The 233,470-nt window shown below is 29.1% G+C and overlaps 1 protein-coding gene across 2 annotated transcripts; it reads right to left on the bottom strand.

The window, feature by feature from the left end:
- Window positions 1-3,568: 3,568 nt before the first annotated feature.
- On the bottom strand, window positions 3,569-227,898 carry LOC129958617 (paramyosin-like). Of its 2 annotated transcripts, none has more exons than XM_056071216.1 (13): window positions 227,801-227,898; window positions 202,259-202,329; window positions 176,883-176,972; window positions 141,166-141,341; window positions 137,574-137,706; window positions 129,777-129,903; window positions 120,567-120,765; window positions 113,217-113,361; window positions 16,065-16,178; window positions 12,099-12,243; window positions 9,744-9,826; window positions 7,855-7,954; window positions 3,569-3,773 (listed from the first exon to the last, which is right to left on the bottom strand). In XM_056071216.1, the coding sequence occupies exons 2-13, from the start codon at window positions 202,295-202,297 to the stop codon at window positions 3,595-3,597; spliced, it is 1,530 nt and encodes a 509-aa protein (XP_055927191.1). In that variant the 5' UTR covers window positions 202,298-202,329; window positions 227,801-227,898; the 3' UTR covers window positions 3,569-3,594. The 2 variants fall into 2 exon arrangements, with proteins under 2 accessions (XP_055927191.1, XP_055927192.1); XM_056071217.1 differs by lacking the exon at window positions 227,801-227,898 and adding an exon at window positions 209,078-209,191.
- Between the last annotated feature and the right edge of the window lie 5,572 nt (window positions 227,899-233,470).

Raw genomic sequence — 233,470 nt, 5'->3', positions numbered from 1 at the left:
TTTATGGGTGCAATTGACGCGAATGAAAGATTAAAAGAAAAAGCTTTTAATGACGATGTCGTTTACAAGTGCAATGTTTACAAGAACTCTTCAAAATTTCGTTTACTAACAACGATACATGATTGACAGCGTCGGTGGAAGCGATTTGAGTATACTTCCAAAGACGCCAGATATTTCACGCACATGTACAACAGTTACTTTTGTTCGAGCAACAAGATTCTCAGCTGGAGTCTCATAAACAAGACTTTTCAGTTGTCCTCAGAAAAAGTAATCGATGCTCGATAAATCGGGAGATAGGGGTGGCCAAGGGACTGGTCCACCATACATTTCTATTACAATAAATGATTGTTTATGATGTATCACTGATGAAAATTTCATTACATTGCCTTTATTAATGTAGAAGTTAGAAACTAAGAATATTTCTTCAATTGAATTGAGATATCCTGTATTCACGACTAAAGAAATGGATTGCGACTTGCTTTTCCTTTGTGAATATTATTCGTATCCTTTTTCTGTACCTTCCCTCCAAGTTTGTACCATGGATTTGGAATCACCCTGTATATTCATGAGATTCCATTAAGATTTTTCAATTTCGACAATGCTGAATTGCATTACATTAGTCATGAATGAAAAAATGCGATACAATATCTTATTCAATTTTTATTTAAAGACTCCGTAAATTGTCTTGACAATTATTACTTCAAAATAAGTTATAGTAATATCTTCCTTTGAATTATATCAGATCAATTTCTATAAAATACATGAGCATGACAAATTTTTAAAAAATATTCTTTCTTTTTTAAAATATTAAATATTCTGGAAGTGTTTCAGATTTGCTCATTTTATGTTTTACAGAATATTTTGGATTTAATAAGTATTAAAATTAAAAACATTAGTTTTCTGGACCATCCAAACTGATTGAAAACTTTTGTTGATTTTGTATATTTTATATTTTGTACTTCATGTTCGCAATGAATGACATATGTCGACTTTGTGGTTGAAAATGATCAGAAACTTGTATTTTATAAAACAGAGTTAATTCACATGATTTTTAAATACTTTAATTATACAAAATATAAAACTTTACTATGAATGCAATGCGTAATAAAGCAATAAACTTACTTTTACAATTTGTTTTTGATTTTAAATACGAATCTTTGTTGAAATGAACTTCCTCCTAATTGATACTTACAAATTGTAAGACAAGAAGAATGTAAACTCCTTTTTTATTATTATTTTTCTTAATCTATTATTTACTACATACTTTCAGTACAAAAAATCAAATTGTATTTACTGTTCCAATATTCGAGCTGAATTAACATAAGATTTTTAGATAACCCAAATTGATAAACTTTTTTTGAATTGATTATGAGTTAAGAAAAATTTTAATTTCATATCTACAATTATTCATTTTTTTCACATGTTATTTAAAATCGAAACCACATATTATTCAGTAGAAAAAAAAATCAAATTCTGTTCCAACTCTGTTCCAACATTTATGATTTGTAAGATAGATTTTATAATATTTGAGAGATGAGGTGCTATAGAATGTTTATAGCAAAGTTCAAACTTAAAACAGTCCTTAAATTAATATTCTTTTGGTGACATTTACAATGCGATTGTACTAAGTCACTGATTTCATGCTATAAAACCTTTACTTCTTACGATTTCGATAAATATTATAGCATAGCATTTCAATATTTATCAGATTTTCATATTATAGCATCATTTATCTTGTATTGATCAGTAAATCTTGAAAAATTATAACATGAACTTATTTAGAATGAATCTATTCATTTTCCTTGAAAAGAAAACAGTGTCTGTTATTGCAAGAATCCATACAAAAGTAGCCTTTTCAAATTTCAGGCTAAATTAACAATTAACGGTTTTATTATTAAGAAATTTATTATTAGATATTTGTCAATTAACAATTAACGGTTTGAATGTCATTAAATTGATGGTTCTTTTCCGTAGAAACTATGGAAATTTGTCGATAGAAGTGTAAGACACACACATTATTATACTGGTGTCCTTTCACACATTCCTAGAATTTTATCTTGTTGAGAGAAAAATAGATTTAGGTAATTGGATATTAAAAATTTTGGCTTATTTCCTCTTTGTTGACCTAATATGCTTTCATTTTTTTCATTGGCATTGGTCCTTTATTGACCTTATATGTTCTAATTTTAATCTTTCTACTATATTTATTTTTCAAATACTTTTTTCAATTTGTATCTTTGTACATTTCAAGATTGCTTTTACTCAAGTAAACATGTCTTCTAATAGATATACGAATGAAGATCTCACATTCTTCAGCAGTTGATATTTGACAAGAAAGATGGAAAAATTAATACTGTCTAAAAAGCAATGACGTTATCTTAAGTAACTGTTAGCTGAAAAGAATAATTTTCCTTTGTATATAAAAAGGATAAAGTATTTCTTTTATCCTAATGTAATAATAGGTCTTTCACCGATAAATTGGATAATTCTTCTATGGCTAAAACGTTTCTAAATTTTGGTATGGTATAGTATTGATGGACTTTTTGATTTTTTCTAAGTTTGTAGGTTTCAATTTATTTCTTCAAAAATATTGTCAGAGTCGTTTATTTTTTACATTTCATTTCATTGTTGCACTTCTAGCTGCTTTTATTTTTCCATTAACTAACAAGATATGAGACATATGAAAATATCTATTCCATTATCACATATTGTTTTCTAATTAATTCAACAGGAAGGGAAAAATCCGATTAGAAATTCAAAAAAAAAAATATTATAATCATCTAATAAAATCAATTAACACAGATAAGCCAAAACAGCATATTTAATAAAGTTTTTTTGTTTTAAATTTTTTAATATTATCTAGAGACAGACTAATAAAGAGAACTGTTATATATAAACTAAAAAAAGTTAATATACTTATTAATCTATGTAATATAAATAATGTATGTTTAGCAATTGTGATTTTATTTAATCAATTGTTTCAAAATAAGGCTCATATATTGGCTAATAAAAATGATTAGTATGAATAAATAAAATGAGTTACATAATGTTAAATATTTAAGTTAATAATAAATATTTAGTTAATAATAAATATTTAGTTAATAATAAATATTTAGTTAATAATAAATATTTAGTTAATAATAAATATTTATTTTTGCTTTTACCACATACTCACAAATTTTGAAGCCTTGCAAATAATATTTATGGCAAATTAAAATAATTAATATATGTTTATTAAAAATAACCTCGTTTCCTCCGGGTAAATTAAATTCACAGAAGATTGTAATAAACAACAGAAGATAGTTTTTTTTTTTTTTTACAGAAAAAAACATTTTTTAGATCAATAGAAATCTATCCTTGTTTGATATGATTTAGTTTCATTTAATAAATAAAACCAGTTTTGACAAAGCGAATGATTTGTTCACGCTGATCTTGACAAGCAAATGACTTATTCAAATTAGTTTTTATGACTTGTTCACTTTGAACTTTCATAATGTTCTAAACATTATATTGTTTCATTATTTAGTTGTAATAATAAATCTAAAAGAAGAAGGCATGGATTCTGAGAAATAAATACTTTAATAGGCAAGTTTTTTAGGCGGATTGCAGTGCTTCAATTTCTCTCTCATGGTTCTGCATTCGACTTCGTCGACTTCTTCTGGCTTGCAGCTTTTCCTGCAGCCCTTGAGTGGTTCGAGCTTTATTAATGGTTTGAGCTTTCTCGAAATCGGCCATCTCGACTGCATGCTTCTTTCGCAACTCATCAATTTTACCTGCAAGCAAAATGAATAGAATTAATGCAATGATCGAACAATAAATTCTTTCGCAACTCATCAATTTTACATACAAACAAGATGAATAGAATTATTGCTATTGCAATGATCGAACAATAAATTCTTTCGCAACTTATCAATTTTACATGCAAACAAGGCGGATAGAAGAAATAATTATTGCAATGATCGAACAATGAATACTTTCTCAACCCATCAATTTTACCTGTAAACAAGATGAATAGAATTATTGCAATGATCGAACAATAAATTGCATTAATGAAGTAAATACATATTTGAATGATACATGTCAAATATGCAGTGCCTTTCATTTTAGGAATTCATCGTGCATTTTTTATAAGCAAAAAGAAACCTTACCGTAATCATTTCAAAGCTTAACGTAAGAAAAGTTTAGTTAAGTGCTAAACGGATGAGCGATAATGTAAGCCACAAGATAGTAACCTCACGTGATACTCTGATTTTTGTAAAGTACATGAACTCTTATGAAAGTATATCTTTGAAAAAATAGTTTCATTACAATTCTTTAAAATTTTTTAGCAGAATGTCTCTAAAAACTTTAAAATATAAATTAAAAATATTTATTCATTTTCTTTATTTCTAAATGCTATATAACTTTGAAAAAGTTGAGAAAAATTCTGTATTTCTATACAAAATATTTAAAATATTTTGTATAGAATTATACGTTATGGCAATTGTATAGAATTATACGTTATAATTGCACGCAAATCATGATTATATTCATTCCTTATTTGTGCATGAAATGCTTTTAGAAAACATCAATGAGTTATATTAATAATCTGTTTCTTTTATTAGTTTTTAGAAAATTTGCATAGAAAATTTTAAGGAGATGAAACCTAATCATTTTAAGATAATTGTTTCAAATATCTGAAATAAAATCTCAATTTATAAAAAAATATTTAGAAAAAGAAACGAATGCTTGTTACTTTTTTCATAAAAGAATTAGAAAAAAGTTATGGATGTGTTGGTTAGAAGATAAACCTTGGGATAGACTTGGAGGCCCTGGCATCTCATTTGGAAGTAAGGCAAGTGATTGTCTTTCGGAAGATCTGGAAGTTCCATCATTGTATCATTTTGGTCATAATGCGATTGTCTAGAAGATGGATGAAGATGAAAATGGTTGTATCGGATGATACCTCCTAGAAGTCTCGACAAAATCAGATAGGGGAGCAGCATGGGTTGCTATTTTCTTCTCAAAGGACCTTTCTAATTCAAACAACCTGTCCAGGTTGAAGTTCTTGAATTTCTCTGACTTTGTGATGGTTTTCATAGTGTCTCTTCTGAATGACTTCATATTTCAACTCTTTTCTTCGTACAACTTCTGTCTTTAGAATTTCAGGCATTAGATTTTTCTTCGCCATAAGTTGGTTCCCTTAAGGAGTTCAACAGGACTAAATCCATTTACTCCAGATGTTTTACTCCAAACCAACATTATTAATTAGGAAAATTTATCTCCTGATTTTATGAAATGATTCTTGAAATTTTTAGTCTCTGACTTTATGAATCCATTGCTCTCAGAATATTTGGAAAATGATGCTACAATAGCAAAACTATACTTTTTAGAAAATAATAATCTATCTTCGTCTCAACAGGTGTTGAGAATTGAGATCCGCAATCACTTAGAAACATGTTTAAATAATATAGATCTCATGTGACTGATTGCAGTTTGTGCTTTTTTATTTTCAAGTAGAGTCACTTTAAAGAAACCTTAAATAATAATTGATGACTACGACATACCATTTGCCTCTTAATTTTAATAAATCTACACTTATTATCTGCCAAGGCTGTTCTGGAAATCTGTTAATCGTCGATTCTTTACGATAAATTCTGTATTTACGACATGAAACAGACGATATCATGTTTTCAATTTTAATAGAGATACTAGACCACCGCATACTCTCTTTCTCTTTGAATGGAATTTGGTAATGTCTAGATGGTTTTATTATTATTATTTGCAGAAATCAAATTGCTGTTATTTTATTTGCAGAATTCTCATGATTTGAAACAAGAGGCTGTTGTTTTTTATTATTAGAACGTGTTCAGCGATATTAATTGCTTATTCCAGGGTGGAATCCGCTTCCATTTGCGATTTTTCCGGTACTCTTTTATTGCGTACGTCGCAGATAATTCTATTGCGAATGACTTCGTAAATTTGGCGGGAAATTACAGTTCTGTACCAAATTATAAAGTGTACTTATACATTCTTTTATTGATTCTTCTTCTTGTATCCGTATGTTGAATTTATAGAGATTGTAAATTATATTTCAACCTGGATTAAAATAATTTTCGAACTCGGATTGAACTAATTCGTAAGAATCAGCTTCTGCTTGCATCAAATCAGAAGTGCTAAATATTTTGATCCTATGAAATAAAGTGCTAAATATTTCGATCCCATGAAATAAAGTGCTAAATATTCCTATCTTATTAATAATATCAAATTAAATAAAAAAGAGAGTAACAAGGCTTGTTATTGAATCCAGATTCCGTTCCAAATCCTTATATTCATTTACTCCAATCTTCATTTGGAAGTGAAAACATTTTTACGGCTGGAATTTTGTAAACGACCGTCATCATGTTGAATTTCATCGTTAAGGGAATTTTTACTCCTTTCTCCTGCTTTAAGAATCGTTTTCATGGGAAATTATTTTTGTGTGAGATTTTTCAAAGCTACAACCATGTTTTATGATCGTTTTTAGTTAAGATTAGAACAAGATACCTTGAATACAAGATACATACATTCAATAGAAAAATAAACCTTTGTGTACAATATTTACACATATTACAAATATAATTATCAGCCATAAAAAGAAGGGAAAATCTTTATTTTCCTAATTTCATAAATTTTTAAAAAATCGTTAAATCAAAAATTTTATATTAATCAGTAAGAAAACAAATAATATTGTCAGTAAAATTATTAGAAATAACCAGAACTGAAACTTTCATCATCAAATAACCATAAATAAAATAAAAAAAGAAATAAAAAAACTTAACATTGATAAATTCCAGTGCGTATCTGTGATAGTTAATTAAAATAGATCTTCTAATTCATGTTGAATTTTAATAGAAACAGTAAAAATAATAATACATACACATGATAAATTCATATATACATTATCAACTCTTTTACAATATATATATTTTTTAAGTACTGTTTAATTTTTTAAAAATCTCTTCTATTTTAATTTACCAATCACGTAAACCTTTAATTTTCCCCAGTTTCTCAAAATCAAATGACTAACTTTTACTGACAGAAAGTAAAACCTTTTTGGTTTTTAGTGTCAATCGCAACATAATGTTACTGATCTTAGCTTAAATGATAATTTCCATTCCAAACTGATAAAAAGTGTTAATGAGTCTGCAACGTTCTATTTCTATTTTTGGATACTTACCAATAGCCTGCGTCCATCTACTCGAAAAAAGTTTCATAAAGGAGATGAGTCGAAAACATCTAAAAAATTCTTTTTAAAATTCTCTAATAATTTTTCATCGTGCTAAGTAATACTTGAAAATTCGAAAAAAAAATATTTCTGTCATGGATCATGGCTATAATCTACATCGAAAGGTCTCTGTATTCTACATTCATGTGTTTTTGGAGTTTATTTTTTGAAGTAGCTTTAGCCCTTCGGCAAAGAAGTAATAACTGAATCAGCTGTAACAATTGTTATGGTCATCAGGTTTCATAAGTCCGAATGACCGAAGATGCATAACTCATAAAAATATTTCTCATCATTAGATCAATTAGTCAATTAGATCAATAAATCAATGAAACAAAATCATTTTTGATCTTTCTGATGAACTTAAATTACATTTATGCGTAAGCCAGAATCAGTAAAACGGATGTTTAATGAGTTGATTTTGTATAAGACATATCATTATTTATAGTATAGTTATTAAACAGAAATATTGTGATTCGTAATCATAGGTTGGAAATAGTTTTAGGTTTAGATCGCTTAGTTTAAAATGTCTACTAAATTTTCTCGCAAAGTCGCTCAAAAATATTAAACAGAGAGAGATTTGAGGAATATTCTGAGGTAAAACGACTCACCAAATATTTCCTCATTTGTTGGCATTGGTGCTAGATCAGACACAGGTACAGGTGTAGGCGCAGGAGGCAAAGTTGAATTGGCTGTTAAGAAATTTTGACTCTGAAAGAGTAAAAAAAAAAAAAAAAAAAAAAAAAAAATATTAGGAGGTGTTCTGGCAATTAAAAGCCCACAGCATTTTCAATAAAAAATCTGTTCATGGAAGGAAAACAATTTATCTAATCATAAAAAAACAACCGAATTTTCATATTAGTTTAATCCATCAAGTCTTTTTAATTGTTCATTCTACCAAAATTTGATTTATTTTTGTATTAATGGTATGTATGTCATTTTTCATTTGTTAGATATTTATTATCAGAGAAAAAGATATGGGTAAAATCATGCATTAATTTTTCTTCTTAGTCCAAAGTCATCAATTATGTTCCAAAATTTAGGAAAATTTAAAATTCAATAAAATTCGTGGTAAATTTTATTGTGTAACCACAGTATACAAAAAAATTCATTTCTAATGCTGAAAAGAGAATGTTTTATCATTGTTTAGATATAATATCTTTAAGCCACGTTAGGCAAAATATTTGCGTATGAATCCTCCAAAGCATTTCATTCATATAGATAGTATCGGAATCTGTCATAAATTATAATAGCGTTTTATGCACTTACGGATCTTAACACATTTATAAATGCTTCATAAACAATGCATTTCAAGAATGCATCTTTCATCTATATTGCAATCTGAACAAATGGATAGATATTTTCGAAATCTGTCACATATTATTCATATTAGCGTTTTATCACTTAAAGATCTTAATAAATTTATAGATTCATCATAAGCAATGCATTTCAAGAACGCATCTTCCATCTATATTACAGACCAATGCTCTGCAAATAATGCCATCTATATTACAGATGAATAATGCTCTGCAAAATAAATACAGGACAAATAATTATCAATGAAGTCAAATTTAATGTTTCTGAGCAAATGGATAGAGTCAAGGCACGTAAAATATTGTATATTTCTATCTAACGCAGGGAAGAAGAGGCATTTGGTAGTTTGACATTTTTGCGTGCGACATCATTCGATAGCCTAAAAGCGATCGACCACTTCTGTCATTTTGCTCAATTTACAAAGGGCACTTAATGTTGCTATGTTAATGGATGTAGCCTGTCGTTGATTGGAGAATACTGGCCTAGAAATAAAGCTCCTTATACAGAATTTGCAATCAATAAAATTTTGTCATATATTCGCTTAGAATTGTACCATTCTGTTTGAAACGTTTTGTTGCCGAATTCTTCCCAACGAGTACTTTTATTCAAGAAATAGTCTGAAAAAGTTTTAAGTTCAAGCATTAAAAGTTTTATGAAAATTGTATTACCAGTAAAAATTTGTATGTTTTTATTTTCGGTTGGAAAGACCAGACAAACAATGACATAACATATGGATGAAAACCATAAATAATTGATTAACACATGTTCAGCCTTTACTCGCTCAGTAATGAACAAGTAACACTCGCAGATGATAAAAAATTGCGTATGCTCATAAAATTTTACAGTTACTGCTGGAAAATATAATGATGCTATAGAATTGTCTACAATTGAAAAATAGGTGGAGTTAATTGCTCTGATGGTGATCCACAAGCACTCATAAAAATTTTACATAAATCTAAAATTTAAAAGTGCCATTTCAGCAAATAATAATATATTAAGCTTTATGAAAATAAAGATGACAATCCATTTTCAGTTTTCATAAATACTATTTACTTAAGGTATAAAATGGCGATAAGGCATGTATGCCATACTTTCAAACATACAATAGTTTCTTTAAAATTCTTTTCCTGTTTTTCTTGATAAATGGAATAGTAAAAGCTATAAGTAAAAAATGAATTGAACTGACCTTTCCTTCAAGCCTTTCTGCTTCAAAAAGTTTAGCAACCTGTTCATCTGCCGCCAAATCTTCTGCTTCTGTGTCCAATGACCCTAAAGTATAAGTTGATAAACAAGTACAAGTTTGGTTTAAAAAAAGATTAAACTTTTCAAAATTATAGTTTCTATTTTTATCATTGTAGTGATGAGGCCTCTTCATAAGAATTTTTACAATTGCAATTTATGAAATTTCCACTCTAAAAATTCTATTCAAATAAAACTTCTGAAAATTGCATGATGGCTAGAAGTAATTTGATTTCGTCTTCAAATTGATCCTCAACATAAAAATTATAATAAAGCAATCATTCGATAATTTTCTCTACGAAGGATTTACGAAATAAAAAAGTAATAAACATTTGGTATCAATATTTGTAATCGAAATACATTTGACTTTCTTTTGACATTGCCTGATAAGAATTGAACTCATACTTGACAAAGTTAAAAGATAATCTAATTATGTAATGTTACATATACTCATTTTTTATATATATTCTGAAATCATCATTTCAAGAATTTTCATTGGCACAGCTTGCATCGTGCAACTCTGAAGTAAAAAGGTCAGTTCTATGATGATTGATATTTTTATTTGATCAATCGTTTTGAGATGGCGTAACAAACATATTGATTTGAATTACAAATCAGAAAAACGAAGGTCACAAGCTGAATTTTTTTCTGATAAATAAAATATATATTTATAATTTATAAGGCTATAACATTATTACAAGTTTGTTTGTTCTGTTACAGAATGGTATAGAATGCTTTCCTTTTCTCTGATGTTTTTTGCGCGTGAAATAAACTTCAGTATGTTAAAAAGGAATATAAATAATTAGAATTTCTAATCTTCTATTTCATAATTTAAAGACTGAAAGATGAAGAGAATCCACAATAATTTTTCTTTGGTATAACAAATTCAGAATTAATAGCTGAAGAATATTTATAGAATCATTTAAAACTTTTGTTGTTTAATAACAGAAATGAGTCATCTGCAAATTTATGATCTTCATTTCAAATTCCAACAATAAAATGCTTTTGCATAGTTGTAAAAATGTCTTTGATTCATTTTTATAAACAAAGTACAGTTTTTAAATGTTAAATTTTACTGGAACGTTTCATTTTACATCTTCTATTTCTTCTATCACTAAAGAAAGGATATTATATATATATATATATATATATATATATATATATATATATATATATATATATATATATATATATATATATAACAAAATGTTTTCAGTTTTTTTTTCATTTACCTTTTTTTTATTTATGAAAGGACTAATATAGAAAATTTACTGGTACGTTATTATTTTTCAAAGTTAAAATAAACATGCTCATATCATACGAATTGGGTATAAATCCAGGAAAAAAATAATCATTTTCTAGAGAGATATTTATACTTAAAGACATAAAATACGTGTTACTACTTATCAATAGTAAAGTAAACAATAAAAAAAGGAACGATACGATATTTCCACATGCCATTCTCGGTCAAATTTGATTTTTCAACTTCCAAAAGTAATTATTTCTTCATTATGCCAGGAAAAAGTTTATGGAAAGAGTTCATTAAAAATAATTGTTTAGTGGTTTCAAAAAACTATGTAATTATTTATATTTCCTTGCATTTCTTGTCGGACATAGGAACACTTAGAAAGAAATAACATTTTGGAAGAAAAAAAGTTATTTTAGATTACGGCAAAGAAAATCAGGAATTGAAGAAACTTCAGAAGGTAAGAATACTGAGAATATATGGCATTGAACATATTAGAGTAAAAAACAGAGAGAAAATAGCACAAGCTTTAAATCATGAGAAATTCATAAAATATTCGTCAGATTTGAAATGATTTTTCTAATATCTAAACATGTTTATTTTAAAAATAACCAAAAGATGCAGAAACGCATTTGATCCTGCACCTTTACGCCCAATAATTATAACATAACAACATGATTACTGTTGCTACAAAAACACAATACCATGATTGAAAAACTTAATTTTGATGAATAAAGAATGTTAAAAATGAATATAAACGATGAATGTGAATGCTTAATGAATAAAGAATATACCGAGTGAAACCGGATAGTAAAATTTGTATATTTAAAAAGGAACATTTAAATACTGTTGTCGATGAATAGGTCAAATATACTGGGTTAATGAGTTATAAATTTAATAAATATTCTTTTATTTAGGTCTTGAACTGAGTTATGCGGGAAAAAATACTTCAGCTAAATCTGAAGTTGAATGATGAATGTTCAGTAATTCTAGTCAAGAAATTGTTAGAAAATATATCATACATTGCACAACAAATAAAATTTAAGTGAGACTTACTTGCATCAAAATCCACATCTTTCCCGGTTATTTCTTTAACTTTCTGTTTGATGAGATGAATTCTTTCTTGCCGTAACTCTTGAGCCTTCGCTTTGCTTTCTTCCGTTATTTCTGCCAAGTCTTTAGAAATGGTTGTGTTCAGAACCTGCGGATGAGGACAACGTTGAACAAAAAAACGTTCATCTGGAGTAGGACCATAACAACTGCACTTTGGTTCGGAGGTTTCTTTTCCCCGAAACACTGCATCCTGGAGCCTATTTTCTTCGTAATAATGAACTCCCGGATACCTTTCATTTCCTCTACTTACTTTTCGGAAAGGTACTGGGGATGTTTCTTCAGAAACATTTCCATCCCCACAAAAATTTCCCATCCCCCGAGCACTACAATAACTTCTTTCACATTTCTCATACGTAAAAAAGAAAATCTGAATCTCAAAAAGTACAAAACATCTTGGTGATTTAGTAATGGAATGTGGATTACACTTTTACTCTTTTCGCGAGATTTATGAAGTTTCCACAAGTACATATTCAAGCGTAATGTTTTCAAGTTACCATTCGTTACAACAATAAACTGTTGTAAAAAAGTATCATTTCCTATAAGCAGACTACAAACTTAAAAAATATTATTTCATTTAAATCTAATTACACGAAGAATGTTAAAATTTAATTAATAAAGCTTCATACATATATAAGCAAATAAAATTGCTATACTTAAAGTTTTAGCTTTGTGCTTCAAAAATTAAATTGTTTTTACAGACTATATAATCACATTGAAGTACTCTAAAATGTATTCGACATTTCATTTAAAGGTTAAGGTACAGCAAAAATGGTCTTTTGAAATGATTGAACAGATAATAGGAAAACAATTGCGTTTTGCAGTGCAGAATCAATCAGTCAAGTATGAGAGTGATTCGTGTTTCAGGAGTATATATATATTCAAAGCATCCTTAAATCCTTTCTTCAAACTGCAGAGATGAAATTTGTTGGCACATAAAAACTAAAAACAGTCATATGAAAAATCCAACTTAAATTTCCAGTGGCGAAGTTAGTTACAAACAATTAAATTGAAAATATTGCATAGACATCTGAAAAGGATCAACTGTTTCATCCAGACTGGAGCCACTTAGAAACTGCCGATGTCTTCATTTAGAACACAACATATACCTGTTCGCACATTCGCGAGGTGTTGAAACGTCGACGACAAGACAGCAAGCGAAACTGCTACGTCTTTGATTGGCATGGTCATCCGGATCAATAAGCAAACATGTTCTCAAGCTAGTTCTTTTCAAGGGTCACCACACATGGTCTCCGATCAAAGAGAATCGTCGCCATGACTTGAAGCCAGCATCGCTATGTTGTGTGTGGACGGCCCTGCGAAACGTTATCGACCATACACCGTGAACACAGGCCACGTGATCAAGCGAAGCAACAGCACTTAGATACCACACAAAAATCTCTTATCGATTCAAATTTTCTTCTTTACTCCTAGGAGGTACAGTAAATATTCACGGAAAGTCTTTTAGTCCAATGATTTACTGCCATCATTACTTCTCCAATCAAACAGCTGCCAACAAATTGAAGTTTGATGGAAACAACATATCAAATGATCTTCCTACTGCAGATGAGTTGCACTAAATTTCAGTACGGTAATAGAATAGAAAAGAGAAGAAAAAATCCGCCAAATTGCTTGTTTAGAGTAATTGTTAGTAATATCTCATATTACAGTGATTCATATTTACATTTATTTGAAGTATGATGTCATAAATATAAATTAATGAGTAAGAAAAGGCTCTTTCTTTTATGTATCATTTCATAAATTGTCTATGTTTTTTTCACTTTAAACTTAAAATAATTTATAATTTTAAGATTGTATTTTTCAAGCGCGGTTGAATTTTATTTTATTTAAGGACCTTACAATAAAAATTTTACCAAGCAAGATTAAAAGTTTATACTTTATAATCAATCAATAGTACTCTGATTTATTTATTTTTTTGATAAAAGATATTTTGTTTTGACTTAAATGCGTTAAATATGCATATAAAAATGAAAAAAAACATACATAGATACTTTTTTCTTACATTATTATGACTATTGCATCAATTAGCTTAATTAAAATATCTACAGGCAAAAACAAATTTCCAAATTTTAGAAACTGTTCATTTTGGAAGAAAAAAATTGACCTTTCTTTTTGATGCTGTTGAGGAAGGAAAGACGCACATGAGAAAACCTGAATCGAAAGATCATTTTCACAGATTTTTTTTGTAGGAAAAAAAAAGAGAGACATTCATGAGTAGAAGTTCACTCAAGCAGTGAAGCCAGCTGAGCATTAATGGAATTACTAATCTCTTTTCTGTTGCTTTCAAACCTTTCCACAAAGGGAAATGTATTACAAAAAGCAGAAAACAATACATTAGTAATTTCGTCAAACAAATTAGAAACATTTTAACAGTTCATGCTTGAGTAGCCAAGCAGCATATGTATGGAAAATGGAAGAAGCATCCGTGATGAACAAAAGCCTAACTTTCATTCTAAGTGACATTCAAACATAACGAATGAAATATTATTAAAAAATAAAACTGGTGATGATTTATATAATAGGAAATAACAGGAAAATGGCAGTCAAATTATTACTAACAAATATCAATAAGAAATAAGATTGAAAAATTGTTTTATATTATTTTGTAGAAAATATTTTCAGCAATAAATGAAGCCGAATACCTTTCTTTCGGCCTATATAGAGAAGTACGAATTGGTTTTAGATAAGTTGAAGAATTTAATTTTGAATTCGAAAAAAAAATGTCTATATATATATATATATATGTACACATAAAGTTTGATTAAAATTAAATTCTAGTCAATTTTATCTTTTTTACTTTTTTGTCACCTATTAATTAATTAATTAATTTTTGAGTTCAAATTTTGAATGAAAAGTATGAAAAATTTTCAAATTCCCGTCAATCCATAACGAAAAATTTCGAACTTTTATTTATTTTAATTCATCAATAATTATTTTACTTTTTCAGTAATTAATTTTAATTTATCAATAATTAATTAATTTTTATCAATAATTTATTTATTTTAATTTACCAATAATTAATTTATTTTAATTTATTGATAATTAAATTTATCAATCAATTCTTAAGAATTGTTTCGATTTGAGTTCTAAATTCTTTAAAATTTGAGATTCGTAACTTCAAAACAAGCATTATTATGAATGGCTAATGAATTTTAAAATAAGGATTCTAAAAAAAAAATTTTTTTAATCCTGCGCAGCTTTAGAACGCTTTAAGAAACATACTTCTTGATATTTAAACGTAATATTTCAGCAATGTTACAAGGTAATGAATATATTCTGTTCAATTCACATGAAATAAATTTAAGTGATCAGCTGATATTTTGCTTTCAGCTTTAACACTAAACAATCTAAATATTTAAAACAGAGAGAGAGTGGTAAGGTGATTAAGCTAAAACAAATATTCATAAACCGGGTAGTTTGATCATTTCACCGTTGCCACTAACGATTGCAAACCTCCTCATAATTGGCATTAATAATAATTAAAGGAATAACGACATTGTACTCACGATTGTACACTTAAGTACGATTACCATATTTTATGCATAAAAAAGCTAGGAAAGTGAATTTTTCGAATGATAATTTTCTTAAATTAAATTCAGATACCTTTTTCTGCATTTTTAAAATTAAATTCAGATACTCTTTTTTGAATTTTTAAAATTAAATTTTGGATAATCTTTTTTAATTTTTTATTATTAAATTTAGGCGCTCTTTTAAAATTTTTTAAACTTGTGTATGATACTTAATTGTTGATAATAAATAGAAAGCTCAAATAAATAAAACATATATGGTAATATGGTGCAGCTAAGTTAAAGCTCGAACTGCCCGAGATAATTCGGGCAGTCTCGACTTTTTAACTAAACATTATCATTAGTATTTCTCCAAGAGTCTTACCTGGTCAAACCATTGCCTAAGAGCTCCAGAACGTCGGTAAGTAGTATGGTAACAGTTGAGGGCGTGCTCGTAGCGCTCTGGTGTCTGCATGTCCGTGAAAATAAACGTTACGGCCTATAAATAGAATGACATATATAAGAGAGTGATTAAGTCTTAACCATTCCGTGCAAGGGCTCATTAGTCACTAGTAAGACGTTCGCAGATGAAGAACACCAGGAATGGGAAATCTTTGGCAAGATAAACGTCCTTGGTTAATAATAGATATGATTGATAAGAAATGAATAAAAAAGTATCTGGGTGTGGTTAGGATTTGAAAAATAAAAGGACAAAATGCGTGAAAGAATCAGAAAGATATCAGCTGGAATCCGTATATGTTATTTTATATATGGAGATAACATTTTGAATTTGCTCATCAGTTAGGAATCCAGATAGCAGAATTTAATTACATCATTTTATAAGCAATTAAATGAGCTTTATATATTCTGTGGTAGATATAAAAATGAATTTTTATATGTATATCTAATCTGGTATGGTTAATTATATGGGTGTGGTTAAAATTCGAAAAATAAAAAGATGGAATGCGTGAAAGAATCAGAACGATATCAGCTGGTATCCGTATATTTTATTTTATATATGTAGATATATTCACATTGTGAATTTGCTCATTAGTTAGGAATCCAAAGAGAATATTTAATTAAATCATTTTATGAGCAATTAAATGAACCACATATTCTGGAGGACGTATAAAATGAACTGTTTAAGCAAAAGTAATTAATACTTAATGATAACTGCTGTTTGGTTTTGGAAGCATTTAGAAAAAAAATGGCAGATTTTAGTCATTTATATTTCAATAGTGACTGTTTGAAATTTCATACTTGTGGTCTATTATAGAATTTAAATAATGACTGATTTAAGCAGTGCCCATTATGAGGGTATTAATAAGATGGTCAATTTATTTTCACATTTCAACACATTTTTAACATGATAGTCATTCATTTTTGATTAAAAGGTTTTTTTATTTCACTAACTTTGTGAATATATATTTGTTTTTATCTATCTATTATGATTTCAGTCTTTCTGATATCCATGTTTGTACATTATATTATTGAAACAGATAATCGGTTTTATAAATATTCTAATAACTAAGTGAGAATGATGACACATATAGCAACCCGATCAATTATACTTGATAAATTATTAATGTTATCCTAATACTTTATCATCCATAGAATTTGTAATTTTTTACGAACATATTTACTCTGACACTTGGAAATAAAGAAAGTTTTTAATCCACCTATTTGAGGCCTCCTCTTAGCTTAGTGGTCCTAAGGAATTGCCAAATTGGAAATCCGCCTCTGAATATAAGGCCGTTACCGATGTATCTGAAGCACGAAACTATACAAAATGAACACAACTCATCTATCAGATTAGCTCTATTATTGAGAAAATCTTACACTTTTCAAATTCAAATCTTACATACCTTTAAATATTAAATATATTCTTTTTCGTACAGGGAAATACTGCTAAAAGTTAAAAAAAAAATAAAATAAAAAGTAGGCTTATCATCTGCAAAATATATTCTTCTCTAAAAAGTATCCTTTTTCAGTTTATAAGTGAAAATGTTTTTCCAAAAATTCAAAAAATTTTGGCAAAGGAGAATTGAGAAATAATAATAATATTAAGGACTGCATGTTAATTTTATTGTTACTTAAATTAAAAGCATCGGGTGTGACCACTCCCCCCCCCCAAAAAAAAACTTTCTCTCATATCCTGTTATAAATTTGTTATGAGAGAGAACGCTTTACATGGCAATGGCGTACAATACTTACGAAATATTTTTTTCTGGAGAATTTAGCATTTTTACTGAATCTATAGTGTCCCCTTTGGCGAGTTATTTGGCGATTCATTCCAAGCATGCATTAACAGTTCCAACATTCGAATTTGTGTTTTAGACACATTTTTCTCAATCGAATGAAACAAAAATTTGACAAAAAACTGCACTTTTAAACAGAAAATCCCGTACCAAATTTGATATATTTAAGTCATTGTGTTTTTGGATACTGCCATTTGTATATTTCTGAAAGTACGGACTGACAGACAGTCAGCCTATTGCTAAATTTGTCTCAAAATTTGGCGGGTATCTACAGTAAATATGTTAAATCTGTGAACGAATTTTGTCTACTTGGCTCTCTTCGTTTTGTCATTATCGTGCTAACTTGTATGCAGACAGACGGACTTCATGTGAACAGAGTTTACTCAAAATTTAATAGAAATTTGCCAAGTTGGTATAAAGACCGTATACGAAATTTCAACCGTCTAGCTCAAAGCGTTTTTGAATTATCTTCATCACAGATATACAGATGGACATTTTCTAAAAATATGTTTTACGAACTCAAGCAATTTTCTCTTTACTACTTATACGAGAAATTAATAAATAGAATTGAAGTTATCGTTAAGGTAAAATAACAAACTGGTTAGATTCTTCGCACAAGAGACTTTTTTTAATGGAATTACGTGCATTTTTTTTAAAAAAAATTCTTACTATAGCTGTTTTGCCTCCAGTTTTCAATTAGAAATTTTATTTTTCTTTAAATACCTGCTTTCGTAATTTTTTTAAATCATTTTCTTCCTTTAATTTAAGTTGAATTCTTTTTTCGATATGAGTAAAATTTAATTATTCTGAATGAACTAAAAACGATATTTCTTTGAGACGAGAAAAACAATTTCCGTCTCAATAGATGCCCAGTGACCGCTGACGCACAATTTGTCTTATTTGTTTTGTCGTAAGAAATGAAATATCCAGACGATAGGTCATTTCCCACAAAAGGGACGGTAAAGAGACTAATGTGAATGTGTCGTGTCATCATTCTTAGATATTTTTCCATTACCGATGAAGTATTGCGTAATCCTAATAGCAATGCGAAAATATCATAATGTATTGACTTAAGCACGACTGACTGCTTTACCTACGAGGTCATTCACTTCCTAGATATTAGAAAATGTCATTTTTTGCTGTATAGGGATGCTTTATTTTTTTTGTTTGGGTCTTTCGATTGTTGCCAGCATCATCGTGACTTTTGGGAGTTTTACTTATGATAAATTGATTAAATATCTAGTCCATTGTGTTACAGACCATTGCAGATACAAGTGAAATTTACATGATTATGTGTAAATAGAATACCAAGGAGATGTTTTTGTTTATGAATATTGCTAGCAAATTATTAGCATTATTCAAAGACCGGGAAAAATTAACTCATGCATTCGGAAATATAAAACTTTTTATTTTATTATCTTAAATATCTATTTTTCTAGAAAAAACAGAGAATATTCATTAATTGCAAAATTCGTATAAAGTAAGTACTATTTTTGTGAGAATTCAAACTCATATTCATAAGAGAAGTAGACACGCGCGTGAAGAATAGGTTTATTTATTAAGTACTTCAATGTATTTTAGGAATGGGAGTTACCTCACGTAGCAGAATAAACATCGGTGTTTTGTTTTCAGAACCAAAATAACTGCTTATTTCTGTGAATAAAAATTTACTACATGATTGAGCATGTAGAATACTCACTCATAAAAGAAATAAATACAGTAAATGATAAATTTATTCAATAAATATTTTTCGATGTATTTTAGGAATGAGCGTGCATTAGCGAAATAAAATAAATTTTGATGTTTGACATTTAGATCTAACTCTGTTGGCAGTCATATGTATATCACATCTAAATCTATTGGAACTGTAGCCCTCCATTAGAATGATGTAGTTCAAAAAATGTTGGAAAAAATACTTACTTTGAAGATACTTATTTTCTCAACCTTAAGAAAACTAAAAATTATTTTAAATATTCATATTGTTTTAGATCGAAAGGAAATTATACGCTTTTTTGTTTATATAATTAATTCATTCATCTCATTTGCAAGGGTAAACAAATTAAGCAATTTTCTTTTAAAAATATTTTTTTAAATATGACAATATATAGAAAGCCGCATTCTTAATTGTATAAGAAACATTTATCAAGAAAAAAAAAACTATGATATATATATTTTTTAGAAATAACAAAAATTTCAGATTATCTTCTTTTAAATGAGAAATTAAGAAATTATTAAGAACAATGCAATTTCTTTTATATAATTAATTAATTCATATCAATTGCGAGGGTAAACAAATCAAGCAATTTTCTTTTTAAAATATTTTTTAAATATGACAATATATAGAAAACCACATTCTTAATTGTATAAGAAATATTTATCGAGAAAAAAAACTATGATATATATATTTTTTAGAAATAACAAAAATTTCAAATTATCTTCTTTTAAATGAGAAATTAAGAAATTATTAAGAACAATGCAATTTCTTTTATATAATTAATTAATTCATATCAATTGCGAGGGTAAACAAATTAAGCAATTTTCTTTTAAAAATATTTTTTTAAATATGACAATATATAGAAAGCCGCATTCTTAATTGTATAAGAAACATTTATCAAGAAAAAAAAACTATGATATATATATTTTTTAGAAATAACAAAAATTTCAGATTATCTTCTTTTAAATGAGAAATTAAGAAATTATTAAGAACAATGCAATTTCTTTTATATAATTAATTAATTCATATCAATTGCGAGGGTAAACAAATCAAGCAATTTTCTTTTTAAAATATTTTTTAAATATGACAATATATAGAAAACCACATTCTTAATTGTATAAGAAATATTTATCGAGAAAAAAAACTATGATATATATATTTTTTAGAAATAACAAAAATTTCAAATTATCTTCTTTTAAATGAGAAATTAAGAAATTATTAAGAACAATGCAATTTCTTTTATATAATTAATTAATTCATATCAATTGCGAGGGTAAACAAATTAAGCAATTTTCTTTTAAAAATATTTTTTAAATATGACAATATATAGAAAGCCGCATTCTTAATTGTATAAGAAACATTTATCAAGAAAAAAAAAACTATGATATATATATTTTTTAGAAATAACAAAAATTTCAAATTATCTTCTTTTAAATGAGAAATTAAGAAATTATTAAGAACAATGCAATTTCTCTTATATAATTAATTAATTCATATCAATTGCGAGGGTAAACAAATTAAGCAATTTTCTTTTTAAAATATTTTTTAAATATGACAATATATAGAAAACCACATTCTTAATTGTATAAGAAATATTTATCGAGAAAAAAAACTATCAGATGTATTTTTTAGAAATAACAAACATTTCAGATTTTCTTCTTTTAAATGAAACATTAAGAAATTAATTTTCAGTAATATCTGAGTAACCGCTCTATGTGATAATTTTGAATATTCATTTTTATTTCATCCAACAGTGAAAACGTAATATATTGCATTAATAAGGAAAAAATATCATATTTTTAAATTTCGTTCTAATAAATTTATTCTTCTCTCAAAAAGTTATCTGTAACCTTAACCAGCATTTTAATTCTGTAATAATACATCATATATGCTAATCTCTTGTTAATATAAGCTTTTTACTAGTGTTCTAGATTTTTGTCGTCTAGGATACTCAGACTCTCTATCACCTAAACAATCGGTGATTCAACTTGAATTAGTTTAATCGCCTGTGATGCCCAGCATCTTTCTTTTTTCTAATATTTGACAGCAAGAAAGCAATTTTTCACTGTTTATATTTCGGAGTCATATATACATCGGTATTGCTGTCACTTTCATTTAGATACATCTCCAGGAAAGATGGGATATTCACTAAGTTGATGGTTATTACTGTCATGTTTAATAACCAATATTAAGGCTTTGAACGGGATTAAAGTTTTAGCTATTTAATCTTATATAAAGAAAGATTCAAATATGCCTGTACATGAATCTAAATTCTTGTTGAAGATAACTATGAAATATTTAAAATTTGATATTTTATACCTTCATTTAAACAATTCGATATGAGAATGGATCTATTTCTTTTAATGAAAAAAAAATTATATAATTTAAAATCTATGAAAATTAGTGAGTGATTAAAAAAAAGTGGTGTACATTCTCGGTTATTAACTACGTGGAAAGCATTGAAATTTTGCTTTCTTTGAATCATGTCTCATGCTATAATAGTACAGCTCCAGATTTATTCATTAAATGGAACATTTTTAATCATGGTTTTTTTATGTTACTCGAAAGTTTTCCATTGACTCTGAATTTCATTCATTCCTGGTACACTAAAAAATAAGTGAATTTTTCTGAAAAGATAAATTCAATCAATCGAAATACAAAAAAAAAAAAAATGATATCCATTTAAATTTATAGATAATTCACAATGAAGATAACAATATCTTGAAAGCTTTGGAAATTCGCTGTATATCTTCGCAGCTAGAGAATGGTAATGGGTGAAAAATGGATTTGATTTATTTCAGTTTTTGCTTAATTCAATTAATTAATGACTGTATGCTTAAACTAAAAAACATTGAAGATACGAATTTTATAATTTATGAGTATTGCGAAACATTATTCTTTAAATTTGATAAAGCACATCATTATGATTTTTATATTTCAGAAATTTAATTCAAAGTAAGAATGATCGATGGAGTGTAAAAAAAACAAACAGTGACCTTCATTCGACATAATTAAATACAAATGTGAATTTCGTAATTCATCAAGAGATTTTTTAAAATGAACAATTTTGTATCTTGAGAGTTTGAATTTTTATTTCAAATTGTGCGCTGCCGTTTGAAAAAGGTTGAATTAATTAGAATTTTGATGTGAATTAAAAATCGTAGGGAATAATTAAAAATTATAAGGAACTGAGGAGATCCTTTTTTTAAAGTAAGGATACCATTTTTGATTTCAAGGTGCAACGATTAGTTCCAGAGTTATGAACAGAGTTCGGATATCTTTTTGAGAGATTTTATAGATTTCTTATTTAAATGTTAGTTTTATTAATTCACTTGTATCCGTCTGAATATGAATTGGTCTTTACTATAAGAAGACATTAATTCCACCTCTCTATATCTTTTCGTTCGAACGTAGTTTCTCTGTATCAGGGTACATCTATACACACTGTGCATTATCAGTTCGCTGTATAAGGATTCATCTATAGACCCTGAGCATCGTAAGTTACACTACTTGACCTTCCAGCTGCTTATCCCGCGATTTCCACGGGTTGACAATCAGTCCATTTTCAATTGCATCCCGCGTTTTTCTCAGTTTAGTGTGTTTATTTTTACGATTACAGATTTTGATTATGTCATATTATTATCGTGTAACATATAGTATCAGTTCACTTTATTTGAAAAACATTTGAACTTATTTACAAAAATTGAATCTAAACAACGATTTTAAAGAATTACGCAGTCAGAATACCTCAGAATCTCAATACGTCAGAATCTCAAAATACCAAATCAAGAAATATATAAAATATCGGAATATTACGATTTTTTCTATAATTTTGAAAATAGCCAACTTTAAGATTATTTTAATTATAATTTGTTTTAGTATGGATATAAAACCTTTATCATTTTGAAAATTTTAAAAGTTATGGCAAAAATAATAAGGTTCCAAGCTTTATTACGCAATTGGATTTTTTCACGAGAAATGATAAAGTGTTCTGCTTTTGAAAATGACAGTTTGTTATATAGCTTTTAGTTCTCGTTTTATAAACATCGTTTGTATTGCAATCATTTCTTAAATCTAGAAAAAGATCCTTTCAAACATATCGGAATCGACATGATAGATATTAACTTATATATGTCACAAAAAGGATCATTTCTTTTTTATTTATGTTTCAAATATTTGCCTTCACATTACAGGGATCCTTATGCACTTATTAGGAAAGATCAATAATTTGTCTGTCATATTTAAGATAGTAACCAAACGACAGAAATTGACTCGAAGTAAACTAATGGACAGACTAGTAGGTTCAAAAAATAGGACGTTAACCCAACAAATCAAATCAATATCTTAGAAGAGGTTCATTATAAGACAAGATAATCGAAATCGCGGATAATTCTTAGAAATTCTTCTCTGAATGTAGGAATTTTGCTTTTGTTTCTTTAACTTTTTGTTTTATGTAATTAAGAATGTGATATTCCCTGCTTTTGTTTGATTCAGGAAACATCCATCAAAAGGGAACTGTATATCTTTTTAGGAGGTCTTTAATAATTAATATTTTTGATGAGAACCCTTGTAAGATAAGATAGTTGGAATTGCGGCTAATTCTTAGAAGTTCTTTTCTGAGAATAAGTGCTTTGTTTTTTTTTTCGAGAAGTCCTTATATCATGCATTTAAGTAAGTTATTTTCCATATTTTTTTAAAACTTCGGAAATATCGATCAAAGGAGAATTGTGTAGTTCCATTTCTACGAAACTTCTGTTAGAAAAGAATCAATTAAAGCTACACGTAAACGAAACTGATCATATCATTTGACATCAAATTGCACGTTGTGCTATGGCATCACTTTCTTTTCTCTCCTGCAAAATGCTCAATAAATAGAAAAGAATGAATTGATCTGTTGAACTTGAAGTGGGAGCATGTTATACATGAGATTAATTTCACCACATTAAAATATCATTTTTAAATGTTTAAATTGCTTCTTGTTTTTAAAGTCGGAATACTATAAGTGATTTTTTTCATTCTTTTCTTTATGAATTGAAGACCGAAATTTTGTACATTTGTGTTTTCCCGATGAAAATACACTTTTTAAATATTTTCAGAAGTTATCAATGAATAAAAAATTAATAAAAATTAAAATTCTTTTCCATATTAGGGGCACCATCTGACAAAACGTCAGAGAAACAATAGATTTAAATATTACAAAGTAAAATATAATTAAAAATCTAAAAAAAAATTCTGCTATTTGGTAAACAAGATGATGTTTTATAAAATATTTTATAATTAAATTTGTTTTTCTCATAATTTGAGTGTTGTAGTTATGAACACTTTCTCCTTTCAAAGTTTTATCTACATGCTTCCTATCGAGTAATGATATATATGACAGAGATTTACGTGGATGATTTTACTGATTAGGAATTCCATCATTTATATTATTACGAGAATAAGAGTCGCCTTTAGTCACGAATGCTGACAGCAAAACCTTAATGAAGAATTAAAGAATAAAAAGAATATGCTGCAGTGCCAATGAAGAATATTTAATTTTTTTTCTGTATAGTACGGAATCATTCACATAGTTTCATCATAGTATTCATTCATAGTTCATCATAATCATTCACATAGTTTCATCATAGTATTCATTCATAGTTCATCATAATCATTCACATAGTTTCATCATAGTATTCATTCATAGTTCATCATAATCATTCACATAGTTTCATCATAGTATTCATTCATAGTTCATTATAATCATTCACATAGTTTCATCATAGTATTCATTCATAGTTCATCATAATCATTCACATAGTTTCATCATAGTATTCATTCATAGTTCATCATAATCATTCACATAGTTTCATCATAGTATTCATTCATAGTTCATATAATCATTCACATAGTATTCTCAAAAAAGCATTACAAACCAGTGGGGATGCTCTTCTTTAAACTTCCTCGTATACTCTCCAATATGTTTTATCTCCTTCGTCGGCATAAAATTGTGAACTTAGGCTAAAGCGGCGAATATCTTGCATGGCACTAGAGAACGATAGTTACGAAATATAATAACTGGCGTGAATCTGACACTTTTACTGAATCTATTTCGAGGATATGTATTTAGGACACTTTTTGCCAGGAGATTGATACTAAAATTTGACACAAAATTACAAATGTAGTCACAAGCTAGCATAGCAGATTTCATAGTACAGAGCTATAAGAGTCACGAGCCATAGCAGAAAGTACTGAGCCATAAGAATCACGAGCCATAGCAGAAAGTACAGAGCCATAAGAGTCACGAGTTTGATAGATTTGGTTCAAAATTTGATAAAAATCTGTATTTCAGATAATGAATCTGTATACCAAATTTTATCTCCCCAGCTCTTTTCGTTTTGTTGTTATCGAGTTCAATTGTACTCGAACAGTTTAACAGCCAGATATCCTGTAAAAGGATTTCGTTAAAAATTTCATATAAATATACAAATTAGATCGTAATTCCACGCAATAAATTTCAAAAGTTTTGCTCAAATAGTTTTTGAATTACTGTCTTCCCAGACAGACAGAATTTTTTGACGATTACAATACTTTTTTTATACTTCGTAAACGAAAAAGTAAAAAAAAAGTTAAAGAATTTAAGAAAGTAATGAAATTTATGAGTACTACTTTTCTTAGTTGTTAATTTTTCAAAATAATGAACAAAATTAAACTAGTTGCCCCTAATTATGATATTTCTATGAATCTTCTAAAATTTTGGCTTTCTTTGAAATTTTAATGACGATGTTTAGAGAAATTTAAAAATGGAGAGTTTTATTCCTGCTTTATTTTTTGTTTCAATAAGCTAATGTAACAATTCTGCATGAGGATACTCGGATTAGAAATTTTTTGAAAACACTTTTTTAAGATTACGAATTATGAGAGTAAAAATATTGAAAAGCAAATAAGTTCAGAGTTAAACGCAGGCATTTTAAGATAAAGAATGAATATTTTTAATCCACTCTTGTGTTTGTGTTTAATTGAGCTAATATAACAATTCTGCCTGAGGATACTGGGATTAGAAATTTTCTGATATCACTTTCTGCATTAAGTTTAAGAATTATGAGAGTAAAAATATTGTAAAGCAAATAAGTTCAGAGTTAAACGAAGGCATTTTAAAATAAAGAATGAATGTTTTTATTCCACTCTTGTGTTTAATTGAGCTAATATAACAATTCTTCCTGAGGATATTCGGAATAGAATTTTCTGATAACACTTTCTCCATTAAGATTAAGAATTATGAGAGTAAACAGTATTGAACAGCAAAGTTTAGGAAATTATTATATAACAGTAAAAATAAATGCATAACACCAATCACGCTCGACCTATTTTACACCGAAAGTGATTCATCTTCGAAAAAATAAAATCTTTATGAAAGAAAGGAAATGACATCATAATAAGTCGATTCAGTTTTCACACTTCACCTTTTAAGAGTTGTCAGAGTTTTAGTGATGGATTACCTGTTTTCATCGGCAAATATTTAAATATAAAGAAGAAGCGCTATTTATGGAACACGTAAAGGCAATTTTTTCTTACTTTCATGTATTTTCAGTTCTAATACTATGAAGTTTCCAGTTCAGTACAACTGAAAAACCGATATTCTTCTTGAATTGATGAAGGAAAAATTTTCAGTTTCTTTATTGATTTTCCCTCTTATTTCAATATACCATTTTCTCTACAAACCCATCATTAGAATTCAACTCACGTAACAATTCCATCATCTCAGCTGTTGACAATAATTATTATGTATTTCCTCCTGTAGAGTTTTTCGACATATATCTCTTAACCATTCAAATTATACGGACAATATTTACCATTATGAACACTGCTAGATTTTATCGAAATTTTTTTGGTCTTTCTTTTGCCTTTAGGTAATAATTTGGTAGGCAAAGCAAAGGCAGTTTTTTTCAAATAAGAGACATTTTAAATTTATTTAATACTTTACTGAATCAATAATTACAGATATCTTTCAAACGATTTTAAAAATTTGTTCTTCAGAAACTTTTCAACAAAATGTTATATTCAACGAAATGCAGTACATTTCTTAAGTAAACTTCCGAAGCACTCATACATATTTTAATATAGAAACTGCTAAGACAAGATAAATATAAATGAAATTCAATAAAATCCTTGTAATAGCAGTCTACTGAGATGGGTTATACTAAAATATGACTAGAAAAAAGAAGCCTACGATATTTTCAGAAACGAATAAAAATAGTTATGACTGGGTAAACCTTTCATGTATTAGAACTATTATTACTATCAGATAAGAGCTAATCTATTTGCTAATAATATTTACTAAAGCGTTCTAAACTATATTTCAAACAGTACATTCTGATTATACTATGTCGCAGTACTTTGGTACAAAAACCTAAACTTCGGTGTAAGTGAAGATGAAATCGTATAATTTACAAACTATATCAAAACCGATTTTACTTTGATAAAACTCCTTCCTGTGCCTTTTGATAAGGCTTTGTTTAAAAGGAGCAGTAGGTAGAGAAGAGGTCAGAAATGGCTTTCATTAGGCCTGGATCAATTAAAAGGCAAATATTGGAAATGGTTCATAAAATACCAAACAGATAAGGGTCTTTATTTCATCCTGTAAGTAATTCTTCCAGTTTCATCATTTGGTAGTTGCCTATGTTTTCTTGTAAAAAGAAGGAAGGCAGTAACATTTTCTTGCAGCCTTTTCGACCAAGTCTAATAAACCACTAATAATCATTTTACCGATTGTCTAAATAATTTTTATTAATTAACATTAAGAATCAAATTCATTTCCAATTAGAGTCATGAGTTTGGATAAACTTTATGCTGTAATTCAATTAGTAACACTTTCCTGTAACCTGTAATCTTCTGGATCACGATTGGTAAACTTTTAATAATTATTTTATCAATTGTAAAAATGAGTTTGATTTGTTAACATTAAGAATCAAATTCATGTCCCATTCGAGTCATGAGTTTAGATTAGCTTTTTGCTGTAAATGAATCAATAATGCTTTCTTGTAGCCTTTTCGACCTCGATTGGTAAACCACTAATAATCATCTTACCGATTATCTAAATAATCTTGATTAATTAACACTAAGAATCAAATTCATATCCTTTTCAAATCATGAGTTTCGATTAACTTTATACTATAATTCAGTTAGTAATACTTTCTTGTAGCCATCTTGATCATGATTGGTAAAGTATTAATAATCTTCTTATCAATTATCTAAAGGATTTTGATTAATTGACATTAGGAATCAAATTCATATCCTGTTCGAGTAATGAATTTATATTGACTTTATGCTGTAATTTAGTTCTTTTAGTCTTGTATAATATTTTTAAGGGGTTTTCTATCCGCTTAAATCATGTTTTTCTTTAACTAACTTAGAAAGTTTACAGTTCGTGCCTTGTTGCATTGCTTTTGAATATTCTAATTTTACTCTCTCGTGATTCCTCTATTGGTTGCTTCAAAAAATTTTCAATCTAATTTTTCCTTAAGGCAATTTTTTTAACGCAGTTTTGTTAATATTCTTTTGCTTTATCAATGCCCCTTTCATAATTTATACTTTTCCTTTGCAACTTTATGCATATCCTCAATTATATATGCGTAAACTTATTGTGAAGCTATGTGCGTAAACGTATTGTTACCATATTATTTTTACCTGTTTCTCTTGCAGAAATTCTCTTTTAAACTCAGAGACAGGAAAACTTGAAGGTAATAAATCAGGTGAGGAGTACAGAAAATGCAGTATCGTTTTTCTTCCGACATTAAAAAGAAAATTTTGGGAAATAATATGATGTTCCATAAATAGATTTCGTCACCAAATATATTTTCTACACCTTTTTACATCATAAAAGGTGTTTCTCCACAAAATTATAAAACTATATATAAATTTCATCATATCAATTAAATTTGAAACCTTTATGCTTGAATTTAAAATAGGTACCAGTACCAGCCTGTAGGTTATTCCGATATCAGTAATGAAATAAAAACTCAAGATTTCCTTAATAACTATTTTCTTCACTAAATGTATTTCGGAACACTTCTATAGTCCATAGAATGCATCTCTCCATAAAACTTTGAAGCAACATTTATCCAAATCTTACCAGTTTGAATCCTTGCCTCTAATTATACATCGGTAAGCATGGATTTAAACCATTGAATTAATGGTGCCAGCGTATGATTAATCTTAACCAATACTAAAGATTCTGTAAAAGTTTGAGATTTTATAATAATCATCAACGAGAAATAGTAAAACAATAATGTCCCTAATGCTGCCATTTTTTAAAATCAATCAGACGTAATTTTCTGTGCAGTCAATCTGTTTACATCTTTTGCTTGGTGTTATATTTCTTGATCCACGACCATTATAAAAGTGAATAGCATCCTGTTTTTAAGATCGATTTATTGCAAAGTGTTCTTCAAATGACGAAATCATTCTGTTTACATCATTTATTTGGTGTCATATGTTTTGTACTACAACTGCTGTCGAAGTGTATAGCACCCTGTTTCTAAAATTGATTTATTGCTAAATGTTCTTCGCGTGACAGTATCAAAGATTGAAATTACATATTTTCCAAAATTCAAAACTCCTTCAAAGAACAAAGTACCTGGTAGCCTTTGCATCTGCGTTTGAATGATCATTTGAGTGATTTCTTCAATAAATTTAAACTATTACTGCTTCCTTTCGATTTTTAAAGATATTTTCGTGCTATTTAACACATTTTGACTTCTAGTTTTATATTTAGATGAATGGATAGGTGACTTTTCACTGTTTTTAAATCATTTTTCGTATCATTATCTTTTGACTATTATTTCACAAGATTACATAATATATACTCTTAATGCATATGTTTTTCATTTTTTATTGGAGCAAAATAAAAACTGTTTTTTGCCATAAAATTCGAATCAACCAACTGGAGAAAAACCAATATATTTTCTTAAGAAAATGAAGCAAAAACTATCATAAAATTGACCGACTGTCTAGACTGAATTTTTTTGATACAGATCATAATGTAAAATCGAAATAATGATGAGCACGAGCTTTACTGTGATCATTCTTTGTCCTTTCTCTTACGAAATCAGCATTTCGATTTTTGCAAGTGCATACATAATCTTCTTTGTGAATCATATTGATAATCACTTTGGATGAATCTTAATAGCTTCGATTCTTTATAAAATACAGATCTGTAAATATCATTATTTTACAACAAGCTTGAGAATCGAGCTTCTCTGGCGAAAAGTTAAAATTATTGGCAGCTCATATATATTATATTTATATAATATATTATAAATATTATAAATTGAAATATTTGACCAACTCATTAACCTAAAGGACTGTCAATTTGTTCCGATCTACTCTATGAATTTTCAAGGCTACACAATGCAAAACTTTAACCGAATTTTCCTTCCTGAATTTCAGACTCGAGAGTGTTTTCTTATGTAAGTAAAATATCGGAATATAGGTAAAACATGAAAGTACTTAATAGTTTTACTAGTAATTATTATGTATTGAAATTCAATATTAACTTTGGAAACAAATGGATGCTCTCGGATTTTTATAAACATGAATTAAAATCTTAAAACAAAATAAAATTACACAAATTAAGATTCAGAGCAATACTAAAATACAATTAGAGAAGAAATATTTACTTTTTTTTTTTGCTGACAAATAATTTTTATAGAAAAATTAAGCATTTTCTGAAAATGCTGAAATCATGTTTTGTTAAAAAAAAATCGTTTTGAAACTTAATATTAGGATTTTTGCACTTATGAAAATTTATGACACACATTTTTAACATTCTACCATTACGTAATTCAATATTCAATAAGTAAGGTTTCAAATCGTGCAAAAAAAAAAAAAAAAAAAAAAAAAGTGCTACAAGGTATTTCACGAAATAAAATCGTAAACGCATACAATATTTTCTAATGTTTTCAGTGCATGAATTTTTCCTTTAACTAATATATAATCATTTCAATGACATACATTGGCATTTCACATAATTTATAAACTTTTCCTTTTCATTTTTTGATTATATGCAGGGCCGAGTTTTTAATAGGCGGAATATACAATTGCTTAGAGGCCCGCAACATTAGGGAGCCCCGAAATTTAGATATATTCTTTTGCGATATATTTTGGTTACATTAATTTTAAGCTTTCATTTAATTTACATGGTCCATGCACTCGACCTGATTCAAATTCAAATCAAGCATAGATTAAATGCTAAAGAACTATTCTAAAATCCTTAATTAAATAACTTTAAAATGTTTTATACCATATTATTTGAAAACATTAGAAAATATTTTGATTTGCATTTTAAAAAATGCTTCGCTTCTATAAATAAATAGTGTATAAATCGACTTCAAAAGATTTTTTTAACTGTTTCGTTGAATTGTTTTCATATGAAAAAAATCGAGGTCGACTTTCTCTAACGGCTTGTAATTAAATATTATGTCAGTATTTCCTACATAAAGCTGCCTATACAAATAATTAAGATATATAAAAAATATCAGGCATAGGAGATGATTGAGGTCCTCAGAAACGCATTTTCATAGGTCCCCTAGACGGCTTAATCCGGCCCTGATTATATGGCATGCATATATAGTGATCTAGAAACATATTATGTTTAAATTAAGGAGAAAATCGAAGTTAACATTTTTCTTCTTATTTTTATGTGTACATTTGCTTTGCAAACGCACTTTAGTAAAGAAAATATCTTACGTTGGTAAAGCGTCTTCAAATGTGTTGGGACAAAGATCACGTTACTCAGACCAGAAAACATGGATGGAAGTTGCCCTTTACAGATAGTCCAGGTTTATTTTAGAAAATGATTTGGGTTGTATTCTGATCTAGAGAAAACTTGGGATAAAATATAATCAGACTCACATACAGAAAGAAACAGATGTGATGAAATTACTGAGGCATGGTTTGAGCTGAATCTCTCTGACAGGCACACCTATTTTTATATGTTCCATCTAAGACCTCTGACCGGAAAGTGATATTGAAAATGAATTTCTTGAATATGAAGATCGTATGCTTTCTTTACTAATGCCTTCATGCTAAAGAAAAGGATGTTCGTTCTTGTTGTATCATCCATGTCATCTCAACTTTATCGAGCATTTTTTGAACTACACTACTGGTCAAAAGTGTTGCAAGTTTGAAAATTTTCACGTTTTTTCAAGAATTAGCCCACCAAAAAATATTATTCTTTTCATTTAAAGTGATATTTTCTAATATAAAAGTGGTGGAGCAGTTTCAACTATTGCGTCATCCATTGTAAAGCAATCGTCTTCAACGATTGCACCATCCCGGAATTTTATTATAAAATCGCTCCGACTGCGAAGGATTTCATTTCATTTGCTGCGCCATCGAAGTATATTCGCTATGCATTGCTTTTCAATTTAATTGTTCATTTCTTTTCAAAATATGTGAATTAACTCTTGGGAAGCGCCAGGTGGTTATTTTAATGCATCAAGAAAATATTTCAAATGTTAGGATTGCTCATCGGTGCGACTGCAGTGTGTCGACTGTTTCACGCCTCATAAAAAGATTCAAAACCGAAGGAACCTTAGATAAAAAGCCTAGGAGTTGTCGTCTGAGATTATCTTATAAACGTGCTGATACTACACTGACACGATTATGCCGTAAAAATAGATTTGCAAGTATTGCTACACTTGCAAGAGAATGAAATGAGCCCACTTCTGTCATTGCCAGTTCCAGAACTGTTCTCATGAGGCTCTGTGGAGCTGGTTACAAGGCACAAGTACCTAGAAAAAAAACAGTACTGACGAAAGGAATGTGGAAAAAACTATTGGCATGGGCCAAGGTGCACAAAAATTGGAGTATTTCGGAATGGAAACAAATTATATTCAACGACGAAAGTCGCTTTTCTTTAATGTTTGCCAAGCCTGGTCACGTTTGGCGTAAAGCAAAGGAGAGCGTGAGGCCATAGTTCGTGGTTCGTACATCAAAACACTCAGAAAGTGTAATGGTGTGGGTGTGCATGTCATATCAGTCAACTGGATTACTTCATTTCATACAGGGAATCGTGAATGATGACAAGTTAGTTGGTGTGCTGAACGATCAATTGCTTCGTAGTGCTCGTGACATGTTCCCAAGGCAGAAATGGATATTTCAGAAGATATAACACCATGCTATACATCGAAAAAGATAAGATAGACTTTGTAATTAATTTTAAATTTCATTTCAGTTCTGTTCTGACCTCTGTATCGAAACATTCGTTATTTATGTTTAAGGCTGCATTTGCAAAACATGGAATTAATGTTCTCGCATGGTCAGGAAACTAGCCAGATTTAAACCCTATTGAGAATTTATGGAGTATACTGGGGAAAAAAATAACTGAGAAACATCTCAGAGCAAAACGAGAACTTCAGGAAACGATAATTAAAGTTTATCACCATGAAATACCGAAAGAAGTGTTGCAAAACCTTGTGGATTCCATGCTTAACAGAGTGGCTGCTGTAATCGAAGCCAGAAGCGGCCCAATCAAATATTAAATATTTTTCAGTTTGCTTGAATTCTTTTATTATCTTTTCTGATTAAAAAAAAACAAAAACTTGAAATTCTTTCTTGACTTCATATTATTCCTGGGAACCAAAATGGATTCTGATAACCTGTATAGTTTATTTGTATTTTATTCTTTTTGAAATTAAATATTTTTTTGTTCAATAACTTAATTATATCTTGCCTTTAGACCAATTTAACATACTGACATAAAAAAATATACTTTAAAAGAAAATAAATATTACTTTTTGGAGGCTTATTCTTGAAAAAATGAGAAAATTTTTCAAACTTGCAATACTTTTTTACCAGTAGTGTACCTATGGAGGCAGTTGGCTGCTTAGATTTATCACCCTGAGCCTATTCATGAGCCTGGAGGCAGTTTTATCCAGGTATATTCTTCTCTTTAAAATTAGTTTCAGAAAATTTAATTGTAGTTTAGAAAATACGACGCTATATATGCATTTTAATAAGAGGAAAACATATCCCTAATTAAATGCCATTGATTCAATTTTTTTCAGAAAAAAAAATTTATTACCTTCTTATCAAAGAATTCGTAGAATTGTGTGGTTACTGATTTGTAATTTATTCATAAATGCATAGATTTTACTGATAAATTGGATAATAAGCAACACGTTGAAATTTAATTCATTATTTATTTATTTATTTGTTTATTACGTAACATTTTAAGAGCCTCAATAAGTCTTGAATCACTTAGCCCAATAACTAAATATTAAATTATTTTTCCCCTGTTTTTAATAAGCGTTGCGAGTTCCATTAAACGTTTCAGAAAGTAATTATCAGTAAAAATTTCAGCTATCATTTTTAATAAGCATAATCGATCACTTTCGAAAACATCAAATTTCGAATTTTATAGGCCTTTCAAAACCTGTTTAAATTTCATTAATCCAAGAAGAGCAATCCCCATGTGTATCACATTTAACCATTTTAAAATTACCAACGGATATGCAGCTTAGCTTTTTACATTAGTTAAAATAAATTTGCAACTAATTATTGATGCGTTTTAATTGATCAAATTCTGGCTTTTCTATTATTTTCAAAGGCATGGTTATCATTTTAAGTCTAACATTGACAGGTGAAAACACAATTATTCCTCTACTTGTTTAAATTTCATCTGGTTATAAAATTGAAGTTTGGGTAATTTTAGAAAATATGCACAGGACAGTCTTTCGTTATTGCCAAATGACGTGTCACTATTTATATGTCACTAGTCACGCTTAACCATTTCAAAATTACCTACAGATATGTAGTTTAACTCTTTACGATTGTTAAAATAAATTTGAAATGAATTACTGGTTTTTTTTATTGATTCACTTCTAGTTTTCTCTCATTTTGAAAGGATGGTTATCATTTAAAGTTTAACATTTATTGCTGAAAACAAAATTATTCTTCTGCTGTTTTAAATTTAATCTGTTTCATAAAATTGAACTTTGGGTAAATTTAGAAAACATGCGCAGAATGGTCTTGCTTTATTGACAAATGACGTGTCACTATTCATATGTAGGATGCACATGTGGTCTATCATCTTATTAACTCTCTTAGTTTAAGGATTGCATTGAATACTTAACGAAAATTTTAATCTTTAAATTTTCTGTAAAATAATAAATGTCCTATTCATTTAATTTATTTCAACACATTAGTAATGAATAAAAGTATGAGCGTTTATTATTATATTAAAAAACAGGTGATTTATAATGTAATAACTGTTAAATTTAACATAATTTATTTATATTTCATAATAATGCATATTTTAGTAATTTAAATTTATCGCCATGTACTAAATTATAGTACTTTGTGCATAGTTTATTATTGAAAAGGCTTAAGGCTATTTTTCTCATAAGCTGTCTTTCATCTGTCAAACTCGAACATAATATAATCTATTACTAATCTAAGTTAAATTAGTCATGAAATGCATATTTAATCAGGCTTTTAGCCGACGTGTTCCAGATCAGACGTAACCACATTAGACACTCCAGAATGTAATCATATATTACTGAGAATTTCATCAGTCATTCATCATACTCAGCTTTCAACAGCTTCAATGATTTTCTTTTGTGAAATTGAAGATGATGGCTGGACGTTCAGTTTCTTTATATGCGATAGTTTTCCGTTGCACTGATATCTGAAATGTATGTAAAAATAAGAATAGGAATAAATAGAGGAATTAAAAAGTGTGCTTCTAATGCTTCCTCCAGATTTTCAAAGTATAATTTACTCGATAGTGTAAGGGGGAAAAACATAGTTTATTTTATTTGTAATCATGAAAAAAAATCTTTATCTATACCTGTATCAAAAATATTAATATCACTATTAATTTTTAATTAATATTAATACCCGTATCAATATCGTATCATACCAATCAAAATTCAATTAATGAATAGATTTATTTTTGTTTTGTTTTCCGGATGGCGTACATATTAGTATTTTTTTAGATCATAGTTTCCTAATTTATTGAAAGAGAACAACAAAATAACAAAAAAAAAAAAAAAAAAGTGAATGAAGAAATTTTTTTAACAAAAATGCTTTTATAATGTACTAAAAAGTTTAAAAAAATTATCAAAACTTTCTTCTGTTTGAAGCCGAGATAAGCATATGTTACATAGAATTTTAATCATATATATAGCTTAAGGTGTTTCAAAATTCTTGTTGCTAACTTATGAGTTTACTGATATCTGCATTTTTTATATAGTAATGTAAGGGTACAAGTGGTACTTTGAGATACTAACATTGAGAAATAAAGCAAAATTTGTTTATTTGCTACTTAAATAACTCCAGTTTTTAACCAATCAGTACATATAATCATCCATCACTCTGTAATGCTAGGAGGAGTTTGCTCGGGAAAACCAGGAATCAGTTATTCCACCGATGTTGCCAAACTTGTGCAATGATATTAAATATTTATTATCGGTATTAATTATATTATTGTATGTAAAGAAGAAATTGTTTCTAGATAGAACAATTTATGTTTCTCCTTGTGTCTTTAAACATGCACTTAAACGCGTGACTTTCAAAAAAATTACAGTGCTCTCGACCATTCCTTGGGGTATGTCTCAAAAACTTTGAAACACCCTGCATAGTATGAATTAGTAGCAGTATTAGTTATGAACATTTAAGAGTATTTTGGTTAATGATAGGCATTATTGCTCCCATCCTTTCCTTATTGTTTTCAGCACTTTATACTTTCATTATTTCGATAAAATAATTATTTTTTCCTTTTAGAATACTTAGAAAAGGCATTTCTTACGAACTTTGTAAATTATTGATAATTATTTACTATTTTTTTTTAACTTTTGATATGTTTCATGTTTATTGTTATGATTATCATGGAATTTTTTTCATTTATTGTTTTTCGAATTCACTGTCAAAAGGAGCTGCATATATGGAATCCCTTTTAAATAAAAATAAGTCGATAAATAAATTCCGAAAACATTTAAATATTGCATTGTTATCTTCAAGATTGAATTATTGTATAAAATTTCAGAACTAGAACAAATGAAGATTTATTGAAAAACTGTTTGCAAAATTGCATTGTTATAGACATAAAATTTATAAATATGAAAGAAATTGAATAAAACTTTTTAAAAAAAATGGCAAAATGCTCGGAAAACTACAATTTTGTATACCTTTATATATGCAAATATATAAATTGAGGCCAATCAAGAATTTTAAGATATGTGACTACATTTGAGATGAATTTTTTAAAAAAGATTTCGAAATCAATTATATTTTTGAATATTTGCATAAAAAAAAATTTAAAAACATCTATGAAAACAAAATATACCAGTTAAGTGCCAAAAGTTCTTTCAAATTGGAAAAAAGGGCATTTTTTGGCTAAATAATGTATAAAGCAAAAGCCATCTATTTTAGAGGTTTATCAAATTGTGTGCTTAAAGTTTTGCAGACAGCTTAAGGAATATATTATCTAGTTCCTGAATTTAAAAAAATAAGCAGTATTTTTATTCCTTCTTTAAATATTGGCATTCGACTAATAAATAATACCAAATTTTCAATTTTTTTTCACATTTTGAAGCCTTAAAACAAGTATAAAATATTTCAAAATGAATAGGTCACTTATTCCCTAGATCAGGAATTGCAGAACATTTTCAGAAATTATTATACCAAATTTGAACAAAAAAATATGCATTAGATTTTAATTTATGAAATTTTTCGTAAGAAAAATTCATCTTATTCTATATTTGAGAAAATAGCATCTAAAGATGTAAAACAGCATTAAAACGTATGTAGATAGATGCAAATATAAAAATGAGTGCAACTTCAAAAAATAGACTTAGAAACAAAATTCTAAAAGTTTTATAAAGAAACCGTTCAAAATTAAGAATATTAATTAAAAAAATCATAGTTTCGCAAGATCTCGACTTTTCAACTTAGTCCCCTACTTTAAGACATAGTCACTATCATTTTAGACAACACGTTTTAAATGACAATGTGGTAATATCATTCAAAAAATGTTAAGATATGATACTTTAATACCACAAAATTGTTGTTTCAAGACCTGCAAATTTGAATTTTAAGTAATACAAATTGAAATGCAATTACTAGCTGAACTTGCAACATTCAAATTCTTATGACGCAACAAAATAATAATAATAATAATAGTGGAAATTAGATCTGTCTGCGAGAGATGCGACAGAATGTCTGCATAGGAGTCAAAGACCCATCAGACATGTTAACTCAGCAACTGCAGTTTCAGCGGAGTGATAGTCTGGTAGAAATGTATCTTCCGAGTTTAAATTTCTTACTGTGCAAAATAAGACGCCACATTAAGAAGTCTGAAGTCTCAAGAATGGTTATTATTATTTTCTTCTGTAACTTTTCAAACTAATTTAAGTTCTATATAATTAAAATGAAACGTTTCGAATTTCCAGACTCTATCTATTATTTGGCTTTCACGAGAAAATTTTCACTTGAAAATGAAATGATACCTTTTCCTTTATTCAAAAACTCATGAATATTTTCACTGAAATAAAATCACTATTCAGCTCATTTAGTAAAATAATTTCAGAAATATTTCTAACTAATAATAACCTAGCAATCCCATTGGAATTTCAATTACAAATTCGTCCAATAGATAAAAATATTTTTTTAAAAAAATAATGCAGTGGTAAACGGAAACTGAAAAAGGAAATCGGGCATACATTTTAATGAAAATCAATTGTCGCACATGTCAATTTCACTGTCGCATAATTTTTCAATTACAGAGATTTCACTGCCTGTCTCTGAATCTGATTTTTTATTCTGTTTCTAGAGAACAAATACAATTTTATCTTTTTGAAAGAGATAGGGCAGTGATGTACTGTCCCATGATGTCTGTTTTTCTGACACATATTGGAGTTTTAAATTCATAATATAGTTTAACCTTTAATGCTTTTTTAAAAATTTGTTTCGTGTTTTTATTATGTTTTAATTTTATTTTAATACTACTAGATTTTTGATATTTTTTTTTATTTCTTATTTTTTATTGCACTGGTAAAATGGTATATAAAACATTTTTATTATTATTTTTTTTTACTTATTGGTATCTAATATATTTCATAATTCATGCTTACAAATATTATTGAATCTAGAAATATTTTTGAATGTTTAAAGTTATATGTTTTTATATACTCATATATTTAAATATGTTTCTTAAATTCAATTTTAGATGGCGCCACTTCTGTGAAATGAATTTTTAGAACTTAGAAATTAAAATTAATCTGAAGTTTGTCTTCTAGTAATTAGATGGATTTAAGGAACGTGGATAAATTGAATTTAATACATTAAATATATAATCTCTGTGGAGTTAATAGAAGAACAATATATTTCAAAAGGAATAGGAAGTTACATTTCGGCTTTCTTATAACTCTCTTATTACTGATGATAGAAGGATAATTCAAATAATAAGGATTATCGCCTTATCATAAGGAACACATTTTGAATTTAAAGAATTCTCGAAAGCTGCAATTGCTTAGAAGTTAATTGATTAACACTTTCACTGCCACGACTCACACCCAATATTCGGGTCCTCTATCGAGTTAGATGACCCCTTCTTTGCTATCTCTTGACTGTTTTAGAGAAGGGTTCATCTAATAACATAGATGGTTTGGTACAATTACATATTATCTGTAACGTACTGGCGCGTCATGTGGCAGTCAATGTGTTAAAGAATGATTTTCATTCCTTGACTTCAATTGTTTTCAAATCCAAGCCTGTGACATCATTTGATGAAAATAATCATCGACTGCATTCTCTTAAATCCCCGTTCATCTTCCCAACTCCAATCTTTATGAAGCTAAGGAAGGAAATGGAGGGGGGGGGGTGATGTCTTCCTCCTTAAATTCCTTTTATATTTTTCTCCCCAAAGAACAAGAATCCTACCGTCGTCGCCTTCCACTTTATTATTTAGACATTTTTAAAAGTAAATTTTGGCTGACATTAAACTGTATTTTGAGTGCAATTTCATAGAAAAGGCACTGGTTTATAACATTTTCATTGCTCGCTTGAGAGGTAGACTTTCGACTAGGAAGTTGCCTACGGCTTCTAGGCTCAGGGGTACTGCAAACAAGTCCATTAATAAATGCTGCAAACCTAGTTGTCAAGTAAGTAAATTTATCAGAAATGCAAATTCTTAGAGTTAGAATTAAAGTAAGAGATGAAAAACAAGTATTAAAATCACTAATTAAGTATGTGATTCCTTTTTTAAAAATACACTGGAATACAATAATTCATTAATTGATTATATATTCTACTTGAACAGTTCATGTAGAGTGATAATTTTTAATATTAAATTTGTTTAAAGTTTTTATTTCTAGGTAAGAAAATCATTAATTCATAATTATGCTCCATTTTTTAATAAGTTATCTCTTATGAATTTTTCTATGATATACATCTTGAAAAAGAAATATTCACAAAATTAAAATATATCTTCAACGCCATGATTAAGCTAAAATGCGAAATGTGATTTGCGAAAATGTGAAACTAAATCGATCAGTTCTTAATAAAGGAGCCTCATAACAAGCACTGGATTGAACCACAAAATGCCTAAATAAATCGTAGACTCCTTTGGTCATATTTAGTTATGAAAATATGAAATAAATGCACACATTCTGTCTTTCGGCTCCCCATTGATTGAAACATTAAAACTGAGATTCAAGGCCATTTTATTGGGAAATTAAATTTCATCCATCACATTGTTAAGACTATCCCCCCACCAAAAAAAAAATGTGAATAGAAAATTAATCCTGTAAAACCTAGTGTAAAGAAGATTTTATGAACAACCTAATTTTTATCTAAAGAAAGTGAAAGTTGAAGAATTTACGAAATCCTTGAGATTTAGAAATACCAAAAACATTTTTGTTGCTAACTCCAACATGAATCAAATGTTGTGAATCTAAAACATTTTGTTTCTAACTCCGATTTAATTAAGAAATGGTTTCCATTCTGAAAGAAAATACTCGTTGCTTTCTGTGTTTAGATTAGTACCTCTACGAAAACTCCACCTTGCATTTTGTATGTGAAATAAAATATTCAATTTCTTGCTGCAGTTTTTTATGGTAATACTGAATTAAGAACCCGATGGCGTTTTTGCAGTAATTTTCTGTCTGATGACAGTAATGTTAATTATATTGGCTTTTCTTTCATAATTGTATTTGCAATTAATATAAAATTTGTCTCTAAAATTTGATTAAATCCATACGAATTTTAAGTTTAAAAAAGTTCAAGTTTTTTGGGTGAATAACTGAACTATTCAATATTATTTATTAATTTATCCATTTCTAAAAGTGTCGAATACTGATGCATGTAGTAAGGTCTTAATGTTTCATTTTACTTTTTATACACTTCTAATTAAATTTATTAAAGATAAAATTTTGTAATAGATTTTCCTTTTAATTCCTTGTATATTAAATTTTTGAAATTTCTTATACTTGTGTATTCTCGATGACAATACGTTACTTTATTATTTCAAGAAATTACTTATCACTTAATTCAATAATTTAAGTAAAATTTGGTTTCATTTCAGAGTTACCACCTTGTAGTAAATTAGTGAAATGATTGATTACAAGATTTCATAACATTAATAAATTATAAATTAAAAACCAGAAATGTGAAAATAATTAAAATAAAATAAGTTCTTGTTAGTGAATTAATAAGTGTGTTTTTTTTTAAATTTTCTATTTACTGTATATGTTAGAAAAACCGCTTGCTGTTCTTCAAAATCTGAAAAATGTACTTTACTACAAAGTTTTAACTATTATACATCTTTATGTGAAAACTGCTACTTAACAGAAGTCGTAGGCACTTAATAAAATAGATAGTAGTTATCGCAACAGGTAGTAAGTAGTACATTTAACTTCTTTCTTCAAAAAAACTGAACTGCTCCACTGACTATAAATGGATGCTTTAAGAAAAAGAGAGAGAGAAAGAAATAAAAGGAAGAAGGAAAGAAAGAGGGAGGGGGGAGTTAGTTGATAAAAATTTGTATTGAAAAACGTCATGTTTATAGTTATTTCGTTTTCATATTTATGTTATTATTCTATAAAAAAGATCTAAAATAATTTTTGCTACTCTCTTTAAAAAAAAGCAGAACAAATGAATGAATGATTTTTTTTTCCATTTAGACATAATATTTTCAATTCTAAATTTTATATTTTATTCAAATAAATTTTGTATTTTATTCAAACAAAATTGAGTTCAATTTCGTTGAACATAAATAATTCATTTGAATTGGCTCGGAAAGACTTTTATTTATTTATTTTTGTAGAGCACGAATATAATAAGAAATATCGTAGTAATATAAGTAAGAAAAAAATTATTTATTGTTTCCCTTCTTCATAAGTAAATTTTTATAAAATATGAATATTTTATATAATATATATATTTTTTCAAAGAATAATTAAAAGGCTCGTAGAAGTAAAGTCCATAATCGTAAATTCAGTAACTTATTTAAATTCATTAAATGCACGTTTTTTTATTTATTTATTTATTCAAATTTAGAACCATGTTTTTATTTTCCAGCCATCGAAACCTTGAAAATCGTGTAACTTTTTACCATATCATATCTGGCAAAAATATGTCACGATTTTTCATTAAATTTATAGAAGATATGACTTTAAATAATTTAAAATCAGTATTTTATTTCAAAAATAGCCCTCATTATTAATACCGGTTTCAGAATGTTTCGAGAAAAGGTAAGTTATCGTTGTCTGTTCCTTTTAATGTTTTCGATTCGATTCAAATTACTTTTAAAAAAATCAATGACTATGGAGGTTTTATCCCATTTGGAGCAAATGGTAATCAATAGTTTGCAGACTATGAATAAAAAGAGGTAAGAGAAAGGAGCATTACATAAAGGTAAAGTTTTAGTGGTTTGTTTGTGCCGCCATCTATTTTACATTTCTGAAAAGAATTGCTCAATAGTAAACAGCAGACTAATCATGTCATGCATAAATGAAATCTATAGCGATAAAATTAACATATGCCAGATTAGAGATAATAGAATATACAAAAAAGACAGCTATTTTAAACTGAAGATTGTAAGTAGAGTTTAGTTGTGCAATAATATACTTCTTTTTTTCCCACAAAAAATATATCAATAAATTAGTGAGATGTAGATGTTGTACGTAGACAAAATATATTAAACAAGGCGATTTTTTTAAGTGCTTAATTTAATTATGCATTAATTCTTCCTGGATTATTGTTAATTTTATTTCTATTTTTAATAAAATAATAATATTTTGATGGGTCTCAACTACATTATTTAAAAATGTTTTTTTTTCGAAGCGTATTTTTTCAATGAAATATTATAAATGAAACAAGAGAAATAGTCAAGGTTATTTGATTTGCCTTTCCAAAATTACAGTTTTCAAGGATGCTGTCGTATGATATTTTTTTCCTTTTTTTTTTTTCGCAGAATGAAATCAGAATCTTAAAAATAAAATAGGACATCTATAGCATGGAATGGTCATTTTAATCAAGCAAATAAAATGAGAAAAAAATATAGATTTTTTTCAAATCTAAAAATAAATAAGGGTAATAGTAAGGAAATAGTCGTTAAATGAATTATTCAAATCAAAATTCACTGAAAAATCAATTTGATTTAATAAATAAATTGTGAAATAATTCCTTTTATTTGTTGAACAGTTTTCTATTTCTTGCATACCATTTAAGCAATTTCCTTCACTTAAAATCTTTCAACTGAACATAATAGCTTTTTATACATCCTATGTGTAGATATATGTGGGCGCTGATGACAGTTCTCATTCCTGTATGGTGCCATGTTGGCCATCTTGCCATCTTAAAATTATCACTAATTGTAATTCCTAATCGTAAAAACGTTAAATAAAAAAGAAATGAATTCCCTCATTGCGCGATGGGCATTATTTCTTCAGGATTTTGACTACGAAATAGACCATCGAACCGGTTCAAAGATGACTCCTGTCGACGCTCTTAGCCGACGCATATGCTGCATGATCATTCAAGACTGTGTCAGTCTTCAAATTTTCAAAGCTCAACAGACAGATGAGCATATTACAGCTATAAAAGCATTACTTCAAAATGCACCTTACGAGAACTACAGAGTCAAAAACAACATTTTATATAAGAACATATACGACATCGATTTACTTGTCGTACCTGATGATATGCAGGCCAACATCATTAAATCATGCCATGAACGGGGCCATTTTGCAGTAAAACGCACGCAGGAACTGTTAAACAAAGAATTCTTTATTCCGAACTTGAAAGAGAAAATTGAACGGTAAATATGCAACTGTGTAACATGCATTCTAAATAAAAGAAAACTTGGCAAAATAGAGGGTACTTTGCATCCACTTGACAAAGACAACACACCCTTTCATACATACCATATTGACCATTTGAGTCCTCTCCCCAGCACTCCCAAGAAATATAAGCATATTCTGGCAATCATCGATTCCTTTACGAAGTTTGTGTGGCTTTACCCGACCAAGTCCACCGACACCGCTGAAGTTCTCAATAAGCTCGAATTCAAAGAATATTGTGAGCATCAGCATATCACCCATATTGCTATTACAGCTGGACTTCCTAGATCAAACGGTTAGGTATAAAGACTTAATTCTACTATCATAGCTGTAAACTTCAACTTGTGCAGAATATATGAAACCATGGACCAGCAAGATAGAACATATCACTTAAATTGTTTTTCAAAAAAAAAAAAATAACACTACTTAAAGAAAAAGACAACTGTTTTTCTTCTTTTTGTGTGTGTGTATTTGGGTGATAGAAAACTGATTTTTTTCTCTACTTATTTTGTGTTATATTTTTATATGGTCAGTACTATTATTTTTATTTTTAGTCAGTTATTCGATATTTCCAGTGCACGCTATTTTATAGCTATATACTTATGCTGACACAGATGGTATGACTATTTTGATTATTTTATCGTGTAAATATTTCAATTTTACATCTTATTATTTTTTCTGTATTTACTGTTTGTTTTATAATATGTTTACTTCAATGTACTGTATACCATAAGGTGAGGTCGCCTATGCGGTCATGATGGCCGACGTGGGAACTGCTGACAGATCTCATTCATGTATGGCGCCAAGTTGGCCATCTTGCGTCATTAATCACATCATGCTTTCCCGCCATTATTGGCAGGCCAGAGTTGAGCAGTGAGACTGTAAGACGTACATCTCACGATCATGTATCTTTTTATGTTCTATTTTAGAAATGTTTTGTCCTTTGTCCTTTAATCATAATAAATATATTTTCATATTAATGCTGGTCGTTGCCTTTCCCCACATATATATCTTCTGAAATTTTAAGGGAAAAACATTTTTCCCTTTTTATGAAATTTAAAGAAAAAATGATATTTCTCCCTTATTAATTCCCTTCACATAGCCTGTAGCAAACATTTGTTCAAATTAATTTAATATATAATGCTTGAAATTAAGTTTATCAAAACTCTAGAAAATAATCGGAAAAATACACTCATATATACAATTTATTTTGGAGCATTTTAAAATTAAGTATAGTCAACCTTTTAAGATACCATAAAACAAACGAATTAATTACAATAATATGATGAAAACTGACTGCATAATGAGAATACGTCTTAGAAAATCCCTACTATTGTGTACCGATCAAATTCATTTTGAAAAGCATTGCTCGTATATCTAAATATAATACTTTCGAGGTGGGACAAAAAACAAATTCAGAAGCCTATGCGCGGCAAGAAAAATCGATAACTGAAAGATCCGAAAGTTGGCATATTCTCAAACAAGAACTATGCCAAAATAAAAGTGCATCTGGACTTTTGGTACAATTTGTTAAAAATCTTGCTCATGTTAAAAAGTAAAAATAACAGTTTATCGCAAAATTTAAAAAAAAAAATGGATTAAAATCTATACAAATAGCTAGAAGATTCAAAAGGGTGTGAGAAAAATCAGATAGGTTAAAGAGGTATGCAGCTGTATTAATTAATGAAATGATTACTAGAAAACCACACAAATAAATCTCCTAGTGGTAGGATTTATATGAACAATTTATTTTTTAGTCTAGTAAAGTAAGTTCTCTCTTGACTTGCATTTTGCTTTAATGAACAAATACCTCTGACATTTAATGGAACTTTTAAATGGATGCAAAGTAAATTAATAAAACAATTTTTACCAAAATTAATGCGATTTAAAGTATATGGTTGAAATTTTTATTGGCTCAATCAATAAGCTATTGATTCAATCAAGATGTTTGTTTAATTTATGACCGAGAGGGCCTAAATGAAACAAAAATTTTGAGATTATCGTTTGTAATGGAGATTACGGAGTTTTATTTCTTTAAGTGATATCATTGATATTTTTTAACAGAAAAAAAATCACAGTTTGTATTTAATTTAAATTTCTCATCCGAGGATTACGAATTAATATTAGTTTTTATTCATTATGTGGCAAGAACGAGCATAGTTTACACTCTAACACGTTCAGCGACATATTAATGACCGCCCTCCGTAAGTAAGATTTCCAGTACTGGGAACTGCACAATTTAAACATCAGTACAAGCGTGTCATGCATCGAACCTTCCAAGGGTGGAAACCCTTAAAGGAAGTATCATGAATAGATAAACTACCGTAATACTTTATGAATGATCGGATCATCATGATACTAACATGGGTATTATGGTCAGGTGCAAATGGACTATTAAATGCCCATGCACCAAATCTCTCACTTAGAGGTAATCCTTTCATCGCTCATACAGCAACTTTCCCAATAACAGGTATTCCTTTCATCGGAGATGTATTTAACAGAATCACATCATCATTGCAATAACAGAGGAGAAGAGAGAGCCTACTTATTTATCTGGAGATTTCTCATGCGCGTAACATAGTCCCCACTAGGGTATTCAAAAGGAGGTACGCACAGTCATCGATGATTGGGTTGATACTCAGTTCAGAATCATTATGTCTCCAGGAGGATCGGAATCTTTCTAGATTCTCTCTTCGCAATCAAGATGCCCTTCCACAGGTGAAAGTTATGAACATAGGAAAAATTCTGCGGGTTTCTCGATAAAAAGATAAGGATGAAAGAGCGAAACATGATGAACAGTATTTGGGAGAGAAACTGGGATATCGGTTCATTAATAATGGCGCTAAAAGCAGGAAGAAAAATGGTTAAAGAGAAAACAAAATAAAAAAAAGAATTTTTGATAATAAACTATGACACCGCAACATTCGTATCATAAAAGTGCTTTACGAAGCGACCCATCTGCATTAAAGAAGAGGCATTTATGGGTGCTGTTGCACAATACTCGCCGGCGAAAGAGTGTTGCATCAGCTTGAATGCTCTTGAGAATCTGTTGATCTTAGCCGCAACGCAGAGTTCTTCGAAGGGGTCTTAAATATTTTATATTTTTGAGCAGAAGAGGGCCTCATCTGCAAGAAATTCTTTGTGCCGTCTGGATAACGTAAAGAGTTTTTGTCAGTCTTCCGTAATTGTCTATTGGAGCATACCAGCATGATCGGATTTATCCCTCTAGGAAGCCTTAGTTAATACGAATCTCGGCCCTACCTTTCCCTTCATCATCTTCCAAAACCAGATATTGTTTTTATAGGCTTTAAATTTAATCACTGTACAGGCAGTTTTAGGTACAAAATTTTGAAACATTCAATGTCTGGTCACTTTTAAGAAAATTGATTTCAGCAAATCATCAATACAAAAATTCAAAATTTAAGTTTAAAAACGATTTTACACAAAATGATTTTTATGAAATTACATAACATTTTAAACATAATCTATAAACTATTTAGTTTATAGGCAAGCAACATGTGAAGCAACGTATCTTGTTAGAATTATGAAATAACGCAATATGAAACTTGGAAAAGGTAATTGATTAAAATTGCTGTCTGAATAATGTTTTATTATTTAAACGCTGCTCGATTTGAATTGAAAATATACCGAATTCATGAGTATGATCAATTAAAATCCGTTAGAAAAAAATCCGTAGCCTCAGGAATCCCTAGGCAGTTACCTACTTTGCCAACTTTTTAATCCATTCCTGCAAACTTGGATTAAGGTTTACCACTTCTACTATGACCAGTTCGATCCCTTGAGCGAATTATTTGTATTTTGTGAAATGCATTTGAGGCTTTATAAAGGACCGTGATTCCATTCCGCTCCTGTTAACAAATAAAGACAAACTCAAAACTCAAATCATAATTTCCATGAATGAAAAGACATTAAAGATGCTCCAGAAAAAACAAGTGGAATTTCAATATCCAGTGGATGTGCGTCTTGCAGTCGCGATTTTCACACTAAATTATCTTATACTATTTTGTCAAAATTTGAGTACATATACATATACTTAAATACGCCATTAGCAAATCAAAAAGTCCTATTCGAATCTCTAGACAAGTGAAAACAAAAACTGAACAGTTTGAGTTAAAAAATAATCAAGAGATGTTTTTTTTTTAATTTAATAGTTTTTTCATACTCAATTAGGTAATTAGAATACATTTTGGTAAGGTTTATAATATTGGGGAAACCCCGGGAGGGGCACCTCGAAATGAGGATAAAATGCTTCCGGTATGGTGATTGGATCTCGCCACCCTGGTGGGTGCATAAATAGGAGGGGGATCTGGCTCCTCCCATCGATGACGGGACGTACTTCCTTCTGGAAAGGTTGTACCGTGGCCGGTGATGGCCCTTAGCATTCAACTACAGTTCCCGCCAATGTTGCTGTTGCGGTGGTCCAGTCTTTCAGTATTCTTTATCCGTGTGCCTTCGGGTGGGTCGGAGAGCCAGTTGATATGACTTATAATATTGGGGGAGGGGAGTAATTTGTTGAATACCGAAAAAACTATATTGTACAATATTAGGCACTATATCATACAGTATTGGGAACTGTATCACACAATATTGAAATCCTATATTGATCAATCAAACAAAAGTTTTCTATTTTACACTGTTTTAATATGGCAAGACAATACTGTACAAAATTGTTTCTCCAGTTTTTACAACATCATACAATATAATGTGTTACTTCGATTCTGAGATTTCTTAACTTGAACAACTTTTACGTGGTGATTTTTTTTCAAACTTTAAGATTAATTGAGTTTATAACACTTAAGAGTAATTGAGTTTATAACGCTTAAGAATAATTGAGTTTATAGTACTTTTAAATACAGAGTAATTGAGTTTGAGTACATCCTGTTTCGTTCCTTTCGTGGGTCACTGTCAATTCTCTTTCATTCCAAAAGTTCTTAGTCATCTTTTACATTTGAAGTAAATAACGCCATTCTTCCACTTTCGAATTTTTACAATAAAACAGCATTTTTTAGCAATATCGAGACGTGAAAGTTCCGATTTACTTATGAAAATAAGAAGAAAATAAAAGCAAATTTCAAAATATTTTACTGACGTATGTTTTACGAGTGATTCTATAGCATGTCTATAAATATCTACAGTGTAACAATTCTTATTTTAACTTCTTGTGAAATTAAAATAAAATGATTATAAAAAATTCCAAGAGGAGAATTTCACAAGACGCAATGAAAAAAAAAAAGAAACATCATTGTTAAAAGATTTAGTTTCGCAACCTGTCTGGAGTCTCTGAAGTTGACCAAGAATTTGTGTCATATGTACCACTCCATCTTGATCAAAAACTTGTCTGGCATTTTATTTCTCTTTTTTGAAAGAATTTATTCTGTTAATCTCAAATATTGAAAAAAGCTTCTGAGAAAATATTTTCTACTTAGTCTAAATCATAATGACTGTTTTTTGTTTTAAAGGGCAATTTGGATAATTTGACAAGGACATTCGTTAAATGTAAGTAATGTAAGTAAAATAATTATATACGTAATGAGGTTTAGTGAAATTTCTTTTTAATATGACCATACCTTTATGCCTGTTTGTAGCTACATTTACAGTTTGAACGCATTGTTTTATATTTATATGGAATAATTACACATAATTTTAGAGTAATTTGCAAAGAAAAAGCAATATTGTGAAAACTAAGTATATCATCTAACCCATTTTGTTTACAGTCTTTTATAAATCTTGAATAAATCAGTAAACACATTTTTTATAACTTATTATTTTTTTTCAAATGATGATTTATCAAGATTCATATTTAATCCTACAGTGCATGACTTTTTATTTATTTATTTTTTTTTTGCGAAAAAATGTATGCGTTTTGAATTGTTGCATATAATTCAAGAATATTAATTAAAAAAATAATTTAAAGTACTTTTTTTCGTGAAATTAAAAAAAAAATTAAAATGCGCTAAATGATTACAGTATAAATTAAACAAATCCCAGGGACATAAATCACACATATCCCTTTTTACCAATATATTTTTTTAGGAAGTAGAAAAAAAGTATTTTGATTGTATTTTTAATGATAAAACTTTTCATACAACAGTCGTCCTGATATTTTTACACGTTTAAATCTAATTCTAGTACCACTATTACCATCTATCGATCTTTTCTACAAATTTTTATAAAAAAGCATTTAAAAAAAAAGATTTACAAACAGTCATGATGGAAATAAAAACGTGAAGCCAAATGACTACACGATGCACTGTACGGTTAAAGCAAATGAAAAAAAAAACACAACTTAAATACATAAACTATATTGATGTTATAAGACATCTATGTATTTATCTTTGTATCATTTTCAAAATTTTCTGTTTGATATTTCAATTCTTCGTCCGTTTAATAATTGCATAATAAAAAAATCGCTAATGCAAATTACAGACAAAATGGTTCAAAATAATCGGAGATATGTTAGAAAAATATCTAGGAGCTATTCCAATGAATGTATACATTCCGTTAATGAAGTTTTCATTTTAGTGTCAAACTTTGAAACAACAAAGAATATATTTTTTTTTTGAAAAAAAAAGTATGTCGTTAGAAGCGGTAAAACATGAATAATAATTAAGAATTCGAAATACATACTTTTATTTGCATATTTAATAACAAAAATTAGATGAATAGCATTCTCAAGGTATATTGTTTATAGTAATAAAAAATTCTGGATAAATTCAGCTATTAATATTTTGTAAAATTGATTTATAATATTTTTGGATTTACTGAAAAATAAAAGATAGATGCTTATTTTCTGAAACAGTCCTATGTAAATGAAACAAAAATAGCGTGAAACTGCTGGTATGTGTGCTCAAGCTTCAATTATTATTAGAAAGCCCCATGCAGGGAGCTACTATTGTGTCTTGTTTTATTCATTCATATATTTTAGAAAATATAACTTCACATTTTGCACATAATATTGTTTCTGTGCTTTTTTCCGCAGGCATATCGATTAAAAAGATGTTATCAGACTACTTGCCAAATAAACAGATTTAAAAAAGGTACAAATTCTATGAATGTCAAAATATAGGGATAGTACTAATAGCTTGAAAAACTCTTAGGTATAACGATTAAAAAGATTTTATCAGCCGAGTTGCCAAATAAATAGATTTATAAAAAAATACAAATTCTACGAATTACAAAATGTTAGGATAATACTTACAACTTGTCAAAATTCTTATCTTTTCGGCGTGGTCACCTTTTTATTACAATATTTATAAACATCTTGCGACTGCTTAAACAGTACTAAGGACAAAGTGAATATCGCAGATTCATAGTAAATAAATTAAATAAATAAATAAAAAATATGCTTTTTTGCTTAGTTAACTAAAATTATAATTATAATAAATAAATCTAAAATAAATCAATAGCATGCTATTGAGTAAAAAAATGTAATGAAATGTGAAAATAAATTAGCCGGTTTATAAAAAGAGGGTTCTCTTAATCCCTGTACATAAAATGGTGTGTCTGACACGTACAAATTACTGAATTTTTGTTTTTAATCAGTAATTAAGTGAAAATATTTAGTTATTTAAAATGTAAAAATCATTTAAATATGCTTCAATATCTCAAATGCCCTTTGTATTTTTATAGGAATTAAATAAATAATAAACGCTATAAATAGGAGTGTCACTCAATTAGGAAGTTAAGTAAATTTGTAAGTCAAGGAATTAATATGCACTGCCTAGGACGGAAGATGCCAAAATATGCCCCTGGTTACAAATATCGATTTTTCCCGTCACCTTTACTTGTGTTTAAAAAAAGTTAATCTAAAGTAACGTTGAAAGTCATACTTTGTTTTTCATCCATTTTAGCGATTTTTTATTCCTGTCAGAGAATCTTTTTGTAAAACTGAGATGCCGCTAGCGAAAACGAAAATCATATTGTTTTAAAAGCTTTTGGTTGCTGCCACTTGTGTTAAGAATTACTTGTCGGAAAACTCAGAACGATGATGTTTCAGGTCTTGTTGCTTCGATAGATATCAAAAGTTGTGTTTCTATTCAAAAATCTTTAACTTATAAATTCAAAAATTAATAACATTTTTTAAATATTTTCATAAAACCTAAGAACAAGAAAACTGTAAAAAAATTATAAAACATATATTTACAATGCAAAGCCTCTTTCATGTTAATTTATTTTAATGTAAAATAATAACTAACATCTTGTATAACATTAATAGTACATCTTGAAATATATTTTTAAAAAAGGAAACTTGTTTTATATTAGGATTTTCAAATTATCAATTATCAAGTACTTCCTCAAGATTATAAAAAAATTATATGTATTCGAACTATTGAATTTAAAGGATTTGAATATATATTCGAAATTTGGTGGTGCGGTTTAGAAAAAAAATTGAGCTTCGGTAAATTTATATATGAAGACGACTCTTTGCATGAAAAAAAAAATATTTTGTACATTTTTAGAGAATCTATTCATCATTTATAGATTTATAGTGGCTTAGTTTGAATATTTTTTTGAATGGCTGTTTTAATTTGACTTTCTTCTATACGAAGTATGCAAAGAGAAAATATTATAATCGTTAAAAAATTTACTGTGAAATTTTTACCGGAGTGTACAAATTTTTTAAAATAATTATTTTCTGCTATACGAATAATGCAAAGAAGAAAATATTATAATTATACTCCCAAATTTTGACGAATTACCATATTGGTAATTGAAAAATTGTTTTCCTGAATTGGAAAACAACAATTTTTTTCAATTACGTTTTTCTGTGAAGACGATAATTCAAAAAATGATTTCCTCTATACAGATATAATTTGTTATATGAACATCAAATTCTTTAATTTCAGTCAAATTTTGAACAAATCTGTCCGGATGTCCGAATACATGTGAACACGATGCCTATAAAACGTAAAGATCATACAAATAAAATTTCGTACGCAGGTTAGGAATTTAAAATGCAAACCCGTATTAAATTTGGGAATTGACTGTCTGTCGGTCTGCACTTTAGATGGAATAATTCGAAAGCGTGACAACTTAGGTAAATAAAATTTGGCTCAAAGTTTTAGCATCTAAAGTGCCAATTCTTAACAAATTTGAATCAAATCTATGAAAGAGATGACCATCTGCCCTTCGGTACTTTCGCATGCATATAAGCGCAATAACTTATGAGTAATTGATATATGGTATGTGAGTAATTGAGATATTTTATGTGATGGTATGTGAGTAATTGAGATATTTTATGTGATGGTATGTGAATAATTGAGATATTTTATGTGATGGTATGTGAGTAATTGAGATATTTTATGTGATGGTATGTGAGTAATTGAGATATTTTATGTGATGGTATGTGAGTAATTGAGATATGGTATGTGAATTTGTGATTAAGATTGCAATTCTATGTCACATTTTGGTCGGAATTTTTTTTTTCAAAAATACATATTTTGTATTCTGGTCCTCAATGGCATGCGGTTAATACACAAATACCAGAAAATCAAATGTATATTTTGGAAAACAAATTTCGGCATAAAGCTATGGTTGTAGTCGCAAGATCACCCAACAAATTATATGCATGTCATATCGTTTACATGCACGCAAAAATACAAACGGACAGAGGGGCAACACTTTGATAGATTTAGTTCAAAATTTGATATTTTTCTACGTTTATATGGCAAAGATGTGTACCGAATTTTATTTATTTGGCTCTTTATGTATTGCAGTTATCATGTTTCCTTGTACTGGGAGAACCAGACCGACAGACTTCTGAATGGATTTCGTTCAAAATTTGTTATTAGCCTAAAGGCCAAATTTCATCCAATTAGCTTTAAGGCCTTCTTGAGGCATCGTTTTCACAGACAGAAAAACATAATTCCAAGATGTGTTTCTCGAACTCAAAAAGGTGTGAAACTCTGTAGATTAGTCAAAATCTCGAGTTCGAATTTTTTGACGATTACGATACTTTCTCTTAGAATATTTCGTGTACGAGAAGTAAAAAAAAATACCAAAAATCTGCTACTTCTATAATATCAAAAAGTAATATAATGTGGAAGGCAGATTTCTTAATTGAGTGGCTTCTCTTTATATACCTTATTATCAAAAGATGGAACAAAATCATTCTCTTAACAGAAATCATGTTAGAAATTAGAAATAGTTGCATTCACTTTAAGGGAAAAGGAATCAATTAAAATAATTAGATGCAAATAAATCAGACTCGGCTTTCATTTTTGATTCCCGTTTCATTATAAAGAGTACTCACACTAATTGTGGCCGATTAGCAAATTTCTAAATTGTTAGGAGAAGCATTTATTTCAAATTGGAAAATTGCTTTAATGGCATAAATAATTAAATTTTGTGTATTTTTAGGCAATAAATATGCTTATAAAATGCTCTGATGTATAAATTATTATTCAGTTCCTTAATCTTATTAATTACATTAAATAAACTATTCTTGACACATTACCTTTCAAAATAAAAACAATTATACTCTTCTGTGACTAGAGCTGGTTGAATTGTGTAGTTTCGAATTTAATTATGTTAGAATAAACAACGACCACTTCGAGGAAATGTTGTACATCGATTGGTGGGTTTTCCCCGAAGCACCTAATAAATGGACTGTAATCATATTAAGCACTGACATTCAAAGCTTCATAATTCAATCAATTTAAGTAACAGAAAAATATTGTTTTTATCTTCAAAATGCTAAAGTGACAAGAATAGTTTACTAAAAATATCTCATAAAATGCTATGGAATTGTGCAAAAATTTAAAATTCTCAGTTTTCTTAACAGTACACGTATTTATTTAACATAAAATATAATTCCAACTGTGAACTATCCTTAACGGTTTAGAAATGATTCGAGTGTATACCTGTATACATGTAGTTCATAAAAACAACTTGTTAAAAAGAAATGGCATTACAGTAATGGATAATTTAAAGTGATTTCTTATTGAAGACTCCAGTGAGTACTCTAAAACTCTTAATGCAAGCGAAAATTGCTTCGCGAAGCAGTTATTAGAGTAAAAGATTAATGGAGGCAAAATGTGATCTGGTAAATTTTTGATATAATTTTAAACTTTTCAAATAAGTTTTTGTAAACTTCTGAAATAATCTAGAATTGTTATCTGAAAAATAATAAGATGAAGAAAAATGTACGTGTAGAGATACTTCCATTATAAAATACAAGCATAAAATGAAAACCATCTAGTTTAGTTTATATACTGATCCTTGTAGTTTTTTAAAAATCTCATCTATCAAGCTTCATTGTAATAGAAAAAAATTCTGCCTATAATTATAATGATGCAATCTTCCGCTTGTTAGTTAAAAGTTAAGGATCAGCAAAAAAGTAATAATTACGACTCTATCTTTCTCTGCGAAAATGCTAAGAACGGTAAAAAATAGACATAATGTGAAAGCATTTCTGAATTAATCACTTCTTTGAGGCGTTCAAAAGAATATAACTCGAAATTTTGGTAGCATACGAAAGGTTCCCACCACAATATCGCCTAATGAAAGGAAAAAAGTACTGTGTTCTTTAAAAAGATTATTTTTAAAAAACTTACTTGTTCTTTTTTGATTTTAAGTCTCAATTTTAATGGTAATTTTAAGTACCTTCCATTTTTCAATTCTTTTTATTGTAAAAATTTATTTTCTAGAGGAAATAATTGGAGGTTTAATGGCTGAAATAAAAATGCATTCGTCAGCAATATTTTCTAAAAAATGGTGAAAAAATTCTCAAAAGTCATATTCTTATAAATAATTACCTTAGTGAACTGATCTTTTTGTGAATAAATTAAGCTTGAAAATATCTTGTCATAGATAAAATCTTCTAACTATTTTTTAAAGAAATTTCTAAGGGAAAGTTATTGAATAGTTATTAAAAATTGAAATTTATCCCTAATATTTTCTTATTTGAGAAACAAAACTGTATAAAAGTAGATATATTTTCAGTAGAGAATAAACTAACATGTAGATAATTAGAATGTAATGGTATGATCATTTTATAAAAATTGCTTTTCAAAAAGTATTTTCTTTAATTAGAGTCGACAGCATAAATTATAATTGCCATACTTGTTCTTTTTTTGTTGCTTATATTTTGTAATATCTTGTTATGGATTAAATCTCCTTACTATTTCCTAAAGAAGCGCCTAAGGGTAAGTTCTTTACATAGTTATTAAAATATTTAAATATATCTCTAATATTTTCGTATATGAGAAACAAAAGTTTGTAAAAGTAGATATGTTTTCAGCAGAAAATAAACTAACATGTAGATAATTATAATGTAATGGTATGATCATTTTATAAAAATTGCTTTTTAAAAAGCATTTTCTTTAATTAGAGTCGACAGCATAAATTATAATTGCCATATTTGGTTTTTTTTGTTGCTTATATTTTGTAATATCTTGTTATAGATTAAATCTACTTACTATTTCCTAAAGAAGCGCCTAAGGGTAAGTTCTTTACATAGTTATTAAAATATTTAAATATATCTCTAATATTTTCGTATATGAGAAACAAAAGTTTGTAAAAGTAGATATGTTTTCAGCAGAAAATAAACTAACATGTAGATAATTATAATGTAATGGTATGATCATTTTATAAAAATTGCTTTTTAAAAAGCATTTTATTTAATTAGAGTCGACAGCATAAATTATAATTGCCATATTTGGTTTTTTTGTTGCTTATATTTTGTAATATCTTGTTATGGATTAAATCTACTTACTATTTCCTAAAGAAGCGCCTAAGGGTAAGTTCTTTACATAGTTATTAAAATATTTAAATATATCTCTAATATTTTCGTATATGAGAAACAAAAGTTTGTAAAAGTAGATATGTTTTCAGCAGAAAATAAACTATCATGTAGATAATCAGAATGCAAAGGTATGATCATTTTTTTTTAAATTTGCTTTTAACAAATATTTTCTTTTACTAGAATCGTTAGCATAATTTAGAATTGTCACATTTGCTTTTTTTTTGCTTATATGTATCTTTCCCTCATTAATAAATCACAAAAGAAAGGCAAATGTATTTTTCAAGTCAACTTTTCAGAATACGAATCTGAAGATTAAATTCTAAAATAATTAATGTCCTTCTGTAACTGCAAAGCTAGATTATTTATGACATTTCAGGAAGAATGAAACCAAGTGAAAAACATTGAACGGCTCGATGACCTTTATCAAAATTTACAGTACTTTAAGAACACCATTGAAAAAAGAAAGTTGAACTAAACTGTTGAACTAAAAAAAAGAAAACTTTTAGTTTTTTTTTTTTTTTTTGAAATTATTTTGAAATTTTTTTTGAAATTATTATTTTTCTTCATTACCGTCTTATTTTAAAATATGTATTTTTTATTGAACTCAAAATGAATGGGATAAATTAATTCCAGGATTGTGAAAACAATGGCATTTTTTCTGTAATATTTTTAAATATCAATGAAAAAAAAATGAGAATTGATTCATTGTTAGTGATATTTCCTCGTTTAAAGGCAACGTGAAGCCATTCTGGGTACGGACCTCTTACTTTCAAATTGTGATAAGATGATGAGGACGATAATGGATCTAGCATCCCCTCTTCAAATTTCCATGAGAACGTAGCGAAAGGATGTATGAGCATTGATGATTTTGGAGCAAAACAGAATAAATTTTCACTTTCTTATAGTAAAAAATTGTATTACTTTCCTGTATAAATTATTCATTTATTGTGATGCAATCTTCGTTCTAAACTATTAGCCGATTTCAATGACAAGGTCGGATTACTAAATAAGCAACTACCTAGGGGCACCAAAATTTTAGGGGGCCTCGAGATTTCGAGAATTTTGCTGGGGTGTTTTCAAAGATGTATAATTTTGTAATTCATTTAATTATAAAGATTGTGCAATCGAAATTATTCAAATTAAAATTAAGTATCGTTTTATTTTGGAACATCATTCTAAAAACATTCCCAATTCTATACTTTTTTCAAGTTTTATATTATGTTCTTCTATAAATAAAAAAAAAATATGGCGCTTTATTATTTAAAAAATATAAAAAGTTTTGTCATTTTTTATTATTTGAATTAAAATTATTTTTAAATTTTAACTGCGCATCTTTATATGAGGTATATTGAAATAAATTTTTTAAAAGTAAGTTTTAATTAAATGTCTCTTTATTCCAATTTGTGAGAATTTGCTACTTCAAACTAATTACATAAGAAATTTGAATCGGAAGAAAAATTGGTTCTGAAAGTTTAGAAAGGGAAAGGGGAGTCCCGAGATATGAAATTGCCTAAGAACTCCTAAATGGGTTAATACGATCATGTTTAATGAAATAACATTTTAATCTTATTCTGATGCTTTTTTAATTCATTTTTAATCCATCAACAATATAAATAATATTTTTAAAAGAATTATTTGATTTGAATTCGGAATAATTTTTTTTTATGAAATGCATGAAAAGTAATGGACAATTTCTACAATATTCACAAAGCATAGAAGTTTCATCAGTGTTCCAAATTTCTATACTCATTACCAGCTGTACGCATAAGGTCCAAACTGTACCTGAATTCTTTCCTCATTTTTGCCTAATTCGAATTAATTATCCTTATAGTAATTGTGAATGAATTCACTGCCTCTGATATCCTTTCTTTCCTTTCGTTGTGGTCTGTAATTAACGAAACTAAAAAAACACGAAATTTGACGCATAAAAAAAGTCACATGAATCTGGACATTTTGGGAAGAATTTGGCTATCGTAGGGATTTTATCTGTGCTCCTGTCTGTGCTGTCAAAGAGAATCTTTAAACATTAATAATAACACTGATGACTTTATGAGTATATGATACTTTATAAGTATTTTTTTATGAATATATACTTTATGAGTATTTTTATACTTTGTAAGTACTGAGCAATTTATTTCATTGTTTTCTAGCAATCCATAAAATATTATTAAGGTTACAAATTCGGTCATTCTTTCAGAATAAAATTAACAATAACATCATTTTCAATAAAATTCTTTTATATCACAAGCCATTTGCTTAACAAATTGTCTATTGCAAGGTAAGCAACCTTAATGGGGTTATTAATAATCCTAACGAACTTTAAATTCGTTTGATTGATCAGTTTCTCATTTTACAGGAAAGGTAATTTTCGATGGAGGTTTTTATTTCCAACAGACATCAGACGATGAGCTTAACATCTGAACTAGTATTTCTTCTCCGATCACATCAGCGAGAAGACGCTTAGCTCCACATATATTTGCAGAAACCATATTTATATACACAGTAAATTTTTGTGTGATCGGTCTTCTAACCTTCCGTCTTTGAAGCTTAAGTGGACGTTGGACTTCACAATAAGCAAAAATGGACGAAAATATGAGTTTTACTTTTTTTTTTATTTCATCACCAAAATGTATATTTATATTCAGCTAAAATAGCATTATAAAATGTATTATTCAATAAAATGAATATAGAAAAGGTGTTGAGAACAAAATTACATTTTAATGATTGATTTTTCTCAAAATGATGATTTAATTGGATTTAAATATCTTTAAAATATCCCAGGTGCTTTATTTTTTGAAGAAATTAAATAGAATTGACAATATATACTTCGGTGAAATATTAAAAGAAACTGGGTATCCATTTGATATTTCGAGTTTTTTTTTAAATATTAAAAAATCAATATTAATTCAAAAAGAATAAATTTTTTGATAAAAATTCAGTGAAAATGCATAAAAATATTTCTAAAAAATTACCATTTAATTGGAATCACAAAATTATACACAGTTTTGTTCCAAATAAATTTATACGGGGTAATAAGAAAAAAAAATAATAGAAAAAAATTACAAATTATGCCGCATGGAAAATACCGAAAATTCTAATAATTGTATATCTTTTAATTTTTGGAAAATAATATATTTTGATTTTAAAGAGCCTTTTAAAAATATTTGAAGTATTTATATTCTTATGCATATGCATAAAAAATTTCATAACCCTAAGTGAATAATTCGCGAAAGTACCTAATAGAGTCTACCATCCTCTTAAAGTCTTTTAAAAGGTCACCGGGACAATCTCACGCGACTTCACAGTCATGAATATATCATCACTTGAACTTCGCAGTTTAATCTAACATTTATAGCGTTATCTTACTATAAAATCTCTTTTTTTTTCTTTAAAGTGTGCAAAGATTCAGAAATTAAATCGCTTGAGCTTAAAAGATTGAATTAAAGTGAAAGATGACAAAATTGCTTTTATTCTCCTCTAAAATATGCAAAGATTCAAAAGTTAAATCGCTTGACTTTGAAAATTGAATTAAATTGAAAAGATGCAAAAATTGATTCGTCACAGAATTGAAGAATGAATTGAATTCCTTATGAAAAAATCTCCTCTTGCTTTTAGCATTAAATAAAGATTTAGCGAATAAATATAAAACAATTTCCAAATTAATATTCTTCCCTTTATTTAATTCAGAAATGTTTCATTTCATTTCTTTCCATATTTTAGTCAGAGGGTCCGCACATTTTTTTTTTCATAGATTAAACCATGATTATTTTATGCCAAGCAAGAAATCGCGAAACATTATATTTAAGAGGCTTTGCTTAAGGCAATGAAAGTGGCAGGGATAGATTTCACATGAAATTTAATTTTCTGTTCCCATTGTAGGTCGGATGAACATAAAATTGGCTTGGATAAAAATAGAAAGATTCTAATTTCCTTCATTGCTTCTTTTATATTATTACATTCCAAATCAGTCTACCATTGGCATTTTATTCATTTTCTAGTACAAAATAAAATTCGACATTTAATAATATTCCATTTTCCGCTTAGTGGAGAAGCAATTTGCTATGGCAGTAAGTGAGTATGGACATTATTCATATTAAACATCAATGAAAGAATGTCTTTCATAGAATATCCTGTGTCAAAATCTTAGAAGGAAAAAACGAAAAGGGTTCGGGATTTTTATTCAAATATTTTCGTCTAAAATTACATTTCGAGTCTTTTGTATAATCAAATTTCAATAGAATTGAGATACGACTCCGGGATATATTAAAAATGAAAAAAAAAAAAAAAAAGAAGAAGAAGAAGAAGAAAGAATGTAAAGATGAGGGAAAAGAAATCAGACTTTTCGATGATATCATGGAATCCAATTTCGTTCTTCAAACAGGAAATCTGTTTTTCACAACAACTGTTTGATTGACAGATCCAGGTTCAAGTGTTAATAAGTGGAGCTGACTGTGTGAAATGGATTGAGTCAATAAAATTAAACTACATTTTTATCAGCCAATTTTTTTAATTCAAAATTGCTGCTGCTATTTTGTTTATGCTATGATTATTAATAGAATTGTGATTCTGTTTTGTTAATTATCTCTAAGAGATTATAATTCTTAAAACAAATTGGGAGAATATTATTTCTCATCGCTGCTTTCTATTTTATATTGATTATTTTATTTTTAGCATTTCTGAGAAAACTGGCGTTATTCGTTAGCTTAGTAGTGGTTTAATTTAAAATGGCTTCGTATTTTTAATCGTGATCCTTCGTTGACATTTTATTATAATGTTTAAAATGAGAAAAGAAACATTATTTCTTTGGACTAGTTCATGGTAGAGACTATTTTGCATCAACATTTCTGCGAAAATTTCCATTATTCGCAAGCTTAGTTGTGATTCAATTTAAATTCCTCCAGTATTTTAGATTATAAATTATCTTTGCCACTTCTTTTTATTGGAAAAGAAGTGTGACAATAAAAACTAAAATTCAAGTTATCAATTTCGGGAAATTGATTTTCGTAAGGCAGATTAGTACCTGATTTTTATAAATTAAATACTGAAATACCATAATTCAAATAAAGTATATAAATTTCAAGATAACAATTGAAAATTCCCAAAACGAATTACCAAATTCTAATTCCCAACATCAATGATGAAATAAATTCTGTTTGATATTTAAGTTTTTTCGCTTCCATTTCTTTCCAAAAATGGATTCTGCATCAGCTTGCATATGAAGTATTAGAACATATAATTATTATTTTTATTATTTATTATTCATATTAGTGATTAAAGTATTTGAAGATTTGCAATCCCTTCAAAATCAATTAGTTTGCTTTCAAGGAGTCATGTTAATATTTTCATTCAGTATTCATGTTAGTATTTTCATTTTGATTAAAGTACTTAAAGATTTGCAATCCCTTTAAAATTAATTAGTTTGCTTTTAAGGACAATGATTAAAAAATTTAAAAAAATTTCTGAATTTACAGAAACACTGATATTGAACTGTTTGGTTTCCTTCTTCCAAAACCATCAATAAAATAAAAATAAGAACTAAAAAATTCAGCTATCTTTTGAGGTCATTAAAAAAAAATTAATCTTGTACTACCATTTATTGAAATTGTATAGTTTTTGATTAGGCTGTTTTTAGTTAAATACTTCACTGTAGCCATTGAACTTGAATTCATAACATGAAGTAAAAAAGTATAACGATAATTAAAAAATTTACAAATTCTCAAAATAGTTAATACAAATAGAACGGAATAGGTTTCACTGATTTCGGGAGCATAAAAAAAAACTCTTTAAAGTTTCAAAATTACACAGTTCTGATGTACTTTTTTAAAATTTCTAATTTAATTTAATTTATTTCTCTAATCAAATTTTGAATAGAATGTAGGTTTGAAATTTTGTACACTTGTATATTTTCGTTGATAATACGTTATTTTAATATTTCCAGAAATAAATTGTAAGTTCATTCATAATTAAATTAAATTTTAACCCCTCATTAATTACGCCACCTGGTAATGAGCATGAGAACTAATGGATTTCAGGTTAAAAAGCAAAAAATTAATTAAAGTAAAGAAATCTCTTATTTAGTATACTAATAAAAATGTGTTTTTAAAAGTTTTTTTTTTTCGTTATATTTATTTGTAGTCAATTCTTTCCAAAAATGAATACTATATCAGCATCTATAAAAAATAATACTATATCAGCATCTATAAAAAATAATACTATATCAGCATCTATAAAAAATAATACTATTTCATCGAAATCATTCAATTTGCTTTCAAAATGGAACAAGGAGAAATATAAGTGATATTTGCCTTTTTTTTAATGTTACGAATAAAGAGTATGTAATTGGTGAGTTTCATTCACATTATCAAGTTCCAAAACTAAGGATAAAATGAGCTCATAAAAGCCAAAACTACATAATTTCTCTGTTTTTCGACGCTACTTCCTTCCCAAAATGAATTCTGCATCGGCATCTATAGGAAGTCATGCTATTGAGGAAATTCTTGACTTCCTTTCTGAGTCGCTTCGTCTAATGAGTTCCGTTCTCATCCTGATTGACGTCCGATTCAACATTCTTGTGAGTGAGCAGCGAACGATCCGCATACACGTGTCACCTGCTTCCATTGTTCTCAGGCTCACATTTTAGAGAATTGCTCATTGCGAATGACCTTTGCAGCCAGCATAAATCCTGCCTTTCGAAAACAATAGATTCCTTATTTTTCCTCGCATGGTCACGAGCCATTAGGATCTTGCCCTGTTCACTTAGAAAGGAAAAATTTATCTCAACTCACACATTGGCGTCACCAGACGGAGGACAGCCGAGAAGCATTCACTGGATGTACCATTTCGAGATTAGTTTTCTGAATCGAAAAGAGTGGAATATTTTTAATCACGGAACTTTCACTCCGATTTTCAGTATTTAATCATTCAACTCTTTTGTATTATACGGTTACTCCGTTCATGAAATCGCAGTGATCGGACTTCGATACTAGGATTTTCTTGATATTTTGGCACTATTTCCCTTATGAAACGATTAATCTGTTTTGCGTTATACGGGAACTGAAATGAGAAAAAACGTCGAAATAATATATAGCTTGGTTTCGTGTTATTTCAAGTTCTTCCATTTTTTATAACACGATTCCTTTCTTTAGTGTCGTATATCGATATCGGGTGGCAATATTCATTGATTCACTATTTCTAGATTAGTTTTTTTATTCGAAAATAGTTAGTTACTTTTAATAAACCTGTTTTTCAGTTTTCCATTCTTATAATTGTCTCTCTCTTAACCCTCTTGTCTTAATCCATTCATACAATTCGTTCATAAAATCGTAGTAATCGGACTTCGATATCAGGCGTCTCTTGTTATACTGGCATTATTCCACTTATAAAATGATTAATCTGCTTTACATTATTTCGGAACAGTTAAGATAAATTTTCATATAATATATACTTATGGTTTTGTATTATTTCAAGTTCTCTCATCCTTCTTATAACACGGTTTTTCTCCTTTAGTGCTGGTTATCGATATCTTATATCGATATCAGACGGACGACGGAATCCACTGGATGTATCTTTTCTTAATTAGTTTACTGAATCGAAAAGAGTGAATTATTTTTAATCACCCTGAATTTCAGTTATGAAATGCATTCAACCCTCTTCTATTTCATGGTTGACCCACTCATTTAATCCGTTCGTAAAATCGTAGTAATCGGATTTCAATATAAGGAATTTCGTATTATACTGGCATCATTCCCCTTATAAAACAATTAATATTTCTTGCGTTATATTGGAACCACTAAGAGAAACGCTAAGATAATATATAGCTGCAGTTTTGTGTTATTTCAAGTTCTCCCATTTTTTATAACACGATTCCTTCCTTTAGTGTCGTATATCGATATCGGGTGGCAATATTCATTGATTCACTATTTCTAGATTAGTTTTTTTATTCGAAAATAGTTAGTTACTTTTAATAAACCTGTTTTTCAGTTTTCCATTCTTATAATTGTCTCTCTCTTAACCCTCTTGTCTTAATCCATTCATACAATTCGTTCATAAAATCGTAGTAATCGGACTTCGATATCAGGCGTCTCTTGTTATACTGGCATTATTCCACTTATAAAATGATTAATCTGCTTTACATTATTTCGGAACAGTTAAGATAAATTTTCATATAATATATACTTATGGTTTTGTATTATTTCAAGTTCTCTCATCCTTCTTATAACACGGTTTTTCTCTTTTAGTGCTGGTTATCGATATCTTATATCGATATCAGACGGACGACGGAATCCACTGGATGTATCTTTTCTTGATTAGTTTTCTGAATCGAAAAGAGAGAATTATTTTTAATCACCCTGAATTTCAGTTATGAAATGCATTCAACCCTCTTCTATTTCATGGTTGACCCACTCATTTAATCCGTTCGTAAAATCGTAGTAATCGGATTTCAATATAAGGAATTTCGTATTATACTGGCATCATTCCCCTTATAAAACAATTAATATTTCTTGCGTTATATTGGAACCACTAAGAGAAACGCCGAGATAATATATAGCTGCAGTTTTGTGTTATTTCAAGTTCTCTCATACTTCTTATAATACGGTTAATTCCTTTAGTATTGTATATCGATATCGCATGTCGATGTCAGACGGACGACAGCATTCATTGGATGTACCATTTCTAGATTAGTTTTCTGAATCGAAAAGTGTCAATTATTTTTAATACCCCTCTTTACAGAATGAAATGCATTCAACCCTCTTGTATTACAAGATTAATGTATTCAGTTAATTCGTCCGTGAAATCATGGTAATCGGATTTCGATATAAGGATTTGCGTGTTATATTGGTATTATTCCCTTCATAAAACGTTTTATCCGTTTTGCGTTATTTTAGAACCATTAAGAGAAATTTCGAGGTAATATATAGCTGTACTTTCGTGTTGTTTCAAGTTCTCTCATTTTTCTTATAATGCGGTTCATTCCTTTTGTGTTGTATATCGATATCATAAATCGATGTCAGACGGACGGCAGCATTCACTGGATATACCATTTCTAGATTAGTTTTCTGAATCAAAAAGAGTGAATTATTTCTAATCACGGAGCTTTCACCCTATTATCAGTTTTGATACATTCTACCCTCTTGTGTTACACAGTTAGTCTGTTCGTCTAATCACAATAATCGGATTTTGATATAAGGACTTTCGTGTTATATTGGCATCATTTAAATCTCTTATAAAACGATTAAGGAAGCCGACTACGTTCGAAGCAATATTTTTGAAAAATTTGATTTTTAAAAGACTATTTATGGGTTTTAGATGTATTGTCAATTATAAACATTATATATACAAAAAAATTATTTGGAAATATAATATATTTTGAGAAATAGGAAAATTTGTAGTAAATTTTAATGAAATTTAACCTAAACGGTTAACACTCTACACAAAATTGTAATGCAGCAATCCTATTTTTCTTTGTACACAAGTTATAGAATATAATAATGAATGAAATGAACCAAAATCTCAGAAACATTTTGATATGCAAAGAAATTATGGGTAAAAATATACGTATATATACATTTTTTCCATAAATTTACAACTTAATTTTTCTAAAAACACCTATAAATGAAAAAGTACTTCACCAAAAATAAAACTTTTGATTCATTTCATATACCACAGTATTTAAAACACACGCTGAAATTTTTATGTACATACCTTTATTAGTTTTTGAGATATCATGTTAACGGTGGATAATTTTTATAAAAATTAAAGTTTGAGAAAATTGAAGTTAAAGAAATATTTTAGCTAAAAAATTGTTTAAAATTCTCCTGGATGATAGGTCAGACCTTCCTTTTCCTAGAAAATACTATTTTGGAAAGAGGAAAGCCTGAACTACAAGAAATAATAATAAAAGAAGAATTCGCCAATGTGGTTGAAAACCAGTGTTTTCAACGTAGTCGGATACCTTTTAATCTATTTTGCATTATATCGGAACAGATAAAGGAAATTTAGATATAATATATAGCTATAATTTCGTGTTATTTCAGGTTCTCTCATCTTTCTGATAACACGGATAATTCCTTTGGTGTAGTATCGATCACGCAGTTAAACTTACAAATAATACAAATCAGAATATTTCGATCTGTATCGAAATTCTTTAATTTTCCTATAACACCCTTAACTCGTGGGGGCGTTTTTATTGTGTGTGTATGTGTTGCCCTGGAGACAAGAAAAAGAAAATTTTGAAAATAATAAATCAGTGGCTTGCGTGCTTTGTTTAAAATCCAAAATAGGACTATAGGAGTTGTGTGTAGCCTGATATTTATAATACAGATCGAAATGTGCTTCGTAGGATACTGAAATAGTTTTCAATATTGTAAAATCATTTAAGATTGAGTATATTGGCTATACAGAATATTTTGATAAATTATTTTGATTTTATACACAACATAATGAATTTTATAATTATTCAACACATTAAAACCACAAGTTTATAACAATATTTATGAGTTTAAACCTTAATCCAAAAGAAGTTTTAAAAAATTAAATTTTTAAAATTATATAAACGCTAAATATAACAACACAAATTCCATTAATATCAAAAACAATAAAAATTCATTTGCATCCTCTTTATCATTAAAAACCATTATCGAATGGATTTTATGACGTTTATCATAATGTTTGTAATGTATTCTGTAAAAACAACATTATCAGAAGTATCATGTTGAAAAAGGAAGACTATATCGGGTGTTTTGAAAGATAGTTTATATACTTTAAGGGTAGGTCAGGTAAAGAGAATCATTCTTCTTCTTTTTCCTATACCAAAATTAATATAGACTGAAAAAAAATTCACAAATTAAATCAAACCATACAAATTCCAGAAACTCCTATACTCCAAACTCCAAACCTTTGGAGTACTTACACACAACTCCTATAGGACTATAGGAGTTGTGTGTAGCCTGATATTTATAATACAGATCGAAATGTGCTTCGTAGGATACTGAAATAGTTTTCAGTATTGTAAAATCATTTAAGATGGAGTATATTGGCTATACAGAATATTTTGAGAAATTATTTTGATTTTATACACAACATAATGAATTTTATAATTATCCAACACATTAAAACCACAAGTTTATAACAATATTTATGAGTTTAAACCTTAATCCAAAAAAAGTTTTAAAAAATTAAATTTTTAAAATTATATAAACGTTAAATATAACAATACAAATTCCATTAATATCAAAAACAATAAAAATTCATTTGCATCCTCTTTATCATTAAAAACCATTATCGATTGGATTTTATGACGTTTATCATAATGTTTGTAATATATTATGCACAAACAACATTATCAGAAGTATCAGGTTGAAAAAGGAAGACTATATCGGGTGTTTTGAAAGATCGTTTACAAACTTTAAGGGTAGGTCAGGTAAAGATAATCATTCTTCTTCTTTTTCCCATACCAAAATTAAAATAGACTGAAAAAAATTCACACATTAAATCAAACCATACAAATTCCAGTAATGATAAAAACATTGCAATTTAATTGCATTAGAACTCGTTATCAAAACATTGCATTAGAACTCGTTATCATTAGAAACTACCATGTGATTTTTTTTATGAGGTCTGTTGTAATGTTTGTACCGTGTTGTACAATGATCGCGTTTCCAGAATGCTATGTTGCAAGATGGGTGAATATATAAGTTACCCATAAAGATTATTTATAAAATTTAATATCTCAGGTATAAATAAGCAAGTTCCTTTTGGAATAATAGATAAAGGCGGGAATATGAAGCGAGCTATTTTTTTATGGATAAAGTAAAAGGAAAGGATATAGAAGACAAATTTGAGACACGGTTTTGACTAAATGTAACGTTACAACGGCATCACTACTCAGTTGCATGAGTAATTAAATCACTAGTCTTATGCAACATAACACATGCAATAATGAAAAGAAGAACGCGGCATTAACGACAAACCTTTTGGAGTACTTAAAGTAAGAGTTCAACGGACTTGCCGAATGAAGCGATACGAGCTTAGCCTTTTTTTATTTATGTCATTGAGCTGTTGTGCTAAGTAAATTTATTTTCCATTAAATCTGTATTGTACATTTTATCTGGTTTAACCTTTTTTTTAATATTTAATGCATTGATAATGCACCCTCTGTTACACTCTCTTTTTATATTTCTGATTCCATGTTCTAGTACTTACCAACGGAAGTGGTCCCCACGAAACTTTCTCGCGTACTGTCTAATGAAGATTTTATCAACTTTCTCCCGACATAAAATTGAGGGCCTTTGAAATGGCCTTGAAAGTTAAAATATGTTCAGATTTTTTTTTTTCCCACATGAGAGTTGTATGATTCGTAGTAAAGAAAATCGGTACCTGTGAATTGACTGTTATAAAAGAACAATCTTTGATGCGAATCTAGAATTCTTACTGAATGTGACTAGTGATGTGTAAAAGGTTTTTTTGGCGATTAATCGCTGACATGAGGTTATACATTAATACCAGAAAATCAGATATGTGTGTTGGACACCTTTTCTACGACCAATTAAAACCAAAATTTAGCCTAGAAGTAGAATTTTAGTCGCATGATTACATATCAAATTTCAGTTATTGATATTCTTTATCTTTTTAGCTATCCCGTTTGCATGCATGAGAAAGTACAGACAAGCAGACGATCAATCCTTTCACAAATTTGGTTCAAAATGTAATACGAATCTATGCATTAGATTCAAAAACTGTGAATCCAATTTTATTTATCTACGTTATTACGTTCTTGAATAATCGCTGTACGCGCATGCAGAGGTATAGATCGACAAACGGTCAATCCCTTGATGAATTTGGTTATATGAGTATACATTATAAATGCTAAATCTGGGTAGCGAATTTATTTAGCTCTTTACGTTTTGTAGTTATCGCTTCATTTGTACTCTGACAGCCAGGCGGACAGACTTTTGTCTGCGTGGATTTCATAGGAAATTCGATAGAATCTACGAATTTAGTATTAAGACCATATACTAAATTTCAGCCATCTAGCTCAAAGTATTTTTGATTTACTGTGTTCACTGACAGAAATAGTTCCAAAAATGTGTTTTTTGGACACAGGGATATTTGAAACGAGTAGATTCGTCAAAATCTCAAATTTCAATATTTTGACGATTTCATTATTTTTTTTATTTGTGTAATTCTCATACTATAAAGTAAGAAGAACTTATTTCCGTATATCTGATTACACTTAATGCTTGTAAATGATTTTTTGAAAACTTTAAATATATACGTTTGAAAATACACTAAATATTACTTCAAATAAAAGAATTTGTGAAAATGAATGTTATTACTGTCATAATTAATGTTTAATAATAATTAATTTAGACAGAAATAGAAATCACATATTTAAATATGCGTAAGAAGTTCATTAGATATTTTATATATAAAATCCTTTAGATCCTTTAATGGATAAGTAAAATGGAATCTCTAAATCAGAATTTATCATCTGACGCAAAGAAAAATAAATGGATTCATTAAACGTTAATAATTAATCAGACATGTCTGATGAACTTTCGTATAATAGAAGATAATTTAAATGCAAATTAAATTCGTAATCACGAATAAATGATCCCCACATATTTTATTAAACCACATTCATGAGTAGGTACAGGAGTCATTTACTGTCTTTTTAAACAGTAAATCATTGTATGGAAAATTGTCCAATAAAATGAGCATTAAAGTTCATAACGCGAATTTTTTATTTTTTTATTTATTTTTAGAACTGAAACCGGAGGTTGGAATGACAACGTGACGACATTATTTAAATTCCCTTTTTTTAGTTATTTTCACTCATGTACCACGTACAGTGACATTAGGAAGTTGAAATTGTTTCTGTGAATGACGTCAGCGCCGTAGAATATTAAAAAAAAAGTTTTATTTGTCAAAACTCCACGAATTATTATTCCATTTTAGGATATAACCGTTTAAAATGAACATGGAGACAGCATTTCAAAGAACAGTTAAAGGCTTTTAACAAGAAAGTAATGTCGGAAGACATAATGAATTACGTCATGCTTTTAAGTGTCGTTGTATTATGTATGCGTAAGACAAAATAATGCGCCCAAAGTTTTCAGCCTAAAATACAAGAAAGAAAGAAAAAAAATTACTTTATACTATTTCTTATCTATGTTGCACATATTATACCAGAAGAATTGCATAATATCGTTATATAATATATGCGCAAGAAAAAATAATGCGCCCAATGTTTTCTGCGTAAAATACAACAAAGAAAGAAAAAAAATTACTTTATATTTTTCTTTATGTATGATATACATATTATACAAGAATTTTTTGTATATGTTCGGGCTGATACAAATAATACCTATATCAGTAGCAGTTTACTTTCGCGAAAGTACAGATACAGGTATTATTTCGGTAGAATTTACTCATCTGTATATGGACTGGAACAGATACTGTACCTGCTCGAATACAAGTGAGTACCTCAATCAGTAATGCAGAATTTATTTTATCTACAAAGGCTGATACAAATACTGTACCAACATAATTTCTTCAGTACTTGTATAAGCCCATATACAAAAGAAGTCGTGGAATTTATTCATCATCATATACAGGGCTATAAATAATGAGCCTTTCGAATTTCTCATCAGCTTACATATTATTGTACTACTAAGACATTAAGTTTTCATTTCCTTCCTAAAAGAACTAATAATGCCTGCCTTCTAATCACTTTACAGATAAATTTGTTGTACTGTTTTATTATGACCAAGCCAACATCTGAACTAGAACAAGTTTGGATTCGTAGTGTTGCCTCTTCCCAAGGATCCAGGATGAAATTGAGAGAATGATTCGTCATCAGGAAGCAAATCAAGATCTGTTTAGATTTAAAAAATGAAATTCACAATAGTAGTAATATACATATAGATATTTATTTTATGTTAGTTTCGTGTTTGTGCATAACATTTATTTGTATTTATATTTTTTCTTGTCCTGTTCTCTTTTATTGTTATTTCTGTCCTCATTTCTGGAAACCATTTTTTGTTAATAATTTTATGATTATTATTTTTCCTGAATTTTGTAATCACAGACAAACTGTAATTCTGTTTATGTAGATTAGCTTAAGCTTTCAGTTTCTCTTTGAAAGTTTGCTTAATAAGCCAATACCATTTCCCATTTGAATTTCAACCAGCTCATTGCTCTCGGCTTATTTTTTATCCAATATTAAAATCCCCTTACCAAATTTCAATCAATAAATGTCAAACGCCGAACAATTTGGGTGATAGTCACAGCGATGGATAAAACATGAGCGTCTTTCAATGTCTCTCCCACTTTATGCTCATTACACTGTTTAAATAACCAGTAGGCTATAGTTGCAGGGGGCATGAAGCGGTATTGTGTTGTGTACTGTCTTATTGTTCACCCTGTAGCTAAAGGCTGAATTTAGTCCTAGTTCCGATAAAGAAAAGAGCTCATTCCATGGTCAGTGAAATAAATATAAAATTCAGTCTCTGCTTTAATTGAGAAAATGGAAAACGCTTTCTTGTTTCTTCAGTAGAATTCCTTAAATATATATTTTGAAGTTTTATTCTCCCATAATTTGTAAGTTATTTATATTTTTTTTATAAATAATGAATGAAATATTTCTTTTCATATTAAAATTTGAATTAATTATTAGCGGAACTGTACTCACATTAGGTGAATATCAAACTCAGAAATCAAAGACTTTCAAATCTTTTAATTATTTATAAAAATATTCTGTAGGGTATTTGTTTAAATTAAATAGTAAGTGATAGTAATAGTAATAATAGTACAATGTGATTTACTAGCCACGCGGCTTAGTCTAGTCAAATTCATGATCCCATAATAAAGGGGAAGAACGGTATCTTATGTTGACCAAAGTGACCTTGAATAACTAGGCCATAGAAGTAAATGTCATTAATTTCCAATATTACTGACCAGTGTGTCATTTTGAAGAGCTTTCTGGAATAACTTGTCTACTTTTATGCTTTGATTGCGAGGAAAATCAGAGACTCTCCAACTCCAGCTCGTCCGCAGCGACCAATTAGCTGCTGAAGTGCTGACCAGTACTTGAATAATTCTTCGATCTACCACTGCTTGAATAATTGGAGACCCCACTGCAGAATCTCATTACAGAATCGGAGGAACAGGGCATTGGACCCAATTCTACGAATCTCACGAGTCACTTATGTAATCTAGCTAATTAAGGAAGACATTAGTCTCAAACAGATGTTCAACAATACGAGTCCATCAGTTTCCGCGGAGCTTCAAAACTAAACGTCAATCTAAAATTTTAAATAATGCTGATTATGAACTCAACAAGAGAATGGAAACCATAACCTTTTTGTTTCAATCAAAGTTCCACCTAAGGATTAAGGACGCCTTAATCTAAAAAATCCCTACAGGTTTAAGATATCTTAATCCTCTCGGCTATTGTCCTGCGTTAAAATTAAGCCAATTTGTGAATGAAATTTTGTGATTGAAATACTTCTCAACTTAGACTATCCTGTCATTATTATTAAGTTATTTAAGTCATTATTATTAAGTTATTATAACATATGTTTCCACAATGTTATTGTATAGCTTTTAATAGGATAATGATAAGAAATGCAACCAAATATGATGGATTGAAATAAACGCTGATTTCAAAATGCTTTTTCGCATTTCCTGTTCTTTAACAAACATTCTTTAATAAAATTTGAGTCTCTGAATAAATGTAAAAGTATTTATAAAAATTATTATAATGTGATTCATATGATTATGTGAAGTTTAATATTAAACTTATTCCAGAATTCTACTGCTTGCAATAGGAATATACTTTAATATTTTAGATTTTAAACTTTTTGTTGTTAATGTAAAGAAATAAAATAACACTTGATTAGCATTATTTACAATCAATTCACATACTCATTTCATTCTAAAAATAACATTGTGAGAAAGAGTTATTTCTATTCCAAACCAAATATACTGTTATGGTAGAATCCCTCCAAAGGGTTTATGGTGAAAAGTCCAACAAGCTCAATGACAAATAACGATACTTTATTCGACAAGAAAGCACGAAAACGCAGGTAACAAGCACAGAAGAAACTTTCAGAAAATAGTATTGATGGAATCAACAACAAATACGCAACATATCGTTATTAAGCAATCATATCAGCACAAATCGAACTACCTGGAGATCACCACTCAAAAGAGAGAATTCACTCGACAACTCTTCTTGACTCGACTCGGACTATTGACTCATTTCGGGCTGTGTGCCTCTGCTTTTCATAGCTCACTTGAATGGTCATCGAATGTTCTAGAATAAACTTTGGAACTCGAGTCTCAATCGAGATATCACTAATGTTTTTGAATATTCGGGCCGATTCATTTTTCTTGCTAAAGAAACCAAATTTGTTGCCAAGGTCGTGGGTCATTAATATCTATTCATCTATTCAGTAGTCATTACTATATCTATAAAACTATCTTCTTTACCAGGAGATTTAATGAGTGAAAAAGAGCTGTTACAAATTCGCAAAAATATGAATTTTTCTTCATTTTATTCACATAAATATTTACAGCTACAGTTGAAGAACATGTTAGCCTTAAAAAATACGATTTCAACAAATGAGAGTCTCTTTCTACTGAACGAAAGTACGACGTACCCTAATTGTCTGCAACAATTACAAGTTGAATTGAAAGCTAATGATTTGCCTTGTTATAAATGAAAACTAAGAGACACATTTGAATTGTCACTCCTAATTTTTTCTTTTACACGACCTGTTGTTTTGGGAAAGACAATACAATTCTGCATGATATACAGACTAAAAGGGCAAATTCCGTTCCCCAAACTTCCACATCAAGTAATATTAGAATGTAATGGACCGTGATATAAAATGTGGAAGTAATCGGAGGCATAAATAAATGTATATATGCTCAACTATTTGCAGATTTTCTTAAACCTTCCCCATTAGCGATAACACACACACACACACACACACACACACACACACACACACACACACACACACACACACACACACACACACACACACACACACACACACACACACACACACCACTATTTATCCCATCCATATATACAAATGATGGCTAGAAATTTTTTCTTCTGAGTCAAAGTGAATTTTCTTTTGAAATATTTATAAAGCAATATTTTAGTGTGTATAATAACTAAAAAAAACATATATTTGTAATTTTTTTATTGATGGTTACAGCCATCATTTATATATATGGATGGTATAAATATTTGATTGGTATAACCATACTGTCCTTCAATGTATTAATTGAAAATACATAAATTGAAATTAAAAAAATTATGAGATTTAACAGTCACCAGGATATATATTAAGAAATTACGGTACAACTGTGTCTCGAATTTGCCGAGATACACGTATCTACATTTTTTTTCTCTTTCCAAATCTCTATGTTTTAGTGAAGCAATTTTACATACCCGAATTGCCATTCAAAAAAAAGTCTGCAAATCTATGGTTGGAGAAAAAATAAAAAAATATATACATAATTGTCAATAAAGAAATTAATTATTTAGGAAACTGTAATGAAGGCTTTCCAACCAAAAATGTTCTCTCGACTAATTTTCCTGACAAATATTGAGGAATGTGAAAAAAAAAGGCCACATGAGAAATTCCTTGGAAATTCCTTGACCCTAATATCTCTGCGCGCCGCTCAGTTTGAGGTCGTTAACCGCAGTTTAAGAAGCCCTGATCAATAACTGGGTGAGATGTGTTAGATTAAACTCAGGTACGTTAAGCATTTGTACATAGGTATGGACTTCTTTTAACCTAATATAACGGCCTTCGAATGTTGTGAGGTTTACGTATAGGAAATTATTTGTTAATATTAAACAAAACAAAACAAAAAAAATTTAAAAAAATTAAAATTGAAAAATTGAAGCTAAATTGAATTAAAACATTAACTTTATTAAATTCATATTTATTTTGCAATTTTTTTAAATAGTAAATATGAGTGATATGTTTTTACCATGAGATAAAATGGCTGTCGAATACAACAAAATATTAAATTTCCGTGAATTTTTAATTATAATGCGCACGGCACAGCATATTGCATTTGGCGTTCAGCTTCGTCCTTTACTGGAGAGAATTAATTATGAATTTCTGTGGGACTTTTTCTATTTTACTGAGTGAGTGTAAGATGCAATATCAATTTACAATTTTAGTAGCAAGGTCTCACGCTAAATTTTATTTAATTAGCTTGTTGTATTTTTGAGTTGTCACGTTTCCTTACAAAATAATAGATAGACAATGAATTCTTTGTTACGTTTGGATTAAATCTGTTTTGGATCTTCTATTCCAATAGTAAAACCATTATACAAATTTCATCCATTTAGCTTGATGAGTTTTAATATATCTTGTTCACATGCTCAGAGATAGGAAGATAGATAGATGCAAAAGATATCTTCTATTAGCACAAACAATAACGAGCAGAGTATGAAACATGATTCCGAAAATATTTTTTTAGGACTCAAGGTTGTGTAAACCCCGAAGATTTTGTCAAGGCCTTGAGGGGGAATTTTGACGATTACAATACTTTCTCTTTGTATACTTCGAATGTGAGAAATTAGGTAAAGAGTTAAGACCAATCTCTACATATAAAGCACGAACGTACGTGACACAGAAATCGCTCTTGATACGTATTATCAAATAGCAGCAGTCAAATACAAAAAAAAAAAAAAAAAAAAATCACATGAATTTTAAATTGTTTTATGAACGTTTTTACAGCTGCATTGGATTCAATGATTCGAACAAAGATGTAAAATATTATTAGAAATGTTCTTGAGGGGACTCGACGACGTATTACCAAAAAGAATGTCAATCAGTGGAAAGAAGATTATATATAACAGGTTTCAAACATAAGGCTTTAACTAAGCAGAAAAATTAGCTTGTCGCCAGATGGCGAATCGTTATGACTTGACTATGGATTTCGAAGTCATATATATCCTATCTTTCAAATCAATGCCGATCAATATTGTTCAATCAATATCAATCCTATCTTTCAAAACAATTACGTCACAAAAATTATCTTTTTATTGCCTTAACACTCAAAAATTACCTTTCTAATAAGGTCAATTCCATTTTATACAGTTTTTTTCCCCTTAACTGTAATAATATTTTTTAATTCAATTTGATACACTTTCAGTAATATTTTTAAATGCCATGATTGAATTCAAACTCATCCATCAAAACTTTCAATTGTGTGTTTTTGAAAATTATTAATTTCATAATGGAATTTTCTCTTCATTTTTTATTTCGTAATATGTACACTTTATTTACAATAAACTCATTAAATAGAATGCATGTATTTCAGATGTATCAAATCAGAAGATATATATATATATATATATATATTTAATGCAGCCCATATTAACCTTTCATAGCCTAAAAATACATTAATCTGGGCGAACAAACTAGTCACCAAAGGCGGTCAGTTTAAATTTTTCAGACTCTTATCAAGATAGCTATGGGCTGAAAAGTTCCAATAGAATAATTTAAATAATATTAAAATATTCGAAACATCATTAAATTAATAAAGCAAAAAAATGTTTACTTTCTTTCCTTTTGTCAGAAAAACTTTTCCTAAGAACATTTCTTCATTTTTTAAAAAAATAATTCTCATTTATTCGTAAAAAATAAAAGTTTTTTACGAATAAGATTTTGTCACAATGTACACTGCACTCTTTTGTCATGTAGAAGAAGATGCTTGACTGTTTATACAATCGAAATCCGCTTTCTTCGTCTTCCTGCACTTGAGGTGTGTTGAGATGTACATGCAACGAATTACTCAGGCTGCGCTGACAGCTGTGAAAAATGCGAAATGTTTGAATACATAAGAATGAAACATATCCCTGTTCATTCTTTTGTCATATTTTCACCCGACTTCATCATTTCGAGAAAGCGTTCGAGGCCATTGTAAAATAGTTTTGATGATGATTCAGGATGCTATTAGGATTATAAATATCATATTAGCAGGAAGAGGGAAAAGGCAGAGGTACATTTGGGCAAAATAAAGTGACAGCGCATTGTGAGGTACTGCATTTATAATATTCAAAATAATAAATTCACAAAATGTTTCCAAAATCATAAGGTTATTAAGGATAAAAATTTCTTCATTTTTTTTAAGGACACTCAAAATAGGCATATTTAAATTTCACTGATAAAGTTTTTATTAACTGTTCATACTTTTTTCACAGGTTTATCCGATTTAATAATTTTGAGAAAGCCTTTGACGCCATTATTAAATAGTTTTGATGTTGATTCAGGATGCTATTAGGATTATAAATATCATATTAGCAGGAAGAGGGAAAAGGCAGAGGTACATTCGGGCAAAATAAAATGGCAGCGCATCATGAGGTATTGCATTTATAATATTTAAAATAATAAATTTACAAAATGTTTCCAAAATCATAGATTATTAAGGACAAAAATTTTTTCTTTTGAAAAAAAACAAACACACACACTCATAATAAGCATATTTAAATTTGGTTGTGAACGTATTTTTTTTCTCAGTTCAGTCTTTTGTCACTCGTTTACCCTGCTTAATCATTTTCAGAAAGTCATTAACACCATTATTAAATAATTTGGATGATTATTCAGGATGCTATTAGGATTATAAATATTATATTAGCATTAAGAGGGAAAAGGCAGCGGTACGTTTGGGTCGAAGAAAACAACAGTGCATTGTGAGGCGCAGTATTTATAATATTTAAAATAATAAAGTTACAAAAAAAAAAATGTTTCCAAAATCAGTGGAGCAGTGAATCGAGTTCTTAGAAACTAAAATGTTTCCATTTTTTAAAGACACTTAAAATAGGCATATTTAAATCTCTTAGCGGAAATTTTTTATCCTGTGCTCTGTCTTTTGTCACACGTTTACCCAATTTAATCATTTTGAGAAAACCTTTGACGCCATTATTAAATAATTCTGATGATGATTCAGGATGTTATTAGGATTAAAAATATCGTATTAACTGGAAATGGAAGGTGACAACGGTATATTTTAACGGATGACATGAGAGCGCACTTTTATAGAACTTAAATTAATAAATTCAGAAAATGTTTCCAAAATCAGTGGAATATCAAAACAGGCATATTGAAATTTTATAGCGAAAGTTTTTTCTTTGTTCATTCTTTTGTCATACGTTCACCCAATTTAATCATTTTCAGAAAGACTTTGAGGCCATTATTAAATAATTTTGATGATGATTCAGGATATTATTAGGATTAAGAGTTGTCAGGGAAAGGAAAGACATAAAGGTATATTTTGATCCGATGATACGAGATCCTACTTTTACAGCACTTAAGTTAATCTATACTTATAATAAAGCTCAATGTGTGTGTGTGTGTGTGTGTTGGCGCTCTACAGGCCAGACCGTTTGACATACAGCTACCAAATTTGGTACATGTATACCTTGGAGGTTGGGAATGTGCACCTGGGGTTTCTTTTTTCGAATTTTTAATTAGAATTTTAATTATTAATTAAAAACTAACTTTCCCGCCAAAAAAATCTTCCATTTTCCCCACCGCCAACTTTTCCGCCAAAAAAATCTTCCATTATCCCCAGCGCCAAACGAGAAAGGCTTCAGTTTTTTTTTCTCCCAACAGTAATGAGGCTAGGGTTAAAATTTTTCGGCGGATTATTTCAATCGGTTCTGTTTATTTTCTTAATGTTTGATGCATTTAAAATTAAACATTGTTAATGAATCAATCTTTCAGATTCATTCTGAAGTACTTTTGAATTAAAATAAAACAGAATAAAGGAAATTAAAAATTTCTAATCCGCATAGCGTTACCCCAACTGGCGTAGAAAAAATCACGTATTTGCGTTACGTAACCGGCGAAGAAAATTCACGCATGCGCATTCTGTTCTGATTGTTGCCATGACAACGTTATCAATGGATGATTTAAATTATTTTTGGGTTAGTTGCATGCTTTTGTAAGTAAATTGTATTTATGTTAGTTATATATTTTTTCTATATGCTTATAGTTTTAAGTACATCGTTTTTTAAGTAGTTTTTTTAAAACCTGTTTTCAACCGTTTATTTTAAACGATTCGTTTTATTTTCTTAGTGTTTGATGCATTTACATTTAAACATTGTTAATTAATCGATCTGCTCATAATGAATCTAAGAAAATTTTGTTGACCAACTCTTGAGATATTACATAAATTTAAAAAGTGCCCATAAAGTTTAAACGCTGAGTGACTCTATTTTCAGTAATCAGATTATAAAAAAATGCTTTGTTTCAGTAAAAAATATTATTATATTAATTGAAGATAAATTCTTTCCACTTTAATTTAAAGCATAAATTCTACGGGTGCTAACAGAAAATGAGAGAGATATATATTACGTTATGACTGAAGGCCTTTATAATATTATGAATGAATTATATGATAATCAAAATTTGAAGTTTTAAAATATTTTGATGAAGAAGCTATTAAAGTAGAAATTGCATAAAATATTTAATTATTAAAATTTTAACGAACATTAAGATTGGCGAACCGGCTGGTCGCCAAAGGCGGCTAGTAAATTAATAAATTCAAAAATATTTCCAAAATTAGTGGAGGTTTTTTTTTTTTTTTTTAATGAGTCAACACACTTTTCTTTTAAATAAGAATGACCAAATTAGGAATATTTAAATTTCGTGGAAAAGATTTTTTTTTACTATTCATTTATTGTCACATATTTACCCTGCTTAATCATTTTGAGAAAGCGTTTCATGCCATTATAAAAAGCCCTTGATCATGAATCATGTTGCTGTTAGGTTTAAAAATATCATATTAGCAGAAAAACGGAAAAGGCAGCGATACATTTTGACCGAATAAAAGCTACAGCGCACTTATAATATTTAAATTAATAAAGTCTAAATATGTTTACAAAATCTGTGGAGTATGTTTTTACAAACCAAAATTTCTTTCTTTTAAATAAAATCTCTCAAGTTAGGAATACTTAGATTTTGTAGAGAAAGATAGATTTTTTTTCTCTGTTCATTCTTTAGCCACATTTTTATATGACATTTTCATTTCAAGAAATGGTTTTAAGGGCATTGCAAAATAATCTTGTGGAGGATTCAGGATACTATTAAGATTAAAATATCATATTAGCTGAAAAAGAAAAGACAATTTGATTGGATGAAACGAAGGCGCATTACGAAATAATATATTTATAGTATTTAAATTAATAAAATCGAAAGCTATTTACAAAGTTACTGGAGTATGTTTCTTATGACAAAAATTTATTTCTTTTAAATAATAACGCTCAAATTAGACTATTTAAATTCTGAAGAGAAAGTAAGAAGTTTTATAATTTGTGAAACGAGAGAAGAATAGCACACTTACAATATTCAAATTAAAAATTTCCAAAAACATTTCCAAAATTATTGGAGGATTGAAACGTGTCTTTATGAACAAAAATGTTTGACTTTTAAACTAAAAATCTAAAAAAATCATATTCAAATTACAAAGGAAAAGTAAACAGATATTTTTCAATATTAAAAATTAATAGATAATGTTAAGACAGCGTACTTCTAATACTTAAAATAAAAAATTTTTTTAAAAATCCGAAAATAATTCCAAATGAATCGTTTCTTTAAGAGCGAAACATTTTGTCCTCTAAATAAAAAAATAATAAAAAAGACAATAAAAAAGCCATAATTAAAAAAAAAATTAAATTAGAAAGATTAAAGAGAATCTGCACAGTTTGAAAAGGGATAATAAATTAATTTTTCATGCAGTTTAAAGGGAAAAAAACATTCTTTCAAGATTTAATTTTAAATAAACAGATGATTCCGGATATGAAACGAAGATTTAATAATAATTGAATAAGGTTGAGTAATTGAATAATTGAAAAAGGTTTCCAAAACCCGTAGAGTAAAGAAATAATTTTCTCTTTTAAATCAAATTCAAGTTTTGAAGTGGAAAAAATAAGCAAATATTACAGGGAAGGTAATAATTAAATTTTGAACACAATTTTGATTCAGTTTCCATAAAATTCACATTAAACATGACAATAAATTTTAAGAGGAAACACAAGGATTAAAAATACTTAAAAACGAGAAAAGATATGGAGCTCCTTATTTTCCTTACATAAGATTAAACGAAGTTTATTATGCTGTACTCAAAATTTTAATGGGATTGTTTGTTACAGAACGAAGAAATGAAATAGAAATAATCATGAAATGAAAAGGCCTGAAGCCCACGCAAACGAATACAAAAACATCATTTTGTTGCAAGCGAATGAATAATTATTTCAGCATACAAATTTAATGAAGGTTTTCATAATCTCTCCTCGATTTCTACAATAGATTATGACATTCTTCTTTTCAGTTCATTTTTTAATAATGAAAAGCATTGCTTGAATGTGTGCGGTAACAATATTTATTTTAATTTCCGAAACATGAATGAATTCGCGCAAATATTTTGAAAATTGCAATTAATCTCTCAACAATCAAATGCAGAATTCTTTTCAAATATATTTCAATGTCTTTTTAACTCATTACGGTAAAAGAATATTTAATAATGTCGCAAGTTAATTTATTTTCTAAATTCGCCTCAAAGAATAATTCATTTTTAACAAAAATCCTCTTTTATGAATAATTAGAATTAAGATTGTGAAATCAAGCATAAAATTTGAGTTTTTTAATGAAAAAAGACATCGAGTTTGTGTACAATATTTGTACAAATTTCACAAATGCTCTTGTAACTTTCTGTAGATATTATTTTCTACAATATACAATATGTATTGTATACAATGCAATAAATATTTACAGTTACAGTTGTATATTGTAGAATTATAAATACTACAACATACTTTACAGTTCTACAATATACAATATTTATTGTATATTGTATTGTACAATATACAATTAATATTGTATACAGTATACTGTATTGTATTATACAATAAATATACAATATATACAATACAAAATGCAATATTCTCAGAAAGCGCTCCAATAACATAACTTATGTTTTATTTAATAAGCGGGGGATTTTTTAATTATCATTGGAATAAAAATTACGAATAGTGTAAGTTATTTTATGACATGTTGTTCATAAAATAACTTTCCATGTCTGGAAGTATTTGAAATTAAGCTAATACACAGAATGAAACCAAATTTCATGTGCAGATTGTACAAAACCTTTGGAAATAAATAATAATAATAATGAAAAATAAGAAAAAAGTTGCTGGTACAATACCTTGTATATGATGTAAAGAACTATACATTGCAGATACAGCCCTATTGTTGATTAATTAAAAGACGAAGGTTATATGAAGGTGAGTTTCATATGGCATGTCATCATTTTTGTATGGGCATTTTTTTATCACTCAACCTAAATGAAATTTTGCATAATTCATTTTCCGTGCATTTGTTGTAATCGTTCATTTTTTTTATTCATTCCAATAGCTCCGAATTCTCTCTTATTGGTGACTTTAGATATCATTTTTCGTTGTTTTGTTTGTGAGCTATTCATTTCTCAGGATTTTTTCTCTTTGCGTTTGTGTTTGTGTGTGTGTGTGTGTGTGTTATTTATCATCTCATGCTTTTGACAATCTGCATATGAAATAAGGTCTATCCCATTCATTAATTTTACATATGGATGTATCCAAATAAGAAAAGTTATTTTATACGTAAGTTATATATTATAGTCCTATAATCTTTACGTATTTTCTTCATATAAAGCAACACCAAGACCCAGAAATGACGCACATTAATTTTAAAGCAAAACATTAATTTTAAAAGTGGACAAAAGAGCTTTTAATGAATAAATTACTAAGTAAAAAATCCTTCCCGAAATCATCGGTACTTGTAGATTTACAGCTGAACATTAATCGCCACCCAGCATGACTGCTCCTCGTCATGATTCACTTCCTGTTGCATGCTGAGTTCCTACTGAATATCATTAAACTGAATTCAGTTATTGGAATGTATGTTCAAAGATAAGTAAATTGTATTATACTTCCGTATGAATCACTTGAAAATCCCCTCATAATCACCCTCATAAAAATGAATGTATGAATCACCCTCATAAAAATTTAGAGAAATTAAGAATCAAATATAAAGAAATATTAATGCATATTTGAGTTTTTACGGCAATCTCCTATGTTCAGTTTAAGTAATATAGTTAATTAAAAACAATTTTTAAAAACATTTTAAATAGCAGAAATTTTTTTATCTTATTTTCTTTGTCTTTAAATCTATTGATTCTTTACTCATTAATACGTGCTACTTCTAAAAGAAATCGAAATTTAATTTAACTAATGATTACTTGAGAAATATTTTCATAAAATATTAAAATAGAGTATTTTTATTGAGAATATTCAAGTATGCATAATTTTAAGACTGCAGAACACTAGGAAGTGAATGGAATGACAATTATAAAATTCCATCTATGTATATATGAAACTAAATACGCTGAATGTAGATATGTTAAAACTTGGAAATGACGAGGGGATAAGGTTTCATAAAGTTAGATTAATATTCTGGGCTGAAGCTACATGAGGATTATTTTTGTGTTGGATCTCATCTGAATGGAGATCAAGTAATGAGCGTGAAATCTGAAACTTCATCCCTTTTCCCCATATCCAAATCTCCCCATTTCTGATTAAATGAACGGGAATCAGGTGAATTATTGATTGAATCGTTTTGGAACCGTGACTTCCTTACCGGATCGCTATAAAAGTACGGAAGAATATAGCAGATTCTGAAAACAGGCCGCAAACATGCTTTCATTTTAGACTACAAAAATGCCAACACGCTCAAAACTTTACCTTTTTATCAAATATTTAGAAAAAGTTATACATGAAACAAAATAAAACTTTAAGGAAAAGGAATTTTAAAAAATCTGAGTATCCTCAAACTCACTGATTAATAAGCATTTCTTCAAAGGAACATCTAACTGTGTAGTCATAAAATATAAGAAAATTAATAAACTATAAAATACTTATATTTATACAAAGAGAAACAATAATTCATTACTTACCATTCAACAATCAAGAAAGAGATTTTATTGTCTACACAGGAACAATATGGGAAAGGTGCACAAATATCTATAGGTTTGTGACTGTTCTATGGTTTAAGGATGAAGTCTTATACTGTCTTTTTTTAAGAGTGTATTTTAAGGTGCGTTTTTCCATATAGGGTTATTTGATAGATGTATTTCAGAAAAATTAGGAATCCGGTTTATGGAATGGCTGATCAGATCTCAAAATTTAGCCCTGAAAACTTGTATGATTTGTGGAAGGAAACCACAAGTCGTTTTTCTACTCGCAAGGCATGGAAGTAATGTTGTAAGAGAAATATAACTGATTACCACAGATATTCACAAATTTCTTCATACCCTATATGAACAGATATTTGGGGAGCATTATACTTGTAATAAGGTACCAAATATCTAATTAAGTCTATTTTTTCATTAACATTGAAACCATAGTTTTAAACCTCCCTGCGCTGATATGGCCACGATAACGAGTGCATTATAAATATTATGCGAGTATTTTTTGTAATAAATATATCATTTTATGTCTTAGGTACTTTGGAGGTAATATGTCCAGTAGTTTGGGAGGTAATCGTCCAAAACTGAAAATTTGTTTAAGTTTGAGCATCAATGCAAAAGGGTTAGAAATTATATTGTTGGGCATATTATATATATATATATATATATATATATATATATATATATATATATATTGTCTCTCAGTAGAAAATAAACTTATTAAAGCATATTGCTTAAGAAATTCAGACGCTTTTTCTTGCCTACTATGGAAAATGCCTAAATAGAAAATAGTCTAATAGAAATAGAAAAAAATGGCAAGCCTAAATAGAAAAAAATGGCAAGATCGCAACTTGTACACTTATTTTTTATTAAAACATTGAATTCAAAGGAAAATTGTTAATTCACAATAAGGGTGGATACGTTTATAAAGGAATACACATCTTCTTTCTTTATTATTTATACAAAATAAACACTTTAAAAAAAATTCAATTGAGAACTTATGTAAAAGCTTCTTGCAAAATTGAATAAACCATTTTATCTGCAAAATGAATTCTTTGAATTTTTTTAACTGCTGACTAAACCAAGGGAACAAAAGAAAATCAAAACCCATCAAAAATGAAGCTTACATACTTTTAGTAAAGAATTTTCGGAAATGTTCGTTAAAAGAATATATTTAAAAAAAATGACATTTTAGTGAAAAATGGGATTGCTTCACTTAAAATGAAACAAGTAACAGTCTTATGAAAGAGATTAAACTGCGCTGTTCAAACATCGAACAATAATACACGAGATCGATGATAATATGATAATAAAGATCGACACAATTTACAAATTTTTTCGAAGGACTTCAGCTAAGTTTAAATCCTTAAGAACAGGGTATCGGGTTTGTCTTATTACACATGATGATGAGTCATTTTTATTTTCATAATGGATTACTTTGTACATTGACTTTACGAGTCATAAGTCACTGGGAAAGAAAGGAAGGGAAGCTCAGTAATCGAGATGAAATGCAGTTGAGGCGATTTTTGTTAACATTTTCAACCACTTTTTTACAACTCTGCCTTGAGGTGCTATAGTGTCCTTGAAGTAATAATTTATAGATTCTTGTACAAATTCAGACAGTCAATTCAGAATGAAATTGTGAAAAAAAGTTTGCCAATGGAATTTTGGATCTTAGTGTTTTCATTAATGGCATTTGGTGAGGCATGCTGGTGGTAGAGTTTTGACTTCGAGATCGGAGGATCAGTCCAATATTTTAATACTCCTCGCATTTTATTAATAATATATCCTTTAGCCTCCTCAAGTACCTAATTTTTATAATTGTTTTATTTTTTCACTCACACTGTACATTATTATGCTCATTCATCAAATTTCATTGCACTCCAGATATTTTCCATTCTAGTTATATGTTCGTTATGTTATGTCTTCTTATATGTATTCGTAATTTGTCATTTGTATGTTTCTTTCCAATTGATTGTGGTGTAATTTCTTTCCTTCTTGCTTTGTTTTAATAAAGTTCACTTACATCTTTACCAATCCGCAAAGAGGCCACATGAGCTCTAGAAATGAAGGTGTGGTGTATTGTTCAGTGTTAAGTATTAACCAATGAAAATATGCCATTTACATTTTATGTGAAAGCGATTCGTAAATCCTCAATTCAAAGTGGGAAATTAATATTGTAGAAAAAAAATTAATCTGTATGAAATAAGAATTTACGAAACCATTATCATTTCTAAGCACTTTTGTTAACTTCACTTCCTTCACGTTTATGCCTGATTTTGAATTCACTTCTTGATGTTCCAGAGTTTTCAATTTTCTGTAAATTTATATTCTCAATTTTAACTATTTAAAAATTTTCAGAGCTGAAATATTAGTTAGTTGATTCCGGAGTCCCTAATATCGATCATAATGAATTATAAATTAAAGGCTAAAATTCGGAAAATATTTAAAGCAAAAATTCATTTTAATAAACTGATAAAAGTGGGTCTTTAAAAAACGTTTTTCTAATTTTATTTAGTTCTGTTATCTTATCCTTAAATGACTGCGACTTACCCATATATAAAATAGGATAAAATTTGCAGGTGAATCATTGGTCACTACCGAAAGTGGGCCTGGTACAATTTAAATTGCTGTTATAGATTTAACGTCTTCACTATTATATGGCGTAGAAATTTAGAGAGTAGAGAATTTGTTGAAATGTCAATCTTACCATCTGACATTGGATGAATATAATGAACTTCATCCAAAAATAATTAATGAGTTGCTACAAAATGGATTGCTAATCTAAATGCTGATTAAAGAATGAGAGTTTTTAAATTTATTTTAAATTTTCAGGTTCATTTTTGAATAAATTTATCAGTTGTTTGAAGAAGAAGTTGGTTCAATTACCCCCTTTTTTTTAATGCTTTTAAAATTGTATCTTAGCCATGCAAAGCACAAATCTCATGGGCAGCTTCTGCGGTTTTAACATCACTAATGAACTCAAAATGAAATTTACTTTTCATTTTAATTGCCAAAGAATAAACAAAAATAAACAAACCTAAAAAAATCAAAGTATACTATCTTGTAGAGCTTTAGTTTCTCTTTCAAATAATATAAGACATTTTACCAATATGTTTCAATTGATGAATAAAAATGATTATGAATTATTACTTATGGCTGGTTTATTATTATTAAGAAACCATAAATCAAATACTATTATACCTGGTTTATTCACAGTAATAAACCAGGTATAATAGTATTTGATTTATTTACTTATCTTAAATAAATTTCCATCATTTTGTAACATTTATTGATTGAATCTGCTTGAAGGGTTTAACTATTAAAAAAAGAATGATGAGAAGCCCAGAAAATAATATAAGACATTTAACCAATATGTTTTGACGGATGAATGAAAAGGATTATGAATTATTATTTATAGCTGGTTTATTATTATTAATAAACCATAAGTCAAATACTACTATACTTGATTTATTCATAGTAATAAACCAGCTATATTTGATTTCTTTACTTAAATAAATTTAGATTATTTTGTAACATTTATTGATTGAATCTGCTTGAAGGGGCTTGGCTATTAAAAAACAAAGAATGATGAGAAGCCCAGAAAAAGGTAATAAGTGAATTTCCAGGAAATCTCGAGGGCCCCCAACAGCAAATGATTATTGAGGACAAGCTCCAGACTTTCAATGATTTAGGACGTTTCGTGTGTTTATAAGAGCGCTTTTTAGGTCATTTGGATTCTCTTTCATTCATGCATGCACATTTATTCTACTTACTGTGATATTGGGCACTGCCTCTTAAGCGAAAAGGGAGATATTCCATCAAGACATTAAGTAGATACAAGGAAAAAAGCATTAGAGCCAAATGGACGTCAACGCCATAATAAACTGTTGAGTTACGCCCGGTATATAAGGGAAAGTATTTCAGAAATAAAATCTGGACACTGCACTGTAATTTGATGTACTAATTACTCACTTTGTCTTTTAAACATTCGTCGCAAATAACTTAATAAATAATTAGCAGTAATAAATTATTATTTGTTAAATTGCTTTATAATATCGCATATTTTCATTTATCATATTGCTTATAAATAGCTTAATAAATATTAAAGATGAAAATTTCTTATTACATCTTTTGGTTGAAATAGAATTTTTTTATTTTAAGAAATTTAAATTATACTAATAAAACTAATACAAAAATAATTATGTGTTTTTTACATTTTTTTCTGCGTTTCTTGTACTTGTTTTTGAATGTATGCAAAATAATTATTAAAATATTTTCAAAAAACCATAGGATTAAAAAGAAACTTTATGGATATGGTTTGGTTTAATTATGTTAACATTTCATTTGAAAGCCATTTTATGGACTGACATTCTAAATTTGAAGTTCAGTCAGATGACGAAGAAGACACTTGAAATGGCAGCCCATCTCCAAGCTTCCTCACCACAGAAATAGGAAAACATCTAGCCCATGGTATCAATTTTTAACATTCAGCAGGCCCGCATACATACTTGACATATCTTTAATGAAATCGGGATTCGACCCTGGAGTTTTCTGATCTCGAAACTGGAGAACACTGCAACAGCAGAAACTTCGTGGAAAAAGATATTTATAAACATATGTGCACTCAACGATATTATTGTGGGTTAAGGCATAGTACCCATATGGACTAATATTATGAAAGAATATTACGGTATAGGCATGTGTGCATACACATAACATTCGGCGATAAATATGATGAGCTTGATATCTTTTTATATTCATTGAATTCGACAAGGCGATTGGCACTGTTGCGAAGAATTTTAAAACCAGCAATTTCTGAAAAAAATAATTGTGTCATGTTTAAAATTTTAATGTTTCCTAATAATATCAGATAATGGAATTTCCAAAGGATGAATTAAATGACCAAATTATTACATCATAGAATAGAAGTTAATTAATTTCTTTTTAATTTTTGTTCACTTCTTTTTGTCCACCACTTCAATGATAACATATTTTATACTGTATCTTTTAGTTTACGAATTGTTTTTTGGCTTTTTTACAATTCCAAGCAAAAGATATGCCATTTTAAAGTTGGAAAACGAACAGTACGAAGTCGTTCGTTTGCTTAATGTGCCTCAGGAAACAATGTCTGATGCAATCTATCGTTTCAAAAAGATTGGCAACGATGGTAAATGTCCAGGAAGTAAACTAAAATGCATGGTGAACTCTTTCAGTAGTCGTATGGTTATCGAAAAGCGAGTTCAATGAAATTCGAAGGTTTCCACGAGAAAGATTGCTGATGAACTGAAAATAAGGGACCGATCAGTGCAACGAATAGCAAAATTAGAGCATGGACTAAAGCCTTAAAAGTTCCAAGAAGTTCAGCTTCTCACTGAAGAAAACAAACTCGTGCGGATCCAAAGACGCCGAAAACTTTTGAGGCGGGCTGCAAGTCAGCGCTGAAAGAGATTCCTTTGCACTAATGAGCTCTTTAACGTCCAAAAGCTCATAACTCCTAGAACTTCAGAATCTAGTCTGTAGAAGCTCCAAGCATTTCAGCAATTGTTGAACATCGTAAAAATCCGAAGTCAGTCACGGTCTGGGGCGGAATTTGTGCAAGCGGCAAAACATCTCTCATTTTTGTGGATGAGAGCGTTAAAATAAATAAAAAAAGTGTACCAACGGGACATTCTAGAAGCTGTTGTATTTCCGTGTGCCAAAAGGCACTTCGGCAATATAAAGTGGGAGTTTCAACAAGACTTCCCACCAGCTCAAAAGGCTAAAAAGACAGAAGAGTGGTGCAAGACGCATTTTTCTGATGTGGTTATCATCTGGAGAATAGGCACAATACTCGCCGAATCCCAATCTCATGATTGCAGTGTATGGTCCATTTTGGAGTCGAGGGCTTGCACTAAACGACATAAAAGTTTGCACTCTCTAAAGCAGTGGTTCTTAACCTTTTTAAGCCGCTACCCAAATTTGAGAAATATGTTCATGTCGCGACCCAAAAAAAAGTCAAAATTTTTTCATTGCTTTATTTTTTATCGTATTTTTGAAAAATCTTCAATCCTACGATGATGATTTTTTTTAAACTTACAAATTTTTTATTTATTTTTTTAATAATAAAGATAAACAAAAGTACTTTTCGATCCAAGGAAAATTTAATTAATAATCAATGTTTTTAATAATTTTTATTGACCAAATTAAAATATATTTATAACTTTTTGAAAATAACTGACATTTTAACTTATTCCTAAAAAAAAGAAATATCAATACATATGTTAAGTTTTTTAAATTTTAAATGCAAGTCATACAGTTTTAATGAGAACCTTGTGCTTTGAATACATTTTGAAAGATCTTCAAACCTCGGTTGAATGCTTGTCAAGGAACACCTTATATCTATTTCAGGATTTCTCCATTTAGTTCTCACCGTTATTATCATCACACGTACTTTTTTTGCTCTCGCTTTTTAATCAGCTGATATTTTTTGATCTTGTTAATCGCATTCATTTTCGATTGTTGATATTTATTCAAGTCGTCATTTCTAAAATGTCTGAAATTTGGTGTATTACTAACTTTTTTGGTTCGACTCAGAGCGACCCAAGAAATATGCTTCGCGACCCAATTTTGGGTCGCGACCCATAGGTTAAGAACCGCTGCTCTAAAGCAATGGCTTCGAAGGGAATGGGATTAATAGTAGAAGACTTCCGGCCCATTGTTGAAATTTTCAATAAGCGTTTGCGCCTCTGCATCGCTGAATAAGGCGGTCACTTTGAAACAAATTAAATTGATTTATTATTAAAAGTCTACTCTTATTACTTTTTGTTATATTTTGTTAATTTATTTATTTTTAATTAAGTTATATTAAAAATTGCTTGTCCGCGTTTTCCGCCGCACCCTGTAAAAAAGCCTCATTTAATGTTCAACCAGCGGGATTTGTCTCCTCAAAACGTCCTTGCATATTCTTTAATAAATATGTTATCCCGGTGAACGCTTTGCTTGACACTGAAGTACAATAGTTACAAAATATTAACCTTTGGCGTGAATTTAGCATTTTTGCTGAATCGGTCGTGTGATCCTTGGCGAGTAGTTTGGCGATTAATCATTGACATGCTTCAAAAGTACCCAAAATATCGAATTTTGGTTTCAGACGCGTTTTTCCCATTTGATTGAAACAAAATTTGACATAAAGCTACATATAAAGTCCCAAAATCACGTGCCATATTTGCTATATTTAAGTCACTACGTTTTTGAGATATAGCGTTTATATGTTTCTGAAAGTACAGACCTACAGACAATTAACAAGAAAGTAAAAAATGTTTCTTTTGAGAAGCGCATTGACATAAGATGAAACACTACTTGGAGGACATACCGAATTTATGTTTCAATGGCGAGGAGCAAGTCATGAAACATTAAATGAATGCAGTTACAGGAAGTCTTTATCACATTTATTATTATCAAAGAACAAATTTCATTTTATCAAAACATGTTTTCTATCTGTGTGCAAAGACGTAATGGAGTAAAAAGAAAATTTATAGTCTTTAACCATTTTATAATACGAGATGGTTTGAGATTCTTCAGTTCGAGGAATTTCGAATTCAAAAATAAACTTGTTCCATAAAAAAAAGTGCTAGAATAGTTTCACGGAAAAATATAAAAGGAATGACAAAACAAATCATTTCTACTTATCAAGATAATAAAGTTTTGTTTGTTTCGTCGCAACTAATAAATCTTTGTCATTGACGCAGGAAAAAATAAAATTACTGATCCATGTTTGAATTACTTTCGTAAAATAAAACCTGTACGCTACAGAAAGATCACTCCTGAGTAATCCGTTTTATGTGTTAGAATTTAAAGAACAAAACAAAAAGTCAAATGAATATAGTTATTTTAGGAAACTAATTCCTTAGTGATAAGTGGCTTAGATGTTATTATGAAGCTTTGTTCAATCTACAGTTGTATTATTATTTTATCTTATAAAAGGCAGTTACTACTAGGTTTTGCTTTCCTCTTAGAAAAAATTCTTACAAGCCTTCTCTCTGTTTTTTTTTTTTCAATTTTTTTGGCACTTGAGTGCATAACAAAGAAAGTTAGTTTCTTTTGTCAATATTTTATTCAAAGTCTTAGTAACCTTTTTAATCATAGTATAGAGTATAAAGAATAAAAACTCGAGTTATTTTATATAGAAGTTCTCTAATATTAACAAAATAAAGAATATTTAGAACCTGATTTCCTTTGTGACGTAACTAGTAAGTCATATCCTAGATTTCCTTTGTGACCTAACAAGTAAGTCATATCACTGACTCTCCGACTCACCTCGAAGGCACAGGGATAAAAAAACTGAATGACCGGATTCCCGCTACAGCAACACTGGCGGGAACCGTGGTTGAGTCCTAAGGGTCATCACCGGCCACGGTACAACCCTTCCCTAAGGAAATACGTCCCATCACCGATGGTAGGAGCCAGACCCCCACCTTTCCGTGTACCCTCAAGGGTGGCGAGAAGCAACAACCATGCTGGAAGCTTCTCATCTTCAATTACGAGGTATCCCCTTTCCCTTGAGGGAATTGATCTAACTGGTAAGTCCTTCGTGATCTCCAAAAGAAAGTTTTCACCATACCACGAAAGTTGGAAATTTTATATAATAAATATAATTTAAAATAAAATAGCAATTTGGAATCAAGAAAATAAAATTTAAAATTAAGGAGTCGAAAACTGACACGAAATGCATTAAGGCGAGGTGACTTTTTACGTGCTAACATTAAAGAACCTAAAATAAAAAAAAATGGCTTACCAGCACTGTAGTGAGATAACGCATGGCAGGATTGAGGTACACGAATTGGTGGATGAAAAGAATCGAAAATTAGGAAATCACTCACAAGCAGTATAGTGGGATAGTGCACGGAGGACTAAGGCATGAATTGGAGGATGAGCCTAACATTAGGAAATTGCTCACCAGGAATGTAGTGAGATAATTCATGGTAGGGCTGAGGTATATGTACCGATGGAAAAAAAAGAACCTAAAATAAGAAAATGGCTCGCCAATACTCTAGTAAAATAATGCGTGGTAAGATTGAGGCATGTGAATTGGAGGAAAAAAAGAATCGAAAGAAAGTAAATGGATCACCAGCAATGTAGAGAGATAATTTATGGTAGGACTGTGGTACATGAATTGGAGGAGAGAAAGAATCTAAAACAAGAAAAACACTTTCCGGTAGTATAGTGGAATAATGCAAGGGAGGTTTAGTTTAGTTATATTAACGTCCCGTAGTAAAGAAACACGAGGGCTATTTTGGGATGGACTTCGTAATTTTGAACCACGGTCAGATGACGAGGACGACACCTGAGCTGGCACACTCCTCTTCACGCCACACCACACCAGCGGGAGGACGTTTGGCATGACGGATTTAACGTGCAACAGACGTTACGCGACGGTTCTTTGGTGGAATTGAGTCTCGAACCTGAAACCCTACGGCTCACAAGCCGAGACCTTACCACCAGACCACCGCGGCCCCTAATGCAAGGGAGGATTGAGAAGGAAGGGTGTGATTTTATCTCGTGGCTTTGCTCTTAACGAGCATTGACCAAACACTGGCTGACCAATGTGCACTACAGCAATGAAGGGATCGCTGTGTTCAAGCCGGCTTCTGGGGGTTTGCGACATATATGAACCGGTTTCTTTGTGAAGTTTTTAAGAGTCAACCACCCTCACATTGAAATTAAATCGGATATCTACCTATACTTATGGGCTACAAAGTCACTTTGGTCAACAGAATATTCCACAATCCCCATAATCATAAGTTTCTCATTAATCAATTTGGAAAGATACATTGAATCTAGTGATATTGGAACCACCACCATAAAGCAAATTTATTTCATGGAAATTAAATTAAAAGCATTAATGAATTTTTTTACAATTTAAAATAAGACAGCTTTGTGAAAATTTGTGTATTCCTAACATTTTTCGTGCAAACATGTGATCGTGACCCACAGTTTAAAATACCTTGATCTACCAGAAAGAAAATTATAAGTCTTGTTGTCTTAATGACACACGAACGTTTAATTAGCAATTTATTATTATCTTTCATGGCAACAACGATTTGAATACCCATAAGTATACAAGATGTGAATTTACTGGCGCCTAATTAATGAGTTAAAACAGATCACATTTCACATTTGAGAAAAATGATTTCCATACTGCCTGCTGCCTAAGAAATCTAAAGAATCTAGCAAGGAGATTTTGCTGATTTTGCTCTACGTAGTCTGAAGAATAAATCAGTATTTTCGAACATTTTTAAATGTCTTGCTGTTAACTGTTGTAATAGAAAAAGACTTTCAGCCCCTTTTCGCACAAACTGAGCATCCAATTAAAGAATCTTTTATGTCTAAATTTGCTATTAAGTCAATATAGCAATTAATTTTAAGGATCAAAATCACTTGAACATTTTTAACAAAGTGATCCACGAATTTATTTTACCTTCTAATTAGGTGTTTTCTCTTCGAAGATTTATTGTTAATTCGGTCCTTATTAAAGCGTAAATGCCACGTGAGCTGCTTAAGGACTTTTATCGTTTAAAGTAAGTACTAATTGGCTTAATTAACGGATTTAAGTATCAAAAATTCTGTAATTTGATGCACGAATCAGACGTGTCATTGTACGCGAAAGGTTTAAGTATCTGAGGTGTTCTTGTTTTTATATGGATTGAAATATTAATTAAGGCTCGCAAGAGGATATTTTACGTAATTAGGAGTTTAAATAAATTGATAAGGCAGCTTGCTAAGTTCGGGAACGTCAAGAATAAAGAGGGAAGAATATTTGTACATACTTAGATATTAAACACGCTTTTAACCCTCGAATGTATATAAATATTTTTTTACAAAAAAAAAATGCGTTTTGAAGAGATGCATATAATTTAGAATAATTTTTAAAAAATTAAAAATTATTTTTTTTATGAAATTAAAAAAAAATTAGAGTGTGCCATATGGCTTACATTATGAAAATACCTCAGGGACATACTTCACATTTTAACAATTCTTCAGTAAAAATAAAAGTCCCCTTTTACCAATATACTTTTTATAATACAAGAAATATTTTGATAGTACTGTAATGGTGCAACTATTCATACAACAGCCATCTGGGTATTTTCCCAAGTTTCCAATTTAAATCTAATTTTAGCACCTCCATTGCCATAAATCGGTCTTTCCTACAAATGTTTATAAAAAAACATTTAAAAAAAGGATTTCCTAACATTCATTGCTGCCCTTTGGAAAAGTCATGTGAAGCTTATAAATGGAAATAAAAACCTTTAACCACATGGCTACACTATGCACTCTAGGGTTAAACTTGAAAAATGTTTAGTGAGAAAAGGCAGCAAAACCCATCATCCTCTAAAGAAATCAACTGTTGCTGCAAATAGATTTTGAAGTGTTTTATAACTTGAAAGGAAATTTGAAAATTTGTTTTCTCATATGATTTTGAGTAGAAGAATACAATTATAACTTTTTTTTATTTGAATAAAAGTTTTTTTTAAAAAAACCTTTTTTTTTTACAAAATCTTCTTTTATGCCAAATAATGTTGAGAAGAAAGCGTCCTTCAAAAACTTTTATGTTGTCATAGCAACACAATGGTGATGATTAATTCAGTTCAATGATATTAAAGTCCCGTTTTTAAAACAACATCAGTGCTATTTTTTCACGGATCTCGCAATTTTGAGCCGCGGTCAGATGACGAGGATAACACCAGAGAGGACACCTCCTATCATAGCCTCCACACCACACCAGCGAGAGAACATTTGGTCCCGACGGATTTAAAATGCACTAGACTCATTTACTCGACTTACCGAATTACCACTTACCGAATCGGGTCTCGAGCTTGAACAATACTATTTGTATACCATTAAATCATATTTATTTAATAGATATTCAACAAATTATTTTGTTATATATGAGATTTAATTGAAACACGATTTCAAAAAAGATTAAATATGTCAATGAGTGTCAGCTTAAGATACTAATGTCGTAGAAAAAAGAGTTTTAAATTGTGTATTTGCCTTCAGAACTCAAAGTAGAAGAACTAAAAGGCATGAAAAATCAAACAATGAAAAAATCTCCTTGTTGTGAATGACATTTGTGAAATTTGAGATTTTTTGATTTTTAGAAACTAGTCTTTATTATCTAATATCTTTTTCCTTGTCTTTAAAACTGTATTTTCCATACATAATTAATAAGCTCCTTATTTTTTCGTGGCATTTATAATTAATTTCTCAAGGAAGGAAAAACAACTAACCATGCTATATTTCTAATTATATTCTTACTTTTTAATTAGTAATTTTTGATGAAATCGTCTAATGAATTGCTAACGACGATCTAGAAGTAAATTAGTAACAGAAGAATTATTTTATAAAGAAGCAAAATTTATGTTATTCCAAAGATCTTAAAAATAATTAAATTAATTGCAAACAAACCCATTATCTTTATTCTTAATTTTGACATTGAGATATCGTCCCCATTTTCAGACATCGAAATGGAAATTTAATGAATTCCTTTTAAAAATGAATTGAATCAATATCATCTGAAAATGACAGATTTGCTCTTATTATAATACATTTTAAATACTATTAATTGCAAACAACGAAAGAAAAGGTCAGAAATATGGAAACTGATATTTTAATTACTTTTGATAGCAAAAAGATATCAAACTAAAGATAATTTTATATCAGTCATTTCCAGATGTAGAAAAATGCTTTTCAATAAATAAGAAGCAAAACCTTTTCCATTTTCTATGCTCGCATTGCACGTAATTTTCAACGAATAAAAATTGTATAAGTTTTAGTTGCATTGAATCTTTAAAAATAGACATGGGAATTCTTATCCTTTAAAATTTCGCCTGAATATTATTAACTTAGAAACTTAATTCATTGTCTTACATATATACTGGTAAAGTGTATTTACTGTTTCTTTTAATTTAGCTTTATTTCGTAGCCTACTAGATATTTCATGATTTTTATACTAAAATGTCGAATAAAAAGTATCCGTGAAAATGTGATACACGCTTTAGATTTTCTCTCTTTTTTGGAGAACTCCCAAAGAAAGTTTTCGCTTCACTTCTTTACGATACGTCTAAAAAAACTCTTTCCCCCAACAAAATTAAAAAATAAAAAAAAAACTTCGTTCGAAATTCAGTTGAAATGTCGCCGATGCACGTACGTGTATTTTTTGGTCAGATGGTGTTTCAGTTTCTTCCTTTTCTTTTGTTAGTGTTTTTGTCTTTGTACTTTGAGGGATAATAAAAAAGACCCCTTTTGTTTTCAAAGAGACTACTACTTTTCCCTCAAGACTGAGTTGCTTCGTACAGAGTTTCTTTTTAATGGTCAGATGATCCGATTTCGTGATCTTTTCGGTTACCAGTCTGTTTTGAAGTTACATTGCCTATCTTAATGCTTTAAAATCAAAGACCGGGCTTCCCCCCCCCACTTACTCTCGATTCAAGGTAATTCCACTGGGAGGTATTTTTACTATATACAGCTTTGAAAAATATCACGAAACAATAATTAACATTATACATTATTAAAATTAGATATTTAAAATTAGTTTATTTAGATGATTATTGATGTAAATACCAAAATAGATGAAGTACAATAGATCATAACTGATGGCATCTACGGACGACATGCAGGAAACACAAATTTTCTCGTGATCTTTCCGTAATGGATGGCACACAAAGCACGAATTAACTCGTAATCTATCTACAAGTAGTTTTTAGTTCTGAACAATGGGCAATTTTCGGAAATGAAGATGATACTGATATTCTATTGAGGAAATTTTCCCACCAACCAAACAAGAAAACTTCGAATATAGCTTTCACTATTTCCATTCACATAACAGATCTTTGGGAGAATCATGAAATCATAATGATTTAATGCAACATGGGTGTTTAAGATATCACAACATGCGGGTTTAATACTTCACAACATGCGTGTTTAATGCTTCACAACGTGCGTGTTTAATGCTTCACAACATGCGTGTTTAATGCTTCACAACATGCGTGTTTAATGCTTCACAACATGCGTGTTTAATACTTTACATTAGCTAATTTTGTTTATATACTGAGCATTTTGCAAAGAAAAAAAGTTTATGGCTTTAGAAAATAACACAAGAGCAGTGCAAACGCTTACAAAGAAAATAAAATTCATCGTTTCTAATTTCAAGCATTTATTTATCTAGACCCCATGATGTTACATGTTAGATAACATGAGCAGTAATGTTAATCATGTGGTTGTCTTGAATTGACTGTGATCGCAAAAAATAAAACTATTAACAGCAAAAATTTGAAGCTCCAATTGTACAAAAAATGAATCAAATTCCCTTATTCTATCATTTCGTGACAATTTTAAATAGGTTTAGCTGCATCCTAACTTAAAGAAACAAGAGAGCTATTTTTGGACAAACATCAAAAATTTGAAAGTGGTCGACAGACAAAGAATGCACCTAAGTTGGCATCCCTTCTATGAACTTCCACACAATACTAATGGGAAGACAATCATCTTCGATGCCAGATTTAACTGCTACAAGAACACAAACTACGAATCTTTCGTGTAATAGAGAATTAAACTTGAACACTTCCTGCCCAGAAGCCGATATATGACCACCAGTAAGGAGCTTTGATTGTAATCTAAGGCAAAAAATTCCTCTCGGCAAGCTGGAAGATAAAGAATCCTTTTCATTTAAATGAGGGCTTGAAAATCACTTTTTAGCCCCTAACTTCTACGATATTGCAGTTATCAAAAAACTTTAAATACAACAGTTGTTCTTCTTAATGAGGAGCTAATTTGGCTAATTTGATTTATTTTTCTATCTTCAATATTAAAGAAGTTATAGCGGTATGAGAAATTTCAACTCCCACCATTTCCACCCGCTTTGAGATAGCTCATTTACGAACTCATCCGATGTTTTACATTTCTAACAACTATATTATATATATACATACATAACTTTTGTACGGAGGGTGATTTTGGGTTCTAGAGTCCATGATCGATGATGAACTTTAGAAATCTTCCCGAAGTATTGTTATGAGAACCATTCCATAGGTAGTCTTTCTATAGAAATCTAGTTAAAAGTGTGCAGTTGCTATCACACTTTTCGTAATTTTATCATATAATAACAACACAATATTTTAACCTTTTTTTCAGTTATTAAAATTTAATTCGAAGTAACTTTTTTTAGCATATTTCTAAAATGTGCATTTCTTTTATTTAAAGATACATACTATTAATGGACTTCCTTTCGGATACATTTATGGCAAAAGAAACACTTTTAAAGTTTAGAATTGATTCGTTTTCTTCTGATTCTTCTTTGGAGGTAAAATTAAACCAGTTTTATCCGCGGGAGTCGAACAGTGACCTTTTTACTGCTTTCTCGAATCCACATGAAACTCTGTAGGATATCAATCTTTCAAAGAACCTCATCAGAGCGGAAGTTAAAACTTTTCCCCTAGTTTCGAGATCAGCAGGTGGGATGACCTTTTCAGAGCATATCTTTCCTCTTTGCCTTTTTCGTCTTTAAGTTTACAGCCAGCTTTTACGCCTTAAAAAACTCGGCGATTTTATAAAGTGCCGTTTAGTATTTGCAGTAACAGTAAATGTTTTGATAACTGTCAACGTTTCGAAATCCTAAAATTTCATTTTTTTTACTCACTGCTATAAGCGTTAAAACTGGATTTATGGCTTGAATCCGTTTGAATTATTCAGGACTTCATTTTATTGAATACCTAAAAATTAGTTTTTAAAATCTATGTTTTTTAATACAGGTTATATCATGAAATATTTAAAAATATCAATTTATTTTTCTGGGGACTTTTTAATATCGTATTTTTGAATGTGGTTTACTTATTTTAAATGTTATAAATTAGCTTTTAAATGATTTTATAGTTTGCTGCTTTAAATACATGAAATATGTTTTGCATTCAGTAATTTCTTATAAAAATAATAAAAACAATTAATGCATAAAATTTCGTACCCAGTCTTGAGAATTTAATTAATTATATGCAGAACTTGTCCCTTCAATAAGGTAACAAAGTGGCTAAGGGTCTGCAATGAGATATAATAAAGTTTATACTACCTTAGGTAATATAAGTACTGGTGGGGAAGGTATTTCAAGAAACTCTAATGCTAAATATCTTAAATATTCTAATGCTAAACCGGAAAGCGAAGGTAGATCATTTCATTAGTCAGGAAATATAAGCAATCATCTTCTACCATTTCATTCTGAAAATTAAATTCATACAAAAATTAAAAAATGCGTAAGAGAATCCAAGAGATGAGATCTCTCCAAAAAGGTGCTACAAGTTTTTTTTTTTTTTTTTTTTTTTTTTTTTAACGAAATTTGGGGGCGGGACTAAATATCACTTTATAATCCCTAATTTCTGATCTTTTAAAAGTAACGCTCTTCACTAAACACTGAGGCCATTATAATGAGGCGATAAGCCACCTGGTTTGAACTATCTTTATGCCTTCAATCATAATGAAATGACTTTGAAAATAAAAATTTAATCCTACATAACTTTCATCCCCTTTGAACTCGATAGCCAATTACGAACTCGGAAGGGATTTTCACTTACCTTACAATATATTCCAGCCCGTTCGTATCCGATCCGAATTACTAGAGTTATCTTAGTCACAAGTTTCTATGATCTATCTATACCTATATCTATACTTATACCTATAATTCTACCTATATCTATACTTATACCTATAACTCTACCTATATCTATACTTATACCTATAACTCTACCTATATCTATACTTATACCTATAACTCTACCTATATCTATACTTATACCTATAACTCTACCTATATCTATACTTATACTTATAACTTTACCTATATCTATACTTATAACTTTACCTATATCTATATGTATGAATATACATATATCTATATGTATGAATATACATTTTTGAATGGGTTGTGTTTTGGGGCTTTAAAGACCATAACCGTTGAAGATCTGAAGAAATTTTCTTAAATTCGGATCGCAAGAGGCATTGCAATAGATAGCATTCCTATAAAATCTACCGAACCGTGGTAATATGTAAATGTTTTCAAAAATAAATTTTCATAATTATGATTTAATTAGATGAATTTTTTTTCATGGAACCATTGTTTTGATGCGTCAGTCAAATTCCCTAATTTCAGCTAAACAGCCATGAACCTAATGTTAATGTAATTACTCGCATCCATAGTTATTTCGAAGAATTAAATAGATTTATTTAACGTTAAGAATATATTAGTATTCACATGTTATCAAATAACTGCACTCTTAACTATTATTATATTACACAGAATTTTAAAACTTACTCTTGCTTAGTTGAATAATTGATTATATAACTTGCTTATTTTATTTCTGTTTCAAAACAGAGAAGATTTCATATAAAGGAATTTTAATGAAACAATAAATGTTTTAAATTTAATTACATTACAATAAATGTTTTAAATTTAATTTTAATGGAAAATTTATGTTTAATGCTATTTTTTCCAATATATTTCAAACTCAGTAATATGAAATTTTATAATCTTGAAAAGTAAAGCATCAGCAACTGTAAAATAAGTTGACCTAACGAAAATTCATAGAAATATTTCGCGAAAAATTGTAAAAGGAAGAAAGTTTAAGGAAAAAATTTAAAGAATAATAATACTGAATTAGTATAAATTATATATTTTCATCCTATGTTAAGTGCCCTTAATACTGAAATTGCTCTGCAAATTCTTCCACATTTTTATTTAATTCCATCCTTACACTTCATACATCGATAACAAGAAAATAAGAAAATAACTTTGCAGATATTGAATGCTGTATGAAAGAAAATGCCAACGAAAATAATAATAAAAAATAATCGAAATTCCGAGATTTAGTTAACTTCAGGTGAGAAAAAAGATAACTGACCGATGTATCCATTTATCTTCTAGTTTTCAAAAAGTTTCAATTTATCAAAAGTTGTCCGAAAAGTAAAAGAAACATTTTTGTTTATTCTTTTACATCAAGTTTCTCTTCTGTTGTCTAAATGATAAATTGTTCCTTTTAAGCAAATTCTCCATAAAAATACATTCTTGAGGAAAGAAAAATATCGGGGCGCATCAAGAAATTCTAGGACTAGCTTCGAAAAGTACCAAGCTATAGAAATCACAGGACAATATTAGCCTTGCAACAATAATGACATGCAATAGTGAGGAATTAGATTGTCACTTTATTAAAAAAAAAAAAAAAAAAAAAAAAAAAAAAAAAAAGGATTTTACAAGTTCTTTTTGTTTCAAATTTCGTCACATTCAAAATTTATGATTCTTGGTAATAATGTACAAAAATGAAATGTTTCCAATACCTGAAATTTTCGCAAAGTAAATCACAGCTGATGGTAAACAATTTTCAAATTTGTGAGCAATTTCCTCAATTGTAATTGCGCATTCATATCCTGGAATGTCTCTTGGTTGATTACTTTTTATTTGAAGATGAGGAAATATTCTTATTAGCTCATTAGAATGATCTAACGTCTCTTGCTATTCGCCCTTAGCATGAATAAATTACAGCTTGCAGCATGAATAAATTACAGAAAAGCAGAAATCCAGCTTGAAATCAACAGACTTTGAATTGTTTGGCCTAGGGAAAATAAAATTACCAACATGGAACGTTTTATGACACATTGTAACTGCTAATTAGAACATTTTCTGACCATATTTGGGAAAACAAAATGCAGAAAGAAGGTTCAGATTGAAGACATGGATTAATTTATATCTAAGAAATGAAATCACAAATATAAATCAGAATCTACATATAAGCTCTAAAAATGCAAGAAAGAATAAAAATTAAGAAAAATTGTGGAGTAAATTACATTAAATAATTAAAAAAAGAAACTAATTAATGGATAAATATTTATGAAGCCACGAAAGTTTATCTGGTTTTATAAAGCCATATAAAAAGGAAAAACAAACTCAACATTTAATAAAGCAATGATGAAAAAGTTAGGTTGAAACGACAGCTATTAAAACTCTTAAGGTAACGGCGAACATCAATTGCCATTTTTTACATAGTATTGATTTAGATTTATGAAATTTTTTATCCAATTATATATTAGAACATAAAATGCTTCCAATAACTTCAGAAAAAGCTATTTTTAAAAATAAAAGAACGGTCTATAATTTTTAAAGAAATTTAAAATAATTCCACAAATGCAGTTTTAAATTTTTATTTTATTTTATTTTTTTCTACATTATTATATAAAAAGGCATTTGAGAAAAAAAAAATCGGGTACTATTTTGTAATTCCAATCAAAAGTTAATTTTTTTAGAAATATTTTTGTGTAAGTTTTCATCTAAATTTTATGTTCTTCTGAATTAAAATCGACTTTTAAATATCTGAAAGAATTCGAAACATAAATCGCATATCCAGTTTCTTTTTAATGTTTAAAAGTATTCTTTGTTATAAATTTTATGTAATTTCTACATAACTTACTTGTAAAACACCTGGAACATTTCAAAGACATTAAAATCCGAAAGGATCATTGCTTTTGAGAAAAGTCATTAAAAATATATTTACTTCTCTGAGGCCATTAAATATTCATTTTCTTTATCAACACATTTTATAATGATATTTTAATCCCATAAAAACATATAGTTTAGAAATGAAGCGTTGAAATTTCATATTTTGGTCATTTTGAATAATAAAATAGAAAAGGAAATTGAGAATAGTTTTACTTACTAAAAATAACAAAATTGCATATTAAAACAGGTAATATTTGTTCAGCAATCCACTGTTTAATAATTGTACCGATGCACGGGTTTAAATTACTTTCAGATCTAATATTATTAATCTAAAAATTACTTTTGAATAAAATATTAATACTCACTCAAAATTCTTTTATCTTCTGAAAAGTTTTTGAATTAAAATATCAATGGAATCACATGATTAAAAAAAAAGATAATAGCTAATTTCAACCATGTTCTTAATATTTGTAATATAAGTATTCTGACATACATTGAAGAATTACAAAAATGGTAATGAAAGTTTCGCAATATTTAAATAAGGGATTAATGTTGATTGCTTTTAGTTCGTTATCTATTATTCGTTAAAAACAAAAAATAACTGAAAAAAGCTATTTATTTTTTATTCAATTAAAAGTTTAGAAGAATTAACATTGGAATATAATTTAGTTTTATATTTATACTTCTTACATACAAAGAACACATAATGGAGAATCTCTATGGGGATTGAGCAGACAAATGAATTTTCTGCGAAAAAACACTCACTCTTTTCTCAATTTCATGCAAATTTCTCAAAATAATTTACAAAAATCTCTAAAGCAAAATAGCGAAAAAAATCTTTTTTTTTTAAATAAAATAACTTTTTTTTATAATATATAACTTCTTTAATTATAATCTTTTAAAAACACCATTTTCTTCCAAAACTAGTTAAAGTTTTCTTTGTCTGAAAAATAAGGTACACAAAGAACATTCTAAATTTCCAGTATGCGAATAAAGAAACCCTCTTTCTCTCTATATAAACGTGTTATGTCAAAAATGCGGAAACGTCAGAGCAAGTTAAAATATTAACATGTTTATTTTTGAGAAATTATCGCTTTCTTTTCAGTTACCAAACAAAAATTCTGTTTAAAATATATGTATTCAAAATGCCTTATGAAAAAAAGTAATTTTTTTGGGAGTGAAAATTTTAATTTTTTTTAAGAAACAAAGTTTCCTTTCTCTCCATTGTATACTAAGTGCCTTGTGAAACAAATTAATAATTTGCAAATGAAGATTGCCACTTGTTCATATTTCAATACTTTTCGTTACCTATTCTATCTATTCATATATTCAATAATTTCCTTAAAAATAAATGTATCTGATTGAGAGTATATAAGATATCATAATACCAACATATTGACCATAAACATTATTTTATTTTGACAATAATAACGTCTTGAGAACCTTATCATTTAATAATATATAAAATAAAGTAATAACGTTACATGAAAAAAATGAAAATAGATTTAACAAATCTATTCTCAATTTTTCATATAAAATAAATCAAAGTAATATTTTAATAATTAACCCTCAAATAAGCAAATGAATCCCAAGCAAATATTATTTAATATTCAAATTTTTAGGAAATTCTTTTAAAAATATCAGTTTTTAATTTGAATTTTAAATGTAGCAGGGCTGTAATATTTGTTCTAATATATTTAGGCCTAATATTCGGTTATCTTGAAAGTATTTTTTTTTTTTCATTATACGTAACAAAAATTGAGTCAGATTCAAGTAGATAAAATAAAGGCAATTTAAGTCCCACAAAATTGTCTTTTATTACCCATTTAGTAGATTATATAGGCTGTATAATTATTTCATAAGCGGTTTTACTTAAATCTGTTCAATCTTAAAATCACCTACAAAAATGCAAGAAATTTCAGCAGTATGGCTAGAACTTTTTATTAAAATTAACGCAGCTAAAATATTTAACTTGCTATATAGTAAATTAGTAATAATTACAAAATGAGATTTATAAAAGTAATGATGTCACATGAAGTACTATAAAACACCAAACTTTTATTAGAATAAAAAAAAGGAACACAAACGATAAAAATGATAAAATAAAATTGGATTTCAACATTTTTTTCAAAATTAAAGATAAAATCAATAATATGAAATAAAAGCAAAATTTAATATTTAAAAAGCATGCCTACTTTTATCATAGCAGAGAATTATCTTTTAGAACTAACACACAAAATATCAGCACTTCAAAAATAATAGTTTATGAAGTTAGAAAAACCTTTTGGCAAGTTTTTGTGGAAATGAGAAATCAGTTTTTTATTTGAAACCCTATAATAAAATGTTTTCGAGCGATCTTTCACATCGAAAATTTAATAATGTGTATTCTAGTAAGAATAGAGAAAAAATATTTAAAGGAAAATGATAGTACGATTCATTCCAAATGGAATTTTTCAAAAATAAATTCTAACAAGAAGCATCATCCATAAGCAAGAAACTTCATCCGTAACGTTTATTTGAAAAAAAATTAACAAAACTGCAAGTGACATTATTACAGAATTCTACTTGATTACTCTGGAACTATTCGTTGAAAATGAAATTCATTTTGGGTGGAAAAACTGACAGTACTTTTCGAGTTCTTTAGGAATAAATAAGCTGCGACACAGATTCTTTACCTACTTTTAATTAACTGGAAAGTGAAATATTTAAAGATTCACTTATTAATATAATGAAAATTAGAATAATTTGCTAAAGTCATTAAGCTCATATAGTGAATGCATCTTTAACGAACTTTTGTGATTTTAAAAACTAAAATTTCACTTTTGTTGAATGGCAAAATGTTAGATTACTATATATACATAATTTCGTATTAACATTGAAAAGATACATCTTTCTTACACTGCATTTGTAAAATCTTTATGCTGTTATATTGGATTGATTTAAAAACACTTGGGTTTTTTTTACAATGATTAATCTTGTACTATAGTAATAACTTTAAGTCAATATTTAAAAGATGTTTAAATTTGATTATTTGATTTTTTGTTTGTTGATTTGATTAAAAGGAAAACAATATTTCATATTTAAGCTAGTGATATTTTCAAACATAACCTTATTAGTATAGAACATATTGTCTCGTCTATTATTTATGTAACATTATGTGGCATAAGTAAATTTCCATTTGATTGATGCTCATGCAAAATTCATTCAATAAAATATAATTTAAGGAAATGCTTTATTAATGCGAAAACATTATGTAAAATGCTATATAAATAAAATATCAACTTTATTCAGATAACTAGAATAAAGTAGATGATAAATTCTTTTAGTAATATATAGTCTATGTGTTACCGTTAAAGCATATAATGCAGTTATTTCATAGAATACCTAGTTATTCCATGAAATAACTGATCGTGTCCGTTAAAGTATGTAATATGTTATTAATTTGACACTTTAACTAGTTATTCTCTGAAATAACTAGGTATTCTATAAATTAACTAATGAGAGACAGTTAAAGTGTAAAATAAACAATTTATCTAAAATGAAATTAAACTAATGATAAACAATTAAAATGAAAAAGAAGCAATTTATCTAATTTATGCAGCGTATAAATGGTATTTATGGAAACGTACCATAAAATCATTTGTTACAACAAGGATTACTAAAATGACACTTGGAATTACAAAGAAAAATTATTTTTAAAACAAAAACATTTTTTATTTCTAAAACAAACAAACAAAAACATAAGTGCAGTAGGGGTGGAAGGTAAATGTATTTGTCGTTCGAGATATATGATATAGATTATTTTACACTTTAACGGGCTGCAGATCGTTATTCTATGAAATAACTAGTTAAACCATGAAATAGAAGAGAGTTTTACACTTTAACGGACACGATCAGTTATTTCATGGAATAACTAGGTATTCTATAAAATAACATATTTCATACTTTAACGGTAACATATGCATCAACGTTAAATAAATTGATTATAAAACAAATTTTCATTTGAAATAAATTTTAGTTGAATTCAATCTCTTACTGTATTAATTTCACTTCTCAAAGGGTTTTAGGAATTCCTAAAGTTGCCTACGTTCGGTCAATAGATACTAATTGTAACTAAACAAACATCATCGATTTTGCATCCAAATAAATTTAGTATATTAACTTTATTTTGACCTATTGATTAATAGAATCTATATTATAATCTATACCATTTGTAAACTTAATAACGTTTGTTATTTCTTTTTCTTTGACTCCACATAAAATCAAAGTAAGAAATTTTAAAAACTAAATTTAAATTTAAAAATTAATATATATTATTTTTGTCCTTTTTGGGGCAAAAAGTATAAAAAGTATTGGCTGTTTCTTAAGATCTTTCTAAATCTATCAACGAGACAGTTTTGCACAATTTTCGATAATCATAAATTTTTTTTAAAGAAATTAGTTGTAAATGTCCTGTTAATTTTAGAAACAAATTGTTTTGTATTGAAATAAATTGAATAAACCCCATATTGAAATTTGTATAGTAGTGAATTTTAATTCTTAATTTAACCTGGCAAGTATATCAGGCTAAATTAAGAATCAATAAGCCTGTATAGAACAAAATTTAATTTTACAAAATATTTCGACTGACATACTGTTTTTATCACCGTATAATATTATTTCTCTAGCTAACCAATTTTCAAACTGAAGAAACAACGAATTATAATTTTTAAATTGTTATTCTGGAAGAAATAAAACGATAAACTAGATTTCAGATAAAATTTGAATTGGCAATTTTTTAAAATTTTGAATCTAATTAACAAACCAAAAACGTGACTAGCCAAGAACTTTTTGCATGGAGCTGAAGTGTTATATACAAGTATTTTATTAATTATCGTCAAATTTAAAAATGATTGTTAATAAGATAAATTACATCATCTTAACTTTTTTCGGCTATGAACCTAAAAGTGTTCACGCATATCCCTTTCAGGATTGTGAAATATTTATATTATATGAAAGTAATTTGACAATCCACTGGCCAAAGTGTGTTGCATTCTTGCTTCGCACTTTGGCCAGTGGATAACTCCACGGAAAATAATTATGAACTTTTATATTGTGCTCCTTGTTATTATATTATAAATGATACAATCATAATGTCGTCGGTTCCACCTTTATATCTAAAAAATTATTTGCTTCCATTTTTAAGGCTATGAATTTTTTTCATTACGCTTTTCTATCCTTTGATATTTGGTTATTTATTGACTGTATGTTTCACTTTGCTGAACTGCTGTTTCATTGGTAATGCTGAGCTGTTTTATTTCATAGCAAAAATGGTATAGTTTGTGAATTTATTGGAATTAGATGTTTTAAGGTCAAATCTGTTTGTAAGTTTTGGAGTAATAAGAAAAAGAAATTTAAATTACTGAAAATGAGTTTTGCTATCCATCCTTTTTTTTCATCGATATATTTATTAATAAAGTAATTTTTATGATGAGCTATATTTTTTAAAAATTCTTAATAGAGCTTAACTCAAAGCATATAGCGTTTTTGATGAACGTTAAGTATAATTATTTCCAACTAAATTAACTACATGAAACTTTGAGAATATTGTCACAGAGTGAAATAAAATTTGATCGCATTGAAATTTGCATAATTAATCCTTTTTACAATTCCCATTGGTTATAAAGGTTGTCCCAAAATTAACGTAAGATTTGAATTTGTCACCATTCCTGCAATAAAGTGTTGGTAGCCCTATTAAAAAAACCATTTGACAGCTGATAGTTTAGGGTAAGTAAAATTGGAGCGTTACACGATAGAACAAAGTAAGAATGCAAGATTAGAATTAAATAAAAAAAAACAGTTTTTTTTTCTTTAAATTTTTATATTTCTATTGAATTGTAACGTACACAGTATAGGGTTATGTACAGAATAACACATAGGGCAAATGGTCTTTACAGCTTTGCTGGCACATACGCACTCTTTTGTCGAAATTTTCCATGACCATTTTGAATAAATGGGGCTGAATTTCGTTGATGTAGCGTTGAATTTCCTCTTTCAATGCACGCGTGCTTGTGAGCTTGTTGGTATAGACCTTTGACTTGAAATAACCCCATTAAAAGAAATCAAATGGTGTTAAATCACACGGGTCCAATTCTGAAATCTCAACGGATCTATGGTACCAATTCTTAAATTCTCGAACTTTGGCTCCCAGACTTTTTGAAATATTGTTCAACAATGAAAACACGTTGTTCTAGCATGCAACGCTCCGTTTTTACTAACCCTAAACTGTCAGCTGTCAAACGTTTTTTAATAGGGTTGCCAACACTTTACTGCGCGAATGGTGTCAAATTCAAATCTTGAGTTAATTCTGGGACACCCTTTATTTTATTGTTTTATTATAAATATTAAATTCACTTTAATAATTTGCTCATAAATAAAGACTGATTTTCGTTTTTTTTCGTTTTATTGCCTTAATTAATTATTAGTATTCAAGTTATATTTTATTAGCATCAGTATTTTATTGCTTTAATTACTTATTAGTATTATTTTTTGTTAAGATTTAAGCATGTTTGGAGAAAAAGAGAATAAATTAGAGAATCACCTTGAGGGATATTTATTTAGAGTAACAAAGAACAAATAAAAATGAATGCAAACATTTACAGTTCGTAATGTAGGCTTAGACGTATCTTCATGCACCGGATCGAAATGACCTATTATTTGAAGATATAGTATATTTTGATAGGCACATATTCATAATCTTTAATGTGAACACTGGTTTTTTTACTTCCACTTCTCTTCCTCCCTTTATTACCCTTCTCTCAAAACCATTTATATAGAATTAAAATAATTATCTTGTACTTTAGATGAAATTATCCAAAAACTTCCCCTAAAGTGCATAAACTCAAGACGCTTGTCGTATAACAACATAACTATCGTTATTTAAAAAACTTTCATATGACAGCGTTGTTTCCTATTACACAATTCTCTTCTATTTACGACTAATTACCGCTACCAGCATAAATGTCTGTGCTTTGTTTTCTAGATGGGCTGCATCTCGTTTTCTTTATTCCTCCCAAAGCTTGCTGTTTCAGTAGAAGCGAAATCACACTTTTCGTTGTAATATCCTTTGTTTTTAATGGTAAGAAGTATAGCCCGATTAAAGGCAATCTACCGTGATAATTTTATTAAGAGGAAATTCTGAGGCATGGGAGAAAAATAAGAGAAACGAAATAGCGTAGAAACATTATCTAGAATAAAAGAGAAATTGCTCACATATTTTATCACATTTACTCGAGTGTAATCACTCAGTGTATACAGTGCCGAGTGTAATCACGCAGTGTCTTACAAAGAACAATATTCTTATATCTCATCCCGAAAGATAATAACGTTATATTCAAGCCGTCAAATAGTAAAAATTTCATAAACAACTTTATATGTAGAAAAAGCTTATTCAGTTTCTATGTATACAAAAAAAGGAATAATCACAGTTTTTATATTTATCCTTGTTTTAGATATGTTTGAAGCATTTTAAAGTTTAATTTTTTAATAGACTTAACTTTATCTAAAATAAAAGAAAAAATGCTTACATATTTTAACTCATAAAAGTTACTCGAGTGTAATTACTCAATGTATAGCAAAGAACAATACCTTTAATAACTGATTTCGAAAGATAATAATGTTACATGAAAGTCTTCAAATATTTAAAAATTCATAAGCAACTTTATAAGTAGAGACCACTTATTCAGTTTATATATATATATATATATATATATATATATATATATATATATATATATATATATATATAAAGAGATAACCGTAGTTTTAATATTAATCATAATTTCAGATATGTTTAACACATATTAAAATGAATTTAATTTTTTTAGATTGCTTGAGGAAACAAAAGTTAAACATTCAAAAATAAATATCATTCTAAAATTTTACCTTATTAAGTGTATCCACTTCATCTTCTGCGCAGTATGGGAAAGTGATATTAGGTAGAAATCCATGAGCCCCTTGGAGATTTTGGCTAGCTGCTACAAGGTTATTTCTTGTTTCTGCTGCAAGGTAGTATCTCTGTTCCATATCACTGCATTAAATCAATACGGAACTTATTACTATTACTTCGAAAGACAAAAATGTATATGTAATAGATATGAGGTATGCACACTACATTGAATAAATGGATCCCCAGTATTACTATGTTGCTAGATTCTCTCGATAAGAAGATATTTATGATAATAGAAGACACAAATATTTATTTAAGTAAAAAAGTATCTTATATACTGTTATAAACTGAAATAACAATCTGAACAATAACACACATCTCGACTATTCTCATATTTCTATTATAGTATTTAGATAAAGATCTTATTTGACTCTTATTTGATGTATCTAAATCAGTACCCTCAAACTTGACAGTGTCGCAATTCAATCGAGGGGGAAAATACCTTAATGTTAAACACGAAGTCCTAGTCAAGTCTAAAATTCGTAGATATTGTAGTGAATAGTTTATAAGAAAATTAACAGCTGCGCTACCCGAGCAATTGCTTTTGTATCGTGGTCATGTTACTGGGCTGCGAACCACAAGGTCCTAGGTTCTATCCTCGCTCAATACAATTCACCACATTGGTGATCTTCGAAGAGGAAACTTCAACCTTCTTACAGCTGTTGTGGCGCCATCTACCCACAGCAACCCAAAGTCGTCAGATTCACTTGACGCAGCAACGCAAAGTCGTCAGACTCACTTGACGCAGCAACAGCATCAGCAACCACTCACCCACACATGCTCGCCATAATGCTTGGCGCTACTCAAATGGGCGCAGGCGCATTAGAATCGAAAGCTAATACATCACCACTCAACAGCCATACCGTTCGTCTCACCTCCAACTCACTGGAGGGAGAGTCTGTTGTGAATAGCTTATAAGCCAGTTAAAAGCTACGTTGCCCGAGCAATTGCTTTTGTATCGTGGTCATGTTACTGGGCTGCGAACCACAAGGTCCCAGGTTCTGTCATCGCTCCTAACAATCCACCACAATATCTTCAGTTCATTTGTCATCCTTAAGTGAGTGTTTATTCTACTTTTATCCCTGGTCAAAACCCTTATCAACATATGAGTGACAAGTCCTTCATCCATGTAATCCGCAATTGTCTCTGTAAACTGGTCTGCACACTTTTCCCAACTTGCGTGACGTGAACACCTATTAACGATTTAGATACTCCAACCTTACCGATGGGTAAAATATTTTATAAAAATAGAGTGACTATATTAACTGCTTTAATTTTACTTTCGTAAATTTTATATGCACTCATTAAAACACGTTTGGTTTGGTATAAAATTTTACGTAAACTTTCAAATAGATTCTGTAAAAATGATCCTGCATGTTTTTCACGTTATTCAATCTAAAATACGAGAATAAGAAACATTTTATTTGTGGTTTAAATACATTTCACTATATCCACTCAGTGTAAATAACATTTCAAGTCAACTTCCAACTAAACAACTATATCAGAATTTCAATCAATCTTGTCTGTAAGGCCTTAACCAAAAATTGCAAAATTATAAAAAATAATAGAGGAAATAAAACATTAAATTATTTGAAAAAAGGAGAATAAAATGCAAAGTATCTAACTTAAAAAACACTGTTATAATCTTTAGATTGTAGCATTCTTCCTTCATTTGTTTAAACGGATCTATTTAGTACAAAATGCTAGATCTAATTTGCATTTGGACCGAAATTAGGTTGTTTTAATTGGTCACAAAAAGAATAAATTGAATAGTCATTAGCTAATTGCTACTTAATTTCCTACTTTCTCGTTGCCTTAATGTAGAATGTTTGGAATGAAACATCTTAAATGTACCTCAATTACCAGTCTGAAGACTTTAATGAAATAACAAACGAAGTCTTCGTTTTGTCGATATTTTTATTTGTGGTCGTAATGAAAGAAACTTTTGGTTGCGTATTTTGCGTTAGATTGTTCTCTTATGATTAAAATTAATGATTTCCTTTAAGCAAAAGCTTATAGTTAGTAATACCTCTAGTAAATAAAGATAAAACCACGAGCGATTACATTATTATAGAATGTATGTTATATATGTTAAGACTATATAAATCCTCTCTTAAAATGCAGAGATTTAATTATCAGAATTTAGCTTTAAAGTGATATTCGGTTTTGCACAAATAAGTTAAATGTTTTTAAATACTTAAAAAAAAAGGAATTGAAAAATGTAATTATAAATATAAAAACAGAAAAATGTAATTGAAAAATACCTTGTATTTTAAGTTATAGTTATATTCAGGATTGTATTATTGGGATATACCTTATATCATATACAAGTCTGTGGAACACTGTGTATTTTAACTGTTGTGGCTCGTCTAATCTGTTTCAATCATCTATACAAATTAGTTTTTGAATTTTAAAGCTCGATTAAATTTCAGTAAATCTCAGTTTGATATTCGGTTTTAAACATGACCATTAATTGGATAAGAAATACTCGTATTACACAATTTTTGTCATCAAAATAAGAATCAATTAATCAAAATTAATGTTTCTTGCACAAAAAAGACAAAATCAAGAATTTAACATTAGTATGAAGGCTATTCAATAAAGAATGATCATAATTTTTGTAAAAGTAATTTTTAAAAAAATCAGGAAAAATTAAATTAAAATTGCAGGCTGTATTGAATAGGCAAAGAATGGATAACGCATGTTTGACAATTATGATGTCATTGTTGCGGTCTCGGTTACCGGCCAAATACATTTTGTTTCACTTTTGCCTATGCCGAAAATGCATGTATTACGAGGCAAAAATATTGAAATTTTTATTTTACTTTAAAAATCATCAGTTGAAGCCTATAAGATGCTACAGAGAGGTTATAGGGAAACTGTCCGTTCCTGTAACACACATATAAGATATCCAAAGTGTTTAAAGAAAAAAAGACTGAAGAAAGATTTATTTTGATAGAGAAATTTTTCCCTCCATGGTCCATATAACCTCTATACCAAGTTTCATCAAAATTCTATGGGCAGAATGGGTTCCAGAGGGCTCTGAATAGCGTCACTTTACCCTGAACAAAACAAGATTCCAACTCTTAATTGAACTGCAGATCTAGAATTGTTTACTTAATTTTATGAAGCAAATAATGAAAAAGAATACGATGAATTCTTATGAAAAGAAAAAAATGTTTTATTTGTAACTAATGCTTTATTAAAAAAACTGATTGTTATGAAACAATGCAGAATATAAATCTTTCTGTGTGATAGGACAGCTTTTTTCCCAGTCATCTATTTCATACTATGACAATATTTATTTTTAAGCAACGGCATGCAAGACTGTATTAATAAATAGGTAAAGTAAAGCATCTACCTAAAGGTTTCAATGTTTTTAAGGCTTTTCAAAAGAATTTAATTTGGTTATCTTGTTTAAATTACGATTAATTCGATGTTAAATTACAATTAAGATTATTTTCATTTATATATGAAAGAAGTGCATTTTTAAGAATTTATGCTACCAGAATTTTCTCTTAAAAAATCTATCCCTCTCTGTTTGTTAAATGAATTCTTTCAAATCTCAAACTAAAAAAAAATGTGTAAAAAAAGAAGATAACTGAAACTTAGTAAGTTAATAATTATATGAATTAACACAAATGAATATTGCAAAATCTATCATATAAAAACAGATCTCAGTTAAACTTAAGTAACTTTTGTTACCTGCAAATTAGTTTTGAAATATTTGTTCACATATAAATCAAAAATGTCTTCTGTAATTTTATATTAAATTTATCTTTTGGCGTGTATTGTGGATCTAAATTCAGAAGAATGTTGTTTCTGCTTTTTTGTTCCTGTAATATTGTCATCGAAGTCGAAAACGATTGATCAGGTACCTTTGAAAGGAAACTGTGGGTGTTAGAGTTTTAATCCCTTCGCTTGGAGAGTGAGAACTAAAGCGTCAGCAAATTTTTTTGAGCGTATGTTAGAAATAATTTTTAAAAAGTTGGATTTGGATAAGGAAATAAGAGAAAATTTTAGAATAAAGTAATATGGGCTAATTAAAGATAAAAAATAGGAAACTAATTATGATTTAAATTGGATAAAAAGATATCATTACATACATATTATCAGTTCTAGCATATTCGAACAATTCATAATTTATTATTACATCAATTCGACAGCACAGTTTCATCTCTTTAAGTTTCTCAAAATGTACTCTTTTATGGGAAGATAAATGTACCGAACTGCCATACGTAAAAAAAAAAAATCAGATATTTGTATTTTAAAAAAATATATATTTCCTTTAATATATTTAACTATGTTATTTCAGTGATGGAGCAAATATTCTACTTTTGAAGTTTACAGATTTAGTACAGATCGATCAAACATAAAGGCCCGAATCGATTCTTCTTACTATACTAGAACGCCAAGCAGAAAATGCTCCCTACCATGCCTGTATGCAAGAAAGTCAAGGGAAGTGCATCATGAAGGGTGAATGAAAATGGTGCTTTGGAGAGTTTTGACAAAATGTGACTGAATGAGTCAAATCTATATAGTTAAAATAACTGCCAAAGTCAAGAACCTGCTCCTCAACCCCCACCGATAGAAAGATTTCATCCATTTTATTCGCTAATTATATTCGCTGCTTTGTTCTACTAATGATGTTCTATGCTTATTGGAAAGTATAATTTGAAATACAGTGCGAGTCATAAGTTTTATACAATGGTGAAAGCGGCGAGTCATTTATTTTTCATTTCCAGGAAGGTGAACCAAGTGAAAAGACTTTCCACTGACGGAGAAGGAACAGATTGACAATATTCTGTTGACTGGGATAACAATCGATACACTCAGCCTTGATGCGTGCACTCAGAGAGTGTTGATTACTGGTAGGAATTGTTTTGAGCATACCGTGTCCCTAGAGTCGGGAGGAGGGAATAGGCATCCCTTAATCCCTTAAGTGAATGCCATTTCGGAGAAGTGGCCAGTGATGTAGATGGATGGGATAAAGGCGGTAATTGGCCAAAAGAAATCTTGTCGATAATGCTTCGTTCACTGGAGGAAGAGTGGTCGGTTGTACACAAATGTAGCGTATACTTTCAATGTAATGCACAAAATACAAGTAATTCATGACACGGTGATAAAACTAATCATGAAATTGATAAAAAAAAAATCAAATTCCGTCGAAAAGTCAGCAGATTAGAAGATCAGAAGTGGCAGCAGATGAAATTTTATTATACCATGGTATATAGGTTATCTATATTTAAAACTGTGCATTGAAATTTATATTCATTAATGTGCATTACAATTATCTAAATTCATTACTGTGCATTACTATTTTCGATATTCATTACTGTGCATTACTATTTTCGATATTCATTACTGTGCATTACTATTTTCGATATTCATTACTGTGCATTACAATTTTCTATATTCATTACTGTGCATTACTATTTTCTATATTCATTACTGTGCATTACTATTTTCTATATCCATTACTGTGCATTACTATTTTCTATATCCATTACTGTGCATTACTATTTTCTATATTAATTACTGTGCATTACTATTTTCTATATTCAATACTGTGCTTTCTTCATATAAGGAGTAAATTACATGAAGAATGGTACCATTCTAAGTGAATAGAATAATTCAAATCCACTCTTTCTTTGTTTCAATTGGTTTATCTTCCTCGAAAGGGAAACTAAATTAGTCACCGCATTCGCTGTTTGTATGGAGACTTATGAATCAACATGTAGTATCTACTTTTGTTATGATAAGATGTAGTTAATTACAGTTGGTTGCCCTGACTATTGATATGATGCCAAACATATATTTGCCGAAGGTGAGTAGTATCAATGAAAATTATTTCTCATTTTGAGGAATGAATTCCTTGAGTGTTTAAAAATTATGATTTACATAAATAAACTTCTAGTAATTTTTATAGTGATAAGTGATTTCTGTTATCTCTAGTACTAATTCTGAAGAGATTAAAAGTAACTCCTTATGGAAGATAGTTTAGTTTGGTTTAGTTTCGTTATATTAACGTCACGTTTTAAAGCAAGACTAGGGCAATTTTGGGACGGACCTCTTAATTTTGAACCGTGTTCAGCTGACAAGGACGACACGTGAGCTAGCAGAGCTTTGTGGATGGTAAACATAGAAAATACCTTGTTTTTCAATTAACAACTTTATATTCAACATTACAAAAAAATATGGTATTCTCTATTATGCAAGCAAAACAAAAATGCAAGTAAGTAAAATTATTACTTCACAAAACAAAACAATTAAAATGTATCCGTTTATTATTGTTTTAGCATAAGCAGTCGTACTATTAGGAGTACACTGTAGAATTATTAAATAGCATATTCATTATATATCCTATATACATCAACAGGTATTGGAGCTTTAATCTTAGACTCATAATATTTTAAAACACAAAATTAGGTATGGTGCTTAAAAAGTAACACTTGACATTTAAGGATTAAAGCATTCACTGTTTTTTATCATTTTTTAAATCGTACCCTTTAAAATGTTTTCTAAATCATTTTTCATTTTTTTAAAACTTATTATCCAATTAAATATACTTCTACTCTATCTTATCTGTACAGAACAATAGAAATATTTCTGTTTTAATAAAAGAACCGAACGTATAAGGTAGGAAAATCTCCTACTCATGAATTTATAATGCTAAATACATGCATTTATACTTATACTTAATGCATTATGCTTATGCATTTATACTTATACTTAATGCTGCATTTATACTTATACTTAATGCATTATACTTATACTTAATGCATTATACTTATACTTAATGCATTATACTTATACTTAATGCATTATACTTATGCATTTATACTTATACTTAATGCTGCATTTATACTTATACTTAATGCTGCATTTATACTTATACTTAATGCATTATACTTATGTATTTATACTTTTACTTAATGCATTATACTTATGCATTTATACTTATACTTAATGCATTATACTTATGCATTTATACTTATACTTAATGCATTATACTTATGCATTTATACTTATACTTAATGCATTATACTTATGCATTTATACTTATACTTAATGCATTATACTTATACTTAATGCATTATACTTATACTTAATGCATTATACTTATGCATTTATACTTATACTTAATGCTGCTTTTATACTTATACTTAATGCTGCTTTTATACTTATACTTAATGCTGCTTTTATACTTATACTTAATGCTGCATTTATACTTATACTTAAATACATGCATTATGAAATATTCTTCAGAACTTTTCTATACTTACTTCTCCGGTATCTCTAACAGTTCCTTCCATTTCTGAACAGCAAGACCGAGTTGAGCACAGGCCTGTTTGACCATGATTTGAGCTTGCTTCCATTTAAAATGAGCCTGATCAATATGGTTTTTCCTTTCTTGAAGGAAATCGTATTCCTTTTCGAGCCTGTTTTCTCTCTCACTTCCATACGCTCCACCGAAAATGCTGTCTAGAAATAATTCCATCAGATGAATAACGTAATTACTTTAAAGTTCAGAGAAGCTCTAAGATAGGTATAAGAATTGTTAATACAGTATAGGACAGCTAGGGTCTTTACATATCATTAAAATTAATGCACATATATTAGTAAAGGGTGAAAACTTAAGAATTATTTGTAATGAGGGATCTAAATGTTAAAAATTCTAGACATTGATTCTGATAAAATGATTCAAATCTTCATGTCAAACCAGGGTTCTTTTAGTAATAAAGTATTTTATTGTATTCTTTTAGAATAACATATTAATAAGCATTGTATCCATATTAATATATTGCGATGTAAAAAAATACTCAAGTCAAGTATGAATTCATACCAAGATGAAGAAAATATTTTATTGTAACATCTCCCCTCATACACACTCGAATTAGATTTCAAAATAGGTTAAAACAACTAGTCGAGCAATCAATAAGAAAAGGTCAAATTGCCATTTAAGGTATATGCCTGAATTGTAGACAACATCATATTTTAATAATTTGGGACAACAGGCTCAAAATTGTTTTGAGGCCCCAACCCTTATCCTTTGTCTTAGATTCGCAGCTAACTTAATACTTTGATGTAAATCTAGAATATTTTGATTTCATCCAAAGTCTCGAGTTACGGGTAAGTGCCTCAGCGCCTATGCGAAAAAAACCACTGTCTACAGATAATAATTTGCAATCTTGATAAGCCAATGTAAGAGTTGCATTGCTTTTAATCATCAGGAAGTGGTCAATTCATTAGTAAGGGCACTCAAAAACGCGCATTACGTAATCTAAGATTGAAACACACACGTAATCAGAAAAACTTATTATAACACCTGCTTATATTAATAGTGAAGATATGTTGCTTTATCAGGATGGCAAGTAGTGTCCCTATAAGAGCAACTAAGTTGCTATCTCTTTACAGTGATAATTCAATATATTTTTGATACACTCATATACGAATTTTAAAAACAAAAACACCATATCAGTTAATAATTAACCAGAAAACGACCCACTCCCGCCATACCTAAGTGTCCAGGGTTACATGAAGATTGGACTGTGCGACAGCATCATCGAAAATGAAATGTACGCCAAATGACTCCCATTACGGTGCAGTCCATACGCTCACCACAAATGAAGTAGGAATGAATGCAGATAAGCCCCACACTATTATTATACTTATCAGGGAAGCGAGAACTTACTTATTTATAAGGACAACTTTTCATTCTCATGTCTGATGTGCCCCCAATAAGAGTTATTTTCAATTAATAAATTTCTGCTTTTTTACATAGTTTTTAATTTTTTTACGCATTTTCTTGTTCTAGTTTTTACTTCTTCATTTAATATATGCAGTACAATTTACTATCAAAGCTTTGGTAAATTGCTCCATTTTCCGTGCATATCGTCAAAAAATATAAATTCGAAAGAAAAGGAAAGAGACTTTTATTACAAAAGATCAAAACTTTCATTAATTTCAGAAAGTAATAACACAAATTTACCAGGAATAATTGTGACGATTTAGTGTCTATATATGATTGTTTAAAAGACACATATTCAGAAAAGAGAAAACATTTTTCTGTCTTGAAAGTTTGTTTAATTAATATCATATACATTTCTCAGAGCTTTGACCGTTATAAGCAGTAATTTAATATTAATTTTCCTTTTTAAACCAAATACACTTCACTTAAACTATAGTTTTTTTATCTGTAAATATTTCAACCGAGATAATTTCACGCATATGCTCAAATTTCAATCAGAAACCAATTTTCTATGCTCAGATACTTTTATAAAAATAAAAATTCACCTTCAACTCAAATTTAAATCCCATTTTAATATTCTTTAAAATATTATTTCCAAATTCATGCTTTCGTCTTTAGAGAGATTAATTCTTATGTGGGTTAAAAATAAAGAAATGAAGTAAATAAAAAATTGCTACGCATATTTTATTGTTTGGAAATGGACAAATTTAAAATATCAATATTTAATAAAGTATCTCTGCTTTTAAATTGGTATCATTCGTTTTATCATCACAGAAAAAAATGTGATCAGTTTTTAATTTTTTTAAATCGGATTTGATCTGATATTTATAGCTGAAAACGTCAAAAATATCCGAATTATGAGCAGGCAATATCGTGGACTATAACTCTTATTTTATTGCATTTACCATAAATATAAGTAAAAGTGAAGGAAAAATTTCAAGTGATACATTTACTATCGATAAATATACTTATTTTTCTTTACGATTTGTAGCATTATCAAGGATAATGTCAGCTCTATCTAAAATTAAACGACATTCCTTCATTGATCTAACCTTGTAACTGCGTTTTGTTGCTCGCAATTATGAAGCCGGATATTCATTTAAACTGGGTTCCATTTCATTCATTTCTTTATCTCTCTCGTGAAACAAGAAGCTTTAGAGAATAAATGAAGCAAGAATGAACATTCTTTATCCCAAGGTATCTTATATGGCTTTTGGTTCTACCGAAACTGTGAGGAAAACTAAGCATTTAACCTAACAGCAGACAACTTCAAATTTTAATCACTCACATTTCTAGTGAATTGATACTCTGACATAAACTATGAACTTCCTCATTTGGTGTAATTTACACTTCCATTCCAAGGCAGTTTTCATCTGTTATGGCATTCAAACATTACACAAGGGAAACCATATTCAGATTCTACGATCAATAGACTTCAGGATCTTCAATCTCCAGTAATATTTAATGCATCCTGCTTTCAGGTATCGCGTATCACTACCAATTACTCAAGTTAAGTAACTGATGTTTAGCCTCATTAATTAGAAAGTATTTCTCTGAAATTACTTTTAAATGAAATTTTGAAGCAACTTATTTATAGAACGCTTGAATATATATAGCCTCAGCATTTTAATTTGGTGTTAAAATGTAATCAGTGCTTCAGCTAATTAATTAAAGTAATGAATAAATTTAATAAAAATAATCTTTTTAAATGATTTGATTAACTTACTTAAAAGGAGAATGACTTTATTTTAATTATTTCCTACTTTTAATCAATTATTTATTACTTAGTTTGATGAAAGTTTATGATTCTTGAAATCATTTGTTTCCCAAATTCACTACCAAGTAGCGCCACTCGAATGATATCAAAATATAATTTAATTAATCAATTAAATGATGATCAAGCACTGAAAATATTAAAATGATGTATTTTCGTCGAGAAAACAAACATAATAAACTTTATCTCATGAGGAAGTGAGGGAAAAATAAAATAAAAGTTCCATATTTACAAATATGAAACAATTAAAATTGGACTATTTTGCACAAAAATCATGTTTTTATTTCTGGAAATGTCATTTATAAAAATTTTTAAAAATTCTTATTTTAACCGTTAAGCGTAAAAGCTATAACATTTAATTGTAAACAAAAAAATTCTCAATTTTTTTTTAAAAAAAATATTTTAGAAATCTCCATTTCCGTTACATCAACTTAAAAATGAAAAAATTCTTTATATGGTATTTTTTTTATTTTCTTGCATGATCTAATATCTTGTCAGATACAAATGTCAAGATATGTACTTCAAAATAATAATAATATTCAGATATGTACTTCAACATTTTATAATTAGGTCCAGAGTTCAGTTCCTTTATATAGGTAAAACAAAAGGATTGTAACATCCTGGAGTAAAGTTTCATATTTGAAATCACAAGTTCGATACTCATTTTTCTTGATATACCATCCATATGGATAAGGTAAGTAATAAATTTATCGTGATTCAAACATTTTTGTATTGGTAATAAATAAATGAATATCGAATAATCAGTGCTCCTTCTCATCTGACAACACACCGAAATTTGGATTCATTCCCTAAAATCAGCTTAAAGTTTTAAATAGGACATTAATACAGCGAATCACTCAATCAAAGCAGTAAAGAAATAAATTTGTATTTATTTCAATACGTAAATAATAGTTTATTGAAACAAGAGATCTTGTCCTAATACAGTACAAAACATGAAATGGCAAAAGAATGGTATTAAAAAGATTTATAAAAGTAGCATAGGTTCGAAATGGTCACTTAAAAATATCGAAAAATCTGGTTGAAATTATTATTTTCTAAGGAGCATAATAACTTTCATTAAGTTTCCAGTCCTTCTTCAAACACTTTAGCATTCTTGTTGGATTCAAAGTTCGAATGTGTTAAGCTAGACATTACACAGATGGTATATACCCTACGATGCAACAACAAGTACGCTCCACCAATAGACATTTGGATAAATTGATTGACCAAAACGCCATAACAGCAGAAATGGGAACTATGACTAAGTCCTGAAAATAATCATGGGCCACAGTACAGCTATTCCCGTGGGAGGCACGTCCCATCAACGGTTAGCCAATCCCACACTATTTCTATACCCACCAGGGCGACGAGAACCAATTACCATGAACTGAAGTCTCTCATACCCATTTTTGAGCTGCCCCCCCAGAGGATACCTTACGGTGTAAAAGCAAAGTCAGCGAAATTAAAAGCGCCATCTGAGATATTGTGCTTTTTCGTGTCAGTAACATGAGATAAATATGAATGAAAAGCACAACAGTTGCAATAATTGACGAATACTTAGAAATAGTGTTTAGGTGTTGCAATGGCACAAAATGTTTTTTGAAAATGAGATTTTGATAAACTTTACTTCGGCGTGCTCTTTCTTCCTCAATGAAACTTAGCTACCTCACAATATTCTGAATCATCTTAAATTTTAATTAAAAAGATTTGGATCTCAATATGTTCGAAAGACATTCAATGCAATTTCATAAATACTTTAATTTTCATCAAGAAGCTTCACAGTGGCTGTGCATTATTCATCAGGCCATCACTGTTTAAATAGTATAATCAAAGAAAATGGCTATATTTTGTATTCCAGATTAAGTTATCCATACTTAATCCTACATGAGGAAGATAGAAGTGGCTTAAAAAAAAAAAGAAGAGCAAGCAAGGCATAGAAATAATTTACTATGCCATGGATAGCAAATTTGACTTTTTAGATGCTATACCCTATATTATAGTAGGTGCAAGAAGGATTTGAAAGCATTGAACCATTAACGGTTTACCAGAATTCCTAGAATTGGTTAATCGTTCATAGTCATTTCTGACTGTGTCCTAACATATTCAACACGAGAAGATATGAACTAATTACAACACAATATATCAACCTTTTTTTAATATACAATATATATACAGTGAACTAAATTGATACTGAGCTGCCAGATAATCACTCCATTTTACAGCACATCTGCCTTTGCTTAATCACTAAATTAAACACACTAAGTTAAACTAGTATTGATTTGTTAGATCGACTTCCTATTTTATATCGCCTTTGCCTTCGTTTCATCATTAATATAAATACAATGAGCTAAAGTAACACTGATTTTTTTCGGATAAATATCCTATTTTAATGCAACATTCGTAATGGCACAAATCTAGCAAATTTTAATTGAAAGCAGATGACAAGGCCAGCACCTAAACTGGCATCTCATTCCACAATTATCAGTTCCATACCAGTTTGAGGATTTTGGCCCCATTGCTAGATCTAACAAGAAAAGCAGACATGTTATAGATGGAATTTAAATTTGGGCGCCTTTGACATGGAAGACGAAATTCTGGCAATAAAAAGTTATGATGCTCTCTGTAGATGGATTATAAAAGCCCGTTATACAAGCGAAGCATTTGGGCTCGTGTATGTTGCAAATTTAAAGGAGGGAAAGAAGTGTTAATGCGTGATATTTAAAAGTAAATTTCTTTAAAAGTATTCGGAAAACCGCATTGAAGTCTTTCAAATTAAGATGGTCTTTTAAATTATTTTTAAACATTTTTATTACTCTTGAGACCTTTCGTATTCGTATAGACGAAATATTGAAATATTTTTTTCTCACATCCTTATCTGGTAATTTTAAAATTTTGCACAACTGTATGTTCCCGATGACAATTTATTATTTTAATATTTCAAGATTCAAATGTCAGTTAATTAATTAAATTTAATTTTGTCTCTACACGAATAGCCCTATCTGACAATGAATTTGAAGATTTATAATAATAAATTTGCAATTAAAGAATGAATAAAGATAAAAATTGATATTTTATAATCCTTAACAAAAGTGTTTTTTGAACTAATTATTTAAATTAAAGAACATTTTTTAGTAACTAAGATTTAAAAACGTAACATAAACGTAATGTGCTCGTGATTTTGAGAAGTAAAGATTCATGTTATTTACCAAATTCTTTGTTGAAATTAGGCTTTTAATTTAAGAAGCTCTACAATAAAATGTTCGAGCTATAGTCAACAAATAAATGCATTCTTTGATCTGCTCTGCAATTTCTCTTTGCGATTGGCTTGTGAGCCAGGTGGAAGGCTTAGTTCTCGGATAACAGAGGCGGAATAATTACGCTAGGGAATAAAAGTGCCTTTTCATCACTCCTTATGGAGTGGCTGAAAATCGTCCTTGCAGATTGTTCCAGAAAGGCTAAGTGTGTATGGATGTGTGTTTTAATCCGATTAATTTCCTTCTACACTGGTGAATTTAAAGAGTCGCAGCTGCAAGCTTCTTTGATAAACAAATATCCTGCATTCAATTTCAAATAAATGCCTTTTCATTACAAAATGCCTGAGGATTTTGAGAAGTTGCTTTTGAATGCAGTTTTCAATAAGTACTTTCAATATACTACAATGAATTATTCGTCATTATTTTCTAATCATATCATCGATTAAAATAAGTCATTCGGGATACAATACCTGGTATTTTATTACATGAGGAAAATCTAATGAACAGTTCTAAGAGTATTTAAATAATTTTCCAATTTTCCAGCAGATGTTTAAAATGTAATTTTCATTATCCAAGGAGAGATTATTTCATTAAAATTTTTCAGTTTATTTCATTAAATTTAATTTAAATAAGTCTTGGCATCTATGCGGGGGCATCACGTTTAAACACAATGATGTTCATTTACAAATTCAAAAAAATTTATTATTCGTGGTAAGCCAGAAGCGAGATGCATTTTAATATATTCATGCACATTAAGCAGTTCATGTTCTAACTTTTCTGTCCAGGCTGTTGTAGAATGAAAAATAATTCTAGTTGAAACACCACCCCTGTTATGCATTTGTAGAACCGAATTTTACCCAATTGAGGATTGCTGAGGAATTTGGCCTTCTAGTCGGCATTTAATTGACCTTACAACTATTTGGATCGGTGTGGAATGTAAAAAGCAGTTTTTCAGAAAATACTAAATATACCTTCTAAAAATTTAAACTACTTTCCCATTTTAAATAGAAAAATCTGTTCACGTTGTATAAATTTCTTTTTATTTGAATAATTTTTTAAATTCAGCATCAATTTGTTTAAAGCCATATGAAGGCTATTTTGGGATAGACCTTGAGATTTTATAGTCCGATGAAATGCCTACGGTGACTCAGGAGCTTGTAAAATACCAGAATGGGCCAATAAGTATTCATTTGACCTCTGGCGTCTTTAAAAAATATCAAATATGAATATAAAACGAATCTTCAGAAAATTAAATATTCCCAATTTCCCAATTCCATCACTAAGTCACTCAATATAAATTCAGATAGATTCAAAGAATATTATCTCCTCAGTTTTATTACATTTTTCCTTTTAAATATATATTCCAAATTCCGATCAAAGGAAAGGTTATGGGCTTATGACCCGATTTCATCAAAAGTTCATCACTCGTAACATGTTATCTTTGTGATCATGCCATCTTCATGATCTAAGCATGTTAAATTTGTAGCATTGAATTAAATACAGCGTATTTCAAAACGAATGATCCAATTCTAAACCTTAACTTGTTACGAAATACATGAAAAATAATGGAATAAATTTCAGAGCATTATTATAACTGTTTTGCTATCATTGCCATAAGCACGGATAATGTCCAGACGATAGTTGAACTTAACCAAAGTATTTTTATTGATAGACATCACTCCATTCCTTTATCGATGGATATCCATGAAGTGAAAGATAGCATAACAATGGCAGTGAATTTCAACTAGAACAATTCTTTGAAGAAAATATGAAGTGAATTCAGCTGTCGTCTGGTTGCTGTCCTTGCTGTTGATAAAGGATTCATAGAATCTTTATAATAAGGAACTTTAAGATTTTGTGAAAATTATTCAGTTTGTTGCATTATGTCAGATAGCATAACAATGGCAGTGAATTTCAACTAGAACAATTCTTTGAAGAAAATATGAAGTGAATTCAGCTGTCGTCTGGTTGCTGTCCTTGCTGTTGATAAAGGATTCATAGAATCTTTATAATAAGGAACTTTAAGATTTTGTGAAAATTATTCAGTTTGTTGCATTATGTCACCTTGACTTCATAAAAAACTATCAAGGTTTCATATCGTATCATTCTTTTTTGAAACACCCTGTATTCTGACGCTACTGTGATTTTAAAAAAATGAGACCTTTTAAGTTGTCGCTCTCATCGTCTCACCATCGCTCAAACATTAAAAGTCCATTGCCACAAATCCATTGTAATAAGATATTCATTTGACAAACTGGCCGATCAATCTGTCAATTTTTTGTACATTTTCATCCCTTTTATTTTAGCACGGGCTGTCTGTTTTGTTCGTTTGTCGACAGAATCTCGTTTTCGATATCGGAAGAATATTAATTCAAGTTTCCATTCTCTTAAAAGAAGGATGACACCCTCATCTTTTAAGCAGCGTTCAAACAACTATGCCCATCCTAAAATCGATTACGATTAAAAATAAATGCCAATTCTACTGAAACTAAAGCAATAACGATAACTAGTAAAGATAAAACTACAGTATAGGAACTTTTGATATTCAGCCTTAAGAATCTGAAATTTTTTTCCTTTCTACAGCTCTTGAATTCTTGATGATGTTACTTTATATAAAAGATTAGAAGTATAAAAAAGTAAAGTATAAAAGGTTAGAAGTTATATAAAAAGTTAGAATGTAGAGATTGAATGTGTTCCTTCCTTTTTTCCTTCTTACCTAAAAGTTCATCTCGTTGAGCGTAAAGCTTTTGAAGCAGCTCTCCATCTATTGTCAGAGCTTGAATTTCTTCTTTTAGCAGATCTCTTTGCTTAATTGTGCTCTCCAGCTGGCGTTCGATGACTTCCTTTAAAGGGAAAAAGAAGTGTTAGAATCTTGAAACACAGTAACTTTGGTAAATATATTATTGAGGGATTTTTTTTTTTCAAAATGTGTTTCATTTTTTACTTTCTCGCACATATGGTGTAAAGAAAGTATAGTAATCGTAAAAAAAAAAAAAAAAAAAAAAAAAAAAATTCAAACTCGATATTTTGGTAGTTCATAAAACACATTTTTGGAAAATATCCGTCCGTCTGTCTGTCTGTTTCTTTGTCTGTGAAAAAGATAACTCAAAAACGCTTAGACTAGACGTTTGAAATTTGGTATATGGTCTTTACATCAAATCTGCAGATTTCTATCAAATTTTTAACAAAATATTTTCTGAAGAAATCCGGCTGTCAGAATACAAGTTAACACGATAATTACAAAATGAATAGAGCTAGATAGATAAAATTCGGTACACAGATTTAACAACAATAGTATAGACATCTGTAAAATTTTGAGTCAAATCCACGAGAGGTTGACTATCTGTCTGTCTATACGTTCAGAAACATGTAAACGTGATTACTCAAAAACGCAGTGACTTAAGTATATCAAATTTGATATGTGATTTTGTGGCTATCAGCGCAGTTTTGTATTAATTTTTTTGTTTAGATCGGTTTTGAAAAACCCCAATTAAAAAAGCCTAATTCGAGCCCTACAGCCCAAATTCGATTTTAGGATACTATTAACTCATGCCAGGGATTCATCGCCAAAAAGATGGCCAAGGATGCCATGATGGACTCAATAAAAATACTAAATTCAAGCCAAAAGTTAATATTTCGTAACTATTGTACGTCAGTGCCATGTAAGGCATTCCCTGGTATGTCAAGTTTATTACATAGTATGCGAGAAAGTTTTGGGAAGACTACTCCCGCTGTTTTTTGTTGCAATCATTGTTTATAAAATGTGCTTTCATGTTAAGTTAAATTTTTAAAAAATAATTAAATCCAGAATTTTTTTTCTTTTTAAAGAAATTTAAGTGTCTATGAGGAACTATCAGGAAAGTTTTCCTCTCTAATTTTTCATATTCATAGATAATATAGCACTGTATTTTTTGTTCCCTCTTGTCAGCATAATTTCAATGCATCATGAAGTTAGGAAGATGACGACAAAGCTTAAATATTACCAGGAAAGTCGGCATGATAAAAACAGTCTCTCCCTTCATTTCACCGACATTAGTAAGTACCGACACAAAATGGCGCATTTTGTACTTCGTAGTATAATGGAGAAAACCGAATAAGCATTCTTGGCGCTTTATTTTAGAGCAATCGGAACCGAAATTCGATTCATATATGCAATTTTGGCTACAAGACTACGAGTAAAATTTCATTTATCTAACGCTATTTTTGAGTTATCGAATTACGAATATATAAACCAACAGACGGTCAATTCTTTGACAGATTTAGTCCAAAATTCTGATGATAAAATTGAGAACCTAATTTTATCTATCTAACTTGCCATGTTTTTTAATTATTATGTACATATGAACACAGACAAACTTCCTACAGATGGATTTCGTCCAAAGTTTGATAGACATCTATAAATTTGATATGAAGGCCACATACCAAATTTCATCGAACAAGTTCAGTACGTGTTTGAGTTATTTTATTCATAGACAGACCAAATTTCAAAAATGGGTTTTTCTTATGCAAGGAAGTCTGAAATGCGGATATACAGGTGGTTATCAAAATAATGGAAACACCTGAGAATAAAAGCGACATTTTTGAATGCGCTTTGTAAGCATTAAAATATAATAATAGCCACCAGTTTTTTTTATAAATTGCAATGTATATATTTTGGTAGTATGTGTTAGCTTTATTAAAGTTCTATAATTATTGGATTTTTTTTTTTCAAAAGCGTAAAATGTTGGACCTCTTAGATTTTCAAAGAGCCCTCTAGTTGGAGCAAGTGTGACCGAAACATCCCAACTTTTAGGCGTTTCTAGAGGTACGGTGTCTAAAGTTACGACAGCATACACACAGAGCGGCAAGGCAAGCTCGGGAAAGCAAAATAGTGGGCGGAAAGAGAAGCTCAGTGAAAGAGACCGATGGGTATTGAAGCGGATTGTAAAAAGCGAACAACTGCAGCAAAAGTGACCGAAGAGCTCATCTGGATTCTCCAGTGTAAGTGATTACAGTTAGAAGGCACCTTAATAAACAGAATATTTATGGCAGAGCAGCATTTCCCAAGCCGCTTGTCACAGATGTTAATGGTAAACATCGTCTACAGTGGTGCCACACTCACAAAACCTGGTCGATTGATAAGTGGAAGAAAGTAATATGGTCTGAAAAATCGTGCTTCACACTTTCTCCTACAAACATGACGGGTGCACGTTTGGAGGACACCTGCACAAGCGTATAATCATGATTGTCTCCTTCAAACTATCAGGTATGGAGGTGGATCTGTTATGTCATGGTTTTCTGCTGGACCAATCGTAACCCTCAAAGGAAGGATTACTGGGGAGAAGTATAGAAAAATCTTAGCAGACCAGGTCCATCCTATGATGCAAATTTTGTTTCCTGAAGGATATGGAATTTTCCAGGATGATAATGCACCTATCCATGCAGTAAAACTTGTTCAATTATGGTTTGATGAACACGAAGATGAAGTTAAACATCTGCCTTGGCCCGCACAGTCACTCGACCTCAATATAAGTGAACCGTTATGGTCGATTTTAGAGCGTTCAATACGGAATCGATATCCTCCACCGGAGTCTCTCCCAGAACTTTCACAATATCTCCAGGAAGGCACAATATTCCTCTAGAATGGCACAATATTCCTCTAGACTCTATTCAACACTTGTATGAATCGATTCCTAGGTGAATCTAAATTGTATTACATGCCAAAGGTGGTCCTACATTATACTAATAAAAGATTCTTTATAAATCTAAGGTGTTTCCATTATTTTTATAACCATCTGTATGTATTTTTATATTTCGATTCTGCAATATATCAACATCTAGAAGTTTAATTTTTCTGGCGTTTACAATATAATTTTTTTCTGTGCTTCATATACGAGAAAGTAAAAGGAAGGGGAAACATATCTCATCCAAATTTTAAAATGTAAATCTCGATGAATACAGTGCTTGAAACATATTTGGATGAATGCAGATAAATCTGGCATTTTAAAAAGACATATTTGTATTGAATGCAGATAAATCTGGCATTTTAAAAAGTCATATTTGGATTGAATGCAGATAATTCTGGCATTTCAAAAAGTCATATTTGGATTGAATGCAGATAAATCTGGCATTTTAAAAAGACATATTTAGATTGAATGCATTTATATTTATCTATCTGAAATGACCAAACGATCACTAAAATTTGAATTCAAAACATTGAATATTTTCGAAATTAGTTAACTGATCTCTCTAAAACGTGTTTAAAATCATTAAACTATAAATGATGTTTTTCTTCAGAGACACTTCTCGAAGTTCATTAAGTTCATCTATTAACAAATTATTCTTTCACATTTAATAAAGCATTTAAAATATGCTTATAATCATTTTCATTTTCGGCTTTAGTTAATATGATTAATAAAAACGAAATGGACTAACATTTATTTCTTACTTAAAATACTCGTTAAAGTAAACTTAGGTGAACTTGAAACACGGAGAAAAATTTCTATCTTAAATATGAACAAGTTTTATCTAAATGCACAATACATATAATACAAATGAGATATTCATTTATTATTAAATACCATTATATAAAAATATTTCATTGGGTTTTCTTAATTCACTTGATTTTTCACGTTTGAATTGATCCGGAGCATTTAAAGAATCATTGATTTTTAATGCTCAGGATAATTGATTTTTCAAAATAATTGTTTTAAATATCTTTATAAATGAGGTGGAATAAATTCATCGCAATGAAAAATGAAAGTTAAACAAGCTAGTTCGCAATATTAGCTACAAAAAAAAAAAAAAAAAAAAAAAAATCAGAGCTTCCATTACTTTTTTTTCTTGTTTTATTTTTGCGTGCCTTCATATGTCGAGTGATTTCGAATCACCTAATGGCATACAATAATGATCTATAAATGGTTGACTGTCACGACAATCGCAAGCAGAATTGTTCGGATTGCTGTAAAGATTGAAGTTGAAGATATCGAATACCTATAGTAAACTATTTATCTTTTTATCCCTATTTTTAGAAGGTCAATTCACCATTTCTTAACTTTATTTGATTTATTTCTGTCTGCGATATGTGTTCCCAAACTTTTGTATGCCCTTTTTGCTTTTTAAAAAAATTCTTATTGCTTTATCTTAATTCTCAGAAATAGTAAATTTAGTGTCATCATAGTCACGCCATTCACGAATGCGAAAGAACGTCATGACATTATTTATAATGACCCATTTTCCAGTTACAGACTTTTTCCTACGGTTCTTAAATTGAGTTTGTAGGATTATTTTTCCGTCTGAAAATGATTTTATAATTAATTACATTTAAATGGGTGTATATCTGTAGCAATCGCTATGGTTACTAATAATGTTCTCATGCTATTGAGCATAACAATATTATCACATGTTCTTCTAACTAAAATAAAGGTAATATAAAAGAGCATTTTGCCAGGCAGATAATATATCTCCTGCATGGCAGAAGAATGGACTCCTTAGCTTACTTTCAGGATTAGTCAAATATTCATTCTTTATTTTTAATGTTGCAGTGTGATCGAGCCTTCAGTTGTCTTTGCTTAAAATTTACGAAGTTGCATTGGTAGGCCCTCTGTAAACAATTTTATCGCGTTGAATGCTAATTACGAGATAACCCATAGTTGATGGCCTTGTTCAAAACAATGACTATTTCATAGAATCATATTATAATTTCATAGAATAGATTTCTGGAATAGGAAACTTACAATTTTTCATAACACTCAAACTGTCGAGTGCCATTAATTCAGGATAAAGTTATTTCTTTATTTTCAGTTTTGTTGGAACATACGTAAAAATGTGAATATATTATAGTTCAAATTTATTTGACAAGTTTCATTTTTCCATCACATATGATTATATACATATCACTTTTTTTTTAGTAATATTAGATATTATTACATATAGTTAATTTTGCTTACAATAAAATAAGATTTTCGTACAAAAGTTTTCATAATTTTGTCTCTCAATTAATAAGCAATTTTGGAAGAATGAAGGAAAAATCGAATTATTTATCTAATTTTTTTATTATAAATGTGTAATTTTTAACATTCATTGCTGAAATCCCTAATTAATTATTAATTTATAAATTTGGGACATACATTTGCTAGTCACTGATTATTACCGTTGCTTCAAACGGAAATTAACTGTCCTTCTCTAGCGTACAATAATATTACTTTTGAATCATGTAACAGAAAAGTATAATCTCCGGCTCTCAATAGAATGTGGATAAAAAGTTAGCATCATAGAATATCACAGGAGTCCATTTTGATAAGTTAGGAGAAGTACACATTCATATTTTTTTCTCCCCTGTTCTTCGTTTCGTTCTTTTTCCTCTCTCAGCAAATGCACATGTATGTATGAAGTCGAAGATCAGCTGCTGAATTGTGAGAGCCGAACAATTCGATATCTTTCCTATATTCATTCGATAATTTGATTTTCATAACATCTTCAGCTAAAGCAATCTTTTGCAAAATCTTTTGAGCATTTCAAAAAGTCGAATCGATATAAGGTGAATTGATATCTTACCTAGAAAGGATTTATTTATTATCTCCACTGTAAGGAAGGTTATTTCAAGAAAGATTTTATTCGAAGTAATCTAGAATTCCACAATATTTTTTTGTGTAAGTTCTTTGAAAGATATTTTAAAATTAATATGGAAAAGCTTCGAATAATAAAGTATTTTAAGAACCTAGCTTAGTTTTATTTGACCTCACTGCTTATTTCAATACTTTCAAAAAGTTCTACTATATACAGTTTAAAATTTTACTAATTAATGAATACAAATACAAAAATTCAAATTCGTACTTTAAAAAAATATTTAATTCTAAGACAAAAAAATATTTACTGATTTTCAGCTATTATAAATGACTAATATAGTGAATGTGCCCATTTCTTACTCCATTTCTTCCATTTATGAGCAAATTTAAAATTAATTGAAAGCATTTTATTCTTTTGTTATAAAGTTTTCCACCCTTGAAATATTTTTTTTCATTATTTACATCTCTCGAAAAGATCGCTTTACTCTTGGACATTTTAAAGAAGTGGATATTTTTCTTTGATGATGGAAACTTATTAATTTTATTTTTATCAAGTTTGGATGAAAGTTCATTGGAACTATTCCATTTCTTCGACTTCTTTTTGAATATTTATCTTTCATCATCGTATTCTGTATCAAACATATCAGACCGATGAAATAAAAGTTTGATTTTGCTGATGGCTGTTATATAAAGTCTTTAATGGATGTCTTTAATGGATTAATTAAAGTCTTTAGTGTATTCTTTATAAAGAATTCTGTTATTAAGCATTTCTTTACAAATCATTCTGTGCTAAGACCTGAAATATGAGTAAAGGTTTCACAAGGAACTGTTCCAATTAAATTTGCTTTTTTTCCCACAACAGTGAACTTCTTTTGAAATATAATTGACTTTGCTTGCAATGCTTAGTAATTGTCTTGAAAATTCAAAACTAAGAGTCATTTTTATTTTTTCCCACTTTGATCAGCAATTAAAAATAAGACTTGGATATTTTTGGAATTTGATATAAAATATGTGACTATAAAGCCATTTGTTACTTAAAGTAACGTTACTCTTTTGAACAATCATAATTTATTAACTGAGTCAGATGTCAAAATATATTTTGCTTACAATGCTTTTATGACAATTAATATCCTGGTATTTGTAACTGAAAATTAAAAAGATGTAGAGTAAATTTCTAGAAAATTCTATTTTTATAATGTGAATAATTATAATTAATATTTATTACCATTTAAGTTTTAATTATTTCATTTTTTAAAATTGAATGTTAACTATAATTCAAATATCATAAGGAAGAGCATTTAATTTTATATAAAAAAAGGAGTAAATTTAATTCATGTATTGTTCAATGGTTTGCAAATTGTTAATTTAAATTGAAGTAATTATGAAAAAAAAATTAAAAAATCGCATCCATATTCGACATCTGTAAATGAAAGCATTTCCAAGCATGCTGATTAGTTGCTGAACGATTCCGTCACCATTATACAAGCTATGACGAAATTTGGAACTCCGACCTCTCCAAAATTTTAGTAACTTTGAGAAATTAAAAAAAAATTCCATCCAAATTAACCGTTCGGGTAGGCTAGGTTGTTACCAAGGGTGCCGATTCGTTTCTAAACGATCGCGGCAACTTACTAAGCTCTGACTGATGTTTGAAGGTCAACTTGTCAGAATTAATAGAATACTGCGCATTAACAATGTAATGAGAGATTATTCTAAGTATATACTACATATATAACACATCTTTTTCCAGATAGAATTTCCCGATTGTAAGTTTTTTTGTAAGTTTTAATGAAGCTCATATAAAGTTGCTCGATTATCGAAAATATATTACTAAAGTTTCCAATTAATTTTCCAAAAACAATCTCAAAAACAGTCATCATGACAGTTAACAGGTTAAAAAGGGCTCTTTCGAACTAGAGAAACAGCACATTAATTGAATTTATGAGATAAACAGATTTTTTTTCTACCTGTCGATTTAAAAGATCCACATACTCCTCTTCATCTTCGTTTAAAGGCTCACCTTTCTGGCTCTTTTCGAATAGAAACTGCTTGAGAGATTGTGTTCCATTTGTTCTATCTATGGCCGCTTGCAGCTGATGTCTAAAGAATACGACAAAAACATATATTATGAAAAATACGTGTTTAAGTAAGTGAAATGGTGATCTTGGATTCTCAGAAAATACCGCAATGAACCAAATAATTTTGTTATTAATCCGAGAATACCTTTTAGGATAGCAATATTATCACTTTGTGGTTGCAGCGTAACTTGTGCAATCGAAAGATGCAGAAAATGTTTTCATGGTCTTAATGAGGTTTGGTGATTTTGTTACAGAGTTATATAAAATGGTTCGTTGTATTTTGGATGTTTTATCATAGGAATAATAATGCCATGTGGTGTTTACTGCTTGACTCTTCTTAGAAGTTACAAGACACAGACAATAGTTTTTATGGCCTAATTGACATTTAGTGATTTCGTTTCAAAGTTATATCAAATGGTGGTGTTTTTTCAAGGTGTTTTTCTGCCCTATAATTATTATCACGTTGATGCTGCGTGACTTGCCTACATTCAGTACTGGATTTCGACTTGATGATAAGACCCTAGCTGTTTGAGATACAATGTCCTCCATAAGACCATTTAACCCTTTCTAGGGCCACGGGAAGTATGCTTCCCACCAAATTTATCAGTCTTTGAATGAATTTATGTAGGTTGGTATAAGTTCTGACAATTTTTTTACAAAAACAGAAACTTAGATGCTTCAGTCCTTTATCTTACACAAAATGATGTGTCTTGATTTGTTACTTAATTATTATTTAATCAAATTAAATTTATCTAATAAGCTAAATGAATCCCTTTTCTTATTCTAATTTCAAGCCTAAAAATATTTTAACATAATATGACTAGAAAAAAATGGCCCTTTAAAGGGTTAAGAACCAAAAGCAAGTAAGGTTAAATAAAGGTGGGTAAAAATTAATCACGCTAATTAATCTTCCGAATGACCAATTATTCGATTTAATGTCATTAAAGAAGATCATTAATATAAACTAAAAATATTTAAATTGATCTATTTGTTGTATAAATTCAATTACAAACATTTGCAATTATTATTTTCAAAATTTTATTTGCTAATTCTCGAATTTGTAAGTACTATTTTAAAAGGGACCTAGCTATCAAAGAGTAGACCACATATTTTAAATCGCATCATGTTTAATTCTGCGCATGAAAAGCAATAAGAAATTTAAAATAAAAATTTCCTTTTTAATAAATTTTATTTTTACAAACACCAAAACAAAACAATTAAAATAAAAGTGTTTAGTGAAAAAGAAATAATAATCCTCATACAATTAAATATTTTTTAAGAAATTAGAAGGAACTGATATGGGTGAGAAATATGAATCTGAATAAGATAATTATGGATTATATTCTCTGGCTGTGCTCTTCACCACAATTATTCAAAAATGGTTAGAAGCATATGAGATTTAAAATAGAATTCCTAATTTCTCCCGAGATGGAGTTCAATTTCCTCTAAAAGGTCTCCATGAGAATAACTTAGCCTTATTTATTGGAGCTATGTCAAATTTCATCCTCAAATATTTTTTTAAAGAAAAGCACGAAATTTAAGATTTTCCAAGCCACCTAAAATACCTAGTAAGCTTGTGTCCACGAATTTCACCATTTTAAAAGCATAAAAACAACGGGTGGATTTTAGTGTCCTCTTTTTACGATTTCACGTTCAATTAAGATATTGTCACTTTTATGACTTCATGCAAAATTTTGAGAGATGCGTTTTTCATGAATTGATCAAAGCCAGAAAGTATTTAAAATATCTTCTAAAGGTTTATTATAATCTTTCGTCAGTTCAGGAAATACATCAAAAGAAAAAGTACTTCACAAATGTAGCCAATTCTTTAAAGATATCACCCCATTTCAACTACACACACAAATATTATATATTTTAAAGCAAAAAAAAAAAATTGCTTTAAATGACGGGAGGAATTATATGTTATTTGATTCAATGAATATATTTCTCAAAAAGTTACAAAATTTTATGCGGTGCCCTGGTCCTTTCAATTATATTTATTAAAAAATGTCAGTATTCTAAAACATACCATAAAATATCCCATCGATTTATGACTAGAATTGGCAGAGTTATAGCTATTTAACCTAAATAAGGAGTCGTCTAAAAATTTCTTTTGAAGAAATAATTTGTATGAATAAAAAAAACGATGCATAATTTCAATTTGCAAACGATTCCTTAAGATTTCTCTCGAGGGCCCGAAATTATCTTAAAATTTATCTAAAGAATTCAATTTTTAATGAGTCGATCAGTTTTAGTCTTAGAAGAATGAAATTTTATTTATTTAAAATGCTACAATCTCAAGAATATTTTAGTAAATATGATTGATTAGACAATATTATATCTAGTAGTTTTTTGAAAAATATATTTATTGACTCCAATAACATAAAAGGAATTACTTCCTGTCATTTAAAGCATTTTACCAATTGGAACTGTGTGTATATCTCTAACGGTTTAGAAATTTGTTATTGGACAAAGATGAGAGTGAACAACCTGTATATACAGGGTGTCCCTGAATTCAACGTCCAAACTTTAAGGATAAGTAAAATACATATAAAGAAGCATTTTTTACATAGCAATATGGTGAAAAGTGTAGGTGGAACAAGTAAGTGTAAGCAAGACGTAAAAATGTAGTGTCTGCCAGAAATCCAATGACTCTGATAAAGACTTCATTGCCAAACTTTCAATCGCCGCAGCGATTGTTCATGGAACACCTGGCATCTTCGAAAGAGTATACGCTAATTACTTGCTAGACGCTACTAGGCCTGTATCGATGCTGGTAGTAACCCATTTGAGCACTTTTTTTTTTTTTTTTTTTTTTTTTTTTTTTTTGCCAAATTTTGCGCAGTAGCTTCTGAGGGTAAAGACCCCTGAGCACCCGAGGGCTGAAGTCTGACTTCTAGCTCAAATGAAGATAGCACACACACACTCGCTTGCACAACCCCTTTTTACAGTGGGGCTCATTCATGCACCTCACAGAGAGAACACAAGGAAGAGAACAACCCTGCCCGAACCAGGACTCGAACCCGGAACGCCAAGATCAAGGGAAAGACGCGCTACCCCTAGGCCAGGACGTCGGCATTTGAGCACTTACTGAAATAGTATGAAATTAAAGAGTTTTCTCTTCATTTCCTCAGCTTTTTTTCTTTTGTTCCTCCAAAAATTTTCATTTTTGACCCACATTTCTGTACAAAAAAAAAAAAAAAAAAATGCTTCTTTATATATATTTTGCATATCCTTAAAGTTTGGCCCATGAATTCAGGGACACCCAGTATAATTTATTATAATTTTATGCAACGCTACTTTCATTAATTAAAATATAAACGTCACATTTGTTTTGATGCAAAATCTTAAATCTGTTTACTACCACTGAATCCTTGTTATTTTTGACATAAAATTAAAAACAGATACATCTAGAACATTCAGAAAGGAAAAGATTAAAACACTTGTTATCAGATAAGTATTAAAAAGTATTCCGACTTACAAATTTTGAGCTTGGAGGTTCCTGCTGTCTTGCAGAGCTTGGAAATTTTTCTCAAGTTGTTCCAGCTGGTCAGACTTGAGTTGATAGTTATCCAAAACATGGCGTTTTTCAAATAACTGGATTTCTTTTTCAAGATCCAAGTACTTTTGAAGAGTTTCAACTGTGATTTCAACAGGCTGAAAATAAAAAAAATTAAAAAAAATGTAATCATGTTACCTACAATAAAATATGAAAATTGTTACATAAAAGTCTAAGTAATTTAACAATAGATTAAATTTTTCATTTATTCAAAATATACATTTTCCTTATCGCATTAGAGTGATATATAAATTTCATTTGATTAAAAGATTAATGGTTTGCACTGGCTCGAAATTTGCTGGAGCCATTGTAGTTTTCGAACATTTAATAGACAAAATATTAACCACTGAAGGCTTACATACGTCTCTCTTAAAAGTCATACATACATGAGCCAGTCATACGCTCCTCTACATAAAAATATGAATAATATCGGTTAATTTAACATCATATGTGTACCCAGAAATATGTAAACCACATATGACGCTGCATAATTCTCTATTAAATATCTTACTATCAAATTATAATATTGATATTGTAAAATTCTCCTTTTTAGGAAAGCAGGAAATTCATTATATAAATCTACTTATTACTGAATTAAAATATTGAAATTGTAAAACTTCTTTTTAATGGAACAGGAATTTCATTAAACAAATATGCTTTATAACAAATTATGATACTCAAGGAACCTGATTTAAATGAATAAATTTATTACCAAATTGTGATAGTGAAATTGTAAAATACTTCTTTTTATTGAAAAGGAACTTCATTCGTTTTAAGTGTGAATCTAATATTGAAATCAGTTTGGGAAAAGACATTTTAATTTGCAGTTCTACTTCCAAAAGACAGGATGCAATTGATACTATTATTGCTAAATTTGCCGTTCTCTTATGATCATTTTTGCTTCGAGATTACTAAACAATGTATAAGTCAGGATTATGACTTCATAAAACAAATTAAAACCTTTTATAAAACAATATTATGAAATGAACTGCATTATTATTTGTCTCATTTTCTCTCTGATTCCTCTAAGCGATGTTGATCAGACAATAAGCTTGAGTATTCTAGAGAAATGGTAAAACATATGAGACAAAGAGGATAATAATAAATTGTGTTGCATACAAACATCCATTAAAAATTTTAAAATTACTTCTATAAATAGTAGAATGCTGTAAAATTGCCAAGACTCAGAATTGGTCACACTTGTTTTACCCATTATCATTTATTAAAAAGAAAGCCGCCACCACCAAGTTCTTCTTGTAACGCAATAGTATCAGTAAAATTTATTCTGACTGAATGTATGAATTTTAGTAATTTTAGAGTGAAAGATTTTGATAATATACATCCTTATAAGACAGACTTATTGGGAGATATTCCGTAAGCAAAATTATGTTTTACCCCCTTACGATATTGGTTTTTCTTGTTACGTATAGTAAAAAAAAGGCATTTGTTTTAAGATACGTGATTATTTCGTTTGAAATTTTTGAAAAACACTCTAAAATAGCTATATTTTTGAATATTTGCATTGAAAAACATTTATGAAACCAAAATATTCCGGATAAGTGACAAATGTTTTTTCAAAAATTGGAAAAAAAGCGGGAATAGTTAAAAAGTGGTATAAAGCAAAAATCTTCTAGTTTCGAGATTTATCAAATAATTTGCTTAAAATTTTACAGATAGCTTAGAAATATATTACCTAGTTCCTGAATTAAAAAATAAGCTGTATTTCTATCCACTTTATAAATATTAGGATTTGGCTGATAAAGAATATGTCATTTTCAAATTTTTTCGCATTGTAATGCATTAAAGAAGCTATAAAATATTTCTAAATGAATAGATCATTTATTTTCTAGTTCAGAAATTGCAGAACATTTTGAGAAATTGATATAATTTCTCAATTTAAACAAAAAAATATGTATAAATTTAATTATAAAATACATACATTCTCACGAAGTTACTAAAATAAAGCATTTGACTTAAAGAGAAATTAAGATAAACCATTAACACTGAGATTAGGTTTAAAACATATTAAAATGTAAAACTTAATTAGCCACTTATATTAAAAAAGGGGAACTCATAATGTAAACTGAATACGGTCACAAAAAATTTAAACTCGCAACTGTGCTAAATGCATATCCTATTTTCAAATAATAAAATTCATGAGTTCTTGAAAATGCATACAATAATTAAAATGCACCAATTAGATTAAATTTCTAAAGCCTTTTTACTTACTCATAGTGGCAGAAAACGTTTTTAAATGGAAAGGAAAATACCAACAAGGGAAAAACAAGATAAAACTAACAAGCAAGACTAAGATGACAGGATTAAGAAACCTATATTCTTGTCAATTACCAGCATAGTAGTGTAAAAAGGCACATTGTAAAATAGTAAAATCGTGACTGAATACCATAAAAGTGCAATTTATTTCAATGTTTAGTAGATTTGAGAATGTGGAATTAGATGTTGAATAATTCAATGGTGCAGAAAAAAATTTTTTGGTTATGTTATGCCCTATACCCAATTTCAAAAACAGCCAACTATTGAAAATGCGATTTTGAATTCAACACATCTGAAATAAATCCGACTTTTTCCCAATCCGCAACGAACAAAGCCGCCGGGGAAGGGGGTTCGTAATCCTTGCATTGCGATTTTGTGAAAGACCCCAATATATATTCATGTTAAACCTGTCATGGGGAAAATGCATGGATATGGGCGAGAAATGCCAGGTACGACCTGTTCTGCTTCACGGCTGATGGAAAATAAGATACTTGTCCCAGTAGCCTCCGGGAAACTGCTAAATTTAACAAATTAATCGATTCACGCCAAATCGTAGGAGGGCATAAAGTAACAGGCTAGATTCATCAGATTATCTCCCAATTTGGAGGGATACGAAGACAGTTTGAAAAGCATCGCCATTTTGAAATATGGGTAAATGTTACCGAATCGCCTTTTATCAATCAAATAAGCATTAGAATAATAAAAGATATATCCTATAATATATTTTTTAAACTGTAGAAAAGATTAAGATAGAGTTGTTTGAGAGGAAATATTTTTAAAATGCCGCAAAATAGATTGGATTCCTTTCTGAATTGAGCGTTCTATATCAGGAGTTCTCAAACTTTTATTATTTTGTATCATGTTCATAAGAATCATATATAGTATATGTAGCATCATTCAGGCATTTCTCGATTAAAAATCAATTTACCTTAAATAGAATTTAAGGTTAATTAATTCTAAACTCTGTTTAAGGAATTGATTAATAGTAGGTCAATCAATTGATCAATATGTCAATGTCTTAAATTCTATTTAAGGCATTGATCTATTTTGATAATAAAATAATATTATAATCAAAAATTTACTTTTTAATTCATATCATTTAGTTATATTCATAAATGAATCTATTACATTATAATAAATTATAAATTCTAATTATAATAAATTATAATTCTATATTCTAATAATCAGCGCATTATAAAGCATAATAGCAGATATTTATTATTAATGACGATTAATATGAGAAATGAGTCCATTTTATTGTAACCAGTTCCGTTATGCTATCCCGTGATTATTATCATGCACATGTTGGTTCAAGTTTAATTCGTGTTCTCTATATCAATACACTCCCATGAATAGTTAACTATCGTTTTCAGTATTAATCCCAGAATCATAACTAAGATATGGAGAGTGTGACTGTCGGTCGGCCTAATGAAGAGTTGTATGAGAGGGGGAAGGTAGGTGTGTGTGTGCGTGTGTGTGTGTGTGTGTGTGTGTGTGTGTGTGTGTGTGTGTGTGTGTGTGTGTGTGTGTGTGTGTGTTCCGTGCGAAAAAATTTCAGCCAAAAAATAAAGCATTGGTTTGAGAACTTCTATTACATGTGACAGGCAAAGTGGTATTGAAGCTAACACCAAATGATTACCCATTATAAAAAATATTTATCATTCTTTTTATTCATTTCTTATATTTTAATGCATTTATTATATTTCAATTTTAACTTACATTTACTGGGGAAATTTCTTTGAAACAAAGTCTATCCTTTGTTACAAGTATACGAAATATCTCATATTGTTACTATCGTTTTTTGTCATCTTCCTAACTATTTTCATGTTTCTGACAGTGAAATTTAGTTATATATTTTACTTTTACTTCTTACGTATATAAGCCTGAAATCTTATACACGTATCTCTTCTCGAAGTCAATACGTTATTTAGGCATTACCATTTTTATTTAACAAATTAATTTAATTAAATACTTATTTCACAGTCGTGACATCATTTGGAAACCAATTTTAAAAATATTGATTTCAAGTATCTTTAATATTTATAATAATGAATTATAAATTTAAGATTAAACTATATCAATTAATTCAAATAAAAAAAATTATTTTTCAATACACTAAAAAAGTATGATGTTAAAAAGCGGCTTTTTTTTTAATATGTTACTATTATTGAAGAATTGTGGTCATTCCTAAGGGCGTAGAATAATTACATTCATAAAATCGAAACTTTTCATTCATAAAAATTAATAAAAATTACTACTTCTTGCGCATAGAAAAGTAGTCTACCAATTACCAAAATCGTGAAAAGGAATTACAAATTTAAGATTAAAATGTAAAAAATTATTCAAATAAAAGTTCTTCAAAATTATTTAGAAAATATATAACTTCGCAATATAATAAAAAAATGTGTTTTTAAAAATTTTCTTTTATTTATTCTAAATTTATTAATATTGCCTGAAAATTGCTATCGATTTCAAGGATAAAAAACAATTCCATTCCCAAAATTTAAAAACATTTCGCATATCAAAAATTTTAAAAAATCATCGCCATTCTTTGTCGATTTCTAAAATAAAGGTAACTCAATATTTTCGACAGTCAATAAAATGTTCTTGTTGAAGCCCAAATTCTATGTAGATGTAATGGAACTGTTCTTATCCCTCGTACATCACCATAAAAAATTGGTTCTATTAAATTTATTATTATTGTCTATGCTATAATCTTCAAGGATAAAACATTTCACTCATAAAATTTTTTAAAAAAACCATTCTTTGTCGATTTTTAATATAAAGGTACTTCAATATTTTCCAAAGTCAAAGAGATTTTCTTGATAAATTCTAAATATGTGGAGGTAATGGAATTACCTTTATTCCGCACCCATGACTATAAAAAATTGGCTCTACTAAATTTATTATTAATATCTCAAAAATGCGATCATATTTAAGGAAGAATAATAATTCCATGCATAAAATGCAATGATTTTACAAACAAAAAATAACAAAAAATTCTCATTCTTCGCCAAATTCCTTAAAGAAAAGTAACTCCATATTTTTCAAAGACAGGGAGATACTCTTAATAAATCCCAACTTTTCCCTCGCGCATGACAGTTGGAAATTAACTATATTCAATTTATTAATATTGTCTAAAAATTCTGATCATTCATAAGGAAGAAAATAAAAATTCCATTCATAAAACTGAAGCACTTCATACGTTGAAAGATAGCAAAAATTCTCATTCTTTGTTCATTCCTTATGGAAAAGTAACTCATTATTTTCCAGAGTTAAGAAGATATTCTTGATGAAATAAAAATGATATGTGAATGAAATGAAACAACCATTTTTCAGTGTGCATAACACTTAAAAACTGGTCTTATTAAGCTTATTAATATTGTCAAAAAGTTTCGATCATTCTCAAGTGAGTAAAAGAATTCCATTCATAAATTTGAAACATTTTAGACATTAAAAAAATAACAAAAAAACCTCATTCTTTGTTCATTCCTTATAGAAAAGTAACTTCGTATTTTTCAATGTCTGGGAGATATTCTAAATGAATCCCAAATGATATGTGAATGTAATTTTTACTTGCGCGACAGTTAAAAAGTGGCTTTATTAAGTTTATTAATACTGCCGAAAAATTCCAATCATTCTTAAGGAAGTAAAAGAATTCCATTCATAAAATTGAAACATTTTACACATTGAAAAATAAATCCCATTATTTCTTCTTTTCATTCCTTATTGAAAAGTAACTCAGTATTTTTCAAAGTCAAGGCGATATTTTAGATGAAGTTCAGATGACATGCGAATGTAATGGAACTACCATTACTCCTCACGCATGACCGTTGAAAGCATCACGAGGAATCGCGTCCTCCCTACTGACTGAATTGAACAAATACAATTGAAATGAAAATGCTTCTAACTTTCAATTGTTCTGTTTCCTATTATTCAATTATATTTGCTATAAAAATAGATTTCACTGCCATCGAAAAGAAAATCCGAGGTTTTCATCTAAAAGTCTTCCGGTATTCAAACAGCAATTGCCTTTCTTGGAATTACATTTATTGTTCCGAAACAAAAGGTCTCTTTCGAATAATGCTTGGACAGATTGTCGCTATTTATACATGCAAAAATGTATTTTATAAAGAAAAAAAGAACAAATTTTCTTTATAAAAGTGTGCAGTTGCTTGTGTCCACTTACACAAAGAACTCCTGTAGTGGTTTTCGTCTCATTCTTCCTCTATACTTAGCTTGGCTCATTGTTTTCAATCAGGTCGAGACATTTCGTTTAAAGGGAGAAAGGCTTTCTGAAAAGTACTCCCTCTGATGAATCAGGTAATCGAAAATTCCAATGTCATTAGATGCAAATCGTTGAACATCTGAACAAAGACATTCTTGTTTAGCGTTTTATTGATGATGATACACATATATGCAACTTAATTTTCTAACTGGACTTTCTTGAATAATTTATTTTCTTGCATTATATATTTGATGTCCAAAGAGTATAAAATGGAACAGAGAATGGAAAATGAAAAGCTTACAAAATTTATGTAAATATATAAAGTAAAAATGTAATAAATATGTATTTAATACAACAAATTTATTAAATTTTGTGTAAATCAAAAGTCTTTTATATAACCAACTCCTGGTGACAGAACTCGCGACTTCCAAAGGAAGTTAGAGGATAGGAACAACTTCTGAGCAAGTATCCACTCTCCAAATACCGCACCACTCCATCAGCACGGTATTTTCTAGCCATTTTAGTAATAGAGTTCTGCACTTTTTGTTAAATTCAAATTTATACATAATATGCTGCGAATAAATAAATTATTTATAAAAACATAAAATATTTAAAGTATCATTCTCTTCACAGTCTGGATGAAACATTTTAATTACCGAGATAAGAATTTTTTTGGAGCATTTCGATAAAATTGGATAAACGAAAGTTTTATGATTAGTTTTGATGGAAATCGTTGATTTGATCACTGAGCACAAATTTTTAATGGAAATCTTTGAGAGCAATGATTTTTTTAATGAGTGTAATATTTATCTCATTAATATTTTAGATAAAAACTTTTTAATGTGATTATTGTCTTCTGATTGTTTGCAATATATACCTTGGCGAGGTTTGTATCATTTGTATTTTAATTTTTTAAAGATGCAGAAAATATAATAGGAGATAAAGAATGAAAAACTGCCAGACTATGGAAAAACCCCGAATGAAAGGGTAATAAATAAACACATCAATACATTATATTTTATTTGACTGATATCTGTAAAATCAGCACCCTGTTTTGAAACAACAAACCAATGGAGACCAACCTCGCGATTTTCAACAGAAATGGTATTCCTGATAGCTAAGTTGATATTCAGGTTCCACACTATTATAAGGATATTATGTAGGAGTTACTCCCAGCCTACCCAACATCCGGAATAATCTGAATGATAGACGTTGCGACAACACAGAACTTAGAAATATGACTGAATCCTAACTGCCCTCACCTACCACATTGTAATGGTTTCCGTAGGAGGTACGTCCAGCCATGAAAGTAACTCGATCCTTATAATGTACCCATCAGGGAAGCGAGAACCAACCACCATAACCAAATTTTCTCATCCCATATTTGAGGTTTCCCATTTGCTATAATTATGAGAATAAGAGAATATATTTGAAATCCTTCGCGCATATCACTGAGTCAGAGAAAAACATTGTCCATGCTTAATTTTTGTGCCCATTCATAGACAAATATCTTTCTTCTGAATTGGATATTGCAGAGAGCTAGTTAATGCAGCAAATATTGTGAAGAAATTGGATGGATATTGGACATATTTAAAAGACATTCAAGTTGTAACCTTCGGAACATATCATTCTAGTATTGAATCTTTAGCAGTAATTGGATGAAATGTTTGGCGATTTCATTATGCTAAGAAGCGTGTTAATTATAAATTATCGTAATATTTTTGTAAAGCTTTAAAGAAATATTGCTGTCAAAGCAATATTCTCAAAAGTCTGTTTTGAAAATTGTTACAAATTCTTGACAAAAAAAATATTAATAATAAAAAATTGATTTTTTTATGTAAGCAAGTATTCTAATAAAAGCAAGTAATAAAATTTATGTAAGCAAGTAATAAAATAAAATAGTTGATACATCCCAACTCTAAATAAGCTCTGCCATAACCTAAAAAATGCGTTTTGAACTAAATCCATAATAAATAGATCTGAGGTCAAAGACACAAATGTAAATAAAAGCTACAATTTAAGCGCACTGGTAGTAATTGTCACTAACACATTTGACATTAGTATTATTGGTATCAAGGTAGTATAATTTCATGCTTATTCATTGTGTGTTTGACTCAAGTAGCATTCTGTCACAATTTAAGACATTCGAGTTGAGACAATACTACCAATTCTTATGTTTTTCAGTCTGCTTCGCAATAATCATTAAGTCCCACTCCAAAACTTAAACTGGAAAAAATATTATTAGATTTTTCTTCCTTACAGTTAAGTCTCATTAAACATACCTTGTAATTCGCTCAGAAATTCAACTACAAAGAATGAAATCATAAATGGAATAAAGTTGGAGATTTTAATGATAAATAGATCTCACGCTAATACTTGGCTTAAAGGTAAAGAAATTGTTACTAGCTCATGAAAATCATTAAATACATATTTAATCGATATGTTACAAATACAAATGCTAAGGGAGTTCCAACGTTGTTTTCTTTTGTGTAATATGTTCTCAGTGAGATTTTCGAAGACTTTCAAGATATTTTCAAAAAGTAAAAATAACCACAAGTTCTCCAACTGTTCTTTAATTCATTAGTTTGGCTTCTTTCAATTTACAATAGCGTTTGTGTCTGGTTAACGGCCATATCATCGATGACATGAAATATGTCTTATGGAAGTGATCTGAGTTTGGATCTTTCACAATGGATGTTACGATGCTTGTATCACATGAGGGAAGCCAGAAGTTTATTGCAATAAGGGTAAGTTGTAACACGCGTCATGCAGTGGTTTTTAAAAGCATAAATCTTAATTTTCATAATAATAATCATAAAATATACAGGCAAAACTATATCCACCTATTTGATTATTATGAAAGGGAACAAAGGAATGACATCACTATTTTTTGAAGGGGGGGAGGACGGAAAGTTGTATTAGAAAAAAGTTTCAAAATTATTTTTAGAATATGTTTCATGCATGCACAATTACTGAAAGGGATTTGAAAAGAAGAAATTATCTACTGCTTTCCCACAATTTCAAAATTGGAATGGACGATCAATAAATTCAATATAAAAGTAGTTTCTTAGAACTTAATATGCAGCTGCTATGATAGATGGAAATTCATTGTCGGCATCGCCACTTAAAGGATTAAAAAGTAAAACCTCAGAGATCTCAGTGAAGAAAAAAAAAGAAGAAGGAGCGACGCATTTACTCAAAAAGCATTGAAATGGAAAAAACAGATATCAACTGAAGGAGGAAATCATAGCTCCGGCACTAGAAACATAGATCGCTTTTTGAACTTTTTTTTTTTCCTCCTTTTTGCAACTGAAAGTATCACTTAAGTAAATACCATAAAAGGTTTTTAAGTGTTTGCAGATAACTTTTAGCGGAGGAAAAAAAATTGGAATGACGTATTTTTAATACTTTATCGATTCATTTTCGCTTAGTACGAAGCATTTTGCGCTTTGTTTTACTAATATCAATTCTTAAGGAAATTCTTGGATATGAATATCTACGCTTTTTGAATATTGATGATTTCGTGTTCGTTTTCAGCATCAAATTAAATAGCTTAAATTTTCTTTATCTACATGTTTATATATAACCAAATTAGTAAGAATTTTAAGTTAATATAAGCAAAAGAATAAAATAGAATCAAAAAAGAAATTATGAATCCGGCCTGAGGACTTTCTCAAGGGTCACTCTCAGGCAGGGATTCAAGCAAGGGATTTTTTCTGTGAGGGGTCTGACTTTCATCCAACAATATTGAACCCTCGTGACTCGCTTTTTTTTAAATTCTATTTTATTCTTTTGCTTATATTAACTTAATATTCTTACCAATTTGGTTAAGTTTATCTGTGTTTTAGTAGAAGTCTCTAAATACGCTACATTTCTCTAAATATAATCGTATCTTTATAGTTTGATTCAGAATAAATTTTTTAGTTTTTTAGTTTGTTTAAGAAGTAATTTTAATTGATATTTCATAATGTTTGTATTTTTGATTATTTTTTATATAACTAAATCCATTTAGTAAACCACCTTCATAAGTATACCAGACGTAAGTTCATTTTAAAGAAAATTATTGAAAAAGAAAATAAAAAAAGTTAGAGAAAAATATTTCTACACCAGAACTACGGTATGGAAAGAAAGAGAATCTGAACTTTGTTTAATTGGCAGAAAAAACAGTTAAATCCGTCATTAGCATAAAACTTCCATAAACAGAAAAGAATGGAACAAATTCTTCGCCATAAACTATGTAACTGAATTCTGGGCTTCATATACCTACTAAAACATTTAACAAGATATAAATTACAAGAGTTAGCGTCAAAAATTTCGGTGCTCAAGAAGTTTTTTTATAGAATAAATTTAATAAAACGTAATATAATTATTAAAGCACCCTTTACATAATTTATTAAAAAAGGAAATTTTTTGCTTTTTTAGTTTTTAATTTATTATTATTGCCATTAAGAAATCTTCAAATCGTTTTTTTTATTACAATTCTTGACTAGGCAGAATGAAATTGTGATTCTAGTTATAAAGAATTGCAATTTAATTAATTGATTAAGAAGTAATTTGATTCTAAAAATTTTTAATATACCACAATTTTACCGAGTATACACAAATTTAAAAACTTAAAACGAGTATCACAACAGGAAGAGAGCAAAAGAAATCGGTTACATAATTTCATCTTTCGAAAGATGAGACAAATCAACTTAACTTGGCTCATTTTGATAATCTTTTAATTCTATCAAATTATGGAAAGGGATCAGAAACCACTTAAGAAACCTAAGATATGAGAAAAGATAAGCTTTTTGTTTTGTAATAGTGATTGAATACAAGTTGCATTAAATTTATTCATAAATTTTAATAGTTACTTCTCCCCTGCATTATCTAGTGAACAATATCACAGTTAAATTTAAAATACTTCGCTTAAAATATTCTTTCAATTGTTGAATATTCTATCACGTAATATTACCTGTGTGGATCGATATACCTGGCATCAGCTGAAAGAAATGCTGGATACTTTCCAGATTCATGTTTCTAGTACTAACTGCTAATAGATGTCTTTCTAATCCATGCGTGCAATTTCCCTAACTATTTAATAAGATAGTATTATTCTAATGGCCTATTTTCAAAGAGATTGTTTTTCTTCTTTACCTGTTGAAGCTCATTAAACAGAAACTTGAAAAATAACACCAGAAAGCCTCTTTTCTCTTAAAATACTTTCAGATGCCTAAGAAATTTTATATTGTAGACAGTTTATGACTACGTGATAAAAATCATATGAATTTTGAAACCCGTCATGCTTTTCTTCAGGAGAATATAAAAGCAAAATTGTTAAGACTAGTTCGTCACCATTATCATAGTTTCCTCAACTCAATTTTCTGAAACTAAAACTCAAATATTTAGCTTTATCGGATGGCTTAGCAAAACTTCATATTTTAGAAATTATGATTGGAGTTTTAAAACGTTGGAAACAGATGAGCAGGTATTGAAAAAAATGACAAACTAATATTATAACTTCAATTCTTTAAATTACTGTTTACCCGAAACGTCTTGCACTATGAATCTTTAAAAAATTAAAATCACTAATTTTTTAGATGAAAAAAAAAAATGCTAAGAGAGGAAAATGGAAAAGTATATAGGTTTCAGAACCACGGGAAAATAAACACATTAAAGTAAGTAATTATGTTAAAATATTTTTTTTTTTTTTTTGCGAAGATAGAAATTTTTTTAATTCAATATTCTTACTTTTTAAACGGTTTTCTTTATAAAGCCATTTGAATTTAGTTTTTAAATCTATTGTTTATGAAATTATATTAATTTTTATGTCTACATTTATATACGTTTTAATGCTATTTTACATCTTTAAAAACATTTTTTTTCACAAATTCTAATCTTTGGTAGAATCTTCTCACGAAAATCTTATGAATTGCAGTCTAGTGCATATTATTTATTCAAATTTGATATAATAACTATCAAAATAATTTTTAAATGTAAAATAGCATTAAAAACATTTTTAATGATTTTTAAAATCTTTAATGCTATTTTACATTTTTAAAATATTTTTCTCAAAATCTAATTTTTGATAGAATCATCTTACAAAAATTTCAAAAGTAAAGTAATTTGATATAATAATTTCTCAATATACTTTGCAGTTCCTGAACTTGAGAATAAGTAATCTATAGAGAAATATTCTGTATCTTTTTTAATGTTTCACAACGAGAAAAAAAAAATGAAAATTTCATGTTATTTATCAATTGAAACAGAATATTTAAAGAGTGAATAAAAATATCACCAATTTTTTATGCCAAGAATTAGGTAATATATTTCCTAAGTTATCTGCAAAATTTTAAGCAATTCATTTGACAAACATCTAAACTAAAAAATTCTGGTTTTAAACCTTTTTAAACAAATAAAACCCCTTTTTTTCAGTTTTTAAAAAAGGCTTTTGTCATTTCACTCACATATTTTGGTTTCATGCATATTTTTTTCAATCTTTTTTATGTAAAAATTTAAGAATATAACTATTTCTGAGTGGTTTTCAAAAATTTCATCTATAGCCGCGAAGGTCTGGTGGTAAGGCTCAGGCTCGAGACCCGAATCCGCTGAAAACCCGTTGTGTAAGGTGGTCTGATGCACATTAAATCCGTCAGAATCAAACGTTCTCCCATTGGTGTGGAAGTTTGGAGAGGGAGTACCAGCTCAGATGCCGGCCTCGTCATCTGAACATGGTTAAAAATTACGAGATCCATCTCAAAACAGCATTAGTGTTGCTTTAAAACTGGACATTAATGTAACTGAACTGAAACCCTCATTGAATATTTTTCAGAACGGCTTATAATAATGAATTGGAATTCCAAAATGTAACTGAAAAAATAGCAATGAGCTCTAAGAAAGGCACTGATAAATATAATTGGAAACTAATTTGTCTAACTTCAGTAATCAACATGAATAGAATTTTAATTTGTTAATAAAAGTGACTAAGCATGTTCACAGGTGAAGAAAGTAATAACAGTAATATCTGTTGGAAACCTGCATGTATAAAGATAATATTAAATTAATTTCAAAGTAATAAAAACAGTATGATAGTAATAAAAAAAGTATGATAGTAATAAAAGCAGTATAGTACATAACAGTATATATACAATGAAACGCTCATAAATAACGATATTCTTAAACGAAACCTCTAATAAAGTGAAAAACTTCACAAATTTTTTATGGACAATTAGGAAAAACATTTTATTTTAGATTGTGTGCTTTTCAATAAAAAATCATTCCCTTTCAAATGCGGTTTTCGAAAGAAACCATTCACTTAAAAAACATGATAAAGTAAGATCTTTTCATTAAAGAAGATAGAAAAAAAAGAGAGACTAGGAATGCAAAAAATCTGATATCATATAATTTTCATAGCTGTGTATGACCTCCAGTAAAAACACGTAGATAAATCACCCCATTTAAGGGGGAAAAAATACTTTTAATGCAGTTCCAAATCCCACACATCATTAAAGGGCGGGGAATGAAAGTATTCTGTAACGACTCAAAAGGTGATGTTCCACGTAATAAAGACTGTGGGAAACATTTGATGGGATAACAGTTTCGAACGCAATGATCGATAACTTCCACCGAGTTACTGAAGCAGCATAATGTCTGTTGTTACGACGAAAACGGTAGTTCCCTAAATATTAGTTCCTACACACCAATCAAATCATTCGCATTTTTTTTCTTCAAAGTGCAAGAACCTTTCAGTAGATTGCATTGGACAAACATTCTTTCAAATTTGTTTATCGAAATAAAATTAGAAAATCTTTAATGAATTGGATATGTTACCGTTAAAGTATGAAATCCGTTATTTTATAGAATACCTAGTTATTCCATGAAATAACTGATCGTGTCCGTTAAAGTGTAAAACTCTCTTGTATTTCATGGTTTAACTAGTTATTTCATAGAATAACGATCTGCAGTCCGTTAAACTGTAAAATAATCTATAGCATATATCAGAAGATGAAGTTGAGCAGAAAATCTGCAAATTGTGTTTTAATGAACTTAATGTTCAAAGAGAAAGAGAAAAGTCTAAAAAATGTTTAGAAATTCAAACGAAAAAGATGAAATTATTGTCGGATAAATCTCATTCTGAAGCCTCTGTGGGGTTTACCGTCCGTATCCCAATGCTTGAAGTTGACAGAGGAAAAGGTGATGCCAAATCTATTTTAGCTATCATCATAAAAATAACCGAAGAAAGATTTTACCAATTGGGCACAAGAAATGGCCGCATAAAACAATTATATTCCCGATCCCAGTTCAGTGTCTGCGAACAAAAATTAATTAAAATCGAAGAAGTACCGGATGTAGAAATATCGCTCCGGTCGGTTGCTACAGCTGAAAGTTTAGGTACTGGTGAGGGATTTAAAAAATGTTCGTGTAAAACCCCGTGTGTTAACAAAAAATGTTTTTGTTTTAGAAATAATGTTCTTTGTAATTCCAAGTGTCATTTTAGTAATCCTTGCTGTAACAAATGATTTTATGGTACGTTTCCATAAATACCATTTATACGCTGCATAAATTAGATAAATTTCTTCTTTTTCATTTTAATTGTCTATCATTAGTTTAATTTCATTTTAGATAAATTGTTTATTTTACACTTTAACTGTCTCTCATTAGTTAATTTATAGAATACCTAGTTATTTCATAGAATAATTAGTTAAAGTGTCAAATTAATAACATATTACACACTTTAACGAACACGATCAGTTATTTCATGGAATAACTAGGTATTCTATGAAATAACTGCATTATATACTTCAACGGTAACAGATACATTGAACAAAACATAATCATAAAAAATGACAGTGGACTCCCTTAAATTTTTTCTCTCTTATAAATAATCTCTTATAAATGTACTTTTATGCTATTAACTGGACTAATGGCGAACAATAGTTGTGAAAGAGCCTATTAGAGAGCGATCTTTGGCGATTAATCGCTGGAATATTACGAATGAACAAGAAAACCAAATGTGCCTTTTGAACGCATTTTTTCCGAAGGAATAAAACGAAAATTTGAAATAGAGCTAAAATTGTAGTCACAAAGTCACGTAAAATATTTCATATATTTAAGTCACTACATTTTTGAGTTATCGTATTTATATGTTGTGTAAGTATAGACCAACAGTTGGGAAACCCTTTGACGTATTTGACTTCGAATTCGATATATATCTACACTTTAAAGTTAAATCCATGTACCAAATTTTATGTATATATCTCTTTTTATTATCGTGTTAACTGCTCTTCAGGCAGACAAACTTCCTTTGAATGGATTTCGTTCAAACTTTGACAGAAATCTTCAAATCTGCATGTTTCTCCTTACAAAGTATTTTTAAGCATGGAATTCTGATAGACATTAAACCAAGTTATTTTAATAGCCTTATACATGTCCTACTTATTGTGTACATGAACCTTTCTGAAGTAATCCAGTCTTCTAATCTTTTAATTGCGCTTTGTATTTCGTAATACTATAACTTTATTCTCTTATACCTCGCGTAAACTGGACAGATGATCAACAGAATTTTCTTCTTTAGTTTTCAACAATGGAAAAAAAAATCTCATGATTAAATCCATAATGAAACAATGTAAATAGTCTTAATATCATTGCAATGATGAAAGAGGAAACAATGTAAATAGTCTGAATATCAATGCAATGATGAAAGAGGAAACAATGTAAATAGTCTCAATGTCATTGCAAGGATGAAAGGGGAAACAATCTAAATATTCTGAATATCATTGCAATGATGAAAGAGGAAACAATGTAAATAGTCTGAATATCATTGCAATAATGAAAACTATTACCGAAAATTAAACAAAAAATATTTTTAAAAATTGCCAAAATTTATGGAAAAAAATACATAACTCAGTTAGGGTCAATGAAAAGATCTTTTAAAATTTTTAAAACGGGGTGAATATTATTTTTCAGTTTTCTCGAAATTATATTTTCGAAATGTATAGCCGAAAAATAAACCCACCAAAAATTTCTCTTATTTTATTAAGTTTAATAAGATAAAATTAATTTAATTAAATATAAAATTTCCTAAAAACTCGCTTTCAAGTCAGAAATTTGTTTTTGCAGAATTTGATAAATCTGGGTCAAGCAGTCTGGTCTGTAGAGTGCCACCAGACGCACCTTATCCTTTATTATAATTAAAGATTGAAATTCATTAACCGGCTTCTCCCAAAATCAATTCAAACTCATTCTTTGTTCACTAAAATTAATTTTATTAATCCTGTTATGAAAAATTTATTTCAAGATTTAACTATAAAAGTGTCTTAGTATTCTTGCTAGTAACAGGAGACAATGACCAATGCTGATCAATATATATATTCTCTTGGGGTGCTTCTGTACCGGAAATAGAAATGTTTGCTTTATAATACTCCGAGACAGTTTAGTAATCAGACCGGAAATACCCGGAAGGAAACAAAATACAAATGTTTCAATCGCTATTTTAAGTTCACTTGATTAATGATTTCTTATTTAAGAATTTGTAATAATCTTTTCTCTTATTTAAGTGAACATAACTAGAAATAATTATTTTTCAAAACTGAACTCGAAAATGGAGTCAAGGCTTAGCATTGGAAACTTTATGCGATTACTTTTCTTCGTTTCAAACGAGTTCTTATGTAATAGCTTAAGAGATAAAAAATAATTTTAGTGAAAATATAGATACATTTTTATAATGCAATTTGAAACACACAAAATATTTATTTGCTATAATAAATCATACCGCTAAAACTATCCAAAATTTCTTGCCTAAAAATGAAAATAATATCCAGATATATTCTTTAAACAAATAAAATCCCTTAACTTAATAAAGAATGTTGTCAGTTGATATAATAAATCAAACGACTGAAATAAAACGCCGAATAACTGCTCCTGATCTAAATATTGAAAATTACTCCCCTAATTTAAGACAATGCCCGAAACATTTAAAACTATTTGTAACATCGTCTAACATTTCATTTGAATAACTGAATAAATAAAATATTTCATAAATTCAGAAAGGATGAATCGACTGAAACGTCGAAAGGACGCCCACCCTGTACCTACTTGTTCCCACTACTGATACAGAATGTTTGTCCAGCACTGTTTATCCACTCGTTCACTTTCTCTCGCGCCATTTGCTAAGCAAACCAACAGATCAGAAATTATTACGGAAAGATCTCTTTATTAAATCTAGAATGTTTCACATCGTTTAAGTTATGTACGGAGAATAAACGAAACGGCCGAAATTTAAAACGCCTACAGAGACGCAGGTTTATTTGCGCTATGAAAGAAATATAACAGGTGGGAGTGTTTTCCCTATGACTTTCTCGTATGATTATGCCATAGGGCATGTTTTATGTTTAGATTCGTAGCATAATGAAAAAAATTAAGAATGCATTTAGGATCCCTTTTCTTACACCATTTAGATTCGAAATTTTATTTAAATCAATAATTTTGGCGCATGTCTGCATATGTATAAACAATATCATGGATTTAGTCCAAAATTTAACTGAGATATGGAATTATGGCGTGATCATATGCTAAATTTACCAACCAATTCTGTTGCAAATTTTGCACATACCCATGAATGGACAGACCAATATACAATCAATTCTATAGCGATTTTGGTTCAAACTTGGTTGACGAATTTGGTCCAACGAGTTGTACATCTTATACGTTGCGAATTTTGAGTTATCGGTTCATATTTAAAAAGCTGGACAGATTGACACATTTCCGAAAACGGATATCATCCGAACAGATGTTATATATTGCTCCAAAATATACAATATTTTGATTGGACTACATCGCTACTAGCTAAATTTGTTATCAGAATGTGACATTATTTTGTTTTTAAGATGAAATAGTTTGGTTTTCTTCGTAAAATTACATGCTAAAAACCCCACATTATACCTCAGTTTCTAGAGTTCATTGACACTTATCTGGTTTGGTATAGATGTATGTGGTTATTTTTGTTTTAAAAGTACATATCAAACAACTGAATGGAAATATTCAAATTTGATACAGCGTAAAATTGACAACCATAATTAAACAGGAAAAATGAAAATTGTTTTGTGTAAAAGAATAACGAAGACATATAAATGAGAAAGAGTATTATAAATAAAATATATAGTAACGTACATTTTTTTTGAAAGTGGAGGAACATTGCTTTATGTCTTGAATTCAAATTATATGCTGTGTCTAGAGTAATGTAATCGATTGTTTTGGTGTTATTTACCAATATTTTCCAATGCTGTATATTGTATAACCAATGCTTTAGAAATTGAGTGTACCAATACACAACTTTCACAAAATTGAGCTAATCATCATGCCGAAAGTGGAAAGTTTATTTTAAAATCAGGATGCATCAAAGGAGGTTGAATTACCCTATAGTAATTTGAAGCATTTACTCGTTCTCTTCATTTCAATCTGCTTCTCAACACGCCATATAATGGGCAAAAAAAAATCAGTGCAATAAAAGAAATCAGTTTAATGTGAAATATTACCGATAAAAATCTCATGGTTTTTAGAATTTAAAAAATAGAAAAAAAAATGTACAAAAAATGAATTTTTGTTTAGGAATAAATAACGAATTTGTACTATAAGTTTGAAATTTTGATCGATAAAATCTTTCGACGTGTCACCTGTTAAACCTTTGTTTTGGAAAAGGATTCAAGTTAAGCCTTCGAAACATTACAATAAAATTCCAAAGAAATGAATAAATTCAAATGGAATGCTGAGAATGCATTTTTCTTCAATTTTAAAATAATCCCGAGTTCAGCTCTTCAGTTTTCCATAAATAAAATTCCATTTCGAAATAGATCTTCATTCTCAAACAGGATACAAAGCGGATTTAGTATAAGTACCTTTCACTGAAGCATTTGATTGTGCAAAACCATTCGAATGGGTGTACAAAGCATACAGGATATGGAAACTTTGTAGTTTGTGTAGGAAGCAATTTTGATTCTTTTTAAGGTAATCCGACTAGATTGAAAACATGAATTTGGATGAAAATTCGCATTTTTATTTTTTGCCGTTTAAAAATATAGGTACGTTCCTGTTTCCAGTGATATCTTTATCTTGTCTTTATGCCAATTCGAGCTCAAGTTATAATAAACTACTGACATGTAAGTGATGCTTATTCATAAGCATTGCAAATTTTAATGTATTTTCTGAAGAACAAGTTTTTTCATAATTCTACAACACGAGTACGATCGTATCTCAAAATATCTTCAAGATATATCAATGCAATTTATAATTATTGTTCGATATGTCATGCAAAATGTAACGAACAATGGATTTGATGTTGGATGATCTAGAAGTGTATTTATGATTGTTTAATGTAAATATTCTTTTTAAAAAATTCCAAAAATTCATAGTAATTTCATATAGTGCACACAAAAGTTTTATTTTTGAATATAATTCTTAGATAACAGTTAGTTACACTCTAAGATATGTTACATACAGGGATTGCATTACCGAAATACCGGTATTTTGAGAAATTTGTTCCGTTTTGTAACACCGGTATTTACAAATACCGTTTTTTTTCGATATTTACTAGAAATGTTTTAAATTGTCTCCACTATATGTTCAGGGATCGCCAACATAGCAAAATAGTATACGCTTTTGTTTTTATGTCTCCCTAACAGGCGAAATTAATTAGACTGTGAATACAAAGTTACATCGTACAATCAAGAGAAGTGATAAAATACTGTTTGACAACGGATTGTAAAACCCTCTGCGCTTTGGCGCATGCGTTAAGATGGGTTTAAATCGTCAAAATAGGGGTGAAAGGAAAGATGAAAGGAGGACATGTTTACATTTAACAATGAAGACTCGCGGTTGTAAACACTACATATAATTAAACGTTAAATATTTAAACTTTCCCTAGAAAAAAATACCATATTACAAAAATATATACTAACTGAAAATAAAACAGAATATATATTAATATTAGATTTTAAAACACGTAGGAATAGTTTACTTCTAATGATGGAACGATTTTTGAAACTGAGAAACCCAATCCAAAAAGCAACAGTCGATTTAAACCTGCAAATTAATTTTTCAGATAGTGAATTCGACTTAATATCCAGAACTGTCAGCTCTACTTCCAATAAAACTGGCTGTTGAGGCATTATGCCGGAGAGATTCTAATTTATTAACAGCTAATGCAACAATAAATTTCATGTTGCAGTCACTGAAAGAACAGCACACATCACTTTCTGAAGAATTATAAATTACATTGAAAATTCGCACAGAAGAAAGGCATACCGAAATAGAAATTGTCTTACGGTATTTACATAATTATAATGATTTTAAAAATGAAAATGAAAAAAAAGAAAAAATATACTAACCAATTCAAATCTGATCAAGTCTATAGTAAATTTTCTTAAATTTTTTTACCCCCAAACCTATCCACATTCCGAAGAATTCGATATAGTTATCGAAGATTATGATGACACTAATGTCTATAATGAAAAGGAATTGTCTCGTGAACCAAAATAATAATTAGCGATAAATAAAATTCATCAAACCAAAATACATTACAGAAATTAGCTATATCCAAAACAATTCGATGAGAAATCTATTTATTTGAAGATGAATGATTTAATGGTAAATACTTGGAAAAGTATATCGCGCATTGCTAACAGTACCACAAACTAGCGTAGATGCCGGAAGAGCGTTTTCGACAGCCGGTAATTTTTGCACAAAATTACTTTCCAGGCTTAATGACAGTACAATTGATGCATTATTTTTTTTAAGATCACATTTCAAAAATTTGTAATAGTACCACAGACTTAATAGCGATATTTACACTTTTTTGCGATTTAAATAAATAAGATGTTCCTTTACTTTTTTTGTGATTCTTTATATACTGTTATAATTTATAAGTTACCAATTACTTTTTGTGATATTTACACTCTCTAATAAAACTGGTAAAGAAAACAAAGAAGCACCTGTGTTTTCTGACTTTTTCTAAAATATGTACTACCGGTATTGAAACCGGTATCAGGATCTAAATATACCGAATACCGGTATTGAACTTTTGGTCCTCTATTGCAATCCCTAGTTACATATATAATATTACAAAGAAAAATGAAAAAATACAACAATTTTAGTAAATAAATACTAGTTAAAAATAAGTTTAGTTAAAAATGATAAAAATCCTAATTTTTGTAAACAAATGCTACAATTTATATCCAAAATATGTTTTTTCTTCAAATGCTACATATGTATTTAAATAATTTCACTTTTATTCATCATTTTTCCTTATATTAATAAAAAAAGCAGCATAAAAATATTTAAAAAAATTTTTTTTTTCAAAAATCACATTTTAAACCTAGTCAGATACCTTAATGCAATATAAAAAATAAATTAAAGGATAATTTTCTTATTTAGATTTAGTGTAGCTTATGAATTTTATTTTTCCTTGCAATACATAGACAACGTGTTTGAATTATCAAAAAGTAGAGTTTAAAAATAATCACGTTTTAGATCTCCCGGAGTCAAGAAAAAAACACATTTTTGAAATTATGTATGTTATTCTGTGATCAGGATAACACAAAAACGTAACAATTTAAACAGAAGAAATTTAATACATGATCTTAACGGCATGGGTTCCTGTAAAATTTTGGATGAAATATTAGAAAAGGAAAGCCTCTTTGTTTACACGTTACGAAGACGCTTACTCAAAAATGGAACGAATTACAAAGATGATATTCGTTATATGATTTCATTATGAAGATACCTTACAAATTTTGGACCAAATCTATCAACGAATAAATCAATCTGTTTGTGTGTATGTATATGAATTCGATCCCAAAAACGCAACAGACTGTGGGTGAAATGTAGTATATGATATTTCTGTCTAAATTTGCGAGTAAATGATATTTCTGTCTAAATTTGCGTTCAGTATCTAATTTTGAGCTAAATTTGCCCATGTATTGACAGTTTGTTAACTTGTCTGTTCATGTGAACGTGATTTCAAAAACACAACAATCAAAATAATTACGTTGCATGCGGTCTTATTACCAAAAGTATTGATCGATATCGATTATTCGCAAAGCACGCCGTATTATTGGGAGAAGAACATTTTAGAATATTTCTAAATTCTCTTTCGTAAGTATGAAAGCTAATATGTATGTCGAGTTAAAAATTCTGTTAGTTGCTGTCACAATTCACTGAATTTTAAATTAAAATTTTAAATAATTTGAATTTTTAATTAAAAATCAATGTGTATGTTTTGAATAATCTCGACATTTATAAATAGTCATGATACCGATACAAGAGACTTTCGATGTATTTTCTCAAAACGCTGTATGAGATATGATTTTTTTAATCAGCGAAAATTAATAATGAATTTGAAGAATCTGCGATATTTGAAAAAAAGTTGTAACACTAATAAAAAAAAAAAGAATCAGTAATGTTCTCACTAAAACTTTCTCGCATACACTCTAATAAGGGAGTTATTCCTTTCCCCACTTAAATTTGGGAACCTCGAAAAAGCTGTGAACGCCACGAGTGCACAGATTTTTATTTTCAGAGTCCCACACATGAGAAGTTTGAGTTTCGTATATGGTAAAAAGAAACTGGTACTGGCTTGGCGAATAATAGTTACGAAATATCGATCTTTCGTGTTATCAGTGTTTTAACTGAATCTAGTTTGAGATCTTTGATTTTTTTGACGATTTATTGCTAGCATGTGGTTAATACACAAGTACTAGAAAATCGAATTTGTATTTTGGACGCCTTTTCCCAACCGATCGAAAAAATTTGGCACATGACTGCGATTATAATCTTATTTCAAATGAATGAAATTTAGAATATGATCTTAAATAAGATCACATTCCAAATTTCATTCATTTAAGCTATTGTGTTTTTGAGTTATTGCCTTTACATGCTTGCGAAAGTATAGTTCAACAGATGATCATATTCTTCAAGGACTTGATTCCAAATTTGAAATTGATCTATATTTTTGATGCTAAACCTATGTAGCAATTTTTTTTATCTAAATTTTATCGTTTTATGGTTATTTCGTTAAATTGCATTCGAAAAGCTGGACAAACAGTTTCACGTGAATGGATTTCGTCTAAAATTTGACAGAAGTCTTTAAATTCGATGGAATGATCACATATCAAATTTCATCCACCAAGGTCAAAGCGTTTTTGAGTTATAATGTTCATAGACAAAAAGTCAGACAGACAGACAGACATAATTTCAGGAAACTGTGTTTTTCCGGCCCAGAAAGGTCTGAAATTTGGAATTCTTCAAAATTCTCGACTTCGAATTTTTTTGATGGCAAAAATACTTTCTTTAAAAAAAAAAAGGAAAATATACGCAAGCAATTTTTTTCAGCATCAAGAAATTGGGATAAAACTCTTGACAGGTTTTCGAAAAAAATCACTCTGTTATTAAATTTATGTCAACATGTTTTGTTGTTCAATTTCATCCAAGGATTTAGGAGACGGCAGTTCCATCAACTGTCATTTTTCAAATTTCAAGCTGGTTTTACAGAGATCTGTTTGCGATTTATTCAAACCTTTCCTTTACTGAATGTTCCGTTTTGAAAGCAAAGCCATTTCACCATCTGACTTCTCACAGTGTTTGGATAGGAAAAGGCCTCAAAAATATCGATTTCAGTTCAATTTTTTATCCTTCTTTTCTACAAAAATCTGAATTTACTTTCCTTATTTATTTGCTAATAATTAACTAAAATCTTCTAAATTGCTTTATCCCGTATGCAGTTTCTTCGATTGGTTAATAATCCGGGGAAAAAATTCATTTTCAAAATGTCAGACATTTAAAGTAATATTGTCGATCGATTATATTACTTATTAGCAATTATTAGTTTTTTGTTAGTGGCAAAAACAGATAAAAAACATATATACAATTGCATACCTAGTTAATTAGTATGGTTAGGTTACAGCCTTTTTAGTGAAATTACTTTTCAACCATTTTAATTAAACAAATATTTTTTTAAAGAAATCTTATTGAATTTCAAACAATAATGTAACTTCATTTTAAATAAAGAGCCTGAGACGACTAAGTACATAAATTTTGTTTTTATCTCAAAGTTTAGAATTTGATTGGAAATTATATGTAACTAGGTATAATTAATTACGTATTAATTAATTATACGCGCCGTGGATTAAGTTAGATTGTAGTATCAGTGTTGCACACTTTATCTAGTATATCTGTTTCTTTGCTGACTTCACTGGCGAATTGCCCTTTGCTGATATCCTTTATATTTGCACTACTTTTTCACTTGTTAGTGTTGTTACTTATGGCACTTTATAAGCCCGCTGACGAACTGTCAGGGATTTAAGTCGAGTGTGCAGTAGCTTCTGAGGGTAGATGTCCGACTTCTAACTCATATGAAGATGACACACACATTCGTTTTTACAGGGGGCTCTTTCACACACCTCACAGATAGAACACAGGGAAGAGAACAACCATGTCCAAACCAGGACTCGAACCCGGGATGCCCAGAACAAGAGGATGATTCTCTATCTCTATGCCATGTCGCCGGCACTTTTTCAATTGTAAGAATGATTTGTTTCTATATGCTGGTCCACAATCAAAGTTAATCACTATATGCTTACCCTGTGAATAACCCTGTGTATATATTCACCTAATATATAAAAATGAATTTTTGTTTGTTCGTACCTTATGAGCTGCCGTACCGTTCAATCGATTGCAATGAAACTTGGTCAACTTATTGCTTGCATCTGCGTGAAGGTTATATTTTAAAATTACAAAAGACAAACAGTAAACGGCAAACAACACATGCCATTCGGAGTTAATCTCACGTATATCAAACAAAATAAAAATATTATGATTGATGCCAATCAGTGTGAGTGAAATAAAATCGAAAATATTAGTGCAAGTCCTAATTTTTTTTCTTATTTTTTTTTATCTATTACCAATTTCAGCAATATTATCAAAATTATTTCTTCTGCGGCAATAACGCGCCAGGTACCAGCTAGTAAGTTACATAAGTATTCACAAAGCGTATTTGATGTTCTTCTCTACAGAGCAAAGCTAAACATAAAACTCTGCACAATCTGGAAGTACATAAGAGATTCAAGGAAATAGTTCTCTCAGTGGTTTTATTTCAGGTTTTGTGTTCTTTTCCTAGAGATTTTATTTTTTATGGGGAAACTCACAGAATAGTTCGAAAAAATTTCATTTCCTTGCGGAAATAAATCGAAAGAACTCACATTGAGAAATGTCATTTCTTACCATCGTTATTTTCATGCTATCCATTATCTCAGAAAAGGAATGTCTGTCGATTTCCACTCTTTTTTAATAAAATGGTGACTATAATAAAAACGTTATCAATAGTAATCCATTCAATTCGATGACCCAAAGCAGAGAGACCAGATATTGATGTGCTTTTAGTTGTTTTCGAAAATTCCATTGTTTTCAAAATTCGGTTTCAATATTTCCAGGTCGCTAATTTCGGGGCTACTATTTCCAGGGATACGGTTTCAATTACTTGCAATTTTACACTGTTTCTAGTCATGATTTGAAACTTTTCCAAATCTTTCATACAGAAATAGATGAATTAATTTTATTCAGCTATATTTCATTTCTCAAAGTTTCATTTATAAGTGTTGTGGGAATTTAAGGCACTGTTTGTCTTAGTATTAAAACAACAATGTTGTGCCATTCAACATGCTCAAATTCGTCGAAGATCGTGCAAGTGTCGTAAAACAGTTATATCAAGCAATTTGTATCTTTCTGATCTCTATTTTAAAACCATTTCATTTAATCTGATTTGTTTCATTTATAAAAGACGGAATTTTGTATTAGATGATTTGCTCATATCATGTGATAATTCTGAAATTTTATACAACTGTGTATTCCTATTGAAAATACAGGTTGGTCAAGAAATAACAGGAGGTGTTCAGAGCCTTGTAGCGTGTCACGTATTGGACGAAATATAACAAAATTTGGCCATCCATACACATTAATGTATACGGTTTCGATTTGTCAAAAGAAAAATAGTACCAAAAATCCGCCGATAGGGGAAATCCTGGCATTGCAAGTGAATAATGTGTGAAAAAAGAATACATAACTGCCAATGGAAACAGCAAATAACAACACATAGTAATGAAAAATGTTTATTATAGCAACTTACAAATTTGGCTCAAGGCGACCACTAGCTTGATGTTCCAATAATTAATTGCATGTGGTACACGAGGTTTTCTACTGTGGCTCGTAGCATATAGACAGTTATTCGTCAGACGTGTAACGTTATTTGTTCTTTTAAAGTGGGAATGTCAGGAACATGTCCTTGATAAAGAACCCTTTCAAGCTTTCAAAATAGCCCCACAACCAGAAATTGTCCTCGGCCTGGTTGCACATCAAGAATTCCTGTTGTTTCGAATTTTTCTACCATTCTTCGTAATTTAGTTATGGTCATCGTCCTCTACGTAACTATTTTAACCTCCGGTATTCAAGAAGAGCAGCACTGGAATTTTTATGTGGCTGATAAAACAGCTTGACTAATAAGGCACGGTCACGTAGTGACAACGCCATCTAAGGCAAATTTTTGAGAATGACTTGAATTCCATCAACCCTGCCTTTTATCCTCGATATCGTATCACAAAGTACCCGTATATGCAAATTGCATAATGAAGTTTTCGATCACAGCCACAGAATTTTCCTTGCCGGCATTTTTTGGTACTCATTTTTTTTATTTTTTATTTATTTTCGACAAATCGAAACAGCATACTTGAACGGGCATGGTGGCCAAATTTTGTTATATTTCGTCCAGTACATAACACGCTGCAAGGCTCCGGACACCTCCTGTTATTTCTTGATCACCCTGTATATTATTTTAATATTTTCAGAACAGTATATTTCAATTAACAGTTAATAGACAAATTTGATTAAATTTTGATTCCAATCGAGTGGCTGCTGCTGAGGAACACGATAAAAAAAATTAAATTTCTATATTTCACAATACATTTAGTAAAGAATAAATGAATTAAAGACTAAAAATCGAGAAATAATGCAAATAAAATGCTTACTTTTTAATGTATAAATAAGAGTATGGTTTTGAAAACTGTTTCTTATTTATTCTTTTCCATTTCACTTCTAAAAAAGTATTAAGTTACCTATTTTCTTATTGATTTTTTAGCATTGAAACCTATAATAACGTTATTAACATCAATTCATTCAAACATTAGTTAGTTTAGTTATATTAACGTCCCGTTGTAAAGCAACACTATGGCTATTTTGGGACGGACTTCGTAAATTTGAACCGCGGTCAGATGACGAGGACGACATCTGAGCTGGCATTCCCTCTCCACACCACACCATACTACGCCAGCGGGAGGACCTTTTGGCGCTTGCGGATTTAACGTGCAACAGACCCCCTTACACGGCGGTTCTTTGGTAGAATCGGGTCTCGAACCTGAAAACCTACGGTCCAAGAGCCGAGACTTTACCACCAGGCCCCAATTCATTCAAACATCTGCATATATGTGTACTACTCCTTGTGTATTGTACGCATTTTTGTGAAGTGCCGGCTATATTTTATTTACTGCGTTAATTTTTCTTCAGATGTCTCATTCTAATTTGATTGACTGTCCTCCCAAATACTTTTATTAACATTTTTAGTTTTCTAAAAAATATACAAGATGACCGAAATTCATGAAATAAATTTGAGGGTTGTACGACTTGCTAAAATAAATACTTTTTGTATAAAAATGCAGTAGTGAAAATGAAGCACTGAGTAAAAATAATAGAAACATACTCAAAAAGAAACCTCATTTGTTTCTTTACAGCCTTGTTAACAAGAGTTTCTTCACAGCAATGCTTACAATAATTACTCAAAATTACGTCCTTCAACTGTAATATAAACCTAGTGAATATTCGAGTAACGTGATCCTCAGTGTCAATGACCTTAAGAGACGTCCTCAACGGCAAAAATTGTCGAAATTTCAATTCTAAATAAAATGGATTTTTTCGCCAATAAATTTTATATCTGATAGAAAATTAAGAACATTTAGAATAAATTATTTATGTTATTCAGAAAACACTAGAAAAATATTTGTTCCTTAAAGTATTTAATTTTAAATGGCAAATCGAATATGTGTTGTGTTACTTCAATATTTAAATTCATAACCACAAATCGGAACAATGAGAAAAATAATTCCGAGTAAAATCGCTCATAAGCTAGCATAATATAAGATCATAGTTTTTATAATTACAGTGAACTTATTTTCATTTAAATATGCTAATAATAAATATTTAAAAAATGATTAAAGTTGTGCTACTCGAAACTAAAAATTATATGATATTTTGCATGTAAATAGACTCTTAAGATTAATATTATTGAGTAGAAAAAATAAATATATTTAATCGATGCATAATTCTTGTAAATATTATTGTATCGAATTTTATATGAATGTAATGAATAAAATTTGTCCTATGCGTACTAAAATTTACAGAAATATACTGTAAAGAAAAAAAAAATTCTTATCTTCTCATCATAGAAGCCCCTGTTAGATTCATTGTTAAAACATAATTTTTAAACTTTCAACTTTTCAAACCTATACAAATTATATATAATCTGTAACAGATGAAATGCCCCCTGTTTTATAAAATTAAAATTGAAAATCAATTTTTTGAAGATGTAAATGTTCCCAGTTCCCTTATGTCAGTCATCTAAAAATTGTATGCTAAGCACGTCATCGATATTTCCGAGCTTGTATTAACCTTAGTATGTATTAACTTTGGAGCAATTATTGAAAACATTGTTACAAAGCCTTTCTTGCTGTGAGGTAACAATTTGAGGTTCATTTTGTGTCCAGTTTTTATTCTTGTACCTCAACTCGTCATTTCCGCACACAGTCCTATAGAATCATTTTTTGTTTTAATGAATTCTACCAATTCTCAAAAATTGTCCTACGATTTCGAAATCACCATCTAGGATTTTATAATTATATTCATGTTTTATTCAATGTAAGTAACTTTATTCAACGATACAGTCATATATATCTTTAAATTAAAATGCTTACATATTACATATAATGCTCTTTTTTGCTTTCTTTTTATAATCTCTTGGCAATGTATTTTTATTTATTTGTATTTATTCTAATTTACATATTTTACTGAATACACATGAATTTTTTTATTTATAATTCTACTTTTAACATAAAGCTGAATACAATATATCCAAAATTGACTTTAGTACTAAAAAACATAAACAATGCCAATCCATATAACAAATATCACGTAAAAACAGCGAACCATCCTTAGCGCTCAATCTTAAACGTATTTAAGGCTACGCATGAAATGAAATAAGAATAATTACATCATACATCTTTTAATTAGAAAATAAAAAATTATTTCCCAAAGAAATAAGTAATTAATATCAATCCATAAAACGGCCTTATGCATAAGTGAAATATATAACCGAGTGAGAAATAATCTTTTCGGACAAGCAGATCTACCTATAAAAATAATACGTATACTTCCATATGTTGGTTTTAAATATTGTTATTCTACGGCCTTTTTATCACCGAAACATTTTTATCAGCTGCAAGAAGCAGAGCAGTCCGATGGTCTCTTTTCGTACCCCAGGAATAAAAAAGAAAGGGATGGGCCGTGAATATCTTAGTAAGTGGTCGCAAATGAGCTTCAAGGGCATCACTCCACTTTTGCATGCAGAGGTTGAGGCTGTAATTTAGATAGATCGCTGGATCAAATCCAAGTCGTTGGATCAAAATACCAAGTGGACGGATTTTGAAAGAGAGGGGAGTCGACTGCCTGACTCGATTTTGATCCATTCTATAGGATTTGGGGGGATTTCAAGAAATAGATTTTAAGGGATAAAAGATTTCAGGAAATTTCAATTCTTTGAAATAAGTACTGTGCGCGGTCGAATGAATAAACTATGTACTACGTGTTATTTAAATTATTAAGTCCGTAAATGAAATAAAAAATAATTATGTATTCAGTGAGAATTCACTTTAAAAAAACTGTATGCTACTTAATAAAGATGGAAGGAACAAGGAATTGAAAAGTGTTTGTTAAACTGGTAATAAATTTAATTGTTATTTATTATTTTTAAATTTAGCTGAATTTAGATCAGTCTAAATGAAGTTCTTCTAAATTGAATTTAGTTTCAGATCGCAGATCTCAAAATATAAAACAGATTATTATAATTTTCTTTTCTTACGTCTAAAAAGAGGTCGATGATGATTTGATGATGAGAAAATATTACGATTTTTTCATACTCTTATTACTGTTTATTGAATAATGTAGTAAAAGTTATTTCTAGGATGACAGGGCCAATAAGATTATAATTATAATATAGAAAATTTACAATTTAATATATTAAATTGTAAATTAAATTATCTTTTCAGGTTTTTTTCTTTCCATCTATTTTTTAATAATACTTTTAAAAATTTAAGTTTTAAATTTTAATTAAGTTTTACATTTTATTATTAGGATTTTTCTCTCTTAATTCATATATTTATTTATAATCTCTTTTTAAAAATATGTTATGTTTTATATTTATATACATTTCTCATCAAATATTATTTCATTTATTTCTTGATATTTAGAGTATCAATTCTAGATTGAATTTTCTGTAATAATGTGTCATTTGAATTACGTTTTCATTATTGCCATTTAAAGGAAAGATCTGCCAGATTTGAACCGTTGCCTAAATTAGACGGGTATCGTAAGTAAATATTTGGACAACAGTAAAATTAATTTATGCTGCAACGATACAAATGTGGCTTATGGAATAATTTTTAGAGGTAAGAGCTGATTGCAATTAGAGAACAAGTTATTGCATTTAATGATTATCAATTACATAGTTTAACAAAAAGACTAATAATCTTTATTCTTTTTTTTAAATAATACTATATGCTATTATAGAAGAGGAAATTTACTTAATTATAATTTAAAAAAAAGTGTTTCAAGATGATGTTGGAGAGGGGTTTTTTGTTTTGTTTTTGTCATTGTTGTTGTTTTTCGAAACTTGTACAAACTGCGTAAAATCAGTTGCCTTGATTCGAGTGTTTAAATCATTGTCACCATCCATAAACCAGAGGAATACCCCAGAAAGTATCCTTAATCATCTATAACCTTTATAAGATGAAAGTGCAACAAGTTAAAGCAAAAAAGGAATATTTTATACGTCCAATAATGGTTCTAAAAAAATAAACATTAAAGCTATGGGAATTTTACTTCATGTGTCAGAACCAGAATAAAAGATGAAATAACAAAGTGCATAAAATGTCATTCGTAAGGCACTGTTTAGAATTTCAGAATCAAAAAAACTTTTATTCTTATTGGTCATAAAGAAATTGATGTTCCAATTTGGAAAAATAGTAGTGTAATTTGAGAAAGCAGTTTCCTCAATTCGAGCCTCGAAAAGACTTTAATAAGCTTATTTTTCCTACTTTAAAGTTTAACTCTTACAACGCCAATTAAATTGCTTTAAAGATAAGTAAACAACCACAAAATTCACTGCAATTTTTACCAAAATTATCCCTTGTCTCCAAAATCAAAAAAATATTCAATCACTGCAAAGTTGACAATTTTTCCTTATTTACTGTCATTCCGTTTTATTATTATTTATTATCTTAATCACTTTTCATTTGAAAGCGAATTATTTAGTGTTCGGATTTAATTGTCTAGTGTGCTTACTTCTTTAAGCCCTATATTAAACATATGTCTCACAAGGAATAGTTCAAATTTAATGATAAATAAATAGAAGCTTGTAGTGATTCCGGTTTCCTCGTAGAAAACTAGGAAAAAAAATTGGTAGAATATATCGAAAAGGGAGTCGTCTTATCAATGAAAAGACAGAAATACAAGAAGAGTTTTTTTTCTTTACCTCTTCGTTGTCATCAAATCGTATTTTAATATTTGCAAAGGAGAGTTGTATTTCTTATTCTTAAATAAGACAGGAAACTTCAAACATTTGAATATAGAAAGCAAAAGTATTTGAAAACTACAGAAAAGTATCAATTTCTACGCCCACAATGCCTTCTTTATTTAAACTTGAGTATGAAAAGCTCTCCATGTTCAAGTGATACAGGATTAAGAAAAAAATATGATGACAAAGTGGAATCTCATTCCAAACGAGATCTGAAAGTTAAATAATCATTTCTTTCAAGTGCTGATTCTGAAAAGTTGTTGAATGTACTGCATCATTCATAAGGCATCAGTGATGCGTTGGAAAGTAATCCTAGCTTCAATGTTATTGAAAACAGATAACATTTTTAAAGCTACATTTCTATTCAGACTATTTTACGGAAAGAAAGCCTTATATTTGACTTTCAATTTGCTAGAAAGTATTTTTATTTGATTATGTTAATTTCTTTCACTTTTAGAATTGGTTTATATTCCACCTTCGAGGAGAACTTCATTTAGTTTCGAATATAATTCCTTTTCTTGCGAAATCTCAGCTACTCCGAAATATAGAGAATTAAGAAAATTTCTTTTTTAATTAACTGTTTAATTCAATGAGTATATTAAAATTTATTTTAAGAAATATGTACTGAAAGATTTAAATTATTAACAAGAGAATAATATATTTTTGTTTTTGAATTAATTTATAGGTTTGAATTAATTAATTTATAATTAATTTTGAATTAATTTATAGGTATTATTTTATAGGTGCTTAGTTTTATTAACGTCTCACTTTAAAGCAACACTAGGACTATTTTAGGACTGACTTCGTGATTTTGAACCGCGGTCAGATGGCTAGAACAACATATGAGTGGGCACGCCCCTCTCCAAGCCTCCACACCACATCACTGGAAAGACATTTGGTTCCGACGGATTTAACATGCACCAGGCCCACTTATACAGCGGTTCATCGGTGGAATAGGGTCACGAACCTGAAACCTTCCGGTTCCGAAACCGAGACCTTACCACCAGGCCACCGCGGCTTCTGATTTTATCAGTGATTTCTACAAAATAAATAGTATTTCTTCTGTGGTTTAATATTTCACGGGGAATGAAATAAAATATTGGGAATATTCACTCATGAAAACGTGGTTTATTGAAAACTCATCAAAAATAGTGATTTCTATTCCATAGATTACGTGAAGGTATTAAAGTAAATTTAAAAAAAAAAGGATTTCGATAAATCACTTATCAAGACCATAACAAGAAACGATACACTGAGTTAATATAAAAATAAAGCATCATCCTAAAAACCAGGTAAATGTATATAATAAGTAGATAAATAAGGATAAATTTTAAAATATATTAGATGTTCAAAGCTCAAAATTTCTTTTGTAAACGAAAAAAAAAAAAAAAAAAAAGGAAAAAAATTGAAGTTTAGGGTGTCACACACTAAAAGATTGAGTTCAGTTAGGTAAATATCCTGGTTTGAAAGTACTCGAAAATTACAGGGCGATTCAAAACGAACACTGCATACCTGGACATGGAATTAGAAGAGTGCACAAAAAGGATTCGGAATTAGCATTGCTAACTTGGAAAAAATTATTTTCATCTAACAGGAATTATTATAAGGGAACTGAATTTTATGCATGCAATCCAGATACATTTCACCGTAACTGTTTGACTCATTTGACTGTTTTGTGGAAATCATTCTCCTAAGACATTGCCTCATGCTTTCTTTTCTGGGCGCTAGGAAGTTCTTGTTCTACATCAAGTACAGCCGGATCTTTCCAAAAAAAGGACGCGTTTCTTGATCATGGCGCCATCGATGGCAGTTTTTGCACCATTAAAATCTGACTACATCTAAAAGCTACATTTATAAAGCATTGATAGTTCTGTTCATTGACTAATACTATACTGTATGACCTACCATACTTTGATTTCTTCTTCTGGGTCATATGAAGGCAAAATTCTATACCTCCTTCAAATCAATTAAAGAATTTGTCATTTGCATCTCTGAAACTACTGAGAACGCCTGAGATAAGACAGGAATCTTCCAAAAAGTTAGGGATTCATGGAACTCTAACGTCAAGCCAATATAAAAATAAAAAAATGTAGTTCCTGCATCATTACAGTCTGACTATATCTAAAAGTTACGTGTGGATAGCATTAAATGGGGCTTCATGGTTTAGTTCCTTAACTTATGCTATATTTATGACATACCAGGCTTTGATGAAGGTAAAATCTATGATATCTCCAAATAATTTAAAAAATTGTCATCTGCATCTCTAAAACGCCGAGGATGACTGAGATAAGGCAGAAATCTTCCAAAATGTTAGGAATTCATTGAAACTCCGATGCCAAGCCAATATAAAGTCTGTAATCCAAATATCGACACCTTCTGAAGCATATGTATTTTTCTTTAATATAAATCTCATGTTTAAAATATTGTAATACACTTAATCATGTTTTGTCTTATATCATTTTATCTCTTTATTTATTCTAGCTTGGAAAGAAAACGCCGACGACTTCTGAGGCATAGAATGCAATTCCGAATCGTCTTCTCGTTCCTAACCCTTCCCCAAATTCTCCAACTTGATGGTAAATTGCTCTGCATTTTTAGATAGACTCCTTCAGTTTGAAACATGATCAAATGGCAAGCACATTAACTAAGCTGGCACTCACTTTTTAAGCTTCCACAACATTGAAGGGATGTTAGACTTCCACAGACTGAAAAGGCCCCAAACCAGCGAACTGAAAGAATCTTTGAAGGAAAAGGACCTGGGATCTTGCAGATTTGAAGCCGAAAATCTGCAGTTAGATACCACTGTTTTATTGGATAGCACATAGTTACTGATCTATATCGCAGATACTAATTAATAATCCACACAACAGAGAATTCTTTTCTCAATGATACAAATCTAACCACCAAAGACGTCAACTTAAGTAAATATACAGGAAATTCAAGAAAATACTTCTGGCTTTTTTCTGAGGCTATGAAATTTTTGTATCTTCCTGCATTTTTATTAGTTTATGAACCGTACAGCTGTTGCTTACTTATTTCAGTCTACAAACTGCTTAGAGTTATTTAGCCTCTTTTTTGTTGTTGTTGTTTAAGAAGATTTAAGCAACTGTTATGTAATCATTAAATTTATTTAAAAAATTGCTTTCAATTTTTAAAATATATTAATATTTTGGATTAATGTGTGCTGTTTAATGAATAGAATTGATGAATTTACCATACTTTCATTTGAACGGCTCCTTTTTCTGGTATAACCATTCCAACATCGACGCTTCCTCCTTCGACCATTCTCCCTCGGTCCCGTGGTGCATTCTAAAAAATTAAACAAGGATTAAAATTTTATTTATAAGGAAGTTTTTCAGTGTATCTAGATTACAAAAATTGGGCTCAGTGGAGTCATTTTTTGTGACTCTTCAGATATATGACACTGGTAACTCCGTATATCATTTAAAAGCCTAATCTTTTGAGGAGCGTTTGCATTAGGACAGTTGATGGGCGTAATAAGATGCCTCATGACTATATTATAAAAATTTTGTTGAATGGAGTCAGTTCACGTGACTTTTCAGATACATGGCAAGCATAATTCCGAATATCATTTAGAAATATATTCGTTTGAGTGGTGTTTACATTAGGACAATTGATAGACATTATAAGATGCCTCATGACTTCATCATTACCATGTCATGGTAAATTTAACTGCGAGCACAGATTTTTTTTAATGTAAACTTTGTTTTACTCTGTATTGCATTTTTTTTCTGAAAAAAAGTTTAATGAATTCCAAAATAAAATTGTCGTTGTGCACTTGACGAATATCACAAAAAAAAATCAATTGGCTGCATGAGATATGAATTTTCGATTTATAAATTCTTTATATTCATTTTAAAATAAGTTTTGAAAGCATTTTATAGACTCATTAAACGAGAGTTTTATGATGTTAATCTTTTAAAAGGAATTAAAGCTTCTAAATTTGTAATTTTTTTCAAATTTTTCCATAGTCTGAAGTAATTTTGATGAGAGATTTTAAAGCACGATGCTTCAGTTGCTACGTAGAAAATTGAAGAATTATTATGAACTCTCTAACAATTGAGTTAAATGCATTAGAAGCAAAGAAGCACAAGAATGTATGCCTGTCAATGCACAAGAAGCTAGCAATGTCGTTATGTTTTTCATTTAAAGCATTTAGAAAAATGCAATGATTGGCATATAGTAAATTCTCTAGCCGTACGTAATATGAAATTAACATTATTCGATGAATGTGAAATTAACATTATTCCATACAACATAGAAAACTCTGTTGTTATAACTACATATAAAGATTAACTTTCTTGTAAAAATATTCACAAATTTTATATATAAATAGGGATGAAAAATAGTTCACTATTTCGTAATATACCTTCATAAGTCATCTTTGTTGATGAAAAATCACTTTTTGGAAGACATGAGACAGTAGAGTATTTCATCTATCTAATCTCTAAAGGAAAAAAAATCTTTGAACCAAATATAGAAGAGATTTAGTTTTAATCATAATCTCTATAACACATACTTTGTTGTCTTTTCCTGTATATAAATAGAAAACTTTCCCCCAAAACTAGTTAATTCTTTGGACACACCGTTACCGATCACAAATGCCTCAATTGCTCATATGGAGAGAAATTAAATTATTACTATCTAAAGTCAGATTATTGGTTTTTCTCAATAATTATTCATCCTAATAATGTATGCATGCATAGTTATAAAGGTGGAAGATTTTCGAGTCTCCCGTGAATAACTGATGCATCACTGATCTCCAGTTCAATGTCCAAAGAATTAATTGACCTTTGGGAAACAAATGAGTAAAGAAAACTAAGTATGTGTTGTGGGGATCAGGACTTGATCCTTTGTACGAATGGCTCAAAGACTTTTTTCCTCTAGAGGTCACCCAAAATAAATCCTCTATTCTTAACTTACTTCCTTAGAATGATCCTTACTTCTTAAGAATGATCCTCCTTCAACAAAGATGACTTCTGAGGCATACCTAGATCAAGTCCTGTGTGGGTGTTTAGATAGTTTGATTAAGGAGATAAAAGGCTATAACTCTCCATATATAGAGATAAGGTAAAAAATTCGTCCTTGGCTAGGAGAATTATTTGTTTCCACAGTTCATATACAGCAATCAAAGAAGCATATACTAGAATAGTGTAACATTTTAAATAAAATATGCCGTAGCAACTTTAAAAACTAGAAAAGAATGTTTTTAATTTATCTATATTTATTTAAATTAATCATGTTTAAATAAAAAAAATAAAACCTTTTTCACAAATTGTTTTATCAAGATTCATTTTTTATTTTAAATAAATAAGATATAAATTTAAAATTAACTAATAAAGGGTGTCCCAAAATTAACGCAAGTTTTTAATTTGCCACCATTTGTGCAGTAAAGTGTTGGCAACCCTATTAAAAAAACCATTTGATAGCTGACAGTTAGGGTTAATAAAAATTGAAAGTCTGGCGCCCACAATTATAAATTTGACAACTGCTCCCTACATCTTGTGATTTAACACCCTTGGATTTCTTTTTTATGGAGTTATTTGAAGTCAAAGCTCTATACCAACAAACCCACAAGCACGCGTGTTTAGAAAGAGGAAATTTAACGCTGCATCAACGAAATTCAGCCATATTTATGCAAAATGGCCATGGAAAATTTCGACAAATGAGTGCATATGCTCCAGCAAAGCCATGGAGGCCATGTGTTATTCCATACATAAAGAAAGCCATGTGTTATTCCATACGAAAAGAAAGCCATGTGCTATTCCATACAAAAAGAAAGCCATGTGCTATTCCATACAAAAAGAAAGCCATGTGTTATTCCATACAAAAAGAAAGCCGTGTGTTATTCCATACAAAAAGAAAGCCGTGTGTTATTCTTTACATAAAGAAAGCCATATGTTATTCCATACACAACCCTATCATGTGTACTTTACGATTCAATAAAAATATAACAATTAAAAAAAACTGTGTTTTTTATTTTATTCAAATCTTGTGTTAACACGTTGTTCTATCGTGTAACACTCCATTTTTTTGTTAAGCCTAAACTATCAGCTGTCAGATGGTTTTTAATAGGCTTCCAAACATTTTGTTGCACAAATGGTGGAAAATTCAAATCTTGCGTTCATTTTAAGACATCCTTTGCATCATTAAAGTTGTTTTACCAGTATACTTTTAAATAGAACTGTGTAATGCTTTCAATCCCTCCAATACACAATAATCGAATAATACATTCCAGAGATCATTTTATAATAATGTGTTTTCAGCAGTTCAGTTACTATTTTTGGTTTTGTTTTATTAATAAACGTTAATTAGAACACATCAATCAAAACCTCCTCTGCATACTTCCACCCATTAACAGGGAGTTGTCCAAAGGGGATCAGTTTAAAGAAATCCAGGGATTTATACACTATAATATTCAATTACGTCAGTGTCGAACGCAGTCATCTGATAAATCCGCTAATTTGACAAACTACTTTGAATGCTGAGGAATAAATTTTTGTATTAACATCCTATTTTCAGATTATATGATAGATAACGACTCAAGATTTTATAATTTAGAGCATTATCAGATGAGATGTCACTCGAGGCGACATCCCACGCAACGAACTTATAAGCCACATCATCCTGAAGAAGTTTTGAGGGATAACGGATTATTTAATTCATGTCTCTTCCGCACACATTGCAATTATTTGCTTGAGGCGTATCTCAGAACAAGGATATTTTAATCTCGATGCCGTTTTAATTCCAGGAAAATAATGAAGCAAGTTTGGGAATAATTGTTAATGTTTTATTATTTCTGATTTACTCATCGCCTTAAGCTACAAGAGAAATCTTCAGTAATCAGTTTTTCTGATATTGCATTCTCGTAAAAGATTTCTATGAACGCTTTTCCAAAACTGTTCAATTGTACACGATATTTAACCAAATAATTTTTTTTCAACGAAAGTACACTATTGATAATACTGATTATCAATAATGCTTTCTCATTGATATTATTGTTTTTAGTTTATTCTCCTAGTATTATTTGGATCAAAATCAATAAATTTTCAATTAAAAATGGGACAGATTAATCTTAGGTGAAAAAACTGTTCCAATGCTTCTAAAATCAGATTATTCGCATTCCGTTGGTTTTAAATTAATAATACAAAGTTTTAAAAATGCATATTTGTATATATTTTTATTAATAATTCATAAAATATTGGAGAATTTTTTGTAGCTTACATAAATAAGTGATTCGTTTAGGCATTTATTTAAAAAAATATTTTGTAAAAATACTAAATAATAACAAATAACATTAAAAACTGCTTTTATATTTAAAAATATGATCATTCTTAAAAAGGTACAAATAGATTTAAAAGGTAAATCTAAAAATTTATTTCAAAAAATGATAGACAAATTGTACTGTTTTTGCCTGTTCAAATCCATTTATTTTAATAATAGTATAAACATTTTGCGTTTTTGCGGAGAACTAGCATTTTATTTTAAAACTTTCGGCAAATTTTACTCATTAGATTGATTTAATTTTTCGAATTATTTGGCTGGTAGCATTTTTTTTATTATTCCTGAACTAGAAAGAAAATAATCTGTTCATTTAGAAATAATCTATAGCTATTAAAATTGAAAATGTCATATTATTTATCAGTTAAACATCAATATTTAAAAATGGATAGAGATACAGCTTATTTTTTAGTTCAGGAGATACGTAATGTATTTCCTAAACTAAGCTATCTGCCAAATGTTAAGCAAATCACTTGATAAACCTCTCAACTAAAAGATTTTTTCTTTATATCTATTCTTAGCTAAAAACGTCCCTTTTAATTTCACATAGTGATCCTCTTAATATTTCTTTCAAAGAAAGGAAACGACATCATAGGATCTGAGCAATGCAACAAACAAATCTATCCCAATAAATTTACATATTAGTTTAATTATATTAACTCCCCGTTTAGAAACAACGGGGAGTTAATATGGGTCAGGAACTATTTTAATGGATCCCTTATAACTAATTGAATCTTAGGGAACTATTTTTGAATGGATCTCATAATTTTGAATCTCTATCGGATGACGAGGACGATAAATGAGTAAGCGCTTTCCTCTCCAGTTTTCCTCACCAATGAGATCCGGTTTGGTCCTCAAGGGATCTTTAATTGAATGAGGTAACGATCTTACACAGAGCCGAGGCTTTACCACTAGGTGGTCATGGCTCTTAATCATTCTATAAGAATTTCAGATTTTTAAAACCAAAGAGCCTTTTGTAATCAAAAGTCTAGAAAATTATTCAGGGAAAAATTTTTATGAAATATATATAACTTGAATCGTTCCCTAAAATCATTTTGCATTTAAAAATAAGTTTGATGTCATATCTTGAAAAAAAGAGGAAACTTAAAATATATCTCCACCTTTCTTTTTTTACCATAAAAATGAATACCGAATATTTTTGATAAAGAAAAAAGAATTCAGAAAAATGAATACCGAATATTTTTGATAAAGAAAAAAAATTCAGAAAAATGAATACCGGATATTTTTGATAAAGAAAAAAAAATTCAGAAAAATGAATACCGAATTTTTTTTGATAAAGAATATTTTGTTCTTTCCAATCGGGTTGCATTATCTAAATTGAATTGAATCGTCAGATATGGACAAGAAAGTGGAAAAATCAGACAAGTAATCTTTGATGTAGTAGCATGAACAAATGGTTGGGAATGGCGGAGCCATTTTGCAAAACATAAAGGAATTTTCGCTAGAATAATTCAGTAATTTGATTGGCTCAAGTGCTACATATGACCATACTGCGCCGAAACATGATGAAAATTCAATTTTAGGACAAACCGGCGTAGGCAATACTTATGTATGATGGAGTTTTAAAAGAGATTTAAATAGATGTTAGATTTTATCCCAAAACTCTCTCGAGCTAGAAACTGAAAAAAAATGTCATACCTGCCGTTTTTCAAATGTTTGTCACTGTTTTTAAAAATAAATTCAGAAAACTAGCTCTAAAATTCTTATTTCAGGATTTTTAATAATATACTCGAAAGTATCATCTGAGCAGTTACATGTTATCAACAATGCTTTTTGAATACAAAAGTATAAAAGATATACTTACAAATTAGATATACTTATATCTAATATATACTTATATTAGATAAGTATAAGTATGAAGATAATATAAGTTAGATAAGTATAAATATGAAGATAATATAAGTTAGATAAGTATAAATATGAAGATAATATAAGTTAGATAAGTGTAAGTATGAAGATAATATGTTAGATAAATATGAAGATAATATAAATTAGATAAGTATAAAGATATACTTATCGTGATTCATTAGCTTATTTTTAACCTGTTAGAGGTAAATATATGCTTCCAGCTGGAAAAATTAATTAAATGAAGTATGACATTATATTTTGTGTTGTTGGATTCAATAAATGTATTAATGAAGAAAGTACAAAACCTAAATTTTTGTAGGTTCCTCTATCCTATTAGCGATATTTTAACTATCTTTAAAAAACTACACTTTCCTGGATATAAAAATGAGTTATTAAAGTTTGAATATTACAATTTAGATCAATTTACGCTTAATTCAAATCCGATATCAGCGAACGGGGGTTTCAAAAACAGCCACTAATCGATTTAAGTTAATGAAATCCAAAGCTTGGAGGAAAATATTGTACAAAGAATGTAATTGCAAGTCTGAAAAATAGTCTGTTTTTCTAATTTACTCAAAAGAAGCGAAGAAAATTTAAAACATTTACACGCTTGGTACAATAATAGTTCTAAATTTAATCTGAATTAATTTATGGTAATCTTATCTTGTTATTGTAAAAACATTTTGAATTGGAACATTCGGTGTTGAATTACTTCTTAAAAAACACGTCGAGCAGTAGTTTGAAAACATATTCCATTTCAAATTTTCTTTACAAATTAACTTCTCTTTTCTTTATAAATTTTTTCTCTTTATTTCTATTATATCGTTTCCTCTAATACTTCTCAAAGATAAATATTTTCGAGTGCTATGCTTTACGAAACTGATTACCAAAGAAAAATAACATACTCTGAGAACTGTGAAATCAATACCTTTGAAATAAGTTGATATTAAAAGCAATGCGAAATGATTCTAAAAATCTTTTTTTTATTATTTTAGTTTTGAAATACAATTCCAAAAACGACTTTTAAAAGCAATTATTTTTTCCATTTGGAAAATCGTAAAAAAAAAAGTTCCTCATAAAGGGATTTTAATACTCATTACTGAAGTTGAAGCTCTGATAAAAAATCAAATTACATTTAAAACGATAAATAAAAAAAGCAATTTAAACAAAATAAATTTTTTTAAGGGACAGCTCTGATTTCAGTTTAATCTGTGTGTTCTCTAAAAAACACATCGAAAAAAATTTTTCGTTTGTTTTTCAAAAACACTCACCTGAAGAATTAGTTTAAACAGACTTTATAGTGTCTATTTGTCTTATTTTAGTAATCCCCTCGAATATTTTTAGATGAATAAATTTGTCTTAGTTCATTTTTTCTAAATAGGAAATGTATAAAAACTTCCTACGAGCAAACAATTTTAAAAGGGAATCAATATGCTTTTAAAATGAAATTTCATTTTATTTCGAAGAATTATAGCGATTGGAATATTGGAGATGTAAGTGCTGTATTATAAATAAAAAAGATTTTTCATAATATAGTATTGCAAAATAAATTAATTTCTGATGTTTTGAAAACATGCGAAATAGTCTTTTAAGCAAATAACACATTTCCTCCTTTATTAATTCATTTCCTTTCTTAGATTTCATTTGAGTATTTTTATTCAATTTCCTGCTATTGTTTGATATACGTTCAAACACATTTGGCAGATTTGCAGTTGGCGATTATCTATCTGTTTTTACTGATACTGATTTTGTAATTCACGTACAGAATGGAGATAAGCAATTTAAATTTAATTTAAATAAATATTTATTTACGAGACGACTTTATTGAAATCCTGTTTTCATATAAATAATTTTCTACATACATTTTTATTGAATTTAGCGGAAATGTTGAATTTTCCTGAACATTCAGTACAGTATAGAAATGATTAATTTTATATGCAGTTTTTTTAAATAAATTGACAATATTAAACACGAAATTTTAATATCAGTTGCTTCTCAGACTTTAAACGTATTTCTTCATATAAGACACAAAATTAAATTATATTAAGAAACAAACAAAAATCATATAAAATTTAATTTGATTTCAGATTGATCATTTCGAATAAATAAAAGTTTAATGCTAAAAAAAGACTTGTCAAAATAGGTATTTGCAGTTACCCTATAGCATCAGAGGTAAATGGGACTATATCAGGTTAATTATGAACGTCGCTGCAATGAGACTAATTAATTAACAAATTAATATTTAAAGCCATTAAATTAACTCTTCAGAGCATGATTAGCCACTCACATAAATTTTAGTCCTAGTTTGCACTTCATATGATTATTTCAAATCGTATACTTTAGTTTAGTTGTATTAACGATCCGTTTTAAAACAACACTAGTGCTATTTTGGGACAGACCTCGTAATTTTGAACCGCGGTCAGATAACGAGGACGACACCTGTTCAAATCGAAGAAGATGACAAAGTCAGTAAAGTTCATTAACGATTACCCTAACTTATCCTACTTAAAAAATTTATTATTTAAATGTGTTTATTAAATTCAGTTTTAGTTTTAATAAAAATAAGCAATTTAACTCATTTATTAAATTAACTTGATTAATAACAATAAAAATTGGACGTCGCATTCGAAAATATGAAATTAAAGAATGGATGAAAGGATGAGTTTATATTTGTATAGATTTCATCCATTAATTAAAAATCAATATATGTTTTTTTTTAAATTTTTTGCCTATTTATACATACATATTTGCATATATAGCATGAAACATTCGAATGATTTAAATTAACCCACTCAGTGAATCTTGAAATAAAGATGGAAAACTTATATACGATGGTTTAAATCAATGTTGTGCATAAAATTCAGTGAATTAAAAACATTATCGGAATGTTAATAAACTGATCCACGCCGTAAATCTGGTATTATAATCAATATTGCTCGTAACATTCAGTTAATTTAAAAATATTATCGGAATGCTAATAAATTGACCCACTCCTCAAATCCGGTATTACAATCAATATTGCCTATAACATTCAGTTAATTTAAAAATATTATCGGAATGCTAATAAATCGACCCACTCCTCAAATCCGGTATTTCAATCAATATTGCTTATAACATTCAGTGAATTTAAAAATATTATCGGAATGCTAATAAACTGACCAGCGCTGTAAATCTCGAAAATAATCAATATTGTGCATAACATTCCTATAAATTCCCAAAATATTATCGAATGGTAACAAATTGCATGTCAGAGTAGAAAAAAAAATATTTTTTCATCTGCAATTTCTTTATGAATTTCATATACATGTTTAAAATCATGAAATATTCATTCATTAAACAATATACGTGTTTTGCCTATTTATAGCCTCACGTTCCTCGAGTTTCATTTCTTCTATTTTTTAATCTTATTCAGTACGCGTTCAAGGGCATTACTGATCTAAAATTCCTCAACCTTTATTGTCTATAACATTCCGATTATCGCAACTTTCTTAAAGCATGTTCTTTTTCCAAAAGACTGGAAAGCTACACATCATCAATGGATATTGATACAAGTTCCGTCTAGCATTAATTTACAAAGCTACAGGAAGTTTTTAAATGGAAAAATACTTAGCGCATGATTGTTTACCGGTTCCTTCGATCGAATGTTCGTGACTTTTTGCTCACATTCCTCTTCTAGTGCCCTCATTTTTCCTTCTTGCTTTGAATTCCCAAGGTTTTTATGAAAGCACCCGAAAAAATAATTTGAATAATGTTAAAAGAAGAGCTGTTGATGACTACGGACTGAGAATTTCCTGTTTTGATATATATGTCATTTTCATTGTATTCTGGAATGTAAAATTTTTCCTATCGATCATTACTTGAAAGTGATCTGCTCTACTCAGCTGGTAAATTGATCCATCTGAATATGAGAAGAAAAAAAATATGAGTCTGGCGTGGATATGAGAAAATAATTTTTCTACGCTAATGTACGAGTTTGAGAAATTATTAGTTCAGAAGAATTCAGAAAATGCTTTGATATCATCGTAAATTTGACATGAGAGTGTACAAAGTATATTATATAAATTTCTTTGAATTTGAAAAGAAATGCGTGTACAAAGGGAAAAAGCTTCCAAATTATTACATAGCAATAAATATAAAATGTTATAATCAAAAGATTTATGAAAGAAATTTCATCTTTGGATAATTTTAGATTTCGATAGATTCTTCTATTATGCATTATAGCATGAATTCATGTATTGAAACAGAAAAATGATGAATAATTCTAATGTAGCTCAATAAAAAGTCTCATAAAATGTTCAGGACAAATTTAACAATTACATAGTTTTTTTTCTTGTTGCTGTTTAGAAAAAAAATTATGTACCTATCGGTTTTATGTAAATGAATAATAAAGTTGAGAATTCAAAAAAGTAACATTTCATGTACTTTTTGTACACAAAGTTACAAAAATCAAAGATGTATTTGAAGGTGCCTAAAATTCATACAATGATGCATGTCCATATAACGCGATTTCCTAAAATGTAGAACTATATTCTACATTGTACTTAAATTAATTGTATTATTTATTTTCTCGTATACGAAATGAACAAACAAAAAATGTTTTAATCATCAAAATATTATTAATTGTTGACGTGACGTATTCAAATTATTGACTATCTCCCCGTTTAAGACCCTCCCTAGAGTCCGGAAAAGATATTTTGGAAATTTTGTCTGTCGGTAAACGTCATAAGTTATAAAAGTAGTTTGACCTTGACGTATGAAATTTTGTACGTAGTCTTAATTACAAATTTGTAAATTTCTATCAAATTTTGGATGAAACCCACTCAGAAGAAGTTTGTCTCTCTGTCCGAGGGAAAGTGAACATGATAGTGAATGTAAAGAGTTAGATAAATGAAATTTGGTGTACAATTTTTGCATCACTTATAGTGTGCCTCAAATTTTAAGCCAAATCCTTCAAAAAATTGATCATCTATCGATTGCATCATTTGCATGAATGCAGATGGGATAACTCAAAAATATTATATGTGATCATATTATATAATATATTATACGTGATTTCATATATATAATATTATATATATGAAATATTATATGTGATCTTATGATTAATATCGTAACTCTGGATCAAATTTCGGTTTCAATCGATTACCAAAGAGATGACCAAAATGGGTACTCAGTTTTTACTACAAAAAAAATCATGCATGGGACTCAGAAAGTAACAATCTAAACTTTCGTAGCTTTTGCGACTTTTCTCAAAATTCACACTTTTAATGAGGGGTGGAGTACGATAACATCTTTATTAGAAAGTGCAAGAAAGTTTTGAGAAAATTCCTGTTTTTTTTTGTTTTTTTTTAATTCAGTTTGCTTCAAATAAGTAGCATAAAACTGGATGTTTGTTTCGTATAAAATTTGACAATGAGTTAAAAATTTTGTTTTATTTCTTTAACACAATATTGACAAATCATAGACTTCTGTTTGAATAGGGAATATATTATTATCTCTACAAAGATTTATTAAATTAATGAAGAAATTTGAAGTGTAGAAATTTCATTAAGGGTCATAATTTCTGATGTATATCTCTAAAAAATTAGTAAACCGAATACTCCTTTACAATTATATAAATAAGTGAAAATCAGGAATTGTTCTTGATAATTTTTTTATGAATAAATCAAAATTAGTAATGACAGGGATAGCTGAAATATGAATGAAAAAGAAACGATGCAGTTAAAGTATTTCTGATTCAATACAGTCGTAAATCGTCAATTCATAAAATTCACCCGAAGGAAACAATATATGTCAAAAAGAATATTCATCATCAAAAATCGTCTGAATTTAAATGATGAGAAAAATTGATTGCGTCTTATTACGTCTTAGTAGTTTTAAAATAGCAATCCCCAAAAAGTTGTCACGATTATATTTCAAAAAATCGAATAATGGGGAAATTGAAGAAAGGGTTGTGTAAAATTAGCAAACCACTAATAAATTCCAAGTAATTGAAAAATTCATTATTTATTATTTTGTGATTGCTTTTAATAATGTTTCAAACTTGTATAGACAGAAGCTTTCGTTGTATTGTAATTTTTCACAATGCAATAGTTAACGGATACCACTTGGTTCCTTTCTACCGACACTCTGATGCAGCAGCCTCGCTATCTCACGCCTACTCAAAAAGGTGACTCAACAGAGACAAACCCGAAAGAGATGCATGGTAAAAAAAGAGCCAAACAGGAAGATAACTGTCTCCGTAATAAATACAAATTGAAATTCAATGTACGTTAAAAGTTTAATGTTAATGGACGTGGCATATATATCGTTTTTTTTACATACTGTTCAATGGCAACTCTCAAGTGTAAACAAATCCCTATAAAAAGATTTCAAATTGCTTCATTAAACGTTTTTAAAGCTGCACTTAAATACTTCGCTAATTAATGAAACTGCAAAATCTTATTAGGATAGGGTTTATCAAAAATTCTATTCAGTGAAAGGAAAAAATATATATATAAAATATCAAGAAATAGGCTTCAAACAAAGCTTCATCTTGCTCGAAAATATGCTTAACTATTGCCAAATTGATAATCGTTATGAAATGAATGACCCTATTTTCCAAAACTATTATCTCACAAAAATGGTTTCTTGCATTATCTGAGACTCAAATAAATTACTTTTTTCGTGATATAAATTTTATTTCTGCACATAGTTTGCTTTATTTTCACTAAATTTTTAAACGTAATACACAATATGCAACAATTAATTTTCAATGCCATGAAATTCAAATCATCCATCAAAATATTTAGTCGTGTCTTTTGCCAATGTTAAGATTTAAAAAGAAATGTTTTTTATCAATTCAATCTATACAATGTTTTCTTCATTTCCAATACATTTTTAAATGTAATACACAATCTGAAACAGTTAATTTTTAATGTTATAAAATTAAAATCACATCAAATTATTTAGTCGCGTGCTTTGAAAATGTTAAAATTAAGATTTAAAAAAAAATGTTTTCTTTGGATATTAATTCCAAAATAGGATTTTCACTTCCGCTTCCATTTCGTGGCAAATACATTTTTTAAAATTTGCATGTGCAGTAATTTGGTTTGACCTATTCAATTAAATTCATGTTTTTCGACTGGATCAAATAACAAGGTGGATTTTTTTAATATGCATTCCCCATTAATATTTAACAGAACTATAAAGTTTATAATGTTTATAATTTAGGCGAACAAGCTCATCGCCAAAGGCAGCTAGTAAAGGGAAAAAGAATATAGCATGTTAAATAAAAATAAAATATAACATGTTAAAAAGTATCTTCCTAATCAAAGAACATTCTCAAGAATCTTCTAAGAAAGGCATAATGAAATATAAAAGTTACATATACAAGCCATGAAAGCCCATTATTAGATGTAGGATCTACCATAAGTATTCTGTAGAAACATAATAAATCTAATGACGGAAGTAAGATTGTACAGATACATCATTTATTCTCCTGCTTTACTACCAATTTCCTCGGATAAGAGAGCCTTTGAAACTCGCAATTGGTAAAAAGGAACGAATATTTCTCCCTCCGCAACTGGCTACCTGTTTCATTTCTCATTAGGAATCAATTTTGCTCCTACATAAAAACACACTCTAAATAAGGAAATCAAAAACTCCAAATACAAAGAAAAAATACAGTTTTCTGACGATAAATTAATAACGTCGCGTTGCATCATCTGCAGGACTGGAGTAAATACACTGTCTATGTTTGTGCTCCTCTATTCAATCTTTTTACAAAGAAACACCCGTAACAGGGAAAAAAAGAATCATAAAGAAGATACGGGGAAGGATAAAGGGATATAGAAAAGTGATTTCGGGTTTCCTTCGGCAAAACAGAATAAGAGACAAGATGCAAAAGAATCCGCTTTTCTATTGTTCAAGAAGAAAAGAAAAAATGAAATCAGCTTTTTGAAAGAGCGAATTTATTTCGGCATCCAAGAAATATTGAATTTTGTTTTTATGTGGAGGAAAGCAGTTGCCACTGGGTATAATTATTCTCATTTTTAATTTCTATTAAAAGAAAAGCACTACGAAATGTGTGCGTAGGAATATATTAGGTTCAGATTAATTATTTCTTTCAGTTATAATCTTTTAAAATCTTCAAATTGAAAGTGGAGAAATCTCATTTCTCTTTTCAATGATTTTTTTAAGCCATTTTGTTTTTTGTTTTTTATTTGTATTATATAACTCCGGTTCCATTATGATTTTATAAAAATGCAACTACCCAAGAATTTTTTTTTCAAATAACTGAGTAAATAGCCATTAATATAAAAAAATAATCCTATGCCAATTAATCACAGTCATTACCAAAGATAGGACATCGAATGAAATTATAACTCTTTAAAAATTCTTTTTTTACTATTGTTTGACATTTATAGCATTAAATTTTGAGCAGCACTTTATTGTCTCCAAAAAAAAAAGAAGCAGATTTAGTGATGAAAATTATTTAGCCAATTATGATAAAAAGAATTTTCAGGCTTCCAAATATTTTGCATGGAACTTCTCACTAGCAATTAAATAATGTGCACACTTTTATATGCTTGACAGCTTTAAAAAGAATCTAAAAACTAACAACCTTTCTATAAATAAAAACTATAAATATCATAAAATGTTAAAGGTGGTATATAGATTTTCTTCAAAACAACTTTGGCGATGATATAACAAGAAATAATTCTGCAAATATAGTTTTTGTAGATGAAAACAACATTTTGCTCAAAATTAGAATAACACTAAATATAGAATTACAAGATACTTAAAATTCAGCAGACTTTTAACTCATACTAGAAATTTTTCAAAAACTTTATACTATTTCAATGCATCGCTGATAAATAATTCAAGCCATAAAATGATCAGATAAATGTATTTTGAGTATTAAAATAGCATCTAAATCTTTCAGTAAAGATACGTTTCCGATATCAAATGTATCGAAAAATAGTAATAAACTGTATAAGTAAAATGAGTCCCACTTGATCTCTTGATCTAATCCATGCAATACCAGACTCATTAATAGTAAGACTCATGACTTAGATACAAAGCTAACCACTTCTGCTAATTACACGGAAGCTTTAGTCAAAAAGCAAGAGATCAACCCCATTGCTATTATTAGTGCTCCTGATGGAATAGAAAAAGTTTCTTCTCTCTTAGAGGATTAATCTAAACACATTCTTCTATTCATATAATGGTCTTAGAAATTTTACATATCAATAAAGCAATGGATTTTGTATTTTAATAAAAATTACTGCCGATTAAAAACCGTTTGACATTTTAAAGAAAACTTTGCTGTCTTATCTATGGCTAGTCAGTTTTCTTTCTTTTCTTAACTTTTAATTTATTTTTATTAACAAAGATCTTTGTTATTTATAACGGTTTTATCGCTTAAATACATATTTAAAATGGATTTCGCAGAAACAACTCTTGTAATGTGGTATACTGACATAAGTGTAGAGGTTCTCTTTCCTTTAAATGATTTTATGGCATTGACAAAAAAATTTCCTCGTGCAAATAAATTTATTGATACTGATGCTTCTACTGAAACTATTGAATAATTTATAGATTGTACGTTGCATTCATTTATATAAATATTAATAAAATATTCTGTTATATAAATACTGATGTTATATGACATCAGAAATATAGAAGCTCATCTTAACGATTATATTTTGCATAGTAATCAAGAATTTTTTTAAACTGATGTTTTAACTGGGATAAGTCGTGTATTGAACAAGTTGTTGACGTTCCCCATCCTTGACAGTGGCGGATTTAAACATTTTGCAGCTCTAAGGCCGAGCACGTTTGATACCCTTCAACTGGTTAATATAATTTTTAACTTAATCATTATGTTAATAACATATTTTAGCTTAATTTATTTTATTTCATCAACCCATTAACTGCCACATTCGGGGGATTTTGGAATTTTATGTATACCACTTGGCGCCAAAAATGTATTTGGTACACCAAACAATTTAGTTTCATTTCATATATAACGGTCAGTATTATGAGTAGCAAAAAGTGTGTATTCTGTGCTTCGTTTCTTTACAAGCGAACAAATTTGAAATTCAGCTGAAGTTTAACAGAACAGAATTGTCATATTAAAAGCATTCTATTTTTGGTTTGGTTTTTATATTATAATGAAATATCATACATAAATATGTAATTTAGAAGTTACAGTAGCATTATATTACTTACTCGGTCTTTTATTTTTTTATTTTACTGATCATTTTATAACGATACCTTTTTTTAAAAATATCAAGCAGCTTCACACCAAAACATAATTTCAATATCATTAGACTGTTGCACAACTTTCTGTGCATATATTTAACCAAAAATTCAATAAAAAATTGGTAGTTAATGAGTTAATTTTGTGAAAATACATGCCATTATTTATTAATTACTTTGCATAATTGAACTCCCCGTTTGAAATAGTATTTAGGTGGATGCCTGTTATTTATAAATACTGTAATAACACGGTGAATGCAATGAAACAGTTAAGAACAAATTTTATCAATAATACCTGACAAAATGTTAATATTATCCAAATAATTTATAATTCATGGAATTTGTATATTTCATAAATTTGTTTCGTAACTGAATTAATAGCATTATTTAAATCGATCCCAGTGGTTCTAGGGATTTTATTTGCTTAATGGGAAATCGGTCACTTATCCTTGGAATTGTAGAACTGGTAATCTGAAGACTACTATTTTCAAATTAACAATACCAAAAAAATTTAAGCAGTTATTTGAATTTAAAGAACTTAACAAAGGCGTTCTCTTTCATAATAAAAGAACAAAACGCCATTATACCACCTGTAACATTAACATGAATTACATTCTTGAGTCATTTCACAATTTTAGGAAAAAGGAAAAATTCCTATATATGAATAACTTTATTATCAAAATCAGTTTACTAGTTCATTCAAGAGACATAATTCATAAAATTCATTAACATAGCACATTCATAGGAATAAAAAATAACCATACACCTCAGGGATAAGATATATAACGCATGTAGAAAGAATATAAAAACGCAAGAAAGAAGAAAGTTCAGATTTAGAAACAATCGATTTTCAAAAAGCCTGTTTCTAAGAAAAGCAAATAGTTCCAAATATCGAACTTCTCTGAATCGATCGATGCTCTCACGTCTTAAAGAAATCTTGAAATATTTGCAAACAATTTGATGATAAATCACTGGAAATTAAATATTTTCTTTATTCTAAGCGAAATGTACATATGTTTCACATGGCGAAATAAAAAGAGAAGTGGATTAGAAATCGAAATACTGCAATATGTTTACTAGAAGCAATAAAAATTGTTTTAAAAAATTATATTCTTTTATTAGTTTTATGATGAATTAAGTTTCCAAAAAGTAATCGGTCTTTTAGAATATTTTATTATTTTCCATATTAATAAGAGTTATACATTATTCGATAATCTAATGGGTTTCTTATGAGGATTAAAAGTTGAATGCAGCTTGCAAGATCGGAGAATATAATTTGATTCGTGATCTCTTGAACTAGCATTGAATATGGATCTTTTGAACTAGCATTATTTGAATATTATTTGAACTGACAGAAAAGAGATAAATAACGCCATAAAATAAATGTATAAAGATTTATGAGATTTGTTGCACTGAAGTATAATTTTGTAGTTCCATACCAAACCTTTGTAAGAAGATTAAACACACGATGATATACCAAGGCCATATATGTGGTGGGTGTAAAAGGACTCGGTCTCAAATTTAGTAAATTCCATTTTTTTAAGCCAAGAATATACCTCCAAACGAGCATAGATTTCATGAACAAAACTCTGGGTGGACATTTTTGAATATTTATTCTTCATATACCTTAAAACACTATATTTATTGAAATTTGCAATATCAAAGTATTTTTGAGATTCAGACAAGATACTAAGAGCCTTTTCTGGAATTAGCTTTTAATGAGAGATCCCAATTTTTGAATTTTTTTACTATTTGCTGTATGGGCAACAGTGGTAAATAAAGGCTAAATTGGAAAAACCAGCGGATGTGGTCTCCGCAAAACTTTCTTGCATATTCTCTAATAAATGTGTTACACCCCTCCTCTAGTAAAATTGTGAACCTTGGACAAGGCCATGAACGCTACGAGTGCTCAGATTTTTATTTTCACATTTCAGAATTGTGTGCTTTGTTGCATACGGACACACATGTATTTATTTCATGCCATTGGCGAACAGTAATTACAAAAAATAGATGGCTGGCATGAAGTTAGCGCTTTTACTGAATCTCGCATGCGATATTTGGCGATTAATCGCCAAAATGCGTTTAATATACAACTACCAAAAAAATGTGTATATATTTTTGCACATCGTTTTTTCCGACTGATTCAAACCAAAATTTGACATAACACTACAACTGTAGTCACAACAACACATACCAAATTCTATTTATATAAGTTGTTACGTTTTTGAATTATCGCGTTTACATACATCCAAAATTACAGACAAACGATTCAAATCCATGACGGTTACGGTTCCAAATTTGATACAGGTCTATAATTTAGATGCCGAATTTGGGTACCGTTGTTATTATTATTATTTATCTAGCTCTTTAAAATTGCGTTCACTTGTACTATAATAACCGAATGGGCAGACTTCAAACTACTATGTTGAACTAGTTGTGATCATATAATTGCTACTATTGGATTTTTAATTCTAGTATATATGTTATGGTAAATGCAATTAATCCGGTGGGTATGTATAATTACCGGTAATTATTCTTAATCACAGGGGGTGATTATGAATAATCGCTGGTAATTATACATAATCACCAGTTTATTACATACCGTACATATATAACAAACTATATCACTAATGTCATGGGTAAAACAAATTTAAATTTATTTATTAGGAGCACGGATCGGCCTGAACTTGGCATGATTTCTTCACATGATTTATTATTTAATAATAATATCAGATCTGTTCAGAAACTGCACAATTCTGAACAATTAAAGCAAGTTAGGTATTATTACCACGGTAATCTACAAGATTTTATAAGACCCAAGGGCTAGTGAATCATAAAAATCATAATGATCATCGTGAATACAAGTGAATCATAAAAATCACAGTGAACGTAGTGAATGCAAGTGAATCATAAAAATCACAGTGATCATAGTGAATGCAAGTGAATCATAAAAATCACAGTGATCATAGTGAATGCAAGTGAATCATAGTGAATGCAAGTGAATCATAAAAATCACAGTGATCATAGTGAATGCAAGTGAATCATAAAAATCACAGTGATCATAGCAAATGCAAATGAATCATAAAAATCACAGTGATCATAGTGAATGCAAGTGAATCATAAAAATCACAGTGATCATAGTGAATGCAAGTGAATCATTAAAATCACAGTGATCATAGTGAATGCAAGTGAATCATTAAAATCACAGTGATCATAGTGAATGCAAGTGAATCATTAAAATCACAGTGATCATAGTGAATGCAAGTGAATCATTAAAATCACAGTGATCATAGTGAATGCAAGTGAATCATAAAAATCACAGTGATCATAGTGAATACAAGTGAATCATAAAAATCATAGTGATCATAGTGAATACAATGAATAGCGTTTCAAGTCTTAAAATGTGAAGTTTCTTTAAAAAAATAAAATATCAACGTTTGACTAAGTTTTCATGGAAATATTTATATCAATAAATAATTTTCTGAGGAATTCCGATGTTTTTATTATAATTGCCCTTCTGGACTTCAGGAAAAATTGCTTTTATATATATTTATGTATCTTTGAATTTTGATAAATAATCTTTCGTAGATAACTGAAAAGAAAAATTATATTCCGAAGAAAATGAGCTTTCAAAATGCTTAGTTAAACGTTTTTATTTTGATAATACACAAAAACGAGAAAAGATTTATTTTCAGATGACATCTAGATTTATGGACGTGACAAAGCGATCGATACGCTTTCAATTCATGCGACTGAATTGCTTTACTTTACTCTCGAAGCAAATCATATTATCACGCAACTGACTAATCGATACATTTCATTTCCTCCGAAGCTAGTTAATAGCCACGATTACAGTATTCAGATTATGGTCTTTTATTTTGATTTTACGAACCGTTATAAAATGGTAGTCAAACGTCACATTGCTTGAATATGTCTTTTTGATATGGCGTCTACAACAGCCATAAAATATTGAGGTTAATTTTGTATGAAAAAAATTATTCTATTTGTTTTCTGAAAAGAAACTCCTTTCGGATCGAATTTTTATTCTCGCCAGTTTCCTTTCTATATATTAAGTAAAAAAGCTTCATAGAGAGAGTTTAAGCCTTCAATGCATGACTTTTTATTATTTTTTTACAAAAAAAATTTTTTTAAGTGTTTTGAGTAGCTGCATATAATTTTCTAAAATCATTAAAAAAATTTTTAATTATTTTTTCTGGAAATTTAAAAAAAATTAAAGCGTGCCAAATAACTACATTATAAATTAAGCAATATTTCAGTAATACAAATCATATTATAACAATTCTACAATAAAAATGGAAAATTCCTTTTAACTTACAACGCAAGAAAAAATATTTTGGTTATATTTTTAATGATAGAACTAATCGTTCAACATCCATTTTGGTGTTTTGTCCAAGTTTCTAATTTAAATCTAATTCTAATCCACTATTGCCATATATTTACCGGTCTTTTCTACAAATGTTTATCAAAAAGCATTTAGGATTTCCAAACACTCATTGTTGCCCTTTGGAACAGTCATGTGAATCTTATAAATGGAAATAAAAACGTGTATCCAAATGTGTAGCTACACGATTCACTACAAAGTTAATATGTTCACAGAAGAGAACGATATAACATTTATTTTCATCGTAATGCAAAATGGCATGAATACTATCGCATTATAAGCTACATTATTATACATTCAGTTCCATTTAATTTAATTTTTAGCCTTAATTTTTTGAAATAATTTAGGATTTCCAAACACTCATTGTTGCCCTTTGGAACAGTCATGTGAATCTTATAAATGGAAATAAAAACGTGTATCCAAATGTGTAGCTACACGATTCACTACAAAGTTAATATGTTCACAGAAGAGAACGATATAACATTTATTTTCATCGTAATGCAAAATGGCATGAATACTATCGCATTATAAGCTACATTATTATACATTCAGTTCCATTTAATTTAATTTTTAGCCTTAATTTTTTGAAATAATTCCGCACTTAAAAGTAATGGCTTAAGGCTTAATTGATTGTATTTATTTTATCTTTCTGTATTAGTTTCCTTAAACGTGCTATAAATAAATTAAATTAAACACATTTCTTTTGTAATTATACCAGATAAGAACAAAATAAGTATGAATTAATTTTAATTTATTTTAATTAAATTAAAGTCCTTTTTGCAGTTATGTGAAATAATTTTGAATTAAACCTCGTTATTTTGAACTGTAATCAAACGAAGACGCTTGAGCGGGCATTCTTCTCTTCCAATTTCCATACCACACTACCGAGAGAGTTTTTGACTTTACCAAACTTTCTTATAATGCTGATATTTGATCGAATCGGGGATTGACTTAACGACTCTCCAAACATGAAAGCTATACTTCCCAATGAAATTACCAAGGCGTCTCTATTTAAGCCAAAATGGCAAAAGTAACCACAACTTGTATTCTGAATTCTGAAAAAATATGAAGATCACATTGCTTCTTAACTGATTAATTGAATTAAATTAATATCCCCTTTTCACGCATTATTAGAATTATTTGGGACCGATTTCGTAATTATGAACTATGATCAAATGACGAGAACACCACCTGAGGGGGTGCTCTTTTCTCTGAACTTCTGCACCACACCAGAAGCAAGGCACTTGGTCCCTACAGATTTAGCTTGCACCAAACCCACTTACATATTCATTCTTCCATGGAAGCGAGTTTCAAACGTGGAATCCTCCAATCACAAAGCAGAGAGCTTTCCAAAAACCAATCGCGACTTAACTGTCATGACGTAACTAACAATTCTTAACTGTCTTATACAACTGTACATTTAATGTACGTAGAAATAATTTCCTACTTATTTATTAACTTTTATTAAATTCGTAAAGAGATATCAAAACTGAAAAGCATTCTTAACGTTATCTGTCATTTTCCATCAAAATATAGGTGACAAATTTGTAGAATTACTAGAGAGGATAACTTGCATAATGTCTTTACAAATTTACTTAAACAAAATCCGTTCCAACATTGCCAAACGAATTCCATTTCGAAAATTAATGGGTCACTAATCATTTACAGAACTTCAGCTCCAATTAAATGATTAGAATAAACATTATACAAATGGAAATTGACAGAGGACAGCATATGCAATAACTCTGTTCATTTGAGGACTCAACGCTGAGAGGTTTGCTTTAATAAGGGTTTGCTAATTGCTGAAATTCATTTTAGAATAGATTTGCAAATAGGTCTACTCCACTCCACATCAAAACTCTCTTTTCAGATGCTAATTATTTGTATCTGAAAAGTGACAGATGAATTAAAAGTATTCAGATGCTAATTATTTGTATCTGAAAAGTGACACCTGAACTATAAGTATTCAGATACTAATTACTTGCATCTATTTCTGATATTATGAAGTATTTATTACTTACTACTTGTTACTTCTTCACTACTAATCTAATCTGCTTCATATCATTATTTATTATGGTGAATATTAATAAGCAATTATTTACTATAAATATTAAAATACACCATTTATTATAATAAATTTTAATTGGATGGAATTACTCATAAAGAACGTACTCCTAAACAATATTTTCAACACTCTACAGCGGTTCGACTTAACTAGATTTGTCTTAAAATAAGTAAGAGCGCTACAAAATTGCATTACGTATACTAAAATTAGTGTTTGGCAATGTTTTGGTTTAAATATATTGACGTCCCATTTGGAAACAACACTAGAGTTATTTTGGGAAACATACCTCTTAATTTTGATTCCATTAAGTGCACTTTATGTGTGAATGTTATTTATTTTTCCTGCATATTTTCAAAAGCTTTTAACGACTAATGTGATTTGTCGGAAAAGTTTGCCACTAAAGCCTTAAATCGGTCATTTTGTATATTGAATAAATATAATCCAATTCTCTTTATGTACGTAATATTTTAAATAGGCTTATACATAATTCATATTGCTATAGGATATTTCCAGGATATATTCATAGGATATTTTAAGTTGCCCGTGTTACTCTGCTATATTACATCATCCGAACTAAGTTATGCAACTCAAATTATAGCTTCTATTTTTTTCGCATTAGGAATTTCAACTGAAATAGGCTGTTTCATTATTAAAATAAACTTTGTATGCCTCTCTGAGTGAACCTCTTAATTCTACAAGACTTTTAACAGAAGAAACTAATAGAATCTATTCATATTACCTCATGTCACATGATAAATCAATTGCGCATGTTATCTAGAACCTAACTGCTGTTGTTTTAAGTTGTGATTTTAATGGTGGTTCTAATCACACTTCTTCTAACATATGTAACCAAATCCTTCTAACGGAGGGCACCTCAAATATGAGAATGAGAAGCTTCTGGCATAGTGGTTGGTTCTCGCCACACGGGTTGGTACAAAAATAATGTGGAGACAATTACCATTTATCGATGACTGGATGTGCTTCCCACTGGAAGGGCTATACCTTGACTGGTAATGACCTTTAGGACTCAACCTCAACTCCCGCCAGTGCTGTCGCAGAGGTCCGGTCATTCAGATTTTTAGCTTAGTTTAGTTTAGATATATTAACGTGTCATTTTAAAGCAACACTAGGGCTATTTTGGGTCGGGCCACGTAATTTTGAACCAAGGTCAGATGACGAGGACGACACCTGAGTTGTCACCACCCTCTCCAAACTTCCACACCACGCCAGCGGGAGGACGTTTAATCCTAAAGGATTTAACGTGCACCAGACCAGCTTACACGGTGGTTTTTCGGTGAAATATGGCCTCAAACCTGCAATCCTCCGGTTCCGAAGCTGAAACCTTACCACCTGGCCACCGCGGCCCCATGTGCCTCAGGGAGTAGTCATCTTGAGATATGGAAATAAATCCATTAGTTAATGAAGCTTTATCTGAGGAAAGTATTGTATCAGGAGTTGGTCAAAACAAACCTGGAAAACAAACCTAGTTAGATGAAGTAGATGTCTGAATTAACTCCAATATGTAGGGATAAGTTTCCTTCCTAAAGGAAAAACTGACTGAATCAAGTGTTTTTCATAGAATAAAACTAGAATCCTGCCAGCCAGTTGTACAGAGATATCTATTGGTTTTAAATAATGATTAAGGACACACACAAAGGATATATCCGTCAGTATGCTTCCTTCGATTTGTTTTCCCTGAATTGACTGCTTTGATGTCATTTGATTTACGCCTGTAATTTACTCTTAGAATCTAACTTTACGCTCTTCTCTACTATAAGAGATAGAAGCGAACTTGTAAACCGTGTCATGTTGTAACCCAATTAGCTATCAGTTAGCGCTAATATGATGATTTTTGCTTGTTTGTGTCTGTACTGTCTTCCTGTTTTTCTCTGGAAGATGCGCATTGGATAACGATATTATATTAGGGCTGCACATTTAATACCTATTTACGTGAGCATAAATTAATTCCACTATAATTCTAACTTTAAATCATTTTATACAATATAAATGAATTTTTCTTATACAAAATCCAATATTCTAATATTTTTGATGCTACACGTATTTATCAGATTTGTTGTTTTACCGAATAAGTTCGCTAACATTGGAACGTGATCCAAATGATAGGACTTGTATTCTCTCTCTATATTTCACCTACTTCTAAAATTAGTTCATAAATTCATCGTAATTACTTACGCATAAATAACCTTTCTATCCTTCAGAATATTAAGAAAATATGCATATTCATAAAGTATGGGTTGCTGGTCGATTTTGTTCATTTTTTTTAGAAAATACTTCATTTTTCGGAAAATTTATGAAATATTATACTTTATCCTTAACTGCTTCATAAATAGCGTTCTTATTTTTCATATAAAGTAAATGCTCGCATTTGTTATTTTTAAAGCATCCAAACTTGAAAACATTGTAAAAAAGTGTTTGTATCGTTTAAAATAATAATTATCAGTGTTTTTACATTCAAATAAGAAAGAAAAGTAATAATAAAAAATTGCCTCAAAATACCGCAGAAATCGATTCGAAAGCTTCTGGAAATGTTAAATTTTAAAAAAAGGAAGCAACCAGCATTTTTCTTTCATTCAAGGAATTTTCTTATGAAAGGATTAAAAATAAATTCATCCAACTGAAAAAATACCTTTGCATTCTTCATTTTATTAACGTGGGTTGAAGGCTAAAATAATAGGAAAACTATTTTCTAACCTGTTGAGAAGGTGCTGGCTTTGTCCCACCACATCCCATTCCAACGTCCTTGCGTCGCAAATTCCAATCTCCTAGGAAAAATAATTCGAGCAAATTAATTTGCGGTTCAAATTCGTCAAGTTTCCGTTTGAGCATTAGCAACGGATCCTTGAATTTTCGATTAGGAAATATTTTTATTTTTGTTTTAAATTTATCATTAATATTATAGAATCTTAAAATTCTTATATATATATATATATATATATATATATATATATATATATATAGTGGCTCCCTAAATTAAATATACACATATTTTTTCTTCTTTAATTTTATTCTTTTTTAATCTTCAAATTTTTAGTTATGGCTAATATTTATAAGAACGACAAAATATACATTAACCCTTTAAAGGGCCATTTTTTTCCAGTCATTATGTTAAAATATTTTTAGGCTTAAAATTAGAAAAAGAAAAGGGATTCATTTAGCTTATTAGATAAATTTAATTTGGTTAATTAATAATTAAGTAACACATCAAGGCATCATTTTGTGTGAAATAAAGAACTAAAACATCTCTCTGTCTGCCTTTCTAAAAAATTTGTCAGAACTTATGCCAACCTACATAAATTCATTCAAAGATTGATAAATTTGGTGGAAAGCATACTTCCCACGGCCCTAGAAAGGGTTAAGAAAAGTATTAGACTAAAAAATAAAACGGAGGAATCAATAATATTTTTATTACAGTAATTTTTATATCAAAGTTACAAATTCCAAAGTCGCACAATTGAGTATGCATCTAGCAACATCTGTCAACAAAAAGAGAAAAAGATAAATTAATATTTTGTTGCATATCCTTTTGCATTTAGAACAGCTTGTAAACGGTGTGGCATTGAGTTGACAAGAGTTTGAGTTGTTTCGCCGGATATTTTCGACCATTCTTCTTATAATACTCTTTTTATGTGTTCCTCGTATTTTTGAACTAATTTTCCTAATTGTGCCCACAAATTTTCAATCAGATTGGGATCTGGAGATTGAGGAGGGATGTGAATTGCATTTTACAATTATACAACAACCATACTTAACTATTTTAGCTGTATGTTTCGAGTTGAAACAGAAAACTTGACCCTAAACCCAAATTCTGGGCACTTTGCTTTAAATTGTTCTTCAATATATCCAAATATTTAATTTTGTCCATGATTCCATCAATGAAAACTAAATTTCCCACTCCTTTTGAAGACATACAGCTCCGTACAAGAAATGAACCATCTCCATGCTTAACAGAAGGATTGGTGTTTTTAGGAAGAAGTTCAGAATTGGGCTTTCTCCAAACATAACATCGACCATCACTACCAAAAACATTGAACATACTTTTGTGACTGAATATTACTTGATTCCAGAAGTCAGGAGGCTTTGAAATACGACTTTTAGCAAATGAAATTCTTCTCTCTCGATTTACTTTGGAAATGAATGGTTTGTTCTGGCACGTGGCCATTATAATTTGTTTTTCGGATCTTCGAATTGTTTTTGCAGAAACACACTTTCCAATTGTTCTTTAAGTAGATGTTGCAATTTTTGTAGCACTCACCTTAGGATTGTTTGCTACCTCTCGAATAACTCTTCTTTTAGTCGTGGCACTGAGGATTTCTTTTCTTCCTCTTCCAGGTTTATTAGCAATTTGTCCATACATTTTATACTTCTGGATAATTTTTTGAACGCATCCGTGGCTGCGTTGAATTTTCCTTGCAATTTCTCGCATAGATTTACCATCTTCAGACAATCGAATAACAAGTTTCCGAATTTCAACATTTATTTCATTTCTGGAGTTCATTATAATAACCAAAACGTCAAAACGTTTGCTTTCGCTTGGAAATCAATGATTGCTAATTAAAGTAACAAAACTATTTTACTTATTCAATTGAAAATAAATAGTAGTAGTCAAGTCGCATATTTTATAAGGTGTGTACTCAATTTAGTGACTTTGGAATTCGTAACTTTGACATAAAAATTACTGTAATAAAAATATTATTGATTCCCTCGTTTTGTTTTTCAGCCTAATACTTTTGTTAATGTATATTTTGTCGTTCTTGTAAATATTAGCCATAAATAGGAATCTTAAGATCAAAAAGAATAAAATTAAAGAAGAAAGAGTATAGTGTATACTCAATTTTGAGAGCCACTGTAGGTCACTCTTACTGAGAACTAAAGTGAACCAATCCACAATTTTCGCTTAACATGTTAATCACCACATGAATCAAGTGTGCCTCACAGGTAATGCATTAGTTTGAACAATATAAATCACAGATGCTTCACGGGAAATCATTGTTTTTACTTTTTCGTATACATAGTATAGAGTAAATATAGTAATCGTCAATAAATTCGAAATCGAGATTTTGACGAATATCCACGTCTGCCTGAGTTCGAAAAACACATTTTTGGAAAATGTCCGTCTGTGTGTGACAAAGATAACTCAAGAACGCTTTGAACTAGGCGGTTAAAATAGGGTCACTAAAGCATTTACTAAATTTCATCCATCTAGCTCCTTTCGTTCATAGTTATGTTAACTTGTATTCGGACTATTGAACAGACAGATTTCCCTGAATAGATTTCGTTCAAAATATGATAAATTACTAGAAATTTGATGTAAAGACTATATACCAAATTTCATGCCTCTAACTCAAATCATTCTTGAGTTATTGTAATAACAGATAAACAGAGATAATTCCAAAAATTCGTTTTTCAGACTCAGATAAATCCGAAACGTGGAGATTCATCAAAATCTCGAGTATTTTTCGAACGACTACAATACTTTTTCTTTGTATACTATGTAGACAAGAAAGTAAAAAAGCAAAAGAAGTTAGCAGTCTTTATTAGCTTAGACGTGTAAATACTTGTTTCAGAAGTGAAACTGTAACTTAAATAAAAATTGCTTGCACAGCAGTTTAAAACAATTAAAGTTACAGACTCAGGAGAGACGAAACAAAATCAGAAGCCGACGTAACTCAAGCGTAAAAGTAAAATTGCTGAGTAATTTTGAATTTAAAGGTTAGAAAAGTAATTAGATAAATATGAATAGATTGAATTTATTACATATGTCTAAAATATTTATAATTTTGATAAATTTTTGAAAACAGTATTCTTAAACAAACGAAGAGAGCAATTTTAAAAACATTTGGAAATTTAAAATCTTAAAATTGAAGATTATCAAATAAATTCTAATTTATATTCCTTTTACAAAATAAAAGTATTCAAAAATGATTATTTAGTCAACAAATTCGTACTTTTCATAATAGAATTCACTTTTCATGTACATGAATTTACTTTTTTCATAATAGAATTCACTTTTCATGTACATGAATTTACTTTTTTCATAATAGAATTCACTTTTCATGTACATGAATTTACTTTTTTCATAATAGAATTCACTTTTCATGTACATGAATTTACTTTTTTCATAATAGAATTCACTTTTCATGTACATGAATTTACTTTTTCATAATGGATTTCTTTTGCCCTTTTGACCGTAAATTAATTCAAAACTTTTATTAATAAAAAATCAGATTATTTTTGAAAAATGAAAAGAAAACAGAATAATTCAAAATAAATTTCGTAAAACCCACATCTTGGATGAATACACGCAAATTAGTTCTCATGGTGATTACATTCAAAACATTGTCTGTTGCAAGCATCAAGAATTAAAGTACACGCAATTTTCGAATTACGTGTTTATTTTCTTCGTTACCAGGAATAAAAATTGATGAATGCATTTATAAATATATAGAAAAGAGCGAAGTTACAGCAAATATTATTTATTTACTCGCTATGGGTTTACTTATTTAGAATAAAAATCTCGATTTTGAAAATATTTCAGCTTAAAGAGAAATTGTAATAACTATCCAGATTCCAATTCTAAAGAAGGCATCAAAGAATTATTCATTTGTCTGTTTCAACTGTTCTTAAGAAATTTAATGAGTAAATTAATGCCTTCATTAAATCTAGATGAAATATGACTGTCAGCAGTCATGAAGTGCTCTTATCTTAAGTATCTTGGATGAAGTGCTTTTATGTAACAACATTTCCTTTTAAAGAACAGAAATAATGAGTGAATTTTCGAGTTTAATTTAAAATAAACTCCCAAATTCCAGTATGAATTAAAGACGGTTGCATTTTTAAAAAATATGTAACGCTTGCGAAAATATTGAATTACCAAGTAATCTTTAGAAAAAAAGTTTCGAAAATATTTTAACCGTCTTTCAGCTTAAAACATTTTCGAAAACAATTTTTTACGCTTTTAATCGGAATTTTATTCGTGGAAAGAAAAATGCTCATTCGTATCTTTTTTTCTTATTTTTTTTTTCCTTGACCTTTACGAAATATTTTGAGGTGCTAGTAAGTGTGGCTGATTAAATTATCTTCTAAAATTTCTTTCAATAAAAAAAATGGCAAAATATTTTTCTAAAGCTCGCATATTTTCAGTTTTTTCGTGTTTCCAGGTTCATAAAATTATTAAAATTTCCAAGATTCTTTTGCTTAGCTTTCCGATTATCTCAAACGCAAAAATTATTATGTATCTAAGTCAAGAGCGTGTATCCTTTATGTGAAAATTAATAATAACTGCCTTCGGCGACCAGATGTTCGTTCACTATATTAATAATATTTATTTCGTAATATCAACCAGCTTTGAGCTACAACTTGTAACAACAAAAGAAAAAGCTATTTCAAATTATACTAATTTGAAGTCACTGAAGTCATTTGAAAAATGTAACTTATACCTTATCAATTATATGTAAATAATAGTACCCGTAGAATATACTACTAGGTAAATGGGAATCGGTATAATGTTTGAATGCCTTTATTGAACATTGGGAGAATGAGTTTGTTGAAGGGAAGCAAGAATGGAGACAAAGATTAGACAATATTGAAAGGTCACAAGCTGTTGTGCTGCATCTATCGCAGATTCCCCGGGAAGATTAGACAGTGATCTGGAATATTAGCTGGCAAACTGAATGGTCCAATCACAATTCAGAACATGAATGGAGCAAAACTTGGACAAGGGCACACAATTTGGGAGTGGAAGCTACGATTGTGACGTTAGTGAATGCAAGTCATATAGCTAGTGGAAGCTACGATTGTGACGTTAGTGAATGCAAGTCATATAGCTAGTGGAAGCTACGATTGTGACATTAGTGAATGCAAGTCATATAGCTTTATGTCTTATCCGAGTCGTAATTTGGGAGATGTATTACCAAAATTGAAGATGGAACTATACATTATTAACTTCCTCGACATAAAATGAGCCAGACTGATTGGAAACTGAAGTGGAATCAAGATGCAGTAATTCGGCTTGGAAGTATTAAACAACTGTACAGTATATTGATTAGTCAACTATGATTATAAAGTCACGAAATAAATTGGGAAAAGCATTCCAATAGCTGAGGCTGAAGGCTGTTCAAAGTTTTGGTTTGCGATATCTTTTGAAAATGAAGGGGAGTGCGAGTGACAAGTGACTAATGATGAAATATCTAGGAGTAAGATCTGAAATAAACACTGGCGAAATCAGTACAATGATTGTGGCGAAGGGAGTTTGACAATTTTTTTCCACCATAGACACAGCATAATGATGTAATGTTTCTAAGATTTCTCTTAAAAATAGACAGGAAACGGCTGGAAATAGGTGACCATTGGTGACTTATCAGTATGTCATATTTTCATATGAAATAAAAACTGGCGTAAGCATACCAGTGGTTGGAGATGGGGGGGGTTGGAGATGGGTAATTAATATAAATATATAGATAAAATCAGTAAAAATTTATTTCATTTCAACAACATTAGAAACATTTATAACTGTCCAAATATAGAATATATATAATATATAAGCAATTACATTGTCAAGATTATTTCTTATTCATTTATAAACCAATACTCTTTTCTAACTAATAATTTGGAAGGAAAGAAATAAAGTACTTAAAAATAAGTTAATTTTCCCGTATTATGAATAATTATATTATATATATATATATATAATGAATAATCTTTTGACAACAAGCAAAATAAAGAAATACATTTGAATAATATGAATTAAGCCTGAAATCGTTCCTTCGTTGCATATATTAAAGCGCCAAAAAAATTAAATCGCAAAATAACGTTTAGGTAGAGTGGTTGCAAATTATAAGTAAGAAGAACGCCATTTTGTGTTTTTCGTATGATTAGTTCTAGCCAAAGTTTATTTTAAAACTGTATATATTTGACAAATACTTTTGTGGTCGTAACGTCATACACTTGAGTAAGAGGGTTGCATCCTAAATTTGTTGATAAAAACATTAAATACTCACATTTTCAGCAGTTCAATCAGCGATAAGGTAAATAAAAGAGCATTAAATACAGATTGGAACTCGTCAAATTCAACGAAATTTTTCAATACAAAACTAACTATTCTTCTTAAGATAGGGCAATATAAATTACAGTAGTTCTGCAGGATAAAATATGGGCATCATAAACTAGTTACTATCATATTAACTCTTTGCACTCGGAAAAGTAATTCGATGCATAATTATTCACCTAATACAAAGATTTGTTTATCGCTCCGAAAAATAAATATATATAACTGTTTTAAGCTGTACTCCCATTTAATTAATTTGCATCTTCTTACTACCCTGCAGGTATTTTTTAACAATCAAAATTAAATAAATAAAACTTCAAAATGATGCACCGTCTTGAATGGCGAGGAAGAATCACCATCCGAGAATGAAGGTTTATATAAAAAGAAGAGTCTTAAATAAAGTAAATAATAACTCTGAATTATATAATTATTTGTTTTGTACAAAATTTTAAAACATCAAAACTTACCGTATAACTGCGAAATACCAAAGGGAAATTCCGATAGAAAAATGTTACTTTAAGTAACAAAATGTCCATAAAATCACGATGGGATTTCCAAATTATTATTTAGAGTCGTGGCTGTTCCACGTGATAGCCTGAGCGAGCATCACATTTTTTCCCATGTTTCTAAAATTGTTTAAGTTCTACTTTTAAGCAGCGTTCACACGAGGACAACTATTGCGGACAATTGAAGATCATGCCTACTTCAAGAAGATCATATGACCTAAATGGGACAATGGCAGATGGTTGTCTCATCGGGTTAACCATTTGCCACTGTCCCATTGGGATCACATGATGTCCAGAGGTAGGCGTGGCCTTCTATAGCGCGCAGTAATTGGCCTCGTTTGAACACTGCTTTATACAGTGAAACTATAAGCTCTATTTGGTTCAGGAGTTACAGGAATCCGGAATTCCCTACTGTTGGGTATTATAGCTTTTGTTGCTATATAACCCATGCTGTTTACATTTAAGTCAACTCCATCTGGCTCGTATTGGATTCTTGCGACCATTCTACTAGAGCAAATTCAGCTTATTGATTTAAAATGATGTTGATCCGCTTGCATACAAAAAGTGAAAAACAAATCTATTTCTCAATAAATTTAATGTTACTTCATAGCCATATAAATGTGAAATAATTTGTTATGGAAGATAATTTTACAAAAGAAATATTCAAGTTTAAAAATATCTATGATAAACTTATGTTTATTAACTTGTGTGATCAAATCTTAAAAGATGAATTAAGGAAAAGACCATACATGGTAAGTAACAACAATTTTTTTATTACCAATATTTAAATTCCTTAGATACCAGTATATAAAAATTGTGAATAAATAAGCTGTGTCGTAATATTCTCTATTCGTTTCGTGTCAGGGTGTGTTAAAACCTTATTTGAAGAATGTTCGGAAACACGGAAGCTTAGTTTGAACCTTTTTCTTTTACATAAAATTTTTTCGTTGATAATTTATTATTTTTTCCCTTTATCTAGACGTTACTCGCGTGTTTAGATTCATTGAAATCGTATTTGTGAAATGAATAAAATATGTCGTAGATACTTTTTGCTGATCTCCAAGAGATCGTTTTTTTTAGTCACTTTTTGTAATCGATATATTAAAAAGTAAGTGAATAATGTTTTTTTCTCAAGTAGCAATAAAAGTTTCAGATGTGTTTTTTCCCTGCTGAATAAAAGAACGATCGCTCTTTTTAATTCTCAGGGTTTTTTTTTTTTTTTTTTTTTTTTTTTTTTTCCCCTCTGAAGTTTCTCGGAGTTTCCTAAAAACATTTCTCAATTTTATTTTTAAATGCTTTTGCATCAAAGACTGTGATGAACTTCTGGTATTATTTCTATTCCGAGAAAGGGCCGCGGTGGCTTGGTGGTAAGGTCTCGGCTTCAGAACCGGAGGGTTTCAGGCTCGAGACCCGCTTCCACCGAAGAACCGTCGTGTAAGTGGGTTTGGTGCGTGCTAAACGTCCCGACCAAACGTCTTCCCGCTGGATTGGAGAGGGGAGTGCCAGCTCAGGTGTCATCCCCGTCATCTGACCGCGGTTCAAAATTACGTGGACCTTCCAAAAATAGCTCTAGTGTTGATTTAAAACGAGACGTTAATATAACTAAACTAAACTAAACTAAACTAAACTTATATTCCGATATGTTACCAAAGAAGATTAACCGCACAATTAACTCGCATGCAAGCTAAGTCAATTTCTCATGTTAATATGAGGTGGAAGTTGGAAGAATGCTGTATCGGCTCATTTATTTGGCCATTGTGAAAAATCTAAATGTTTATTTCCAATAACAATTTGTAGCTTGAACATGGCATTTTAATGTCTTGAATTGCGAATTTCTTTAAATTCCTAATTAGATGTCATATTTTATTTTGCATGTTTATTGTTATTTCTATCCATATAAGAACTCAAAGGATATTTCAGATGTTAGTGCATGATTAACTGGTGTTTAAACTAATTGCTCTTTTATCATAAATACAAGCTTAAAACTCAAACCCTGCAATTCAATACAAGAGTCTGACACGCCGTTTGAAGTTAAATATTTAAAAAAAAGCAATTAATTGCAGAAAATTGATTTTTCAGCTTTTCCGTATTATTACCCGAGTAAAAGAAAACCAAAGTACTTTATTGAAGTCATATAGTAAGTTTTAGGTATAGATTTATTGATTATCCTTTTTTGGTAAAGATTTTTCCTTGATATTTTGGGGCAGTGGAAGGAAGAAAGAGAGATGTTGATCTAAAAACGGGGCCAAAAGCTATTAATCTGGATCATTATTTTCGCCGGTATAGGCTTAAAAAGACGTCATCATAACTGGAAGCAGGCATGCAATTAGCAATCTTCTACTATTACCGATTAATTTTTGAATTCACAATAGAAAACTGTTACTTAATGAATTATTTGTCTATTTAAATTGATACCTCAAAACAGCAAATTACTTGAAATGTAGTGATAATATTGTAAAAATTGTCAATTTGAAATCCACTTTTCGTTTTCCATATTAGTAAAAATTTGTAAAAATTGTCAATTTGAAATCCACTTTTCGTTTTCCATATTAGTAAAAATTTTTAACAATTTTCAATTTGTAATCCATTTTTCGTTTTCAATATTATTAAAAATTTGTAATAATTTTCAATTTGTAATCCATTTTTCGTTTTCCATATTAGTAAAAATTTGTAACAATTTTCAATTTGTAATCCACTTTTCGTTTTCCATATTAGTAAAAATTTGTAACAATTGTCAATTTGTAATCCATATTCAATATTTAAGAAAAAAATTAATAAATAACACATTTGTAAGAAGTCAAAGTTTTATTTTGCCTACTCTGGATATAACATGATTTGCAGATTTATTGTCGTTATTCATTTTTAACTTCATGACTGAATCATTAAAAAAGAACTTCAGTTACAAGTTAACTAATTTGGAATATATATTAGTTTGGTACTAAGAAACAGAACGCTAATCACACTGAAGAAGTGCTAAAATAGCTTCCTCATTTAGATTTCCGGAAAAAAAAATGCTCTTGTCTAATGTCCGACCTCGCTTTCTCCTTTAATAGTCTCCCAGAAATAATCAAACTTTTTGAAAGTAAAGTATTTGAAATGGCTAATTTATTCACTACCTCAATGGTAATTGCATTTCTTCTACCCAGTATTCCGATGCCATTTGCATGCGTTTCTTTCATCCGTTACCTTGAAATAGCCTCATAAAAGTTATATCCTCTTTCTTTACGCCATAAAATATTCTTCATCCAATGATGTGGCGTTAGTTAACTTTCATCACATTCAAAGGAAATTCGATGACTCTTGCACCGCAGAAGATCTGTTATTGTGTATATCAAAATTAATGCTGCGTTCTAACTTTTGATCCATAAACGCATTCAATAAGCTTAGACGCAGATTAAGTTCATATTTGCCATAACGGTGAAGAAATATTTTCAGATTATTGAAATTATTAAAATAGTATATACTATATAGTAATTTAAAATAGAGATAAATAAAATCTCCAGTATTTTATATCTTGTACGAAATCGCGAAACATTCATAACTATTACGATACATAAAATAAACAATCAATGATATGACATTTAATGGTAAATTTTCATGTGAGAATTTTTTTATACAAGCCTAAAGTAATCAAATTTCCATCTCTGTATGGTTTCAAATAATCTTAAATTTTGCTTTAAAAGGAATATTAGTCTGTAATCTAATTCTTGAGGATATATGTTAAAAGTATGTAACTTATTTTTTTAATTAATAACTTAAATGTTTGTTCGTGTTATCTAGTCGCGGTGGCCTAGTGGCAAGGTCTCGGTTTCAGAACCTGAAGGTTTGAAGTTCGAGACCCGATTCCACCGAAAAAAACGTGTAAGCGTCTCTGGTGAACGTTAAACCCGTCCGCGCCAAACGTCCTCCCGCTGGCGTGGTGTGGAAGCTTGAAGAGGGGGTACAAGCTGAGATGTCGGTCTCGTCATCTGAATGGGTTTCAAAATTACGAGGTCTGTCTCAAAATAGCCCTAGTGTTACTTTAAAACGGGATGTTAATGTAATTAAACTAAACTAAAACCTTTCGTGTTATCTAAATAGATGACATTTTCTGTTTCGAGAAATGTTTCATTGGTTCTACTATAAGTGCATAGAACGTTAAAGATGTCGGATTCAACGTTATTTTAATTGCCCAATTGTAGCCTTTCATAAAGATTGTTTCAACCAATAATTCAAAACGGCAATCTTTTGCATGCCAGTTAAAAATAATTTTTTTCCTTATAATTGTTTGAAAATATAATTTCTAATAGTGTTGGCACATTGCGACAAGGTAAAACATTTCTGTGCAGATGATTTTTTTTTCAACTTTAACATTTTCTTATGAAATGAAAAAGAGAAATTGGTTGTCAAATTTCGCAAAAATCCTTGAATCCTTGATAAAACTTTTCGTCTCTTTTTCTTTTTTTTCCTTCGAATACGAAATTTATCAGATTCTCTTACTGGACAGGAACATAGCTACAGATTTCAGAAGCAATAGATGATTTTGCTTAAAATTTGGCAGAAATCTGCAAATTTGGTGTAAAGACCATATATAAAATTGCAGACAGATATAATGACAAAAATGTGTTTTTCGCGAACTCAGGGAGGTCTAAAACATAGATTCGTCAAAATCTCGAGTTTGAATTTTTTGACGATTACAATACTTTCTTTGTACTTCGTATAAGAGAAAGAAAACGAGTTAAAGAAATTTTAAACTTATAAAACTGTATTTGTTCTAGGATATTGGAAATAATTAGTTTTTATCATACGAATTACTTTAAATAAGTGAATTAGACATTAGCCTCATATCTTTTTGTATACACGAAGCTGGAATAAATTTTACTGAATTTCATTTGAAAAATAGTTTTATTTTTATACAATAAACCTGCTAAATTCAATTTTTATACACTTTTATTTAACTTCACTTGTTTCATGTTTCTGATGATTCGAAATTTATAATTACGTATCAGATGTATTGAAGTTCTTAAATTTTGCAAAATTCCTCGTCCACGATGACAACACAATTATTAAAGATCAGAATTTAATTATCAATAATAACATACATTTAATTATGTATTGGTTCTACTCGAGTGGCGTCACCTGTTAGAAAATCTGTGCGAAAAATTTATTTCAATGATAATATATATAAATTATTTAAGATGTAGAAATTATAAAATTGTCCACTTTTAAATACACTAACAAATGGATGTTTTTGCATACTGTTTTTCTTAAAAATAAGTTATTTATATCTGTTAGTCATTATGTGGTTTTTCCGGTGTGGTGTGAATTTAAAGAAATATTTCCGCCTTATCTGTTATCCACGTCATATGAACTATGCCCATGCTCAACTAACCCTTATGTTGCTTCAAAACGCATCATTGATCAAACTAAACAATCAATTCCACAGTCTAGATATTGGATTTTTCTTACAAAATATTTCAAATTTATAGCAGATTCTTTCCTAACGTTTAGATAATTTTTTTACTGTATAAAAAAATTTCTTAGAGAAAGAAATAATGCGTGAATGCATATATTATGCTATGAATTTTTTCTTTGATCATCTGCTCCTATGTTGATGAGTCATTTTGGCAGATAGTGATGCCGTATTTCAGCAGAATGATACCGCATTTTTTTCCTTAAATGGCATTCATAAACTAATGTTTATTGAATGTTGCTACCGAGTGCGACATGCTGTTGTTTCTCGCAATTTTCCTTCCAATATGTAGTCATGTATTAATATAAGCAACATAAAATGATCTAGTATCAACCAATATTTGCATTGCATAGAGGTATTTCTCTTAAGGAAGTTAATAAATATAAAGTCATGTTAATACAGAAGTCTTCAACCGAAAATAAGATTTAGAAAATATTTTCTTTTCAATTTATCTTTATTTCGTTGTTCAAATGGATATTGGATCTTTTATTTCTGTATTAGAATGCAAAATGCTATGGAACCAAAGATTGTTTTTCATTTCAAGCTGACTTTGTCTAAGAATGCTCGATTTTTATTTATAAAAACTTCAATAAATAATAAAAAATAAATATGTTTGATAATAATAACTTTTTTGAATGATGTTTTAAAAATGTTTTCACTCTGAATAAGATTCAACATTGAAATCGAAGGAAATTTTCTAAAAGCTGTATACCAAACATATCTGACTCGTTACCTGTAACAGTACTTCCCCGTTACAGTCAATATAAAAGCATATTATAAAAGCCAATAAAAACATCGTACATGAATCAAAGTTTTATATCTAACTACAAACTTTTTTGCATAGCTATGTAAATGCAATGCTTGCAAATAGGTTCAAATAGTTTTGAAACAATTTATTTTTATTTATGTGCAAGGCTATAATAGCAGTTGCATATAATATATTTATATACAAGTTTATAATTAATAATGAAATATAATTCACCGTTGTAAACACCTAAGACTATGCAAGTCCATGGAATGCTGCAGAAAATAGATTATTAACTTCCAAACCGCGAAGTGTAAAACTGCAAAATTCATAAAAATTTTAAAATTTAAATAGCAAATTTACCTTGAGTTTTATCATACGAAAGTAATTTTATAAATAAATTTGAAAAACAACGCCAAATCTTTGGCAAACAAGTTTTATCTTCAAAAATTGTTATCTGCCAATAGACCAACAATCTTATGAAAAAATCAGTGATTTTAAGATGCCTGAATCTAATAAACCGAAATAAAACTAGTTTTTCAAATAGGAAATAATAATATAGTTTTCCATTAATTGGAACAAGCAGATATTTACTCTAAGGAAAAGAAATTTATCTCTAATAGAGAACCCAGAATAAGTTTCATTCATGTGTCATCAAAGTCTTGTTATTGCGAGCAGATGGCCAGAGCTATATCGCTAGTAAACAGTGCAATATTGAAAGGACATCGCCTGAGGGTAGAAACGGTCAAGAGTGTCTCCTTTATATGTTAGCATCGAGGGATACCGTTTTCACCTAAAAGTAGATCTTTTATATATCCGCAAGAATCGTTATTTTCCTGCTGATACTCCATGATCTGTTATGAGGCACCAAATATCAGGTGCAGCTACATTTTATCAATGCCGCTTTTCCCTTTTTGCCCCAGGCGCTAATAATTCTTCACGTTTAGTTTGCGTTTCAACGCTTGGACTTAAAAACTATGTTCAAGCTCCATTACAGACACCACTTTGGAATCATAGCGAATAAAATTTCCCTTGAAATGTGTTGAAAAAAGAGAAATGATTTAAACTGCGCAAAAAATTGTATTCCTTGTTGCATAAAATGTTTCACGGTAATCTGTTTTCTGTGAAATTCTTTTTCGGTTTAACATAAATTTAAATAGAATTGGTGACCTATGAAATGACCCTTGAAACGCTTGCTATATATTCACTGCCGTTTATTCTTCTGATGATATAAATCCATCTTTAATTATTTTTGAAAAAATGTACTCTTAAGGCATTTGTTTCGCTGTTTCAATATAAATTCAATCGTTTCGTTTAATCTAGGTCTCAAATGAATACAAATTTCGAATAATTTTGATTCCACACCAGCAAAGAATCTTAAGCATTTATTCATGTAGCTTTATGACAATATAATTCGAGTTATTCTTTAGTTATATCTTTTCTATTAAAATAGCTAAATTTTGTTGAATGTTTGATTTGGGGAACTTTTTTTTTAGAAATGCTAACTAATCAATCTTAAGCAATCTTAAATCTTAGTCTAGACTTCGTGATCTGATATTTTCAGGTTCGAATCTAGATTCCTCCCCAAACATTTTCAATGTATAGGATTATGGTGCATATTATATCTTCAGTCGTAAAAAATTCTTCTATCGGTTTTGTAAAAGTTTTCAGGGGGCTCGTGCCAGCTCAAGTACCTTCATGTCGAATGACGGACCTCATAATTTAGAGCCAGATCATAAGGTTCAAAATTCCAGTGTCCTTCACGAAATAACCTTATGTAGATAGAAAACGGGAAAATAACGTAACTAAATTAAATCAACCCATTTATTGTTGCAATGGATTAAAACATTTGAATTTGGAAAAAGAAGTTTGAATTTGGCTTGTGAAAACTTTCTAAACTAGCATACGGTTTATATAACAAAAGTTGACAAATTTATTCGAAGCTTTATAATGAAGAGGTCATGGAGTATGCCTGAAAAAGATTTTTTATAATATACTTGTTTATTTTAAATAATTTTTTTAAATTACTTATTAAACTTATTGAAAATGCTAATAAATTTTGTGGATAATTATTTATAAAATACAGTGCCATGCCAAGATTTATTTATCAATAGTAGCGATCAATTTTTATCTGAAATATTTTCATCGAATTAATTCGTATTCTTTAACCCTTTCTAGGGCCGTGGGAAGTATGCTTCCCACCAAATTTATCAATCTTTGTATAAAATTATGTAGGTTGGCATAAGTTCTGACAAATTTTTTTAGAAAGGCAGACACAGAGATGCTTCAGTTCTTTATCTCAGACAAAATTATCTGTCTTTATTTGTTACTTAATTATTAACCAAATTAATTAATCAAATCAAATTAAATTTATCTAATAAGCTAAATGAATCCCTTTTCTTATTCTAATTTCAAGCCTAAAAATATTTTAACATAATATGACTAGAGAAAAATGGCCCTTTAAAGGGTTAATCAATTTAAGTAATAAATAAGTTGGAAGAAAATGACCATCTTTCAATTAAGACCCTTGCATGAGGGATCGAATAATCAGTGAACATTCTTCACTTGTTCGGACTTTACTCTCGCATCAACTTTTCTACGGAACCGAAAAACACTCTGCATGAGGAAAAAAAAAATTTTTTTTTCTGAAAAGAATTTTGTTTTTATAATAAAGTTCTTGTTTTTTTTTAGGGGAATTTTTTAAATACTTATCAAACATATTTAAAATGCTAATAATTTTTGTAGAATGTTCATTTACAAAATTTAGTGCCATACCAATATTAATTTATCAGCAGTAGTAATGTATTTTTATCTGAGATTTTAGTATCGAATTAATTCATTTTCTTTAATCAATTTAAGCAATAAATAAGCTGGAAGATGAGTGCCATCTTCTTTCAATTAAGACCCTTGCATGAGGGGTCGAATAATAAGGGAACATTCTTCGCTTGTTCGGAATTTACTCTCGCATCAGCTTTTATCCACCGGAACCGAAAGACACTGTGCCGGAGGAGAATTTTATGATGATGATGAGTAGGTAAGCTTCGGGTAAATAATGAAATCTGACTAACGAAGAGAATTAATGAGTTTCGGGTAAGAAATGAGAATTCATCAAGAGGAAGTACGGAAGGCGCGCAATTTCATTCCGAGTTCTTGTCAGATCGATATCATGTGAGATTTATAGTTCGCTTGTCTAGGGCGGTGACTCAACCCGGTCAATAACTCGCTCTTCACTAGGATACGAATAGCTCGGGAGTTATTGGACTTTAAGCGCGAGAGAAAAAATTGAAACACTTTTAGATTTTTAATACCACTCGTTGACGTCTGTTCAAATTCTTGTCATATTTTCACAGCACCTGTTTCATTAAAATGGGTGGCGAACTTGATTTTCCAAAGGGAAGCTAATATTATTCTTGAGGGATTTCTGTTGGTTTTTAAGTTCCCTTTTTTTTCCCAAGGCTGTAAATAGAATTTTGATTTTTCTTTACATCGACTTTGGTCAGTACAATATTTGCTTTTCAGAAGCTATGCCTTCCTGCTTGTTGATTGCCGTAAAGCAAATAGCCGGGTATCAATTTGAATCAAGGCGAGAAAAGTTTTAGAGGAAATTATACGTCAAATGGACTTTATCTTTCAGGAGTTCTTCGCAACTCTTAACTTAATTTTTAAGTTTGAAGATAAACTTAATAAAAGATATTTTCATGAAATGCATCCTTAAATTTTCTCATTTTAAGTTTTGATAGAGAGTATTTATTTTGATTAACTCGTTGGGAACGTTAACAAAATGAAATGTTAAAAGAAAAACGAAAAAGTCCGAAATATGAAAGCAATTTCTCTGATTTAATTATTTTAACTGTTATAATGCTTTGAAACTACCCTCATAAAGAAGAAAATATTTGAACCAGAAAATTATTCTGTGAGATATATACAAACACGAGGAAGTTTTATCTGCCATAGATTCGTCGGATCTGAATTAAAGCTCATCTTCAATTAAAATATAACAACGTAATAAATAATCAAAAAATAGTAGTAATCATAGATAGTTAAATTAAAATATTAAATTAAATCTATATTTAAGATAAATTATATGTATACAACCAGTGTGGGAGTTGTCTCTCTGAAACTTTTTCATCTTTCTAATAAAGGTGTTATCCAAAAGAGCACCTTGAATGGCATTGGCGTACAGTAATTATTAAGTACTAACTTTTGATATGCATTTAGAATTTTTATTGAATCTATCCTATTGTGATCCTTGGCGAGATTTTTTGGGGATTATTCCCTGCCATGCGGTTAATAGTATCCTAAAATCGAATTTATGTTTTTGGCAAATTTTTCCCCACCGATTGAAACAAAAAGAATTCACACAGAGCTACACTTGTAGCCATAAAATTGCATGCCGAATTTCATATATATAAGTCACTGGATTTCTAAGTTACCATGTTTACATGTTTCGAAATGAATAGACCGACAGACGGTCAATATGTTGTTGGATTAGTTTCAAAATTTTATAGCTGTCTGCACTGTAGATGTTAAATGTATAATGCCGCATTTTATTTAACTTTCTCCGATTTTTAGTTAGCGTGTTAACTTTTATTTGGACGGACAGACAGACATATTCTGAAAGGATTTCGCCCAAAATTTGTTAGAAATCTACAAATTTGGTTTGAAGACCGTATACCAAATTTTAGCCGTCTGGCTCTTTGCCACAGAGGGGTGGACAAGCATTTTTCAAAAGTGTGTTTGTCCAACTCATGGGGTTTAAAAACGTGGAGTTTCATTAAAAACTCCAGTTCAAATTTTTTTTGACGATTACAATACTTCCTCTATACTTCATATACGAGAAAGTAAAAAATAATCAACATTCCACTCGTAAGAATATTTTTTCATCAATATTCAGCGGAACCTGAACATCATAAATGTGAAACTTTTAAGTTTAATTTTTACAGCATAAATAGCTATTATATTTTAAACTAAATACTACAGAATTTGAATGACGTATTCGTCTAATTGATGTATTCAAATGCCATTTTTTGATTACAAATTACAGATTCCTTACAATATGATAAACGTGAAAAGTTCCTGGTGGTTTTCAGTGATTCAAATGAGCGCGTGATTAGCTAGTGGGATGATCATTTCTGCGGTTTAGATAGTTTTTAGATAATGTAGATAGTTAAAATTTTTTTTTTTTTTTTCATTTTTTACACTTGGAACATATTCTACTTTAAGTCATTACTTTCCATATTCTAATTTAGTCATCATTAGCCACTACTTTCTATATTCTAATTTAGTCATCATTAGCCACTACTTTCCATACTCTAATTTAGTCATCATTAGCCACTACTTTCCATGTTCTACTTTTAGTCATCATTAGCCACTACTTTCCATGTTCTACTTTTAGTCATCATTGATCATCACTTTCCACGCGAACAGTTTTCATAAATATACTGGAAAAACATTCATTTGATGTCTGATTTAAAAGCAACATCCTACAGGTTTGTATATGCAAATGGGGAGATTGCCCTTTGTGGCGAACATTTAAGTCTTTCCTCTATTAAATGTTATTTTAGATAAATATTATAAGTAGAATCCTCCAAAAGAAGTTTTCTCTAATGCCTTAAATTTCAAGTTTCAGCAGCTTTTATTCTGGATAGCACAGAAATTGTTAAAAAGAAAGAAACGTATTTCCCTTCGAAATTAACCTCGCGCTATCATATTTTGTTACGTGGTTTCATTTTTATTACTCGGTTGATTATCCTATCACGCTAAGTAATTACTCAACCGATTTAATTAGAAATTTAATCGATACCGCTTAATGACTCATTAAAAGATGATCACTTCTCCTCATTAAAAATTGATTTATTCATTAGAATTTTTCAAGAGTTTAAGACTTAGGATTCGGGATTTAAAAATAATTGCAATATGAATACATAAAGCAGCGAATGCATCTTCTATCAAATGTGAATATTTGTGCAATCAACGTTATGTAAATAAATGGCTTATTGTTAGTAAGAATTTTGACGTTAAATTCTGATTTTGATTAAATTAAATAAGGCATGCTTTTAGGGATGAAATGTTCCCGAAGTAATGGTTTGTTTAGCTAATGTATGTAGGATGACGGTTAAATGCATAAATTTGATCCAATTATTATTTGATATAAGTCTTTTTCTAATTAGATTTCACATAAAAAAAAACTGAAAATGCTTTACGCAAACTATATTAACTAGGTAATAAACGCTTTCGATAACATGTTTTTTTCCCTTCATTATTATTGATAAAAAAACTCATTCCTTTTATACAAAAGATCAGTTTTTTATTCACAGATTATTTTTATTCGTGTATTTATCTATTTCAAATAGCTGGTATCAGCCAATAAAGAAAAAAATTCATTCATTTATTTTACCATGATGAAATGGTTCTCTTTTTTCAATCATTAAAAGTAGCTTCAGACAACTTTTTTTTTTTTTTTGAAATTTCATTTTTTAAATTTCTTATGTTATTTTCTGGAAATTGTCTGGCATTCCGTGACAAAAAAAAACTAATTTAGTCTTAAAAGAGAACTGTTCCGTTGTGATTCGTTCGAGTGTGTTTTTTATATACCAACTGTTGATAACGGCTTAGAGATAGATCATCTCCTATAAGTTGTCCTCTGTAATTTAAAAATTATTATATATTTTAGTTATACTAATTATCATTACGAATTTGAAAATTAAAAATCATTTTTTGTATTATAACAGGATAATCGTTTGGCAAAATTGTTCCATGTGATATCTTCATAGAATTAGCAACATATTTGAAATGGTAACATATTTGTGTAAAAATATTTATTTACAATAGCGACAAGGTATTTTTGGCTGATATTTTTACTACACACAGCTCCGACAAGTGTTATTAAATAATAATTTACATCAGTAAATTTTCAACAATAGTTTTTAATTAATAATTTACATAATTACTAATGCAAACACCTAAATATGCGATATAGTTATAATAGATCATAGAATGTGTATTGAAGGACGGAGAGCCCATTACACGAGAAAATTCGTGATCTTTATGTAGTATGTTACTAAAAATTAAATTTTGCTGATGAGTTTGACTGTATTTTCCTCAACGCAAAGAGGTTTTATGCTACTATAAAATTTTTCATGAGTTATATTCATGTTTGGTTATTTTCATATCGTATTTTAACTCTGATTGCTAAAATTAGAGAATTACCAATCGTTTCCAGGTTGAAGTTCATGGCATAAATTTGCTCAGTAACAAACGAAGATAATTAGACACAAATTTTAATTGTGTTTTAATGGACATATATGTGAATAACTACAATTATACTACATATTACATTTCTATGTGACCACTAGAACAATTAGAGATGTTTTTCTTGGGTAAACTGCTTTCTATCAGCTGATCATTCTCAGAAATTTGAGAACAAATGTATCTTACCTAAACAAATATTTTACTTCAATGAAAATACGTTGGCAAAGTTGGAGTATCATATAGTAAGGGAGTATAAGTTATTAACGTTTTCATATGGTACCATGAAAAAGAAGAAAATGACTCGATAAGTAAAATAAGATCTTCATACTTCTGTTGTAATATATAATTCTCGTTTACGATTAAAAATTATCTAATGATTGTCAAAAGTGTTATATTTACTTATTTTAAATTGTAGTTGCCTTCGACGACCAATTTATTCACTTCATTTAATAGTCCAATTTGATTTTAATTTCTCCACTTTAAAGGTTTCATCCTCAGGGGGAAGTAACCAAACAAGAAATAAGTTCCTAATATGATACACTTTTGTAACTTTTCCATATAAATCGCTACCTACTGCAATTAGCTCCCTATTTTGTTGATACATTGTGCAAATAACTCCTAGCCTATTGTAATCCAACCCATGTTCCAATAATAAATATGGCGACATTCTCAAAATTGAAGAGATATAGAAATGATCTTGTATTCGATCACTTACCTTTACGACAGAAACGAGTTTAATAGAAAAGAAAAAAGAACTCTGGCCTCCTTTGAACCTGACAGTTTAAAAAGTTCTTTTTTTAAACATGCAGTCTTAAACAAGATATGAATAGTTTAACGCAATGGTATAGTTGTTTCCTGTGGCAGATCAAATAAAGAACTAAAATGGAAAACTGAATATTTGTATCCATTCATATTGGAATAAAACAACAAGCTATTCAACTATTGACCTGGAATAACAGAAAACCGAGTAAATATTTGGAAACTAATGTTAAAGCAAACAGATAAAATTGTACAAAAATGATCTCAAAAATATCAACGGGTGAAATATGAACTTCACATACTAAAATAACTTACTTTTTCACTTTTAGGAGATAAAATATCAAAAACATTTTAGCTGTTGATACTGCAAACATAAGATGAAGATAAAACCCTGTTATTAAGTCAGTAGGCAAAAAATAAATGTATCTTCCATTTATACAGTGCTTTACGAAAGGGAGAAAAAAATGAAACCAACTTCATTGTATAAAGATAAATGCAAAAATCTGGTAAAATGGAAAACTCAACACTTACAATTATCTTCTCTTGAACATGTTGACGCACACTTTTAATTTGACGATCATGCTCAGATACACATATTTTCAATATTTTATAACTGCCAAATGAAATTGAGCGTCAGTCGTTTGTTTGGAAGTGAAAATTATCACATTTTTTCTTAGTTTCTTCATGAAAGCTTTCGACGGTTGTAACCGTCATTTGCTCATCACGACATTTTTTTCACCTCCTCCCAGACTGAATTACGGTTAAAGCCTACGTCATTAGCTCCATATCGCCAAAAAAATTGGACGGCTATAGCCGTCATTTGCGGCAACATGTTAATAATTTTCTAATATGATCAAGAAGTAAAATTCCTAACATTTAATTCAAAAATTGCTTTTATGGAAGTGATTTAGAATGCACTAAAAAATTAATCTCTGAAAAAATGTAATTCCACTTTAAAATTATTTTTCTAGTTAGTTTTTTTTAATTATACACAATTAGCATGGCATTTTTCTACTCATCCAAAATAGTTTTTACTATACAAATTTTTTCTCCTACTGATCAGTAAATTCTATAACTTCGAAGCAACCACTATGGTGAAACAAATGGAGATCCTAAGATAGACAATTTCATTGATTTTAAGATTCTAGAGTTTTTCCCTCAATTTTAGTTCCCACATGTGGTTTTAAATACTTTTAGTCTACACATATCATATATTACAACAAGGAAAAAATATTTTTTCAGTAGTCTTTTATTACTTGAACAGTTACATGTGTATTCGAGGATTTCTATTTAATTTTGCCAAGAGAGTAAAAATAAAATTGAAGCTGAATGTTTAAAAAAATATGAGGTTCAAAACTGTGTATTCTTTGAAGTTAATTAGAAAGATCCCTTTTTTATCGGAAAAAAGTCAAGAGTGTGTTCTTTTTAATTAATTGGAAAAGGATCTTTCTTCTGTTAAGATCATTTATCGGAAAATTGTTTTTCTTACTAAGGATCAATTTGAGGAACACTTTGAAAGAGCTTTTACTTTTGAAGTATTCTTTCTTTATCCCACGGTAATTGCTTTTTTGCCAATGGCTTATATTCTATAAATGTGTCTAAACAGAGACGTTACACACTGAAACGTGTTTTTTTTTTTTTTTCAAAATATGTGGAATGAAAAAAAAATTTTGTGACATTGAAATAGTGATTCATATCAATACTTAGCTTGATTTTAAATAAATTTAATAAATTAAATAAATTTATTTTAAATAAATAACCAATAGATTATTACGGTATCGACTGGTCTGTTTTCTATGGTAAGCATAGCATAGTAAGATCGAGTCAAAACAAATGAGTTAATGAGCTCGTTTTTCAGAAAGAAAAAAAAGCTCGATTTCTAATAGATAAAAATGTGCATTTCAATATATATGCAACATATATTTCTTTCTGATGGCATATTGTAATACATGATATTTTCTGTTAGAAAGATGGCATTTTAAAATAACACATCAATTCATTCTTTCAATCTCAATTTTCAATATTTACGTGATCATTTTTAGCTGTATACTGATGATCAATTGCATTCTCATTTATTTCCTTTCAGTTCATTTCTTTCTACCTAACCGTGAATAAGATATCATATCAATTTGTATCAATTTTTAATTACACGTAAACTGCATACATTGTGCTCTAACTTAGTAAATATTTATTTTAGTATTATTTATTTTTCCAGTTTATTATATGATTTCAACAATTATTTTAAAGCAGTCAGCCTTTTTTCGACAAAGATAGAATGATCAATTCTATTACAAAGCAATGCATACTATGATAAAATTTTTAAAACTGGGAGGGTAATTATTTAATCATATACAGATCATAATCGAAATTAAGTAAATTATTAAATTCATAGCAGTGTTTGGAAATAAACTATATTTTTAAGCAGCACTGACTTTAACTAAAATTTTAAACACATAACTTTTTTTCAAAATTTTCATTTGCTGCTTTTATTTCAATAAAATACACCTGAACAAGAAATCAATCTTTTCATATTCTCTAAATTTAAAGGAAGTATGATGAAAATTTAGTTCAATTTTTAGAACTATATAATAATTGCCAATGATTTCTATAAAATACATCTGAACAGGAAAAGCAACCTTTTCATGTTCTCCAAATTTTAAAAAAAGTATCATAAAATTTTAGTTCATTTTTTAGAACTACATAAGGGTTATCAAAGCATTTAACTAATATAAATATTTTATATATTCCATCAACGATTATATTATATAGAGGAGTCTATGGGAATTTTAATAAAGTACTACAAGTTTAATGAAGTTATGTAATACCAAAGCTATGAAAAGTCAACTATAGATAATAAACAAATAAATTTTTTAACTGTCAAAATATCTATAAAGATATTTCTTTTGGTACATTATCACTATAATTTTCAAAAAGGTTAATTTTAAAGAAAAAATATGATGCAACTCGAGAACAAAAATATTTTCCAACATCTAGGAAATTGAAAAAGCTAGGATTTCAAAAGAATCTGTTTGTCAACTTCAGAACAAACAGCCAGTTCGTTTTTCAATTTCAGTTTTTGGTATTGGATGTCAAAAGTCTATTTCTTTTATCAATTTCATCTTTTTTATCGATCGCTCTCTGCAATTATCCGCGTTTCTTCTTTTCTGACTGCAGCCGTTTTCCAAAAAAGTTGTTTATCAAAGTTGATACTTATTTATTTATTTTTTCAGATATGTGAAATATCGAGTTCATATCAACATGTTTTCTATTTGCTTGCTTTAAAAAACTTAAAATTGGATTTTTTGCTAGATTATTATTTCATTTTCTCGATTGTATGTTGTTTCAAATATTTGTTTTGTATTCATTTCGCAGAACGTTGAACATCTTTATGCAGGAAATTTGCATTGGATATCATAAATTAGTATGTTAATTTTTAACAATATTTAACGTTTGTCGGAAAAAGCAAGGTGTCAACAACTTGTTAAAAATCCTTTTATTCTTGTAAAATTTGGAGTAAAATTGTCCAGCATTTATAAAATTATGAAATAAGTGGGGAAAATTCCTAAAAGCTAAAGCGTTAATAAAATCTAGTAATTAGCATACAATTGTAAACATATTTCAGATCACATTTTAACTACTTTTGCATACTTGAAAGATTTTCATTTTGTTATATGAAAAAAATTGAGATTTAAAAACTTTTAGGACAAATTTAAGGAAATTTAAGGATAAACAGAAAAATAAAATTTTTGTTATCTTAATGTTATATATATCCATAGTCATTTGAAAAAAAAAAGTTTACAATTTTCCTTCACTATTTTCAGTATCTAAATTTCAAATGTTGAGATTCTGTCATAGAGTTTACCATTACTCGGTTTTACCATTGATATTTAATTGATCCTTGAATTCAGAAAATTTGAATTTTCAGGTATACCAAAATTAAGAATTATTCAAATGTGAAATCTTATATGTAAACATCAAAGAAACATAAAGAGTAAACATCAAAGAAATTGTTCTGTTGAGGTTATAATGCATATGCTTATAAAATATGAATGACAAAAAATTTTTAGCTGAAATATAACAAGCCTTTTATATTTACAAAAAAAAAGAGTCTTGAAAAAAATTATGAAAGAGGGCTTTAGATAAATTAATTATATAAATCCATTAGCATTGATGTATTATTTCTTATCATTTCTGTTAAATGTTATTTCGATAAATAAATTTTGTCGTACATAATAAGATAATTTTCATACATTTAACACAATTTTAATCTCTATCTACACCGATTAAAAGATATTTTTCAAAAATTTAAGAAAAAATTGCTTTATTATAATGATCAATTGCGATAAAACAACGCACTGACATACACTAACGTGTAAACAAGAAGCACGGATTTCTTTTTAAAAATTAAATTATTATATTTGATTAAAATTTGCGATAAAGAAGCGAAGAGCGTGAAAATTGAAATGGAAGATTTTACCTTAAAATGCACTTTAATTAGCCCCAAGATCGTCGAATATCTCCTGTTTTTGTATGAGTAGAGAGACCGGCATTTTTTACTCCGTACAGTTTTCTCTGGGCTACGTTATGAGTTTTGTGATTGACTATTCGCGCTTGAATATTTTGTTGTGAACGATATATGATGGTAACCATGGAAACAAAGCTTCCTTGGTGCAACTCAACTATCAAACCGCTATTCATTCCCTTGAGGTCGTTCATTGAGCTAACTGGCGGAATTGAATTAGTAGAAATTCATTGCAAGGTATTTTCTGTTTGGGGTTTATAAATCCTAGTTGAAAAGGAGATTTTTTTTTTTTTTTGTAAAAAAAAAAAAAAAAATCATTACGATCAGCGGTCTATGAACTTTTTGAGGTCGGCCATTGAGGAATCTCTACTAAATTTCGAAATTTCAAGAATTATTTTGTTGATGTTTAAGTAAATCCGCACTTCTTTAGCAATTAATTTCTATCCGTGACTCTCTTTCCAGTTGGAAAAATTTTGTTCGACCATGCATACAATTCAAAGAACTTTGCAGAGATTCTAAATTTAAAAAAAGAAAATGAAAAATCGAATCTTTTCCAATTGTCATGAATTAAAAATTAATATTTAATATGTTAAACTGAGATTTTTTGTCAAGGTTATTTTATTTATTTTGAGCTACAAATACTAATGAATCTTAAAGATTGTCTCCTCTAAGGCAATATTTTTTAAAATACTCAAATAACTATAAATTCACTAAATAACTATAACACAATCATAATCCATAATTTTAAAAGAAAATCTGAGATTTAGGAAATTAAGCGGTATTTCGTAAAATAAATTTTTGATACATCTGACAAGTGATATTAAAATTTGAAATTATTTCCTGGATCTGGTATATATGCTGAAAACATCTATGGAATGTATTAGTGTTCCTGAAATTCAATAGCACAGAAAATCTTAAATGGCAGAAAATTTACAACATAAGCTAAAATTACACTCTTTAAACTATAAGTATATGCAAAAAAGAGAGCTTGTGCGATCTGAATTATTTTCACAAATTCATTGAATATCCACTGACTTTCATTTTATATATCTTAAATCAATTACTTCTATTTATAATCTTGCATATACATTTTTTGGAGGGAATAAAATATTTAATGATAGGTGTAGTCAAAATTGGTCTATTTAGGCAAAAGTTACAGGATGAAATATCAATCACTAAATTCAACAAGAAATTTCAATAGAATTTGTGATATGCAACTGTTTGTGATATGCAAAAATAAATTACCTCAACACGATGATTATCTTTACTGAATAAATTACTCATTCATTAAGTTCTATGACACAACAATTCTTTTTTTTTTCACATCAACTTGCATCATTGTATCTAGGTGAAAATAATGTGTTGTATCAAGATTTTTTAAGAGAAAAAAAAGCCTTGAATGCATATATTCAAGGATTTATACAATTATATACAGTTACATTATATACAGTTCTTGTGGTATAGGTATTCTCTTTTTGTGTTGCTTATATTTCTTATTCAAATACAAAGAAATGTGATATCTCTTCCTAATAATCTGATTAATGAATTGTTGAATTTTACAGTGCCTGTGAAATATAATTATTATCAGAAATCTAATGTTTTCATTTATTGGAAATAATCCGAAGAAAGTTACTAAATCCAAACATATAATATAACTCTCTATTTTAAAGCTATTTTGGAAAATTTTAATTAAAATATTTAGACCTAAATTATTATAATAAAATTGCAAATATTTTTTATCTAGCGAATAATTTTAATACATCGTGATGACAACAAATTTGGTTTTAACGAAAATTTGATTTTCTAGGAAAATAAATTGTGATAACGATATGAATTTACTATTTATATAATACATTATTGATTTTTTTGACCAAGAATTTTTAACTTCTATAATAGGATGAAGTATGAAATTAGTTTACTCAAATTTATTTACCACTGGTTATAAAAATAAAATTCTGATTTTCTGTATGCTGTGAATTTATGAAAGCATCCAGTATAAAATGAGTAGAAATGAATATTTTGATAAATGAATACGTTTACTGTTTTTGAAAATTATTTCAGAATAAAGTCGAAACTATTGAAAATCCATCTTTAAAAAAATTAATTAGCAGTTTTATCTTCCAAAAGGCTAAATTAAACTACCAACAAAATTTAAATAGGAAAAATTCAAAATGTTTCAAGCAAAAATGAAATGTAAATTGAACAAAAAATTAAAGTGTCATATTAAGGAAGAAATTTATATTCTGCTTCTATTAGTTATTTTAATATGATGCATATTCATGAATATATTTTTTGATTGCTATCTACCATAAAAATGCTAATTCAAACAGAGTTTTTGTTTCATCAAAAACACACCGTCCGTAATTTGACTTTTAAGTAGAAAATCAGGATAAATATAATTACAGCTTAAATTTGCCTTTAGTGCGTGTGTGTGCGTGCGTGCTCTGCATATTCCCCTAACTGAGCCGAATTCAACTAATTTGTGCATTTATTATTTAACACATCAGAAAGAATATAGTCAACTTTTAAAATTGTAAATTTAATTTACCCTTTCTAGAGCCGTGGGAAGTATGCTTGCCACCAAATTTATCAATCTTTGTGTGAATTTATGTAGGTTAGCATAAGTTCTGACAAATTTTTTTGGAAAGACAGAAACTTAGATGCTTTAGTTCTTTATATCACACAAAATAATGTGCCTTGATTTGTTACTTAATTATTAATTAACCAAATTAATTAATCAAATGAAATTTATCTAATAAGCTAAATGAATCCCTTTTCTTATTTCTCTTCAAGCCTAAAAATATTTAAACATAATATGACTAGAAAAAAATGGCCCTTTTAAAGGGTTAACTAATCAATCAATCAATTAATTAGATTTTAATCGAAAACCGCTTTTCTGATGTAATTTCGAAGCAAATTGTATTCCAAGATATTTTATACCATTTCGAAATTCAATATTTTGCCTTTTCAATGATGATACCAATTTGGATTTCGTGCAGTCCCCCCCCCCCAATTTGTATTAATTTTGAAAAATTAATAGATAATTGAAGCAATGCAGGCGACTTTAAATTAAGGAAATATGTAGATATTTCGTTGTTAGGCAACAGTGAGACTTTTAACTTCTCTACTTTTGTTTTTTACATTTCTATCTTACTCTTTTTACTTTCTTTTATATTTTTTATTGTTGAAGAACAAAAGTACGTATGACGAACTATTGCCACATCGCATTAACAGATTTCTGGAAGAAAATTGAAAGAAAAGTTTAAAAGCAGACGATTAACAATTTATATCAGAAAAAATTTGCGATTTGGTTTATTTTCATGTTTTTTATTAATTAAAAATTAACTATTTAATTAATTTTCTCAAATAGCATTAAAACCTGTCGGATAATTCAGTATTTCTGAATAAAATTTTGAATATTTAAATCAGAAATATTAATAACTTAAGAAGAAAACCAGTTATTGGTGGCTTTTAAAAATCGTCTTATTCAACTGTCATTTCATTTTATTAAAAAGCATTTCAGAAAACAAAGATTTTGTTGATTATAGTATTTTATGCAAAAATAGTTTTCCATTGAAAACATTAGACATGAAAATATTTTAATCTCGACCACAGACGGATGTATTAGCTCCGGTTAATTAAAGGAAGTTTTCAGCTAAGAAACGCTGTCATATAGCTTGACATTTAACTGCAGATCATCTGGTGATGAGCTGCAACGAGACCAATTCAATTTTCGTTCTTTTTCCTGCCGTTGTCATCCCATTTTTTATTCAGTGAAATTCATGATGGATTTGGAATTTAAATTAGGCCGCATATTTAATGCATTTAATATTGGCTCTATTATCATAAATAGTTTACTGGGGTAGACTTTTTAATTTTAAGTCATGGTCCACTGACGAAGACTGTCATGCGGAAGGACTTTTTCTCCGATGAATTTTAACTATCACCAGCACTGACATTTTTAACAATCGATTATTCTTATTCATGCGATCATATCAAAAAGTTTGGACTATATTAAATTCGCCAATAATAAAGAGCCATTTTAAGACCTTTCCAATAGATTTTTATAAGAAAATTTCCATAAACATTTTATCAGATTTTTATGGAAAATCTGATAATTTTATCCAGATCCTAAAATTAGTTCATCAAAACTGATTTTAGGATATGGTTAAAAAGTTTATCCCTGGCTGTGATCCCCCCCTGTGATTTTGACGATATGGATAATTGTTTTTTGTTATGAAGAAAAATATTTTGAAATGAGAGAATTTTGTTCGGGCAATAAGTCTCTCCAAAGTTCACAATGAAAAAACAAAATAATTTGGCTAATTCGTCACGCACATCAATTATTTAATAGTTTTTTAAAATAAATTTAATGGTAAAGTATCGCCCGGAGGACTGAAATTTCATTCCATTTGTTCCTGCGAATGTTCATGTTTCGAACACGAGAGGTTCGAATAAAAGACTATACGAATTTTACACATTCACATACATTTATTTTTCACGCACACCACAGAACATCACAAGATTGATTCACAGAACACCAATTTATATCGTTCTCCTAATAAACATATTATAGCTGTGCCCTCTAGCGGCGAAAATTCGAAACACCATTGAAGATCCTATGTGAACTTGGTGCACTGGAATAATGAACCAAATGTGCTGTTATTGGTATGGTATGGTGTGGTGTGGAAAAGTGGTGAGAAGGTGCTAGTTCAGGCGTCGTTGACGTTCTCTGACCAGGGATCAAAATTAAGACGATAGTTCCAAACTAGCCCTTACGTTGCTTCCAAACGGAGTGTTAATGTAACTAAACTAAATTAACTAAACAGCTTTTAAAAGTACGCTTTGATAGTGTTAAAGAGTAAAAAAAACGTATATATTTTAATTATTTTCGACATTTTAATCTACAATTCATAATTCAATGCTATAAATATTTCAGAAACCTTGGAAATATACTTCTTTCTAAAATTAAATACAAAGTAATGCCCCTTGTAATGAGTCAAAACTAAAATTAATCGATTAACTGATAACTGAGCTCTGAAAATATTAATAATATATTGTCATCAAGAAGACGCAAAGGTACAAAATTTCAAAATTCTATCGCATCAAGAAGAGAGTGAAAAATCATTTATAAATTCAATTTTTACAAACAAGAAAAAAAATAAGTTAATTGAAAGTGTTTATAAGAGTTAATAACTTAGAGACTTACTTAACAGCTAGTAACAAATTATTTTGACAATTTGTATAACCATACCACTTGACCACATCATCATTGAATGAAATACTACCTATTCTTAAGCACATGTTTCTAAGAGTCTTGATAATGTAAAAAAAAGCGCTCTCTTCTTATATACAAGTTCTTATTTATTGCATAATGTAAAGAATAACTGATAATCTATTGTCTAAATGTTTTCTAATATATCAATTTTTAAAAAAAGATCGCGTTCAGCACTGTTTAAATCAGAGCTAGGATACACTATGGAATTTCCCCTTATAATCCATTTGAGCTGTCGATAGGTATGGTCAAAGTGTAATGAATTAACAAATACACTGAAAACAACTTTTAAAAGTATATTTTTATTTGTGTGCTGAAAAGTAGAATTATTTTCTTAAAATTAATTTCTC

Source organism: Argiope bruennichi, chromosome X1 (assembly GCF_947563725.1).
Source record: "Argiope bruennichi chromosome X1, qqArgBrue1.1, whole genome shotgun sequence".
NCBI classification, from domain to species: domain Eukaryota; kingdom Metazoa; phylum Arthropoda; class Arachnida; order Araneae; family Araneidae; genus Argiope; species Argiope bruennichi.
Note: the sequence above shows the minus strand (reverse complement) of the source record. Positions and strands in the feature narration are given on the sequence as shown.

Coding starts and splice junctions, on each gene's coding strand:
- LOC129958617 (XM_056071216.1), bottom strand. CDS start 202,297: ATGGGATGTGGTGGGACAAAGCCAGCACCTTCTCAACAG. Junction 113,362..120,566: donor CTGTTAGAGATACCGGAGAA/GTAAGTATAGAA, acceptor GATTTAATGCAG/TGATATGGAACAGAGATACT. Junction 3,774..7,854: donor AACAAATGAGGAAATATTTG/GTGAGTCGTTTT, acceptor TTTTGCTTGCAG/GTAAAATTGATGAGTTGCGA.